Source organism: Jaculus jaculus, chromosome 2, assembly GCF_020740685.1.
Source record: "Jaculus jaculus isolate mJacJac1 chromosome 2, mJacJac1.mat.Y.cur, whole genome shotgun sequence".
Taxonomy (NCBI): Eukaryota; Metazoa; Chordata; class Mammalia; order Rodentia; family Dipodidae; genus Jaculus; species Jaculus jaculus.
Genome location: NC_059103.1, coordinates 23,396,576 through 23,684,933, shown reverse-complemented (window position 1 = coordinate 23,684,933; position 288,358 = coordinate 23,396,576). Strand labels below are relative to the sequence as shown.

General features: G+C 43.8%; 3 protein-coding genes and 1 non-coding gene across 9 annotated transcripts; 2 read left to right on the top strand and 2 right to left on the bottom strand.

Moving 5' to 3' along the window:
- Window positions 1-43,919: 43,919 nt before the first annotated feature.
- LOC101617926 (myosin regulatory light chain 12B) lies at window positions 43,920-79,835 on the bottom strand. Of its 3 annotated transcripts, none has more exons than XM_045143445.1 (5): window positions 79,730-79,828; window positions 73,168-73,327; window positions 54,574-54,772; window positions 51,149-51,310; window positions 43,920-44,412 (listed from the first exon to the last, which is right to left on the bottom strand). In XM_045143445.1, the coding sequence occupies exons 3-5, from the start codon at window positions 54,755-54,757 to the stop codon at window positions 44,240-44,242; spliced, it is 519 nt and encodes a 172-aa protein (XP_044999380.1). In that variant the 5' UTR covers window positions 54,758-54,772; window positions 73,168-73,327; window positions 79,730-79,828; the 3' UTR covers window positions 43,920-44,239. The 3 variants fall into 3 exon arrangements, with proteins under 3 accessions (XP_044999380.1, XP_044999381.1, XP_004662709.1); XM_045143446.1 differs by having other exon boundaries at window positions 73,168-73,318; window positions 79,730-79,797; XM_004662652.3 differs by lacking the exon at window positions 73,168-73,327 and having other exon boundaries at window positions 79,730-79,835.
- On the top strand, window positions 47,736-47,925 carry LOC123458879. The gene has a single exon (XR_006635830.1). It is a non-coding gene; the product is annotated as a U2 spliceosomal RNA (small nuclear RNA).
- Window positions 79,836-85,467: 5,632 nt separating the features above from the next.
- LOC101617429 (myosin regulatory light polypeptide 9) lies at window positions 85,468-97,293 on the bottom strand. 3 transcript variants are annotated; one of them, XM_045143763.1, is made up of 4 exons: window positions 97,176-97,293; window positions 91,226-91,427; window positions 90,528-90,689; window positions 85,468-85,962 (listed from the first exon to the last, which is right to left on the bottom strand). In XM_045143763.1, the coding sequence occupies exons 1-4, from the start codon at window positions 97,218-97,220 to the stop codon at window positions 85,790-85,792; spliced, it is 582 nt and encodes a 193-aa protein (XP_044999698.1). In that variant the 5' UTR covers window positions 97,221-97,293; the 3' UTR covers window positions 85,468-85,789. The 3 variants fall into 3 exon arrangements, with proteins under 3 accessions (XP_044999698.1, XP_044999700.1, XP_044999699.1); XM_045143765.1 differs by lacking the exon at window positions 97,176-97,293 and adding an exon at window positions 96,939-96,960; XM_045143764.1 differs by lacking the exon at window positions 97,176-97,293 and adding an exon at window positions 96,787-96,932.
- A 20,863-nt stretch (window positions 97,294-118,156) lies between these two features.
- Window positions 118,157-285,663, top strand: Myom1 (myomesin 1). 2 transcript variants are annotated; one of them, XM_004662648.2, is made up of 38 exons: window positions 118,157-118,288; window positions 123,755-124,095; window positions 154,959-155,102; window positions 159,887-160,136; window positions 161,197-161,354; window positions 167,230-167,322; window positions 170,476-170,564; window positions 170,678-170,740; window positions 172,963-173,127; window positions 176,772-176,933; window positions 183,169-183,310; window positions 184,610-184,809; window positions 187,746-187,802; window positions 194,881-195,005; window positions 201,890-202,073; window positions 203,997-204,171; window positions 208,151-208,272; window positions 209,675-209,983; window positions 212,759-212,955; window positions 216,500-216,626; window positions 219,492-219,676; window positions 223,529-223,643; window positions 242,437-242,593; window positions 243,927-244,033; window positions 244,148-244,192; window positions 251,650-251,786; window positions 254,677-254,821; window positions 256,599-256,658; window positions 257,340-257,407; window positions 263,230-263,343; window positions 265,048-265,135; window positions 266,294-266,332; window positions 266,435-266,540; window positions 274,714-274,877; window positions 278,257-278,293; window positions 278,537-278,559; window positions 281,322-281,377; window positions 284,962-285,663. In XM_004662648.2, the coding sequence occupies exons 2-38, from the start codon at window positions 123,785-123,787 to the stop codon at window positions 285,253-285,255; spliced, it is 5,013 nt and encodes a 1,670-aa protein (XP_004662705.2). In that variant the 5' UTR covers window positions 118,157-118,288; window positions 123,755-123,784; the 3' UTR covers window positions 285,256-285,663. The 2 variants fall into 2 exon arrangements, with proteins under 2 accessions (XP_004662705.2, XP_004662706.2); XM_004662649.2 differs by lacking the exon at window positions 209,675-209,983.
- The last annotated feature ends 2,695 nt before the right edge of the window (window positions 285,664-288,358 follow it).

Sequence of the window (288,358 nt, the reverse complement as noted above, 5' to 3'; positions counted from 1 at the left end):
GTGCTGGAGGAGGAGAAAGAAAGAGAAAAAAGGCAGGAAGGAAAGGATGGAAGAGAAGGGAACAATGAGAGCAAAGAAGGGAGGGAAGAAAGAAAGAAGGGAGGAAACTCAGAGAAGGTTCCTTATTTAGAGAGCCCTAAAGACGTATGGCATTCCAAAAGGCCATGGTTCTGTAGCAGGAACAGGCAAGAAGAAAACAAAATGAAATGTTTGCATGAAGAAAAACTGGAGGAGCTCAATATTCAATGGAATAATTTTTTTTTTTTTAAAGCATCAATGTATCACAGCTTAAAAAAAAAACAAGCCTCTGTGGTGGTTTGAATGAAATGTCCCCCACAGGCACATGTGTTTTGAATACTTGATCCTCCGCTGGTGGCAGTTTGGGAGGGTTGGGGGGCCTTTGGGAGGTGGAGCCCTGCGGAGGAGGTGTGTTGCTGGAGGGCGGGCCTTGCGGTTCATTAGTCCAGCCTACTGGGCACTCATTGCTCAGCTCACGGAGACTACTTTCTTTGTACTGCTGTGACGAGATGAGAATTTCCTTCCTGCTGGAGACATGCTTTCCCTGCCATGATGAGACTTCCCTTCAATACTGTAAGCCTGAAATAAACCCTGTTCTCCCATAAGCTGCTTTAATCAAGCTTTTTGTACCAGTAATGAGAAGGCAGCTACTATAGTCTCCAATGTGATAATTGATTTCATTCATTCCTTCAACCAACCCAGTTAGTCCTTGTTGATCACTACTGTGAACCAGACACCAGTGGCAGTGGAATGCTAATTATTATTGGCAAATAAGCCCCGGCTCCCATGGAGTCTCACCATGGTGGAGGTGGGGACAGGCAGGGTCATCAGTATTGGATCCTCCACAAGGAAGAACTTTTTTTTTCCAATTATTTATTTATTTATTTGAGAGAGAGGGAGAGAGAGGCAGATAGAGAATAGGCACTTCAGGGCCTTTAGTCACTGCAAAGGAAATCTAGATGCATGTGCCACCTTGTGTATCTGGCTTTATGTGGGTATTGGGGAATCAAACCCAGGTCCTTTGGCTTTGCAGGCAAGCCCCTTAACCACTAAGCCATCTCTCCAGCCCAAGGAAGAACTTTTTGGCCAGCAGTGGGAAGTGGTCAACAGTCACCAGTCACCCATTCCTTTTGGGTCAGCCTCAGCTCGGATGCTGCTTTATGTGAGGTCATATTCTTCCCAGGGTGCCTTTTCTTACACACTGACTGACACAGGCCAGGTATAAAGAATACAGGGAAATTCTGGTAGATGATCCTTGCTCTGGGTCAGAATGGCCAATGTTTGGTTGAGCCTGAATCACAGTTTAGCTTCTCCCTCTCTGTCTCTCCCTCTGTCTGTCCTGCTTCTCTGTTTGCTGTTCTCTCATGAACATGAACATCTTGCAGTTCAACCTCTCAGTATCTACTTCCAAACAGCCTAACCTACGGCAGCCTGCGTGTATGTGGGGCAGGGTGGGGGTAGGACCGGATGCTATTTTATATAAGGTGGTAAGTGAAGTGGTTTTTTTTGAGAGTAAGACAGACAGAGAGAAAGAGGGAGGGAGAAAGAAAGAGAGAGAGAATGGGCCACCAGGGCCTTTCAGCCCCTGTGAACAAACTCCAGACACATGCGCCCCCTTGTGCACATAGAGAAAGGAGGTAGAAAATGGAATATGAAAGGCGTGGGGAAGGGGCAGTGCTTGTCCATCGTGCAGGAATTTGTAGGCCACAAGGAGGTGGCTTTTGCCCTGAGGGGTTTGAGCCAAGATGACAAGATCTGACTTAAACTTTAAAAGTTCTATTCCGGCTAGGTATGATGGCGCTCTCCTATGATCCCAGCACTCACGTGACTGGAGCAGGTGGATCATGCATTTGAGGCCAGGTTGGGCCTGCTAGGGAGACCCTGTCTTTAAAAACAACAACAAAGCCAGGCATGGTGGTGCATGCCTTTAATCCCAGCTCTTGGGAGGCAGCGGCAATAGGATCACTGGGATTTCAAGGATAGCCTGAGACAACATAATGAATTCCAGGTCAGCCTGGGCTAGAGTGAGACCCTATTTTGAAAAACAACAACAACAAAAACAAAAACGTAGTTTCAGGGTGGATGCAGGAAGACCAGAAGGGAGGCCATTGTGACACTTCAGTATGAAGTGATAACGGCTTGGATTTGAGCGGGAACAAAGCCAGGAGCAAGGGGAAGTCAGAGGGTTGTACATGTGTCGATGATAGAACTAAGATGGATGGAAGTGAGATATTAGACACAGAGGAAGAGTAAGGGAACTTCAGAAGTTTTTGGTGTTGGCTGGGTCAGAAGTGAAATTTGGAATATTTCATAATTACAAATAAAATCTTTTAAATCCCTAATCCATGTAATTCATCAGCTGTCATAGTTACCTTCATGTTGCTAGGACAAAACACTTGACTAAAAGCAGCTGATGGAAGGAAAGGGTTTATTTCAGCACACACTCGTGAAGGGCAGCTTCGTGATGGCAGGGAAAGGATGGTGGAGCAGAGACTGGGCATCACTCTTCACCACAGCGGGTGGGAGAAAGCAGCAAGAAAGTGAGCTGAGCTCTAGCAAGGGGAGAACAGGACTACAACACTCCAAAGCTCACCCCCAGCCACACGCCTCCTCCAACAAGGCTCTACCTCCCAAGTTGCCACCAGCTAGGGACCAAGCATTCAAGACACAAGTTTATGGGAAATATCTGATTCATTTGGACCACCACATCATTCAAGGTGGAGACACTTTTGAGAATAAAAGATTAATAATTTCCATGCATAGGAGGCATACATGCTATAAAGACTTACAAAAGATGGGCTGAAGAGATGGCTTTAGCAGTTAAGGTACTTGCCTATAAAGCCTAAGGACTGAGATTCGATTCGCCAGAACCCACATAAACCAGAGGCACATGGTGGCACATACATCTGGAGTTTGTTTGCAGTGGCTAGAGGCCTTGGTATGGCCATTCACTCCCTTTTGCTCTCAAATAAATAACAATATTTATTTATTTATTTATTTGAGAGCAACAGATAGAGAGAGAAAGAGGGAGAGAGAGAGAAAGAGAGATAATGGGCGTGCCAGGGTCTCCAGCCACTGCAAATGAACTCCAGACACATGCACCCTCTTGTGCATCTGGCTAAAGTGGGTTCTGGGGAATTGAGCCTTGAACTGGGGTCCTTAGGTTTCATAGGCAAGTGCTTAGCCACTAAGCCATCTCTCCAGCCCCAATAACAACATTTAAAAAAAGAAAAAACTTGTAAAAGAGGTTTTTCCTGGAATCCTCAGGCAAACCAGAGCATTTTGAACTAGGTTAGTGGGGTGAAGAGTGAGGGGAAAGGCCTTAGACAGGGCTATAAATTCGCTTATGAAAGAAACCAATTGGCAGAGAGATAGACTGGAACTGCCACCTCCACACACACCACGCATATGGGACCAATAGAGCAGGTGAGGGGAAGAACAGGCATTGCAAATGACCCACAAAACCCTTCCCTATGTTCCAAAAAATCCTCCATCTTTTGTGACATGCTTGTCCTTGAGTTTTGTTTGTTTGTTTGTTTTTGAGGTAGGGTCTCACTGTAGCTCAGGCTGACCTGGAATTCACTCTGTAGTTTCAGGGTGGCCTCAAACTCACGGCAATCCTCCTATCTCTGCCTCCCAAGTGCTGGGATTAAAGGTATATGCCACTATACATGGCTTGTCCTTGAGTTTCTATCCTTACTCCAAACTCTGGTCCACCTCGTTTCTTGGAAGTGTATTCTTTCATATATTTATGTAAGCACAGAGATTGACAGAGAGCATGCGCCACCCACTGCAAAGGCACTCCAGATGCATGCACCACTTTGTATATCTGGCTTTATGTGGATACTGGGGAATTGAACCCAGGGCCATTAGGCCTTGTAAACAAGCACCTTAACCACTGAGAAATCCCTCCAACCCTATTGTTTCTTAATATATTGTCTTTCCTTACTATCCAATGTCTCTGTCTTAATTCCTTGTTAAAGGACATACGAACCTGGAAATCCCAGCAGGTTCTCAACAAATTCCAATTTCCACCCATATCAGCATGACTTTGGGAGATCTGAGAATTCAATAAAGGGCTTCATGACATGTGTTTGGTGAACTGGACTTCAGCCAGTGGTTTGTCATTGGCGTTAGGAATGTTGTGTCACTCACATCCACATGCTCAAGCCGAATCCTTATGCTGATGGTACTAAAAGATGAAGCCTTCAAAAGCCAGGCGTGGTGGCACATGCCTTTAATCCCAGCATTCGGGAGGCAGGAGTAGAAGGATCACTGTGAGTTCAAGGCCAGCCTGAGACTGCATATTAAATTGCAGTCCAGCTTGGCCTAGAGCATGATCTCACCTCAAAAACAAAACAAAACAAACAAACCAACCAAAGAAAGGTAGGGACTTTGGAGGGTGATTATATCATACAGATTATATCATACCTCAAAGTAGGATTAGTACCTTTGTAAAGGAAGTCAGGGTAGCGATTGCCTTCTCATTGCTGGGACAAAACACCTTACCAGAAACAGTATGGAGGAAAATGTTTAATTTCAGTTTCAAGAAGTTGTTTCATCATGGCGGGAAAGCATGGCAGGGCAGTCAACCAGCTTACATGGTCACACACCAGCAGCAGGGCAGAGGCAGCAAGAGTGACCTGAGCCTGAACACCCAGTAGGGCTGGACTAAAAAACCCCAAGGCCCACCCCTGTGACACACCTCCTCAAGCAAGGCTCCCCCTCCCAAAGGCCACACAACTTCCGCAGATTTGCACCAACTGGAGACTAAGTATTCAAAACACATGAGAATATGGCAGACACTTCATTCAAACCACCACAGCAATTCATTTTGTTTTAAATCCCAGTTTCTTTTTATTTTAATTTTTTTTGGTTTATTTATTTATTTGAGAGCAACAGAGTGAGAAAGAGACAGAGAGAGAGAGAAAGAGACAGAGAGAGAGAGAGAGAGAGAGAGAGAGAGAGAGAGAGAGAGAATGGGCACACCAGCGCCTCCAGCCACTCTGCAAACGAACTCCAGATGCATGTGCCCCCTTGTTCATCTGGCTAATGTGGGTCCTGGGGAACTGAGCCTTGAACTGGAGTCCTTAGGCTTCACAGGCAAGCGCTTAACTGCTAAGCCATCTCTCCAGCCCTAGCAATTCATTTTGTAAAAATAATTTTGATTCATTTCTTTGAGAGAGAGAGTGACAGAGAAGATAGGTGTGCCAGGGCTTCTAGCCACTGCAAATTAACTACAGACACATGTGCCATTTTGTGCATCTGGCTTACATGGGTCCTGGGGAATTAAACCCAGGTCCTGTAGCTTTATAGGCAAGCACCTTGGCCACTAAGCCATCCCTCCAGCCCCACAGAAATTCTTTAAGCAATGTAACTTCAGAAGCCACCAGGACTCTCTTGAGAAGCCCACACCCACACTTGGTCATGTATTCTCCTTTCCCTGAGCACCTTTCTCTCCCCCTTCATACTCATGCTTAAATCTATACTAAAACTAGTTCTTGGGCTGGAGAGATGGTTTAGTGATGAAGGCACTTGCCTGTGAACACTAAGAACTCATGTTCAACTCTTCAGGTCCCATGTAAGCCAGACGCACAAGGTGATGCAAGGTCCTACATGTACACAAGGTAGCACACATGTCTGGAGTTTGATTACAGTAGCTGGAGGCTCTGGCACACCAATTTTCTTTTTCTCTTTCCCCCTCTCACTCTCTCACATTAAAAAAAAAAAAAAACCCAAAAAACCTATTTCTTAATAAACTCCAACTCTGCTTCACAATGTCTAGTACTGAAATTCTTTTCTGTGATGAATCGAGAGTCCCACCTTTTCCTGAATGCAGGCCTCCAAAGAGAACTGCTAGGACTGCTACGGCTCCAGGCAGTAGAGTGGAACTGTGTCTCCAGCACCTCATCCTGCTAACAGAATAACCTTGTAAGTTCCAGGGGTGTCCAACCCAGGGTCCCCAGACCTCATGCAGCCCATGATAGATGGCTATGACTAAAGCCTAACACAAAACCATAAGCTTACCTAAAATATTGAGATTTTTGTTTGGAAAAAATTTTTGTAGTTCAATTGTGCAATTCTTTTTTTTTTTTTTAATATTTTTTGTTCATATTTTATTTATTTATTTGAGAGCGACAGACACAGGGAGAAAGACAGATAGAGGGAGAGAAAGAGAATGGGCGCGCCAGGGCTTCCAGCCACTGCAAACGAACTCCAGACGCGTGCGCCCCCTTGTGCATCTGGCTAACGTGGGACCTGGGGAACCGAGCCTTGAACCGGGGTCCTTAGGCTTCACAGGCAAGTGCTTAACCGCTAAGCCATCTCTCCAGCCCCAATTGTGCAATTCTTAAGTGTTACTTATATCACAAAACTAAAAAGGTTGGGCTGTTGGTAATAGTCAGACAAACCCAGAATTCAATTGGATATTATTGTAATACCCGTCCAGAGTTACAAGAACCTAAGAAAGAACATGAAAATGTAGAAACAACAACATAATCAAGCAAATTCACAATTATTTACTCAAGGAAAATATGTTATTTTCTTTTTTCTTTTTTCTTGTTGGGGGGTTTCTAGGTAGGGTCTCATCTAGCCCAGATTGACCTGGAATTCACTGTGTAGTATCAGGGTGGCCTGGCACTCACAGTGGTCCTCCTACCTCTGCCTCCCGAGTGCTGGGATTAAAGGCATGTACCACCATGCCTGGTTTAATGTTTACATATTTTAAAGTCCAAAGAAAGGTGAGGTTCAGTCAAGTGCTATAGAGGAAACAGACCTTTCACAGGAGAGATTCACCAGGGTCTTGGCCTAGGAGTTACTTGCCCTATCCTTCCCCTGTAATTAAGATGTAATTGACTTAGCTACCACAAACAGGATTTAGTTATTCCCCCAAGACTTCAGTTGGCATCTTGGCCAAAGTCTCTTGCAGTTATACAACCTTAAGCTGTAATTATCTCAAGCCAAATTGTAGGCTCAGTGGGAACTACAACCTGACAACCCCAAGAAGACTCGAGGGAAATAAACCAAATTGCGTTTGTGTTTTTGGATAAGGGCATTTGTAAATATTTGGCGCTTTAAATTGATCATGTGTGGTAGTTTGAATGAGAAATGTCCCCCATAGACTCATGTGTTTGTGATTAAGCCTATACCAGCTATAGTGGCAGTTGGAGAGGTGGAACCTTGTTGGAGGAGGTGTGGCATGAGGGGGGCAAACCCTGAGGTTTATCAGCCCAGCTCCAAGCTCAGTGCTTGAACTACTTCCACTCAGATAGGTGACATGTTCCTGCTCATGCCGAGTTATCCCCACCGTGATGAAGCTTGCCCTGGAATGATAAGTGTGAAATAAACCCTTTCTTCTCATCAGCTGCTTCTGGTTGGGCATTCTGTCCTAGCAATGAGAAGATAATTGCAACTTCATGTTTTAGGAAGATTGAAGTATTCAATTAAATGCTTTGTAAAAGTCAATTTAAAATATCCAACTGGATAATTGGTTCAGGTGTGTATAGTTAGTATTCAGGACAAAATGATTTAAGAGAACTTCATATCCAATATGATTTTAACATGTCAGATTTAGAAGAATCACTTAGTGCACTGGAAGATTTTATTTATGATAACTATTTAATAAGGTCAAATAAAATTTTGAGTAAGAATCCGGGCATGGTGGCACACACCTTTAAGCCCAGCACTTGAAAGGCAGAGGTAGGAAGATTGCCGTGAGTTCAATGCTGCCCTGATACTACATAATGAATTCCAAGTCAGCCTGAGCTAGAGTGAGATCCCTACCTCAGAAAACAAAACAAAACAAAACAAAATTTAAAATTGAGTAAGATATAAAAGCTCTTAAAACACTATTGTTTATAAATAGAACCAAGTTGGAATCAAAGTTCTCTTCAGGTTGGTTATGGAGTGCATGCCTAAAATCCTATCACTTGTAGGCTAAGCTAGGAAGGTTAAAAGTTCTAGGCCTGGAGCAGTCTTAATCCCGGGACTCGAGAGGCAAAAGTAGAAGGATTGCCATGAGTTCGAGGCCACCCTGAGACTGCATAGTGAATTCCAGGTCATTCTGAGCTATAGTGAGACCCTACCTTCAAAGACAAAACAAACAAACACACAAAGTTCTAGGCCATTCTAAGCTTTCTCAGAAACAAACAAACAAATGTCTCTATAAAATGGTTGCCAAGTTTGTTAGGCTTATAAAATAGGATTTGTAAATGGGATTTGAAAGCCTAAGGAAGTATTACATTGTAAGATTTGTACTTTAATATGATGGCTGTTAATAGCAAAATTTTAAAACTTTTATTGACAGTTCTAATACATGTATGTAATATATTTTGATCATAATTCACTCCCAACATTTTGTTTGGTTTTTGGTTTGTTTGTTTGTTTGTTTTGAGAGTCTCGCTCAAGCCCAGTCTGACCTGGAATTCACTATGCAGTCTCAGGCTGGTGTGGAACTCACAGTGATCCTCCCACCTCTGCCTCCTGAATACTGGGGTTAAAGGTATGTGCCACTACACCTGGCTTTAACACTTTCTTTTGTTCCCCTCCCATAAGTTAATTTTTTTTCAGGTGCATGTGTAGTAGATGTGATGTGATATGTGTGTGTGCATGCATTTGTGTATATACGTATGGTGTTGGTGTGATATATGCATTTGTCTGTGCAAATATGACACCCTGTGTTATATGTAGACATCAGAGGAGAATGTCAGGTGTCCCTCCTCCATTGTTCATCGCTTGTTTCCTTGAAACAGTCTTCACTGATTCCTGAGCTGACCATCGCCACTGCATTCATGACATTACGGCAACTGTCATTACGTGCACAAGACCTGCATAGTATTGAGTCCATCTACCTTCCAGCATGGATGGGGAAGGAGGGCAACAACAACCACAAAAGACATCAAAGTAGAAGTGGCACTAAATGGAAAGAAGAAAGGGTTCAGTGGACCCTGTTGGGGGAAGAAGGACGAGAGAAGGTAACAGGAGGGGATTATGATCAAAATACATTAAATACATGTATGAAAATTGTCAATAAAAAGGTTGAGCAAAAAGCATAAAATAACCCTGGATGAAAACACACACACACACACACACACACACACACACACACACACACACACTGATTTGGCCTTAAAGAGACTGCTCACGGAGATGGTAGGATCAGCTACATTGTTCAGCACATAATCTTTATTAAATGGATTTGTCATCCAGAAGCTGGCTTCCCTTTAGAGGATTCCTTTTGAGGAGTCTCTTTAGAATCTTCACCAGTCTCTCTGTTCTTCTAGTCATCTAGTCAAAAGGCTGGCTAACGTGGCAATGATCAAGACCACCAGACAATATTCAGATTTTTGCTTTTTCTAGAAAGACACTGTGGTAGTTTGAATGTAAAATGTTCCTCATAGCCTTAAGTGTTTGTGATTAAGCTTCCTACTTAGTCTCCTGCTGGCAGGGCATTTGGGACTTGGAGTCTCACCGGAGGACATGTATCACTGTGGGTGGACCTCGGGATTTTATAGTCCAGCCCACTCGCCAGTGCTGGCTTGCTCAGGTTTGCTGCTCCCTCTCTCATGCTCATGTGAAGATGTGATGCCCTGCTGTCTCCTCTGCCGTGCTTCCCCTGCCATGATGCAGCTTCGTTGGAAACTATAAGCTGAACTGAACCCTTTTCTCCCACAAGCTGCTTCTGATTCAGTGCTTTCTCCCAGCACTGACAAGGTAACTCTTATCTATTCCTAGCCTTAGGTATGGCTAGCTTCTCCTAATTTAATGTCAACAGTTCAGATTTCAACCAAAGTATCTCAACAACCAATATTCTCACTTCGCTAACATTCTCCACATCTTGTTTAGTGGGTAATTTGAGGAAGCAGTTGGACTCTTGACGCTCTTGGCAGACCTCTTGTCTGATAAATATTCTAGCACCTCCAATAGCCCTTCAAAACTGGCAGCTCTCCAACTAAAGAGTCATTCAAGCACGTGTCATAATTTGAAATTAAAATGCTGCCAGATTTTGTGTTTGCAAAAGTAACTTTGATAGTACAGGATCAACGAATGAATTTTGTCAGTCAGGAATGGATAAACACAGCTGTTTTCACAGGCTAGCCTGTGAGCATAGGACTTAATTTCTTATACTGACTCTTCTAAAACATAAATAAATTAATTATGTTTTATTAGATTAAATGAAATACATTGAGAGTAGGGCATAGTGGCACACATCTTTAATCTCAGCATTCTGGAGACAGAAGCAGGAGGATTGCCATGAGTTCTAGACCAGCCTAGGGCTATAAGTGAGTTCCAGATCAGCCTAAGCTAGAGTGAGACTTTACCTTGAAAAAAAAAAAAAGAAGAAAGAAAAAAGAAGTAAATAAAGCACATATAAAAAAAATCAAAGGTTTTGAAGTTGGACTGTCTTAACTTCCTACAAGAGCTAAGGAAGTGCCTAGGACTATTTAACTATTTAACTTTTACTTAAAAAGCCTTTATTTTCTCATCTGGCCTTTAAATTTTCCCATCTTTATTTTATCATCTCATCAAGGAAAATCCATAAATCTGTAAGTCAAAAATTATAAGATTCTCGTCCCCTTTCTCACCCCTCTCTCTACTTCTTTCTCTCAAATAAATAAATAACATTTTTTTAAAAAAAAAATATAAGACATTATCTGTTTTATTTATTTTTTGGTTTTATAGTGACTCAGTTCATGAAAATAGAGTATCTTAAAAGCATAATCTGTAAGCTCTTTTGACAATTTGCAAACATGAAGAGAATGTGATTTGATCATAATCCTCTCCCAATGCCTTCTTTTGTCCCCCACCTTGCCCATTCTCCTTTGCTGTACTCTTCCTCTTTTCCAACAAGATCCTCTTCTATCTTGATGACAGCATTCATATCAAATGTAGATGAAGTCATTGAAAAATATCTAGACAATCTTTCCCAATTTAACTAGCAGATACAAGATAGAATTTATCTTTCTTATATCTGGTATTTAAATAAAATTTGCCTTGGAGGACTGGGGAAATGGCTCAGTGATCAAGCTACTTGTCTGCAAAATCTAATGATCCAAGTTCAATTCACCAGTACCCACCTAAAGCCAGATGCACAAAGTGACACATGTATGTGGAGATCATTTGTAGCAGCTAGTGGCCCTGGGATTCCCATTCTCTCTTGTTGTAAATAAATAAACAAAAGTTTAAAAATAAAATAAAAGAATCCAGGTGCAGTGGTACACATCTTTAATCCCAGCACTCAAGAGACAGAGGTAAGGCAATTGTCATGAGTTTGTGGCTACCCTGAGACATAGTGAATTATAGGTCAGCCTGGGCTGGAGTAAAAGACCCTAGCTCAAAACAAGCCAAAACAAGAAAAGAAGTCTGGAAAGATGACTTAGTGTTTAAGGTACTTGCCTGCAAAGCCATAGGACCCAGGTTCAATTCCCAGGACCCCACATAAGCCAGATGGCACATGTATCTGGAATTCATTTGCAGTAGTTGGAGGCCCTGGCATGCCCATTCTCTCTATCTTCCTGTCTCTATATATAAAAATAAAGAAAAATAAATAAGCAGAAGTTAAAAAAGAAAAGAAAAAATAGTCTCTGGAAAGTAGTAAGTCTAGACAAAAGGTGAAAATATGTATTTATATACAACATTTCTTTCAGGTCTATATTTATCATGTACTGAATTATTTTCAAGTTTGGGCTTAGTAAGAGATACCGCTGATAGCTGGGAAGATGGCTCCATAGTTAAGGTGCTTTCTTATAAAGCCTGCCAGCCCAGGTTCAGTTTCCCAGGACTCACATAAAGCCAGATGCACTACATATCACATATATCTGGAGTTTGTTTGCAGTTGTAAGAGGACCTACATACTCTCTCTCTCTCTCAAGCAAATAAATAAAAATAAATACCTTTGTTTAATATTAGTAACAATTAATTAATATTAGTAATTTATAGTAATTTTACAATACTTAATAAATTTATTTTTGCCTAATATGTGATTCATTTCCATTTTCTCATTCAGTCACCTATTTTTGTGTTCACTTACTCTCAGGGTCATTTAAGACATTATTAAGTTTCAATCCTAACTTGAATTGCCTTACAATTTTCTGGGGAAGACAGACATGTGAGTAAACAACTTCCAGGCAGTGTGGAAAGACCTTTAGAAAAGCTATTTTTTTTTCCTTTCTTTTCTTTATTTACTTGCAAGCAGAGAGAAAGAGAGAATGGACAAGCATCTGGCTTTACAAGGGCACTGGGGAGTTGCATCCAGGCCATCAGGCTTTGCAAACAAGCACCTTAACTGCTGAGCCATCTTTCCATCTTTCCAGACTGAGAAAAGCTATTCCCTTTCCTTTCCCTTTCTTTCTTTCTTTCTTTCTTTCTTTTTCTTTTTCTTTTTTTTTTTTTGGTTTTTCGAGGTAGGGTCTCACTCTAGCGCAGGCTGACTGGGATTCACTATGGAGTCTCAGGGTGGCCTTGAACTCACAGCGATCCTCCTACCTCTGCTTCCCGAGTGCTGGGATTAAAGGCGTGTGCCACCACGCCCGGCTTCTTTTTCTTTTTTTTGAGGTAGGGTCTCTCTAGCCTAAGATGACCTGGAATTCAGCATGTAGTCTCAGGCTGGCCTCAAACTCATAGCCATCTTCCTAACTCTGCCTCCCAAGTGTGAGAAAAGCTATTTTCGAACAACTACAGATTTGCTGAGGAGTGGATAGCCGGTTTTGAAAACCAGTACCAATAGGGTCTTCGTGGAGGAGGTGGCATTTGGACAAGTCTTGGAAGAAGGAATAGACCCTACTTCTTGGGTAGAATTACCCATGCGTATGGCTATAAGGTGATGGTCTATTTTATTGTTGTTGTTGCTGTTTTGTTTTGTTTTGTTTTTCCAGGTAGGGTTTCACTCTAGCTCAGGCTGACCTGGAATTCACTATGTAGTCTCAGGGTGACCACGAACTCATGGCGAGCCTCCTATCTCTGCCTCCCGAGTGCTGGGATTAAAGGCGTGCGCCACCATGCCCAGCTGGTGATGGTCTATCTTTACCCTCCACTTTTTCTGGACGCTTTAGATTTGTACATACAAATGTTTCCTAGAGAGCTACGTGTAGATGTAGCTGCATCATGGGCACCTCAAAATCTGATTTTTTCCCCACCTGCCATGGTTAATTTTGATTTTCAACTTGATTGGATTGATTCATGCCTAGATTAGTAAAGCACATCTCTGGGTATTGCCTGTGATATTATTTCCAAAGAAAACTCGACAGTGAAGGCTCTGAGCTAATCAACTTGCAGCATCTCCCCCTGGTTTGTTCATTAGTTATTTCATTTTGTACTTAGTCTGTTAGATTGCGTCTTGCTGACCTTTTTGCCCCTTCAGCAAGCCCAGAGGAGCCACACATCCACCAGTCTTGGGGCAGGATCCCATCTTGGTTTCTTGGGTTGAGTCAGAAGTGAACATAGTGTTTAGGGAAACACCACCTTCAAGGAATGTCCAAGAACTAGACCTGGGAGACTCTGAGATCAGCGGAAGGCTCTCTGAGAACTGAGGATGTGCATACATTTTGTTTCAACCATCCTGTTATTTTAAAGATGCAAAAGAAAAAAGAAACTATATTGTATTTAGACATCTTTACTCTTTCTATTGCTCTTGTGTGATTTCTAGTGTTCTTTAAGTTTTCTTTCTTTCTCTATTTTCTTTTTTAAAAATATTAAAAAATTTTTTTTGTTCATTTTTCTTTATTTATTTGAGAGTGACAGAGAGAGAGAGAGAAAGAAGCAGATAGAGAGAGAAAGAGAGAGAGAGAGAGAGAGAGAGAGAATGGGTGTGCCAGGGCTTCCAGCCACTGCAAACAAACTTCAGATGCATGCGCCCCTCTGTGCATCTGTCTAAAGTGGGTCCTGGAGAATTGAGCCTCGAACCGGGGTCCTTAGGCTTCACAGGCAAGTGCTTAACCTCTAATCTCTCCAGACCATTAAAAATATTTTTATTTAGTTCTGGGAGAGAGAAAGTATAGGCATGCCAAGGCCTCTTGCCCCTACAAATGAACTCCAGACACATGTTCCACTTTGTGCATCTGGCTTTATGTGAGTACCAAGAAATCAAACCTGAACCATCAGGCTTTGCAAGTGTCTTTAATTGCTGAGTCAGCTCTCCAGTCTCAAGTATTTTTTTTCTTTCTTTTCTTTTCTTTCCTTTTTTCTTTTTCTTTCTTTCTCTATCTTTTTTCTTTTTTTTTTTTTTTTTTTTTTTTTGGTTTTTCGAGGTAGGGTCTTGCTCTAGCACAGGCTGACCTGGAATTCACTCTGCACTCTATAATCTCTGGGTGGGCCCAGCCCAAGTTTTCTTTTTTCTTTTTCTTATTTTTTGTTTTTTTAAGATAGGGTCTCACTCTAGTCCAGGCTGACCTGGAATTCATTATGGAGTCCCAGGGTGGTCTTAAACTCACAGTAATCCTCCTACCTCTGCCTCCCGAGTGCTGGGTTAAAGGTGTTCGCCACCACGCCTGGCTCCCAAGTTTTCTTTTTTAAAATATAGTTTTCTTGGGGCTGGATAGATGGCTCAGTGGTTAAGGCATTTATCTGCAAAGCCTAACAATCTGGATTTGATTCCCCAATACCCATGTAAAGTCAAATGCACAAAGTGGCCCATGTATCTGGAGTTTGTTTGCACCTGCTGGAGGCCCTGGCAGGCTCTTCTGTCTGTCTGTCTCTCTTCTCTCTATTGCTCTCTGCTTGCAAATAAATAAATAAATAAATATATTAAAATGTAATTTCTGTTTAGAGAACTTCCTTTTAGCCATCCTTCTATGGTAGGTCTGATGTTAACAAAATTACTTCTTTTTTCCTACAGTATGTAGATTTCACCTTCCTTCTTGAAGAATGTTTTCTCTGATGTCTGGGTATAGAATTCTGGGATAACAACTCTACTCTGTGTTTGGTTTGGATTTCTTTTTTAATATTATTTATTTATTTATGAAGTGGGGGAGAGAGTCAGAGAGATAGAGAGAGGCAGACAGAGAGAGTGAATGGGCATGCCAGGGCCTCCAGTGGCTGTAAACAAATACTAGATGCATGTACCACTGCATCATTTATGCATCTGGCTTACGTGGGTACTGGGGAATTGAACTTGGGTCCTTTGGCTTTGCAGGCAAATGCCTTAACCACTAAGCAATCTTTCTAGCCCTGGTTTGGATTTCACGTTTGTTTGTTGTTTTGATTTTAAATATTTTTATTTATTTGCACATGTGTATATGTGTGTGCATATGCACATCAGGACCTCTTGCCACTGAAAACAAACTCCAGATGCATGTGCCACTTTTTGTGTTCAGCTTTATGTGGGTAGCTGGGGAATCAAACCAGGCCAACAGGCTTTGCAAGCAAGTGCCTTTAACCACTGAGCCATCTCCCTAGCCTGTTTATTTTTATTTATTTATTTATTTTTTGGCTTGTCAAGGCAGGGTCTTGCTATAGCCCATGTTGACCTGGAATCCACTATGTAGTCTGAGAGTGGCCTTGAACTCCCGGCAATCCTCCTACCTCTGCCTCCCGAGTGCTGGGATTAAAGGAGTGTGCTACCATGCCCAGCCCTAGCCTGTTTTTTTAAAGCAGGGTCTCACTTTAGTACAGGCCGACTTGGAACTCATTCTATATAGCACAAGATGGCTATATAAAATTCTCCTACTTCAGCCTCCCCAGGGCTGGGATTATAGGTATGAGCTTCCATACCTGGCTTGGTTTGGTTTTTTTGAGACAGAGTCTCACCATGTCACTAGGCTGGCCTTGAACTCTGAGTCCCCTTGCTTTTGCTACCCTAAGTGCTAGTATTACAAGTACATGTCACCATGCCCAGCTGGGATGGATAATTATAAGAATGGTGTCTCTTTTTATTTTTTGGAAATACTTGATTTATTTCCTTGAGAGAGACAGAGAAAGACACACAGAGGGAGAGAATGAAATTGCCAGGGCATCTCGCCACTACAGATGACCTCCAGATACATGTGCTACTTGGCTTTATGTGGGTCCTGGGGACTCGGGCCATCAGGCTTTGCAAGCAAGTACCTTTAATTGATGAAGCGTCTCTCCAGCCCCCAAATTCTGTCTTTTTGGTGATTGTCTTTTTTCTTTTGTTGTTGTTGTTTTTATTTATTTGAGAGAAAGAGAGAATGGGTGCGCCAGGGCTTCCAGCCACTGCAAACCCCAGATGCATGCACCGCCTTGTGCATCCAGCTTACATGGGTTCTGGGGAATCAAACAGAGGTCCTTAGGCTTCACAGACAAGTGCCTTAACCGCTAAGACATCTCTCCAGCCCATGGTGATTGCCTATTTTTTTAAAATTCAAGGCTGAGATTTTTTTCTGAGTTTTATTAGATACCTTTTTTGTTTTGTTTTATTTTATTTTATTTATTTATTTTTTGACATAGTATCTCACTCCAGCCAAGGCCAACCTGGAACTCACTCTGTAGTCCCAGACTGGCCTCAAACTTCCAGCAATCCTCCTATCTCTGCTTCCCGTGTGCTGGGGTTAAAGGTGTGCACCACCATGCCTGGCCTTTATAGATCTCTTAATTGACACATATGGCCTGGTGTGGTGGTGTATACCTTTACATCATAGCACATAGACGAGGCACAAGAGTTATGAGTGTGAGGACAGCCTGGGCTCAATAGAGTGTTGCAAGGCAGCTTGGGCTATATGGTGAGATGTCTTAAAACATTCATACATACATACATACATACATACATGTGATCTTATATAATGATGAAATAAATTAGGCTGGACCATCTCCCACTATCCCCTGTCTGACTCTGTACTCTTCAATCTGACCTTATGAAACTCCTTTCTTCATTGTTGATTTTTTAAAGTATTATTTATTTATTTTAGAGAGAGAAAGAGGGAGAATGGGTGCACCAGGGCCCCCAGCCACTGCAAACAAATTCCAGATGTATGTGCCATCTTGTGCATCTGGCTTACATGGGTCCTGGGAACTGAAACCAAATCTGTGGCAAATACACCCCCAATTATTTTTAGAGGACTTAAGGAAAAAATTATATTTATAAGAAAATTGTGGATATTTGTTTCTGGCCAACAGATTCTGATTTTTGTAGCTCAGAGGAAAGTTGTAAAATCGTTTAGTGATTATTAGCATTTTCTTGTTCTGAAAGTAAGCTGAGTATGATCTTTTTTTTGTTTTGTTTTGATTTTCAAGATAGAGTCTCAGGCCAACCTAGAATTCAGTCTCCGGGTGGCCTCAAACTCACAACAATCCTCCTACGTCTGCCTCTGGAGTGCTGGGATTAAAGGCGTGTACCACCACGCCCATCTTCTGACCTTTTTTCTAAAAAAAATTTTTTTTTGAGACAGGTTTCATGTAGCCAAGGCTGATCTTGAACTCCATATGTAGCCAAGAATGACCTTGAATTCTGAGTCTCTTCTCTTCACCTCTTAAGCACTAGGGTTGCAGGCGTGTGCCGCTTTCCCTGGCTTAGCAATTCTGGGATGGACCCCAGGGCTTTGTACATGCCAGGAAAGCACTCTGCCAGCTGACCTACATTCCCAGGCACTGGTCATTTTAAAAACACCAAATGTGGGGCTGGAGAGATGGCTTAGCAGTTAAGGCACTTTCCTGCAAAGCCAAAGGACCTCGGTTTGATTCCCTAGTTCCCACATAAGCCAGATGCACGAGGTGGCATGTGTGTCTGAAGTTCGTTCACAGGGGCTAGAAGCCCTGGCATGCCCATTCTCTCTCTCTCTCTTCCTCCTTCCCTCTCTCAAATAAATAAATATAAATAAAATATTTTTTTAAAACACCAAATGCTTAAAAGTCTGACACGGTATTTTAGATGTACTCCAATGATTTTGAACTTATCACTTACTATGGCCATCACCTTCCTTTCTATAACAGATATCTTTCTACCAGACATGCTCATGGTACTCTAGTAAGCCAGAAAAAAAAGGACCCTGTTGGGGCTGGAGGGATGGCTTAGCAGTTAAGGTATTTGCCTGCAAAGCCAAAAGAACTAGGTTCAATTCCCTAGGACCCATGTTAGCCAGATGCACAAGGGGGCACACACATCTGGAGTTCGTTTGCAGTGGCTGAACGTCCTGGCATGCCCATTCTCTCTCTCTCTGTTTATCCCTCTTTCTCTGAAAAATAAATAAATAAATTTACAAAAAAGGACCTAATTGGGCTGGAGGGATGGCTTAGTGGTTAAGGCATTTGCCTGCAAAGCCAAAGGACCCAGGTTCAACTCCCCAGGACTCACGTTAGCCAGATGCATAAGGGGGCACACACATCTGGTCGATTGCAGTGGCTGGAGGCCCTGGTGCGCCCATTGTCTCTCTCTCTCTCTTTTTCTCTTTCTCTGTCAAATAAATAAATAAATAAATATTAAATTATTTTTTAAAAAAGACCTAATTGTTATTCAAATAGGATGTTTCTGCCTGAAGCAGTCAAGTTACATTTATTTTATTTTATTTTTATTTATTTGAGAAAGAGGGAGAGAGAGAGAGAGGTGCAAATGAACTCTAGATGCATGCACCACCTTCTGCATCTGGCTTATGTGGGTCCCGGGGAATCAAACCTTGGTCCTTTGGCTTTGCAGGCAAGTGCCTTAACCACTAAGCTATCTTTCCAGCCCATGAAGCAGTATCAGGAAAGGGTGTTACCCAGAAGCCTTAGACTGTTACTAGAAAAATTTCAGTGTCAGAGATGGGATATCTTCCAGTGAACTGTTGGTCAGAGAGGTCCCTGATGCCCCTAAAACATTACAGGCTATTGTCAAGGGTGGTGGTTTGATTCAGGTGTCTCCCATAAACTTAGGTGTTCTGAATGCCAGGTTCCCAGCTGATGGAAATGTGGGAATTAACGCCTCCTGGAGGCAGTGTGTTGTTGGGGGTGGACTTATGGGTGTTATAGCCAGTGTCCCCTTGCCAGTGTTTGGCACACTCTCCTGTTCCTGTTGTCCACCTGCTGTTGGCCAGGGGCTGATGTCCACCCTCTGCTCATGCCATTGTTTTCCCTGCCATCATAGAGCTTCCCCTCAAGCCTGTAAGCCAAAATAACCCCCCCCCCTTTTTTTCCCACAAGCTGCTCTTGGTCAGGTGATTTCTGTCAGCAATGTGAACCTGACTACAACAACAAAACTCTTGGTTTCCCACCAGGAATAGATGATAAGACCCTATTGCTGAAGATTCCACATGCCTGTGCTGCAAGGCCACTGAGAAATAAAACTGGAGCTGAGCTAAAAACCTCATCCATGTAGACCAGCTGACAGAAAGCTGGAAAAAGCTACACTACATGCAGCCCTATGGGAAACAGAAGCCATCAATGGTGAAAACAGTGGACCCTGCAAACCTCAAGTTTGGCCAGCCAGGTCAATTGAACCGACAGCTGTAATAGCGGCATGTCTCTTATGGGGAAACAACTCTCTCTCATTGGACTGGAAGCCTGCTGTTTGGTAGGGAATACATGCCTGGTTCTGAAAACCTAATCAAAAGCCTATGTAGGAGAGGTCATGAGCCTTAGGAGTGTAACACCTGCTCTTGTCAGGCTAAATGCATATATTATGCTCACCAAACTGCCCTGTAAGCACTTTACTTAACATTCATACCCATATGTTAATGCTAGTCTCACTTTTGGTTAGAGAAGTTTCACTTTTCAGATGGTAGTGACCACTGGATGACCCAAAAGGCACCATAGTGCTGAGAAGAAGTTACAGATAAGTGCTCAGCACTAAAATATCTCTATCATGCCATCTAAGGATCAGGGTCCATTGCAGAAGAGGTGGCAGAAAGAATGTAAAAGCTAAAGGAAGGGTAGGACTGCTTACAATGCAATCGTCCAGGCAGAAATTGACCTCAATATCCATGACCTCGAAGTGCCTAGCACTACCTTTACAAGACCCTCATAATAGGAGGAAAAGATGATGACATCAAAATAAAAGACAGACTGATGGAGAGAGGGAGGGGATATAATGGAGTGTGGATTTGTGAAGGGAAAAGTTGGGGGGGGGGAATTATCCTTGTTTATTCTCTGTAAGTATGGAAACTGTCAATAACAAAATAAAATAACATAAAATAAAAAAGAAAGGGTGTTGTACTCTACCCTTCTCCAGGTAGCTGTTAAGATGAATCCTATCAGATCAGAGAGAAAACAACCAGGAGATCGTCTGAGAAAATGGTTCAGGTTCTGTCAAGCATAGCTCAGGGACCCTCTCATGTCGCAGGACACAACACAATCAATGCAGTGGGCACTGTGTTCTCATCAGTATCGGTTAGATTACAGAAGATGTGCTCACTGGAGCATGTTTTATAAAAACGATGTGGTACTGAAGTACGAAGCAAATGTGATCTTGATTCTCTAGTTGAAGAAGCAATGCTGGCTAATCATTAAACTTCCAAGTTCTCAGGGGGAAAATGTTGAAAACCGAATCAATGCAAAACACTAAATAGTTAATGATGAAAAGAAACCCTCTGTCAGGCCAAAAATAAGAAAACATGTGAAGATGGTTAATCTTTGTGGTGGGATTGACTGTGAATTGTTCCCCATAACCTCATGTGTTTTGTGATTAAGCCTCATACTCCATCCTCAGCCCATGGAGCCCTGGGAAGAGGAGCTTTACTGGAGGAGGGGTCTCACTATTATGGCGGGGGCACTTGGGATTTTGTAATCCAGCCTCCCTTCCCAGTGCTAGCTAGTTCCTCTTAGGTGATGTGACAAGATGTGACATCAGGCTGTCTGCTCCTGCCCTGCTTTCCCAGCCATGATGAAACTTCCCCTTGAAACTATAAGCCTGAAATAAACACTCTCCTTCCACGAGCTGCTTCTGGTTGGGTGTTTTGCTCCAGCAACAAGTTTACTGCTACAATTGTATATCATTTAATTTTGATCTTAAGATCTAACCCTCACCATAGTTTTATCTGTAACTGCCAGAAAAATGTAAAAGGCTGATCAAGCCTCGCATTGCAATAGAGGAAATAAATAGGAAGAAAATACATGGTTAGCTGAGTGATAAACTGGTAAGCCTTTTGGTAGGGTAGTTAAACAAATTTCACTAAAATTAAAAATGCATGTTTTATTTGATTCAGTTCTGAGGATTTACATATGGAATATAATTGTAAAAGTATGTCTAGTTATATTCAGGGAGATGTTCGTTGCAGCATTAATTATACTAAAATTCTGAAAATAACTCCAAACATTTTACTTGGAGATCAATGAAATAAATTGTGGTGTATAATGAAATATTGCAGGCCTATTTTAAAAAGTGAGATAAATTTGTCCATTTCACATGACAGATATCTACCATATATATGTGAAAAAAAAATAGGTTTTTTTTGTTTTTTTGTTTTTTTGAGGCAGGGTCTCACTCTAGCTCAGGCTGACCTTGAATTCACTATGTAGTCTGAAGGTAGCCTTGAACTCATGGCAATCTTCCTACCTTTGCCTCCCAAGTGCTTTGATTAAAGGTGTGCGCCATCATGCCCCGCTAGCAAAATGGTTTTCATGTAATATAATTTGTGAAACCTTTTTAAGTATATGCATATATGCTATTTACATAAAAGTACCTTGGTAGATGAATGCCTATTTACATTAATTATGTTTAAGAAAAGGGACCAGAAGATAATGGAAAGGGTGACATTAGCAATTTTTATGTCAGTGACCTCAGTGCCTGACAGAAACAACTTAAGAGGGGAAAGATTTATTTTAGCTCACATGTTCAGGGTTGTATTAATCAATTTTCTCATTGCTGTGATAAAACAACGTTAAGGGAGAGAGGCTTATTTTGGCTCACACGTTTAAAGGGATATAGTGTGTAAAGGCAGGGAAGGCATGACAGCTGGGACTGCCTTGATATGGGGTCGGGAGCTGTGACATCCTCCTATCTCCAGGGATCAGGAAGCAGAGTTCAGGCTGGATGTGAGTGAGGTCAAATTGTACTCTTCAAGGGTCACCTCCACGCATCCTACTTCCTCCACCTGAAGAATCCACAATTTCCAAAATCTGGACCACCAAACCGGAGCCCACGTGTTCAAACGCTGTGAGGACATTTTCTGACCATCACGGTGGGAAGAGATGGCAGAGTGCCTTAGTTCATGGAGGAGGGAATGTGTAATCAAACCTCAGATGTCTTCAAGGCACCTTCCTATTATTGCAGGCAAAGTTCTTGTCTGGCAGAAGCAATGCAAGAGAGGAAAGATGTATTTGCTCTCATGGGTTTAGAAAGTTTCAGCACACCCAGGTGGGGAAGGCAGCTAAGCTTACGGCACTAGGAATGCATGATGGGGGCTATTCACATCATGGTGGACCAAGAACTAGAGGGCAGAGCAGGAACCAGGGTTCTCTATAACTTCCAGAGACCCACCCCTAGCGGACCACTTCTACCAGCCAAGCCCACATCTTAAAAGTCCCACCTCCTCCCCAAATAGGGCCACCAGCTGAGAAATAAGTACTCAGAACATAGGCCCATATGGGATATCTCAGATTCAAACCACTACAATGTCTTTCTACCCTACTTCAATTTATTTATTTATTTTTAGAGGTAGGGTCTTGCTCTAACCCAGGCTGACCTGGAATTCATTATGTAGTCTTAGGGCTGGCTTCGAACTCACAGTGTTCCTCCCACCTCTGGGTCTCAGTCAGCTAAAGTTGCTGGGATGAACCTCCAGACCAGACACAGTTATGGGAGGAAGGGAATTTCTTTGAAGCATACAGATCCAGAGGAAGTTCCATAATGGCAGAAGAAACTCTCCCCCTTTTGCAGGTCCATACACAGAAAGAAAAGCAACCACCACCAACACAAGCAAGCGCACTCCAGGATCCCCAGATGGAGCCCAAGCACTCTGCCTATCTTAGGCTGGAATTCCAGATCCACCCCCACGCACCTTAGGGCTTGACCTAGGATCCACCCACAGTGACACCAAGTTACAGAGTTGAACAAAACTCTTGAATCTGTTGAGGGGAGGGGGGCATCCATTCAAACTGCCACACTCTCCCTCCCAAGTGCTGGCATTAAAGATGTACACCACTATGCACTGCTTACATTTCTTATGTTTAGAAAATCATCTCACCCAATAGGTGCAGATAACTATCAGATACACTTATTCAATGAGTTCAACGTGCTTAAAATTTATAGCCTCATAATTGGGAAGCTTAGATCTTCTTATAAATAAGAAAATTGACTTCCACCACATTCATATTCTCCCCCACCCCACGCCCTCTCTCACTGGGGCTAGATCCCTGAGGCTTGCACATGCTAGAAAAGAACTCTGCCACTGATATATACCCTACCCAGGACCCCCCCCCCCTTTTTTTTTGAGACAAGGCCTACATAGCAGGCTAGTCTTGAACTCATGATTCTCCTGCTTCAACTCTCTGAGTGCTTGGAATTTATAGATATGTGCCCTCATAACTAGTATGAAGTCAGGGCCTCTTGACTCCTGGCCAAGCAACTGATTTTGATCTTACGGTATGTGGAAAATCATTTCCAAATGCTGAGAGTTCAACCAATTTAGATTTCATTTGAGCCATCAGGGTGTTGTACCAGAATAACTACAAATGCTCTTTGCACTTCTTAATAAATTAATGTCAGGAAACTCGTCACTAACTTTTAATTTCCCTTTTTTTTTGTTGGAGTACAACTTGCATTTAATAATGTGCCTGTGTCATAGCGATCAGCTCAGATTTTCACACACACAAACATCCCACACACTACCTCAATCTCCACCAGGTCAAGTACCCAAGAGATTTCCTATACCTTTCAATAAATATGCTACAAAGGTCATCTTTATTGGCTTTCTTGACTTACAAGCAGCACGCTCTCCTGTTCCTGTTCCTGAGTTTGCAGGAATGTGAAGACCCTGGGCAGAGCCGCTGACCATGCAGGGCTCTCATTATTCCACCTCTAATGTTAAAGATTAGCTTTCGAGCCTTGTATTAAATAACACGATGGAGAAACCGAGCAGTTGATGCTATGCGGAGGTGGGCTGGATAAGGAAAAGGAGCCATTGCGTTTCAAAATATTATTTTAAGAGAGCATTATCTTAGTATCTTTCAACTTGTTTTCTAGCTCACTATGTTCTTTCTAAAAGTTATTATGCAAAAGATCTTCGGTTTAATGCATCTCTTTTAAAGGAGGAATTTTCTAGGCTTCTCTTTTTATAGTTCATTCTGTGCTTGAACTTTTAGCATGCTCTAGAGATCACAGAAAACTTAAAGTAGAGGGAGGAAAAGAATTACAGGAGGACTTTGATTGCATTTTTTTTCCTGGTCTAAGTTCTCTTTCTTTTATCTGCTATCTTTCACATTGCTTTCGCTTAAAATGAATACTGAACTCTACATATTCTTAGAAATATGTATATTATGTCCCTGAAATATACATACTAAAATTGATTACTGTTTTGTATTTGATGTTTAAGAATAAAGGCAGAAGGGCTGGGCAGATGGCTCAGTCGTTAAACATTCTTGCTTGCAAAGCCTACCAACTTGGGTTTGATCCCCTTGTACCCATGTAAAGTCAGACGCACAAAGTGGCACATGTGTCTGGTGTTCCTTTGCACTGGCAAGAGGCCCTGGTACATCCTCCCCCCCATGCACATGCAAATAAGAAAATAATTTTTAAAATAAATAATAAGGAGGAGTGGCTGGGGAGATGGTTCAGTGGTTAAAGGTTCTTGCTTGTCAAGCCTGCTAGCCCAGGTTCAATTCCCAACCACCCACATAAAGCCAGACAGGCATTCTTTTACAGTGGCATGAGACCTAGTGTGGTATTTTTTTTTAATTATTTATTTATTTATTTATTTGAGAGAAACAGACACAGAGAGAAAGACAGATAGAGGGAGAGAGAGAATGGGCGCGCCAGGGCTTCCAGCCTCTGCAAACGAACTCCAGACGCGTGCACCCCCTTGTGCATCTGGCTAACATGGGACCTGGGGAACCGAGCCTCGAACCAGGGTCCTTAGGCTTCACAGCCAAGTGCTTAACCACTAAGCCATCTCTCCAGTCCAAGTGTGGTATTTTTGTTGTTGTTGTTGTTTTTTGAGGCAGGGTCTCACTCTAGCCCAGGCTGACCTGGAATTCACTATGTAGTCTCAGGGTGGCCTCAAACTCATGGTGATCCTCCTACCTCTGCCTCCCATGTGCTGGGATTAAAGGTGTGCACCACCACATCTGGATTCCCTATTTATTCTTTTTTAACTGATTCACTAAAACAGAAAATCTGTTCCTATTAAAGTGGTATCAAAGTAATGTTCAATACATGCAGACACTGGGTAATATTCAAGTGAGCAACCACCATTCTACTTGAGATAAACCTTTTCAGATTCCACATATGTTGAAGTTTGAATTCACTATGTCGTCTCAGGGTGGCCTCAAACTCACAGCGATCCTCCTACCTCTGCCTCTGGAGGGCTGGAATTAAAGGCACACCCAGCTAAATTTTTTAATACTTTTTAATTTATTTATGAGAGAAAGAGGAGAATGAGTGCATCAGGCCTCCAGCTGCTGCAAAGGAACTCTGGACATATGTGCCATTTTATGCATCTGCCTTACATGGGTACTGGGGAATCAAACCCAGGCTATTAGGCTTTGCAAGAAAGTACTTTTGTCTGCTGAATTATCTCTCTGGCCCTCACAGTAAATTTTCTATGTACTGTTGAGTAATGGACTTAGAGTCCTGTGAATGCTAGGCAACTAGGCAAGTGATCTTCGATACCCCCAGCACTGGTTAGATTAAACAGTCTTAAATTACTTATTGCTTTGCACGTGTGTGTGTGTGTGTGTGTGTGTGTGTGTGTGTGTGTGTAGATGTGCCAGGGCCTCTTGCCAGTGCAAACAACTATCAGATGTTTGTGCCACATTTTGCATCCAGTGTACATGAGTAGCTTGGGAATTGAACCCAGTCCAACAAGTTTTGTAGGTAAGCACCTTAAACCACTGAGCCATCTTTGCAGCCCAGTTTATGGTTATATTTTTTTAAAGGGGGGGTGCTGGAGAGATGGCTTAGTTGGCTTAGTGGTTAAGGTGCTTTCCTGTGAAGCCTAGGGACCCAGGTTTGATTCCCCAGTACCCACGTAAGCCAGATGCACAGGTGGTGCAAGCATCTGGAGCTTGTTTGCACTGGCTGGAGGCCCTGGGGTGTCCTTCCCCGCCCATCTCTATTTATCTGCCTCTCTCTCTCTCTCCCTCTCTCTCATCTCTCAAATAAGTAAATAGATGGAAAATATATATATATATATATATATATACAAAGCCTTGTCTTTTAGACATACCTGCTTTCATATTTATTAACAAAACAACACTATGCCAGGGCTTCAAAATAATGCAATGGTACATCTAAGAGGGAGTAAAGATGGGCGGGTAAATGATGATATGGATGAGATGAGGTGTTACGGATGAGCTTGGCTGTGAGTTGATTATTGTTGAAGCGAGGTGATGCCTACATGGGGGTCCGTCATACTATATTCTCCTTACGTTATAATCCCAATACTAACTACCCAGAGTTAGGTCAGAGTTCACAGGTTAAAGACACAGCCTCCCCAACAAAACTCCCCTGACTCCAGTTCCCAACTGTAAGCTCTGGGGAGTCCTGGGCCACTCATGTTTTCAACTGATTACAAATGCAGGGGTTCCCACAGTGACCTCAGGCTTGGTAATTCCCTAAAGTGGCACGTTAAAGAGAAAAATCTGGGCTGGAGAGATGGCTTAGTGGTTAAGCCTTTGCCTGTGAAGCCTAAGGACCCCGGTTTGAGGCTCGATTCCCCAGGACCCATGTTAGTCAGATGCACAAGGGGGTGCATGCGTCTGGAGTTCGTTTGCAGTGGCTGGAAGCCCTGGTGTGCCCATTTCTCTCTCTCTCTCTCTCTCTCTCTCTCTCTCTCTCGCTCTCTCTCTCTGGCTCTTGCTCTCTCTGTCTGTCACTCTCAAATAAATAAATAAAATAAACAACAAAAAAACTTAAAAAAAAATTAGAAAACTCTGGGGTTGCAAACATGGCTCAGTGGTTGAGTTACTTGCCTGAGAAGCCTAATGACCCGGGTTCAATTCTCCAATACCCACATAAAAGCACAAGGGGACACATGCATCTGGAGTTCATTTGCAATGGCTGGAGGCTCTGGCACACCCATTCTTTCTGTCTTTCATCTATTTCTCTGCTTGCAAACAAATAAATAAATATCTTTTTTAAAAAATGGAAAAATCTTATGCAGAGACATGCTGAGCAGGCAGGGAAGATGTGTCCCCAAACTCTGAGCCGCCATTGTTAGGAATCCACCGCCCTCCTTTCACATGGACATTCCTCCCAGCTTGCACATGCAGAGGTGATACTGAGGTTTCCCTCTGTGGATATGACTGCTTGAATCATTAGCCATTTGATGGACATCAATCTTCTTCCTCCTCTTCTCTGTGGGGGTCAGAAGTCAGGCTGTTTCCACTTGGCTGGAAGACGAGCCCTTTAATCAGCCCCCCGAACCATAACGTCAGCACAGGCTCAGGTATGGTCGGTCTAAGGAGATTGTGTGTGTGTGTGCCTGCGTGTGCGTGTAGTTCATTTGCAATTGCAAGAAGCCCTGGTGTGTTTATTTTTTTTCTCTCTCTCTTCCCCTCTCTCCATCTTTCCTCTTCAAAAAGAACTTTTTTTGTTTTGTTTTGTTTTTTTTGAGGTAGGGTCTCACTCTAGCCCAGGCTGACCTGGAGTTCACTATGTAGTCTCAGGGAGGCCTTGAACTCACAGTGATCCTCCTACCTCTGCCTCACAAGTGCTGGGGTTAAAAGTGTGTGCCACCATGCCCAGCCAAGGGGATTCTTTTTTTTTTTTTTTAAACTTATTTAACCTATTTATTTGAGAGACAGAAACAGAGAGAGAGAGAGAGAGAGAATAGGCATGCCAGTGCCTCCAGCCACTGCAAACAAGCTCCAGATGCATGTGCCACTTTGTGCATCTGGCTTTATGTGGGTCCTGGGGAATCAAACCTGGGTCCTGTGGCTTTGCAGGCAAATGCCTTAACCACTCAGCAACCCCTCCAGCACCCCAAGGGGATTCTTTTGAAGAGATTTGGCAGCACACAATTGTTGGGCTACGATAAGTGATAAGAGACTATAGTCGTCTCATCTGACACAGAGCTTGAAGTCCCAAAGGTGGTGAGACCCAGCAGCCCAAAGGTGCATAAAGTGGAACATTTAAGAACAGCTTGGAGCTGGGCGTGGTGGAGCGCACCTTTAATCCCAGCACTCAGGAGGCAGAGCTAGGAGGAGCACCATGTGTTCGAAGCTACCCTGAGACTGCATGGTGAATTCCAGGTCAGCCTGGACTGCAGCGAGACCCTACCTCAAAAAAACAAAACCAAACCAAAACAAAAAAGAACAGCCTGGAACCCACAGCCTGAGCTAGAGCGCAGGAGCAAAGGTTGACCATTGAATCGGTTCGTGAAAGCGATGGCATAGATGGTAGGAGCCCGCCCTCCTGGCTTTGTCCTCACATTTTAGGACCAGGAGCCAGAGATCCCGAGGGAGGGCCAAGGGAGGGTGCGGCAGAGGCAGCTGCTGCTGCGTGCTTATGGAAGAGAGTTGGCAGGTCAGCCATGGCTGAGCTACAACACGGTGGGTGGGGTGGCGCACACCTTTAATCCAAACACTCAGGAGGCAGAGGTAGGAGGCTCACTGTGAGTAGGACAACAGCCTGGGACTACAGAGTGAGGTCCAGGTCAGCCTGGACTAGAGTGAGACCCTACCTCCGCAACAGCAACAACAGACCAAAAAGATGGCTGCTGTGTTACCTCCACTTTCCTCATCTCACAAGACCCACTCTGGCCACGTGCCCTCTTCAGAAGTACACAAGAAGTGAGAGTGGGGCTGGAGAGATGGCTTAGCGGTTAAGCGCTTGCCTGTGAAGCCTAAGGACCCCGGTTCGAGGCTCGGTTCCCCAGGTCCCACGTTAGCCAGATGCACGAGGGGGCGCACGCGTCTGGAGTTCGTTTGCAGAGGCTGGAAGCCCTGGCGCGCCCATTCTCTCTCTCTCCCTCTCTCTGTCTTTCTCTCTGTGTCTGTCGCTCTCAAATAAATAAATAAAAATTTAAAAAAAAAAAAAAAAAGAAAGGAAGTGAGAGTGTGGGAAGCGAAGTTTGGCCTAGCCACACAGCGAACGAACAGCAGACGTCTGTCCAGGGTGGCCGTGCATCCCTGAAGCTCCAGCACTTGGAAACTGAGGCAGAAGCATCACAAGGTTCAGGCTTATGTGGCTACATAGCCAGATCCCGTCTCGTAAAGCAAACAGAACAGAGTTGAGCCTCATCGATTACTTCTCATGTCCGTGATCTCTTGCCACCCCTCTGTTAGCTAGCCCGTGGACATCACCTTATGGTGGTGCTCTCCTTTTATCCTCAGGATGCTGAGGCAGGAGGGTCGCCCTGAAATCTAGGCCAGCCGGGTCTGCAGAGTGAGTCCCAGATCAGCTTGGGCTAGAGTGAAACCCTGCCTCAAAACAACAACTAAACACTTCTCGTGATCCTATAAATCCCTATAGCAAATAAATCATTCTTTCTCATTTCTATTCCAGTGAAAATGTTTTTTATGTATATAGCTATGTATATAGTGTGTATGCAGCCATGATGGCACCATCATTAGCCTTCTCCACGTCATCCCCCTCCCGTCAATTTTTCTTTTCTTTTTTGTTGTGTCTCTTCCAGCCTGACCTGGAATTCACTATGGAGTTTCAGGGTGACCTCGAACTCTCAGTGATCCTCCTACCTCTGCCTCCCAGTGCTGGGATTAAAGGCATGCGCCACCACGCCCTGTTCCCTGCAGTCAAATTTTAAGAAGACAATATCTTCTAAATCAGGAGCGGTGGCGCATACTTATAATCCCAGCACTGGGAAGATGGCAACAGGAGGACCGTAAATTTCAAGTCAGCAGGGCCACATAGCAAGACCCTCCAAGGTTCAGGGTCCATTGTACCAGAGGTGGCAGAAAGACTGTGAGAGCCAAGGAAGGGGCGCAGTGTTGACAATACTGTCTTCCAGACACAAGGTGGTCTTGTGCGTGACCGCACAGTGGTGGATGCTACCTACACCAGACCTACACAACAGGAGGAGAGAGAAAAAATGCTATCAAGAGAAAAGAGAGACTAGTTAGAAAGAAGGGATCCAAGAAGAAGGGGTCTAGGGGGTAAAAGGAGATATTAGGAGGGGATTATGATCAGGGCATGCTGTCTATATTTGTGAAAGTTGTCAATTAAAAAAGTTTAACAAGCCGGGCGTGGTGGCGCACGCCTTTATTCCCAGCACTTGGGAGGCAGAGGTAGGAGGATCGCCATGAGTTCAAGGCCACCCTGAGATGACAGAGTTAATTCCAGGTCAGCCTGGACCAGAGTGAGACCCTACCTCGAAAAACCAAAAAAAAAAAAAAAGTTTAAGAAGCCAGGTGTGGTGGCGCACGCCTTTAATTATAGCGCATGAGAGGTCAAAGCAGGAGGATCACTGTGAGTTCGAGGCCAGCCTGAGACTGCATAGTGAATTCCAGGTCAGCCTGGGCTAGAGTGAAACCCTACCTCAAAAATGGGGGGCGGGGGGACTGGAGAGATGGCTTAGTGGTTAAGGCACTTGCTTGAGAAGCCTAAGGACCCAGGTTCTATTTCCCAGTACCCATGTAAGTCAGATGCACAAGGTGGAGCATGTATCTGGAGTTCATTTGCAGTGGCTAGAGGCCCTTGCATGCCCATTCTCTGTCTCTATCTACTTTTCTCTCAAATAAATAAATAAATGAATAAAAATTAAAAAACCAAAAATGTTAAAAAAATAAATTAAAAAGAATAAAAACTATGCTCATTTCATTGTTTCTCATATATGATTTTTCTGTAATTATTTAAAAATATTCAATTCTGCTATAAATAATGAGCCAACAATAAATAGGATACCATGTGAAACTCATAAAACGTTGTTCCCAAATGGTTGTAAATGCGTTGTGAGAAGCCTTTTATCGGAACACATTTGACAGATGTAGATGAGAAGGATGGGGGAGTGAGCGCTGCTCGGAGGCAGACAGGACACAAGTCCCAAGCACATCTGAAATACCAACCAGTAAGGCACAGATCCTCTATCTTCCAGCATGACAGCTGGGCCACCTATAAATCAGATACCAGTTGGTGACAGCTATTCTTCTCCAGTGTGACCTCAGCAGGTTATTAGTGACTTCCAGTCACATACAGGCACTTGACCTTCCTTTTCTTTGAGGGAGTAAGCGTGTCATTACTTTGAAAGAGTAAGTATGTTTCGCCCCTGGGTGTGCTCAGACTTCTGAGACCGCTTGCTCAGCCTCAGCTCTGGTCCCTGCATCAGACCACACCAGCAGGAGGGGATTCTGGTGAGAGAGAGAGAGGGAGAGAGAAAGAAAGAGAGAACATTTCACAACACAGGACCTCCCAATGACAGGGACAATGAAAGTGGCCTTTAAGCCCTAAGTCCTGACCATCTTTCCAACCTCAGTGCCACCAGGAGCTCCAGCTAACCCCATGGTTTCCAGAGCCATATGACTCATGAACATGTGGCTGTCCTTCAACACCTCTACAACAAAACTGTAATGTATAGGGCTGGAGAGATGGCTTAGCGGTTAAGCGCTTGCCTGTGAAGCCTAAGGACCCCAGTTTGAGGCTCGGTTCCCCAGGTCCCACGTTAGCCAGATGCACAAGGGGGCGCACGCGTCTGGGGTTCATTTGCAGAGGCTGGAAGCCCTGGCGCGCCCATTCTCTCTCTCTCCCTCTATCTGTCTTTCTCTCTGTGTCTGTCGCTCTCAAATAAATAAATAAATAAATAAATAAATAAATAAATAAATAAACAAACTGTAATGTATAGACATGCCGCATTTGCCAGGTGTGGTTTCACATGCCTTTAATCCCAGCACTAGGGCGTCAGAGGTAGGAGGATCCTTGTAGTCCCAGCCTGGGACTGACTACAAAGTGCCAAGTCAGCGTGGGCTGGAGTGAGACCCTACCTAGAAAAAAGAAACAAAAATGAGACATGCCACATTCATCTTCCTTCAAACTGAGGTGACAAAGGATTTTATTCCTCTTTGCAGAGGTAAATTGCTCTAGTGAATTACATTTAAATTTGCCAAGTCTTGTAAAATAATGCTGTTTTGGTAGGATAGTTATCAAATGTTTTGGTTTTAATGAGAGATGTCAGCACAATTTGAAAACCTTTTTTTTTTTTTTTTTCAAGATAGGGTCTCACTCTAGCTCAGGCTGACCTGGAATTCACTCTGTATTCTCACAGTAGCCTCGAGCTGTTGGCGATCCTCCTACCTCTGCCTCGCAAGTGCTGGAATTAAAGGGGTGCGCCACCACGCCTGGCTGAAAACTTTTTTAAATAAGTGTATTTATGAGGGCTGGAGAGACGGCTCAGCGGTTAAGCACTTGCCTGTGAAGCCTAAGGACCCTGGTTCGAGGCTCAATTCCCCAGGACCCACGTTAGCCAGATGCACATGGGGGCGTACACATCTGGAGTTCGTTTACAGAGGCTGGAAGCTCTGGCATGCCCATTCTCTCTCTCTCTCTCCCTCCTTCTCTCTGTCTCTCTCAAATAAATAAACAAAAAAATGTATTTATGAGCATCTGTCTTTATGTGGGTACTGAGGAATTGAATCTAGGCTATCAGGCTTTGCAAACAAACATCTTTAACCACTGAGCTATCTTCCCAGCCCTAAGAATTTATTTATTTATTTGCATATGTGCATGCATGTGCATGCACACACATGCACTAGGGTCTCTTGGCACTGCACATGAATGCCTAACTTCCCATGGGTGACTGGGGGAATTGAATACAGGCAACAGGCTTTGCAAGCAAAAGCTTTTGACTTCTGAGCCACCTTCCCAGCCCCAATTTGCAAAATTGAAAATCGAAGTGTTTCAAATAATTCCATTTTCCTCTTATTTACAGTCACCAAATTCCCAATTCAGCTATAACCAGCACTGGACATATCTTTCCACTTACAACTGCACGTACAAGTGCAGAGACCATACATGGTGTAGGAGTGGATTTCAAAACACAGCCAGGGCTCTAGGCAGGCTGTTTTAACATGAGTTCACCAGGTTTCCATATTCTTTTTTGTTGTTGTTGTTTGTTTGTTTTTTGAGGTAGGGTCTCACTCTGGTCCAGGCCCATATTCTTGCCATTTCTGATCGTGATGTCACAAGGAAGCACAGAGGAAGGTCCATGCCTTGGCCTGGCTAGCCCACCCAGCCATCACCCACCAGCTTACATGGCCAAGGGTCCCTACAGCCCGGGATCTGCTGAGCAGCGTCTCTCACACCAGTCAGGAAGTAACCCATTTTGCTGTCTATTTCTAATTCAGTCCAATAGCAAAGAAAGTAGGGCAATATCTTTGTATTTTCTAAATCCAAATGTATCTTTTCAAAGAAAACTGTGCCACCAGGAGTTTCAAAGGTCAGGTCTGTTCCTAGGATGTTCAAGCAAAGCAGCCAAGTGGTTGAAGGTAGCAGATATGGCACTGGAGGTGAAAAAGCGGTCACAACATAAACCGTACACACGAAGTAGGTCTGGGCTGGAGAGATGGCTGAGCAGTTAAGGTGCTTGCCTGTAAAGCCAAAGGACCCAGGTTTGATTCCCCAGGAGCCACGTAAGCCACATACTCAAGGTGGCGTGTGCATCTGGAGTTTGTTTGCACTGGCTGCAACAACAATAAAAAAACAAAAAACCCTGAAACTGGAGCTGGAGAGATGGCTCAGCTGTTAGGGCACTTCTCTGCAAAGCTTAATGACATGGGTTCAATTTCCTAGTGCCCACATAAAGCGAGATACACAAAGAGGAACATGAATTTGGAGTTTGTTTCCAGTGGCTGGAGGCCCTGGCATGCCCATTCTCTGTGTTTGTTTCTCTTCTATCACTCTCTGCTTGCAAATAAAATTAAAAAAAAAAAAACAAAAAAACCCTGCCGGGAGAGGCGGGCATGGTGGCACACGCCTTTAATCCTAGCACTTGGGAAGCAGAGGTTAGAGGATCGCAATGAGTTCGAGGCCAGCCTGAGACTACAGACACACCTTTGATCCCAGCACTTTGGATACAGAGGTAGGAGGATCGCCATGAATTCGAGGTCACCCTGAGACTACATAGTGAATTTCAGGTCAGCCTGGGCTAGAGTAAAACCCTATCTCAAAAAAACAAAACAAGGGGGCTGGAGAGATGGCTTAGCAGTTAAGCACTTGCCTGTGAAGCCTAAGAACCCCGGTTGGAAGCTTGATTCCCCAGGACCCACGTTAGCCAGATGCACAAGGGGGTGTACGTGTCTAGAGTTCATTTGCAGTGGCTGGAGGCCCTGGCGTGCCCATTCTCGCTCTCTCTCTGCCTCTTTCTCTCTCTATCTGTCGCTCTCAAATAAATAAATAAAAATACACCCCCCCCCAAAAAAAAAAACAAAGGGGGTGGAGAGATGGCTTAGCAGTTAAGGCATTTTCCTGCAAAACCAAAGGTTGATTCTCCAGGACCCACATCAGCCAGATGCACAAGGGGACACATACATCTGGAGTTTATTTGCAGTGGCTGGAAGCCCTGGTGTGCCTATTCTCTCTCTCTCTTCCTCTCTCAAATAAATAAATAAAAATAAAAATAAATTTAAAAAGCAACAACAAAAACTAACACCTGAATCTGGCTGGTCTGATAGTTTTCTAAGATTGCTCTATTTTCACAAAGGTGAAAGGTAAGCACTGTTTCCTGTATGCTTTTTACTTTTTTTTTTTTTTTTTTGTAGATTTTTGTCTGTTCACATTAACATTCAGGGTTTGAGTCTGTGTGTGTGTGTGTGTGTGTGTGTGTGTGTGTGTGTGTGTGTTTAAATATTAAATGTACTCTACAGGATCATGTGCAGAAGGCCTGGTTCCCAATTGGTGGTACTATTTTGGAAGGCTCTGGAAACTTCAGGAGGTAGTTCATGTTTGGAAAAAGTAAGTCATTGGGGACATGACTTTGAAGGTGATACTTGGTCCCCAGTCCCTTCCTGAGGCTCTCCACCATGGCGTGAATAGTCTTTTCCACTTCCATGACGCTCTGCCAAGGAGCGCAAGACCAAGCCACAATGGAGTGAATGCTCTGAAACTGAGAGCCAAAATACACCTTTCCCACTTTAGGGCTTGTCTTTCCTCCTTTCCTTCTTTCCCTTTCTTTCTTTTCTTTCTCTCTTTCTTTCTTTCTTTCTTTCTTTCTTTCTTTCTTTCTTTCTTTCTTTCTTTCTTTCTTTCTTCTTTCTTCTTCTCTCTCCCTTTCTTTCTTTCTTTCTTTTTGAATGTGAGAAACCTTATTTTTAGTTATTTATTTATTAGAGAAAGAGAGGTACAGAGAGAATTAGCATGCCAGGACCTCAGCCACTGCAATCGAACTCCAGATGCCTGCGCCACCTAGTGGGCATGGGCAACCTTGCTTTTGCCTCACCTTTGTGCATCTGGCTTACGTGGGATCTGGAGAGACGAACATGGATCCTTTGGCTTGGCAGGCAAGCGCCCTGACTGCTAAGCCACCTCTCCAGCCCCCTTTAGGTATTTTGATAGCTAACCTAGGTCCCCAAGGTGTGAAAACATTGTGCATCATGGAGCCCAAGTGCAGAACTCAACGGCAAGTTGAGAACAAATGGAAACACTCCAGGGCTGGGTGGGTCAGGCCAGTTGTGCACTGCCAGATAGGCTGTGTTAGCAAGCTCAGGGGCTCCCAGAAGCAAGCTGCCCAGCAAGGCTGGCGAACAGAGGGGCTAGAGGAGAGCTTGGTGTAGGAGCTGGCTCTGCCACCGCTGGCTGTGATGCCTCAAAGCGAGAGCCGGCAGGTACTGGGCTTTAGCTCCTAGGCTGAGAAGCAGAAGTTTAGCTTCCAAGATGCCTTTCAGAAAATGGAACCTGTTTCCAACGGTTGACAATCTGGTAGGAATATGATATAGACAGCATGCTGGATTTCTTTAACTGTGTCTACACTGGCAATCTGGTGTATTTTCAATGGAAGCCTTTCTTCCCTGTCAGGTTGAGTTCTCAGTGTTAGTGAGGAAATTTGATTGACATGAAGGCAAACAATGGAAGAGCTGAGGAAACAAATATCATTGTTAGAGCAAGTGGATTAAAAAAAAAACAAACAAACATGGGCTGGAGAGATGGCTTAGCAGTTAAGCGCTTGCCTCTCCCTGGTTCGAGGCTTGGTTCCCCAGGTCCCACGTTAGCCAGATGCACAAGGGGGCGCACGCGTCTGGAGTTCGTTTGCAGAGGCTGGAAGCCCTGGCGCGCCCATTCTCTCTCTGTCTTTCTCTGTTGCTCTCAAATAAATAAATAAAAAATTTAAAATAAAAACCAACTTTTTAGTATTGGAGAGATTGCTTAGTAGATATTTATATATTTTATATATTTATTCATTTATTTGAAAGAGAGAAACAGAGATAGTTTGGCCATGTCAAGGTCCCATCACTAAACAAACTCCAAAGTCAGACACCAGTTTGTGCATCTGGCTTTATGTGGATACTGAAGATTCAAACCAGCTTATCAGGCTTTGCAAGCAAATGCCCTTAATCTCTAAGCCATCTCTTTAGCCCTTAAATAATTTTTTAAAAAAATATTATCTTTACCACTTAGAGAAGGGAACTGACATTTAGGTTGTCTTAGGTAAAGAAGGATTATTTCTTAGTATGGTTATTTGTGAAATGGGATTACAGCCAGGGCTGAACTACCCTGCTCTATTCCAGTGCACTAAAGTGCTACATTCTGTACCACTCTTGTGGTGCTTTGATTCAGGTGTCCCCCATAAACTTAGGTGTTCTGAATGCTAGCTCCCCAGCTGATGGAGATTTGGGAATTAACGCCTCCTGGAGGGAGTGTATTGTTGGGGGCAGGCTTACGGGTGTTATAGCCAGTTTCCCCATGCCAGTGTTTGGCATATTCTCCTATTGCTATTGTCCACTTTATCTTGGCCAGGGCGTGATGTCTACCCTCTGCTCATGTCATTGTTTTCCTCGGCCATCGTGGAGCTTCCCCTCGAGCCTGTAAACCAAGATAAACCTCTTTTTCCCACAAACTGCTCTTGGTTGGGTGATTTCTATCATCAAGGCAAACCTGACTGCAACAACTCTCAAGAGAAAAGAATTAGCATTTTGTTTTCATCCTCTACTCTTGACTATACTACAGATGTTATTAGTAAGAACTCAGAGAAACGGAGTGAATGAAAAGATGACAAAAAGCCAGGTATGGTGGTGAATGCCTTTAATCCCAGCACTTGGAGAGGCAGAGGTAGGAGGATCACCATGAGTTCGAGGCCAGCCTGAGACTACATAATGAATTCCAGATCCACCTGGGCTAGAGGGAGACCCTACCTTGAAAAACAAACAAACAAACAAAAAAAGATGATAAGGGCTGGAGGGATGGATTAGTGGTCAAGGCACTTGCCTGCAAAGCCAAAGGGCCCAGGTTCGATTCTCCAGGACCCACGTTAGCCAGAGGCACAAGGGGGCGCACTCGTCTGGAGTTCGTTTGCAGTGGCTGGAGGCCCTGGAGTGCCCATTCTGTCTCTCTCTCTCTCTCTGTTTCTCTGTCAAATAAATAAATAAGATGATAAGGAACTTTGAATAATCTTCACATCTTCGGTGAGCTCAAGTCAACTTGCACTTGGGTGATTAGGAAACGTGAGTGCATGAGAGCGTCCACAGCAGGCATTTCTGCTGCTCTCATAAACCAGCGTCCACGAGGGCATAGGGCTCTTCACCACTTATTTGTTTGTTGGGGGGGGGCGGAGGTTCTGAAAGGAAGCATTGCGCCTGGTGAGACTAGCCTGACTTCCTGCAAGAGTTGTCAAAACAGCTTCTCATGTGTGAACACACCCACTCGTACACATCTGACACAGCATTTCTAGCCTCCTTTGACAAAGCACCTCAGGTCTACGTACTTTGATTTTTATTCTAATGGTATTTCCAAGAGGGAGAGGAGGGAATCTCCACAAAAGAAACTTCATTGGTGTGGAACAAGTTTAGGTTGAATGTGCCAATAAAGTACATTATATAGAGCTAATCAAGAAATAGTTCTTGAGGACTGGACAGATGGCTTGGCGGGTAAGGCATTTGCTTGCAAAGCCAAAGGACCTCTGTTCGATTCCCCAGGACCCATGTAAGCCAGATGCACAAGGGGGCACATGCGTCTGGAGTTCGTTTGCAGTGGCTGGAGGCCCTAGTGTGCCCATTCTCCCTCTCTCTGTCTTTTTCTTTTCCTCTCTCTCAAATAAATAAATAAAAATAAAGTTTAAAAAAAGAAAAATAGTTCTTGGGCTGGAGAAATGGCTCAGCACTTAAGGCGCTTGCCTGTGAAGCCTAAGGACACCTGTTTAATTCCCCAGAACCCACATTAAGCCAGATACACAAGGTGGTGCATGCGTCTGGAGTTTGCCTGTAGTGGTTAGAGGTTGAGCAACACAGAGACCCCATCTATTTAAAAGGGAGAGAGAGAGAGAGAGAGAGAGAGAGAGAGGGAGAGAGGGAGAGAGAGAGAGGGAGGGAGGGAACAAATAGTGAAGTCCGATCTGAGAAGTGTCAAGCCAATGATCTTACTTTCAACAAAAGTTACTACTTAGGTAAAAGTGATCGGTGCAGAGACTGGTACTTTTTTTTTTCCTAAGACAGAGTCTCACTCTAGCCCAGGCTGACCTGGAATTCACTATGTATTCTCAGGGTGGCCTCAAACTCTCAGCGATCCTCTTACCTCTGCCTCCTGAGTGCTGGGGATAAAGGCGTGCGCCACCCCGCCCGGTTTGAGACTGGTACTTTTTGAGCTCCACAAATACTTGTAAGTGAATGAATCCTGGAAGGAAGGGAGGGAGAGAGGAAGGAATGAAGGAAGGCATGGACTTGCCATGGGTATCTGTTTTTTAAAAAATCCTAGAGCTCGCTCTCTAAAGCTGGAATGTCTCAGTGTCCCTGCACTAGACTTTGCGGCATTCCTTTTCTTTAAGAAAACAACTTTTTTTTTTTTTTTCCAAGTCAGGGTCTCGTTCTAGCCCAGGCTGACTTGGAATTCACTGTGCAGTCTCAGGGTGGCCTCGATCTCATGCGATCCTCCTACCTCTGCCTCCCGAGTTGCTGGGGTTAAAGGTGTGCGCCACCACGCCCAGCTCTACAACTTGAACAAAGCGAAGACACTTGTTGAGACCCAGACTGTCCATGTTTATGAAGTTGCTGTCAGTCACATCCTTTTAGGGATGGCTTACCACAGTATCAAGAATAACAGTGCCACCTACTGACACTTCTCGTTATTGTGCTAACCTCTTGAGTGACAACTTCACAAAAAGATTGGCTTTCACAGCGTGCAGACTGTGCGCACTTCACCATCTTTCAATCCAAGAAACCGCTTCTCAGAATTTTAGTGTGTCATAAGCTTTCGGGTTCTCAGTCCAATATCCCAGATGATGTTGCCATAGGGTCTTTTCACAACATATTTTTCAGTAGTCTATGTCAAAAACTGTGTGTTTTGTATTTGAATATATAACATTTTGAGATGTAGGTGATGTAGTATTGCTATAATTAGTTTTAGAATAGATAGTATTGTTTCTAAAATATTTTTAGTTATTTGCATGTCTGTGTGTGTGTGTGTGTGTGTGTTCACACCACGGTCCCTTGCTGCTGCAAACATCAGATGCATGCACCGTTCTTCCATTAGGCCTTATATGGGTGCTGGGGAAATCAAACTCAGGCCAGCAGGCTCTAACCACTGGGGTATGTTCTCAGCCCCCTCACTCCCAATAGGTAGTAGTATATGATTGGCTGGATTTCAGAGGGTCACACCCCCAGGTATGGGGCTTAGAGACGCTGACCGGGAAATGGGAAGAGCAGAGGCAGGCAGCGGGTTTCCCTGAGGGCCCCTTGCCTGCCTGAAGGAGACTGTAGGAAACACCACAGCTCTGGAAAAGAGAGGAAAAGTTCACACCATGCTCTGGGGCCGGGGGGGTGGGGTGGGGTGGGGGAAAGGGGGGCTGGTTCAAGTCACCATCAATTCTTCTGAAGGCTGCTCCCTTGGGAGATTTGATTTGCAGAACAAGCTACTTTGTTGGTCCCCAAACCTGTCTCGCCAAGCCTCAGCCTCCACCCAAGTAGGGAATACATAATAAATGTGTACGATCTGGTCCTTCCTGTAAGCCACCTTCCGTAAGGATATTGTGCAAATGCTTTTTTTTTTTTTGTCAGCTTACCTCAATGACTCATGTCACATGTACAAATACACATATACACATACACACAACAAATAACTCTCACTGTGGTGGCCATAGGCTCAAAAAGGCTGTCAAAAAGAGATTAAATGGAAAATTCTCATCAATATAAGGGGAAATATTTATTGGACACTGAAGAGGACCCCAGGTGCCTCCCACGGCTGAAGCCCATCTTCTTATAGCCCATAAACGGAGGCATGAAACATACAAGACACAGCTAAGTTGTTTTGTTTTGAAAACACCTCCTGGCACCCCATCCCCAGTTTCTCCAATTTGGTTTTCAGCAGCGCAATAGAATCCAAGAACTTACAAATGTGCTCGCAATGGTGACAACAGAAGTTGAGCCGGGCAGGAGGATAGACAGGGTAAGGAGAGCTGCCACCCTGTGACCCCAGGCTAAGCTGTGACATCTCTCTAGAGGTGGGGGACGGAAGGCTCCCTAAGTGATCTTCTGGCTTCTCCGTTTACCCTTGTCTTTTCTTTCTTTCTTCTTCCCTTCTCTCTCTTCTTCTTCCTTCCTTCCTTTCTTTCTTTTCTTCTGTCTAATGAAGCCTAGTCATTTAGGCTTTTCAATAATATTTATGTGAGTCAGAGAGAGAGAGAGAGAATGGGCACGCCAGGGCCTCTAGCCACTGCAAACAAACAAATCCCAGGCGCGTGCGCCACCTTGTGCATCTGGCTTTACGTGGGTACTGGGGAATCAAACCCGGGTCCTTTGCCTTCATAGGCAAGTGCCTTAACCGCTGGGCCACCTCCCCAGCCCACCCTTTTCTTTTTAAATATTTTTTTATTTGAGATGGAGAAGAAAAAAGAATGGCACATTAGGGCCTCATCCACTGCAAATGAATTCCATCCCCACACATACATCACTTTGTGTGCCTGGCTTTGATGTAGATGCTGGGGAACCAAAGCGAGGCTGTCAGGCTTTGCAAAGCAATCACCTTTAATGACTGAACCATCTTCTTCTTCCAGTTTTTTTTTTTTTTTTTTTTTTTGAAGCAGGGTCTCACACTAGCCCAGGCTGACCTGGAACTCACTGTGTTGCCCAGGATGGCCTTGAACCAACAGGGATCCTCCTACTGCACAGCCTCCCGAAGTGCAGAGATTAAATGTGTGCACCCTCATGCCGGGCTTTTGCCCCTCTATTGTATATTCAACGCTCAATGTTGCTTTTGCATGTGTGTGTTGTTCATGTGAGGGAGTGCATGGCATGTAGTCACATGTGTGTGGAGGCCAGAGGTCAAAATCAATGTCTTCCTCAGATCTCTCCACTTTTAAAAGAATCTTTATTTGCACGTGTGGGTGTGTGTAAATGTGTATGGTTACACCACAGTCTCTTGACACTGCAAATGCTTATCAGATGCATGAGTCACTTTTTGCCTCTGGCTTTACATGGGTGCTGGGGAATCGAACGTAGGTCACCAGGCTTTGCAAGCCAAGTAAGTGCCTTTAACCCCTAAGCCATCTCCCCAGCCCACCATCTTAGTTTTTGAGACAGTCTCAGAATGAACCTAGAGCTCACCAATGGGGCAAGGCTAGTGTTATAGGTGGGGTCAGAGTCTGTGTAGCGGCTGCTCAGATTCCAGGCTGTTGTGTCCCAGGACAGACAGTTGCACTAGAGGACACATCTTAAGAAAAACACTCTTAAGCCGGGTGTGGTGGCACACGCCTCGAATCCCAGCACTTGGGAGGCAGAGGTAAGAGTATCGCTGTGAGTTCTAGGCCACCCTGAGACTAGTGAATTCCAGGTCAGCCTGAGCTAGAGTGAGACACCACCCCGTCCACCAAAAAAGAAGAAGAAAACCACTTTTGAGCACGGGAGTGGTCTCGTGCGATGGGTTATGCTCAAAAGAGCTGGGCCATGACTGTAAGTCACTTACGCCCGCCTTCTCCCAAGCTTGTATGGCACAAGCTTTTCTCTGCATGTTTGCTGCATGTAGTCCAGACGACCTCCAGGCTTTCTCTTCCCACTTGCTCCTTTCATGTTAAATGTCAGCGTCTCTCCCCTGCCACGGTAGCTAGCCAGCAAGTGCCAAGGACCCTCTTTTCTCTGCCTCCTCAGCAGTGGGATTACAGGCACACTGGCCATGCCAGGGATCTGAACTCAGGTCCTCATGCTTGTATGGCAAACACCATCTCACCAGCCCCAATACTGACTTAAAGACACAAGTCGTGTTTTGTTTCTACCTACCTGAAGCACAGTGAGTCAGTATTATATAAGCAGAGGTCTGAACTGGGGAGATGGCTCAGTGGTTAAAGGAGCTTGCCTGCAAAACCTGCTGACCTGGGTTCAATTCCCCTGCATACATAAAGTGGAGGTCAAGTGGTGCATACTGCACACATCTCCGAAGCCAGTGCCTACCACATGGCAATATGAGGCACAGCCAGAATCCAAAGCTCATGGACCAGCAAGTCTGATGCTGTTGTGGTCTGGCGGATCACTTGCACACACAAGAGACCCTGTCTCAAAGGAGCAGACAACCTTGATGCTCTGACCTCCAAGCACACACCATGACATGTATACCACCCACACAGATACATAACATTGTTTTAGGGGCTAAGGTTAAAGCCTGCTAGCTTGGGTTCAACTCCTCAGCCGCCACATAAAGCTGGATGGGCATTCATTTGCAGTGCCAAGACACCCTGGTGTACCCATATACACATGTGCAAATAAAAAAAAAATTAGGAACAAAAGCCACAGGTATAGCTGGACATAATGGCACACACCTATAATCCCAGCACTTGGGATGGAGGCTGAGGCAGAACGATTGCTGTGATTTCGAGGCCAGCCTGAGACTACAGAGTGAATTCCAAGTCAGCCTGGGTTAGAGCGAGACCCTACCTTGAAAAACTACAGATCTACCAGCAAGGTACAGCCCCAGCCTGCTTATACTTACAATCCATCTTATATTTATCTAGGATAAAACTTTTTTTTTTTTTTTTTTTTTTTTCAAGGTAGGGTCTCACTCTAGTCCAGGCTGACCTAGAATTCACTATATAGTCTCAGGCTGGCCTCAAACTCACAGCAATCATTCTACCTCTGCCTCACGAGTGCTGGAATTAAAGATGTGCGCCACCACGCCCAGCTCTTTCTGAAAACTTGTTCTAGTAATTACCCCAAGATTATGTTTGAATTTCGACAGTAACTACCTAATTACGTTACTAGGCAATGGAGATGTGTGGATACTTGGATAAAGCTGTTGGGAAGATTCAGTGAAAATCATGGATGTGCAATGGTCTACACTACATCTCCAGAACTGTATATTTTCTTATAATCTTAATTAAATGCTCGTTTTTCCAGATATACTGTATTTACCAGTGAGAAGTTTAAACATCTCACTAGAAGCATGAAAATATCAAAGACATTCTTACTAGACAAAGATGCTCTGGAGAAGCCAGGCGTGGTGGCGCACAACTTTTATCCCAGCACTCGGGAGGCAGAGGTAGGAAGATCGCCGTGAGAACGAGGCCACCCTGAGACTACATAGTGAATTCCAGGTCAGCCTGAGCCAGAGGGAGACCCTACCTCGAAAAAACAAACAAACAAACAAAACAACAACAACAACAAAAAAAACAGTTCTGGAGAACTCTGTTCCATGTACGCAAAGGGTAAATTTTCCCATCAAGTCTGCATGACATCAAGCTCAAGCATGAAAAAGGACTGCTCCCAACTTCCACTCCTTTGTTTCACACTCCATTTGAGTCAGTATCATCTTTACTTCAAAATAGCATTTTTATTATATAAAAATGTAAAAATCCAGCAAAACCAGAAATATGGATATATTTTCCTGGGCTTTCACATTTGTTGATTTTTATTCGCATCTCATTTTCAATACAATTTACAACCTCATCCCCATTTTCAGTCTGATTATACAAATGCAAAGTGGCGGAAAGGTCTGGAATAAATACATCAAGAGGAAGCAGGAGAAAGCAAAGCTGTGAGGCCAGGCTCCATGCGCAGCTTCTATGAGGGCCGAGTGGCTGAAGTAGCAGGGCAGGAGGAACGGGAACAGGGCAGCTTGCAGCTCGCGCGCTCAGTCATCCTTGTCTTTGGCTCCGTGTTTGAGGATGCGCGTGAACTCGATGTAGTTGAAATTCCCCTTTTTGTCGATGGGGGCTTCTCTGTACAGCTCATCCACCTCCTCGTCGGTAAAGCGGTCGCCCATGGTGGTCAGCAGCTCCCTCAGGTAATCCTCCTGGATGGTGCCTGCAAGGCGACAGAGAGGATGGACACGTACGGTCACGGCGCTTGAACGATTCCCTCTAAACCAAACCAAGCTCACATTTCTGAATATCCACCATCTACCACAGAGTAAAGCTGCTGGACAGGCACCTGTCACTGTTTTCCAACTGCTCTTGGAGTCCTTCAGCAATATTAGATTTAATCATAGAAAAAACTTAGAGCTAATATGTTGAGATGGCTCAGTGGGCAAAGCCTGTGCCACCCAAGCGTGAGAACATCATGGGAAGCTGAGCGCAGCTGGCACTCAGGAGGAGGCAGGAGGGTAGCCATGAATTCAAGGTCAGCCTGGGCTACAGTAAGACTCTAGCCTGAAAAACCAAAAAGAAATAAAGAATAAAACTGACTGTGGTGGGTAGCATACACCCATAACCTCTTTTATACCTACGGCGAGATGGGAGGCAGACATAGGAGAATTTCCAGAAGCTCAAGGTAAGTTTGGCAAACCAAAGAGCCTGTCTCAAACAAAGTGGCAGGTGAGAACGGGCGCCCAAGCCGTCCTGTGATAGGCACTCACACATAAACACTCACACACAAAACCAGACATGCACCTGAGGATAAGTGCCTACAAAGTTAATCCTCTTTTTTTTTTTTTTTTTTAAATGTTGGTTTTCTGATGTAGGGTCTCCCTCTAGCCCAGGCTGACCTGGAATTCACCATGTTCGCTGTGTGGTTCTCAGGGCCTCAGACTCACAGCGATCCTCCTACCTCTGTCTCCCGAGTGCTGGGACTAAAGGTGTGTGCCACCACACCCAGCTCTACAAAGTTAATCTTTGTTTTTTTTTTTAAATAATTCAGATTTATTTATTTATTTATTTGACAGAGAAAAGGGGGTGGGGAGAGAGAGAATGGGCACGCCAGGGCCTCCTGCCACTGCAAACAATTCCCAGGTGCATGTGCCTCCTTGTGCATCTGGCTAATGTGGGTCCTGGGAAATCGAACCTGGGTCCTTTGGCTTTGCAGGCAAATGCCTTAACCGCTAAATCATTCCTCCAGCCCATCTACAAAGTTAATCTTAGGTACTTTTTTAGAGGTCAAAACACCCTATTGTAGAGATAAAAAGTCAAATAAAAACAAGAAGGCAGCAGTCCAGAACGGAAGGTAGAGGTCAAGACAGTGTGCGGGAGGAACAGCACGGTGCTGGGGGGGAGGGGCAGGGAGCAGGAGAGGGTGGCACCAGGCAACGGTAAGGCTGCGTGGACTGGCGCAGGAGAAAAGAGCAAAGCAATGAATGGGAGAGGGGAAAGGTGAACAGCTAGGCTTTACACATTAAACATTTAGGGCTGGAGAGATGGTTCAGTGGTTCAGTGTGCTTCCTGAACAAGCATGAAGACAGAGGGGGTCTGGGACTGCCTAAATTCAAACCTGCAAACACCCACAAAAACAGCTGGATATGATCACACACATCTATAACTCCAGGCCTGTGGGCAGCTGGGACGCGAGAATCGCTGGGGCTTGTGAAACAAACAAAAACACACACAAAACCCCTCACAAAGACCAGCAAACTCTATAATCACTAAGTGAATCTTAAGGAAAAACAGGTCGGTGAGTGGGAAGTGGACTACACGTTCTCGTGGAGCCTGCAGGCGCACGCGCACACATCACACACTCCGCACATACTGTGTGCGTGCAAAAAGATGTTTATCCAAAGGCACGCTAAAATAAAGATAGTAATAAACAAGTCAAAGCAAAACCCGAGGAAACTCTAGAAAAGCAGAAGTAACACCAACAATAAGGCTAGACAAAAATGCTGCGTACTAATAGTTAATTGCTCATGTTAGGTAACTGAATCTTTAGAGACTGAAGGTCTCTGGAAGAGCAGTTTTTATTGTCTAAGAGACATTCAGGAGTGGATCCTAATTCTTCCGATTCTCAGGAAGCTTGGCGCCAAATTCAAAGATGAGAGATAGACAAATTTCAGTTTTATGACCTATATACTGCTGTCATGGTTATTTCTGGCTGTATTGTTCTATTCTAAGTAACAGACTATCTTGGGGCTAAGGAGGTAGACGGCTGTGCAAGCATGAAGACGTAAGTTCAGATCCTCACCATTCATGTAAAATCCGGTGGTGCACACCCACATCCCAGCTCTGGAGGGCAGAAAGGAGCACGCCCCGAGACTTGCTGAAGGGATGAGCTCTGGGTTTCGTGAGAGGCCCAGTCTCAAAAAACAAGGTGGAGAATGACTGAAGACACCCAGTGTCTGCCTTTGGTATCCACATACATGTGCATGAGCGCCTGCACACAAACACACTTGCACTCCCACCGCACACATGCACAACAACTTAAAAACAGTTGTCATAGAGCAAAAGCCTCTCCATTTTGCCTGGGCCTGCTCATAAGCTGACTCATTACTCAGAAAGCTGGTCCATCCAGCTTTCTGTTAGGTACTTCTGGAACGTCGGTCAGCAGGCTGCTTACAGAATCTTATCTTTTGCAAAAGGCCAGTTTATGGTCAGAATGTGAAGCCCAGTGCAGTCATGATGTTAAGCCATTGAGGCAAGATTAGATGAACACCTGATTACACCCCCTCTAGGTTTCCTGACAATTCCAAAGCCCCAAATCACGTCAGCCAGCTTAGTCCCCCACTTTTCTTCCTCTATATAACCACTGTGTAAAAAATAAAGACTCTGAGGCCTTGACAAACATCTAGCATGGTCTCCTTCTTGTGTCTGTTTGCCTTTTCTCATTCAGGTTAACTTCCCCACGTGTCCTTGTTCAACTCCCTGCTGGCCGGGGAGGATTTGTTCTTTTTATGTGTGTGTGTATATGTGTTTATGTGTGCTCATTGTGCTTGCTTGTTGTGTCGTATCTGTGACGGTTTGTGACTAAAGAGATGAGAGGGATGCAGGTGACACCCCTTTCTCTTCTAGAGAGCTATTTCAAGGGAATCAAAGACCTAAGCTTAGAACTTAAAAAAAAGGAAAAGTAAAATGTCTTTTTCAGGAGAGAATTTGCCAGGTATTTGTTCTAGGTCAAGTTCACCTTACATAGAGGATTATTAAAAACAACAAAACTTCCTCTAAAGAGGTAACTTATAATTTGTCAGATATTTTTTTAAAAAGATTGTAATGTCCTGTTACTTAAAAGGAGGAGGCAACTGATCTGACTTCTAAGCCAGCTTGCCTCAAGATAACAACACAATTTGCCTTAGTTACTTCTAATAAAATCATTTCCAAGTGTGTTATTGGTATTAATGACATAAAATTGTATTAAGACTACTTTCTTATTAGTAATAGGATTAATCAACTTGGTATAATTTTTTAATAGCCTTATAAGAAAGATAATTAATCGCTTCTTGGCCTTTTGGCTAAGATCAAGTGTAGTATCTGTTCTTATCAGTTAATATCTGATACGTCCTCTATCTGAGGACAATATATTACATGAATTTTTGGAGCTCAGAGTTGGAATAGGAGCTTGCTCTGTCCACACTACGCATTGACCTGGTATTGCAGTACCTCTAGGAATGGTGTACCCCCTCAGGGGAATTTTAAAAAAAAAAGGTAATTAATGATGGGGTGAGATAAATTGATTAAAGAAACTGGGAAGAAATTTTTCAATGATTACTTGTTAAAAATGCCTTCTGAATGGTACTTAGATCAGAATGTTAAAGTATATAAATAAACGTGGGTGGATGTAAAAAAAAAAAAAAATTTTTTTCAGGCTAAACCTAAATACCATGCCTAAAGTTAAAGGTTTTGAACCTGTTTACAAACTTTAAAAAACAAACAACTGCCCCCTAATTTTCAGGCTAAAATACGTGCTATAGCTTGCTTAAGCTTTATCAAATTAAGTCATGGGTAAAACATAAAATTGTTTTATGTTTATAAAAATTTCTGTGGTACATAAAAATCAATAGCTATTGAGTTTAAGCCAAAATCATTGGTTGTCAAGTAATGTTTTTTCTTTCAAAAAATTTATCAAGGGTTATATTAATATTTACCTAGCTGTTTTGGCTCAGAAAAGACCAGATTCTACTCTATTGTATGTAAAGTAACTGTCTCAATGTTGGCACCATGATAACATTTCATTAGATTTGGTTAACTTACATTAAAAAATTCTAGCTATACAGAACAGTTTTGATGCTACTAAGGCTGCTAATGATTTATTTACTACAATTAAGTCTGTGTTACCTGGTTGGGACTCTATAAGTTCCTGGGTAGGCAGCTTTACAGCTGTGGGAGTTTGCCTTCTGCTTCTGTTACACTTATTGCCTCTTTTCTTCAAGTGTTTAATAAAGTCTATTGTAAATGTTTGCACAGAGGTCCGAGCTATACACTATAGGACATGTCTTTGTCTCTCTCAGACTTTATCCTAGTTCTCCCTGAATTTTGTCCGGCTGGTGGCCAGAGACAAATAAAAAGGGAGAAGGAGAATCTAAAACGGAGAAACCTGCTGGGTCAAAAAGCACCGAGGATAAGGTAATCTCCATTTTGATGGGCTAAGCAAACAATGGTACTTTATGACTTTTTAAATGATAGGTTCATCTAAACAGATGGTCAGAGGCCAGAGGCCCCCACAATGGAGTGTTTCTGGAATGCCCTTAAAATGGAGATTGCTCCAGGACCTTAGAGAAATTAATAAGGCCATGGTACCTATGGGGGCTCTGCAACCAGGCCTCCCCACTCCAGTAACAATTCCTGCAGTATATTGTAAAATCATTATTGACCTAAAGGATTGCTTTTTTACAATTCCCTTACACCCTGAGGATCATCAGCAATTTACATTTAGTTTACCTGTGGTAAATTTTAGAGGCCCTGAAGATAGTGGAGGCTACAATTCTGAGCCAAAGGGTCACTTTTATCTCTTATAAAAAGCCTCTTCTCCTGGTCATTTGTGCCACTGACTTTACACCCACTGGGGTGTTCTGGCAGGAGGAGCCCCTCTTCTGGGTCCATTTACCCTCCAAAAGTTAAAAACGGGTGATTTATATCCCATAAAAGGCTCTCCAAGAAATATCCTTCACCATGCCTTGTTTGTCCTAAACTTTTTAACCCTTGATACTTAGGGAAATTCAGCTGCTGATTGCTTTTGGCACACAAATACAAAAAATACCTTTGCCAAAGCCATGTGGAAAGATCCTTTAGCTTTAAAATGGAATGGCCAGACTCAGTACTCATTTGGGGCCGAGAATCAGTATGCTTGTCTGACACCAAAGAAAATGCTGCAAGATGGCTACCAGAGAGACTTGTAAAACAAGCTGATGATCCTCCAGTGACATCTCACATATCCAGGGAAGAAACACTTCCCTGAGAAGATCTCCCTTTTTTCCTAACAGGACAAAGCTGGAAGGACCTCTACTTATCTTAATCCTCTTACTCACAATCGGACCTATTATTATAAATAAAATCATGTCTTTTATACGTCAACAGATTGATTTAAGGTGCAGCCTTTGCAGATTCATTATCACAGACTGGAGCTGGTGGATCAAGGCGTTGCCACTGAAGCCCTACCACCTGCAGCTGTCACTCTCCCTTGACCTTACATTCTGTACTCATTTACTATACCGCTGTCCTCTACACCTCTGCTATTGCTGTGGTCTACCTGTCATAGCCAAATAGCTACCCCTCCTACGGGAGCTGCATGAGGATCCAGACCTATGCATGTCGGCTCACAATGAAGTGAGTGCGATATTGGCACCAACATGGGTGCGAGGCAAAGCACTGCAAGGGAAGGTCCTTATCTGACCGCTTCTGGATTCCCTGAGGGGCATAACTGGCTTGCATGGAGGTTGGTACCATAACTGTTATCACTAAAGCCATGCCTTGCTCTCTGGCTACATAAGCCCTGCCTCCGCCCGCCAAAAGGTACCCAGAGCCAAAGATTGTGGGAAAACGACATCCCACGGAAGGAGTCGGGTCCCTACTCCCCCAGTTGGTTAATGCCCACTGCTGCAAAGCGGGCCTCCCCCTCTTTTTGTATAAAAGAAGGGAGGAGATGTTGGGAGCTATGAATCAAACCTCAGCCATGTTAACAGAAACCACCATATAGCAAGTTAAGTTTCTACTTCCTCACCTAATATTCAACTACCAGGGGATTGTATGCTTGGCTGAATACTCCCCCATGCTGTCAGTAGCTGATGAAGAAACAAAGGCACTGCAGCCCACCAATGAATAGCAGGCCTCCCCCTCTTTTGTATAAAAGAAGGGAGGAGATGTCAGGAGCCATAGAGCAAAAGCCTCTCCATTTTGCCTGTCCTGCTCATAAGCTGACTCATTACTCAGAAAGCTGGTCCATCCAGCTTTCTGTTAGGTACTTCTGGAATGTCGGTCAGCAGACTGCTTACAGAAGCTTATCTTTTGCAAAAGGCCAGTTTATGGTCAGGATGTGAAGCCCGGTGCAGTCATGATGTTAAGCCATTGAGGCAAGATTAGATGAACACCTCATCACATCCCCTCTAGGTTTCCTGACAATTCCAAAGCCCTAAATCACGTCAACCAGCTTATTCCCCCACTTTTCTTTCCCTATATAACCCTGGGGCCTTGACAAACATCTAGCATGGTCTCCTTCTTGTGTCTGTTTGCCTTTTCCCATTCAGGTTAACTTCCCCTCGTGTCCTTGTTCAACTCCCCGCTGGCTGGGACAAATAGTAACAGCATATCTTCATTGAAAAATTATTTTACTTTGTTTTTTTTTAATTTCCTAAAATGTGCTCCATGCCCTGTGAAATGAGACTGAGCACAAACAAACAAACAGCACTCACCAGTTGCTTCTTCATCAAAGCAGGCGAAAGCATTGCGGATGACGTCCTCAGGGTCTGTGCCATTTAACTTCTCACCAAACATGGTGAGGAACATGGTGAAGTTGATGGGCCCCGGGGCCTCGTTCATCATGGCATCCAGGTATGCATCAGTGGGATTCTTCCCTGTAAGGCCACATTTGAACACTTAGGACAAAGATTTCATGTCATGAAAGGATTATTTTGCTATTATTATGTTATGCCACTAAATATATGTATATATAAAATAAACTTTTTTGTTGTTGTTGCTTTGTTGTTTTGTTCAAGGTAGGATCTCACTCTAGCCCAGGCTGACCTGAAACTGACTGTAGCTCCAGACTCTCCTTGAACTCATGGCGATCCTCCTACCTTGCCTCCCAAGTGCTGGGATTAAAGGCTTCATTCAAAGTATTTTAAGGTGTGGGAAATACAGCCTGGGAATACAGAATGAGTGCCAGGTCAGTCTGGGCTAGAGTGAGACCCTAAGCAAACTAAGCAAAACGAAACTCTGACTATGAAGCAGGAAATGCCACACTATTGCATCTTGAACGTTGATAATATTAAATGTCCATCAGGGGAGTTACTTCAATACCACAGGTTCAAATCCCTCAAATATTTGTTTTTCTAATTATGATATAGTTGCCCATGAATTCTTTAAAATTATTTATAAGTTGGCCATTCAAGTTCATACAATTAGGTTAGTTTGGGGTTGGGGGCTTATTTCAAACCATACTAAATAAAATACTACTAGGCTGTCAAGGAGACAGAAGTGCTGTCTGCACGTGTGGCTGAATTGTAGTCTGTCTGTTTGCTGTTTGGTTTTTACTTTGAGATCATTCTCACTCTGTAGTCCAGGCTGGCCTTGTGTTCTCAGTAATCCTCCTGCCGTAGCTCCCAAGTGCTGGGATTACAGGAGAGGGCCACCATGGCTGACTTGAACTGGAGTCTTGATAGCACTGGCCAGTTAAGGTGGAGAGCCCCTGTGAGAAGGGTGGGGAGACTGAGATTCAAACCCAGCATTCCAGACCTTGCATTCGGTGTCATGCCTGTTGAGGGTCTCCTTGTCGCAATCTGTGAAAAGGACTGGCTGAAGTTAGTGTCTCAAAAGTCCCTCTCAACACGGCTTGCATACTCTAGCGAAAAGGACATATTAACTAGGTATCGTATCTTAGAAAGCACCTCAGGCCAGAAGTGGTGGTGCACGCCTTTAATCCCAGCACTTGGGAGGCAGAGGTAGGAGGATCGCTGTGAGTTTGAGGCCATGCTGGGACTACATAGTGAACTCCAGGTCAGTCTGGGGTAGAGGGGAGACCCTACCTTGAAAAACAAAATAAAACAAAAAAAGTGAAAGCACTTCAGAATTATACCTAATTACATGCTAATGACAGTCATATCTAGAATGACAGTTCACATTTTAATACCTGGATTTGGGTGAAATCTAAGTAACACACTGACATCTATTTCATTGCACTATGATTCTGCCTATTATATCTACTCAACTTATATAGAAAGATTCACTGAATAAGGGAAATAAGTACAAATCACTACTTTTCTTTCTATTTGCTGATCTAACCCAACTCTGACAGCATGGGGAATGACCGTTAACAAAGAGACATCAAGAGAGCTCTAGGGAAAAAAGGAATCTAAGGTGTGGTCTAGCCTAAGCACCTTGGGCTCATTCAAGGGCTCGAGTCACCAGCTGATTTACAGACCTCCCTCAGTTTCTCCAACAAGTGGCCTCTTACTCAAGCTACCATAAAGACCGACTGAGCATCTGCTATGAGCAGGGAATGGTCTCGAGTGCTCAACATCTGGAACAGAGGTACGTCCTGAAACTTTCCCCTGTGGCCTTTCACGGGCCAGGTGTTGAAGCAGGATCTCACTGTAGCACAGGCTTATCTGGAATTCAGACTCATTGGGATCTTCCTGCCTCAGCCTATTGAATGCTGAGGTTAGAAATGTGAGCCACCACGTCTGGCTGGTGGCCTGCTTCACTTACTATACTCAGGTTTTCTGAATGCAAAAATCTCTGGGCTATAATCTACCTGGCAAATCAACAAATAATCTTCAATTTAATCTGAATTTGGATAAAGAAAATTTCAACATTTGGTGAATGTGTTTACTAATTCTGGTTTTTGGTTTTTTTTTGAGTCAAGGTCTCATGCAGCCGACAACTCCCTATGTAGCTGATGATGACCCTGAACTCCTGATCCTTCTGTCTCTGCCTCCCAAGTGCTAGGGTTATAGGAGTGTGCCACCACGGCCAGGTTTATGTGGTGCTGGGGACCGAACTCAGTGCTTCATGCATGCGAGGCAGGCACTCTACCCACTGAATCACATACTCAGACATCAATATTGTTCTTTTAACATTTTGTAAGCTTGTAGCTTTCAAAATAATGTTAGGAAGAAAAAAAAAATCAACATTGGAGGTAGAGAAACAGAAAATAGTCATCATTTTTTGTGCACTTAAAAACAAAAAGCCCCACAATCCAATCTCTTTCAACTATAAAATCACAGCAGGGGCTGGAGAGATGGCTTAGCGATTAAGATGTTTGCCTACAAAGCCAAAGGATCCCGGTTTGACTGCAGGCCCCACATAAGCCAGATGCACAAGGGGGCACATGCATCTGGAGTTCGTTTGCAATGGCTGGAGGCGCTGATGTGCCCATTGTCATTCTCTCTCTCTTCCAAATAAATAAGATCAAAGTAAATAGCAACAAAATCATATGAGAAGCAAAAACCTGATACCCATATGCCCAAAATAACAAATGGTAGTTTGTGGTTGAAGGAAAGTTTGTTTCTTCACACTTTCTTTAATCATATAAGAGGTGTATATATTGAGAAAGACCCTTTCCCTGTGTTCCCCTTTTGGATAGCACCATCCTTCCTCCTCAAAGACACTACTCTTAGTGACCAGCACAACTCCGCTTAAAACCTGTCCTTGCTTCTATTAATTTAGACATCATAGACTTCAGCTACTTAGCTAATATGAGCACAAGCTACCTGGCCACAGCGTGCGCCAGGGCCCTACCCCTGCAGACCGGTCCCCTCATGTCTGGCCCAGTTGCAATCTATGATCTCCCATCCCCTAAATCTCTCCAGATTCCTTCTGAGACAAGGAAGATTTGTACATCACGGAGAAAGGAGTTCACAGAAATGGATTATTATTTGGGGGGGGATGCATATAAAAGTCCACCACACCCATATAAATGCCAGGCATGGTGGCACATGCCTATAATCCCAGTACTCAGGAAGCAGAGAGGTAGATCCCTGGAGCAAGCTGGGTATCCAGACCAGCTAACTAAGTGAGCTCTGGATGCAAGTGAGACTGCTGGCCTCAACATGCATACACACACACGTGACACACACACAAACACGTATATGCACAGACCAAGAAAAACAGAGTCTACCTAGTGAGGCAAGCATATCATGCAGGTCTTCCTTGTCGATGAAGCCATCTCTGTTCTGGTCGATCATGTTGAAGGCCTCTTTGAACTCCTGGATCTGGGACTGGTCGAACATGGCAAACACGTTGGACGTGGCGCGCTGCGGGCGCTTCTTGGTGGTCTTGGTCTTTGCTTTTTTGCTTGACATGGTGGCTGTTTAATTCTGGAGTTAAAAAGAATAAATAATACAACAAAAATATAACACATAAAGTAAAAAGAGCTACACATACCTCAAGTTAGTAAAAGTATCTTTTATAAAATTATCTTTTAATTTACTTGAGAGAGAGAGGGAGTGTGTGCTTCGCATGCCAGTGCATTTTGCCTCTGCAAACAAATTCCAGACACATGGGCCACTTTGTGTATCTGGCTTTATGTGGGTATATGGGCCTGCAGGCTTTGCAAGCAAGGGCTTTGACTGCTGAGCCATCTCCCCAGCCCAAAAAATATCTTTAAAATTTTTAAATTCAAAGCTGGACATGGTGGCACACATCTTCTATCCTAGCACTCGGGAGACAGAGATAGGATTGCCATGAGGTTGAGACCACCCAGAGACTACATAGTGAATTCCAGGTCAGTCTGGGCTAGAGTGAGACCCTACCTCAAAAAACCATTTTTGGTTTTTAAAAAATTTTTTTAAAAATCCATGTGTGTGTGTGCACACGCGCACATGAGCCATGGCACAATTGTGGAGGTCAGAGGAAAACTCTGGGGTGTCTGTGCTCCATCTTCTTTTAAGACAGGGTCTCTTGCCACTGCACATGAACTGCCAGACTGCACACAAAGGTCAGATCAGCTGAGCCACCAACTTGGGACTCTCAGGGCTCCACTTCCCACTGTTGGAGGAACCTTAGGATTATAGGTGCACAGGCCACTTTGCATTTGACCTTACATAGGTGCCAAAGAACTGAACCTGGACTGGCAGGCTTTGCAATCAAGTGCCCGTAACTACTGAGCTACCTCCCAGCATTCAAATACCTTAAATCACCCCAGTCAACCTTACCAACAATCACATGTGAGAAGTATTATTTTCCCATTACTACCACTATAACAAACTCTGAGCCTCAGTTTTATCAGCACAATATGATACCTACTTTGCATAGCACACAGTGAGAACTAAGCAATGCACTATATATACTGTGACTGCTGCGGTCAGCACGTGGTCCGGCTCCCAAAGGTGCTCACCTCTAACAAGCATCATCAAAAGCTGTTTTCATCTTGCAGCCTTTCTAGTCTTCCCTGCATCCCCCCTCCCTTTGACAAAAGTTATAGACCAGCAGTGTAACACCCTGTCAGCTTTCTAATCCCTCTGGGATCCTCCACAGAAGGTCTCGGCACTGACAGACATCCGTCAGTAACTTCACTGTCAAGCAGAATGACACTTTCCAATTCCTTCATTTATGTGCATTTTAAATAATGCAAGTAAACAGTCATGTATGTGCCGTGACTGCCGCAGTCTGGTTCCCCACTGACAACGGACTGTGTTCACGCTAGTCTACACCATGGGCCCTTGGTCTGTACTGAGCTACTGCATCTAGTTTTGCACAACCCAACTTTATGTGGTCTGCACAGCAATGCCACAGCCTGAGGATGCAGTGCTTATGTGCTCTTCCTGCTAGGCCAGGCACAATTTTACAGAAAACATCATTAACACTGTCAGCTTTGGGGTTAGAAGGCCAAGTTCAAATCTCAGCTCCACCATTACTGGCTGCACGTAACCACGGACACCCACAAATGCCAGAGCAACTTTCTGATCTGATGTTCATCTTCACAGCTGTCCTAGGAGAAAGGTATACTCGCAATTAAAAAAATTCTCAGTGTCCCTATGTACTGAAGAGCAGTGCCCAGAGTAAGGTCTGGCCTTTGCCCTCTTCTCCTGGGAGGTGAGCTTTAGGGTCCTGGAGTGCTCAGAGCCTTGCATCTGTTTTAGTTCTTCCAACGCCAAAACTGTTACATGAAGGTTTTTACCCCAAGCTAAAAATTCTATGACCCTATTTATTTAAGAATTTAATAGGCTTCAGTAGGCTGGAAGGGAAAAATTAATTCTATCTGTCAATCACTTTTGTAATAAACCCATTTAGAAAAGCTCCCTAGAAACTAATTTTTTATTTTAATAAAGTCAATTGCATTGTGTTAACAGTTAACTCAAAATAAACTTATTTAAACATTTTGGAAGCAGTCAATTGTGAAGCCTGGTTGAAGCTCTCCAAGAACAAAGCCAAGATAGGATTAAACACAGACTGATTTGATTACTGGAGATGCCTTGTAAGAAAGACCAGAGCAGCTGCTCCCAGAAGCCTCAGCTGGTGGGGCCAATCTGAGTGCCAAGAGAAGGAAAAGGGAATGGAAAACCAGGGGCAACTCACTAACTGGCCCTTGTCAAAACATGTTACGGGGCTAGGGAAATGGCTTAGCAGTTAAGTCCAGCAAAGCCAGAGGATCCCAGTTCGATTCTCCAGGACCCACATTAGCCAGATGCACAAGGGGGCACATGCATCTGGAGTTTCTTTGCGGTGGCTGGAGGCCCTGGAGCACCCATTCTCTCTCTCTCTCCCCTCCCTCTTTCTCTCTCTCAAATAAATAATTTTAAAAAAATGTTATAGCTGGGCATGATGGCATACGCCTTTAATCCCAGCACTTCAGAGGCAGATGTAGGGGGAATTACTGTGAGTTCAAGGTCATCCTGAGACTACATAGTGAATTCCAGGTCAAACGCCTACCTCAAAAAACCCAAATAAATAAATAAATAAATAAATATGTAAAAATGCTACTGGGCACATATCTCAATGTAACAGCACTCTGACTTATTCACATTTATTTCTTTTTGAGGCAGTCTCACTTTACCCTAGGCTGGCTTTGAACTCACAGTGATCCTCCTGCCTCAGCCTCCTCCTGAAAGCCACCACACCCAGCTTTCTAATTTCTTAAATTAATGAATGTGTATGTGGGCACATGTGCCACGGTGCACTTGTCGAGGTCAGAGGGCAACCTCAGGGCCTATGCTCCACTTCCTTTGAGACAGGGTCTCCCGGAACTGCCAGAGTGCAAGCAAACTGGGATTCTCCCAGCTCCACCTTCCACTGTCAGAGGTACACTGGGCTCACAGACAGACAGACTGCACTACTTTGTGTCAGGCTTATGTGGGTAGCTTGGGGATTGAATCCAGGCCAGCAGGTTTTGCAAGCAAGTGCCTTTAAGGCACGGGGCCATCTCCTCAGCTTTCTAAATTTCTTCTTTTTTAAATATTTTATTTATTCTTATTTTGAGAGAGAGAACAAATGAATATGGGCATGCCAGAGCCTCTACGCACTGCAAATGAACTCCAGATGCATGTCCCACCTTGTGCATCTGGCTTACGTGGGTACTCAGGAATTGAACTTGGGTCCTCAGGCTTCATGGGCAAGCACCTTAACCGCTGAGCCATCTCTCCAGCCTTCTAATTTCTTTTAATAACTTTTTTATTTTGGTACAATTCTGGAGAAATCCACACCCATGTCTTGAGTGTGTTGTCTATTTTCTAAGCACCTCTTTTCCTTAATGCACGTGCTTAATTAAATCCACACTAAGATTATTTCTTAATAAACTCCAACTTTGCTTCATAAAAAGAAAAAAATATCTTTGTTTTGAGGCAGGGTCTCATTGTTGCCCAGGCTGCCTCTGCCTCACAAATGCTGGCAGTGCTGGGATTTTTAGATATTTAGGGTTAGGGATAGAGCACAGTGGTGGGTGGCCAAAGCCCTGGGTTCAAGCCCCAGAACCACCAATACCAACCGCCCCCACCCCCGACACACCTGTAAAGAGAGGCAGAGTTATACAGAACCACTGTTAGGAAGTCTGGCTCAGGAGACACTGCTGGCCTCTTTCTGTCCTTGCTCTCAGCTAAGCACCTTGGCTTTCTCAGCTGCCTTGCTGCCCACTCCATTTCCACCCACCACATCTGGCTTTCTCTTCTCCACTGCAAATGCTTTCAAACTGCCAAATCCAGTCCAAGTCTTGTGGGACCTCACACCTGCGTTCAACACCATGGGATCCCTCTCTCTTGCCCTGCTGCTGAGTAATACTAGACATGAATGTCTCAGGCGGAGAGAGCAAAAGAGCCCAACCCCAAAGACTTTACCTTCTACTGGGGGAGGCTGGACTATGGAAGAGGCTGTACGCTCCACTCACTCAGCCCAGCTCTCCCATGTTCGAGAACTGCTCCTTCTCTATCTGCTTCTTAGACTTTGATCTCCACTTGACTAGAATCTGCTCGGGCAGTACGGTTGAAAAGTTCTCACAGCTAGGTATGCTGGCTCACACCTTTAATCCAAGCACTTGGGAGGCAGAGGTAGGAGGATCACTGTGAGTTCAAGGGCACCCTGAGACTACATAGTGAATTCCTGATCAGCCTGGGCTAGAGTGAGACCCTACCTCGAAAAACCCAAATAAAAAAAAAAGTCCCGAGACCACCAGTGTTTCCCACTTCCCAGGTCTAACTCCAGGCACACCTTCACCAGTGAGCCTCAGACTCACACATCCCACTGTCCACGAGACAGACCATTTGGAGAGCCCACAAACCCTGCGAAGCCAGCACAATGCAATCTGAATCCATTATCTCCCCTGTGCTCAACTCTCCCAGCCTTCTGCTTTCCCAGCCTGCCCACGCACTCATCCAGCCAGAATCCCAGGAGGCATCTTCCACAAATCCTCTCCTGACGAATCAAGCCCTCTCCTAAATACTTCTCACATTCGCTCATCTTCCTCCTTTCTCTGCCACCACCCTGAGCTCCACCCCCATCATTCATGTAGACTTGGTGCTTTGAAGACAGGGTTTATGTACATATCCCAGGTTGGTCTCCAAATCATGATTCTCCTGCCTGAGCTGCCCCAGTGCGGGGAACAGAGGCAAGCACCATCAAGCCTGGCTCTAGGGTAGAATATCTTACAGCCTCCAAAACAGTCTCTGGCTCCACCATGACTCCCCCTTACATTCTGGTGGGCAGTGTCTGCAACGTTCCACTTTTTAAAACCTCTGCCTCTCCTAAAGGATAAACAACAGCTTAGACCTGGCACACAGTCTCGTCACTACACTAGCCAGCATGGCCTCTCAGCTTCATCTCCAGCCATTCTCTGCTTAGAACTTTCCTCTCGGCAACATCAAGCTCATATGTCTCCAAGGTACTGTAAAGTTTTATGCCTTGCTATTTTTCCAAGTCAAAATGTCCTGGCCCCTTCCAATGCCTTAGGAGCAGAAGGAATCAAAGGTTTTCTCAACTTTTACTGTTCTTACCATTTTTTAGGAAATACTTTTATTTGCAGGTGTGTGTGTTGCAGTCAGGCTTGCATTGCTGGAAGATATCACCCAACCAAGAACAGCTTGTGGGAAAAAAGGTTTATTTTGGCTTACAGGCTCGAGGGGAAACTCCATGACGGCTGAGGAAAATGATGGTATCCTCGCCAACATCAGGTGGACAACAGCAACAGGTGAATGTGCCAAACACCGGCAAGGGGAAACTGGCTACAATACCCATAAGCCCGCTCCCAACAGTACACTGTCTCCAGGAGGCTTTAATTTCCAATTTCCATTAGCATTCAGAACACCTAGGTTTATGGGGGACGCCTGATCAAACCACCACAGTGTGGGTGCACAAGCATGGGAGAACTAGGGTCTCTGCTGCTACAAACGCGAGCCGTTGCATCACACTTTGCGTCTAGCTTCACGTGGGCACTAAAGAATGGATCCTGAGCTGGCTGCTTTGCAAGTGAGGCCACTGCCTTCAACCAACCACTCAGGCATCTCCCCAGCCCAGTTACTGCCATTTTGAGAATACTGTTACATCAATTAAATCCTAGTTTTTAACCAGTGGGTTGCAACCCTATATGGGGTTATATAACTGAATGTAGGAGTCACGACAAATTTGCGAATGGTTTCTAAATGCACAACAACCAAACAATAAAAACCAAACATGTAACGAATCTGGTTCTTTGGGCAGTTCCCACTCATGCTGTGCCACAAAGCTCTGCTATACCACTTTGGTTCTGCACGCGTGTGCACTTCACTCAGCACATGCCATCATACCACATACAACCACATGCCACCACCGCGTGCTGCCTGAACACTTGGGCTCTGATTCCAGACTCCTGTACGCAATGCACGGAAGGGTGTTTACTATATTCACAGTTGTCTTATAGAAATGTATTGGCTTAATTACAGGAACTTCTCAGCATGTAAGTACCAAATTAGTGTGTCTCTGGAGTATACTGGGTTACAATGCTTACTTTTATTTATTTATTTGTTTTGCTTATTTTTATTTATTTACTTGAGAATCACAGACAGAGAGAGAGAGAAAGAGAGAATGGGCACGCCAGGGCCTCCAGCCACTGCAAACAAACTCCAGACACATGCGACCCCTGTGCTTCTGGGTAACGTGGATCCTGGGGAACTGAGCCTCGAACAGGGGTCCTTAGGCTTCACAGGCAAGTGCTCAACTGCTAAGCCATCTCTCCAGCCCAATACTTGCTTTCAAAAATTACTGTTTGAGTTTCTGAGTTGAGTTTCATTTAAAAAAAATCAGAGCTGGACACATGGCTTAGCGGTTAAAGCACTTGCCTGCAAAGCCTAAGAACACTTGTTCAAATCTCCAGGTCCCATGTACAGCCAGACCCAAAAGTGACGCAAGCATGTAATGTCACACACGTGCACAAGGGAGCGCACGTGTCTGGAGTTGGTTCACAGTGGCTTAAAGGCCCTGGTGCACCCACTCTTATCTATCTCTGTCACTCCCCTCTCCCCTCAAAAAATAGTTTTGGCTTGAGATTAAGGCAGGATTTACAACAATTTCTGAAATGACGCTAAACATACTTTTACCACTTTGTGCTATGTATGTATGTGAATCAGTATTCTCAGCCCAGAAAAAATACTCTATATTCTGATTAATCAAATATTCAGTTAAGAAGTTTTCATGTAAAAACAAGTATCTACTAGAGTGCAGATTTGCTTTCATGACCTTTAGAAAATGGTTAAAATTAAATGCCAAAGAATTTGTTTTCAAATAAACTTCTTAGGAATTTATTACCAAAAAAAGTTTGATTTGTATATCCATTTTACATATCTATATTCTTGGGCAAAAATGGTCACAAATGAACAGAAAAAGATTAAGAAGTTCCACATTAAGCAAAACAAAACTGCCTGTTTTACAAATGAAACTCTTCAGTTCAGTGAAACTTTCACTTTGCCAATGTCATCTGTACCCAACACCATTAATTTTAGGTTACCTCCCTCCCTTTCTTTCTTTTGTATGTGTCTCGTGTGTGTGTGTGTGTGTGTGTGTGTATGCATGCATGCATGGGACGGTCAGAGGTCCTAACTCTCCACCTTATTTGTTTATTTTTTTCTAAGGCAGCGTCTCACTCTAGCCCAGGTTGATCTGGAACTCACTCGGCAGCGCTAGGCTGGCCTCGAATTCAGTGATTCTGCTCCTCTCAGCCTTTGTAAGTGCTGGGACTAGAAGCGTGCCAGGCTCCACCTTACTGCACCTGGAGCTCACTGATTGGGCTACACTAGAATCCTCACCCTGCTTTCACCTGGGTGCTGGGGATCTGAACTCGGGTCCTCATGCTCTCATGGCAAGCACTTTAAGGACTATCTCCCAGCCCCAGTTATGCTATTTCTATCTTAACTGTTTTCTACCCTTTGCTGATTGTTCTAGTTCACATTTTTTAAAATAAAACCTTTTAGTGTTACTGATACAATCTTAACATTGATTTCTGAGCAGCTACTCTTTTTTCAATTCAGTCATAGACACTTCTGAAATAAAGTCAAGACAGCAACCGAGAAGCCAGGTGGAAGATGACTGCACAGTGACTGGCTGGAACAGGCCCAGCCTGGGATTATGCAGGGCAGCAGTTCAGGATGGGCAGTATTTTCTATCAGTCATGATTTAACATCGACGGCTTTATGTACGATTGCTAAATTATCAGTGGAAGTATATTTTGAAAGCAAAAAAGCTTACATGTATAGATGAAATAATCTATAGCAGGTAAAATGTAGAGATGAAAATACCTACAATAAAACAGCGCAGAAGGTAATAAATTACCCTCAGTAACAAAATCATCCCCGGTCCTTCAAGCATTTTACTATTTCTATAAATGTCTAACACAGTGAAAAGGGACACATGTAGTGCTCAGAAACAGGTTTTACAGGTGGCTGTGGTATGCACCAACATACTTGCTTGGTGACTTAAATGTTTGCAAAATGACCTGGTGCTGACATGCAAATCAGAGCACGGGAGCCATAGTCGTGGGCAGAAGTCTGTTGACTTCATCAGCCTATCTGGCTTCCACAGGCCCCGGAAAGATGCTCACAGGGCACGAGCTGCCAATCACCTCTGACTTCCTCAGCATCCCTACAGTGTCTCCAAGCATCTCAGCAAGCTGTCATCACCATACGGCCAATCCACACGGAAACTGGCTGCACACCCAAATCACCTGGAAGTTTGTTTTGAAATCATGCCTGGTCTTAGTCTAGGGACAGAGTAAATACCAGGAGTGGGGCCCAAGAATTTAGCTTCAGAAATGCACCAGGTGATTCCAATGCACACTGAAGGGTGACAACACTTAGATCACACTGGCTGTGTATGTCCCCACTTTCCTGTGGTGGTTTGGTTGGTAGTTATGGTTAAACGGAGATAATGAAGACCAGCATTCCAATCCCAGCTCCGCAGCAGTTGTATGACCTTTGGCCATCTTTAGCAATCCCAAACTTTATTTTCCTCATCCACATAATAAGAGTAATTCACAGGCCCCAAACCAGCAGCTAGCAAGCGACAGAAGTCTGCAGGAAGCTTACTGCCCCCCAAGGATGACCTTTTAAGATGCCTCCCTTAACAGGTTTGGAGAGATTGCTCTGTGGTTAGTGCCAGCTCGGCGGAGGGGGGGGGAGAGCGGGTGTTAATTCCCAGCACCCATGTAAAGCTGGACACAAAGTGGTATATGCATCTGTGATCACAACATGCCTATAATGAGAGGCAGAGCCAAGAGACTCCAGAGCCTAAAGGCAGCTGGTCTGACCTCCCCAGCCAGGAGAGAGGAGGTGGAGCACACAAACCTCAAAGCTGTTCTCTGACTCCCAGACACGTGGCACTTACACACACACACACACACCCACCCAACAGAAATGCTGAAGAAACTGGCCATTCTCTTTTTAGGTGTTAAGTTTGGAAGCAGTTTGTTATAGATCAATGGAATGCTAACAAAGCTCGTGTTTGTTCTTTGACTTCTTTAATGTTCAAATTAAAAAATGCCCTTTGCTCAGAGTTAGAGCCACAGAATTTTAGAAAACTCCAATGGACCACAACCAAGTTTGCATTATGTAAGGAATTTTCTACTTCTGGCTAGAAAAACTTGACAGCTATTGGATTTCCACCCAGGCTCTGTAGGTTCCTCCTCTGAGCAAGTCTTTCCTCCCTCCGTACCCATCACTGCTCTCCAGATCTGGCTGATACCCAGTGCTGAGAGGCAGGTTCTGCGAGCTCCCTAATTGCAGCTTTCTTCAAAGCTCTGACTGAAAAACTGGACCATAAAGGTATCACGTAAACTGGTACAGTGGCCCAGGCCTATAATCCCAGCACTTGGGAGGCAAGAAGATCACCACAAATTCAAAGCCAAGCTAGGGTATATAGTGAATTCCAGGCCATTAGGTTCCAGATGTGAGACAGTGTCTCAAAAACTAAACCAAAACAAAAATAAAATAAAAACCTTAACAAATAAAATAGAATGAAGATACCAAAGTGAGACTCTTGGGGAGGGAAGGGATAGAGCTGATTTGGAAAACAAAGGGGTGAAAGAGTTTGGCAGGGCTGGAGAGATGGTTTAGCAGTAAAGGCACTTGCCTGCAAAGCCAAAGAACCCAGATCATTCCTCAGTACACATGTATGCCAGGTGCACAAGGTGGTGCATGCATCTGGAGTTCTTTTGCAGTGACTCAAGATCCAGGTACACTCATTCCCTCTCTCATAAATAAATAAATAAAATATGTTTAAACAAAGTATGGCAGATGGAGGGGGTGGAGCTGGAGAGATGACTCAGCAGTTAAGGCACATGCCTACACGGCCTAACGACCCGGGATTCAATTCCCCAGTGCCCACAGAAAGTCAAAGTGGCACATGCACCTGGAATTCATCTGCAGTAACTAGAGGCCCTGGGGCGCCCATTTTCTCTTTTTCTATTTGCAAATAAATAAAATATATTTAATTTTTTTTTTTTTAAGTTTGGCAGGTAAGTTGCCACAGGGGTAGGAGTCTGGTTTAGCAAGCAGTCACAGGAAGCCCTAAGAGAATGAACTCTCCCCCACACAAAAAAACCAAGTGGTTTCTGGACTTAAAACTTAAGGTCATTTACTATCCAATCTTTTCTTCACCAAGGTCTATCAGAATCTTTCAATTTTTTTTTTTTTTTTTTTTTTTTTTTTACAGATTCTCACGTTAACAATTGTGGTCAACCCTAGTTAATGTTTGTTCTAATTAGGGGGATCAAATGACTGGCTACAAACAACAGTTTGAAAACAGCAATCATAAAGAGAATTTAGTATATAATCAAATTAAAATACTTCACAGAGTCAACCTCATATATATAATAACATAATTGTTTTGATGCTGCATGCATAGGTAAAAATAGTACTCAGTTCGTAATTATAACTTTCTTTTTAGACAGCCAAATTCAACTTTTTACAGCTTTTCTTAGTATCAGGTAGACATTCCCCCAGTACCCATATTTTAACATTTACAATACTCATTATACACTGTCATTTCCTTCTCCATTATAGGTTTTACGATTGTACCACCTGGCTTTTTATCCTCTGACCTCCCATATGATTTTTATTGCAGTGAAATTTATATACAATAAAATGTACAAATCTCCATATGTGTGTGTGTGTTTGGCTATGTGTCCATCTTTTTTGTTGAGACAGGGTTTCTCACTGGCTTGGAGCTCATCAAGTAGGCTAGATTGGCTGGCTAGAGAGACCTGAGGATTGGCCTATCTCTGCCTTCTCATCACTTGAATAAGAAGTATGCAATGCCACACCAGGTGTGTCCCCCTCCCCCAACATGGGATTTAGGTCCTCATGCTTGGAAGGCAAGATTTTACTGACTGAGCTATTTTCCTAGCCTAAAATGTATAAATCCTAACATGTTTTTATACATGCACACATCCATGGAACCCAAGGAAGTTAGAAAAGTCAATATCACTCCAGAACTTCTCTGTAACAAGTCAACCCCTCTCCCACAGGCAACACTCATTTAGATTTCAAACTGGGGACCTTTTGTGTGCTAGGCAAAGTGATAACAACTGCACTACACAAACAACCCTTACATTTCTTCCTCTTCTTCCCCTCCTTCTCCCTCTCTCTTTCTTGACAAGATCTAGCTATGTATCCCAGGCTGACATCAAGATCACGGTCCTCCTGCCCCAGCAGCCCGAGCGCTGGGATTGGAGGTATGCACCACCATGCTCAGCTCCCTTGTGCAGACTTCTGCCTCCATAGCTTAGCTTTCTGTCGTTAAATTTCTTTCAAATGAAACATCCAGTATACACTTTTATATGACTGGCTTTTCACTCAATATACTGTTTTTTAAGATGGACTTATATACAGTGCTTATCGGGGGTTTGTGTGTGCAGGATTCCTTTCTCCTCCTCTTCCTCTTCCTGAGGATTGAACTGGGAGCTTCACATGCCAGGCCAAGCACTGCACCGCAGTCTTCTTCGTTCTTTCCACTGCTGAGTAGCATTACATGACCATACACTTTGCAAACACGTTTTTATGGCTTTTTGCCTTTATGCCTTGGTTATAGGGTCTAGAAGACTGTCTTGCACATGGCAGTGCCAAACAAACACTCGCTAAGCAAACACATACAGGCTCTCCTTCCTGTCATAAACACTACTACAATGGCCAATGTCCAGGACAAAGTAGGCCTTGAATTTGAATGCCAAAACAATGCTTTTTTCTATCATCTACCTATGAGCCTAGCATGCACTCTGTTCATCTCATCTTCAAGAGATCCTTAACAAAACCCACCTGCTTCATACCTGGAAGGACACGATCCAGGGACAAGCGCCCAGTGTTAAAAGGTACACCAGGCATTGTTTTAAGCACTTCATGTGCACTGATATTGTTATGCCCAGATCACAAAATTCCCAAAGACCACCAAGGAGCTGATAACATATGCAACAGCAAAGAGCGTTTATTTTTTGGGGTTTAAGCTCAGGTTCCCAGACTTTACAAGTGCAGTGGATTCGTCTGAGAGTCCTGAATGGCAGCAAGGAGAGATTTTTTTTTATTGAGGTTTGGGTGGGAAAAAGGGGATTACACGATTGGTTGGTGTGAACAGTAACTGTACTTGTATTCTTTTGATTGGTCCTAAAATGTTGGCGGAGAAAGGCTAGGGGAATTCCAGGCAGATTAGGTAACCTCCATTGTGATTGGCTAAGCAAGCAGCAACATCTGTATGCTCTTGATTGGCTGGGGCAGAAAGGCAGAAGGGACAAGTCTTGGGCAAGTCTCAGGCATGTCCTGGGCATGTCTAGGGGCTGATGTCAAGGCAGTTGCCCTGTTTAAGCAGGATCTTGAAACTTAGGCCCAGCCAGGGAGGCGTCCTACTGAAGCCTGTCATGGTGTCACTCTGGCTCCTTCATTCCCCCCTCTGCTTGTGACTAAGATGGACCCAATCATGGGTCCTTAATTTACGGAAGAGGCTCTAAGGGGCGATACTGGGACCTGCATACCATGAGTTGGACTGTGTTAATCCGTCCCTGATGAGATTAGTCTATTTACAATACAGGGCCCAAGGGTCAACAATAGTAAAATCAGAATCAGGGGTCCGGCCAGGGCTAAGAGCAGGGTAGTTAGCCAAGGGGACTAATTAAGTAAGTTTTCATACCAATTAGACGGTTCTTGGATTCTCCATTCTCTGTCCTTGATTCTTTTTTGTCAGTATGGCCATTGAGTTATGAATGACTCCTGAGTGGTTAAGATAAAAACAACATTCTACTCCGAGGGCAGCACAGAGGCCACCTTGTTGCATGAAGAGAAGATCTAGACCTTGTCTATTCTGTAGGGCTACCTCAGCCAGTGAGTCTAGGGATCTTTCTAGTTTACCAATTGAGTCTTCGACTCAAGCCAAATCTGAATTGCTTCCTGAAGGGTTTTATAATTTTTATCTGGAGAATCAGGACAACCCTATTCCTGTGGCCCTAGCCAAGCCCAGCCTGAGTAGAGGGTAGTGTCGTGGCTGCCCCTATGGCCCTTTTCCGTCTAGTTGGAGGGGATAGGGCAAATTCCATTTGAGTTTCTTACAGTATTTTATCCTGAGGAAGAGTTGTACCATAACGCAAAACCCTCCTCTTAAATTTAGAACTGTGAACGCATGGGGTCAGTCCAGTGCTGCAGGCCCACCATCCAGAAAGGGCAGCATAATGGGTATCATTCTGCACAGCGAGAGTCTGATTACATAACCCGGCAGGAGTTGGTGCCCTGGGGGCAGTCACACAGGTTCCCATCCCCGTTACTTGTTGGAGGGACAGTTTACCTAGTTGTCTCCAGGGGCAGGAGTACTGTGGGACATTGGTTGTTTCCCATAATGGCTATTCCAATATAAAAAGGGGCCTAACCAGCATTCTTTAGTCAGGTCAGGTTTAGAGGCATTGATTACTTGAAAGGTTCTGGAGACAAGGTCTCATATAAGGTGTTGAGAATATGAGAACCCTATGTCTTGGGCAGCTTGGGGGGTTTAGCTAGTGGGGTCCAGCCTGAGGCTCCAGCGTGGCAGATTGAGGTGTTTGGGGGCTGGGTACCAATACAGGATTGGGACCTATGGCTATAGGTGGGGTCCCAGGTATGGGGGTGGTCTTTTTAATTGAACTGTAAATAAGCACCCAGTTTGGTCATTGGAACCATATGACCATAGGTGCCAAGTCTTTCATACCTCCCAGGTAGAATCTTTTTTTCCTTGCTCTGTGAAGCAGATTAGGACGCAGTTGCAGCTGTTTTTAGTGTGTCCGGGACATGTGCGGACTTTTCAGCCTCGGAATTGGACATCTGGAGGATCATTGTGACTGACCTGAATAACATCTGTCTTTACAGGGGCAGTCCAATACATGTCCCCAGTACTTACACAAAACCAGGACCGGCAAAAGAACTCTTTTGCCCCCCCCCCCCCACATTGCTTCCTCCCAGCCTTATCTGTCTGTCTTACCTGGAAACACATAGAAATAGCTATGTAGAAGTCCCCAGGATCTCTGATCAGGGAGAAGGTCTAACAAATCAAATCCTAAATCAGGGGACCAAGTGTTGGTTGGTGCTATTTTGGATGTCTGAAGCAAGATGTCCCCAGTGGAGACATCTGTGACTACCCAGGTGAGATTAAATGGCTGATGAGGGTTAGGAGTACATACAGTAAGCAGGGCAGACAAGATTATGAGCGTTTGAGTTTGAGTCTTAATGGAGAACTTAATGGAGAACTCAGTTGATTTTCCATTGTGGCTTGTAGTCTTCTGGCTAAGCTGGAGGATCAGCGACCTTAACAGCCATTGGTGTAGTCAGGATCACGCCGTAGGGTCCCTTCCAGCAGGGCTCGAGGGTCTCGTGTTGGTGTTAGCGTACGAATACCCAGTCCTATGGCCAATAGCTGCGAGGTGTCGGTGGCATTGCAGTTTCATACATAGTTCTCAGACGCGGCCAGACATCCTTGTGAGCCTCGGCTAGCATTTCAAGGGAATCAAGCATTTATTATCAAATTCTGCAATTAGCTCTGCTCTTAAGTTAGGCAGTACGGGAGGAGGGAGGTCTGCCAAACATTATTTCATAGGGTATAAGCCCCATAACATAAGGTGAGTTGCACACCCTATAAAGGGTAAAGGGGAGGACACCCAGTCCCCGCCAGACTCCATGGTTAATTTAGTAAGGGTCTCTTTTAGGGCTCTATACATGCTTTCTACCTGCCCTGAACTCTGGGGTCTATAGGCACAATGTAATTTCCAATTTGCCCCCAACATCTTGACTACCTCTTGTGAAATGAAGGCTGATCCATTGTCTGAACTCAAAAGGGCTGGTGTGCCATACCTGGGAAGGATGTCTTTCAGTATCTTCTTAGTCACCACCCGTACTGTTTCATGCTTGGTCGAGAAGGCCTCAGTCCATCCTGAAAAAGTATCTTCAAAAACTAAAAGATACCTGTATCCACATTTTCCCGGTTTTACCTTGGTGAAGTCCATTTCCCAGTTTGGAGCCCCTCAGCCACGTCCTATGTTCTTTGGGTTGGTTGTCAGCATTGGTGAGCTTACAACTCAGGCATTTACTTGCAATTTCCTCAATCTGTGGTCTTAATTGAACACGTTAAGATGGGAGTGTCTGAGTAAATCTTCAGTCTTCCAGACTCCCAGATGAGTTGACCAGTGGATGTGGCCGAGGAATTCCTTAGCCAACTGTCCTGGTAAGATTAACCTACAGTCCCCAGTTTCCCAACCAGGTTCTGATCTTTTGGGTCATTGGAAGTGTATGGATTAATTGTAAATCTTCCTGCGTATAGATGGGCATTTCAGGCAGTGTTGGGGGTCCTTGGCCAGGCAGTACAGCTACCACCAGTTCAGGCTCCAGACAGCCTTTTCAGCAGACTCATCAGCCCTCTGGTTTCCTCTAGCCACTGGAGTATCTAGCTTTTGATGACTGGGACAGTGAATTACGGCCAATTTGGAGGGCAGCCAGTAGGTTCAAGATTTCTTATTTACTTTTAATAGTCTTTCCTTCAGCCGTAAGGAGGCCTCTTTCTTGGTAGATAGCCCCATGCAGGTGGGCAGTGGCAAATGCATACAGCTATCTGTATAAACATTCAGTCTTTCCCCTTGGCCCAATTTTAAGGTTGTGGTCAGAGCAATGAGTTCTGCCCTCTGGGCTGAAGTTCCCTTCGATAGGGCAGCAGCCCATATAGTAGCAGTTTCAGTCACTACTGCCGCACCCCCCGCATACTTCTGTCCGATCCTCATGAAGCAGCTGCCATCCATGTACCAGGTGGCTTCAGCATCCGGCAATGGTCAGATGCCAGGTCTTCTCTGATGCTGTGGACAGCTCAGGATCTTGGTGCAGTCATGGAGAGGCCCTTCTAGGTTCAGGTCGGGCACCAAGATGGCCATGCTGGGGAGGAATCGGACTCACAGGGAATTCAAAAGCAAACTTTGAAAATGAGGATAATGAGTTATATGGGCATTGCTCATCCATCGGGCAGGAGGCTGTTTGAGGACCCCCTCTATGGCATGCAGAGTAATGATGTGAAATCTTGCCCCAGGGTCAAGTTATTTGTATCCTTGATTAATTGGGAAGTGGCTGCCACAATCTGGAGGCATGGTGGCCAGCCAGCCATCACTAGATCTAATTTCTTGGACAGGTAGGCCATGGGTCAATTCCAAGGTCCCAAGGTCTGAGTCAGAACCCCCTTTGCAATGTCCTTTTTCTCATCCACATAAAGGCAGAAGGACTTGTTAATGTCTGGCAGCACTTAGGTGGGGGCTGTCAGGAGGGCCTGTTTAATTTTCTTGAAGGCTTGATCTTGGGCCTGGGACCACTGGAAGGGGGTCACCCTCTTTGGTTAGTTCATATAGGGACCTTGCTAGTTCAGCAAATCCTGGAATCCAGGGGTGGCAAAACACTGCCAATCCCAGAAATTCACATACTGTCCTTTGAGTGGTGGGGGTTGGTATGCGTGGCACCATTTTTTTTCCTAGCTTCTGATAACCACCTCTGTCCATCCTTAAGAATATAACCCAAGTAGGTCACCTCTTTTAGGCATATTTCAGTAGCCTAAATCTCCCAGGGTAGCCAACAGATCTTCTGTTCTGGCCTGGCAAGCCTGTGCTGTGTCTGCTGCTATTAAGATGTCATCCACATATTATAACAGAGTGAAGTGAGGATGCACTTAGTGGTACTTACCCAGGTCCTCAAGTAGGGCTTCGTCAAACAGCGTAGTGAGTTTTTGAATCCCTGGGGCAGCCTCATTCAGGTAAGTTAAGTTGTCCATTAAATCCTTTTTCTGAGTTGTGCCACTCAAAGGCAAACAATGGCTGGCTTTGGGTAGCCAATGGCAGGCTGAAGAAAGCATCTTTTAAATCTAGAACTGTATACCATGGTCAAGAGGGGTACAGAGCGCTCAAGAGAGTATAAGGGTCAGGCACAGTAGGGTGTACGTCCAAAACTCGTTCGTTGACTTCCCTTAGGTCCTAAACTGGCCTGTAGTCGCCTGTGTGAGGTTTCTTCGCTGGGAGGAAGGGTGTGTTCCAGGGTGAGTGGCAGGGGATTAGTATTCCCAGGTCTTGGAGGCACCTAATATGGGGACTGATTCCCATATAGGCTTCTTGAGACATGGGGTACTGTTTCACTCTAATGGGGGCCATTCCAGGTTTTAGTTCCACCCAGATGGGTGGATGATATGAGGCCAGTCCTATTCCTCCAGTTTCAGCCCAGGCCATGGGGAACTTTTGTAGCCAGTTGGCAATATCCACCAATGGGCCCGGTTGTTGTTGGAGCCTGTATTCATCGTCCAATTTCACAGTCAAAACCTGTATAGGTTGTCCCTGCTTGTCAGCAACATGAGGCCCATCAGAGTCAAAGAAAATTTGAGCTCCAATTTTAGTGAGCAGGTTTCTGCCTAGTAGGGGGTATGGGCATTATGGTATGACCATGAACGAGTGGGATGCCTGGCCTGAGCCAAGGTGTACTGTTCTTCAGGTAGTCCATGGATATTGGCTCATACCAGTAGCCCCTGTACCCAAGACCTTTTGCTGGACAATTTACATTGGGGTGCTGTTAGCACTTAGTGTTGTGCACCTGTGGACACTAGAAAAGTTATTGGTGTCCCCTCCACTCTTAAGGTTACCTTGGGCTCGGGGAGGGGTCTGAACCCCGTCTCCCCTAGTCATTGAGTTCCTCTAGGTCTAGGACCCAGACATGCTGTATTCCTCTCTCTCTGAGGGGGTTTTTCAGGACAGTCCTTAACCCAGTGACCCATCTTTTTGCAGTACGCACATTGATTACATTGTAGTCAGGGTGGTTCATCCTGGGGCCACTTTTTACTTTGTTCAGTTGTAAGCTTTCTGGGCTGTTGGTTTTGTTCTCCCGAGGACTTGGCTGTTGCAGTTAAAAGGATGTTGGCCAGATTACAAGTATTTTTCTCATTGGCTGAGGCTATGGTGCAAGCTTGACACTCTTCTGGGCTCTGTTATTGTAGACTTGCTTTGCAAGGGCAACCAGCTCTGGTAGACTCTTATCAGCTAACCTATCTAATTTTTGCATTTTCCATCTTATGTCTGGTGCCACCTGGTTAACAAAGCTAAATATGGCTGTAGTTTTATTTTCAGGTCTCTCTGGGTCCATGGGCGTACATGTACGACACGCTTCCATGAGCCTCTCTAAGAAGGTGGTGGGCAATTCATCTTTCCCTTGTTGAACATCACTAACTTTGGCCAGATTAGTGGGCCGCCTAGCGGCTGCTTGGAAACCTCCCATTAGAGTCTGGCGATAGACCTGGAGTCTCTCCTTACCTTCTGCTGTGTTGAAATCCCAGTCAGGTGCAGTCAACAGGAAGCTTGCATCTATTATAGCCTGGTTGCTGGTCAGGTTCTCATCTGTGCCCAGAACCAACTTTCGGACTTCTGTCTGGATTCTCTCTCTTTCCTCTGTAGTGAAGAGAATCTGCAAGAGCTGTTGACAGTCACCCCAAGTTGGCAAGTGGCTAAAAGTTATAGAGTCCAGTAAGTCTACTAGACCCCCTGACTTTTCAGACAACTTTGGGGTCTGCATTTTCCAATTATAGAGATCACTTGTGGCAAGGCCAATAGTGATGTGGCTGGTTGCCATGATCATCAGGGGGTCCTGTGACTCTCAGGGTGAGAGCCAGGGAGTCAGCCTGTTGGCTCCGCTTAGCCATTCCTCTGGTATGGGGGGGGGGTACCAAGGGGAAGTTGGCCTGCCTGATTGGGTGGTGTGGGCCATTCCCTTTGTTTGGGACTGAGGGGGGGGGGTTCAGGGCTTTGGGGTTGGTTGTAAAGAGGAGGAAAAATAAGATCTTCTCTGGAGGGTCCTTGTAAGACAGGATAAAGAGGTGTGATGGGCGTAGGGTCAGGTTTGGAGCCAGGGAGGGGGATTCCCAACAAGGTCCTGCCAAACAACAATGTAGGGCACTTGGTCTGGGTGGCTGGTCCAAGTGCGCCCTCCAGTGGACATCCTACATTGAAAGTCAGCCATTTGTTCCTGCAAGACAGATAGTTTTCCCTTCTTCTAGGCTCAACTTATGAGCACAGTCTCTGAAATCATTGAAATGGTCCTCAAGGAGAGTAAGGGGAGTCACCTGTGTCTATCCCCTTCTCTCAGTTATAGTCACAAAAATAACACAACTGGCAAACACTATGAACACACTCAAAGAAACAATATATCCTCCTGGACAATGGAGCCAAAACCGAAACTGAGATGCCGACCTCTCACCATACTGCAGGAGCAAACCGCTTTGTCTATGCAGGTCAACCAGGGAGATTAAATCCCCTACAGGTGGGCCTGGGGCACCCAGGACCCACTGCCCAGGCAGGGTGTTCACCAGTGGCATGTCTGTCACACCTCCGGGGGCAAATACAGGAGTACAGGACAGGCCCACTACCAAGTTAGACAGAAGAAAAACACCACAAAACAAAGACATTTACCAGCCAGCAGTCTGGCTCAACCTGTCAGGGGTCCTTGGGGGGGGGGATCCCGGATGAACCCCCAAATATTATGCCCAGATCACTAAATCCCCAAAGACCACCAAAAAGCCAATCACGTATGCAACAGCAAAGAGCATTTATTTTCCAGACTTAAGCTCAGGCTCCCAGATTTTACCAGCACAGTGGATTCATCTGAGAGCCCTGAATGGCGGCAAGGAGAGGCTTTTAATTGAGGTTTGGGCAGGGGGAGGGGGGGAAGATTCAAAAGCAGCAGTTACACAGTTGGTTGGTTTGAACAGTAACTGTACTTGTATTCTTTTGATTGGTCTTAAGATGTTGGCGGGCAAAGGCTAGGAGAATTCCAGGCAGATTAGGTAACCTCCATTGTGATTGGCTAAACAAGCAGCAGTAACATTTGTATGCTTTTGATTGGCTGGGGCAGAAAGGCAGAAGGGACAAATCTCAGGCATGTCCTGGGCATGTCTAGGGGCTGACTCAGGCCCTTGGGTGGATATCTTCCCTGACCATGTCAGGGTGGTTGCCCTCTACTTAAGCGGGAACTTGAAACTTAGGCCTAGCCAGAGCAGTGCCCTATTGACGCCTGTCATGGCATCACTCTGGCTCCTTCAGATACATTTAATCCTCACCATAATAACATAGGAATTGCCATTATCTTTATTTCCCAGATAAGAAAAGGGGGAAAACATGAATAGCATGCCACACACCTAGGAAATGGTAGCACTTGAAGAGCCAGGATTGGTACTCAGGAATCCAGCTCTAGAACTCACCAGCCCCTCCAGCCTTGTAATGCAGCTGCAATTCTCTACCAAGAAAATGCCACTTGAAACAGGCAATGGCAGCTCAGGTAATGTGTGTGTCAGGGCTCAGAAAAGAACTCTGAGACGCCTGGTGCTTGCCAGCTTGAGTATTTTGAACTAAAGCAGCACTGTGCAGGTCTCTCTGGCCTCCCTTGCAGACCCTTTCTGTTCCAAAGGACAAAGAGAACTTTCTCCAAGGTTCCCTCCTCTGACTATGGGAAATTCCTCCACATATGTAGTTGCTAGGGCCACCTCCCTATAATTACATTAAACGGGAAAAGTCAACTCTGTGGAAACCAGATTAGAGTTGACACTATACCCGCAGCCGGGGAGAACTTTGGCCTGGGATAGCATTTGTTTTTCAGGCCAGTTTACCTCCTGTAAAAGTCACTTATTCTTCCTCTAAAATTGCTTACATTCCTCACTACTTCCCTTCTCCTATGAAGGGAACATGCTTCTAAGCCTCATTGGTTACTGAACACCCATTTTCCTGTTCTTTCTCCCTGCCCTTTTCTCCTATTAATGCCTACTGTCCATCTGTTTCAGCAGATTCAGCAATGAAACCTTCAGAGGTTTAACCTCCACGTGGAATTATTTAGCTCCGATCAAAGATGTAGCAAGCAGGGTTAAGGAAACTCATCATTAGATATCCAGTGTCTTTCACTCTCAGGAGAATGTGGAACCTGGCCCCATTCTTGCCTTTCCTAACCCTGGCTACTCTCACCTGGGAAGCTGCAATTCATTAAGCTTAACCTCAAAAAAGCAGAAATGAATACCAGAGTAGCCATCTCATAGAATTTATTTCATTTCACTTCACAGAGCCGGAACAAACAAAACATCATACACTCGACTATGAAGAGGAGGGTCTCTCCTGGACTTACAAAGAAAAGGACTTCTTGAGTGACCCTAGGGCAAACTATTTCACCTCTCTGCTGTTTCTTCAATCACAGAATGAAAGGGTTTGAGGGGATTATCTATCAGATCCTATTGCATTCTAAAATGCTTGGGTGTCTCTTACCAATCCAGCTTTAACAAAAGCTGCCAAGGAAATTGCCCAAAACACTCCTTTTATCATGTTACTTCCATATAGAAGAGTCCAAATGACTCCTTAAGACCTCTTACATAATCGTTTAATCTGTTGTCAAATTTTCAAGACACTCATAAAAAGGGGCCTCACATGACTATAACTACCGTTGTTTTATTTTATTGTACTGGGGATACCCAGGGTCTTGCATAAAAGTGCCCTAAATAGCTTCCCTTGTTTCCAGGCATTATTCATTACAGTTGTGCTCCATTCAGCCTGGCCTCCCCATTGTCTGCTTTTTACAGACACAATTCCACCTTTGGAGTGTTTGCTTTTGTTTCCTCCTACCATAGATAAAGCCAGAAACAGTAAGTTCGCCCTCCTATGTCTGAATCCAGGGCCTTTGTAATAAAGGTCACAATTTCCTTCCAGGGAAGTCTTTCCAGATTTCTTTTATCAACAGAACATATAAAGTCTTTCAAGATACAGTAATAATGAAGAATACATCTCAGCCTCTGCAAGCAGTGCTCGTTTCCTTAGACACCTGACCTTGGGCCAGAACTTGGGCATTAAGAGGGCTCCTTCCTCTTAAGACCTTTCCTCTCCTCCCTCCCTTATAGCCTTTTTCTAGCTTATGGGCCTCTGCTACTGATTATTGGTTCTAGACCACACACAAATCTATACATTTGTAGCTAGGATCCACATATAAGAGAGAACATGCGATGTTTGGCTTTCTGGGCCTGGGTTACCTCACTTAGTATAATCCTTTCCAGATCCATCCATTTCCCTGCAAATTCATAATTTTATTTTTCTTTACTGCTGAATATAACTCCATTGTGTAGATGTACCACATCTTTATTGCCCATTCATCTGTAGATGAACATCTAGGCTGGTTCCATTTCCTAGCTATTGTGAATAGAGCAGCAATAAACATGGTTGTATAAGTATCTCTAAGGTAGTGAGAAGAGTCATTAGGATATATGTCTAGGAGTGCTATAGCTGGATCATATGGAAAATCTATCTTTAGCTGTCTCAAGAACCTCCACACTGATTTCTACAATGGCTGTACGAGATTACATTCCCACCAACAATGCAGACAGGTTCCCTTTTACCACAACCTTGCCAACATTTAATGTCATTTGTTTTCTTGATGGTAGCCATTCTGACCAGAGAGAGGTGGAATCTCAAGGTAGTTTTAATTTGCATTTTCCTGATGGCTAAGGATGTAGAACACTTTTTAGATGTTTATATGCCATCTGTATTTCTTCTGGTGAGAACTCTCTATTTAGTTCCATAGCCCATTGTTTGATTGGGTTGAGTTCTTTGTATATTCTGGGTATTAATCCTCTGTCAAATGTGTAACTGGCAAAGATTTTCTCCCATTCTGTAGGTTGTCTCTTTGCTCTATTCAGTGTCCTTTGCTGTACAAAAGCTTTGTAATTTCACAAGATCCCTGTAGTTGATTAGTGGTTTTATTTTCTGAGCAATTGGGGTAATATTCAGAAAGTCATTACCTATGCCAATATGTTGAAGGGTTTCCTCTACCTGTTCCTTTAGCAATTTCAGAGTTTCAGGTCTGATATTAAGATCTCTCATCTACTTGGATTTGATTCTTGTACATGGGGAAAGACAAGGATCTATTTTTATCTTTCTACATATAGATACCTAGTTTTCCCAGCACTACTTGTTGAAAAGGCTCTCACCTGGGTGTGGTGGCACATGCCTTTAATCCCAGCATTTGGGAGGCAGAGGTAGGAGACTGTTGTGAATTCCGGGCCAGCCTGAAACAACAGAGTGAATTCCAGGTGAGCCTGGGCTAGAGCAAGACCCTACCTCAAAGAAAAAAGAAAAAAAAAGGCTGTCTTTTCTCCAATGAATATTTTTGGCATTTTTGCCAAAAATCAGGTGGATGTAGCTGCCTGGATTAACATCTGGGTCCTCTATTCTGTTCCATTAATCTATGTGTCTGTCTTTGTGCCAATACCATGCTGTTTTTGTTTCTATGGCTTTGTAATATAGCTTAAAATCTGGTATGGTATAAGAACAGATTACAGGGGGTTGGGGGGGAAGGCCTAAGCAAGGTCAGGGGAAGAGATCGTGTAAAAAGACGGATGGGTGTGTGTGTGTGTGGGGTCAATCAAAATGCAAGATATTCTGAGTAAGACATATGAAAATCTACTTTTTAAAATAATGGCATACCCAGAAACCATAGATTGTTACTAGAAAATTTTCAGTTCCTGGGATGGGATACCTCCCAGTGAGTTGTTAGCCAGGGAGGTCTATGTTGCCTCCAAAACATTACAGACTATTACCAAGGCCCTTGGTTCCCCCATGAGAAAGAGATGGTAAGATCCTATTGCTGAAGATATCACATGCCTGAGTGGCAAAGTCACTGAGAAATCAAGGTGGTGCTGAGCAGAAAACCTTCTCCCTGTAGACCAGCCAAATGAAAGCTGGGAAAAGCTGCACTGTATGCAGCCTTATGGGAGACAGAAGTCATCAGCAGTGAAAACAGTGGACACTGGAAACCTTAAGTTTGGCCAGACAGGCCAGAATGTCTGAACGAGTGCAATAGTGGTATGTCTGCTCTGGGGGAAACCAACTGATCTCTAATTGGACTGAAGGCTCATTCTATGGGAGGGAATACTTGCCTGCTACTGAAAACCTATCAAAAGCCTATGGCAGGAGAGGTCATGAGCCTTAGGGGTATAAAGCCTGGTCTTGTCTGGATAAATGCATATATTACTCTCACCAAATTGCCCTGAAATCATTACACTTAATATTCACACTCATATATTAATGCCACTCTCACTTCTGGCTACAGAAGCTTCTCTTTTCAGATGGCGATGACCACTGGGATGACCCAAAAGGCAACATAGTGCAGAGAAGAAAGGACAAAGGATTGTCCAGCACTGAAACATCTCACAACCTCCAAGGCTCAGGGTCCACTGTGGAATAGGTGGCAGAATGTAAGAGCCAAAGGAAGGGTACCACACCCTACATACAAGTGTCCAGACAGAATTTGTCCTCGATATCCAAGACCTCACAGTGCCTAGCAATACCCACCCAAGACCCTCATAATAGGAGAAAAAGATGATGCCATCAAATTAAAAGAGACTAATGGACAAAGGGAGGGGATATGACGGAGAGCAGAGCTATGAAGGAGAAAATGGGGGAGGGACATACCATGGTTTGTTGTCTCTAAGTATAAAAGTTGTCAATAAAAATATATATAATAATAATAATAAAAGGAGGCTCTTTTCTTGCCCAAGCATCTAGCACGGAGCAAGTTCCCAGCAAGGTTGGCCCTCCTCCACTTCCTGAGCTCGCAGGTGCTTGCACCAGGTGTGTAAAGTCACGCAGGGGACGCAGGACCTGCCCATCCGCTTATGGGGGACAAGGCAACATCTTCCAGACAGGGGTGTTTCCCCCCCCAGCATCCGTCTTGGAGCGTCCACGCCCCACTTCCAGGCCCTTTCTCCCCTGCACCCCCAAGCCCGAAGCCCACTTCTCCATCCACCCGAGGGAGGCAGCCGGAGCGCATCGCGCGGGGCCGAGCGCCACTCACCCGGCTCCAGACACCCAATCCGGAGCTCGCCCTGCGCGAGACGAGCGACCAGCGACGGCCAGGAGCGCTGAGCTGCGACGGGACAGGGAGGGCGCCGGCACTTCCGGCCCCGGGAGGGCGGGGCGGAGCGCACCGGAAGTAACGCGGGCGCGTCCATCCGCGCGCGGGGGGTGGTGGGGAGAAGGATGAAGGCGAGCGAGCAATTCCACGGGGCGGCCGTGCGTGGGCGGTGAGCGGGGCGGCGCGGCGGGTCGCGCACGGCCGGGACGTGGGTCCTCCCCCCGTCGGACGGCCCGCGCGGAAGCGGTGCGCCCCCTGCGGCTGCGATGGTCGCGCCGGCTCCGCCCTCCACCCCATATTCCCACGGCCCTTCCGCATTCCTGGCTGCGGGGCGGACCCCGGGGGACAGCGCTGGAATTTGACCCCCGATCCGCCCTGGTTTAAGGGGTCCCTGGGCACTCGCCCAGAATCGCCCGATTTAGCGAAGGCCGGTTGATCTGGTTAAAACCGAACATCAGATAAACAACTTTCTGGAGTAGGAGGAATGTCACGGGGAAGCACACGCCCGCTAGCCCCAGAAACCCTTTGCAAGCTGCCCTTGAGGCACGGTCCCTAAACCCTTCTCCCTCCCCCTTTCCCACCTCCAAAAGGCCTTAGCTTAGCAGGCCAAGGCTTGCGTCAGCTTCAGTCCCCATTCAGCCACAAGAAACTTTTATTCAAATCATTTGGTTTCCTTTAGGTTACTAGAGAGATGCCAAATCACACGCGCTATTCATGCACACATGCTTTAGCGTCAAAACACAGAAATCAAGAAGCTGTAACTATTCAGGTGCTGTTTTTGGTAGTTTGTGGAGTGTTCCCCTCACCTGCGGAAGCTCTAGATGAATAATGCTGTTGCAAAATAGAGGATGGTAACCCTAATAGCAATTTTTATTTAGGATTTACAGCCTAAATATGTGCCTGATGCTGCGGAGATGAGTATTCAAACTCTCTTCTTTCAAAGAGTTTATAGCCCAGAAATCTTTGATTGGAAATTCCCAGAAGACAGGAACGGTGTGTTCGGCACTGTAGTACATTGTACCACTGCCCGGCAGTACTTAAATAGTACCATGCAACAAAACTAGGGTGGCTGTAAAACAGATTCCTGAGCCTCAAAACCCAGTGTTAGGATCCAGTAGGCCAGAGGTGGAAGGCAATTTACACATTTCTAGTTAGCACCCAGGCAATGTTTTGTTCCTAAGTATTGATTCATTTCTTTAGATGCTGTCCACCTTGATTCTTGGCTTGGATAACTGTTGCTTCCCCTCATCAGATTTTGGCTTCTTCATTTTTTGTCACAGAGCTTCTCCAGGTATAGGTATATATTACCACCACCCCATAAATTCCTACCCTAGTCCACGTAACATCACACCTAATAAGCAGAGAGAAGTGGTACATACCTGAAAGGAGCATATGGACGGCAGGGGCAGAAGGCTATTAAGTTCAAGGCTAATCTGCCCTACAAAGCTAGATTCCCATCTCCAAAACCAAAACAGCCAGGTGTGGTGGCTCAGGCCTGTAATCCCAGCACTCGGGAGGCTGAGGTAGGGGCATCTCTGAGACCAGCTGGGATGCAGAGTGAGCTCCAGGGCAGCCTAGGCTAGAGACCTGGCCTCAAAATTAAAATACTGAAACAAGTCATAGTTGCAATTGTATGGTTACTGACTGTACTTTTGTTTTTTATTTGGTGCTAGGGATGAAACCCAGGGTCTCAAACATGCCAGGAGACCATTCTGCTTTACCACTGAGCTACATCCCCTTGTACTGTGACTTTAGAACTGTGCTGTTGTCTAATACAAAAAAACTTTATTTAAAAGTAAGCTCAATTGGGCTGAAGAGATGGCTCAGCAGTTAAAGGGCACTTGCTTACACAACCTGATAGCCTGGGTTCCATTCCCCCGTACCTACGGAAAGCCAGATGCACAAAGTGTGCATGCATCTGGGGTTCGTTTGTTGTGGCTGGAGGCCCTGGTGTGGCCCTACTCTTTTTTCTGTCTGCCTTTTTCTCTGTCTCTTTCACTCAAATAAATAAAATAAATTATTTCAATTGTATTAGACACATTTTAAATTCTCAATAGTCAAATGTGGCTACTGTCTTGGCTAGCTATCAGATTCCATCAGCAGAGAACATTCTAGTGGATAGTGGTTATTAATGTTTTAAAGAACTCTAGGGGCTAAAAAGATGGCTCAGTGGTTAAAGACACTTCTGCTGGCCCAGAATCAATTCCAAAGCCACCCTCACTAGCCAGATACAAAAAGTGGTGCATCTGATGTTCATCTGCAGTGACGAGGCCCTGGCTTAACACACATGCACAAACACAAGAAGAAAAACATTATTATAAGACATATTGTTCTCTTTAGAAAAAAGAAAACATTTTTAATGAAAATGTTACTAATGGATAGCACTTGGGAAATCTATGTCAACAATCATTTCTGTTGGTTCAACATAAGGTTCCAGTCTATGTATCGAGGCTGGCCTCAAACTTGCAATCTTTCAGTCTCAGCCACTATTGGAAATGCAGGTGTGCACCAGATCTGGCTGTTGCAAAGACAATTATTTAAGTACTAAAGTTAAAAAATAATTTGGAAAGTCGGTACAATTCTAAAATTAACACTGGAGAAAAGGCATGCATCCTGCTGCTGTTTAGGCAGGCTTGGAGGTATCTAGAATAAATTAAGAGGTAGTTGGAAGAGCAAATGAAAAAAGGCCACACGGCACTGAGAAAATGAATCCAAGTAGGATTAGCTCAAGCAACCCCTCTAAGGATAGAAAACCTAAGAGCCAGGTTTCAGGGAAATCACACACACACACGGCCTGGTGAGACACACACAACTGCTGTAACAGATCTGCTCAGGAAATTCAAAGCGAACGATTCTAGCATCTCTGGCTACCAGTCAACTGATGGGCTTTTCTATGTATAATCTAATAACCCTTTAATATCATGAAATTCCCACTTACAATGATTTACCACTCACCAAGTATAGACTCCATGAAGCCTTTTCCTTCGTCTCAAACTACCATTGAACTCCCACCTTCCTGGAGAAGCACTGCTGTGTGATCGAGGTTCTAGCCCTTCCTCACCCTTGAATGTGTTTAATTTTCTTCTAGCCTGTCTTCTTCCCCTCTTTCTACAAACAGACTTCAATCTCCAAAGATATGCCTTTGACCTGCCTTCCCTCCAGGAATTCTTTCCAGAGTCTCACTGGTTAAGTAAAAAAAAAAAAAAAGAGTATTTGGAACCTACTATGTACACATCATTTACCTTTTGTGTTTCTAAGGTTTCTAACAAACTTAGAAGGAACTATCTTTATTTCACTGATGAGGGAGCTGACATGTAAGAATAGCCTGGTCTGTAGGACACAAGACTTACTGGAGACCAGTTCTAAACCCATGCTTCTTTTTTTTTAAATTTTAATTTAATTTTATTTTTTATCTTTTCACAATTCCATGCTTCTTTTAAATGTTATAGCTCCATTTATAATAAAAGGCACAAAGAGGTCAAGAATTTACATAAGTAAAGGGAACTTGAAAATACAGGTCTCCTTGACCCCTCAACTCTGCTGTAGCTCACCATGGATTCTACACTAAGGAAGGATGGCTGATGATTTGCCAATCTAGTGGCTTCATTTAGAACTTCCCCATACTTGGGATAGACAATGGCTTAGTAGTTAAGATGCTTGCCTGAGAAGCCTTAGGATCAAGGTTCAATTCTCCAGAACCTACGTAAGCCAGATGCACATAGTGATGCATCTGTCTGAAGTTCATGTGTAATGGCTAGAGGCCCTGGCAAGCACATTCTCTCTAATAAATAAGTATTTTAAAACCTTCTCACATTTGGCTTTTCTGTGACTTGACTCTGTAACCTCCTTAACTCCTGGACCTTGGTATCTAGAACTCCTGTGACCCCATTTACCTCTCCAAGACCTTTAGTCACCTTCTACGTGATCTTGAAAACGTATCCTTCCTTCCTCACACCTTCTAGAAAGTGATTCCCTTCTTACAATTTGCTTGTATTTGTCTTTTGTTCTGACCTTCCTCCTTCTTCCCCAGAACCATTCAGTTCTTGCCCTTAAGTCACAGGTTCCCTGACCAAATAAAATTCAGGCTGTGTGTGAAGCCTAAGGACCCCGGTTCGAGGCTCGGTTCCCCAGGTCCCACGTTAGATGCACAAGGGGGCGCACGTGTCTGGAGTTCATTTGCAGAGGCTGGAAGCCCTGGCGCGCCCATTCTCTCTCTCTCCCTCTATCTGTCCTTCTCTCTGTGTCTGTCACTCTCAAATAATAAATAAAAATTTAAAAAAAATTCAGGCTGTGGAGTCTAACTGGCAATATAATTAAAGCAGGTGGGTGAGGACAGTGCCCTGTTGTGTTTGCTTCACTGGAGGTTTTGAGCTGGCTTGCTTCAAGATTGACTGTCCTCGCAAAACTATTTAGAGACTGGCTCTGCATGAAGCCCACTTCTACAGGAGGGCCTTTCAGCTACTCATTGGCAGTTAAGCCCAGCTAAGCAGAGACTCCTATTATTAAATTAGGAGACATTCTGTTCTTACTGTACAGTGTTCTTAGTGTAAGGTGACTTTTTTAAGTAGTTACCCAAATGGACATTGGGAAAGTGCTAACGTTAATTAATTGGGAATGAAGGCAGTCTGTGCGACTGCAATCTTGAGAGGCCTCGGGTTCAGCCATTACCTAGTTCTCCTGCTCTGGATCAATGGCCATGCTACATTAGGGAGCTACATCCTCTCTCCTGCCTGCAAAGGCCTGCTTCCCAAAGGCACTCACTCATTGTTTATTAAACAGGGCATGGGTTTTCTCCAAGGGCAGGCTTGTTAACAGTAGCATGAAGTTTGGAAGTTATTAAAATAAATGATTGTTACTCTTCTCAACTAACTTTCCCTTTAATGTTTCAAAATGCCTTTAACTGTTTTTCAGAGTGAGACTTCTGAAGCCTAAACAGAATAACTATTCTTCGCCCCCTGATGAACTCTGTGAAAATCACTGCATTCCTGCAATCGCAGAAGTTATTTATTTTTAGGACTGAAGCAATGACCTCACTTTCCCAGGCATGTCACTGCAGCTGTTTTGATTGTGGGTTGGTCAGGAATGTCTGAAATTCATACATGGACTCATGATGAACCTCTACATAAACAAACACAGTCTTTCAATGGGGGTTGCCATAATAAAGAAAAAACGGGCGACAAAAAAAATACTGACTTGTATTTCCAACAGCTGAAGCTACAACCCAGAAACCTGTCTTTCTGGTAAGAGCATTCCACAGAACCTTTATAGCTAAAATGGTTTTTAAGTAGGACACATGAAAATTATATATAGTGGCCTAGTCTAATTTTAGTGTCCTGAAATAACTAATGTCCAATGTCCAAACATTTTAAAGTGGGAGCAGATAATCCAAGTATGTCACTTTTTAGTATTAATAGCCACAAAGATGATAAATTCTGTAGGAAACTATTTTAAAAGTTAGATGACAAAGTACAGGAAATCTGAATAGAGCAGATAAAATTGGGTTTTTCTTGGGAAGGGGGAAATAAATAGATGTAGAGGAGAGAAGATTATTTTAAAAAAAACCCAGAAGTATGTAGTAAGTCTAATAGAAATATCATTTTCTAGAACTTGCCATACTTTGAATGATGCATGTCAAACTAAAAAGCCGAATGATAAATAAGGAAATTTAAACAACTAAGTATTTTACCATGAAGTTTAATTATCATTCAGAAAAAAATTGAGCAAATAACTTTCTCTGAAAAAATATAGACTCTGTGGACTGTAGCTATTTGGAAGGAATGAGACCACTGGTAAGTTAAATTACCCTACTTTCTATTCTGAAAATGAAAGAAAGTCCCATTTCCTGTCTGATTATAAAGGTACATGTGCCCCAAATGGCTGAGAATAAATACAAAAAAAGGCAAGAAGCTGTAAAGCTAAGGGCATGCGACAGGCTCTAAGAGAAAACCTCAGAAGTACCCCACGTGGCAACAAGGAGCATGCAGATGGGATCTGACGCGCTCAGTCATCCTTGTCTTTCGCTCCGTGTTTGAGGATGCGTGTGAACTCGATGTAGTTGAAATTCCCCTTTTTGTCGATGGGGGCTTCTCTGTACAGCTCATCCACCTCCTCATCGGTAAAGCGGTCACCCATGGTGGTCAGCAGCTCCCTCAGGTAATCCTCCTGGATGGTGCCTGGAGAAGAAAGACTGGAGGATCAGAATACAGAGCACAGTGGGGATGAAATGCCACGAGCCTCACACTCAACTGTGAGCTCTGCGGCCTAGGAAACAAAGCACACAGATATGCCAACTACAGCGTTTGTCCACCTGCTCTAGGCCACCTCAGTGGACAGGAGACTGGGGAAATGCCCAGCTGCCTAACGACACTGCTGCGCTCTGCCCCCACATCCTCCTTCTGGCCACTTGATGAAAGGGAGATAGAACGAATGCTTACATAAGGTTATCACATATGGCCAAGGCATCCAAGCCCACGGCTCCTTAAAGTGACATGAATGGTAACAGCTATTGTACAAGCGGTTTACTCGCCACATTAAAATTACCACTACCTCATATATGTCAATCATGTCTGAGTGCAAAGAATCGTGTAAGGCCCAGTTTCCAAAAGCTGTTACTCCAGGCACTCTACCTCCCACTTCAATTTTCTCAGATGTAAAGTGAGTGCATTTTAATTATTATTGTTATTATTATTTTTTTGAGACAGGGTCTTCATTACGTTGCAGAGGCTGGCCTGGAACTCACAATCCTCCTGCCTCTGCTTCCTGGAGCGCTGAAGCGACAGCGGCATGTGCCACTGCACCTGGCTAAAATGACCTCTGCTTAGTTTTTGGTTTTTCAAGGTAGATCTCACTCTAGCCCAGCTGATCTGAATTCACTATGTAGTCTCAGGGTGGCCTCAAACTCAGAGATCCACCTACATCTGCAGTGCTTGGCTTAAAATGACTTTTTTTTTTTTTTTTGAGGCAAGGTCTTACTCCAGCACATGCTAATCTGGAATTCACTCTGTAGCCCAGGTGGGCCTAAAACTCATGGTGATCCTCTAGCCTCTGAAGTCCTGAGATTAAAGGTTTTGAGTCATTGTGCCCAGTTAAAATCAGACTTTTAATGTGTATAAATTTAACTCATGCAGGGTAACAAAGAAGGCCAGGTCTAAAAGCTGCTAAAGCCTGGGCTCCTTGAACCAACTATGGCAGCAACACTTGGGAAGGTGCCAAGAATGGGGAGTGATGAACCAAGAGGTGTGCTTTTTATTTTTACTTTGGGGTTTTGATACCAAGTTTTCATAAAACCCGTATGCCTAAGGCAATATAATTACTTATAAAACACAAGAACAGGCTGGAGAGAGATGGCTTAGTGGTCAAAGGTGCTTGCTTGCAAAGACTGATGGCCTACATTCTAATCCCCAGCATGTACAGAAAGCCAGACATACATAGTAGCACATGCATCTGGAGTTCATTTGCAGTGGCAAGAGGCCCTGGTATGCCCATTCATTCATATTCTCTTTCCCTCTCTCCTTGAAGATAAAATAAATAAACAGGGCTTAGAGAGATGGCTCAGCAGTTAAGGCACTTGCCTGCAAAGCTCTAGCTTGATTTCCCAGTAACCATGTAAATAAAGCCAGATGCACAAGGTGGCACATACATCTGGAGTTCGTTTGCAGTGGCTTGAGGCCCTGGTGCGTCCATTTTCTTTCTCTTTCTCCCTCTCTCAGCCTGACTCTCTCTGCTTGCAAATAAATAAATAAATATTTTTTTAAAAGAAAATAAATAAACAAAACCACCCACAGAAACAACAACGTCACTTTGGTCTTTCTTTTATTGTTTTTCGAGGTAGGGCCTCACTCTAGCTCAGGCTGACTTGGAATCACTATGTAGTTTCAGGGGGGCCTCGAACTCACAGCAGTCCTCCTACCTCTGCCTCCCGAGTGCTGGGATTAAAGGTATGCACCACCACACCTGGCTTGGTATTGATATTTCTAAAGGGTTCCCCAAGCAAACTGCACAGAACTTCTAATGGGCTGGGGAGATGGCTTGGTGGACAAGGCACTTGCTGCTGCTGAAACATGAGTACTGAAGTTCAATCCTCGGACCCCATGTGAAAATCCAGAAGCCATGATGGGCTTCTGGAACGCCAGTGCTCTGATGGCAAGATGAGACGCAGAGACAGGAGAATTTCACTGCAGTTTTGGGGTAGCACAGCAAAAAGAACAGCACAGCAAGGCAGAAAGAGAAATACTTCCTCAAGAGAGGTGCAACAGTGAGGAGGGACCCCAATGTTGTCCAATGATCTCTACACATGTGCATACCTGCATTCAAAAACATATACACACACAAATAATAAATCATTTTAAGGAACCTCCATGATAATGTGTGTGGTAAGTAGCTAAATAGACATTTATGAAATCCATAAAGTTAAGATGAGAAAACTGACAAATTCCTTTTACATAAAATGAATACACTGACAAACAGTTCTCAAATCTTAGAGTTTTAGCTTTGTACAGATAAAGCTTCAATGCCAGCCAAATCACTGGATTGTCACATTATCACTGACTATGTGCAAGGGCCAATGAGCCACTGTCCTAGGAGCAGGAAGAAACTGATGACTGGAAGTAAGTGCAGCTAAAACAAGTTTAAGATGGTGTGTGCATGTGCCAGGACAAAGACTGAGAAGCATATTTCCTAAGAGCCAGGAAAAAAGTAATGCTAAAAACATTACAGGCAAAGCTTCTTAAAGGGTAAGACCATAGGTTAACAACTTCTCACAGTAAAATAAATGAATAAGTATTTTAAAAAATAAACAACAGGGCTGGAGAGATAGCTTAGCAGTTAAGGAGCTTTCCTGCAAAGTCTAAGGACCCAGGTTTGATTCCTCAGTAACCATGTAAGCAAGGTGCACAAGTGGTGTGCGCACCAAGAGTTTGTTTGCGGTGGCTGGAGGCCCTGGCACACCCATTCTATCTGCCTCTCCTTCTCTCTCTTCCCCTTTTCCCCTTTAAATCAATAAATTTTAAAAATTAAAGCAATACAAGTGTCTTGGGATGAATGGGCTTTATGTGTTTATTCTTCCTGTACCCCATCCTTTCCAGAAATAAATCGAAGGTTCTGTGTGTATGTGTGTGTTTTCTTCAGGGCCTTGTACCTCATAGGTAAGCACTCTACCTTGAGTTACATTCCCAGTCCTTAAGTTTTAAAACACAGTATTCATAGAAAGCTTAGGCTGGCCTCAAAACTGTGAGCATAGAGTGGAAACCTCCCAAATGCTGAGAGTGTAAGTATGTGTCACCAGGCTGGAGAAACTGAAGAGCTTCAACTGTAAGAGGAGAGGGGTGGTGGTACAAGAAATCAGAGGACGGAATGGAGAAAGTCAGCACAATTCCACAGAGCAGCTGAAAGAAGTGAGGGACTGAGCAGGGCTGAGGTAGGAGGATCACTGTGAATTTGAGCCCAGCCTAGGCTATCGAGTGCACTCCAGGTCAGCCTCGGCTGAAGTGACATTCTGCCTCAAAAAGTGTTATGGACAACACACCTAAAAGGTCAGAATGGGGAGCCTTAAATAAGGAGACATCATGCTATGCTGACATCAGCAGGCCCTAACAAACCAGCATCAAACCAGCCTAGGTAATATAGTAACCAGAAGGTAGGCGTTCTTCTCTAAACACACTGGCTATGCACATGAGTTAGCAATCTTGGACGATAAACCCTTATATCTTCTCTTCTACTTCTGCCAAAAAATCAGGCATTAGTGAACACTGCTGTTGAGTCAGGTTAGCCTCAGAACTCATGATTCTCCTGCCTCAGCCTCCTGAGTGTCAGAGCTTATCTGCTACAGACAGGCAGCACCAAACCCAGCGACACTGTGTTCTTGCCAGAGTTCATTCTATACCAGGCAGCAAGCTGGGAACTAAGAATAGTATCTCATTTCCTCATTAATCTTCACAACGTCTGTATGAATAGGTAGGGCTGTTAATCTATTTCACAAAGAATAACACAGAAGCTTAGGGAAGAAACTTGCCCCAAATTACATAGCTATTACACAGCAGAAGAGAAATCCAACCCAGGTAGTCTGATTTTAGAATGCAAGCTCTGCTTGGTTTATTTTAAAGTAGAGGTCAGCTAGCAGATTAAAACAGTGTTGGAGTTGAGGGATACCTGATAAGCAAGCAGAGGGCTGTTAGTGACATATAGCAATTTAAAAAATCATTTTTGTCAAAATTATTCATTTAACACTTGATTACTGCCAGTCTAATACTTGTGGAATTAAGCCTTCTACTGATGGAATAGTTAAGTTTCCCAAAGAGGTTTCAAATACAACCTATAAGATTTTGTAAACTACTAACATTTAAGGACAGAGGTCATAAAGTGAGTAAACATAATACCAAAAGAGGGCTAGAGAGATGGCTTGGTAGTTCAGGTGCTTGCCTGCAAAGCCTAAGGACCCAAGCTCAATTCCCTAGAACCTACATAAGTCAGATGCACATGGTGGTGCGTGTGTCTACGTGTGGAGTTTGTTTGCAGTGACAGAGGCCCTGGCATGCTCAATCACCCCACCCCACCCCAGTTACAAATAGATAAAATAAAATAAAATTTAAAAAGGAAAATAACGAAAGAACACCTTATCCCGAAATATTGGGGCAGTATAAACAGAAGGGTGGTAACTTAGAACAATTTAAGCTAGTTTATGTTTTGTTACAACTAAATCTTACATCACTTTGTGTCTAAAGATCTACTACCTCTGACTCACCAGTTGCTTCTTCATCAAAGCAGGCGAAAGCATTGCGGATGACGTCCTCAGGGTCTGTGCCATTTAACTTCTCACCAAACATGGTGAGGAACATGGTGAAGTTGATGGGCCCCGGAGCCTCGTTCATCATGGCATCCAGGTATTCATCAGTTGGGTTTTTCCCTAAACAAACAAAATCACACAATTTTAACCCCATTAATAAGCAGGTAAGCTATTAATAAGAGTAAACATTTTGTCAGAAAAGGAAAACAAACATACTTATGCAGTTTTCCATTTGCATTGATGACATCAAAACTGGGCAAAGGGCTGGGGAGAAGGTTTAGCAGTTAAAGGCATTTGCGAGCAAGCCGCAGTACCCATGTGAAACCCCATGCACAAAGTGGTGCCACGTGTCTGGAGTTCATTTGCTGTGGCAAGAGGCCCTGCCATGTCCATATGTATACACACGTTCTCTCTCTAGGGAGCCAGCCTATCCAGTCAGAATGACTTTGGAGCAATATTTCCCATTGGAATCCACATCTCAGAATTAGGCTGGGGGGGGGGGAGAGACTGTGTGTGGGTGAAAGAGAGAGGACAGAGGGAGAGGTGTCCCAGTGAGAAACACTGCTTCCAAGTTAATCTGGTTCCCTAGAGCTTTAAGATTCAGGAGAGGCGTTAAGGAAATGCTACTCAATATATTCATCAAAACTGAGCATTACCTAGTGAGGCAAGCATATCATGCAGGTCTTCCTTGTCGATGAAGCCATCTCTGTTCTGGTCAATCATGTTGAAGGCCTCTTTGAACTCCTGGATCTGGGACTGGTCGAACATGGCAAACACATTGGACGTGGCGCGCTGCGGGCGCTTCTTGGTGGTCTTGGTTTTTGCCCTTTTGCTCGACATGGTGGTGGTGTTGAGGTCCTAATGGAGAGAGGGATTCCGGGAAAACAAAATCAACATCTCAATTTATCTAAGTATGAATCCAAACAATCATTAACAAAAGTAAATGGAATCATCTTCCTATGTTTGAGGCTACTTAGAAAGTCATGTGTCTTCAGCAGGGTAGTTTCTCCAGGTATATAACCTAACAAATGGTTTAATTAAAAAAAATTTTTTTTAAGGGAGAGGTGAGAGATGGCTTGGTATTTAAGGCTCTTGCCTATAAAGCCAAAGGACCCAGGTTCGATTCCCCAAGTCCCACGTAATGCTAGATACACAAGATGGCCCATGTGTCTGGAGTATGTTTGCAACAGCTAGAGACCCTGGTGCACCCATTCTCTCCCTCTCCCTCCCTCCGTCTCTTTCCTTCTCTCTCTAAAATGAAAAAAAAAAAAAGAAAAAACAAAAGAAAAAGCAATACAACTTAGGCACTTGGGAAACAGTACCCAGTTCTATCCATCAAAGTGACGAGGACAATGAGAAATACTAACTAGTCTTCAGAACACCCACCCTTCTGTAGCCCTTATCCAAATAAGCAGGCTCATTCCGGGGGACTTCTACGCAAGTAAGTAGAAAGACTGACTGTCTTCGCTCTTTCAACACTCAGTGAACATTTCAAATTATAACCGAACTTCTGGGTTCACAGTAGCTCAAAGAAACACCTGACTGAAAGAAAGGCTGACAGAAAGAGTAGAGCAAACTGAAGTTCATTCAAAGAACTTTTAGACATTACACTCTATCCAGACCAGTTCCCTGCACTGAGCCACACTCGATCGCTTGACAGAACTAAGACTTCTCAGCAGAAGCCAGAGCTCGAGTTGTAAAGTCTCATTAGGTTATAGAAACTACCTTTGCTCTAATAAGCTAAATTTATCCCTATAATCAGGTTAAGTTTTTTTTTTTTTAAGTCTGATACTACATAAAAGAACAATTTTTCTTTCAACACTCAAGTTTTACAACACTATAAAAAATGTGTTTGAAGTTGCAAATCCCATAGTAATCAGGTAACAAAATTCTACCATACCATCCTTTCAGAGCTGACTGGAGATGGTAGTCTGCAACTCCTGACCGGCAAGACTAAGTAAGACACTCCATTGAGTTATATTCTTCCACACAGATCTAAAATAGGCACCACTGACTCCAGTCTCTGACCAGGATAACAATTTTTAAAGCTTACGTTCTGAAGACAACACATCTATGATGTGGCAAAACACTATGCCCTTGCTCTAAAAATACATCTGTGGACTGCAAAGAATGAACTACTACCTAGATCTCAGCACCCAAAGTGACCCTTAGAATGTGTCCTAGGAGATTAAAAAAAAGGTTATTTTTTAGTCTTTCTTTGATTGTAATACAACACCCAGTTTAAATTCAATTATGACAATAATTCTAAACCTCTTCAGAATTTAGTAGGACATTCCGCAAAGGGTAGTCGGATTCCAGTCCATTCAATAAAGCACTCTGATGATACGGTGTCACATACACTGCAGAGATTTTATGTCTTCCTCCTGAATTTTCTACTTTCTTTTAATCATGCTTCGAGGCTGCTTTTTTAAACCTAAGCCAACCAACCCAAGCATTTATGAGCTCATATCATCACTATGTAATACATTTTGGGAGCTGTACATGTCATTCACTACATAAAGCTTTGTTTTCTCCTTCTAATCTAAAAACAAGAGCTTATGGAGTGTATCATTCTTGTCTGTTAAATGTACTCAGGGCTTGGGGTGAGCGGTTAAGATCCAGTGAATGACGCATACTTACCAGTCTATATCTCATATTTTAGGCATGACATAATTTTACAAGCCAAAGACCATCTTTAAAAATAGCCTGACAACACTGATACAGAAATGCCAGTTATTTTAGGACCCAATAAACAGATGAGAACAACAGGTCAAATGGCTGGCAAAGTTGACTTCTTCATCTACAAAATCTCATGTAACTAAATTTGGTGGGAAGCCTTCTACATGCAGCCTCACACAGAATGTCAACCCACTCAATGTTTAATTCTACCAACTTTATTAAGATCAACTGGTCAAACGAGTGTGCACATAATGCTTTAGCACTGCACATTAGTTAAAAGTTAAGAGATGAGATGGGCGTGGTGGCTCACGCCTTTAATCCCACACTTGGAAGGCAGAGGTAGAATGATCGCCAAGAGTTCAAGGCCACCCTGAGGAATTCCAGGTCAGCCTGGGCTAGAGTGAAACCCTATCTCAAAAACAAAAAAAAAGTTAAGAATTTTGGAAAAGCATGTATGTGCTCTCCAAGGAGTTTACATAGTTGAGAGGCAACTATAAAGAAATATTGTGAGACTGGTTCGACCTAAGTCAGTCACATAGTTTCCACTCCAGAGGTATGACTCTCAAGTTAAAATAATGTGATAATATTGACAAGTAACTCATCAGGTGGCACGTACTTATCAAACACTGTAAATTTAGGAGTTTGTGTATTTCTAAAAAAAACTGTTGGGAGACTTTGAAACACCACGCATTACCATTTGGAAGTCGCAAAGTATCATTTAAAAAATTTTTTTTGTTTATTTATTTATTTGACAGTGACACAGAGAGAACGAGGCAGAGAGAGAGAGAGAGAGAGAGAGAGAGAGAGAGGGAGGGAGGGAGGGAGGGAGGGAGGGAGGGAGGGTGGGTGGGTGGGAGAGAGAGAATGGGTGCGCCAGGGCCTCCAGCCACTGCAAACGAAGTCCAGACGTGTGCGGGGGGGGGGGGGGGGGGGGGGGGGCTTGTGCATCTGGGTAACGTGGGTCCTGGGGAATCGAGCCTCAAACTGGGGTCCTTAGGCATCACAGGCAAGCGCTTAACCGCTAAGCCATCTCTCCAGTCCCAAAGAATCTTTATAATTAAAAGATTGGGATGGCAGTCTTGTTCCTAACAATTAAGGTGGTCAACTCCATCCAAAATTGGTTATGAAGAGTTGAGCGAGTTACTCCCGAAGCCTCAGCTTTTTCTAGGGAGACTGCACTCTGATCCAGAAGTGCATCTCTCACCACAGAAACCTGGTGTCCTACAGTCACTAGAAGTTCAACTTCACAACCTGTTATTACAAAATAGCAGGCAGTTGTGGGTTTGTTTTGCTTGTTTTCCCCCTACCAAATTAAAAGCATGGAGGAATAAACAAAGGTGAAGGACACAAATGTAGAACAGTGCTATGACTTCAAGGAGATCCTCTTTGAGACTGGTAGAGTTCACTGACCATCTTACTCCCCAACAACTGAGGGAGGCTGTATAACAAGCCTATGTAGCCAATCACTGAATGTCTTCATAGTTGTTGCCCCAACTGTTTTAAGGCCCTTAAAGTCAGGTACACACATGACTTACATCTCCTAATGTGTGTGTATGTATGTATGTATGTATGTATGTATGTATGTATGTATGTGTGTGTGTATATATATATGACAAAGTTAAGTATGACAAGCCTCTTGCCACAAACTCCAAATGTAAAAGCCACTATTTCGTGCATTGGGCTTTATGTGGGTACTGGGGAATCAAATGTAGGCCAACAGACTTTGCAAGGAAGTGCCTCTAACAGCTGAGCCATCTTCTCAGCCCATTTCTCATGCTTTAACTAGTACTTAATGCTGACATTTAATACACCCCAGTTTAATTAATTGATCTTAATAAAGCTGATAGGATTGAATACTGAACAGACTCAAGTTCTGCATGCATAATTCTTGTATCAGTTTAAAAAGTTATGGCAGAGCTGGAGAGATGGCTTAGTGGTTAATGTGCTTGCTGGCAAAGCCAAAGGACCCAGGTTGGATTCCCTAGTACTCACATAAAGCCAGATGCACAAGGTGGCTCATGTGTCTGGACTTCATTTGCAGTGGCTAGAGGCCCTGGTGCACCCATATTCTTTCTCTCAAATAAATAAATAACAATCTTTTTTTTTTAAAGGACAAAATAAACTGCAGATGTTTCATAATCAGCACAAGTATTCTTTATTTAGGATAGACTGGTTGATCCCCAGCCTCTGGTTCAAGGCCAGCCTGAGAAGCAAAGTGTGCTCCTGGGCTACAGTATTAAGACTGTCTAAAAGCCAAGTCTATAAAATCTCTCAAGTTGGACTAATCCATACTAATATATACATTAGATTGTTTTAGCTTAAATAACAGGATCCATAATTTTTAAATTGGTAATAAATATAAAATGTAGAAACTTTTTTTAAACAGAACATTTGAGAATGTTCAGGAAATATGATATATCCTTTCATGAAAAAAGCACTCCTTACTCCATCGGGTGTCGTGTGAAAACCCCCATCTCAGAAATACACAGTGTGATGCACCTAGATACTTGCTCGGCTTTATAAATCCTTGTCTCATTTAATCAATGCATTTTCCCCTCCAAGCTGGGATTTGGGTGAGAGTGCTAACTCAGTTTCTGAAAATATATTTTTCAAGTTGGTATTTCCGTTCCAACAACAGACCAAGTTTTCATTTCTTAAGCAAACTTCCGGCTGAAAGTCAGATGAGATCACTTTAAAGACTGCCACACCCAAAAGCTTTTAAGCACTGTCGAAAGACCATTCCGGGTGGGTTGTCTGGCCAGGTTTAGCCTAGGTTTAGGAAAGTAAAACGCTTTTCTGGTTAACATCATCCAGGGGTTTCCATAAAACCCAGCAAATACCAACAACTTAAAATTTTCTTTTCACTCTTTTTATACGCAGTTTTGGGTTTATGAAATTAAGAACTTAACAGACCCCACACTTCTGTTCCAAGAACGTGTAAGACTTGATCATAAAGCTGTAGATTCATTTTTCAATTATTTTAGAAAGAAACGCTCCAGGGGGAGTCGGTTTAGCTGAAGGCTCCACGAAAAGGGATATGTTACTCTATTCTGGAGTTGACAAACTAAACCCCAACCTCCTTTGTCCACTTGGAGCAAAAAGCTCTAGCGGAGCAGACTGATCCCCAATCAGATTCGGGTTCTCTCTTCCCCCTGCACAACCGAGCGACGGCTGCAGCGGGTGTCCCGGACACGGTTTTGGCGCAAACTCCCCGCAATCGGGCAAGTTTACGTTAGAAACTAAACATAGTCCGGCAGTCAGCTCGGTGGGGCTCGGGTTTCACCGGCCCGCCAGTCGCCCAAGCGCCTGCGAAGGGAAAGCCACAGTAGTCCGGGCGGGGCGCCGCTTTCCAAAGGCATCCCGCCGCGCAAGTCCCCGGATCCCGCCGGAGCTCCTGCCTGGGTGCGCCCCGAGCCGGGGTCCGGGCGGAACGTCGCTGCCCCGAGGGGATGGGTTCCCTCTTCTCACCTCACCGCTCCCCCCCGACCCCCACTCCGGGACGAGCCGGCCGCACGCCCCGACCGCGAGCATCACTCACCCTGCACAGCCTGGAGAAGCAACGCGCCTCGGCCAAACCCTAGCTGCCCTAGCACTACTACCTTTCCCGCCCGAGAGCCGCTAAACCATCAACGCTTCCGGCCCCCCCCCTCACCCTCCTCCGCTTAGCAAACCGGAAGGAAGCCTCGTCACCGTTCTCCGCCGACAGAATAGGCCGGACTCCACGGGCCGGGAACGGGAAGGGACGGTACCACGTAATGACCGGGCGCAATCCTGACCGAGTGGGAAGGATAAAGCGGGACTTCGAACATCACGGGATATTTAAAAGCTCCCATGCTCTGGTGAATGAATTGTCTTTTTTTTTTTTTTTTTAAGTTTGTGCCCCCTCTGACACTGTAATTCTCTCACGCCCCACCTCCCCCGTTCTACCGCCATATGGTCGCGTCTGTCCGGAGGCTTTTCCTCTCCGCACATTCCTGGGCACGGCGGGGGGCGGGGCCTCCGAGCACAAGGCCTTGTAGGGAGATCGTGGAGAAGGCCGCGGGGTCACGTGACCGGCCATTGCCCCGCCCCCTAGCGCTAGCCGGGGCGGGGGCGGGGGCGGCGTGGCGGGGGCGGCGGCGCAGTGCGCCTGCGCCGGGGACTAGTGCCTGCTTGTCTGGCGGCTCACTGGCTCAAAAGTCCTGGAGGGAAATTGCGAGCGACTTGAACTGGATATGGTTCTTTTCTGTTGAAGAATCCCGGCGTTTCCACGCAGGAGGAAACACTGAAGTTTCAGAAGCCTACTATCTTTCTGTGGCAGACTTTAAAAATTTTTTTTTTCTTTTTTTGAGCGGGGCGTGATAGCCCACGCCTTTAATCCCAGCACTTGGGAAGCCGAGGTAGGAGGATCGCCGTGGGTTCGAAGCCACCCTGAGACTACATAGTGAATTCCAGGTCAGCCTGGGCCAGAGTGAGACCCTACCTCGAAAAACCAAAATAATAGTTTTTTTCTTCTCAGAGCCCCTGTGATCCTGAGTGACAAGGCGAGCGCAAAAAAGGAAGGCAGGCGACTCCTGCCCCACCTGTCCCTTTGAGGACTTTAAGCTTAAAAATAGTTGGTTTCTTTTAGCCCTGGATAGGTGCTAAGAAAGCTTCTGCTTAAAAGAATGAGACATCAAAAACAGAGGAAGAGGCTGGAGGGATGGCTTAGTGGTTAAGGCACTTGCCTGGGAAGCCTAAGGACTCAGTTCGATTCCCCAGTATCCCTGTAAGCCAGCTGCACAAGGTGGCACATGTGTCTGGAGTTCATTTGCAGTGGCTGAAGGTCCTGGCATGCACAATGGCTGTGTCTTTCTCTCAAATAAGTAAATAAGTAATATATTTTAGGAAAACAGAGGGGTCCTGGAGTGATGTCTTACCCATTAAGGCACTTGCCTGCTAAGCCTGAGGATGCAGGTTTGATTCTCCAACACCCACATAAGCCAGATGCCCAAGGTGGCACATGAGTCTGGAGTTTGCTTGCAGTGGCTTGAGGCCCTGGCATGTCCATACTCCTTGTCTCTCTCTCTCTCTCTCTCTCTCTCTCTCTCTCTCTCTCTCTCTCTCTCTCTCTCTTTCTCTTTCAAATAAGTAAAATTAAAAAAAAAAAAAAACCAGAAAGGAACGACTTGGAAAAAGGAGAGTGCAAAGTGTGGTAGGGAAGGGAGGACAAAAGAGGATAATGCGGGAACACGGCCAAATTACAGTATGTTCGTGTATTACAGTCCTCAATTTTTTTTTAAAGATCTGAATCTTCAAGAAAGAGTCCAGGAGAGTCACGAAAACAGTGGTGCAAAGTGACTCTTATCAGCTAAGGTTGGGAACATGGCCAGAAGCCAGGCAGTGACAGGACAAATTCAGAGAGCTGAGTAGTCAAGGGCTTTGAAGTTTGGTTTGGGAGGCTGTGGGAGTCCCCTGCATTGCTTTGCACCGCCTCAGGGTGGTGGCCTACCACCATGGAAAGCCCTTGCTTTCTGCGGCCTCCTGTCCTGCAACCTGTTAAGAGTGTTAGTTTGGTTTTCCTTTTTTCCTTTAGTCCTTGGCAGGTCTTCACGTGGAATTTCATCTGTATTACATATTGGTTGCTTCTCTTTACCCCTCATCCTCCCTTTACCACTCTGCCTCCACTTTGCCCCCAGCGTTCCCCTTCCACTTTGTTTTATCAAAACCCCTTTAGAGTATAATGAGCAAATGGGCAATTCAATTTTCCCCTCAGCTGGAGAGCAAAAATAGTGTCAGATAATTGCATAGTTTGTCCCCCATTAGTCAGCAGCTATTAAACGGCAACTGTACTGGCAAGCAAGGAGGCAGGGACCATGCTTTGCCACTTTTAAAGATAAATGGTCACAGGCTGGAGAGATGGCTTAGCAGTTAAGACACTTTCCTGAGAAGCCTAAGGACCCATGTACTACTCTCCAGGTCCCATGTAAGCCAGACACAAGGTAATGCAAGTGCACAAGGTCATACATGCACAGTAGGTGTCACACGCATCTTGAATTTGATTTCAGTGGCTAGAGTCCCTAGTTCACTAATTCTCTCTCTTTCTCACTCTCACTCTTGCTCTCTTGTGTTAAAAAAAAAAAGGCCAGTCTGTTGGGCTTGTGTCAAAATAATAATAATAAATGGTTGCTACCTGTGGGATGGGGTTGTGGGGTGGAGTTACAAGGATTGTCCAATAAATGTGGAACAGTTAGCAGAGGAGGAAATAAACCCACCTGGGGATGGATGAAACATGTCCCTAGAGGACAATTGAGCTGATTCTAGAAGTTAATGGAGGCCAGAGGCAATTCAGGCAAACATGTCTTACTGTCTGGAGGTGATCAGAGAACCTGGAAAACTGAATGTTGATAACATGGTGCTCTGTGTTCATGTCATTCATTCATGCCCTCCACTGATAGCTATGGATATATCAAAAGCAGCAGATCAGGGCTGGAGAGATGGCTTAGTGGTTAAGCGCTTGCCTGTGAAGCCTAAGGACCCCAGTTCGAGGCTCGATTTCCCAGGACCCATGTTAGCCAGATGCACAAGGGGGCGCACATGTCTGGAGTTTGTTTGCGCATTCTCTCTATCTGCCTCTTTGTCTGTCACTCTCAAATAAATAAATAAAAAATAAAAAATTTAAGACTAGCAGATCAATATGAAAGCAAGTGCCTTTAACTTCTGAGCCATCTCCCCAGCCTGGAAAATATTAAATCTTAATATTTCGTCTAGTGTTTTTATTTTTTGTTGCATATGTATGTGTACGGGTGGGTGGGTGGTATGCGTGTGCATGTGTGTATGTGTGAGCACGCATAGTGTGGGTGCACATGCATGTGTGTGCATGTGGAGGGCTGTTAAGACAGCTTCACGTTGCTGGGGTGAGCGTCCAAACCAAGCACAGTTTATGGGAGGAAGGGATTTAATTTCGGCTTACAGATCCAGGAGGGAAGTTCTGTCAGTGATGCAAGAAGCTGCTTTCATACGTCAAACAGAGAGAAACCCTCACCACCTAGCAAACAGTAACAGCAGGAGCGCAAAACTGGCAGCAGAGAGAAGGAACCCAGGCAGAGCTCAGACCTTTCTGGGCTGGAAATCAGATCTGCCCCTGAATACACCTCAGCGCCAGACCCCAAGATCCTCCCCCAGTGACACGTCCTCCAGCTAGAAAGCTGGAGACAAGCTTTAATAAGACACCTGGGTGTATGGGGGGGGGGGCTACATTCAAACTACCACAAGGGTAGAGGACAACCTCAGGTATTATCCACAGGTATACTGGTCCCATCCTTTGAGATAGGGTGTCATGTTAACCTGGAGCTCCCTGGTTAGGCTAGATTAGCTTGCCAGAGAGCCCAGGGATCTTCCTATCTCCACCTCCCCAGCATTTGGATAATAACTGCATGCCACCACACCTGGCTTTGATCTTCAAGTCTAAGTCTGTGTGTGTGTGTGTGTGTGTGTGTGTGTGTGTGTGTTATATGTACATGTGTGTGCAGATATGTGTTCCCTTTGTGTAGCATGTGGAGGCTAGAGGAGGATGTCCTTTATCATCTTCTTTCTTTGAGACAGGGTCTCTCAATAAGCCAGGAGCTCACACAGTTTTTTGGCGAGACTAGCTGACCCGTGAGCCGCAGTGATCTCGTCTCTGCCTAGCTCAATGCTGGGGTTACACGCATGCGCAGTCAGGCCCAGCTTTTTACCTGGGTGCTGTAGATCCATCTCAGGTCTTCAAGCATGCACAGCAAGCACTTTTACTTGATGAAGCCATCAGCTCTTGACATTAAATTCTGATTATTGGACCCACCACCACAAGCCTCTGGACGTTCCTGATGTCCCTGTAGGCGACGTTTGTCTGCAGGAGAGCTTTACAAAACTTAAGGTGAAATTCTTATTTAGGATTTGCTCCAAATCTTTCTCTCAGGCAGCTGGGATATTCGTGAAGTAAAAATCATTCAGTTGGATTATGCCTTTAATCTCAGCACTTGGGAGGCAGAGGTAAGAGGATCTCTGTGATTTTGAGTCCAGCCTGGAACTACAAAGTGAGTCCCAGGTCATCCTGGGCTACAGTAAGACCCTACCTCGAAAAAAAAAAATCACTCAGTTGACTTAAGGCTCAGTTTTTAAATTTGGACAATGAGAATAATGTGTGTCTAGTCTATTCTATCAAATAGGCTTTTCTGATTAAGATAATTTATATGGTGGGGTTTTTTTTGTTTGTTTTTATTCATTTATTAGAGAGAGAGAGAGAGAGAGAGAATGGACACACCAGGGCCTCCAGCCACTACAAACAAGTCCAGTCACATGCACCACCTTGTGCATCTGGTTTATGTGGGTCCTAGGGAGTCAAACCTGGGTCCTTAGGCTTTGCAGGCAAGTGCCTTATGCACTAAAGCCATCTCTCCAGCCCATGTGGTGGTTTTTGTAAATGTATATTGTGTGACTTTTCCTGGGGAGACATGAATTAATGTCAGTACACCCCAGACAGGACACCAATGATGGACTAAAGAAACTGTTGCAGTCCGGTTCGCATTGCTGGTAGAAATCACCCAACCAAGAGTAGCTTCTGGGAAAAAGAGGTTTATTTTGGTTCATAGGCTTGAGGGGAAGCTTCACGATGGCAGGAGAAAACGATGGCATGAGCAGAGGGTGGACATCACCCCCTGGCAAACATAAGATAGACCACAGCAACAGAAGGGTGCGCCAAACACTGGCATGGGGAAATTGGCTTTAATACCCATAAGCCCACCCCCCAACAATACACTCCCTCCAGGAGGCATTAATTCCCAAATATCCATCAGCTGGGGAGCTAGCATTCACAACACCTAAGTTTATGGGGGACACCTGAATCAAACCACCACAGAAACATTTCCTTCCAGGTCTATCATGGTGAGCCAGTGGGTTTGTTAGTGCTACTTACAGATGCATGGGTGAGACGTCAGAAGAATGGGTGACTCAAAGGCAGCTGCAACACCAAAAGGCCCACTCCAGTGAACCTAATCAAGATGATCCCTCCAAGGTGACTCTAAGACCTGTCAAATTGACAATATAAACCATCACAGGTTATAAAATACAACACTTGGGTTCCCAAATGACAATAGGAGAACTAAGATGATAACATATGCCTCTGATTGTCTACAGGTAGGAAAGAAGGGAGCATGGGACACATCCATCCTGCACTCCTCGTATAATGTCTAATAATCCAGGGATGCCAGCAAATATTTGTAACTAGCTACTTATTCAAGTGTACATAGTAAGTAGCTTGACTGGAACTCTATATTTTTCTTTTTTTGTTTTTATTAAAAAATATTTTACTTATTTGCTTATTTGAGAGAGAGAGAATATGGGCACACCAGGGTCTCCAGCCACTCACTCCAAACGAACTCCAGACACATGTAACACCTTGTGAATTGGTTTATGTGGGTACTAGGGAATTGAAACTGGGTCCTTAGGCTTTGCAGGCAAGTGCCTTAACCTTGGGGCCGTCTCTCCAGCCCTATTTTTCTTTTTCTATTTTTAGGGCTGGGGAGATGGTTCAAAGGTTAAAGGTAGTTGTTTGCAAAGCCTGCCTGCCAGGATTCCATTCCGTAGTACCTATATAAAGCCAGATGCACAAAGTGACGCATATGTGTGGAATGCATTTGCAGCTGCAAGAAACCTTGGTGTACTCATTCTCTTTCTCTTGTACTCACTCCATCTCTCTCCCATCCTCCCTCCCTATTTCCCTTCCAAAATAAACATTTTAACGAGAATTTCAATACATGAACATGCATGTAATTTGATCCTATGGCCTTCTTTTGTTCCTCCTTCCCACACCCCTATTTTGTTTTTCTATACTGTCCTATTTAGTCTAAGAGAAAGAAATTCAGAAATAATAAATAAAAGAAATACGGAGTTAAAACAAGGATTTTTGAGTAAAGTTATTCTGTGCTAGTATTTTTTTTTCAGTGCCGGGAACAAACTTAGAGCCCTGTACATGCTCAACAAATAACTCACCACCGAGCTAGACCCTCAGCCCTATAATAGTAAACCTGAAAAACAAGTTAAATAGCTAAATCCTTAGCAAAACGAAAATACTAAATAAGATGTAAGATAGAATATAAATAAAGCATGTCAAAACAATAAGTTTCTAGATATGTTACCGAGCCTTGATATTAACTAAGGAAATGCTATACCAATTGTTAAAAGATTTCTATCATAAGCTGTTCTGAAATATCACCTTCATATAGTTGATTCTTTTTTTTTTAACCTTTGACAAGGGAAAGAGAGAGTGAGAGAGGGAGAGAGAGAAAGAGAGAGAAAAAATGGGCACATCAGCGCATCCAGCCACTGCAAACAAACTCCAGATGCACGCACCACCTTGTGCTTTATGTGGGTCCTGCAGAATTAAACCTGGATCCTTTGGCTTTGTAGGCAAGTGCCTTTACAGCCAAGCCATCTCTCCAGCCCTGGCTCCTACATTTTTTTTTTTTTTCTGCCACGTCTTATACAACAGTCCCTGAGCCTTGGAGAATGTAATAGAGATATCTCACTTAGAGCAGAACACTCCACTGCCACTTCTTGGTACTTCACATGTTGAGTCTCTCCCTAGTGGTCATTGTCATCTGAAAAGAGAAGGTTCTCTAACTAAAAGGAGAGCAGCGTTAATCTATGGGCATAAACATAAATATTTAGAAGGCAATTTGGTTGGCATAATATATCCATTTAGCCAAACAATAGTAGTAGTTTCCCTCGCTATGGTTTATGACCTCACCAGTTACAGGCTTTTTTTTTTTTCCATTTTATTTTCAATATTTTCTTTATCAACAGCTCCCATGATTACAAAAAATATCCCATGGTAATGCCTTCCCTCTCCCACCCCCCAGTCATAGGCTTTTGACTAGGTTTTCTGTATCTGGCATGAATTCCCTCCCATGGAGTTACACTCAAATCCAATCAGAGAGCAGTTGGTTTGCCCCATAACAGACATGTCACCATTGCTCCAGTGGATATTTCTTGCCTGGCTGGACCGTCGTATAGCGTACAGGGTCCATTGCTAGTTAAGGCTGTTGATGACTTTTCTGCCCCAGTAGGCTGCATAGCATCTTGCAGCACTATGATAGCTAGTCATCTGGGGAGGAGACTTCCAGCTCAGCTCCAGCTTGATTTCTCAGTGTCCTGAAGCACCTAATATAGTCATAGTTGATTTGAATACTTTGTTAACGAAGAAGTGTTCACTTGTTTATTTATTTATTTTGTTTTCTCAAGGTAGGATCTTGCTTTACCCAGTCTGACCTGGAATTCACTATGTAGTCTCAGCGTGGCCTCAAACTCATGGAGAGCCTCCTACCTCTGCCTCCCAAGTGCTGGGGTTAAAGGTGTGAGGCACCACATCCAGCTATAGATAAGTGTTTTGATCAAATTATATTTACTGAATTAATTTTATGATACACATATTATTTTAATTCCCAAGTAAAACTACTATCTAAAACAAGATTTGTAGTATAATTTTACTTTAGCCAACCCTCTGGTTGAAAAAATGGTAACATAGTAATATAACCTACTTTTGTCAATGGTTGTGAGGATTAAGGGAGATAATTCATGCAAATTTTTCAGCACACAAAATTGCTTATATTGAGCCCTGAAGTGAAAGGGTTTTTTTGTTTGTTTGTTTATTTTGAGGTAGGGTCTCACTGTAGCTCAGGCTGACCTGAAATTCACTATGTAGTCTCCAGGTGACCTCAAACTCGTGGTAATCCTACCTCTGCCTCCTGAGTGCTGGGATTAAAGGCATGTGCAACCATGCCTGGCTTGAAGTTTATATAATAGTTATTTATTTTACCCTGACTAATTAATATACCAATTCTTTGTCTAGAGGAAACAGTGTTTACACTTGAAATCCATGATCACAAGACTTCAAGTGCACCCTTGATATACATAGTATTTCTCCAGTTCTATCGTGTTCCTTTTCTGTAGATACCAGTTTTATAGCTTGAATCTCCTCACACTTCTATTACTTTGACTCCATCATTGCTCTTAGTTGATCTTGCTTGGACCAAGTGACATTACATGGTGTCTTCGGAGTAGAAAAGGGAGGCAGAAGAAGTCAGAAGGAAGCGTGACTTGTGGAGGGAAGGTCAGAGACACACAGTGTTCCTGTCTTTGAACAAGAGGAAAGAGGCCAGGAGCCAAGAAATGCCGGTGTCCTGTAGGAGCTGGAAAGTCATGGGAACCGATTCTCCCTTTGAGTATAGGAAAGAACACAGTCTTCTTGAGTCCATTTTAGTCCAGTGAGACCCATGTTGGATTCTGACCTACATAGTTATATAAGATAATTAACTTGTGCTGTGTTAAGGTACTACGTTTGTGTGTAGTTTGTGACAATAGCTATAGAAAACTAATATGCCATATTACAAACAACAACAAAGATCATCTTTCTGAACGCACTTTCCTTCTGTAGCTATTGGGTTATTTCTTTGATTCCTTTTAGAGAACTCTTAAAAGGAGTCAGCTCTTCTCAGTATCTCCAGTTCTCCCTCTTCTGGTGTTTTTATTGTGGTAATATATATGAAACCTAAAACGTTCCATCTTGCCCATTCTTTTTTTTAACTTAGAAAATTTTTATTTATTTATTTGCACTTATGTGTGTATATGGGAGGGGTGCCAGGGTCTCTTTTTAATAATAACTCTGAACATTCATGGTCTCACAATCAAAAGACATAGGCTGGATCAAACAGGATCTGTCCTTTTGCTATTTTCAAGAAACTCACCTTGCCAATCAAAGAAAGATATCTACTGGTGAATGAATGGAAAAACAAAATCAAATCAAATGGAGCCAGACACAAGAAGATATAGCTATTCTAATATCTGACAAAACAGATTTCAAAGTAAAATTAATGAGGAGAGATAAAGGTTACTTCCTACTGATTAAGGGAACGATCCACCAAGAAAACACAATTCTAAACACATATGCACCAAACACAGACACACCTGATGTTTTTTGTAATGAATTTAATTAATTAATTTATTTGAGACAGAAGGAGAGAGACAGAGAGAGAGAATGGGCATCCCAGGGCTCCAGCTGCTGCAAATAAACTCCAGACGTATGAGCCACCTTGGGCATCTGGCTTACATGAGTCCTGGGGGATCAAACCTCAGTCCTATGGCTTTGCAGACAAGCGCCTTAACCACTAAACCATCTTTCCAGTCCTGGCACAACTAATTTTATAAAAACAAAGTCTGCTACATACAGAGTAAGAAATAAATCTCACCACAATAATAGTGGCAACTTCATTACTCCACTATCACCAACAGACAGGTCATCCAGACAGAAATTATGCACAGAAACAATGAAGCTAAATGATACCAGAGATCAAATGGCTCTAGTAGACGTTTGCAGAACGTTTCATCCAAACACGACAGAATACAGATTCATCTCAGCAGCCTATGGAAGTTTCTCTAAAATAGGTCACATATTAGAACACAAAGCAGGATTCAACAAATTTAGGAAAATTGTTAAAAACTCCTTGTATTTTATTTGACTACCAAGCAATAAAGCTGGAATTAACTAGAAAAATAAAATCAATATACATGCTCTTGGAGATTAAACAACACCTTGAATAATGGATTGGTTATTGAAGAAGGTAATGGGGGGTGATTTGACCAAATTATCACATTAATTCTTTCTATTTTATGCTCTTTTCATATAAAATGCCTTATTAAGGTTCTTGCTTTGCCATTACAAAGGAACACAATTTCTTTAAACCAGATGATACTGAATTTAACAGGAGGAAAAACTGGCCAAAGGATGAAAAGTAGTAATGGAAATAAATTTAAAATCACAGAGCTCAACACACGATTTTCCACGTGTAATAAACAGTGGTGAAGGACACTTTTTGGTGTGTGAAACTCCCTTAGGAATAAACTATGATGACTGGTCTGAGGCTGGGGGATGGCTCAGTTGGTAAAGCACTTGCCACACAAGCATGAGTAACCAAGTCCAGATCCCAGAACCCACATCAGTGCCAGGTGGCGGTGGGTGTGCCTAGTATCCCAGCACTCGGGAAGTGGAGGCAAGTTGCTTCCCAGGGCAAACGGCCTAGTTATTCTAGCTGAATCAAAGACCTCTAGGTTCAGGGAGGGGGCCCGTCTCAAAACTAAAGTTGAGAATGATTGAGAAAGACACCTGCCGTTAACTTCTGGTCTACACACACACACACACACACACACACACACACACACACACAAACATCTACATGTTTTTAAAACCTGTCTGAACTTGTACGTCCACGTACATACGAACATGCATACACACACATGCCCAACCCGACAGAAGTAAACAGGCCTGGTCATGCTGTGTACCTCAGGCTGCTCCCTCCGTGACTGCTGGCATGATGGGCATGTGCTACCGCAGCTGGCAAGCCCTGTTCTGTTGATGGGTGATGAATGAGACTACGGTCACATTTGGCTACTAATGTTATAAGTTAGCCTAATTATTCCAAAATGCCAAGCTCATAAAACATAACCTTGAATTCATAGGACCTTTGGGGAAAAATATTTCTTGAGGAAAACATCCATCTGCACAAGTATTTAGAGCTTTCTTTTGAACTCAGAGGCTTTCATGACTTTAGGACTAAAAGAGACCTCAGGGATTATCTTTCCTCTTGACTATATGTTAGAATCATTTTGGAGTTTTCCCAAAACACACATGTCCTGCGCTACTGATGCTGAGTCAGTCGTTCTGGAATGTGGCCTGGTGCTGAACGTTGTTCCCGAGTGCTTCAGGTTAAAGAGTTGGGCTAAAAGTGAAGGTGCTCTTGCCTGCCTTGTTCTGACTGCTAATCCTGGAAGAATCAACACAGTCACTGTTTAGAGCATTCAGAGACAAGTACTAGAAGTTCAGTGCACTCACTAATTTAAAAAAATTTTTGGGGGGTGCTGGAGAGATGGCTTAGTGGTTAAGGTGTTTGCCTACAAAGCCAAAGGACCCAGGTTCAATTCCCCAGGACTCATGTTATCCAGATACACAAGGGGCACACGTGTCTGGAGTTTGTCTGTAGTGGCTGGAGGCCCTGGCATGCCCATTCTCTCTCCCTCTTTCTCTGTCAAATAAATAAGTAAATGTAAATAAATACACACACACACACACACACACACACACACACACACACGTCTGGAGAGTTGGCTTAGCAGGTAAGGCCCTTGCCTGCAAAGCGTAATGACCATGTTCAACTCTCCAGGTCCCATGTAAGCCATATGCACAGTGAGACAATAGTGCAATGTTGCAAATGCACACAAGGCGGCTCACGCATCTGGAGTTCGATTGCAGTGGTTGGAGGCCCTGGCGAGCCAATTCTCTCTCTCTTGCATTTTTTAAATTTTTAAAACTTTTTTCTTGTTTGGTTTTCCATGATAGAGTCTCGCCATAGCTCATGCTGACCTGGAATTCACTATGTTTTCTCAGAGTGGCTTCGGACTCATGGCAATCCTCCTACCTCTGCCTCCCAAGTGCTGGGATTAAAGGCATGCCCCACCACGCCCAGCTTCTCTTGCATTTTTATTTATTTATTTGACGGAGAAAGAGGGAGAAAGAGAGGGGGGCGGAGAGCGGGGGGGTAGACAGAGAGCGAATGGGCATGCCAGGACTCCAGCCACTGCAAATGAACTCCAGACGCATGTGCCCCCTTGTGCATCGGACTTATGTGGGTTCTGGGGAATCGAACCTAGGTCCTTTGGCTTTGCAGACAAATGCCATAACTGCTAAGCCGTCCCTCCAGCCCTCTCGCATTTTTTTAAAAGGCAGTCTGTTGGGCTTGCCTCCGAAAAAAGATAATATTTTTTAATTTTTATTATTTACTTATACGAGAGAGAGAAAGACACAGGGAGAGAGAGAGAAGGAGAAAGAGAGAGAGAAAGACAGAGAGAGAATGGGCACACCAGGGCCTTCAGCCACTGCAAATGAACTCCAGACACATGCACTACCTTGTACATCTGGCTTATGTGGATCCTCAGGAATTGAACCGAGGTCCTTTGGCTTTGTAGGCAAACACCTTAACTGCTAAGCCATTTCTCTAGCCCCCTCCCCAAGTTTTTAAAAATATATTTGTGAGCACACACGGGGAGAGAGAGAGCTCGTATGGGTGCTCCAGGGCCTTGTGCATCTGCAAATTAACTCCAGATGTGCACCATTTTGTGCATCTGGCTTCACATGGGTACTGGGGAATCGAACTCCACGCTAGCAGGCTTTGAAAGCAAGCGCCTTTAACTGCTGAGCCACATCCACGTTCCAACACTCACTAATCATTGCTGAAAGGACATCTACGGACAGTGTAGGAGAAAAGAAAGTGGTGCTTGCAGGTGGATGAGGAGCCCCATGATGGCGCCTGTCGCTGCCCCTCGTGCACAGAGGGCGGCTGTTCCTGATGGCACTGCTAATTCCTCGGGGGAGAAGCACAGCTCTCCTTCCTTGCGTTTTGTTCTGGTCCATGCGAGGCATGTCTCTCATCTGCGCTGTAAGAAGGGTGAGGCTGTCAGCATCCAGGGCAGCTGCACAGTGAGCTGGTCATGCAGAATGGCTGGGAATCAGCAAGACCTTGCTCCCTTATTGTGGTGAAACATATACACAACAAAGCTTACCACTGCAACCATCTTGTACTGTCCAGTTCTGGGTGCAGCCGTCGCTCCTCTTCACGACTACTTCATCATCTGCGACTGAAATGTCATTCCCTTTAAACGCTTGCCATTCGCCACTCCTCCATCCCAGCACCGGGCACGTGTTGTTCTTTGTGTCTCTGTGAATTGAACTCTCTTAGGTACCTCATGTAAGTCAAGTTGTGCATTCATCCTTTGAGACTGACTGATTTCATTTTATACAGTCTCTTCAAGATGAAGAGCCCCTTTAAAAATTTTTTATTTGTATGTGTGTGCAAACAAATGCCTGTCCAGTTTTATGTGAATAGCTGGGGAATTAAGCCCAGGCCATTAGTCTTTGCAACAAGCACTTTTAACTACTGAGCCAGCTCCTCAGCCCCAAGGGTCCCTTTTTGAAGATGAACCTTACCCCCACCCCCACACACACAACTCTCCTTCTCACCACCAACAGTTCTTTTCCCTCCAAGGATTCCCCCAACCTCCCAGCTATGATCACTCTCCTGACTTACTGGATCTCTACTTTTCCATGCACATCTGGGTCCAGCCTTTTTCCGCGAGCAGGATTGGAAACACTTGCGTCTGCAAGTCTGAAGTCTGGATGTTGCTTTGAGTTTGCTTGCCTCTTTCATCTTTGTTCCATCTTTAGTGTGGATGAGGGAAAGAAAGGAGATCCCTGGGGTATGAAATAAAGACAAGGAGGGAGCAAAGAATGTAATTTAATATGTGGAGAAGGACTGGAGAGATGGTTTAGTGGTTAAGGCACTTGCCTGCAAAGCCTAAGGACTAATGTTCCACTGTCCAGATTCCACCTAAGCCAGACACACAAAGGTGAGGCAAGCACAAGGTCGCACATGCCCACTAGGTGGCGCAAGCATCTGGAATTTGCAGTGGCTGAGGAACTGGCACTCCAATTCTCTGTCTCCCTTTGTCCCTCTTTCTCTGTCTGTCTCTCTTTGCTTGCTCTCTCTAAAAAATAAAATAAAATAATATAATTAGTATGTGGAGAAAAATACCTGCTTCAAACATAAAAACTAGTATCTCTATTATAAAAGAATTTTATAAGTATTTTAATAGACAAAGCAGAATAGTATATTGGTTAAGCATATTGATTCTAGATATATATCTGAATTTGTATCCTAACTCTAACACTTTTAGCTATGTATCTTACAGCAAGGCACTGAACTCTGTACCTCACTGCCCATCAGTGAAACAAGCACAATCATAACAGCACACACCTTATATGTGATGCTGAAATAAAGTTAATATATGTGAGTATCACACTGTCTGGAAAATGGTAACTTACTATGTAAGTGGTTAGCAGTAATTTTTGGTCAGCACTTTTTAAAAAAGAATTTATTGGCCATTGTATTTCTTTGTTTAATGTTTTATTTATTTGCAAGCAGCAAGGGAGGAGAGAGAGAGAGAGAGATTGAGAATGGGCATGCCACTGTCTCTACCATTACAAACAAACTCCAAACGCATGTACCACTTTGCACATTTGGCTTTATGTGGGTACTGGGGAATCGAACCAAGGTCGTTAGGCTTTAGAGGCAAGCACCTTAACTACTCAGCCATCGCTCCAGCCCCTTGGTCAGCATTTTTAATGCTTCATTTGGTTAGTTACCTAAAGAAGAATAGACTTAAAATTTTATGACAGTTTTGTTCATAGTAGCCCAAATCAATAGCACACCATGCCAATGGTCCGTCAATCAGATGAACAGAATGTAGTATGTCTTTCAATGACGTACTTCTCAGAATGAAAAAAGACAAGGTGCTGAATCATGACAGATGGGTGAAATCAAAGCCACCTTGCTAAGTGAAAGACTCCACACACAACAAGAGATCGCATATTTTGTTGTTTTTAAAGAAGATTGTGAAATTTCTAGAAAACTAGAAATGTTAACTTTTCTCGGAAAGGGTATACAATAGAGACAGGAAGCATACCACTAGTTATCTAGGCCATGAGTCAAACCAGGAATAACTGCAAATAAGCACAAGGGAAACTTTTGGCATTGGTTGCATAAGTATGTAAGTTTACTAAGATTCATTGGACTTTACTCTTAAAATGAATAAATTTGGTGGTGTATTAACTATACTTCTATAAAACTGCTAAGGAAAGAATTGAGGGCTGGGGAGATAGCTCAGCAGTTAAAAGTACTTGCTTGCAAAGTCTGTCTGCCCAGGTTCAATTCCCTGGCACCCACATAAAGCTTGATGTACAAAGTGGTGCATGCATCTGGGATTTCTGTGCAGAGGCAAGAGGCCCTGGAAGTCCATTCTCTCTCTCTTTCTCCTCACAAATAAATAAAGCAATATTTTAAAAAATTACAAACTGTGGCTGGAGAGATGGCTTAGCAGTTAAGGCACTTGCCTACAAAGCTTAATAACCCAGGTTTGATTTCCTAGCTCCCATGTAAAGCCAGATGCACAAAGTCACACACACATCTGGAGTTCATTTTCAGTGGCTGAAGGCCCGGTGTGCCCGTTTTCATTCTCCCTCTCCCTCTCCTTACAAATAAATGAATATTTTTAAAATAAATAAAATAAATTGAAGGGTTCTGGGATGTAGCTCAGAAGTAGAGTTCTTGTCTCCCATTCAAGGTCCTGGGTTCTGCCTCTTTCTGTCTGTCTGTCGCTCTCAAAGAAATAAATTTAAAAAATGAACAAAAATATTTATTATTTATTTGCAAGCAGAGAGAGGGAAGGAGGGAGAGAGAGGAGAGAGAGAATGGGCACATCAGGGCCTCCAGCCACTTTTGTGCATCTGGCTTTACATGGGTGCTGGGGAACATAATCTGGGTCATTAGGCTTTGCAGGCAAGCACCTCAACTGCTGAGCAGTCTCTCTAGTCCTGAATGTCATTAATGTCATTATTCTTAAGGAATTTTTGTCTGTGCAACTGCGTATCAGCTGTACTTCTGTGCCACAGGGTGTAACACAATAATCCATTGGTAGGTTAATAAATCTTTCATGAACAGAACTGAGTAAAGGCGAGCCTTTTAAATTTTATTTATTTATTTGCAAGGAGAGAGAGAGAGAGAGAGAGAGAGAGAGAGAGAGAGAATGGGTGCACCAGGGTTTCTAACCACTGCTAGAGAACTCCAGATGCGTGTGCCATCTTCTTTTATGTTGCTACTGGGGAATTAACCTTGGTTGTTAGGATTTGCAGGCAAGCTTCTTAACTGCTGAGCCATCTCTACATTCTAAAGCAGGCTTTTTATTCATATTATTCATTTATGGGTTTTACTTTTTAATTATAAGCAACACTTAGGGAAAAAAATTTCTTTTCTTTTTGTTTTTTTGAGGTAGGGTCTCACTCTAGCCCAGACTGACCTTAAATTCACTATCTAGTCTCAGGGTGGCCTCGAACTCATGGCGATCCTCCTACCTCTGCCTTCTGAGTGCTGGGACTAAAGGTGTGCACCACCACGCTCGGCTCCTTTCTTAACTTCTTAACATAGTTGTAATTTAGTTTTTGTTTTCTTTACATTTCACTTCTTATGGATTTTTAAAAAATTCTCCTGCATAGAGTAATGATTTATTACTAATTACTACTTTGTGTACTACTATAAATTGAAAGTGAGCTGGCAAATAATAGGTGTCTGAAGACAATTAATGCATTTATTTTGTCTTTTATTGACTTGTTTTCACGCTCATACAATGTTAATATTCTCAGTTAATTTGAAAAGAGAATGTGCATTATATTTACTTTAAATCAATTTTTAAATTATTTTATTTTTAATATATTTTATTTATTTGAGAAAGAGAGAAAAAAAAGGAGCAGATATATAGAAGAATGGGTGTGTCAGGGCTTCCAGCCACTGCAAACAAACTCCAGATACTTGTGCCCCTGTGTGCATCTGGTTTATGTGGGTCCTGGAGAATTGAACCAAGATCCTTTGGCTTTGCAGGCAAATGCCTTAACCACTTAGCCATCTCTGCAGCCCCTAAAATCATTTAAAAAAAACTACCTAGAGAGTTTGAGAGATAAGCTTAGTGGTGAAAGTGCTTGCCTGCAAAGCCTAAGGACCCATGTTCAACTCTCCAGGTCCCACAAAAGCCAGACGCACAAAGGTGAGGCAAGCACAAGGTTGCACATGTCCATTAGGTGGCACAAGTGTCTGGAGTTCTATTGTAGTGGCTGAGGCCCTGGCATGCCAATTCTCTTCCTCTCTCTTTCTAAAAAAAATAGAATAAAAATATAAAAATAAATTAAAAAAAATAAAAACATTTTCAGAATAAGCCAGGCATGGTAGCACATGCCTTTAATCCCAGCACTTGGGAGGCAAATGTTTGAAGGCACCCAGAAACTATGTAGTGAATTTCAGGTCAGCGTGGACTAGAACAAAACACTACCTTGATAAACCAAACAAAAATTTTTTAGAATAATTATACCCTCGCTCACACATGTGGACCTACACATACACAAACATGCATGGACTCATGCATGCATACACATGCACAAAAAAGTGTTGGCAAAAATATAGCAAAAAGGGAACATTTACTCAATGTGGGTGGGAATAAAAACTAATATAGCCATTATGGAAAACAGTACGGATGTCCTCCAAACATGAAAAACCACTACAAGGCATATAGCTAAAGGAAATGAAATCTGTGTGTCCCAGGTGCATCTTGTTGCCATGTTTATTGCAGGACCATTTACAATAGCCACAAAATGAAAACAACTGAAGGGTCCATTAACTGTTGAATGAGTAAGGAGAATGTTCTGCCTAGACATAGCAGGATACTATGCATCCATTTAAAAAAAAAAAATCATTCCTGGGGCCTGGAGAGATGGCTTAGTGGCTAAGGTGCTTGCCTGTGAAGCCTAAGAAACCATATTCAAATCTCCAGGTCCTACGTATGCAATGTTGCACATGCACCACAAGGGGGCGCACACATCTAGAGTTCATTCACAGTGGCTGAAAGGTCCTGGCGCACCCATTGTCTTTCTCTCTCTCTGCCTCTTTCTCTCTCTCTCTCAAAAATAAAATAATAAAAATAAGTTTTTTTAAAAAATGAACTCCTGGCCTGGAGAGATTGCCTAGTGATTAAGGCACTTGCCTGGGAAGCCTAAGAACACAGGTTTTATTCCCCAGTACTCATGTAAGCCAGATGTACAAGGTGGCTTATGCATCTGGAGTTTGTCTCCAGTTACTAGAGGCCCTGGTGTACCATTCTCTCTCTTCTTCTCTCTCTCTCTCTCTAGTAAGTAAATAACTAAAATAGCTTTAAAAAAACAACTCCTGTTATAATTTACAACAACATGGATGGACCTGGAGTTCATTACATTAAATAAAACAAGCTAGGCACAGAAACTTAAGTACCACATGATCTCTTTCCTATGAGGAACCTAAAGTGTTGGTTTTGCAAAAGTAGAGAGCATAATATTTCTTACCAGAAGCCAGGGAGAGGAAACAGTGGAGGAAGTTACAGTGACTCTGACCTAATGCATAGTAGGATGAACGTAGATAATGATGATGTATAGTGCATTTTAGAAAGCTAGAAGAAAGGGCTATGATTTCTTTATTATAAGAAAATACGTGTTTGAAAGATAGATTTAACCTGATTTAAGCACTACTTGGAGCTGGAGAGATGGCTCAGTGGTCAAAGTTGCATATTTGCAAAGCTTAACTATCTGGGTTTGATTCCCAGTACCCACATAAAGCCAAGGGGTGCATGTGTCTGGAGTTTGTTTGCAGTGGCAGGAGGCCCTGGCACACCCATTTTATCTACCTTTTTCTCTCTGTCACTGTCTCTTTCTCAAACCAATAAATTAAATATTTTAACATATTATTTAATTTCATATTTATGCATCTTATGGTACCCAGTTAGTATGTGTAATTTTTATGTTTTATGCATAAAATTATACTTAAATTAAAAATAATTGTTTGAACAATTTCACAATCAATGTAAGTGAAATAGAAATTCACCCAAAAGGCTCAGGGACCATTGAAGAAGAGGTGGTGGAAAGGATGTTAAGAGCCAAAGGGAGAGGAGAAATGCTTTGTCATACTGTCATCCAGACACAAGTGACCTTAATATTCATAACCTCACAGTGGCCAACGCTACCTACACAAGACCTGCATAATAGGAGGGGGAAAATGATGACATCAAAATACAAGAGACGGGCTGGGGAGATGGCTCAGCAGATAAAAGCACTTGCTCGCAAAGTCAGCTAACCTGGGTTTGATTACCCAGTACCCATGTAAAGCCAGATGTACCAAGTAACACATCCATGTGGAATTTGTTTGCAGTGGCAAGAAGCCCTGGTGTGCCCACACCTTCTCTTTTTTTCTCTCTCTCCTTGCAAATAAATAAAAATATTTTAAGTAATAGAAGAAAGACTACTTTGAAAGAAGAAGGCACTCAGTGTATGGGGACATTTGAGAAGGGGGAAAATGGATGGTGGTGGGAGGGGCTTATCGTCATGATATATTGTCTATTTGTATGGATATTGTCAATAAAAAGCTAAAAATAATTTTTAGAAACAAAGATAATTATAAAGTGTGTTAAATTTGTGTGTCTTCACCATTTTGCTATATATAGGTAATTTTACTTATATCTAGATATGAATAAATTTACAGTTTGCATAATTGCTTTTCAGAACATAGGTCAATATATAAAAATCTCAACTTAGCCAATACATAACATCTGAACCTAAAAAAAACATACTAATTTACTTGTGTGCATGTGTGTGTGTACTTGTATGCATGCGCATGTGCACCAGGGGCTCTCTGTCCACTTACATGATATTTGTGCCACTTTTTTTTTTTTTTTTTTTTTTTTTTGAGGTAGGGTCTTGCTCTAGCTCAGGCTGACCTGGAATTCTATGTAGTCTCAGGGTGGCCTCGAATTCACAGCGATCCTCCTACCTCTGCCTCCCGAGTGCTGGGATTAAAAACATGTGCCACCTCTCCCAGTTTTGTGCCACATTTTGCATCTGGCTTAAATGGGTGGCTTGGAGTTGAACCCAGGCTGGCAGGCTTTGGGAGCAATCCACTTTAATCATTGAGCCATCTTCCTAGCCCCTGAACAATGAACTTTCATGTTGGTCACGGAGATTTTATTATGCGGCAGTGTTTAATCTCCACAGAAATCCTCTCATTTGGATATTGTGGCGGTTGGAATCTGCAATGCTCTCCACAGACTTATGTTTGAATAGTTGGTCCCCAGTTGGTGGTGCTGTTTGGGAAGTTTGTGGAGCCTTGCTGGTGGAGGTCTACCACTGGTGAGGGAGGGGCTAGCCTTGAGTTGTTACTGTCCAGCCCTGCTTGATGCCCTTTAACGCTTGCTGTTTCCTCCCTGCTGATGTGAAGCTGTGATGCCCAGCTGTCTGCTCCTGCCATGCTTTCCCTGCCACTTGTCCTTGAAGCTGTCAGCTGAAACACACCCTTTCCTTCCACAAGCTGCTTCTGTTCGAGTGTTTTCTCCTGGTAATGAGAAAGTGACTGATATAGACGCTATTATTCCATTTTACAGAGAAAGAAACTGAAGCTGAGGGAGGAGAATAGGATTGCTTGAGAGTATATGGCCATGAAGCGTTATGCATGGATTGGAATTGACCTGGTTTGACTCCTCAGAGCAGGCTCTAACCACCAGATTGTAATCACCTTCTTAGTCACACCATCCAGAAAAACAAACAAACAAAAAAATTAGTTGATTAAATCGACTCTGATGAGTTTAGTAAGGATAAAATATTGAGTTCCCTCGCTTGAGGCGCTCATGAACAAACATGGAGTCAAATATTCAGACCTGAAGTTGTGACTCACATTGTAAATTTTTCTGAAATAAAACAGCAAGTGTTCATTATGTGACCCAAAGCCACCACCCACACATAGCATCTTATCTTGCTTCTAGTTAGACTCAAGCTCTTTCTTTCTCTTAGCTTCCTTTAAACGTACTGAACATGTGTTCCAACAGCACACCCAGAACCGTATCTTGCCATTAAAATTCCATGAAGTCCATTTTGAGAATCAGATTACTACCCCTATTTTTAGCTCTCAACACAAACCACTGTTTCCATTACAACTTTCAAATATAAAATGATGTTTAACATAGCCCGTAGAACTCAATCAAAACTCCTCCGTTGGTTTAGTGGGGCCAGACTCCTTGAGTGACACCCATGTAATCACACAGCTGAGCAGCTACCTGCCTGAGCTCTCTTCCCTGGGCTTTGGGACTACCCTCGCCATGGGCTGCTATATTTATCCACCTCCTTGGCCATAAAAGGCTGGCTGTGGAGCCCTGACATTCTGCTGCCTGACCACATGCATTATTTTTGAGCTGGCCCTCACAGCCCTGCCTTTAGCTCTGCCTCTTCACTTTTGCTTGCATTCACCCTCGGTGGGGTTCACTCTCTCTTCCCACTCCTCTGGTGCTTTGGAACATTGCCCCAGCCACCCCTTTCTTGAAAGCTGGTAAGTGTGACATTGAGGGAGAAAAGGCACTTGATCGTTTATGGGCCTTGCAGCCCTGGAGAGAGGTGGGGGGGGGAGGCTTTCTCAGAGGTGTCTGAACAGCAGGGCAATTGCAAAGGTTCTGGAAAGGAGAGCCGAGCAGCAGGGTGCCTGTTGGGCTGGCAAGGCTGTTTTTGCCAGCTCACTGTTTTAAGTTAATCTGCTATTTCTGGAACTAAACGATCATACTTGCCTCAGATTCGACTGCAAGCAGCCTTTCCAAGTTAGAGTTCAGTAGTTTGGATGAAATCTGGAACTATGAGAGACAGGAAGCCCTGTGTTTTCTCTCCCTCTGGGTGCCTGCCTGCAATTCTCCCTGAGTACAAATTAAGCTAAAAGGATGCAAACTCGCTCTGAGGTCAGGCTTGGGATTCAGTGACTTTGTGCTGACTGCGCAGCATGGATGCGTGCAGGAGGGCACCACGGTCTTCCCGACTTGAAACCGGCGCAGCCATATCTCAGCGGCAGCAGAGATCCCCGCAGCCCAGTCTTGAAGTCAGCACCTCCATAAACTTTTGGCCTCTGCTGCCATTGTAAAAGGGTCACATCAAGATTACAGCTGTGGAGTCTGTGTTTCTCCCTAAATTCACAAATTATTTTCAGAAGGAGAATGTGAGGTCTGAAGGGAACAGAAGACAACAAAACTGTATTTCCTTGCAACAAATGCTAGCTGTTGTGAGCTGGAGAAGCCTCCACTTGTGCAGAGAAGGTAGTCTCTACCTTTGTTCCAGAGGTCAGCCAACTCCGGTGACTGAAAGTCAACCTTCGTTGACTGCCAGTGCACAAACTCCGAGTATTAAATATTATGGGGGAAAGGAATGAAGAGTATGAAATAGAATTGGGGCAAGATACTTAAAAGATTTGTTTCCTTTGTGAAACTTGTCACATGTCGAGTCTGGTGGGCGATGATTTTAATTGGTAATATAATACAGGGAAAGGTCTTTTATTATTGATTTGAAATTCATTCAGATGCCGTTTGCCATGTGACAGTGTGGCATATGCATCATTATAGAGATTTAGCTAATATTTTGCAATGGCCTAGTGCAATCTTACGTTCTTGTGTTCTAACCCCTTTGTATTATATAAAGATCATCTAAACATAAGCATGATTATTCTGTGTATTTCATAACAGAAAATAGCCATCTATTTAAGGGTTGAAGCAGAGTCACTCCCTGGGGCCTATTTTTTTTTCCCCTAGGAAATGCCATGTAGACTGATATCTTTTCAGGGGACCTAAGATAAATATTTCTGGAGTGAAGTTTGCTGGATTTTCTTCTTTAGGACAGAATACACACTGACATATTAAAATAGTTTAAATAAAAATTACTTTAAATTTTGACAAAAGTGGCAATTTTAGAAGGATTCACTCTTCCCTTATGATTTTTAAGAAGAACAAAGCTTGAAAAAGCTTTACCTGAAAACTAATTTTTCTTATAGGTATTTTAATTTTTTATTTTATTTATTTATTTGCAAGGAGAGAGGGGTGGGGAGAGAGATAAAGAGAGAATGGGAGGAGGGGCTAGAGAAATGCCTTAGGTGGTTAAGGCATTTGCCTGAGAAGCCAAAGCATGTAAGCCAGATGCACAAGGGACATATACATCTGGAGTTGGTTTGCAGTGGCTAGAGGCCCTGGCATGCCCATTCTCTTTCTCTCTCTCTTTCTCTCTCTCTCTGCTTGCAAATAAATAAATTAAATTAAAAATAAAAAGAGAGAGCGAGCGAATGGGTGTGTCAGGGCCTCTAGCCACTGCAAATGAACTCCTGACGTATGTACCACTTTGTGCATCTGGCTTTATGTAGGTACTGGGGAACTGAACCCAGGTTATTAGGCATTGCAGGCAAGCACCCTAACCATTGAGCAGTCATTCAGTCCCGCATACAGGGAGTTGGAGAGATGGCTTAGCAGACAAGGCACTTGCCTTCAAAGCCTAAGGGCCCAGGTTTGATTCCCCAGAATCCACGTAAGGCAGATGTACATGGTGGCTCATGCATCTGGAGTTCATTTGCAGTGGCTGGTGGCCCTGGTGTACCCATTCCCTCTCTCTTTCTTTTTCTCTCTCATAAATAAATAAAATTAAATTAAAAAAGAGAAATTTTCAATCATGGTATATTGTATATATGTATGGAGGTTGTCAATGAAAAGTTAAAAAATAACATTTCGGAATATGCAAAAAAGCCTTTTTTTTTTTTTTTTTTTGGTGCTGAGGACTGAACCCCAGGCCTTATGATTACTAAGCCACAAAAGCAGTTTTTTAAAACCCCATGTTGTCTCATGTGGCTGATGGGCCCAAGTCAGTGAACAGATTATTCATGAAAGGAAATGCACCGTGAAGTCCTTCATGCCAGGCAACCTTACCTCCATCAGTAGAACTGTTCCCTCCAGTTCCCACTGCCCACTGCTGCACGGAGGATGGATTTCTTCTCCTTTATGTAGGAAGACAAAAAACTCCTATATTCTTCACAGCGCCAATGCTCTTTTGTCTGGCTTGAAACTATCTACCCTTTCAAAGTGTTTATGATGTGAGAGAGCTTGTATATAAAAGTATCAGATTCCAAGGCTCAGTTCTAGGACGTTTCCTTTAACAAGCCTCCTCATCTGTTTTCCTGGTTTTCAATATCTACTGTATGCTACTGACTCCAAAGAATAGATCCAGCCTACATCACGCGCATCCAGCTTCTCCACTTAACACCTCAGCTTGGGTGGGCTGGGGGACATTACCTTAAATGAAGAACATCTCAGACAAATTGCCTTTGTTTCCACCCCAGGCTGGTGGTTTTTAAAAATATTTTTATTTATTTGCAAGCACAGAAAGAGAAAGAGAGAGAGAGAGTGAGAGAGAGAGAATGAGTGTACCAGGGCCTCCAGCAAAATTCCAGATGCATGTGCCACCTTGTGCATTTGGCTTTATGTGGGTACTGGGGAATCAAACCCGGGTTGTCAGGCTTTGCAAGCAAGCACCTTAATCACCGAGCCATCTCTCCAGCACCAGTCTGCTGTTTTCTTATCCTCTGTATCTCAGATAATAACAACTTGAGTCACCCAGTTGCCAGGCAAAACCCTTGGCATCTTTTCTCTTTCCTTCACACCTTAACTCAGAACTGTCACTGAATGCTGTTGGTCTCTCTTTCTCTGGAGAGTCGCCTCTGGCTCACATGTTCCCTGCTGCCGCCTCATTGTTAGCTTGGACTTGGGACGTGGCCATTATCTTTGGGTGCTAGGGCCATGATAATGGCCTGTCATGGACTGGGTGACTTACCCAACAGAAACTTCCTTACCATTCTGGGGGCCTGAAACTCAAGATTAAGGTATTATCAGAGCTCACCCCTCCATCCCCTGCCTGAGCTTTCTTCTTGGTTTGTAGACACACTTCTTCTGGGGTCCCTACATGCGCTTCCCTCTGTCATATGTATGTACAGATAATGTCCTAATTTCCTTCTCTTCTAGGACACCACTCCTGTTGGGTTAGGGTCTACCCTAATGAACTCATTTTAGCTAAAATTTACTCCCTAACAATCACATCTCCAAATACAGTCTCAGGCTGGAGAGATGGCTCAGTGGTTAAGGCACTTGACTGCTAAACCTAATGACTCAGGTTCGATTCCCCAGAACCCATGCAAAAGCCAGATGCATAAAGTGGTGCATGTATTGGAGCTCGTTTGCAGTGGCTAGTGGCCCTGGCATGCCCATTCATTCTCTCTCTCTCTCTCTCTCCTTGCAAATAAATAAAAAATATTAAAAAAAAAAAAACAAATACAGTCCCATTCTGAGATATTGAAGGTAGTTTGCCTTGTGAATCTGGGTAAAGGGGCATATTTCAGCCCATTTAAGCCTTTTAATTTTTCTTCTGGTTCTCCTTCAATTATCTATTCTTCAGACATGAACAAGGAATGCTTAGCACAGAGCTTTCTAGAATAAGACTCAAATACTTAGTGTCTCCTATAGGACCCTGCCCAGTCTGCCCTCTCTCTCTTACATGCCCCTCACCATTCTGACTTCATCCTTACTCCCCCAACACCCGCACCCCTTCCGGCCTGTTGGTTCTGCCTGAAGCACAACAGGTGGGCCTCTTCTCAGTGCTTTTGCACTGGTATTCCACTTGAGCACACTTCTCCCAGACCGTCAAATGCTCACATGTCCTTTTGCAGGTGATGCCCTGATAAGGCTGTTCAAAATTATACCTGTCTTCCCTATTTTATTTTTCATCGTGGGCACTTAGCCATGTTCTAATATATTATTCCTAACTATTAATTTTCACCATTGTCTATCTCCTACAGAAGATATGGTTCTAAATTAGGTAACTAGAGCAAGATTTTGTACATTTTTTTGTTCACTTCTGTATTTCTTTGTTTTTAACTTTTTATTGACAACCTCCATAATACACCTGAGGGACCATGGTCACAATCCCCTCCTATCGCCCCCTTTTGTCTCCCCTCTCCTAGCCCCCCCACTGGGTCCCTTCCTCTTTCCAACTGGCCTCTCTTCTATTATTATGTCATCACTGCCCCTCTGACTATGCAGGTTTTGTGTGAGGACATGAATAGCAAGGCCACTTTGTGTCGGGAAGACAGGATTGTAAAGCCCGCCTCCCCATTCTTTGACTCTGCCACCTCTTCCCCAGTGCTTCCTGAGCCTTGGAGGGTTCGGTAGAGATGTTCCAGTGCTTAAACACTCTACTGTCACATCTTCCCAGCACTTTGATGAGTTTGCCACCTCCGTATTTCTTGTGCTGGAATAGTTCCAGGCTCAGAGTAGGCGTTCACTAATTATTTTATTTTCCCTTTGCATACAGGTTGTGTATACGGGTATGCATACATGCGCCTCTGCACGTGGAGGCCAGAGGTTGATGTTGGGGTGTCTTCCCCAGTGACTCTTTTTATACCCTGGCCGGGTTTCTCACTGAGCCTGGAGCTCACAGACTGGGCTAGGCCAGCTAGACGACTTGCCCCAGATATTCCCAGTCTGTGCCTCCTAAGCACTGGTTTTGCAGGGAACCCCTACACCCTCCTGGCATTAATGTAGATGCCGGGGGTTCAAACTCTGGTCCTCATGCTTGTGTGGCGAGCACTTTAGCCACTAAGCCATCTCCCCAGCGTCTCATTCATTACTTCCTAGACTTTCCTTCATTGCCTATCCTCCCAAAGAAGCCTGCATCCGAAGGAAATGTCAGAAAACTAGAAATAGACACCGTAGAGGGCTTGAGGGAAAAGCACAGGAAACTGTCTCACCCGCTTACAGAAAAAGAGAAAACAGGACAGGAGGGTGACTCATGTGGGCTACCAACAAGGGAGCTTAGTGACCAGTTGAGCAGAACCTCACATCCTTTCCCGGCGGCACTTTGGGAAAACAGCAGCAGGAACCTTTTCACGTGGGCTGGGAGGAGTTCTTTTGTGGAGTTTACTCACCCAAGGATTGCTTTCTTCTCGCAGATTGCCGCCACCTTCCCTCCAGGGCACACCATGTCTCTGCCATTTTATCAGAAGCCCCTCCAGCACTATGACCTCAGCTACCGCAACAGGGACCTGCGCTCCACCATGAGCCAGTACCAGCAGGAGAAGAAGCGCTCAGCCATCTACACGCACGGCTCCGCGGCCTACAGCAGCCGCTCGTCGGCAGCGCACCGCCAGGAGTCGGAGGCCCTCAGCCAGGCGGCCCTCTCCTCTTTTCAGCAGCAGCAGCAGGCCTACAGTCTCGGAATGTCACAGTACTCCCTCGGGTCTGAAGTCACCCGCAAGGCAGCCTCGGCCTACGATTATGGCTTCTCCCATGGGTATGTCAGGAGCTGCCTTCCAACCTCGGCCAGAGGCTCTGAATAATTCTCCCCAGTCACGTTTTCTCTCTTAAATCTTTGTTTTAAAATATTTTATTTTTATTTATTTATTTGAGAGAGGGAAAGAAGGAGAGAGAGAATGAGCACACCAGGACTTCCAGCCACTGCAAACGAGCTCCAGATGCATGCGCCCCCTTGTGCATCTGGCAGACTGGGTCCTGGGGAACTGAACAAGAGGTCCTTTGACTTTGCAGGCAAGCGCCTTAACAGCTAAGCCATCTCTCCAGCCCTCCTCTCTTAAATCTTTAAACCAGGTGTGGAGAGAGGCTATGTTTTAGGAGGCCTTGAGTGTTGGGTCTAGTCCTTATGGCCCCTGGCAAGTCTTGCTCTAAGTCATTAGCTCTAGTGATATTTCTAGAAGCAGGGAGGGTTTTGCCACACAGTTACTTTAGCAGCCACAGAGCCAGAAAAGATTTCAACACTCACAGCAGGTTTCCTGGCGCTCATAGTGTTTCTTCTTGGACGAAAAGCCAACGGAGAATTTAAAATTCACAGGTCACAGGAAACGTAACTACTGCAGAGATGCACCTGGTTTTGCTATATCTGGAAGCCAATGCTCAAACTCCTCGGCTAGTATTTAAGCAGCAAACATTTTCTTAGGTTGGGACATTTTATTAAGAAACATGGCCGGCTCTCATTTAGCCTAAGGATAATAGGAGCAAACCTGCTGTGGCAATTATGTTCCTGTTGCTGAGACAAAACACCAGACCCAAAACAGTGTATAGGAGAGAACAAGGTTGTTGTTGCTGTTTCTGGCTTACAGTCGTGAGGGCAAGTTTCATCATGGAAGGAAAAGCGTAGCAGAGCAGAGGTTTGGCATCACATCTTGTCACGTCAGCTGGGAGGTAGCGCCAAGAGTGAGTGCTGAATCCCCAGTACGGCTAGATTTATACCCCTCGAGGTCCACCCACAGTGACACACCTCCTCCAGCAAGGCTCCACCTCCCAAAGGCTCCATCCGCTGGGGAGTGAGTGTGAGTCTTCATTACTGACACACATGCAGCTATGGGGGACACTTTACCCCCAAAGCCTCAGACCCACATGGCAACAAAATTAAGAGTCATTGACCCAATGCAATGACAGGATCTACATTCCAAACAAGAAGGAATTATTTTAGGATTCTAGGAAGAGGCAATCTGCCAAGCAAACACGGGAGCTCATTTCTTGGAAATCGCGAAGTTAAGGTAAATGTAGAGTACTGTATCCAGAAACCCTTTACTGTCTGGGGTGGGAGTTGAGGCTGTTTTTCTGGCTCAGCAAATGATTGAACTTCGCCAGGCAAGAATGAGATGTCATGTTCCTACTGTTGTAGTTTGAAGCAGCAAACTCACTGATTAATCTTGATAGCGCTGAAGGGGTTCAGAGTGGCAACTGCCCAGTAGCAGCCTCCTTGGGAGAAGTGTTGGATTCCTGTTGATTCTGCAAGCAGCTTACCTGTGTCTGCTGGACCAGCCTGCTGAGTGTTGGGCACATGTGTGCTTTCTCAGTCCAAGGCAATTTTTATTGATTGATTGGTTGATTGAGAGAGGCAGAGAGAGAGAGAAAATATTGATAAAGTGAATAAAGTGTTTCAGGGAACTATAAAACACATGTAAGAAATGAAAATTTTAAATTAACGGTCTATTTATAAGATCTTCAAAATACATATAATTCTGGGCTGTGTGGCCCCTGGGCCACCTGATGCTTCTAATCACCACAAAGCATTTGGCATGAGTGGCTTTTTTTTTTTCGAGGTAGGGTCTCACTCTAGCCCAGGCTGACCTGGAATTCACTCTGTCATCTCAGGGTGGCCTTGAACTCACAGCGACCCTCTTACCTCTGCCTCCTGAGTGCTGGGATTAAAGGCGTGCACCACCATGCCCGGCGTTTTTTCTTTTCTTTCTTTTTTTTTTCTTTTTTTTTCAAGGTAGGGTCTTGTTGTACCCCAGGCTGACCTGGAATTCACTATGTAGTCTTAGGGTGGCCTTGAACTCATGGCAATCATCCTACCTCTGTTTCCCAAGTGCTGGAATTAAAGATGTGCACCACCATGCCCAGCTTTTCTTTTCTTTTTATGAGAGAGTGTGAGAGAGAGAGAATTGGCACGCCAGGGCCTTAGCCACTGCAGTCAGACTCCGGATGCCTGCGCCCTCTTGGGCACATGTGCAGCCTTGTGCTGTGCCACCTCGTATGTCTGGCTTCTGTGGGAGCTGGACTATCAAACATGGGTCCTTAGCTTCTCAGGCAAGTGCCTTAACTGCTAAGCCATCTCTCCAGCCCAGCACTTTTTGTTGTTATAAACACAGTCTAAATTTTGATCTTCCAAAATTGAAGTCCACAAAATATATGGTAAGACAAGTGGAACATGTTTCTCTCTGGGCACACAAAAAGTTACTGAGGAAGAGTGATTTGTATGACCAGAAATGGAGAAGCAGAAGTCCTGGTTGGGTTTGAACAGCATCTGATCTCCAGCTCTCATTTTGCCAGTGACAATGACCTCTTGGGAGCCTCTGCTAGGTTCAGTAGCAGAGCCAGAGATGGCAGGGGTTACCTGGAATGTAACATGGCAACGCTCTGAAATTCCATTTGAAGTGGAACAGGATCGTCATGCAATCTTACTTTCCCAGGTCATTTTATCAGGAGCTCATGTTGGCTGCAAGTATGGAAATGTTGCTGAGGTGAATTCATTTCTTTTAGCACTTGCTTCAAATGAATTGGAAAGTTGGGAGGAATTAACACCATGTGTGTATGATAGCATCATTTTGTTGTTCTGAGAAATGTTCCATAGACATATTCAAAAACCTCATTTAGGAAAGCAGCTGTCTGTAGTAAGGAAGATTATATTTTAATTTTCTAAATTTGTGTGTGTGTGTGCATGCACACACCAGGGTCTCTTGCCATTGCAAACAAACACCAGTTGCTTGAACCACGTTTTTGATTACATGGATGGCTTAGGAACTGAACCCTGCCTGGCAGATGTTGCAAGCAAGTATCTTTAATAGCTGAGCCATCTCCCCAGCCCAGAACTTTTTCTTTTTATGAGTTGCTCTGTCTCATGCATTTGTTACAGCAGCAGGAAGTTAACACAGTGTGGCTGGCAGCCAAGATAAGAACAATTATCAATCTCAAGGAGACGTTGAAGTGTTTCCTCGGGTAGTTTATAATAATAAAGCTGGTGAGTAAAAATAGTAAATATTATGGTGATGCATTTTAAACACCTTTTGTTTTTTAAAAATATTTATTGGCAAAGGAAGAGAGAGGGAGAGAGAGGATGAATGGGCACAATAAGGGCCTCCTGCCACTGCAAACAAACTCCAGGCACATGCAAACTCACTTTGTGTATCTAGCTTTACATGAACACTAGCGAACTGAACCTAGGCTATCAGGCTTTGCAAACAAGTGCCTTTGATGCTGAGCCATCTCCCCAGCCTCAGGACTCTATTTTAAAGGTCCATTTCCCTGGACCGTCAGTGCTGGTTCTACAGAAGATGGTATTTTCTTTGTCATGCAGTTGCTAGCATAACTTCCTGGGTTACTTACTTATTTCATTTCCCTAACATTGAAGAACTGGTATGATTTTATGAATTCACATTTTTATTTTCTATAGGCTCATTGCTTTTATATTAACATTTTTAAACTTGTTTATTTATTTGCAAGGAGAGAGAGAGAGAGAATGAGAGAATGGGCATGGCAGGGCCTCAAGCCACTGCAAGCAAACCCCAGATGCATATGCCCCTTTGTGCATCTGGGTTTATATGGGTACTGGGGAATAGAGCCCAGGTAATTAGGCTTTGTAGGCAAATGTCTTAACCACTGAACCATCTCTCCAGCCCAACCATTTTAATTTTTAAATGTGTCATTCAACCATATATGCAGCATTCATGTTTATTCATAACCTGGTATATTACCTTAAACGGTAATTGAACTGGCTTTGGTGGAGGGACTGCCTGAGATAGGGCCTTGCCCTGTAGTCTAGGTTGGCCAAAGTTGTGGTCCTATTTCACTCCCCAAGCACTGGGACTATAGGCACATACTACAAAAATCACCTGCCTCTTGAGGATATTGTATTCCCAAAACACTTGAGGGATTTCCTGGTTTTCCCTTCTTGGGACCTCTCCCAGCTGGGAATGGAAATTCCTCTTAGCGGGGGAGATTTTCTGCTTTTCCTTTGTCTTATTTTTACTCCCTCTTAAAATAAATATTTCATAATAAGAAATAAGTGATCTGTATAGTTTTTGGAAGACTTAGTCATATCAGCTACAAAGAGTGTTAGATAATACAATTTGTATAGAAAGTAGAAGTTGTTAGCAGTGAGGGAACAGAGACACAGATTTATGTTTTCACCTTTCCAGCCTGAGGAGTTCCCATAGACTTTTAGGGACCTAAACCCAGAGAAACCCAAGATTCATGGCTTTGACACTGAAAAGAATTTTGGGACTAGCTGCTATGAAGCAGAGTTTAAGATTTTTTTTTTTTTGCTTAAATTTTATTTATTTTTTTGAGAGCGACAGACACAGAGAGAAAGACAGATAGAGGGAGAGAGAGAGAATGGGCACGCCAGGGCTTACAGCCTCTGCAAACGAACTCCAGACGCGTGCGCCCCCTTGTGCATCTGGCTAACGTGGGACCTGGGGAACTGAGCCTCGAACCAGGGTCCTTAGGCTTCACAGGCAAGCGCTTAACCGCTAAGCCATCTCTCCAGCCCAGTTGAAGATTGTATTAAAGATTTTAAGAAAGATGGGGCTGGAGGATGGCTTAGCAGTTAATGTGCTTGCCTGCAAAGCCAAAGGATGAAGGTTCAATTCCCCAGGACCCACGTAAGCCACAAAGTGGTGCACACATCTGGAGTTCGGTTGCAGTGCTGAAGGTCCTGGCACATCCATTCTCTCTCTCTCTTTCCCTCCCCTCCTCTCTCTTTTATTTCTTTTTCTGTTCCTTTCTCTCTGTCTCTCAAATAAATAAAATAAAATATTTTTTGTTAAAAAAGAAAGGCATTTAAGAAGACTGTGAAAGCACACCCCAGAGCACGGATTCAGGCTTACCTTCCAAGATCAGGTTGTGCACGTTCAGGGTGGTGTGGCCTTAGATGGAGTTGGGCTTTTCTAAGAGAGAGTCACACATATCTAAGTGGGGTACAGGTATCTCAAGGGAGAGTCATAGTTAAGTGTCTTAGCATTAGCCACAGATGCCATGATAGTGACTCTCAAGTTACATTTCGAAAGTTGCTAAGGAAACTTTTTTCCTCTGTGGTGAGATTAGGAGGCTCTAGAGATGCTGTGGATGCACAATCTGATAAGGAGCCCAGTGTTGCACAAGGGATCTAGGGTATGTCCTTTCATTGCAGATGGGGTTGCTGGCAAGAGTCTTAGAAAACTGTAGGTTTACAGCTCAGAAGGGAAGAAGGCCTTAAACAGTTGTTAACTGTGCTGGATTCCACCCCCGCCCCACCTTTGGTTTTTCGAAGAAGGGTCTCACACTAACCCAGGCTGACCTAGAACTCACTCTATAGTCCCAGGCTGGCCTCAAACTCATGGAAATCCTTCTACCTCTGCATCCCAAGTGCTGGGATTAAAGGCATGCACCACCATGCCTGGGTATGCTGGATTCTTTTCTTTTTATATTTTCTTTTTATTTATTTATCTGAGAGAGAGAGAAAGAAAATGGGCACACCAGGGCCTCTAGCCACTGCAAACGAACTCCAGACGCATCACCAAGTTGTGCATCTGGCTTACATGGGTACTGGAGGGTCAAGCCTGAGTCCTTAGGCTTCATAGGCAAGTGCCTTAACAACTAAGCCATCTCTCCAGCCCTGGAATTTTTTTAAAAAAATATTTTATTTATCCAAGAGAGAAGGAGGAAAAGAGAGTAAGTGTAGACAAACCAGGTCCTTCCCACTGCAATGCTGTGTTACTTTGTCCATCTGGCTTTACATGGATACTAGGGAATTGAACCCTGATGGTTAGGCCTTGCAATTAAGTGCCTTTGACAACTGAGCCATTTTCCAGGCTCCTGGATCTTTTTAAATTTTAATTTTTAGTTAGTATACACAGATTTAGTTATCATTCACTCTAGAATAGTCAAATACCATTTGTTTTAGTTGATTCTCATCCCCTCTCTCCTCCCCAAATTCCCTCTCCTCACACATTTCTCCTCCCTTCAGATATTCTCTTTCCTTCTGTTTATATGTCACACACTTTTTTTTTTTTTTTTTTTGATGTCAGGTCTCTGTCTAGCCCAGGCTGATCTGGAATTCACTCTGTATTCTCAGGCTGGCTTTGAACTCACAGCAATCCTCCTACCTCTTGCCTCCCAATGTTGTGTCTAAAGGCGTGTGCCATCATACGCAGCCATATGTGGTTTTTCACTCATGCTAGAATTCTTGCTTCATTGCTGTCAAGAGGCTTCAACTAGACTCTGGGGCAAGGGGCTCCTCAAACTTCTCATGTCCCCATAATTTTCCCTTTCTGTCTTTACTCAGAACTGTAATTATTTCTCACCTTGTTCCTATACTGTATGGAGGGCAAGCATGTCATGGCTTGCTAATGTTTGAACAACTCAAGCTTCTTGGTAGAAACCCGTTGAGCTAGAAAACAGCAGGTGTGGGGAGAGAAAAGGCCAGGGCCCTCTTTTTTCCCTTCATACCATGTAATGTAAACAACAAAGAAGGCTACCCTAATCCTGGAGGCATTTTAGTATTTCTTTTTTTAGACCTAGGACCAACAGGTGCAGATGACATTCCTGGAGCACTGGCGGCTCTTCATAACTCCTTTAGGTTGTATCTAAGCTTATTCAAATGGAAAACAATTTTCTTTCCTTGATAAATGGACATCTCTTTGGATTATGAACGGTGTGGTTGGGAAAGGCCCCTTGGGCTGGAAATGTAGCTCTGTGGAGTGTGTGTAGGTGCCCGGCTTGGTCTATTTTTAATTTTCTGGTTTGTAGTTCAGTAGCCAGTGTTAAAGTGAAAAGTCTGGAGATTTATATGTGTTCAAGGCTTGGCTGACCTTGGTGAGTCTTAGAGACAAAGGCTTGTTTGGAATCTGTGGCTGTAGTACAGACTGGTTACTAGATGTGTTATAAAAAAAATTGAGGGCTGGAGAGATGGCTTAGCGGTTAAGCGCTTGCCTGTGAAGCCTAAGGACCCAGGTTCGAGGCTCGGTTCCCCAGGTCCCACGTTAGCCAGATGCACAAGGGGGCGCACGCGTCTGGAGTTCGTTTGCAGAGGCTGGAAGCCCTGGCGCGCCCATTCTCTCTCTCCCTCTATCTGTCTTTCTCTCTGTGTCTGTCGCTCTCAAATAAATAAATAAATAAAATTATTAAAAAAAAAAAATTGAGGGGCTCTCTCTAGATGTCCTGTGTAAAGCAATGCCCTAGAATAAAGTACAAAACATCTCAGATGATATGATTATTCTTTTATAAACCAGTATTAGCCCCAACATGAGTGTATGGCACTAAATGAGACGTTTCAATCACACCCTTTAAGGTTCAGAGACCATTACGGGAGAGGCGGAAATATATGAGGAGGAGTGCTTTAAATTCTCACTCTGGCCCAGGCTGACCTGGAATTCACTCTGTAGTCTCAGGGTGGCCTCGAACTCACAGCGATCCACCTGTCTCTGCCTCCCGAGTGCTGGGATTAAAGGTGTGCGCCACCGCGCCTGGCCTCAAATTCTTTTTAAAAATATTTTTCATTTGTTTGCAAGGAGAAAGAGAGAGAGAATGAAAGGGAATGGATGGGCAAGGGCCTCTTGCTATTGCAAACGAACTTCAGATGCATGCACCACTTTGTGCATCTGGCTTTAGGGACTTCAATTTGGGCTATCAGGCTTTTCTAGCAAGCACCTCTAACTGCTGAGCCATCTCTCCAGCCCTTAAAAATGTTTTTATTTAATTTAATTTGTTTATTTCTGGGGGAGCAAGGAGAAAAACAAACACAGAGAGACTGTGGGCATGCTAGGGCCTCTTGCATGCTTCACTTTGTGCATCTGGCTTTATGTGGGGCTGGGAAATTGAGCCTAGGCCAGCAGGCTTTGCAAGCAAGCACCTTTACCTGCTGAGCCATCTCCTCATGAGTAACTCCTTTAAGCATTATTTTATCTATTTGTGTGTATGTATGTGTGTGTGTGTGTGTGTGTGTGTGTGAGTGAGTGTGGGCATATGTGAGCCATGACACACACATGGAGGTAAGAGGAAAACTTTCAAGTGGGTCATTACCTGGCCGCCTCATGTAAGGCCGGGTTCCTGGCTCAGGATGCTCTCTCATTCTGCTGTTCTTTGCTGTACTTTCCACATGGCTCTGGGATGTTCTCCTGTTTCCACCTCCCATCTCACCATGAGCGTCAGCGGGCCTACCATGGCTCCGGCCTGTCTAGGGGGCTCTTGGAGTTGAACTTAAGTACTCTAGCTTGGGAGGTGAGTACATTAACCATTGAGCCATCATTAAAACTAGAGAACAGGGCTGGAGAGATGGCTTAGCAGTTAAAGCACTTGCCTGCAAAGCCTAAGGACCCACATTTGACTCCCCGGATCCCACATATGCCAGACATACAAGGTGACACATGCACAAGGTCACATATGCGCAAAAGGTGGCACGCACATCCGGAGCTCAATCACAGTGACTAGAGGCCCTGGAGCATCAATTCTCTCTCTCTTTCTCTCTCTCTCTCTCTCTTTCATAAAAGAAAAAAAATAAAGGCCAGACTTTTGGGCTTGTCTCAAAAAATTAAAAAAAAAATAGCTAGACAATAACACAGCAGAGTCTTTGGAGGCTGGAAGGATTTACCCTCTATGGTAGACATTTGATTCTCTTATTCTTAATAGGTTAAAATTCAGACCAGGACTGGAAAGATGGCTCAGCTTTTAAGACCCTTGTCTGAAAAGCCTAATGACCTGGGTTCAATTCCCCAGTACTCACATAAAGCCATATGCACAGAGTGGCACATGTGTCTGGAGTTCATTTGCAGTGGTTGGAGACCCTGGTGTACCCATTCTCTCTCTTTCTCTGCTTAAAAATAAAAATATTTTTTAAAAAAAATTCAGCCCAGGAGAGATGGCTTAGCAGTTAAATGCTTGCCTGTGAAGTCTAAGGATCCCAGTTCAAGGCTCCATTCCCCAGGACCCACATAAGCCAGATGCACAAGGTGGCACATGCATCTGGAGTTAATTTGCAGTGGCTGGAAGCCATGGTGCTTCCATTCTCTCTTTCTCTCTGCCTCTCTCTCTTTCTCTCCCTACCTCTCTCTCCGTTGCTCTCAAGTAAATAAATAAAAATAAACAAAAATTAAAAAAATTCAGCACAGATAATGCACCTTTCTATACCACTGATTTCTTACTGGGAAATTATCATCCTCATTTAATAAATTAAAAAAAATAGGAGGCCCAAGAGCTGACTTTTGTCCATTACCTTAAGAATTGACAGAGGAACCTCCATCCTACCTAAGTCCCCATCTGGCCACAGGTTCCTAAAGCCAGTTATAGTCAGCAACTCTCTTAATCACATTGCCACCACTTTTTTGTTTTGTTTTGTTTTTTTTGAGGTAGGATCTCACTCTAGCTCAGGCTGACCTGGAATTCACGATGTAGTCTCAGGGTGGCCTTGAACTCATGGAAATCCTCCTACCTCTGCCTCCCAAGTGCTGGGATTAAAGGTGTGTGCCACCACGCCTGGCTTACCACCACTTTTTTTTCTTGACTCAACATAATAGTTTTGCATCACACTTTATTTACTAAGTTAACGTAGAATGATATCAGAGGAGAGGGATGAGTACAACTTCCAAGGAAAAAAATGAAAGGGGTATTCACGAATGCCAAGCCTGGGCCCTTATAGACTCTGTCCTACCATTGGGAATCAGTCATTGAGATTGATAAGGGACTCCAAACAGCACCTGCTCAAGGATGAGAAAGCCGAGGCTTGAGTGACTGTCCCAGGTCATCCTGCTTTAAAAATGTGCATTCCCCCAATAGTAATGCCACAGTGCCCAGTGCCCATTAATGTTGCCCAAATAATAACCTCTTTTAAGAAATATTTTATTTATTTATTAGAGAGAGAGAGAGAGAGAGAGAGAGAAAGAGCAGAAAGAATGGGCACTCCAGGGCCTCTCACCACTGCAAACGAACTCCAGACACAGGTGCCACCTTGTGTGTCTGGCTTTATGTGGGTACTGAGGAATTGAACCTGGGTCTTTTGGCTTTGCTGGCAAGCGCCTTAACTGCTGAGCCATCTGTCCAGCCCAACAATAACCTCTTTTGAAATCACTAGAGTGTGTCAAGGAGACACGTGGTTATTGTTTTCTATGTGGGGGCTCATCATGCTTGTACTGAGAGCGCTCTTCTCCACGGAGCCGCCCCTCAGCCTCCCAGAACATACTCACTTTGAAGCCAGTTCTAATTCAGCCAGGTGACACCAATGCTAAAACTAGAGATGTTCTAAAGACCACAGGGACGGAAAGGGGCCTAAAAGTATGTTTCATCTCCCACCCGAATCAGTTACCAAAGCAACCCGCTGCCTTGTGCACATTTGTTGCCAGAGCGCAGCTGTTGTCACCAGTTCGCAGTGACTTTCCGCGTATCCGTTTCTAGGTGTTGTAATGGCTGTGGATGGTCTTCGGGGTCGAATAGGTCAACGCTTATGTGCAATTAGACCTCTGAGTTAGACAAGTTAATTAACCTCTCAGCTTCTTCATCTGTAAAAATTGAGGAAGGTGTCCCTTGTGAGATCTGAAGGAGGTCATGATACAAGATGTTTAGGGCAGTAGCTAGCTTCTGGTGAGCACACAGTCTGGTTAAAGTATTATTATTCATTCATTCAGTTAATGTTTACTGAGTGCCTCTCAGGTGCTAACCTCTGCTGTAGGTGCTGGAGATGATTGACTAAACATGCATCATGTTATACTGAATTGAATTATATATCATACTAAAGGCAATACATGTTTATGAAAGCTATAGAAATAGAGTAAGGTAAGAGACTTGAAGTATGTGAGGTGGGCTGCTTAAAGTTTTAAATTGGATAATCCATTGAGAAGCTGATCTAAGCAAAGAAAGAAGTGGCCAAGGAGGCTAAAGAGATGGCCTTCCAGTTAAAGGCACTTGCTTGCAAAGCCTGCCAGACCATGTTCGATTCTCCAGTACCCATGTAAAGCCAGATGCACAAAGTGGCACATGTGTCTGAAGTTTGTTTGCAGCAGCAAGAGACCACGATGAGCCCATGTTCTCTTGGTCTGATTGCCTCTAAGAAAGAGAGGGAGAGAGAGAGAGAGAGAGAGAGAGAGAGGGAGAGAAGGGGGAGGGAGGGAGGGAGAGAAGGAAGGAAAGAGGGAAGGAAGAAAGAAAGAAGTGGCAGAGGGAGTTGGCCATGAAGTTATCTAGGGGAAAGCATTCCTGGTGACAGGAACAAGCCTTATAGTGAAGAATAGCTTTGAAGCCATTGTGGGGGGATGGAGGAGTGATAGAAAGAATAGGTGGAAGCCTAATTAATTAATCCCAGCACTCGGGAGGCAGAGGCAGGAGGATCACCGTGAGTTCGAGGCCACCCTGAGATTACATAGTGAATTCCAGGACAGGCTGGGCTGGAGTGAGACCCTACCTCGAAAAACCAAAAATAAAAATAAAATAAAGAAAGAATAGGTGGAGATGTACAGCAGGAAGATAATGCCTGAGCTGGGCCCGTCATGGAAGACTTTGCGGGCCCTTGTGGGGAATGTTTCTTCTGCCAAAGGGAGGAGACTCATGATAGAGCTTTGAATAGGAGGGTGTCTTGAATTCAGCTGCTAAATTGTAACACTGAATAGACAGACAGTCAAGGCAAAAGCAGAAATAAGTCAACAAGTTAGAAGGCCAATGTTGTGGCCCAGCCAAGAACCTCAGTAAGAGAGTGGATATGGGGAATAGTAGTCAAATTTGTAGATCTATTGATCAATGTTGAATTCTCTTTAAAAATATTTATTTATTTATTTGAGAGAGAGGTCAACCCTTAATCCAAGAGAGAAGCCTTCACATTATATCAAATATGTTCTTACTGCTATAAACACATGACTTGTCTGTGGAAAGGAAATAGGGGTTTTACTCCTGGTGATACCAATTACATATAACTGGCAGTTTTTAAGTCTATAGCACTATGGAATGTTGAATTCGGCACCAAAAGTTAATCTAACCCAAGTGTCCCTCCTCCCCAAAATACGGAACCTGAGATCCAGCAAGAGGCGGTTCATTTTATGTTTCCTGTGTTTTATTATACATTGAAAACATGTGTCAAATTCTTCTGCAAGTTAACAGAAGATTAATTCATACAAAATACCTCCAGAATGCCACTCATCTCCTCCGGGCAGGCAAATCATGCTAGGGGAAGGAAGCCATGTCTTTTCACAGAAAGGGTTAGAATGAGCCAGCCAAAGGTAGGGAAAGGGCACAATGATTAACTTGCTGTAGCCAGGGGTGGAATGTCAGCTCTGTTCATCAGACTACAGGGTGTAACTGAACTTCCCCATAGAGATTTCTGAACTCTGGAAGCCCAAGGGAAGTATTGCAACAAGCTTAACCTTTTCCTCAGCAGTCTGTCTTCATGAAATGAGAAAGCAGAAATACCTCAAATAAGGAAGGTAATTTTCATGCCTCATCTAGTCAATTATGGTACCCACCTACAAAATGGCTTAATGTGTGTCTGGGGTGCAGACAGATTAAATAAGTTATCACGTACATTAATAAGGCTAACTTTTATAAAGCCAGGAGAATTCAACCCACAGAGAGAAAGGACTCCATTAGGCATCTTCTGATACTATTATTCAGAGTCTTATATAACCTAATGTCTGAGAAATATGGAATAAATCCTTCAATTTCTCTTTTAAAGTGGGCCAAAATAAAGTCTGCTTAATTTAAGTGTCATAATAGTCATAACAGATAAAAACCAAATAGTGTGTGGGCTGGAGAGATATGGCTTAGCGGTTAAGCGCTTGCCTGTGAAGCCTAAGGACCCCGGTTCGAGGCTTGGTTCCCCAGGTCCCACGTTAGCCAGATGCACAAGGGGGCACACATGTCTGGAGTTCGTTTGCAGAGGCTGGAAACCCTGGTGCGCCCATTCTCTCTCTCTCCCTCTATCTGTCTTTCTCTCTGTGTCTGTCGCTCTCAAATAAATAAATAAAAAATAAAAAAAAATAGTGTGTATGGACAAGACTTCTAAGAGATTAACACTCCCAGTGCTTTATCCATCTGCTTTTTCTTTCTTTCTTTTTTGTTTTTGTTTCTTCAAGGTAGGGTCTCACTCTAGCCCAGACTGACCTGGAATTCACTGTGTAGTCTCAGGGTGGCCTCGAGCTCATGGCAATCCTCCTACCTCTGCCTCCCGAGCGCTGGGATTAAAGGCGTGCGCCACCATGCCTGGCTCTATTTCTTATATCATCCTCTGGCTTTATTTGGATTTTGCCAGCATCTGCGTGCTCATCGCTGGAACGTGATGACCTACGTAGGTAGCTGACCACCACCCACAAGGTCAGCATAGCGAGCTACATCAGAAAGAGCCCTGCTTTTATGCACGTTTATACCCACAATTCCTCTGCCCCTCTCTCCCTCCCCGCTGGCAACTACTAGTTTGTTGGTCATTACTAGAACTTTCTCACCTTCAGAAGCCATGTAGCTGAGAATGTAGCTCAGTGGTAGAGCCTTGCCTAGCAGATGCGAAATCTCAGGCTCAGTTCCCAGTCCCAGCAGGGGGCTGGGGAATGGGGTGGGATGTCTACCAAAAAAGGGGGCATCTATAAATGAACACCATACAGAATCTAATACCTAGAATTTCTTTCTTTTCCATTTGGCAATCATCTTTTGAGGTCTATTCATCAAAGGTGCTTTAATTAGTCTGGACTTCTTCTTATGGGCATTTCTATTGTTTTATATGTTACGTATCCACAGTCTATTCTCTCTCTTTTCTTATTTTATTTTTGGCAACTTCATGCATGTATATATTGCATTTTAATCACATTCAGTCCCCATTAGTACCCTCTCATCTCTCTTCCACTCCTTCTAAACCCCTTCTTCTTCCCCACCAATCCCCTTCCTATTTTCATGTCTTTTTTTTTCTTCAGTTTTTAAGATAAGGTCTTGTTCTAACCCAGGCTGACCTGGAATTCACTATGTACTCTCAGGGTAGCCTCGAACTCATAGCAGTCCTCCTACCTCTGCCTCCCAGGTGCTGGGTTAAAGATGTGCACCACCATGCCCTGCTTATTTTTATATCTTTTATTATGTGTGTGTGTGTGTGTGTGTGTGTGTGTGTGTGAGAGAGAGAGAGAGAGAGAGAGAGAGAGAGAGAGAGAGAGAGAGACTCAGCAAGTTAAATTAAGGCTGTTTCCATGAGCATAGGTGTGTGGGGGGAGGTATTCACTGACTATAAGCAGCTTATCTTCGGTTATACTACTAAAGGACATGATTTCTGCTCCCCCAAGCAGCCTTTACAGCCAACTGCTGCTCTGGAAGGAGTGGGGTATGAGCCCCTCCTCTGTTCATGATAGGATGTTAGGCTTAGTTTTGTGCAGGAAACTACAGTTGCTGAGAGGTCAGGGGTGAAATGGCTGCCTTGTGTCAGGGAGGAGTCATCAAGAAGGGCACCCGAGGGCTGGGGAGTTGGCTTAGCGGTTAAGTGCTTGCCTGTGAAGCCTAAGGACCCTGGTTCGAGGCTCGATTCCCCAGGACCCACATTAGCCAGATGCACAAGGGGCGCACGCGTCTGGAGTTCGTTTGCAGAGGCTGGAAGCCCTGGCGTGCCCATTCTCTCTCTTTCTCTCTGCTTCTTTCTCTCTCTCTGTCGCTCTCAAATAAATAAAAATAATAATAAAGGCATGTGCCACCAGGCCTGGCCAAATTTATTAAAAAAAAAAAAAGAAGGGCACCCGAAGTTCTTGGCTTTGCACGCACACACACAGTGCGTTCATCTAAACATGTGCATATACCACCCAGGATACACCATACCCCTCACAACACACACATAGTCAAAAACAAATTTTCTAGGAATGAGCTGGGCATGGTGGCCCACGCCTTTAATCCCAGCACTCGGGAGGCAGAGGTAGGAGGATCGCCGTGAGTTCGAGGCCACCCTGAGACTACATAGTGAATTCCAGGTCAGCCTGGGTTACAGTGAGACTCTACCTCAAAAAGCAAAAAAAAAAAAAAAAAAAAAATCTAGGAACAGAGAGATGGCTGAGCAGTTAAAAGCACTTTCCATGGAGCTATGAAGGCCTGAATGGGCCTGAGTTTGGTTCCCTGGCACCCACATAAAGAGCTGGGCATGGCCGTTCACTTCTGTCACCCTAGTCATGTGAGGAGCAGAGACTTCAGAATCACTGGGGCTCATGAAAACAGCAGCTCTGGGTTCAGAGAGAGAGAGAGACCCTGTCTCAAGGAGACACAGATGAGTGATGGCGGGGAACACTTGGCATTCTCCGGCCTCCACACAGACATGCTCATCTACACACATGTGCATACACCCCCCAACACACCACACGCAACACATGCGCAAAAGGTTCTTATTGACCAACATGCTATTTGAAATATGTTGTTAATTTCTTGATATTTGAAATTTTTCTAACCATTTTTCCATGGTAGATTCTCATTTCATTCTTTCCTTTTTTGTTTTGAGGCAAGCCCAACAGACTAGCCTTTTATTTATTTATTTATTTATTTATTTATTTATTTATTTATTTTAAATGTGAGAGAGCAAGAGTGAGAGGGAGAGTGACAGAGGGGAGAGAGAGAGAAGATTGGTATGTCAAGGCCTCCAGCCATTGTAATCGCACTCCAGACATGTGTGTCACCTAGTGAGCATGGGTGACATTGCACTTGGGTCACTTTGTGCATACTGCTGATGGGGGACCTGGAGAGTTGAACCCAAGTCCTTAGGCTTCACAGGCAAGCGCCTTAACTGCTAAGCCATCTCTCCAGCCCTCATTCTTCCCTTTTTAGGGAAACATACATCCATGGCTTCAATCCTTTTAAATTGATGACTTCCTGTTCCTTGGATTTTGATTTAATGAAAGTAGTAATTTGATTAAATTGTATTTACTACTTTTGTTATTTTTCCAGTATTTCTCAAATCTTTTATTTCATTCATTTTATTTTATTTTATTTTTACTTGCAAGCAGAGACAGAGAGAGAAAGAGAGGAGACAGACATAGAGAGAATGGGTGCACCAGGGCCTCTAGCCACTGCAGACAAGCTCCAGATGCATGTGCCCCCTTGTGCATCTGGCTTACATGGGTCGTGGGGAATCGAGCTTGGGTCCTTTGGCTTTGCAGGCAAACACCTTAACTGTTAAGCCATCTCTCCCGCCCTTTTGCCTTATTCTTTTTCCTTCATTGCCTTGTTTTGGGGAAATACTTTAGTGTACCATTTTAATTCCTTCATTGACATATTCTTTATTTTCTTACTGAATGCCTTAAAATAATATAAATAATAATGTTAACTCTAACTATCTACTCTAAATTCATGCTAACAATACCAATAAGATAAAGAAATTCTGCTCTAAAGTTGTTCCACTTCCTCCCCCTTCTTTCCCTGTTATCACACATTATAAGCGTGTTTGTTATAACCCAACCATGCAGTAATGTGGTATATTATGCAGTTTAAATCTTTAATTTATTTTTACTTACTTATTTATTTATTTTTGAGAGCAGGACAGAGGGAAACAGATAGTCAGATAGATAGATAGATAGATAGATAGATAGATAGATAGATAGATAGATAGAGAGAGAGAGAATGGGCACGCCAGAGCCTTCAGCCACTGCAAACAAACTCCAGATGCATGCACCACCTTGTGCATCTGGCTTATGTGGGTCCTGGGGAACTGAACCTATGACCTTTGGCTTTTCAGCCAAGTGCCTTAACCCTCTTATAACAACTATGTCTTATAACAGTCTATGTCTTATGACAACTTCAGAATAAGAGAAACACATATGGTCATCCAATTGTTTTCTTTCAGACTTTCAGTTTTTAACTATTTATTTATTTATTTAAGATGAGAGAGAGAGAGAGAGAGAGAGAGAGAGAGAGAGAGAGAGAAGCAGATAAATAGAGAGAATGGGTGTGCCAGGGCCTTCAGCCACTGCAAGCAAACACCAGATGCATGCACTTCCTTGTGCAACAGGCTTACATGGGTCCTGGGGAATCGAACCTGAGTCCTTTGACTTTGCAGGCAAACACCTTAGCCACTAAGCCATCTCTCTGGCCCAAGAGAGACTTTCATTTTTTGGTGTGGATTCAAATTACTGTTTGATATCTTTTCTCCTCAGATAAAGGATTTTCTTTAGCACTGCTTGTTTGCAGCCTGGTCTCAAATAGCCCAGGATGGCTTCAAAGTTGCCATGTAGCCAAGGTTGTCCTATTCTTTTATGTCCACCTCTCAAGTACCGTAATGACAGACACGTACGGCCAAGCCAGGCTTCCTTTAACAGTTCTTGTAAGGAAGTCTGTGTCTGGGCTTATCTTTATGTTACCTTCAGTTTGGGAGGGTAGTTTTGTTGGGTATAGAATTCTTTTCTTTAAAATAAATTAATTATTGGACAGAAGAGAGAGAGAGAAAGAGCCAGACAGAGAGAGAGAGAGAGAGGGAGGGAGGGAGGGAGAGAGGGAAGAAGGGAGAAAGGGAAGGAGAGAGAGAGAGAAAGGGAGGAAGGGAGGGAGGGAGGGAGAGAGAGAGAGAGAGAGAGAGAGAGAGAGAGAGAGAGAGAGAGAGGGAGAGAGGGAGAGAGGGAGAGAGGGAGAGGGAGAGAATGAGTGAGCCAGGACCTCTAGCCATTGCAAACAAACTCCAGATGCACATGACACCTTATACATCTGGTTTTATGTGGGTACTGGGGAATCAAACCCGAGTCCTTAGGCTTTGTAGGCAAGCACCTTAACCACTGAGAAATCTCTGCAGCCCTGATATAGAATTCTTAACTGACATTTTCTTTAGCACCAAAATACAGAATGTCAGTGGTGTCTTTTAAGATGCACTTTTTCTGATGGTAACTTAGCCATTTGTGGTATTGTGATTCCCCTGTATGATAAATCATGTTCTCTTACCACCCTCAAGGTTCTCTCTGGCTTTGGTTTTCCACAGTTTCACTATGATATATCTGAGGGTGTGTCTTCCTTTGTGTGTGACTGACTTGGGTTTGTTGAGGATCTGGGAATCACACGGTAATATTTTTTTTTCATCACATTTGGAAAGTTTTAGGCTATTGTCTCCTTGACTCTAGTTCCCTCCCTTTTTTCTTTTCTCTTCAAGGACTGCTAGGGTCCATGTAGTTGGCATGTGCCACAGGACACTAAAGTTCTTTTAATCTTTCTTTCATCTGCATTGGGTGATTTTTGTGTTTAAGTTCACTAATTCCCTGTTGGTGTGGGTCACAGGTTCCTATTTCCTTATATGTTTCATAATTTTTTTTTAAATTTTTTTTTTATTTGAGAGCGACAGACACAGAGAGAAAGACAGAGGGAGAGAGAGAGAATGGGCACGCCAGGGCTTCCAGCCTCTGCAAACGAACTCCAGATGCGTGCGCTCCCTTGTGCATCTGGCTAACATGGGACCTGGGGAACCGAGCCTCGAACCGGGGTCCTTAGGCTTCACAGGCAAGCGCTTAACCACTAAGCCATCTCTCCAGCCCATGTTTCATAATTTTTAAAAATTTTTTGAGAGTGACAGACAGAGAGAGAAAGAGGCAGATAAAGAATGGGAGCACCAAGGCCTCCAAGAACTGCAAACCAACTCCAGATGCATGCACCACCTTGTGCATCTGGCTTACGTGGATCCTAGGAAATACGAGCCTTGAACCAGTGTCCTTAGGCTTCATAGGCAAGCGCTTAACCACTAAGCCATCTCTCCAGCCCCTGCTTCATAATTTTTTTTGTGGTAGGGTATTGCTTTAGTGCAGGCTAGCCTGGAATTCGCTATGTAGTCTCAGGGTGACCTTGAACTCATGGTGATCCACCTAGCTCTACCTCCCAAGTGCTGGGATTAAAGGCATGCACCACCATGCCTGGTTTATGTTTGATCATTTTTTGTTGCTGGAAATGGAACATGTTGTATGATAGCATATCACAATTCTGAATTTCCCCCAAGTACATTGTTAGTGCATTTGCTTTAAGAACCTCTGTATATCTGTGTGTGACTAATGGCATCTCTGCTCAGTTTTGTTTCGTTTTCACGGTTCTTTTTCTCAATTAATTAATTTTCACGAGTATGGAGGTGGTGCACCAGAGTCTCTTGCCACTGCAAACAAATACCCATCCAGCTTTTCATGGGTGGCTGAGGAATTGAAATGGGGTCCTTTAGCTTTGCAATCAAGTGCCTTTGACCTCTGAATCATCTCCTCAGGCCTTGCTTTCAGAATTCTTTTTAAATAGTTTAAGAAATTTATTTTTATTTGTTTATTATTTTGATAGAAAAAGAAGGGGAGAGAGAGAATGCAAATGAACTCCAGATGCGTGCACCCCCCTGTGCATCTGGCTAATGTGATCCTGGGGAATCAAACCTGGGTCATCTCTTCTTGTATTATAATAGCTTTTAAAAATTATTTTTATTTATTTAGTTAGTTAGTTAGAGAAAGGGGTGGGGGAAGAGAAAGAGAGAATGGGCATTCTGGGGCCTTTAGACACTGCAAACAAACTCCAGATGCATGTGCCACCTTGTGCATCTGGCTTATGTGAGTCCTGGGGAATCGAACCTGAGTCCTTTGGCTTTGCAGGCAAATGCTTTAACTGCTAAGCCATCTCTCCAGCCCATTATAATAGTTTTTTGATGAGAGATGTGAATGGACTAGTTAGCTCATAGTGCTGAAATCCTGCCTCTGCATTAGTCATTAAAAAATTATTTTTGTTTGTTTTTTGGGTTTTTCTAGGTAGGATCTCACTCTAGCCCAGGATGACCTGGAATTAGTCTCAGGCTGGCCTCAGACTCAATCCTTCTACCTCAGCCTCCCAAGTGCTAGGACTAAAGGCATGTGCCACCATGCCCAGCTGCATTAGTCAATTTTTTTTTCAAAGTAGGGTTTCGCTATAGCCCAGGCTGACCTGGAATTCACTATGCAGTCTCAGGGTGCCCTTCAATTCACATGATCCTCCTACCTTTGCCTCCCAAGTGCTGGGATTAAAGGCATGAGCCACCATGCCTGGCTTTTAGTCAATTTTTAAAATTAAAATTAAATAATTAATGTGTGTGTGTGTATGTGTACCAGGACCTCTTTTAACTCCAAGTGAATACCAGATGCTTGAGACACTTTTTGTGTGTAGTTTATATAGGTGCCTTGGGAATTGAACCTCAGGCCAGCAGTCTTTGTAAGCAAGTGCCTTTTATGGCTGAGCCATCTTCCCATCCTCATACACTGGCCATTTTTAATGCTCTTCAGCTGATTCTGATATGAAAGCAAGGTTAAGAGTCACTGAGGGACTGGAGAGATAATTTAGCGGTTAAGGCGCTTGCCTGCAGAGCCAAAGGACCCAGGTTTGATTCCCCAGTACCCATGTAAGCCAGATGCACAAGATGGAACATGCATCTAGAGTTCATTTGCATTGGCTATAAGCCCTGGTGTCCCCATTTTTTAATCTCTCTCTCAAATAAATAAATAAAAATAAAATATTAAAAGAAAGAATCAGACTGGAGAGATGGCTTAGCAGTTAAGGTGCTTGCTAGAAAGCCCAAGGACCCATGTTCATTCTCTCTCCAGGTCCCACATAAGCCAGATGCACAAAGGTGAGGCAAGTGCAAGGTCACACATGCCCACTAGGTAGTGCAAGTGTCTGGAGTTGGATTGCAGTGGCTGAGACCCTGGCATGCCAATTCTCTCTGTCTCCCTGTGTCTGTCTCTCTTTCTCTCTCTCACTCATTCTAAAATAAAAATAAAAATAAAAAACGAATCACTGAGGAATGATATGATTGCAAGAGGAGGAATCTTTATTTCATTTCATTTTATTTACTCAAGAAAGAGAGAGAGAAAGAGAGAGGGAGAGAATGGGCGCACCAGGGCCTTAAGTAATTGTAAACAAAATCCATGCATCTGGTTTAAGTGGGTCCTGGGGAATCACACCTGGGTCCTTTGGCTTTGCAGGCAAATGCCTTAGTCACTAAGCCATCTCTCCAGTCCAAGAGGAGGAGTCCTGATTCCACCTCATTCATTCAGTGTCTGTTGGACAATGTTAAGCACGGATACAGCGTGGAGGCTCCACAAGTAACCGGGGTCCTCCTGCGTTAGTAGGCACAGGCAGTAGGAAGGACACGAGCCCGGATGGTGGGTGACACTGAGCTGGGGGGCAAAGGCAGCAGGGATGACGACCATGCTGCATCATTTTTCTAAGATGTGTGGATAGGATGTCGGAGTATTTTCAGAAACAAGCACAGCCACCAAGCAGACCCACACGTTTTCCACTGGGGAAACTTAAAACAACTTCTCAAAGTCTTGTGATGATTATAAACATGGTTTCAAGTGACTACATTTTAATATCTGTTGCTTAACGAATTTTTAGGCGTTATTTTGATCCTGACTGTAATGATTTCATAATCTCAATTCATGATTTAGGAAGAAAAAAAAATGAACATCAGAGTAATTATGGGCAATATGATATAGTGTTCTAATCTCCAAAGTGGGCAGTCCTCAAAGGCAAGTTGGAAAGATACAGGGAGAAATAATTGCATTTCTTTTTCTTTTTTTTAGTTGATTTTTTTCCCAGTGTTTCATTAAACTAGAGAAATGTATACACAGAACTTATTATACATACATAACTTAATAGTTGTGGATGAAGAGTATCAGTTATGAAAGTTGGAGACCACTGATGTAGTAGAGAAAGAACTAATCTGAGAATCAAGAAGACTTGAGTGCTAATCCTGAGTCAGCTATGAGCTTGATGTGTGAACATGAATGAGCCACTTACATTGACTTGCCAGGCTTTGCTTTCTACATCTGGAAAATGAGTCTGTTGTAATAAGTATCCTTGAGATCTTTTAAACTCTTGGATTCTCTTGCTTTCCTTTGCTATGAAGTTGTATGTGCAAGAAGGCTATGTGGTTTTGGTTTGCTATTTTCTTTTATTTGATTTGAGACAGTCTTACTATGTGACCCTATCTGGGCTGGAACTTAATACATAGATAAGGTTGGCCTTGAATTTGTGGTGATTCTCCTGCCTTTTCCTCCACAGTGCTGGGATTATGGTCACATGCCAGCCACCATGCCCAATTTGAAAGGCGATACTTTTATTCCTTTTTTTGTTTATTTTTATTTATTTATTTGAAAGTGATGGACAGAGAAAGAGGCAGAGAGAGAGAGAGAGAGAGAGAGGGAGAGAATGGGCGCTCCAGGGCCTCTGGCCACTGCAAACAAACTCCAGATGTGTGTGAACCCTTGCGCATCTGGCTAACGTGGGTCCTGGGGAATCGAGCCTTGAACTGGGGTCCTTAGGCTTCACAGGCAAGTGCTTAATCACTAAGCAATCTCTCCAGCCCCAATACTTTTATTCTTTTGCATTTGAAGTAGATGCAGGTGTCAGCCCACTCATGAGTTCCTAGAATATTCCCAGAAAGTACATTCTGGCCTTTGAGTCCATACCTTCTCCATGGTTCTGCTGGCCTTTGATGTGATAATGTCTTACACACTGCGATATTTACTTAAAATCTGAAAAGGGAATAGGGCATGGTGGTACACACCTTTAATCCCAGCATTCAGGAGACAGAAGTAGGAGGATTGCTGTGAGTTCGAGGCCACCCTGATGCTACATAGAAAATTCCAGGTCAGCCTGGGCTAGAGTGAGACCCTACTTTGAAAAAAAAAATCTGGAAATGGTAGATATATTAACAGAAGATATGACATAATCAGTCACAGAGTACAAAAAGATGACCCTAGGCATAGTTACAGTGTGTTGGTTTGAATGAGAGATCTCCCATAGCCTTGTGTGTTTTGAATACTTGGTCCCCAGCTGGTGGCAATTTGGAAGGTGGTACCTTGCTAGAGAAGGTATTGCTGGGAGCAGGTTTTAGGGAATCCCAGCTCCCCCTTGCCAGAGATTAGCTCACTTTTGCTGCTTCCTAGCTGATGTGACAAGATGTGATGCCCAGCCTCAGCTCTACCCTACGACCTCCACCACGACGAAACTTCCCCTGAAGACTGTAAGCCACCGTGAACCCTTTCTCCCGTCAGCTCCTTTTGGTGTTTTGTCCCGAAACAAGAGGAAACTGCAACAGACAGACAGATACAAGGGTGTGAAGATTTGATTTGTCTTGATCAACTGAAATTCAGAAAGTTTCCAGATCTAAGCTGAGTACACAAAGAATAGTCAACACAGTTTTAATAGGCAAAATACCTATACACAGCTCTATAAATGTTAGGGTTAGTAAAAACTGATTTCTTAGAGAGAATTATTTCCAAAATTTAGGTACAACTAAAATCCCAAGAGGTTAATAAGCCCTTATTTAGCTTTTGGGGTTAAAGAAATTTAAAATCTTCACATTTTATTGAACTCCTCTAAAACATTATTCAACTTTAAAATTTGATAATATAAGGTATTAGTGTGAATGGATCATAACAACATTGACTCCTGGTAGTTTCTTTTCAAGCAGTTACACTTGTGGTTTCGTAGTTTGTTAAAACTTCATGTTCCTGGTCCAATTTTGTTCTCTAGCTTCAATAAACAACTGGAAGCTCGGCATGGTGGTACATGCCATTAAGCCTAACACATGGGAGAGGGAGGTAAGAGGATCACCATGAGTTTAAGTCTAGCCTAGGCGACATAGAAAGACCCTATCTCAGCCAGGGGTGGTGGCACAAGCCTTTACTCCCAGCATTCAGGAATGGGGGAGAGGTGGTAGGAAGGAGGATCGCAGTGAGTTCAAGGCCACCCTGAGACTACATTGTGAATCCCAGGTCAACCGGGACTAAAGTGAAACCCTACCTAAAAAAAAAAGACCTTATCACAATAAATAGATAAATAAATAAATAAATAGGGCTTAGAGTTATCTCAGTGGATTAAACACTCACCACTCATGCCTGAATGCCTGAGTTCAGTTCCTAGACCCCATGTGAAAAGTCATGGCAGGCTTCTGTAATCCCCTCACACTGATTATGAGATGGGAGGCAGAGACAGGAGAATTTTCCAGAAGCTCCCAGCAAGTGCAGCAAAGAACAAGGGAGATGAATCTCAAATGAGGTGGAAGGGTGAGGTCCAACCCCCCAAACTGTCCTCTGACTTCCACATGTGCACTGGGGCACATATGCACCACACGCACACACACTCCATATACATACAAAAATAATTTTTAATTTGTTTTGAGGTAGGGTCTTGTTCTAGCCCAGGCTGATCTGGAATTCGCTCTGTAGTCTCAGGCTAGCCTTGAACTCACAGTGATCCTCCTACCTCTGCCTCCCAAGTGTTGGGATGATTAAAGGTGTGAGTTACCACGTCCGACATTTTTAATTCTTTGAATGGTAAATAGTTTGGCATTACTAAATCATCTATTCATATAGTATTTGACTACTTTAGGGGGCTAGGAGCTGGCTTAGTGGATAAAGCTCTTGCTGCTCCAGCCTGAGTGCCTGAGTTCAGTCCCCAGACCTCACGTTAAACACAAAAATGCTGGAAGCCATAGTAGGCTTCTGTCATCCCAGCACACTGACGAGACATGGGAGGTGGAGATGGGAGAATTTCCCAGAAGCTTGAAGTCCTCTGTGAGCTCAATGAAGAACAGCTTAAACCAGAGATAGAGATAGACAGATGACAGATGATAGATAGATAGATAGATAGATAGACAGACAGATAGATAGATAGAGAAAGAAAGAAGCTCTGCCTCAGAGAAGGTGAAAGGCAAGGACTGACACCCCAAAATTGTCCTCTGGCCTCCACATGCATGCTGTGGCATGTGCATGCCCACACTCACACATGAACACACACACACACAAACACGTGCACACACATGTACATAAAAATGTGCTACCTCATACACACTCTATAAGGCATCAGTAACTCAAACTTCAGAAAGCATAACAAAGGTAGAGATATTGTGTTTCCTAAATAATATTATATAGCGACATAATACTTAAAAAACTGTATTTTGCACATGCGTGTGCACCCACCAGGATCTCCTGCCGCTGCAAATGAACTCCAGATGCATGTGCCACTCTTTGCATACAGCTGTACATGGGGGCTGGAGAATCGAAACTGGGCCGGCAGGCTTTGTAAACAAGTGCCTTTAACCACTGGGCCATCTCCCCAGCTCTAGCATAATACTTCTGATGACTCTTGTTCAGAATAAAATATGAAATGGAAGTTAACAATGGCCCCATGCATCTTTAGCACTAAATTCAACCATTAAAACTCAGATGCTGGGATAGACAGATGGATCAGTGGGTAAAGTACTTGCTATGCAGGCACAAGGACCTGAGTTCAGATCCCCTGGACCAAAATACAATATCCAGCATAGTGACCGCTCCTATAATCCATGGGGAAGAGGAGACAGAAGATCCCAGGTTCAGTGAGAGGCCACGCTACAAAATAACAACAACAGAAAAAAAAATTGGGCTGTAGAGATGTTTAGCGGTTAAGGCACTTGCCTGCAAAGCCAAAGGACCCAGGTTCAATTTCCCAGGACTAAGCCAGATGCACAAGGTGGCACATGCATCTGGAGTTTGTTTCTAGTGGCTGGAGGCCTTGAAATGCCCATTCTCCCCCCGCCCCCACCTCTTTCAAATAAATAAATAAAAATAAAAATTTTTAAAAGAAGTTCAGAGAGTGAGTGAGGAAGACATCCAGTATTTATCTCTGGTTGCCACATGTACACACAGGTCTGCTCAAGCACATATAAACATACCCACACACCACACACAAGCACACATTTTTTTTTTTTTAAAACAACCTCTCAGCTATAATTCACCTGTGAGAATGGAATAAATTATTTTGGGGGACATGTTCTGTGTAATAACTTACATCCTTTTAAATATCTGTCTTACAGAAAAAGTGACAGATGAGAGCTGGGTGTGGTGGTGCACGCCTTTAATCCCATTACTCGGGAGGCAGAAGTAGGAGGATCGCTGTGAGTGAGTTCAAGGCCAGCCTGAGATTACATAGTGAATTCCAGGTCAGCCTGGGCCAGAGCAAGACCCTACCTCAAAACAAACAGAAAAAAAAAAAAAGTAACAGGGAAGAGCAACATAATAAAAGGATGACATGTCATAACTATTTGGGTGTCAACACACATTGAAAAAATGGACTTATATGTATAAGACTGTAGATACAAGAATGAAAGAAAATAATGTAAAAACAGAAAAGTAGAAAATGTGAAAGTTCAGTTGCTCTCCCAATAAGGAAAGCAATGAAACTTGCGATCCCATAGTTTCTGGTACAGTGACGGCATAAAGGGGGTGTTGGGGGGGGGAATGCCATTTTAAACCCAGATTACAAAAGCACTGACTGTACTTTGTGACCTGGCGGGAGCGCAGCATCCCGTCTGCTACAGCCTGGGACAGCCACCCGGGGACAAACTGAACTCTGGCTTCCCACTGGAAACCAACCCGCCAGCCTGACAAGGTTCTAACCTTTAGATTTGATGCTGGCTAGAGAAACTCCTCCCCCTGGAGTGGCATATGCCGAGGAAGCTTGCCACTTCCGTGTGCCCACTCTGGAGGCTCCAAAGAAAGAGCCCACCCTGCACCCCCAGACCCAGAGCCCTAGGCCCATTGGGAGTCCTTGAGACTCTTACCGTTCAGCACAGCACACTTTTCTTGCATTACCCCTCATTCATTTAGTATTGTGCGTATTTGTGGCCTGTGTTCAGCTTTTACTGTTGGTGTGTATTTGTTCACGTGTGTGTGAGTGATGGTGGGCTCATGTGTGCCACAGTGCACATGTGGAGGTCAAAAGACAACTGTATCTTCCACTTATCTTCCACTTTGTTTGAAGGGGTGAATTGTTCACTGCGACCCCCACCCTCCACCTCCCCCACCCCTCCTCCCACCCCAACCAGGTTAGCTAGCCCACAAGCTTCCAGAAAATTCTTTTGTCATAGCCTCCCTTCTCAGATGCCCTCCGCAGCACCCAGCTTTTTTGTTATTGTTGTTTTGTTTTGTTATTTTGGGTTTTGTTTTTTGAGGTAGGGTCTCACTCTAGCCCAGGCTGACCTGGAATTCCCTCTGTATTCTCAGGGTGGCCTCAAACTCACAGCAATCCTCCTACCTCTGTCTCCCGAGTGCTGGGACTAAAGGCATGCAGTACCATACCTGGTTTGTTTGGTTTTTTTTTGTTTGGTTTGTATTGTAGATAGGGTCTCACTCTAGTTTAGGCTGACCTGGAATTCACTATGTAGTCTCAGGCTGGCCCTGAACTCATGGCGATCCTCCTACCTCAGCCTCCCCAGTGCTGGGATTAAAGGCGTGCGGCATCCAGCTTTTACAGGGCTCTGAGGATCTGAACTCAAGTACTCAATACTTGTTTTATCCACTGAGCCATCTCCCCAGTCCACGTTCTGCTTTCTTAAAAATAATTTTATTTGGGCTGGAGAGATGGCTTAGCAGTTAAGGCACTTGCCTGCAAAGCCAAAGCCTCCAGGTTCAAATCCCCAGGACCCACATTAAGCCAGGTACACAAGGAGGCGCATGTGTCGGGAGGCGCATGTGCCGCTGGAATCCCTGGTGCACCCATTCTCTCTCTACCTGCCCCCTTTCTTTATCTCCCTCTCTAATAAATTAAAAAATAAAAAATCTTTAAAAAATTTAAAAAATAATTTTATTTATTTGAGAGCGAGAGAGAGAGAGACAGAGAGAGAACGGGCGCACCAGGACCTTCAGTGGTGAACTCCAGTCACATGTGCGGCCTTGAGCATCTGGTTTACATGGGTTCTGAGGAATGGAACCTGGGTCCTTTGGCTTTGTAGACAAATGTCTTAACTGGTAAGCCATCCCTCCAGCCCAACATTCTGTATGTGATGTAGGAAATCCCCTGTGTTCTTCCAAATGGTTTTCAAGGACTGGGTGATGATAATCACCGTTGGATTTCACCTGGACAGCCTGGCGTTTCCCATGGCCTGTCGCTTTACATGCTTTGCTTTCTTTTTAAGAACAGGGCAGGGCTGGAGGGATGCCTTAATGGTTAAGGCATTTACCTGCAAAGCCAAAGGACCCAGGTTCGATTTACCAGGACCTACGTAAGCCAGATGGGGGTGCACACATCTGGAGTTCATTTGCAGTGGCTGGAGGTCCTGGCATGCCCACTCTCTCTCTTAATAAATAAATAAAATATATTTTAAAAATATTTTGTAAAAAAGGACAGGAGCTTTAAAAATATTGTTTTCTTGGGGGCTTGGAATATGACTCAGCAGTTGAACACTCTTGCTTGCAAAGTCTGCCAGTCAAGGGTCTATTCCCAAGCCACCCATGTAAGCCAGACACAAAAAGTGGTGCAAGCCACTGGTGTTTATTTGCAGCAGCAAGAGGCCCTGGTGCTCCCACACACATGAGCATTTAAATAAATAAATAATTTAAAAAACAGGTTTCCTTTAGAGTAGTTTCCACTTTATATTGTCCCCATCTAGCCTTCTGTTGTTAACATCTTCCATCACCACGGGCACCAGGGGCTTTTCATCCTGCACACACACACTCAACCCGGGACGTCCATGAACTCAAGTTTAGGCCACTTTCTCGTTTGCATAAAAATGTATTTTTAAGGAATTATTTTAATTTTTTTTATTGATGAGAGAGAAAGAGAGGCAGACAGAGAGAGAATGAGCACTCCAGGGCCTCCAGTCGCTACATGAACTCCAGATGCATGCCCCACCTTGTGCATCTAGCTTACATGGACCCCGGGGAATTGAACCTGGGTCCTTTGGCTTTGCAGGCAAATGCCTTAACTACTAAGCCATCCCTCCAGCCCTGTTCTGTTTTATTTAACAACTGCATAGTTTGAGACTATATTTCCATTTTGTCAGTGACCTTCTCCACAGTCTCTGCCCTCATACTGATGCCCTCCTCTGTACACATTTGCCCAGTGGGCATGGGCAGACAGGACTGACCCACAAATCTTTATCACAATGTGTCACTTGACACCACATGTCACATACTATTTTAATACCATGTTTTTTAAATTTTTTAAAAAATATTTTATTTTTATTTATTTATTTGAGAGAGAGATACAGAAATAGGCAGCTAGAGAGAAAGAATGGGCTGTCCAGGGCCTCCAGCCACCCCAAACAAACTCCAGATGCATGCACCCCCTTGTGCATCTGGCTTATATGGGTCCTGGGGAGTCAAACCTGAGTCCTTTGGCTTTGCAGGTAAGTGCCTTAACCTCTAAGCCCCAATGCCATGTTTTGATGAGCCCTTCAAATGCAGAAATCTGTGAACAGGAAGCACAAGAAGGTCACACACATGCACACCTCACATATACATGCAAAACAACAACAAACAACTATATGCTTGCTCAAGGCCCTGGGTTCTATCCCCAACACTTCAAAAACAAACAAACATATATTGATGTAGACTGCCTAACTTTTAAACACCAACAACCATCAAGGATATTTGGAAAGTCAAAGCAATGACATTACTAGTACCATCTATATAGAGTGCATTTATGTACTTGAGACCTTTCTAACTCCACTTTAATCCTAAAGACAAAAGATAATAATGTTTGAAATCCAAGGTTCTGGAAAAATTCCCCTAAGTTATATCTTCCTTTTATGAGCATTTTGGGTATCTTTTTTTTTTTTTAAATATTTTTATATTTATTTCAGAGAGAAGGAGGAGGGGGGGAGAGAGAGGCAGATAGAGAATGGGCACGCCAGGGCCTCCAGCCACTGCAAACAAACTCTAGACATATGTACCATCTTGTGCATCTGGCTTACATGGGTCCTGGGGAATCAAACCTAGGTCCTTTGGCTTTGTAGGCAAATGCCTTAACCACTGAGCCATTTCTCCAGCCCCATTTTGGGTATCTTAAATGCACTTTCTTATTTCTTTTTAAAATTTTATTTGCTTTTTCCATTTTTTAAAATACCTAAGTGATTTTGTTACTTTTTCCATTTTTGACATTTTCACACATGTATATAATGTATTTTGATCTTATTCCCCCCAATTGCCCTTTCTTATCCTCCTCCCCTTTCCACTAACACCCTTTTTCCTTGGTTGTTTTTTTTTTTTTTTTAACCCATTTAGTTAAGTTAGAATTGTTTGTATGTGTGGGAGGTTATTTACTATGGAACAGGTAACAACACTGGCTACACCATTGATGAACCTGATTCCCCTTCTCCCAGCAACCCTTAACTGCCATTAGCTACTGTGGGAGGTCTGGAGTCTCACGTACCCTTTCCTTATATCAATAATGAAGTATTGACAGATGCTGTCCTGTGCTGGAAACCACAGCTGCTATGAGTTCATGAGTGTAATGGCCATACTGTATCCAGAAGAATGTTTGTCTGGCTTTAAAAAAATTTATTTATTTATTTATTTATTTATTTATTTATTTATTTATTTGTCAGAGAAAGAGGGAGAGAGAGAATGGGCACACCAAGGCCTCCAGCCACTGCAAATGAACTCCAGACGTGTGTGCCCCCTGGTCATCTGGTTTATGAGGGTCCTGGGGAATTGAACCCGGGTCCTTTGACTTTGCAGGCAAACACTTTAACCACTAGACAGGCAATCCCTCCAGCTCTTATCTGGCTTTTATTGAGGCAGGGTTTCACTCTCCTCCAGGATAACATGGAGTACATTCTGTAGCCCAGACTAGCCTCAAACTCATAGTGATCCTCCTACCCCAGCCTCCCGACTGCTGGGATTAAAAATGTGAACCACACAGTTTACAGGCACTTTCTGTGACCGTCTAACATTACGGTTCTTATTCCAGACTCACCAATTCCAGTTTGCTGCTGTCAGAAGATTATTCGTCCACATTGAGCCCCAAGACAAAGAGAGCCAAGCAGAGTCTTCTGTCTAGAGAGGAGAAGGAAAACATGCCTGGAGACTACATGGTGCCCATCTTCTCTGGACGGTGGGTGTCCTCTCTTCCTATCCTTCATCATTGCAAGTGGGAAGTCAAAAATGATATTAAGGCCAGGTATAGTGGCTCACACCTTTAATCCAAGCACTCAGGAGGCAGAGGTAGGAGGATTGCCATGAGTTTGAGGCCACCCTGAGACTACATAGTGAATTCCAGGTCACCTGAGCTATACAGTGAGACCCTACCTTGAAAAACCAAATAATAATAATAACATTAACTGAGCACTCATCACATGCAGGTTGAGAAAAGTTGTGGAAGGCTTTGAACCGTCCACTGAGAAAGATGCATTCAGTGAAATGAAGGGATTTTTTTCAGACAGTTCAGTCGTCACGTAGGATACATGATAAAAGAAAGCGAGCTCCTTGTGTGACTAGTCAACCTGAGAAGGAGAGCTTTGGGTGGAGTGACTGGATACTACGCATACTCAGAAGAGAGAGAGCAAAACGAATGGCTCAAAACTATAATTAGGGGCTGGAGAGATGGCTTAGCGGTTAAGGCACTTGCCTGCAAAGCTTAAGGATCCAGGTTTGATTCCCCAGCTCCCACGAAAGCCACATGCACAAGGTGGCACATGCATCTGGAATCCATTTGCAGTGGCTGGAGGCCCTGGCATGACCATTCTCTCTATCTGCCTCGTTCTCTCTCCTTTCTCTCTCTCTCTCTCAAATAAATAAATAAAATATTTTTAAAAATTATAGTATGAAAGTCAGGTATGGTGGCGCTTGCATTTAATTCCAGGACTCAGGAGGCAGAGGTAGGAGGATCATTGTGAGTTTGAGGCCACCCTGAGACTACATAGTGAATTCTAGGTCAGACTGGGCTAAAGTGAGACCCTACCTCAAAAAAAATTATAATATGAAAAGTAAAAGGGACTAGGGATATGGAAGAGGAAAGGAGGAAGAGTGTTAGACTGTCAAAGAGGGATGGATATGACCAAAGTATAATATATGCGTGCATGAAATGTTAAAATGAAGTCCATTACTTTGTATAATTAATGTGTGCTAATAAATTAAAAATTATGTTAAAAAATCTCAAATTTATAAAATGTTGAATGAAACCCAGATGGCACATTTAGGTAGATTAAAAGCATATCAATTGGTAGTGTGGTTTTCATCATTAAGGAAAAAATTAAATCTTAATTTGATTGCCTATTATGTTTGTACAGTGGAAAATAGACTACTGTCTATTTTTAGTTTAACTTCAGACAAAATAATTACCAATTTACGGGTCTATGCAATGCTAATTTTCTTTTTCTTATAAGATTAAAAATATTTTTGCTTATTTCCAAACAAAGAGAAACAAAGAGAGAAAATGGGCACACCAGGGACTCCTGTCACTGCAAATGAACTCCAGATTTATGTGCCACAATGTGCATCTGATTTTATGTGGGTACTGGGAAATCGAACCTGGGCTTTGCAAGCAGTGCCTTTAACTGCTGAGCCATCTCCCCAGCCCTGAAATGCTAATTTTCTATCTTGATGATATGAAGTTTTCTTGGAATGATGATAGTATTCTAGAGTTCTAAAAGGCAACTTGTGTAAGAATCCAAAACAAGGATGGAAGTGGTAGTGTACACCTTTAATTCCAGCACTGGGAAAGTAGAGGTAGGAAAAACACCTACCTCTGTGAGTTCAAGGCCAGCTTGAGACTACAGAGTAAGTTCCAGAACAGCTGGGCTACAATGAGACCCTACCTCAAAAAAAAAAAAAAAAAAAAAAAAAAATCCAAACTAAAGCTCAACAAGAACTTTCTGGCGCTTCTCTTGTTTGTTTCCCTTTGAATGGAAAGGTATTCCCATAGCAAACGAACCTAAATGTACATCCTCATTGAAAGTCAGGGAAGCAATTGGTTACGATGTTTGGTGACCTCTTTCTCTTGCCCTGTGGGTTTCTTTCCACCGCTAACAGTTCCTTTATGAATTGTTTTAAAGACTGGTATATTTTCTCTGAACTCTATTAGAAAGGTAAGGAGGATCAATAACATTTAATTTTTAGCTTGACTGCACTTAGCCCCTTCAGAGCAGATCAATATACAACCGCTATGCATTACAGGCCACAGCAAGGCTGGCGAGGAGAATATTTTGGCTTTTGGGGGTGCACTCAATGGTGGAATGCATGCCTAGAATGTTCAAGGTCCCAGATTTCATCCCCAGCACTGTGTCCCCCAAGGTTATTTAAAAATGACTTCAACTTAGCATTAGCCTAGATGGCATGCCTTGTCGCCTGTGCAGACACGAAATGAAACTTGTCACTCCTAATGTCTTCTTGCACTTTCCCTCCCAGATCATCTTGGGTCTCCAGGCCAGTCTCAATCAAGGATAGTTTATGAAATTAACGGTGTTCAAAGAAAATACAAATCAAAATTGACTTTCAAAGTTTGTTTCCAGTTCTCGATTTCTATATGCATCCTCCTGCTATAATCTATTCCCCCTTCACAATGGTGGAGACACTATTAACAATACCGAGAATAGAAAGAAACGAACATTTGTTGAATGCTAGTCACTAAATCCTTCCTGGGAACATGTGAGCGTAACAACTGTGGGTGCAACAAAATGCACACTAGGTGATTTGCTGGGAGCAGTTTGACCGGTTAGCGGGAGAGTGGAGGTCTGTGCCCATCCATGCCCGCGCGCTTACAGGACTTTGGAAAACGCCCCCGAAAGCGCCTCTTCCTGGAGCGTGTTGTGTTCATTTGTTAATGCGTTACTTCCTATCTCGTTGAAGAGAAAAACAAATACAGGTAGTTATCTCAATAATAGTTTATTTTTAGTTTTTTAAATGTTATAAGCTTTAGTATTTTTTTTTTTTTAAATTTTATGAGAGAGAACAAGAAAGGGAGAGAGAGAGAGAGGACTGGTGCATCAGGGCCCCAGCCACTGTAATCAAACTCCAGACACATGCTCTACCACGTGTGTGTGTGTACGTCACCTTGTGCATCTGGCTTATGTGGGTCCTGGGGAGTCAAACCTGGGTCCTTAGGCTTCTCAGGCAAGCACTTTAACCGTTAAGCCCTCTCTCCAGTCTCAGTAGTAGTTTTGGTTTTTTGGTTTCTTTTTTGGAGGTAAGGTTTCACTCTAGCCCAAGCTGACCTGGAATTCACTATGTAGTCTCAGGGTGGCCTTGAACTCACAGGGATCCTCTTACCTCTACCTCCCGAGTGCTGGGATTAAAGGCATGCGCCACCACACCCTGCTTAGTAATAGGGTTTCAAATGGCAACTTTCAGAGCATTGGGAAGCTTTGAATTTATTTTTACCTTATAGCAATGTCTTGCATAAACATGTGAACACCATATTCTTACTCTTGTGGTTACGTTATCGAAGGATTGTCACCAGCAATCCCTACATTTACTCAAATGAGAGTGCTGTAATCAGCTTCATGTTGATGGGATAAACTTCCAAACCAGACTGTTTACAGAAGGAAGGGGTTATTTGAAGCTTACCATATTTGAAGCCCTGTAATGGTGGAAGAACCTGGCTCCCTTTCACAGGTCCACGCACAGAGAAATACCACCAGCATCACCATAAGCAAGCACACTCCAGGAACCCCAGGCAGGGCTCCAGCCCTCTGCTTACCTTAGGCTGGAAATCCAGGTCGGCCCTGCCCCCAGTTCACCTTAGGGCTGGGACCCAGGATCCACCCATATGGACACCTCCTCCAGCCAGGGAGCTGGAAATCCAAGAAACTTTAATAATAAAACTGAATCTACTGGGGGACATCCATTCAAACTAACACAGAGAGTATTCCTGCTATTAGGATCCAACAACAGTATATTGAGTTCTCACGTGAAATAATTACAGGATTTCTGGGTGATATTGAGTTATTTATAACAGGAGAAATGCAAATGGGCTGGGTATCCTTCTCTCCTCTGAGCTGTGTCACATGTTCACTATGCAAGGGGGTAAGCACTTCTGCCGGGCGTGGTGGCACACGCCTTTAATTCCAGCATTTAGGAGGCAGAGATAGGAGGATAGGCCGTGAGTTCGAGGCCAATCTGAGACTACATAGTGAATTCCAGGTCAGCCTGGGCTAGAGTGAGAACCTGCCTCAAAAAAACAACAAAAAAAATATTCCAAATTCTCACTTAGAGTTAACTTAGCTTGGAGCAAGACTAGCACTGACTAGAACCCATCACTACTTATCGAATCACATCACAAAGTTCATGTCACATCTTTCTGTTGTATATTGACATCTATAAGAATCCCAAGCATATCCTTTTGATGCTTTGTGTTGTTTTCATTAATTAATTAACTATTTCCTATCTCATTCAAAAGAAAATATTACAGGCAATTGTTTCAGAACACTAAGCTAAAAATCTTCCATCTTCCTTTCCCCCCTTCTAAATTATGCTATATATAATATATAAATTATATGAGGTATATATAATATTTGCATAAATATATTATATATTATATATGCTACTCAAGTCACTACTCTGTACTATCATATGAATATCTAGAAAACTAGAGAAAATTTTATTCATTAAGTTTAGACAGAAGAAAAGTTACTAACCTATTAGCTATTTTAGTTGTATTGCAAACATAGAGAAATGTTGAGTTCTATTTCTTAGTAAACGGTGTAAATTCAGGAACTAGCACCTTATAAACCCAGTGGCAATGTTCTGGAGAATCAAACCTGGGTCCTTAAGCTTCACAGGCAAGCACCTTAACCATTAAGTCATCTTTCCAGCCCTGATGTCTGGTATCTTACACTTAGTAAAGCTAGACAGTAGTGTCATTGCCTTCCACCATATCCACGTTTCACTGTTGTGTTTCAGTCAAATGCATGTCAGTGGAATCACAGACACAGAAGAGGAAAGAATTAAAGAGGCCGCTGCTTACATAGCCCAGAGGAACCTGCTTGCTAGTGAGGAAGGAATCACGGCCTCCAAACAGTCTGCAGCCTCCAGGCACTCCACAGTCTCCAAACAGGCCACAGCCACCCTTCATCAGGAGGAAACTTTGGAAAAGAAGTCAAGGAAAGTTGCAATTCGAGAAAAAGCAGAACAGCTGTCATTGAGGAAAACAGTAAGTAAAGATAATTAAATGTTACTAAAAGTGCTAATATATGTAATCAGTTGTCGTGTGTGTTGACATGTGAGTATAGATATAGAATGATTTTTTCCCAGTGGAGAAATCTTTTGTAAATTAATAAATGAATTTATTTATTAAAGAGAAAGAATAGGCATACTAGGGCCTCTTGCTATTGCAGATGAATTTCATGCATCACTTTGTGTGAATGACTTTATGTGGGTACCGGGAAATCAAATCTGGGCCATCATGCTTTGCAAACAATCACCTTTAACCACTGAGCGATCTCTCCAGCTCCAGTGAAATTGTAAAGGGAACAAAGCCAAAGAAAGGAAAGGATAAAAGATGTCAAAATATGTAAGCCGAAAAGGGCAAATGGTAATTTTAAGCTTCAGAAAACTTCATATTTTAAAGAATTTCAGTTTCTAAAGTCACTTAAGAAAGCCACTGTAGGAATGTTGCTCAAGCTTAGAATGTTCAATGTTGAATAACTAAAATGTGTTTTTAAGAACATGGATGGAAGTACATTTTATCTAAGTGCAGATATAAGATTCACAAGTTAAAAATTAACACTTTGTCTTTTACTTGACTGCAAACAAACTCCAGACGCGTGCACCCCCTTGTGCATCTGGCTAACGTGGGTCCTGGAGAATCAAGCCTCAAACTGGGGTCCTTAGGCTTCAAAGGCAAGCGCTTAACCGCTAAGCCATCTCTCCAGCCCAATTTTTAAAATATCTTTATTTACAAACAGAGAAAGACAGAAAGGAGAGAGAGAGAGAGAGAAAGAGAGGGGGGGGGGAGGGAGAGAGAGGGAGAGAGGGAGAGAGAAAGGAATTAAGGAAGGGAGGAAGGCAGAAAGCAGGAAAGAATTGGTGTGCTGTGGCCTCTAGCCTCTGCAAATGAACTCCAGATATGCCATGTTGTACAACTGGCTTTATGTAGCTGTTGGGGAATTTAACCCAGGTTATGCGGCTTTGCAGGCATGCACCTTCACTGCTGAGCCACCTCTCCAGCCTTCAGCAATATTTTGATAATGTTTGCTTGCATGCTTTTTTAGCTGGAAGAAACCCAAGCATATCATGGCAAGCTGAATGAAGACCATCTTCTTCATGCTCCAGAGTTCATCATTAAACCTCGTTCACACACAGTTTGGGAGAAGGAGAACGTAATTCTGCACTGCTCTGTCGCAGGCTGGCCAGAGCCTCGCCTCACGTGGTAGGTTCTCACTGTGACAACTAACAGAATCCATCACACAACATTAAGTTGACCTCCAGTGAAAACATAGTGAACTGTCACTACTCAAGAAGTCAGGGGGTGGAGAGATGGCTTAGTGGTTAAAATGCCTGCCTGCAAAGCCAAAGGACCCAGGTTCAGTTCCCCAGTGCCACATAAAGCCTGGTGCACAAGGTGGTGCATGTGTCTGGAGTTTGTTTGCAGTGGCAAGAGACCTTGCCCTATCCATGCTTTCTCTCTATTTATCTGCCTCTCTTTCTCTCTCTCTATTAAAGATAAATTTAAAAAAAATTAAAACAAGAAGTCAGTAAAAGTATCTACTAATTGGTATATACTTTCAAAAGTTCAAAGGATATTGAGAGAATCTTATCTATTATTTATTTATTTGCATAAGCGCATGCATATACATGCATGTTGATATACCAGGGTCTCTGCTACAAATGAATGCCCACCCAGTTTTACATGAGTGGCTAGGGAATTGAACCTGGGCTGCTGGCAAGCTTTGCAAGCAAGTGCTTTTAACTGCTGAGCTATCTCTATAGCTTCTGGGATACAATATTAAGTTAGGAAGATGAAATGGTATTGAATACCAATGATATATATTATAGAGAGTAGAGAAATGACAATGCTTGAGTCAATTTAAAAGGACACTTCATTATTTCTTGACATAGAATTTCTTCCTCCTCTTCTTCCTCTGCCTCCTCCTCCTCCTCTTCTTCTTCTTTTTGCTTGTTTTGAGGCAGGATCTCACTCTAGCCCAGGCTGACCTGGAACTCACTCTGTACTCCAGGCTGGCCTCTAATTCATGATGATCCTCCTATCCCTTCTCTCTGCTTTCAAACAAATAAAAATATTTAAAAAAAAATAGAGATATTTTTCTAAAAGACACAAAGTAATCTCTGGGAGACAAACATCAATTTCTTAAGCATTTATTTATCCTGTTAAATATTCAGTTACTAGAACAAAAGCCCAATCATAGCAAGGATGGTGCTGTGAATCAGAGTGATGCAATTTCACAGAGGTGGAACTCAGCCTTGGAAATTAAATTCCTTACCCTGTGCTTTGTACGATTAGAAAAGGAATAATATAAAAGCAAACAAAAAAATTAAAACTCCCCCATAAAAACATGAGACAGCCAAACTGATGGCTCTTGGCGTTCTAGTTGAATTCAAAATTAGAATACTATTTTCGCATTATCCTCACTAACAGAACTGACAAATAACACAGCTAGCCCCATAAATAGTTCACTGTGGCCTTGAGATATTGATTTCACTTTGTCTCAGGATAGGCTTGGAGGCTGTTCACTTCCTGGCAGAGCCTCCAGTGCTAGGAGGCGTGACTCCTTCTCACCCAATACAAGGTACTGGGGAACCCACTTTCTCCTGAAGTTCTCCCGGGAAGGGCAGGCCAGAACATTCCACAGAGAGTGTCCCCTTGGGAGCTGGGTGAAAAGTAAACACCAAAACTAAAGAACTGCTGGGCGTGGTGGCATATACCTTTAATCCCAGCGCTCAGGAGGCAGAGGTAGGAGGATCGCCATGAGTTCGAGGCCACCCTGAGACTACATAGTGAATTCCAGGTCAGCCTGGGCTAAAGTGAGACCCTACCTCAAAAAAAAAAAAAGGTTCGACTACTTCTGAGATGAACACTGGTTGAATTAAAATTCGGATAATCAGTTCTACATAACTAACAATTGGCTATGGCAACAATCAGGGTCAGATTCAGCTTTGTGGGCAAGAAGCTTCCACTCTTTTAGGGCACTCTATAAAAAAAATATGAGGCTAGTGGTGCAAAGGAAGCCCCAGGCCTTTTAGAGGCCCATCCTGGAGGAGGATCCTGAAACCCAAGCCCTGTTTGCTTCCAGATAAATCCATCTCTGGAAACAATTTTCTGTGAGGGGTGAGTGTCCCTGTTTTAGTTTTTCATAAATAGCATTACCTGGAGTTCTAACATACTTTGCAACACAGGTACAATGCATGCACTTTTCAATAAGTATCTTTCCCTTCAGAGAACAGAGACCCCAACACCAGCCCAAGAATCAGGCTGTTGATCATGACTTTACTGGCATGTATATCTTTTGGGTCCCCAACTCGAGCTTCCCAGCCCTGACGTTGAGCACAAACATGAGAGAAATGTGGAATCCCGAATGGACAGTGAAGTCAAGGAGTAACACCGTGATGGTCGTTTCATGCAACCATGTTTACTCCACCAACAGCAGCTCAGTCCTAAGCTTGTCCTTCCTAGGCGTGTGGGCCCTGGGTCTGGTTCCCTGGAGTTCTTTCCGCAGAGATTTGGCTCCAAGTTTCCACTGGGCGGTATTAGGTCATGGGAGTTCCTGAGATTCTAACAAATAATACGAACAGGCAGCAGCTGCTCTCTGGCCAATCCCACGTTACTGACCAAAATCTATGTAAGTGGCAACTAGAGGTTACCCAGACCGCTCTGGACGACAGAAACACATCACTCACCAAGGCCTGGGACAGAGCTGGCATGGAGGAACCTGCCTACTCCCAGCTCGCTCTGAAAGCACAAGGAGCCTATATATGTGTTTATTGGGTTCAGTAGAAAAAAACAACAATGAATGTCTTCATTTTGGCCCAAAAGTCATTGTAAAATAAACATTCGAAGAAATTTGCCATTAAGTATTATAAGCATTTCCAAAACGTGGGATAAAATATACCTTAAGAAGAGTTTGGAGATCTATAAAATTTTCATTTTTTTCAAATTATGAATATTTGTAAATTGTGTCATAGGATCATATGTATTGAGTTAATTACAGCATTATTTATTTACCCATATATATACACACAAATACACACACACACATATATGTATATATACATATATATATATATATATGTATGTATGTATATATATATATATGTATATATACATATATATATATATGTATGTATGTATATATATATATATATATATATATATATATATATTTGTTTTGTTTTGTTTTTCTTGGTAGGGTCTCAGGTCTCACTCTACTTAGGCTGACATGGAATTCACTATGTAGTCTCAGGCTGGCCTCGGATTCATAATGATTCTCGTACCTCAGCTTTCTGAGTGCCACCACACCTGACTTATTGGTTTTCTTTAATTGGTAATAGCTATTTAATTTAAGATTTAAAGTTGGATCCTAATCAACTATCCTACTTGTGGCAAGATTCAACATGTCAAAGGTCATCTCAACATGAGTTACATGATGATAGAAGAAAGATCCCACAACTTTTTTGTTTCACTGTATTTTACAGCACCAAAAAGTTTTCTCTATAACCTGTTATTGTCAAAGTCAGCCAACCTACCTCAAAAGTGAAATTTGCATGTGAGGATTAAGTGTTTTACACACATAAATGAAAAGAAAAGTCACAGAGTGGTAGCATGTTATTCAAAAGATACTTATATACCCAAAGTTTATTAATTAATAATTCATGGGCAGGGGAGATGGCTTATTGGTTAAAGGAACTTGCTTACAAAGCCTAATGGTCCAGGTTCAATGCCCCAGTACCCATGTAAACCCAGATACACAAAGTGGCACATGTGTCTGGAGTTTGTTTGCAGCTGCAAGGGGTCCTGGTGTGCCCATACTCTTTCTCTCACTCTCTACTCACAAACGAATACACAAAAATCTTTTTTAAAAATTTATAAACCATGCAAACGTCATAGTAAGTCCAATGGTGTCCATCCGAATATTCACACAGACTCAAGAAAGCTTTGAGAATAGTCACAGGGTATAGATTACTCTCCAAAACTAGTAGGTGAGTAGCCAGTTGGGAATTTCACTTTCCAGAAACAACAAGCTCTGAAGTGCATAGAGGGAAGGAAAAAAAGATCCTCTTTTCTCCTCTGACTTAATACTGAAGGCAGCGAGTTTCCAGTGACCCAAAGCCTGAGCACAGTGCAGGGAGATTCCTTGCAGGAGAAAATGAAGTCGCTTTCTGACTTAATCCCTTTCCAATGCTTTAAACAGGAGTTCTTTCACAAGCATCTAGAGTTGCCACAGGAAAGAAAGGTCAAGTGTTGTGTATTTTAAACCAGTTTCTTTTGCCAGGTAGTCACATAAGAAGAGTCGAGTCTTTAGCTGGGCAAAGGCATAAGGGTGCTAAGCTGAGCAGGGCTGGAAGGCGGGGAGGGTGAGGCAACCGGGGGAGCTGCGCAATACCATTTTAACTCAAACTTTATAGAGATATGAACAGCATCGTTGACTAGAAACCAACTTGAGTGTCACTCATTCATTTGGTCAGTGTCCTGTTGGCTCCTTGTGCGCTAGGGAGAACTACCAAAGTTGATGTCTCCCGGAGAGAGCAGCCCCTCTGTGTGGCCTGCCTTCCGGGAGCTGAGAGGTAGAAACAAATGGAGCTTTCAGAAGTCTCTTTCACGCTTTATATGGTCCTCCAGGACCAGAGCCATGTTTATTTATAACATACAATAAATCCCTTGACTATCATGACCTTTCAATATAATGACCTCGTTCTTGAAAATAACACACGAGACTATTAGCAGAAGGAATATTTTTTTTCTCTCATCCCACACAGATAGACAACAAAGCCCCTGACACACAGTCTTATACTCTACAATGCCAAAGTCTACATTTTTTAATTGCAGTATACTGTCTGTAAAAACAAATGATATATTTGATATAAATGCTGAGTTTGGGTGAGTTTTGTCAGGCCGTGTGTGCCCATGTGACCAGTACCCAAATCAGTGAACCTAGCATTGGCACCTAAACACCTCTTCATGTCCCTCATTCCACTTAGAAAGAAATCACTATTCGACTTTCAGCAGTATTATGGACACCTTCATGTTGCTGGGAGGAATTTCCAAATCAAGCAAGGTTTAGAGGAAGAAAGGATTTCTTTCAGGCTTACAGATAGACCCAGGGGAAGTTCCATAATGGCCAAAAAAGCTGGCTTTTTCTCTCTCACAGATCCAAGGAGAGAGAGAAAGAGGGAGAGAGAGAGAGAGAGCCACCAAACAGCCAGCACCACAAACAAGGACCCAGGCAGAGCCTAGGCCTCTCTGTATACCTTTCACTTGGAAATTTGATCTGCTGCCAGTGACATCTCTTCCCGTGGAAATCCAAGTTTTAATGAAACACCTGAGTCTATTGGGGGGCATCCATTCAAACTGCCACAAGCAGTATTAATTAGTGTTTCTGGTTTTGTACTTTATATAAATCAGTCAATATACTATGTAAATTTCTTTAAAAAATTTTCAAAGTATTTATTTGCGTGCGTGTATGTGTATGTGTGTGTGTGAGAGAGAGAGAGAGAGTGTGTATGTGTGTATGTCAGGGTCTCTTGCCACTGCAAATGAATGCCAAATATTTGCACCACTTTTGAATTTAAAAAATTATTTATTTATTTGTGAGGAGAGAGAGAGTGAGAATGCACCAGGATCTCTTGCCACTACAAACTCACTCCAGATGCATGTGCCACTCTGTGCATCTGGCTTTATGAGAATCCTGGGGAAGTGAACTCCTTGGCTGATGGGCTTTGCAAGCAAGCACCTTTAAACACTAAGCCACCTCCAAGTCCATACACTATGTAATATCTCCTAACTGCATTTTTCATTAACACTCTGTACATGTGTCCATATTGTGCATGGCCCATAATTTTCATGTACACTTTGTGGAAGAGGAGAAAGTGCTTCAGAAAGACGGTTTATTTCAGTGATTGTGAATGTTATTTAAGCTCATCTAATTTTCGCTTATTGGATAAGATGAACCTGAGGAGTTTCATTTATAGAAGGTATGCCTATAGTAACCAAACTTGTGAATGTGTGTGAGTGTGTGTTCATGAAGTTAGTTATACCCCAGTCTATTCATTTTGTTTCTATTATCTTACAGGTATAAAAACCAGGTACCAATAAATATCCATGAAAACTCTGGAAAGTACATAATTGGAAGTAGATATGGAATGCACACGCTGGAGATTACCACGTAAGAGAACATTACTGTCTGTGTTTGAGACCCAACAATCCCTCACAGAAGCTCCTCACCACTCTTTTCCTAAGCATAGTGGGACATCCAAGTACACTTCTTCTTTGGATGCAAACCTATAAGATAATAGACCCAACTATAATCTTTACCACATCCACACAACCTACAGACAATGATCTAATATTTGAAGTTAGTCAAAGATGATGAGAAAAAAATGGACATGTCTAACCAAACAAAGAAAAAAAATGGGCATGACCTTTTAATTTATCCTTCAGTGTACATGAGTATTTTCTTAGAATTTAGTAAGAAAACAAGTTGCATAGATAGGCATTGCTACTCAGGCACTGTTATAGCATCCCAAGTCAGCATCATCATCACATTCATTTGCTTTCAACCAGCAGAGGCCATGGAGCCTGCATGGAGGTCATTGAATGTAGGCTAGACTTGGACATAATGTTCTTTCTTCCAGCTCATCAAGAGTTATCAGAGCCTCACCTTGTGTGCTGGAAAGATGACTTAGCAGCTAAGGCACTTGCCTGCAAAGCCTAAGGATCCAGGTTCAATTCTCCAGAACCCATATAAGCCAGATGCACATGGTGGCATATGCATCCAGAGTTTGTTGCAATTACTAGAGGCCCAGGCATGCCCAATCTCTCTCTCTATCTCTCTCTCTCATAAATAAAACTGCACCTAGTTGACCAGAGTACCTGAGACAGGGACAGATTTGGGGATGTTTAAGGGTAAAAGCAAAATCCCCAAAGCAAAATTTGAAACTGGAACTCCCCAAAATGGATCATGTCTCTCATGTCTCAAGCTGGTTTTAAAATTCAAACCTAGCATGTAGGTGAAACACTGAACCAGTTTTGGTTCAGATAAAACCCTAGTGTGCTAAAATGTAAAAGGGAAATTGATATCATTCTATCCTCAAGAGATTTACAGCCTTCTCCACAGATCAAAAAATTTGCCCAAGTGATACCAGGCTCCCAACAGAACCCTGGAGCCCTGAGATATTCCCCAAGTTCTACCCTGATTTGAAGTCACATTACTGTGACCGTCAAAGTTAAATAGCTCTGAGAAATCAATTATGGTTCTAATGTTTATAAAATTTCAGTAAGAAGTAAGTTTATAACAAGGCTGGAGATGCATGTTAATTGGTATAATATGTGCCTAGCCTGCAGGAAGCCCTGATATGTACCTGTGACCCCAGCACCTGAGCGGTAGAGGCAGAAGGATTAGAAGTTCAAGGTCATCCTTGGCTACATACAGAGTTCAATGTCAGTCTACAGCCATACCACCCTGAACGTGCCCAATCTCATCTCAGTTCGGAAGCTAAGCAGAGTTGGGCCTGGTTAACATCTGGAAGGGCCTTTAATGCCAGCCTGGGATACTAAAGATCCCATCTCAAAAAAAAAAAAAAAAAAAGGAAGAAGGAGGAGGAAGAAGAGGAAAGTTGATAATGAATGAAACTAAACCCTAAGAAACAAACATATGGGAACTGTGATGTGAGTGGACACAATACACTCCTTTTTTGTATGTGTCTTTCAAAATCCTCAGTCTTTTCCTCTCTCCATGACTTCATTTTCTCCTAGCTCCATTTTCAAAAAGCTTTTGGTTATTATTTATTTGTTTGAGAGTGACAGATAAACAGAGAGGGAAAGAGGCAGATAGAGAGAGAATGGGAGCACCAGGGCCTCTAGCCACAGCAAACGAACTCCAGATGCGTGCACCACCTTGTGCATCTGGCTTACATGGGTCCTGGGGAATCGAGCCTTGAACCAGGGTCCTTGGGTTTCACAGGCAAGCACTTAACCACTAAGCCATCTCTCCAGCCCTCCTAGTTCCATTTTTAAGACATTAATAGTCTGCACCATAATCTAGAGGAACACACAAATAACGTTTCTCATGTTAGACTGTAGGCTGAAACTTCATGTGAAGCCCGAGCATCAGTAGAATTTAGAGTAAGTCAATTTTGTTTTGACACTGGGACACAGAACAACAATAATGGTATAGAAGACCAGCCTGGCTGCTGGTGGCTCAGGGAGGCTGTGGGATAATATAATATAATATAATATAATATAATATAATATAATATAATATAAATAATGAGGTTCCTCTTCCCTTCTTCCTCTTCCTTGTCATCCTGATGCCCCCAGCCTGAAAGCCACCACCAAGGGTAGGACAGCAAGGAAGCCACTCTCAGGTTCATTACCTGCTTCAAAACTACATGCGTGGGGCTGAAGAGATGGCTTGGCAGTTAAGCGCTTGCCTGTGAAGCCTAAGGACCCCGGTTCGAGGCTCGGTTCCCCAGGTCCCACGTTAGCCAGATGCACAAGGGGGTGCATGCGTCTGGAGTTCGTTTGCAGAGGCTGGAAGCCCTGGCACGCCCATTCTCTCTCTCTCCCTCTATCTGTCTTTCTCTCTGTGTCTGTTGTTCTCAAATAAATAAATAAATAAATAAAAATTAAAAAAAAACTACATGCATGACTTCAATACCACTTCAGTCAAATTTATCATTAGCTCATTCACCATGTAATTTATACATGTAGCACTTTGTTAACTCTGTTTTTTTTAATATACTGTAAATGAACCAAGGCTAAGGTCACAGTGGATAATCGGTATTCCCTTCCCATTTATTGCTTCATCAAACTTAGTAGGTCTCTTGGACCATATAACATCCCACCAGTACTAGCTCAGAAGTAGTCCCTTCATTGAAAGTCCCAAGAGCCACATTTGTCAGCCACCAGCTGATATCTTAGCAAAGAATTCTCTGGTAAAACAGACGCTAATTATAAGGACTATGTAGCACTTACATTCTGGTTGTTGGCACAAAACACCCAACCAAAAGTGGCACATGGAAGGAGAGGGTTGATTTCAGGCTGACAATTTTGAGGGGACGTTTCATCGTGGTGGAGGAAGCAGAGCAGAGCAGGCAGCCAGCTCACATCTTCACACCTCAGCAGCAGGGAAGGAGCAACAAGAGTGAGCTCGCTTGTGAGCACACAGTAGGACTGGACTAAACAACCTTAAGGTGGCACACCTCCTCCCCAAGGCCCTGCCTCCCAAAGGCTTAATCACAGATGCATGAGGCACTTCACATTCAAACTATCACAGACCGTCACCCGGATGGCCACTCACTCCCATTTATTCTTGCAGATGTGACTTTGAAGACACAGCTCAGTACCGGGCCTCGGCCATGAACGTTAAAGGAGAGGTCTCAGCATATGCGTCAGTTGTGGTAAAGAGTAGGTTTGCCACATTTGTGTTATGCTAAGTGTATTTTTTAAAAGTTCCATGCATGCTAAAAGCAAATGCCCATCATAAAGCAGTTAACATGCGTTTCTCTTCTCTTCTCCAGGATATAAGGGAGAATTTGATGACGTTCACTTCCATGCAAGGGCTTCCACCATGCCCCTCAGCTGTAAGTTCAGCAGCACATTTTCTAAGTGTCATCTTTATGTGACATGCAGACTAATAATGTGGAACTTCCAAAGGATGTTCTGAGTACTTGAATTTAGCGAAGCAACATGCTAAAATATCATACTTAAAAATACATGCATAAGGGGACTTGGGAAATGGCTTAGCAGCTAAGGCATTTGCCTGCAAAGCCTAAGGACCCTGGTTTGATTCCCCAGGACCCACCTAAGCCAGATGCACAAGGGGGCACATGTGTCTAGAGTTTGTATGCAGTGGCTGGAGGCCCTGGTGTACCCATTCTTTCTTTCTCTCTATCTGTCTCTCTCTCATAAGTAAATAAAATATTTTAATAAAGTACATGCATAATATATAAGATATAGCATATTCCAGGATGGACATACCACCTACTGCATATCCACACTTAGCTTATTGCCATTGCTTTTCTATTTATTGGCTACTCTTCTCTTTCTGGGTCTAATCGCTTTGCTCTGGTGTTATGAAAGCCCAGGTGTTATAGATTAAAATAGCAAATGTTTTCAAGTCTTCCTGTGTGAAACGGAGAAAGACAGTTGCATACTTTCTGCAGTCACCGTCTCAGTGTTGGGACAAAACACCCAACCAGAAGCAGCTGATGAGAGGAGAGGGTGTGTTTTAGGCCTGTGGTTTTGAGGGATGTTTTCATCATGGTGGAGAAAGCCTGGCATGAGCAGGAAGCCGGCTCACATTTTGTCACATCTCTGCGTGGAAGGAGTCTAAGTCCTGGGCTTGCAGCTGGGCTGATAACCCTCAAAGGCCTCTTGCCACTGCAAACAAACATCAGATGCTTGTGCCACTTTTTGCACCTGATTTTATGTGGGTGGCTGGGGAATTGAACCCTGGCCAGCAAGCAGGCTTTGCAAGCAAGTACCTTTAGCAGCTGAGCCATCTCCCTAGTGGAAAACATTTTTTGTTTTGTTTTATTTTTCAAGGTAGGGTCTTGATTGAGCCCAGGATGACCTGGAATTCACTATGTAGTCTCAAACTCACAGAAATCCTACCACCACCTCCCAAGTGCTGGGATTAAAGACATGCACCACCATGCCCAGCAGTTGGAAAACACATTCTACATAGTACTGAATAGGAAGTAGACTGGATTTGGCCTGCAGATTTTCCAAATGCTGCCTAAACCCTTTTTGCCCCACATAGAAAGTAGCTATGATAAAGGGTAGAGGCAGTGACAGAGGGACATTGCATCTTCTGGTTATGAAAACCTACTTCCTACTGAACCTGCAAACTACCTCTGATGGCCAAACCCAATCCCAGATGTGCAGAGAACCCAGTAGTGAGAGTCTGCAGGCATCTCCAGTTGGCTCTGGCTGCTTTACTCTACTTCCTAAAGCAGCTGTGGAACCAGCCCAGGGTCTGATCAAGTTGACTCGCTCAAGTCTCAGGGGACATCATCACTGTAGCAGTTACCTTCTCGTTGCTGGAACAAAACACCAAGCCAGAAAGCTTATGGGAGGGAAAGGTTTCAATCTAGAAGTTTCTGAGAATAATCTTTTCAGGGCTATTTTAAACCTTTCCATTTTCTCCCACCAATGTTTCTTACTACATTTTAACTCAAATCATAAGAGAAATTGAAGCAACTTATTAAAAAACTCTTTTCCTGAGTAATTGGCATGGCTATTTTGCCCCAAAATATAAGCAACAATGTTTAAATTAATTCAAAATCTAAAACTAAAAAGCTTATATATTTTCGAGCTGGGCATGGTGGTGCATGCCTTTAATCTCAGCACTCGGGAGGCAGAGGTAGGAGGATTGCCCACTGAGAGTTCGAGGCTACCCTGAGACTACAGAGTGACTTCCAGGTCAGCCTGAGCTAGCGTGAGACCCTACCTCCTAAAACAAAACAAACAAACAAACAAAAAAGCTTATATATTTCAGCTAATTAAGTATAGGCTAAATGTGACATTAATATGCATTTAAGACATTAAACCTAACCTTTTAGATTCTATTTCTTATGATAATAAATAAAATAATTTAGCTTATACAATCAATGAAGCAATGATTTCTCTACCAATGGTATGCATGTGTCCTATATACTTTTGATATGGAGTTTAACTTTTGTCCAGATAAATTGTTTGGTTAATTTTGTCATAACGCCATTCTTCCTATGCTTATTAAAATGCTGTGTTTCTTTGATGAGAACAAGCATAAATTCCTGGTATTAATTTTTGTTGTGCCCAGTTGCTGTGACCCCTTATGGTTATGCATCCAAGTTTGAGATCCACTTTGATGACAAGTTTGATGTGTCCTTTGGGAGAGAAGGAGAGACAATGAGCCTGGGCTGTCGTGTGGTGGTCACTCCTGAGATTAAACATTTCCAGCCTGAGGTGCAGTGGTACAGAAATGGTGAGTCTCTAGCATTGTGGGTTCCTGTATCCTCTGGGACTGGCCATGTTCCCTCCCCCCACCCACCTCAAGGCGCCCAGGGTGGGTGAGCACACGAAAGTAAAAGACTTTCGGGAGGAGTCTTGGTGAACAGCTCTCTGTTTATTGTCAGTGAAATGGGTTTATAAGCAAGGGATTGGATGTACCAAGTTCATTTCTGATGCCTAATTAGCATATGGGGCATTCATTCTAGCACACAGGCAATGGGGGGGGGCGGTCAAGTGATCTAGGGTCTCAGGAGGATGGGCTGTGTGAAGGCTGATAAGGAGTTTCCTAGACAACTGGCCAAAGGTTCCAGGGCTATGGGCAGAGCCTAAGTTCAGGGGTGCTGGGCTTGAAGAGGGAGTGGCCTGGGGGTCCTTAGCCATGTCTGGAAGCTCAGGCCCCTCTCCTGAAGGCTTCAGCCTGTGACTGGCAGTGCCCATAGCAGGAAGTCTCATTTGGTTCCTTACCCATGGGTGCCTGGGGGTGGGTTCCACAACCTATAAAATCAGAGCTTGACTTGCTATGGCAGTTGTCTACAGATGTATCAAAGTCGCAACACCTTCAACTATGTGCAATAAATTATAAAAAGCAAATGTAGTTACTTTGTAAGATAAATTTATTTGGTAAAGGCCTTATCCTCCATAGACATCATGACTCTGATTGGGGAATTTGAATTGAGGTTGAGAGGCTCAGCTCTTGGTTGGGCTATAACTCGGGACTTACAATGCTGGAGGCTCACAGACACACAAGACGTCCACTGCTCAGTGGCCACCAGGTTCTTTTTTTTTTGTCAAGGGAGGATCTCCATCTTGCCCAGGCTGACCTAGAATTCACTATGTAGTCCCAGGGTGGCCTCAAACTCACAGCCATCCTCCTACCTCTACCTCCTGAGTGCTGGGATTAAAGGCCTGTGCCACCACGCCCACCTCACTGGGTTCTTGTCTTATGAACTTTGTTGAACCAAATTCATAGACCATACAGGGTTAAGTTTAGAAAGATTTTATGATAGAACTTAGAGAGGTAGAGCTTAGGAGACGGCAGCACTCCTGCCCAAGAGGGGGTTCCAGGAAATAGGAAAGTCCACCTAGAGATCCAGACTTGAGTCTTTCAGGGGTGTTTACAGGATCGGGACTGAGTGGTAAGTCCAGCCCCATCTCAGGTGCCCAGGCACCACCAGGTTTCCAGCAAAGAGAGTGATCTCATCTCTTAATTTTCTCCTCTAGGAAAGAAAGAGATGAGAGAAAAACAGATTCTCCCTTTGTGTTCCTGGCCTCTAGCAAAGTGGAGGCTTCAAGGACTCCTTTAGGGGAAAGGAGCTAAGGGAAAACCAGGTTCTCCCCCTACAGACTTTGATTTTTGGGGGACCCTGCCCCCACAAACTGTCTCGAGACCATAGAAGTTGTACAAAACTTTTAAAACATTTATAGCCCATGAAACAATAGAATCCTGACATTTATTAACTAGCAGAGGAAATTCAGACCTCAGATTTCTTGCTTTAATGTGATAAAGGATATGTAATTTCAAATTTTATAGTAAATATATCCTTCATGTAAAATATGTAAGCCACATGATACTCATATGGACATCAAGAGCTAAAAGTTATCTTTGTGGAACATCAATCCTTGAGGTCCTATGTTTCTTGCCCTGCTTGCTTTGGCCAAGAACAGTAGCTCACGGTGTGAAAAAGAAACAAGGGTTGGTCCTAGTTGCGCACACCATTAACCCTAGCCATGTGACACACGAACATGTGCCTGTCCTTCAGCATCTTGATAATAAACCATAGTGCATAAACATGCCACATGCAGGCATGGTGGCTTACACCTTTAATCCCAGCACTCAGGAGGCAGAGGTAGGAGGATGGCTGTGAGTTTGAGGCCACCCTGAAACTACATAGTGAATTCCAGGTCAGTCTAGGCTAGAGTGTGACCCCACCTCCAAACAAACCAATAAACCAACCAAAAAAAAAAAAAAATCAAGCCAGGCGTGGTGGTGCACACCTTTAATTCCAGCACTTGGGAGGCAGAGGTAGGAGGATCGCTGTGAATTTGAGACCAGCCTGAGACTCCATAGTAGATTCCAGGAGAGCCTGAGCTAGAGTGAAACCCTTGAAAAACCAAAAAGCAGAAACAAAAAAAAACCCCAAAACAAAAAAACCTCAAAAAAGAAAAAGAAATAAAGATTTATTTCTTTTTTAAAGACCTGCTTGGTTTGAAGTCTAGTTGAAGTCTAAGCAATGCTCTAGACCAAATGATGGAAAAGGAAATAAAAAAGGCTTGTAAAAACAAGTTGAGGGCTAGAGAGGTGGCTTAGCGGTTAAGTGCTTGCCTGTGAAGCCTAAGGACCCCGGTTCCAGGCTCAACTCCCTAGGACCCACGTTAGCCAGATGCACAAGGGGGCGCACGCGTCTGGAGTTCGTTTGCAGTGGCTGGAGGCCCTGGTGCGCCCATTCTCTCTCTCTGCCACTTTCTCTCTGTATCACTCTCAACTAAATAAATAAAAATGAACAAAAAACAAGTTGACTAGTTGATGCACTAGATTTACAAAGAACATAAATCGCCCATCCAGACATGTGCAGTTTCTGCCCCTTCCACCAGGTGAACCCATCAAACCTGTCAGGAGAGAAGGAGGGTCTTTCCCCATCACACTGCTAACTCTGGCCTTGGGAGGTCTCCAGACCTGTAATTTTAATTCTAAAGCTTGAGCTTTATCATTGCTAAAATGAGACAAATGAGAAGCAAGCAGAAATAGTGTCTTCTCTATCCTACCAGTGCCCTTTTATCCTATGTAACATAAAAATTTCATTGAGCCAGGAGTGGCGACGCATGCCTTTAATCCCAGCACTTGGGAGACAGAGGTAGGAGGATCGCTGTGAGTTCGAGGCCACCCTGAGAATACGGAGTGAATTCCAGGTCAGCATGGACTAGAGTAAAACCCTTCCTCGGGGAAAAAAAAATTCATTGAAACTTAAGGGCTCCATTTTCCTGCTAGATCCTTTTTAACCTGAAAGTCCCGACACAAACCTCACTGACAGGATGTGCATCATGGACAGAGCAATTCCTATTATTTTGTTTGTTTTAAAGTCGTCCTGGGCTTATTTGTAGAGAGGATTAAATTCTAAAAAATTAAAATTAAAAATTTGCAGGCACGTTAGTGAAGTTACCATGTTGTTTTCATATTCAGTTTTTCTTTTTCTTCAAGGTAGGGTCTTGCTCTACTCCAGGCTGACCTGGAATTCACTGTGTAGTCTCAAGGTGGCCTCAAACTCACAGTGATCCTCCTACCTCTGCCTCCCCAGTGCTGGGATTAAAGGTGTGTGCTATCATGCCTGCCCATGTTGAATTTTAAATCAACAAAGACTTATAACCCAAGTTTTCTGCTTCTGAAGAGTTTTGCGATTTGATTTTGTACCGGACCCTACAAGTTATATCTGCCCTGGAGCCTGTCACTTTGTCTAGTATTTAACTAACATAAGCATGATAGAATGGCTTAATGATATGGAGGCTCTCAAACAACTTTCAGTGCAGAAAAGGAGAAACTGAGAGTGGGTGGGGTGTGTGTGGAAGAAAAGGGGAATTACAGAGGAAACATCAATTAAATATCCTTGCTTTTTTAAAACCTAGGAGCTCCCATTTCTCCATCAAAATGGGTGCAAGCTCTGTGGAGTGGAGATCGAGCAACACTGACGTTTTCCCATCTCAACAAAGAAGACGAAGGCCTCTACACAATCCGTGTACGAATGGGAGAATACTACGAACAATACAGTGCTTATGTCTTTGTGCGAGGTAAGACCTAGCAAAAACAGCAGACTGCCCAACCACACTTAAAGCACAGAGGCCAAATCAGATGTCTTTGTAATGATAAAAGAGCCTTTAAAAAAATCTTCCTGACCGGGCGTGGTAGCACACGCCTTTAATGCCAGCACTCAGGAGGCAGAGATAGGAGGATCACCATGAGTTCAAGGCTACCCTGAGACTACATAGTGAATTCCCGGTCAGCCTGGACTAGAGTGAGACTCTACCTTGAAAACAAACAAACAAACAAACAAAATCCTCCTGGGCTGGAGAGATGGCTTAGCAGTGAAGGTGCTTGCCTGCAAAACCAAAAGACCCAGGTTCAATGCCCCAGTACCCACATAAAGCCAGATGCACAAAGTGGCAAATGCATCTAGAGTTTGTTTACAGTAGCTAGAGGCCCTAGCATTATTATCTCAAATAATAAATAAAGCTAAAAAATTTTTTAAAAAATCTTCCTGAGCTGGAGAGTCTTTCTGTGCACAAAAGGCCCAAAAGGCACAAAAGACTGCTCGAGTTTGATTCCCAGGTCCCACACAAACATTTTTCACTATTTGTGGCCTTTTGTATCTTCCTCCTTTTACTTTACACATTTTGGGGTTCACTTATGTTGTAACATGTATTGACAATTATTCCTTTGTTTGTTTGTTTGTTTTTCAAGGTAAAGTCTCTCTTTAGCCCAGGCTGACCTGGAATTCACTATGTAGTCTCAGGGTGGCCTTGAACTCACAATGATCCTCCTACTTCTGCCCCCTACTGCTGGGATGAAAGGTGTGTGCCCAGTGACAATTATTCCTTTTTGTGCCACTGTAAGATGCACCTCACATTGTCTAGACAGTCACCAGTTGATAGATGGATTGTTTTCACTTTTCAGCTTTCAAGCATAATTCTGCCATGAATATTTATGTTCATATGTATGGGATGGCTTTTCATTTTTATATATAGAATTGCTGGATCATAGGATAAATTTATACTTAACTTTTTCGGAAAGTGCCAAAGTGTTTCAACTCATATCTTGTGTGTCTTCAAACTTGCTGTCTGCAGCGTTAGATGAAGCCTTTCAATGCATTTCAGTGCATGCTTTTTGGCACTCTGGGATGTGTGGCTTAGAAAATAGCTTGCACACCAGCATGATCTGATCTGTGTATAATGCACCATGGGACTGCAGAGCTGTGTACATATGGCCAGGTCTTTATTACATAGTATAGCAGTTACCTTTTCACTACTGGAAGAAAAAAAAAAAAGCACCCAACCAAAAGCAGCTTATGGAAGAGAAGGGGGTTCTTTGGGCTTACAGTTTTGAGTGGAGGTTTCATCATAGCAGGAAAAACATGGCACAGTCCACAAGTGAGCATCACATCTCGTCACGTCAACTCAAGGAAGACCGAGCTCTGAACATCTAGTGTCTGGACTAATAAGCCTCACGTTCTGCCCCCAGTGACCTCAGCAAGACTCCACCTTCCAAAAGCCCAACAACTGTCCCAAATTGTCCCTAGCTGAGAAACAAGTATTCAGAATACATGAGGCTATGGGTGCCTTTCATGTTCAAATCACCACATAGCTAATATGTGTTCATCACCATTATGGAAATATAGAGGATACAAATGAAAAAGAAAATCTAGGGCTGAAGACATAACTTAATGGTTAAGGCACTTGCCTGCAAAACCTAAGGACTCAGGTTCAATTCCCCAGTACACACGTAAACCAGATGCACATGGTGGTGCGTGTGTCTGGAGTTCATTTGCAGTTGTTAGAGGCCCTGCTTAGTATACCCATTCTCTCTCTCTCTCTCTCTCTCTAATAAATAACAAAAATAAAATATTTTTAAAAAATCTACCAATAAGCTTACCATCAGAGATGTTCAATGCTATCATTTTGTTGCACACTGATCCTTTTCATCTCTCCTTTGCTCTCACACATACATTCACACACACATGCAGAAAGAGAGAAGTCATAAGGTGACAGAGGATAGAAATGTCATTGAGGCACAGCTGGGTGTGGTGGCACATGCCTTTAATCCCAGCACTTGGGAGGCAGAGGTAGGAGGGTTGCCGTGAGTTCGAGGCCACCCTGAGACTCCATAGTGAATTCCAGGTCAGCCTGGGCTAGAGTGAGACCCTACCTTGAAAAACCAAAAAAAAAAAAAGCAGTTTTCATGGAGGTTATATGGTATGACTCCATATTATTTAAAAGACAGTAATTTTTGTTTTGTTTGTATATTTATTTATTTATTTGAGAGCAACAGACAGAGAGAAAGAAGCAGATAGAGAGAGACAGAGAATGGGTGCATCAGGGCCTCCAGCTACTGTAAAGGAACTCCAGACGCGTGTGCCCCCTTGTGTATCTGGCCAACGTTGGTCCTGGGGAATCGAGCCTTGAATGGGGGTCCTTAGGCTTCACAGGCAAGTACTTAACCGCTAAGCCATCTCTCCAGCCCAAGACAGTCATGTTTAACTAGGCATGGTGACATATGCCTTTAATCCAAGCACATAGGAGCTGAAGCAAGAGGATTGCCACAAATTCCAAGCTGGGGATAGAATAAAGCCCTGTCTTAGAAACCAGATATTAACCATCATCTTCATCATTATCATTTTCGTCAGGTGTGGAGGCACATACATATAATCCCACCACTCGGGAAACTGAGGCAGGAAGATTTTGAGTTCGAGACCAGCCTGGGCTACATAGCAAAACCCTGTCTCAGAAAAAGAAACCATTGTTTTGTTTATCAATATAGAGGGGGAAAAATCCAGAAAGATTAGGCCAGTATATTAGTAACAGTTACTGCTAAGCTACAGAGTTAAAAGTGTTAAGTTTTAGGGTCGGGATACAGACATCAAGATAAGCCATTTCTTGAGTTCCTGACTTGATTATAACCGGTGTGAAAGAGGCGGGAAGGGAGAGAATAAAAAGAAGGAAAGACAGGGCCTAAGAGAGCAAGAGAGGGGCCACAGAGAAGGTTTTATAGGAAGAGGAAAGAAATTCACCTCTGACGGAGGAGCGTTGCATGATGTGCCGAGGTGGCGTTGGGTGACATTCCCTCTTCCCAAACCAGAGGTCTGCTCAATTACCTTAACAGGAAGTGGCTCCAGAATCCCAAGTCCAGTCTAGGAAAGGTCAGGTGGGACAGAGGAAGGAGCTCTGGGACGCTTACAAAAAGATTTTAATTTTTTTCATTATCATCTATTTTCTAATCATGCACTGCTTTTATAATAAATAATAGAAGTACATGTTGAAAACAGGTTATTAATATCGTGTCTCCGAGGTCGAAATCTTTGATCTAGTGAATCAGCTTACAGATGTTTGGCTGCTTGGAGTCTGGGAGAGAGGACGGACGTGCAGAAGAGAGTTAATGCTGGGGTCAAGGCTGGGTGGGCGCCGTGGGCCGGAGCGGCACAACCGCTGCTGCGCGTCAAGAGCTATGGCAGCTCTTCCCAGGTGTGCTGGCCCATTCCAGGCAGATTTCCCTGTTATGTTGTGCCTTCTTGAGAGAAAGAATAATCCTTGATATTTAACTTTTGTGTTTAGCATCTAGAGGAGTACTGGATGAGTGAATGTGTGAGTGAATGAATGCCCAAGAGACCTGAAAGAGTGCCATGAATGGTATCTTGCAACGATGTTATTAAAATTACTGGGAGGCTTGGAGAGATGGCACTTACCTGCAAAACCGAAGGACCCAGGTTCGATTCCCCAGTACCCACATAAAGCCAGATGCTCAAGGTGGCACCTGCATCTGGAGTCTGTTTGCAATGGCTGGAGGCCCTGGTGCACCCATACTTCTCTCTCTCTCTCTCTGGCCATATCTCTCTGCTTGCAAATAACTAAATTAAATTAACTTTAAAAATAATGCTGGGAGTTGGGCATGGTGGCACACGCCTTTAATTCCAACACTTGGGAGATAGAGGTAGGAAGATCACTATGAGTTCAAGGCCAACCTGAGACTTCATAGTGAATTCCAGGTCAGCCTGGGTTAGAGTGAGACCCTGCCTCAAAAAGAAAAAAAATCCTGGTATCTGGAGAGATGGCCCATCATTAAAAGTGCTTGCTGTTAACACAGGTTAAAGTCTGCTGGCCAGGGCATCAGTTTCCCAGCATCCACATAAAGCCATTGTAAATCTGTAGGGAGCTATCGAACAAGTGACTTGTGCCAGAAAGTCCCGTAACACATTGGTTGGGCAACGTTACTAAGACTCTGAAAGAGGCTCCCAAAGGGTCACACAGTCTCTTCTGCCACCTGGATGTGTTCACAAGAAAAAGAACCATGGGCTGTGCCCAATCTTACACTAGGCAAATACAAAAAGTGACACATGTGTCTGGTATGAGTTTGCAATGGGAAGAGACTCTAATGCACCTATGCACTCACATGCATGTGCAAATAAAGCCAAATATTTTAAAAATTAAAATGCTAGCACATGGCTTCCTGGATGCTCCCGTTATTCCAGGCCCTGTCACAGCAAGTTCCTGCTATCGTACAGGGATTCTGCATTTGACTTTAGGCTTTACGCTTTAGTGTATCTGCAGGAGACATTTTCCCTGTAGAGACACTTCCGTGCTGGTTGATGGGCCATGAAACAGAATGTTCAAATTCCAAAGTAATCTGAGCTCTTCTCAGGTAATGCAAACCTTGTAAATTCAGAAGTCGGCAAATACTTCTGCAGTCGCATCTACCATATGCCTTAGTAACTCAAGAGTTATAGATGTATAGGTCACAGGCAAAGATTGCTCAGCCAGCAAGAGGGTTTATTATTTTTTTTTCTTGCCTAAGCGGCTCCCACATATCCCAACCCCTCCTACCAATTGCATTTATAATGGTTTGGCTAAATTCCAGGAAGAACTGGCAAATGAGGACCCTTCTACCAGCGACTTGTGTCCATCATTCTCACAGGGTTACCAACGGAAAGATTTCATTTCCCGTCTTCTCTGACTCACAAATTTAGCTGTGCCTGAGGGGACCCGGCTGTCAGGGGATTCTCACTTCCTACACACACTCTGTTCTGTTTCCTGTATTAGTCTTGATTTTTCTCAGATAAACTCACCTCAGATATGAGAATCGTGTCTGTTATTTTCCCAAGTTTCTTCAGTTTGAGAACAATCCACTTGGCGTGTTAGGGTTTTGTTGTTGTTAATAAAAAACAGCTTAAAAGAGGAAAGATTTATTTTCGTTTGTGGTTTCAGGTATCTCAGCCTATGGTAGACTGGTTTCCTGTTTTGGGGCCTGTGGTAAGGCTTTGCATGTGGCAGAAGGTTTGGGGGACCAGAGCTCTTCAACTCCTGGCCACCGGGAAGCAGGAGGCACAGTATCCCAGTGAGCTGCTTCCTCCAGCCAGACCCCGCCTCCCGCAGTTCCACCTGCCAATAGGCGATTCCATTGTTAACCCAGGGCTGAAGAGATAGCTCAGTGGTCAAAGGTGCTTGTGTGCAAAGCCTGATGGCCTGGGTTGGATTCCCCAGTATCCACGTAGAATAGAACCAGATGCACAAAGTGGCACGTTTGTCTCGAGTTCACCTACAGCGGTAGGAGAGGGACCCTGCCTCCCCAAACAAAACAAAACGAGACAAACAAACTAAAAAAAAAAGTGTTTCAATCCATCATGGGGTTAAACTATTGACTAGGTCAAAACCTTTGTGATCTAATGGTGTCGGAAAATGTCCTTCCAGTCACACCCAGAAGTGTGCTCTACTAATCTACTTGTCTTTCAATTCCATCAAATAGACCATCAAGATTAACCATTATATTTGGTTTAAACCAGTGTTTTCCCTTTCCCCTTCAAAATGGTAATGCCTAGTGTAAGATTGGGCACAGCCCATGGTTCTTTTTCTTGTGAACACATCCAGGTGGCAGAAGAGACTGTGTGACCCTTGGGAGCCTTTCAGAGTCTTAGTAACGTTGCCCAACCAATGTGTTACGGGACTTTCTGGCACAAGTCACTTGTTCGATAGCTCCCTACAGATTTCCCTGTGGCACATTTTTTGGAAAACAAGGGTCATGATCTAAGGTCATTGGTTTATTTCAGAGTCCTTTCTAGCGTCTGGTCTAACACAACATTCATCCCCCCACCCCGACTGTGAAAAGCACAGCTTGTTCCGTTGCTGAGCAAATTTCAAGAGCTGAAGCTTGCTCCACTGGAGCCAAGATGTAGCTGCTGAGGTGACGTGGTAGAAAATGCGAGCGCCAAGGCGTCAGTCTGCCAGACTAGGAAGGGCTGATGGGACCCCTCTGTCTCCACAGATGCTGACGCTGAGATTGAAGGAGCCCCCGCCGCCCCCTTGGATGTGGCGGCGCTGGATGCCAACAAGGATTACATCATCATCTCCTGGAAGCAGCCAGCAGTGGACGGAGGGAGCCCAATCCTGGGCTATTTTATCGATAAGTTAGTGCCCGCCCCAATGCAGTGAGAGTTCCTTGGCCGTAGAGATGTATGCTTGATTTTTCCTGTTGTTTCTAGTGAAACACTTGCTGGTCTGCTTTTCTCCCCCTTCCTCTCTCCTAGCCTTCATGCATGTGTCGAAGAGTAAAACACATGTCCCAGTGCACACACATATGGATGCACCACACACACACACACACACACACACCTGCACACATACCATCCCACACACATGCAAAGAAGAGGGAGTTACTTTATCCTAAATCTGCACCATTCCACCACTCACTGGGTCTCTACAGTTCTATTGATTGGGCCATCAGCCTCACACCAGCCACCATAAGTCTCTTGAGGAGTGCCTTCCCCACCCTTGGGTACCAGCTGTTGTATGAGCAGGCAACTAGACATCAGTTTCCAAGTGCTTCATTTTTCTCCTGAGAATCTTTTTGCCTCTCATCAGTCTCCTGTGTTAAAGAAAGAACCATAGCCGGACATGATGACATACACTTATAATCCCAGCACTTGGGAAGAGCCAGGAAGGTTGCAAGTTCAAGGCCAGCCTGGGCTACGTAGCAAGACCCTGTCCCAAGCAAGTAAACATATTATAACCTCTTCACCCTTCCTCTGCATAGGACATAGTGATCATGTCGTAAGAACACGTGATGAGCTGTTTTCCAAACGGCTGTTCGAATAATTTGCATCTTGCATTTGTGTGTGTGTGTGTGTGTGTGTGTGTGTGTGTGTGTGTGTGTGTATTTGGTTTTTGGAAACAGGGTCTTATCATGTACTTCCAGCTGACCTCAAGCTCTTGGTTGTTATTTTCCCAAATGCTAGGAGTACAGGTATGCACTCACTACCATGCCCAGCTGCAAACAGCTGTCTTTGTAGGCGCCAACAGTTCAATAATAATTCTACTTTTAAAAGAAAATTCCTGACTAAGACACAGAAAGAAATGACTAACAATGGAGTGATGGCCTCTGCCAGCACAATGGGTGGGCGCACTCTTCCCCTTAACCTCTCCTGTGTAAACACTGTGGCCACTGCCTGCTTGTCTGGCCCCCAACTCCAGCTCTTCCGCTTTGCACACAACACCCCCATGCCTCAGCTGCCTGCTTTGGCGTTAAGGAAAGATCCAAGGCTTCTTTCTTCTAGTTACACAAGACACACCGTGTCTGAGTGGAAATGAAGTGCCTGCAGTTCAAGTGTGAGCTGCGTGTCCAACCGCAGAGGAACACCTGGCCACATCTGTGCCTGGGAGCTGTGACTCCAGCCACACCTCTTGTCATACCTCTGTCCATCACTCAGGTGTGAAGTGGGCACAGACAGCTGGTCTCAATGCAATGACACGCCTGTGAAGTTCGCTCGGTTTCCAGTCACCGGCCTGATAGAAGGTCGTTCCTACATCTTCCGGGTTAGAGCGGTGAATAATACTGGAGTAAGCTTGCCATCTCGAGTTTCTGAGCCCGTGGCTGCCCTGGATCCTGCTGAGAAAGCAAGACTTAAAGGTAAGCCCTATTCATCTCTCCAGGTCTTCTCTGTGCCATATATGTATATATATTTATATATGCATATAAAATGTATAATCTGTACTAGGCTTCACTGCAAGGTTATCCCTTTCTCATCCACTAGAGGGAGACAAGAATAAGAAACTTTTTTTTTTTAAATCAGAAATCTTGGTGGTGGTGGTGGTGGGGTGTGTGTGTGTGTGTGTGTGTAAAGTATTTGTTGCCTCACCCATTTTCTTAAAATTTTTCTTTATTTTAGAAAAGCTTGCCTTGTTAATATGTACTCTAAGAATTTTTTGTGGAATGTAATGAAATATGAAAACAAAAAGCTTGGAGAACATTTTCATTTGTATTATTCGTGTACCCAAAATATATATATATATATATTCATGGCTCAAGGTGAATTTATTTTTTAAAATTTTTTGTTTATTTTTATTTATTTATTTGAGAGCGACAGACAGAGAGAGGAAGAGGCAGAAAGAAAGAGAGAGAGAATGGGCGTACCAGGGCCTCCAGCCACTGCAAATTCGAATTCCAGATGCGTGCACCCCTTGTGCATCTGGCTAACGTGGGTCCTGGGGAATTGAGCCTCGAACCGGGGTCCTTAGGCTCGGCAGACAAACGCTTAACCGCTAAGCCATCTCTCCAGCCCTCAAGGTGAATTTCTTAACCTTGAAATTCTCTCCTTAAAAGTTAATATCTTGGGCTGGAGAGATGGCTTAGCAGTTAAGCGCTTGCCTGTGAAGCCTAAGGACCCCGGTTCGAGGCTCGGTTCTCCAGGTCCCACGTTAGCCAGATGCACAAGGGGGCGCACGCGTCTGGAGTTCGTTTGCAGAGGCTGGAAGCCCTGGCGCGCCCATTCTCTCTCTCTCTCTCCCTCTCTCTCTCTCTCTCTCTCTCTCTCTCTCTCTCTCTCTCTCTCCCTCTATCTGTCTTTCTCTCTGTGTCTGTCACTCTCAAATAAATAAATAAAAAATTTAAAAAAAAGTTAATATCTTAACCTGGATAGAATTTTGAGTCACCATTTAGACAGTCTAATCTTTTTGTTGCTGTCTGTTGATTTTTGAGGTAGGGTCTCACTCTAGTTCAGGCTGACCTGCAACTCACTCTGTAGTCTCAGGGTGGCCTTGAACTCTCAGTGATCCTCCTACCTCTGCCTCCCGAGTGCTGGAATTAAAGGAGTGTGCCAGTCTAATCTTTTTTAAAAAATATTTTATTTCAGTTATTTATTCAAAAGAGAGAGAGAAAGAGTCAGATAGAGGAAGAATGGGCACACCAAGGCCTCTAGCCACTGCAAACACACTCCAGATGCATGCACCACCATTTGCAGCTGGCTTATATAGGTTCTGTGGACTCGAGCCTGGGTTCTTAGGCTTCGCAGGCAAGTGCCTTAACCACTAAGCAATCTCTCCAGCCCCAGGACAGTGTAATCTTTTCATCTACTTTTCCTTCGAGTGTGCACAGTACTGAAATGCCTGCCATTTCTTCCAGGGGTATCTACGTGCCATCCTCAGGAACAGGGACCATAAAATGACATTGTTGGAAAAGTTGGATATAACATCTTAGTCTGTCCCACTGTAAACTCAGGATGGCCTTGAACTCCTGGCAATCTTCCTACGTCTGCCTCCCGAGTGCTGGGATTAAAGGCGTGCACCACCACACCCTTGTGACATTTGAGATCAGTGGTTCCTACCGGGGGTGTGCATTGCACACATGTGTAAGATGCACCTCCTGCAGGCACACTTACTATTTACGGCAATCGCAAACACCCCCAGGTACCACTCAGTACCCTTGGGAGGGGAGGGGTAACCAGTGCAGGTCTGTGCCATGTGCCCACTCGTATTCTTCACCTCAGGTACTCGCGTTGGCATCAAGGTTCCAAAGGAAATCCCATCAACTTTGCCCTGTGCTTGTGTCTGTCTGCTCAGGCTCCCCAGGGGTCCTCCAGCCTAGCTTTCTCAGACCATCGACTTCCTGCCCTCTTTCCTACCTTTGCAAATCCCATCTCCGACTTTCCTCCCCTCTCTTTTTTTTTTTTTTTTTAAATTTTTATTTATTATTTATTTGAGAGCGACAGACACAGAGAGAAAGACAGAGGGAGAGAGAGAGAATGGGTGTGCCAGGGCTTCCAGCCTCTGCAAACGAACTCCAGACGCGTGCGCCCCCTTGTGCATCTGGCTAACGTGGGACCTGGGGAACCGAGCCTCGAACCGGGGTCCTTAGGCTTCACAGGCAAGCGCTTAACCGCTAAGCCATCTCTCCAGCCCCTCCTCCCCTCTCTTTGTATTAGAAACACAGTCTTATTTTCTCTCTTTCGGTTTTTGTAGACTCCACTGCAAAGCCCCTGGGTTGAAGCAGGACTGGACCATTCTCTTTTTGATGCTTTCAGACTTACAGAATGAATCTCTTCTTTAACTTTGTGCCTGCCTCTTCCATTTCCCTTACTCAGGATGTAAGCTGACATTTTTGCTGTTGTTTGTAGATAGCGTTCTTTAAAATGGATGGTAAAATGTTTTCACTGAGCTTCCCTACTGATCAGCATTCCTGTCCTTTTCTGTATTTGTGGTACCACATCAAGAATTGCCAGGCTTACAACTGTTCTAGAAATATTTCTTCCAAACACAGGCTATCCCTCAAGAAGGCATGGAAAGGTATTCGTGTTTCCAGAGATGTGTGTTGAACAGTTATATGAACACAGGTTTACTTACCTAACTTATCTAGGTAGAATTCCAGAAAATCCATCTCAGTCAGTGCAGGGAGACTCTAGGCTGAGGCAGGCTGTGAGCTCCTGGAAGACAGGAGTGTGTCCTCCACAACACTTGATCAAGATGTATTAGGAAAATAGATGAGTGAACCAGGGACAGTCCCATCTGTGTTCATCAGAACTGTTGACTCATTTGCTCGTGTTTGTGATTTTCACATTTGTCTTGGTTCAGCTCGCCCTTCAGCACCCTGGACTGGACAGATCATCGTCACTGAAGAGGAACCAACAGGTAAAGACTCCGCTTTCCTCACTTGATGCTCATGGCTTGCTGTGCAGCTCAGCACTTTTGTTTGTTTGTTTGTTTGTTTGTTTGTTTGAGGAAGGGTCTGGATCTAGCTCAAGATGACCTGGAATTCACTATGTATTCTCAGGTTGGCCTCAGACTCACAAGAGATCTTCCTACCTCAGCCTCCCGAGTGCTGGGATTAAAGGTGCATGCCACCACACCCAGCCAGTTTAGTTTTTTAATTTTTGATTTTGTGTGTGCATGTGTAGAGTGTTGTAGTATGGCATGTGATGTGCATGTGCAGATGTGTGAGGGGCACAGAGGAGAATATTGGGTATCTCTTACTGCTTATCTGTTTACTCCCTTGTGACAGTCTCTCATTCAACCCAGAGCTTCTCTTTCTTTGGTCAGAAAGCCCCAGGGATTCTCCAGTGTCTTCCACACATGGACTGAGATTACAGACATGTGTGGTCATGCCCAGCTTTTCATGTGAGTGCCGGGGAATTAAACTTGGGCAATCTCAGTCACTGCTTGTGCAGCAAGTGCTCTTACCCACTGAGCCATCTCCCCTGCCTCCTGTAGCTTTTGCTGAAAAGGGTTCAGTATGTATTGTTTATGATGCTAGGGGAAGAACATGTGAAGAAAGAATGGGATGTGAAATAACGTCAAAAATTACATATGTGGAGGGGTGTCTGGAGAGATGGCTTAGTGGTTAAGGTGCATGCCTGCAAAGGCTAACGACCCGAGTTCAACTCCCCAGTACCCACATAAAGTCATAGGCACAAAGTGGCACATGCATTTGGAATCCATTTGCAGTGGCTGGAGGCCCTGGTGCACCCATTCTGTCTGTCTCTCTCCTCTCCTCTCCTCTCCTCTCCTCTCTCTCTCAGCTTGCAAATAAATAAATAAATGATTTTTTAAAAAAATCACATATGTAGGGAGGGATGTGCCAAGGTCCTGAAGATTGAATCTAGGACCTTATGCAAAACATGAACATACATTATCATTGAGTATACCCCCAACATCAAAGCACCATAACTTTTTAAAATATTTTATCTATTTTATTTTATTTGCAAGCAGAGAGAGAGAGACAGAGACTGAGAAATGAGACAGAGAGAGAGAGAGAAAAAGCACATGCACCAGGGCCTCTAGCCACTGCAAACAAACTCAGGCACATGTGCCACTTTGTGCGGGTACTAGGGAATCAAACTCAGGTCATTAGGGTTTGCAGACAAGTGCTTTAACCACTGAGCCATCTCTCCAGCCCCCATCATACTGGCATGGCACGTGTGTGGAGGCCAGGGGGTCGCCTCTGTGTCGGTGCTTGCCATCCACCTTTAGAGCAAGGTCTCTCTTGGTATGAGCTGCTGCAATCTCCAGATGAGTTGGCCCACAAGCTTCAGGATTCTCCTGTCTCTGCCTCCCTTCTCAGGGTGGGCTTGCTGGGATGCAGACACATTCAGCTTTATGTGTGTTCTGGGGACCCCAGGTCAGGTCCCCATGCTCACACAGCTGGTCCTTTACCCATAGGGCCATCTCCCCAGCCTCACATTTCCTGTATTTTTAAGTTTTATTATGGTGCAATTGTCAGAAGATGAACTGAACACATATAAGACTTATGATCTGACACGTTTCATATTGTATATACCCATGAAGGCGTTGCTGGGATTAAAAAGAAAACCGGGCTGCAGAGATGCCTTAGCAGTTAAGGATCTTGCCTGTGAAGCCTAAGGACCCATGTTCAGCTCTCCAGATCCCATCTAAGCCAGATGCCCAAGGTGGTGCATGCACCTAGAGTTCAATTACAACAGCTGGAGGCCCTGGAATGCCTATTCTCTGTGTCTCATAAAAAATTTAAAATATATATTAAAAAATCACCTCTGAAATTTTTTTCTCATGTCCTTTGTAATTCCTTCGTTCTGTCACACGTAGTTTTCATTGTCCACACTTCTAAATACAATCAATCACACTCATTGATTTTTTTTTAATCTGGTTTCCTTTGCTCAGCCTAATTATTATTTAAAAAATATTTTATTGGGCTGTAGAAATTTCTTAGTGGTTAAGACACTTGTCCATGAATCCTAAGGACCCATGTTCCATCTCTTTCCAGATCCCATGTAAGCCAGACACACAAAGCTGACAAAAGTGCAAGGTCACACATGCACACAAGGTGGCACAAGCATCTGGAGTTCGATTGCAGTGACTGAGGCCCTGGCGCACCAATTTTCTCTAACTTTCCTCTAAAAGAATATTTTATTTATTTATTAGAGAGAGAGAGTGATAGAGAGAGGGAGAGGGGTTGAGAGAGAATGGGCATACCAGAGCAAATGAACTTGATGCATGTGTCACCTTGTGCATCTGGCTTTATGTGGGTTGTGGGGAATAGAATTTGGGTCCTTAGGCTTTGCAGTCAAGTGCCTTAGCCACTGAGCCATCTCCCCAGTGCCCCCCAGCATAACTATTTTGAGATTTATCCATGTTGTTGCATCTATCAGTTCATTGTCATTATGCATTCACAGTTAAGTTTCGGTAGGTATTGTAGATACTCTTTCGTTTCTCTGGGATAAACACTTAGGAGCCCAATGGGTGGGTTTCATTTTCATTGTTTTCACCACTTAACACATCCACCAGCACTATGAGAATTCCCACTTCTCTACATTGTCACCAGTACTTGGTCTGAGCAGTCTTTTTCGGTGAGCTATCCTAGTGAGTTCACAGTGGTATTTCTTGGTTGTTTTACTTTGTATTTCCCTGATACTGAGCACTGTTGCAGTTACCATCTTGTTGCTGGGACAACACACTCAACCAGAAGCAGCTTATAGGAGGAAAGGGTTGATTTCAACTTAAAGTTTCAAGGGGAAGCTTCATCATGGCAGAGGACACACAGCAGAGCAGACAGCAGGTTCGCATTGTCACATATCAGCAGTGGGAAGGAGGAAGTCTGAGTGAACTATTCCTACACACACAGTGGGCTGGACAAATAAACCTCAATGTGCACCCCCAGTGACACACCTCCTCCAGCAAGGCTTTACCTCCCAAAGGCCCCACAATTTGCTGCCCCCAGAAGGGGATCAAGTATTAAAAAACACATGGACATTTTATATTCCCACCAACACAAGCACCTTTTCAAGCACTATTTCTGTGTTGTTGACATCTGCTTATTTTTTTTTTTTCTGGAAATGTTATATAGTGTTAGCTCTTACACTTTAGACACACCAATGACCTACTACAGATCAGTTTTTTCCTAGATTATATAAAGTAAAGATCCCTGTTTTTATTATTACTTGCAAACATCTGTGCAATTATTTTGGTACTAGCTACTGAAAACAATATCCTTTAACCATCGCGTTTACTTTGACACTATTGTCAAAATCAATTGACTATATATACCTGGGGATCTATTGCTGGAATTGTTCTTGGTCAATTTTGGTTTCTCTACATCAATACCATACTATACTGGCTATTTTTACTTTTATGATTGTCATTTTTTTACATATATCATTTATAGTATTTTTAAAATATTTTATTTATTTGAGGGGGGGGGCAGATAGAGAGAATGGACACACCAGGACCTCCAGACCCTGCAAATGAATGCCAGACACATGTACCACCTTGTGCATCTGGCTTTGTATGGGTATTCGAACCCAGGTCCTTAGGCTTTGCAGGCAAGTGCCTAAACCACTGAGCCATCTCTCCAGCCCCTGATTTCTAGTCTTAGAGACAGAAAGCCTGTGTTTTATAAAACTAGTTAACTTGCACAGTGCTCTTTACATATCATGTGTTTATAGCTTCCATTAGATCTAGAAAAAAAAAATGTTATGTCTGAGCCCGTCTCTCTTCCCCACTTCAGGGACTTTGATTATTTGCCTCTTGAAACCACTTGAAATCATGCCATAATTCATTGGTTCACTCGCTCTTAATCCCCCTCTTGAACATTCTGTGTCCTTGTCTACTAATTCTTGTTTTACAAAGTCACAGATGCTGCAAATTCCATCACCTGAGTCATTCTGAGCTTGTTTCTAATAACCATTTGTCTCCTCATTATATGTTGTGTTTTCTTGCTTCTTTACATAGTTGGTAATTTTTTATTAGACACCAGACACTTGGCATCTGCATTTTGTAACAGTGATGTTTTTATTGTTCTACAAATGCCCTTGAGCTCTGTTCTGAGAAAACAGCTAAATCTTTTCAACTTTTGCTTTTGCTTGATGGCTGGGAACTCAACCAGTGGAGAGGAGGGAGGGAGAGAAAAAGAGAATGATTCATGGAACTGAGCCTTCATTAAGGGCCATGGGCATTATCCCCTAGGCATTCCCACAGGGCTTGTCGATTAATGTGGTAGTTTAAATGTGATAGTTTGAATCATGGCCCCATAGACTCAGGTGTTTTATTAAAATGGGGCTTTCAACTTGCACCCTTAGCAGGCAGATCCCTGCTACAGGGGGTGTGTTCCTGGGGGGCAGATCCTGGAATCCAGCCCTGAGCAAGGTATGTTTGGGGGTGGATCTGAGTCCAGCCCTACTAGGTATGTTCAGAGCCTTAGGAGCGCCTGTGTGTCTTGCTTGCTGCTGTTGGTGTTTTGCTGGCTGTGATGTTTGTCCCAACAACAAGGAACTAACTACAACAAGTGGTCTGCTTAAAAAAAAGGGGGGGGGTGGTACCGGAGAGATAGTTCAGCAGTTAAAGAGCTTGTCTGCTAAGCCAAAGGACCAGAGCTGGATTCCCTAGTACTAATATAACACCAGATGTACAAGGTTATCTGGAGTTCATTTGCAGTGGCTGGAAGGGCCCTGGTATGCCCATTTTCTCTTTCTCTCTCTCTGATAAAAATAAATAAAATGTTTTTTAAAAATATAGGAAGGGGTAATTTATTTACATGTGTATGGTGTGGAACATCAGGTTTTATCATGGTTAGGAATTCAGAGCTGAGTTGGATTTTGGGTCAGTGGGATGAGGAACAAGTGGATTCTATTACAGTCACATGACAAGTTTCAAACAGCTTGTATTTGTTGGAGTGCCAAACAGCAGCTGTATTAAGCAATTCATTACACTGAGGCCATCCGGAACTCTGTAGTGCTAACCTGGAAACCCTCTGGCCACGAGGGCTTTATGTACTTTTGGAAAAGGTAAGACTTCAAAATCAACAGTACCTCATGCCACTTCCCAAAGATCTCATATATATATGTGTGTGTGTGTGTATGTATTTATTTATTTGAGAGAGAGAGAGAGAGAATCAGAGAAAGAAAGAGAGAGAAAGAGAGAGAATGGGTGCACCAGGGCCTCCAGCCACTACAAACGAACTCCAGATGCATGCATCACCTTATGCATCTGCCTTACATAGGTCCTAGGGAATCAAACTGAGGTCCTTTGGCTTTATAGGCAAGGGCCTTAACCACTAAGCCATCTCCCCAACCCCCAAAGATCTCATCTTAAATAAAAATTACAGCAAATAGGGCTGGAGAGATGGCTTGGCAGCTAAGGTGTTTGCCTGCAAAGCCAAAGGACCTAGGTTTGATTCCCCAGGACCCACATCAGCCAGATACACATGGTGATCCATGCATCTGGAGTTCGTTTGCAGTGGCTGGAGGTCCTGACATGCCCTTTCTCTCTCTCTTTTTCTCTGTCTCTCTCTATCTATCTCAACTTCTTTCCCGCTCATGAATAAATAAATAAAATAAAATAAAAATTTAAAAACTACAGCAAATAAAAACATAAAACACCTTCTATTTTACTTGACAACCATAACTGGGTATAAAAATAAACGTTTTAGGAGCTGAATAAGGATTAAGCTGAAACAAGGACAGACTCCAGAAGCAGTCAGAGTCTGGCAGACCAAAGGTGGCTAACATTTAAAGCAAATGAACCCTCCACAAGTAGAGTTTCTATTGGTTCAGAGATAAGGACAACATGGAACACAAAAATTCTATGGGCTGATTGATCCCCATGGAGTTGAGTTTGCAGTTGAAGTTATGGTAAAGCTGGTCTTTTCAGACAGGGAGTGGAGGGATGGAAAAACATAGATGCTCAAATTCAAGGTAAAGTAAATGGTTCAAATCTGGAAGATAGAAGAGAAACATCACTGGAAAGAAAGCCATCAGAGTCAGGGGACTGCACTGGAAAAGTGGCGACACAGAGGGGAATCACAGATATTAGCTTCATCTTGGAAGATTTGCATGTTTTCCTACCAAGATAACCCTAATGATAAAGAAATAGAAATAAAAGGCAATACTAGGGGCTGGAGAGATGGCTTAGTGGTCCAGACACTTGCCTCTAAAGCCAAAGGACCCAGGTTAGATTCCCTAATACCCACGTAAGCCAGATGCACAAGGTGATGCATGCATCTGGAGGTCGTTTGTAGTGGCTGGAGGCCCAGGCATGCCCATTCTCTCTCTCTCTCTGTCTGCCTCTCTCTCTTTCAAATAAATACATAAATATTTTTGAAAAGCTAATACTAATTAGGAACTAGGTTCAGAGAGTACCACGTGCTTCCCCTACATCTGATAGACCCTGACAAAGAAACTAACCCAAGCAGCTCATGACATATTCTGATAGACCCTGACAAAGAAACTAACCCAAGCAACTCATGACATATTCTGGACTTCACTCCTTTAGCACATGGGCACACACTGCCCTGTACTGTTCAACTTTTCATCAACTCAACAGTAAACCATTCAAAGACAGCAAAAGCCCCAGGTTCCTTAGGTCCATGTGCTAAATGCACAATGGCATTTGAATAATTGTTGTAAAATTGTGTGTGTGGTGGGGGGGGGATTTGGTCTTGCCATTGCAAATGAATGCCAGATGCATGGGCCACTTTTTGTGTTTGGCTTTACATGGGTCCTGGAGAATCAAACTGGGACCAAAAGGCTTTTCAAGCAAGCGCCTTTAGCCACTGAGCTATCTCTTCAGCCTGACAGTTCAATAACTGAATGGAAGGTGTCTTAAGGAGAAGTTTAGAGACAAGGGTACTTATATATACCACAGAGCCATGATTAACTTTTACTCTAAGAGGAGAGAAGTACTTGTACCCAGAGTGTTCTGAACTGCCCTGAATATGTGCACATTTCCCCTTGTTTTTCAGAGGGCATTGTTCCTGGTCCACCCACAGACCTCTCTGTCACTGAAGCCACCCGTAGCTATGTGGTGCTAAGCTGGAAACCCCCTGGCCAGCGAGGCCACGAGGGCATTATGTACTTTGTGGAAAAGGTAAGACCCCAGAATCAACAGTACCTCATGCCACTTCCTAAAGAACTCTTGTAAAAGTAGAGGTTAAATTTATGACCACAGTGGAATAAGAGCGGAGGGAAGCAGGGATATTCTAAACTGTCTAAATCCTTACAAGTGATGAACTGTCTGTAGAAAAATGTGCATCAGCTAGAACTTTGCCTGAAAGTTCAGGGACTTGTGAATCATTCAGGGATTCCTAAGAGGTTCACAGACCTCAACCCCTAACCCTTGTGAAGAAAGGACTATTTCTGAAACTACAGGTTGCTTATATAACAATATATATAACTACGTACATATATATATATTTGTATATAATTTGGGCTGTGGGGAGGTGTATGGAATTTGCACATTGTATCTACCCTTGTAGCAATCCAGGTACTCACAGGTGGCAAGGGGCATGGGCCTGCAGTGGCCAGAGTAGAATATTAGGTGGCCTGCTCCGTCACTCTTCTGCCCATTCTCTTTGAGCCAGAGTCTCTTACAGATACTGGAGCTTGCTGCTTACTTCACGAGCCTGGGCAATCCCTTGGTCTCTGTTCCTCACCCCCTCCTTTTATTTGTTTTTTGTTGTTTTGTTGTTTTGTTTGTTTTGTTTTTCAAGGTAAGGTCTCACTCTAGCCCCGGCTGACCTGGAACTCACTATGTAGTCTCAGGGTGGCCTTGAACTCACAGTGATCCTCCTACCTCTGCCTCCCCAGTGCTGGGATTAAAGGTGTGAGCCACTGCGCCCCTCTTTCTTCCCCAATGAAGGACTGGGGTTACAGGCATTCGTGGCCATGCCCAGCTGCTTACAAAGGATTCTGAAGACTTGAACTCGGGTTAGCTCAGCTCCTCTCAGGCTCTTGTGCATGCACAAGAAGCACACAGAGCCCCTGGGCTGTCTTCCCAGACCCTGATAGTGTTTTCTCGAGCAGTCGCCCATCTTTCTTGCTCTGACCATGGCTTTTCATCTCTGTTCTACTTCTCCTCCTGTAGGGGGATGAGCATTGATGAGGGCAGACAGCAAGTGCAATACAGGAATTGTGTCACTCCTGGACAAACCATGGGGACAGTTAAAGGCAGCAAGCCCTCACACACCACTAATTGAGCCCTTTTTAATTTTTTTTTATTTTAGAGAGAGAGACAGACAGACAAACAGAAATAGAGACACACACACACAGAGAATTGGCTCAGCATTGGCCTTAGCCACTGCAATCCAACTCCAGACGTTTGTATCACCCAGTTGGTGTGTGTGGCCTTGAACTTGCCTCACCTTTGTATGACTGGCTTACGTGGGATTTGGAGAGTGGAACGTGGATCCTTAGTCTTTCCAGGCAAGAGCCTTAACCGCTAAGTCATCTCTCCAGCCCCAGATGAGCTCTTTTATTTTTTTAAATATTTTTATTGATGGGAGTGGTGGCACACACCTTTAATCCCAGCACTCATTCCAGTACCCACTTAAACTCAGTATCTAAATAAAGCCACTGTGCAGTACCCTGGTAAAGCCAGATGCACAAAGTAGCACCTATACCTGGAATTCATTTGCAGTGACTGGAGACCCTGACACACTCATTCTATGTCGGTCTCTCTTCTCTCTCTCTCTCTCTCTGCTTCCAAATAAATAAGACTTAAAACGTTTTGAAAATTGCTAACAACAAATGCATCATCCCTTCTCCATGCAACATGGCCATGTGGTTTTATGAAATTAATAATCAAATTAGGTATTTATATTTTCTAGATCTTAGCATCAAATAAAATGTAACTTAGCCCTTAAGCTTTTTTTTTTTTTTTTAAACAAAAGACAAAAGCAAATTCTTACTTCCTGGTATATTTACCAGGCATCCATCCCCTTTGCGTCTCAGACACGATCCACGCGAAGAGACTCGAGTTCCTTCCGTGACGGTAATTACAATCTCCCCTAGAATAATGACATGGAACGACTCTGTCCTGAGGCGTTGTCCCCAGATGAGTCAACACTGACTTCACTGAATGTTTCCTCTTCTCACAGCAACTCTTTTTTTTTTTCCATGAAAGTCTGTAACTCCTCTGGGTCAAAATACAAATAATCTGATTAAAAATTTAAATCTACAGCCACTAGCCCTCTCATTTATAAGGAAGAGAAGAGGGTATTTATGAGAACAGCATTGCATGGAGAGAGAGCACAGGATGTGGTCCACCCCTACAGAGCACCCTGGATACTGGGGCACTGGGGTTACGGGTCATGTCCACAACCCTAGGGGTGCATTTTCAGAACGGCCCACGTATCAAACCATTCTGATCTAGGTCTAAAATTACTTTTGTTAACTTTTAAGTTTTGAAAATTAGTGTGTGTGTGTGTGTGTGTGTGTAGACTTTACATGGGTGGCTGGGGAATTGAACCCAGGCTGGCAGGCTTTGCAAACAAGTGCCTTTTAACCACTGAGCCATTTTGACAGTCTCTGTATTTTGCATGTGTGTGTGTACCCATGCACACCAGGGTCTCTTGCTGTTGCAAACAAATGCCCACCTTGCTTTATGTGGGTGGCTGGAGGAATGAACCCGGCTGGCAGGCTTTGCAAGTAAGCGCCTTTAACCACTGAGCCATCTCCCCTTTCCCTGCATTTATTCCCGGTGAGTCACTTCTGACGTGTTGGCCTTTCTCGGGGGGCAGAGTTCACTTGCCCCGGCTCTATGGCCTGCTTGGTCAGCTCAGCATGCTCACGTAGCCATAGTATACTTCTGCAGTACCTCGTGCCTGCCCTTCGCGCGACCTTTCCCCCGGGCTTTGCGTGCACGTGAGGTGTGAGCCGCCCTGTCATATCTCCACGCTTACAGTAAACAGCTGAGTCATGTTTATGATCCCTACCATGGTTGAAATTGAGGGACTTGTGAAGGAGAGAACCAGGTGAACCAATGTGCCCTCTAAGCCGCTCTATCCTGTTGTGTTCTTCCAACTTCCTCCTCGGGTGTCTTCCGTCCTGGGCACTTTTTCTCATTCCCGTATCAAAACTCCAATCGTGTCAGAGGCAAGAAGACGCCACTTGCTGCTCGGTCTCTATTGGCAGAAATGTGAATCACTGGTGCTCAAAGAGGCCAGTCAGTATTCTACATGTCAACCGACTCAATTCTAATTAGGAGTACGTGTGTGTGAGTGTGTGTGTGTGTGTGTGTGTGTGTGTGTGTGTGTGCGTGTCAGGGTCTCTTGCCACTGCGAATCAATGCCCATCTGGCTTTGCATGGGTGGCTGGGGAATTGAACCCAAGCTTGCAAGCCATCTTCCCAGTCCCTCCCTCCCACATAATCTTTTAAAAAACATTTTTATTTTGCCAGTGTGATGGCACACACCTTTAGTCTTAGCACTTGGGAGGCAGAGCTAGGAGGATCACTGTGAGTTTGAGGCCAGCTTGGGTCTACAGAGTGAATGCCAGGTCAGCCTGGGCTATAGTGAGATCCTATCTCAAAAAATTTTTTAAATTATTTATTTTATTTATGTACTTATTTGAAAGGAGAGAAAGAAATAGAGAGAGAGAGAGAGAGAGAATAGGTGCACAAGGACCTCCTGCCACTATAAACTCCAGATATATGTGCTACTTTGTACAGCTGGCTTTATGTGGGTACTGGGGAATCGAACCTGGACTGTTAGGTTTTCGAAGTAAGTAGTTCAACTGCTGAGCCATCTCTCCAGCCCCCCTCCCACTTAATTCTTAAAGTAACCCTTTGAGGTTCATACTTTTATTTTCACCATGCTTATTTTATAGATGAGGAAATTGAGTATTGATGGGTTAGATAATTTGCCTTGGGAGGGCGGTCACACAGTGGGTACCAGGCAGAGGTAGGATTTGAACCTGAGCTCTGTGGCTCCAACCTATAAACTCAACTGTAGGTTGAGCCCCTCTAATAAAAAAAAATCCAAGCTCATGAGCCAAGGAAATACTCAAACTGTTTTGGATTTTGGATTTTTTTTTTTTTTTTTTTTAGACTAAGAATGCTTAATTGGTAAAGTCCACATAATTTCCCAAAGTCTAAAACCACATCTAGTCCCAAGCATTTCAAATATGGGATACTTCACTTACATTAAACTGGAACATGTTTCCAGTTTCCCAAGCCTAAAAAGCTGCTCCTCTGCGGAATTTTGATAGCATAGTTGAGAGGATTAAAGTTAAAATAACTGATAAAGTTCTCAGCATGGCAGACGGCAGCTACTCCTTTTATTGTGAAGGCATAAACGACTGGTGATGGCTGATGGGCTCCCCTGGGAGGAGGGATGTGTGAAAACTATAAGCTGAGAGATTAAAGATCTAGGAGAATTTTATCCCCCAGCAGGAAGCAGTTCACACACACAAGTGACACATTATCATAAAAAGACATTACAGAAAACACTGGAGGTTACCGTGTTCACTTTGCTCATTTTGTAGCATTCTTGTGAATTTCCAAGGTCAGGAAGCGCATGACTAACACAGCTGAGAGCAGACACTGTGCATTTGGGTCCTTTCTGCCACACCATGCTTACCACAGCCCATCCAAACAACATGATGTCAAGTGACGTACCACACGCTTACACCTCCCGTGTATGTCATCTCAGACAGCTGGGCAGTCTGTCACAAAAATTGGATCTCTGGAAAAGCTCTGGAGATGTTCAAAAAAATTCTCAAGCAAAAGTATCAAATTTGAGGGCTGGAGAGATGGCTTAGCAGTTTTTAAGGTGTTTGCCTGCAAAGCCAAAGGTCCCCAATTTGATTCTCCAAGATCCACATAAGCCAGATGCACAAGGTGGCACACACATCTTTAGTTCGCTTGCAGTGGCTGGAGGCCCTGGCACGCCACTTCTCTCTCTCTCCCTCTCTCTCTGTCTCTCAAAAAATAAAAAAAGTGAAACAATCATTTTAAAAAAAAAGTATCAAGCTTGGGCTGAAGGGAGGGCTTAGCGGCTGAGACATTCTCATGCAAAGACTAGATTTCAGTTCCCTAGGACCCACGTAAAGCCAGATGCACAGTGGCGCGTGTGTCTGGGGTTTGTTTGCAGCAGCTAGAGGCCCTGGCATGCCCTTTCTCTCCATCGTCTGTCTTCTCTCCTTTGCTCTCTGCTTGCAAATAAATAAAGAAAAGAAAAAAAAAAGTATCAAATTTTTGCTGACCTTAAGCAGAGTTGGACATTAGAATAAGAGAAGGTCTAGAGAATGGTTTAGCAGTTAAGGCACTTGCCCGCAAAGCCAGAGGACCCAGGTCAATTCCTCAGGACCCAAATAAACCAGATACACAAGGTGGCGCATGTGTCTGGAGTTCATTCACAGTGGCTGAAGTCCCTGGTGCACCCATTCTCTCTATCTTTCTCCCTCCCTCTCTCTCTCTCAAAAGAAGGGGGGCTAGAGAGATGGCTTAACAGTCAGGGCACTTGCCTGTGAAGCCTAAGAACCCAGATTTCATTCCCCAGTACCCACATAAACCAGATACATAAGGTGGCACATGCATCTGGAGTTTGCAGTGGCTAGAGGCCCTGGCACACCTATTTTCCTATTCTTTCTTTCTCTCTCTCTCTCCCTCCCTCCTTCTCTCTTTCATAAATAAATATATATTAGGAAAGAAGGAGGACCACCCACCATTTCTTTCAATGATCTTATGGCTGACTGAAGTTTTTATCACATTTGCATTCAAAGATTTCCAAGTCACCACGGATCATTTTAATTTTAAGACTAGAACATCTCTGTTGTTTGTCTGTTGGCTTGTATGTGACAGGGTCTAACTCTGTAGCCCAGGCAGGGTTCAAACTGGTAGATTTCTTACCGCTTCAGCCTCCTGCTGGCTGGGATCCTAGGCACACGCCCCGTGTCCAGCTCAGGATCTCTCTAAGTTAGCTTAAAAGATTTATTATTTATTCTGTTTCAGACAAGAATAAAGAACATTCATTCCGTATCTCAGCATAGACCTGAATAATTCTGAGTCATAAGTAACAAAATAACACATTTGGGGACCGGGGATGTGGCTCAATAGGTGGAGTGTCTGCCTAGCATATACAGAGCTCTGAGTTGGACCCTCAACACTACATAAACCAGGTATAGTGGTACATGCCAGCACTCAGGAGGTGGAGGTGTAAAGATCAGAAGTTCAAGGTCACCCTTGGCTATATAGTAAGTTCGAGGCCAGCCTGAGCTACACAAGACCCTGTCTCAAAAGTAAAATAAGGGGCTAGAGAGATGGCTTAGAGGTTAAGGAGCTTGTTTGCAAAGTCTGACAAGCCTGGGTTCAATTCCCCACTACACAATACATAAAGCCAAATGCACAAATGTGGTACATGCCTCTGGAGTTCATTTGCAGTAACAGCAGACTCTGGCATGCCTGTAGTCTCTCTTTCTCTCGTTTTCTCCATGAAAATAAATAAATGAAAATATTTTTAAGTAAAATGATATAACACAGTTTAGAGCAATGTTATGGAAATTTAAATGTTGAACACATCTTATTAAATCTAATTATCTAGCCTAAGTAGTGACAAAATATTCCAAACTGTGTTTGAAATAAAGACTTTATAAGTAATTGGACATAGCGGTACACACCTTAAATCCCAGCATTCAGGAGGCTAAGGTGGGAGGGTCAGTAAGAGTTCAAAGCCAGCCTGGGAGACAGTGAGACTCTTGTCTCAAGAAAACAAAACGACATTTATAAGTAGGTTGATGATCATATTCATTTACAAACGGGGTCAAAATAGAATTGTATCAAACTATGCCAAGACACATTTGATAGAAAATCCCATGGCCAGCAGATGTCTCCAGCACTTCCTCCACATCTCCCCTCCAGTCCAGCCCACAAAGCTGGCGATAGTTTGTTGGCAAGTAATATAACATGGGCATGCTGGCCTTGAGTCCCCCTTATGCTTTCGGGACTTTGAGTGGATGTCACTGTTCTTGCTGCAGTGTGACGCGGGAACAGAAAACTGGCAGCGCGTGAACACGGAGCTCCCCGTGAAGTCTCCACGCTTTGCCCTGTTTGACTTGGCAGAGGGGAAATCCTACCGCTTCCGGGTCCGTTGTTCAAATTCAGCAGGAGTCGGTGAGCCCTCGGAGGCAACGGAAGTGACCGTGGTTGGGGACAAACTTGGTAAGTGTAAGGTCAGGTTGACCATCTAAAAACTTACATTGTCAGAAGAAAAATCCAAAACCAAGAATCAAATTAGTGTACACACACACACACACACACACACACACACACACACACTCAGAAGTGAAAATGGTGATGACCTTCTCGCATAGATGGCATTGAAGTTGGTCTAGATATTGAACAAAGATTCATTGTTTTGCTTATAAAAAGAAATGTCTCCAGGAGTTTCAACAGCTAATGTGTTTTTTCAGTGTTCCTAGGTATTTAGTTTATTATCATCCTCCCCAAATAGCATTATTTAAAAAAATATTTTAGTAAGTCTTCATACATGCCTGTGTGTGTATAATGTATTTTGATCATAATCCCGTCCCATCACTCTCTTGTCCTTCCTCCCTCCCACATCAACCTTCAACCATGAACCTCCTCTAACAAGTCTCTCTACCATTTGGATGTCTTTTTTGATTTCTTTTTGCTCTCCATCACCATCTATATTGACATGTCAATGTAGCCAATATAGTGCAGGGAAGGACAGCTGCCGTGAGGTTACGGATGCAGCCACAGCCGCCCCAGTCTGGAATACAGCGTTCCACAGCACTTCTCCCCAACCTCTGGCTCTCACCCTCTTTCTGCCCCGCACCTTGCACAACAGTCCCTCAGCCTTGGTGGGTGTGGAAGAGATGTGTCATTTAATGCTGAACATTTGGCTGTCTCTCCTTCTCATCCCTTTAATGAATTTTCTTTGTTTGTTTGTTTTGAGGTAGGGTCTCACTCTAGACCAGGTTGATCTGGAATTCACTATGTAGTCTCACGGTGGCCTTGAACTCACAACAGTCCTCCTACCGCTGCCTCCTGGGTGCTGAGATTAAAGGCATGCACCACCATGCCAGGCTACAGTCTATTTATTTATTTATTTATTTATTTATTTATTTATTTAAGAGAGAGAGAGAGAGAATGGGCATGCCAGGGTCTCTAGCCACTGCAAACAAATGTGCCACCTTGTGCATCTGGCTTACGTGAGTCCTGGGGAATCAAACCTGGGTTCTTTGGCTTTGCAGGCAAGTGCCTTGCCCACTAAGCCATCTCTTCAGCCCCCTTTGATGAGTTTTGTGTCTCCCAGGTAGTCACTGAAAAGAAGCTTCCATAACCAAAAGTGAAAACAGCACTAATATAGGAGCATAAACTTAAGTATCTAGAGGGCAATTCAATGAGCAGAACATATCCACTTAGCCGAACAACAGCTGTAGCTCCCTCCTAGGGCTTATGAGTTTCTAAGCCATAGGTTTCAGATGAGGGATTCAGTACCAGGCATAAAGTCCCTCCCCGTGGGGCCAGCCTCAAATCCAGTCAGAGAGCAGTTGGTTACCCGTATAACACTCATGCCACTATTGCTGCAGTGGGCACATCTGGCCTGGGTGGCTGGTTGCATAGCTTGCAGCGTCCACTGCTGGTTAAGACGGTTGAAGACTTCTCTCCTCCCGCATCCTCCATTGCGTTTTCCTGCACTACGGCAGCTAGCAAGCCGGGAGGAGGCATCCAGCTCAGTTCCTGCTTGATTTCTCAGTGTCCTGCAACTGAGGCATGCAAGTGTCGTCTGCACTAATCAGGTCTTACCATCTAGTGCCACTGGGCAACTAAGAGCGCCAGCAATGGCCTGTATGGTTTAGGGTGCCTCAGGGGACCCCCCCCCCCCGACCAACAACTCACTAGGAAGCATCCCACCTCTGCCCCTGGGATCCATATACTATCCTTAAAGTTTCCTGCTTTAACAAACTCATTTTTAACTAAAGCAACCACATTTTTACATGCTTGTATAAGCCTTCTGCGCATGTATACTTCAGCATATGTGATGATAATAAGGGCTTTTGTTATTGTTGTTGTTGAAGCATCCTGAGTTTGATCACCATTTTTTTTTTTCTTGTTCAGATATCCCCAAGGCTCCTGGCAAAATCATCCCAAGTAGAAACACAGATACCTCAGTGGTGGTTTCCTGGGAGGAGTCCAAAGATGCCAAAGAGCTGGTCGGGTACTACATCGAGGCAAGCGTTGTTGGCTCTGGCAAGTGGGAGCCATGCAACAACAACCCCGTGAAGGGCTCACGGTAACTGAGTGGGGAGCAGCTCTTTAAAGCCATGGTGGTTCACATGCAGCACTTATATCTGATGGCGGGATATTAATACACACACACATACCAACAAACGAATTTAAAGCTGAACATGTCTAATATAATATATTTACAAGAAACTTACTTCTGATGTCAAACATTTAGAAGCATATAATTCCACCTATTCTAAGAGTTAATTTTATAGCTGTTTTCTGATTCTGTCTCTATTTACTGTTATTTCTGTTTCCCCCTGGGCTTTAATATGTAAAGTGACACTAGATTCTAAGACTCCAAGGACCTAACAGGTTCTAGCAAATATAAACACCCTGCATTTTATTTATTTTAAATTATGGATTTATTTATTTACAAGCAAAGAGAGAATGGGCACACCAGGGCTTCTAGCCACTGTAAATAAACTCCAGATGCCTGTGCCCCTTTGTGCATCTGACTGTACATGGGTACTGGAGAATTGGACCTGGGTTATTAGGCTTTGTAGGCAAGCACCTTAACTGCTGAGTCATCTCTCCAGCCCAACACCCTGCATTTTAAATGAACAGAGAACAAAGTATTAATCCTTGATGAATTCTGACCATCAGTGTGGTCAAATAGGGCTAAGCAGATATGAACAACACCGGACCAAGGACATGCCCAATACTTTGCCATCTCTTTGTATCTTCCATGTGGGAGGTTAATAATTTTCTTTCCTTTCTTTCTTTTCTTTTCTTTTTATTTTCCTTTTTTTGAGGCAAGCCCAACAGACTGGCATTTTTTTAAATGAGAGAGAATAAAAGAAAGAGAGAGAGAGAATTGGTGTACCAGGGCCTCTAGCCAGTATAAGTGAACTCCAGAGGCATGAACCACCTTGTGCGCATGTGTGATCTTATACATGCATCTCCTTGTGTGTCTGGCTTGCATCATGGGATCTGGGGAGTCAAAGATGGATACTTAGTGTTCGCAGGCAAGCACTTTAACTGCTAAGCCATCTCTCCAGCTCAGTAATTTTCTTTCTTTCTTTTTATTTTTTAATTTATCTTATTTATTTGCTTGAGAGAAAGAGAGAGAGAGAGAATGGGCATGCCAGAGCCCTTAGTCCTGCAAACGAACTCCAGGTACGTATGCCACCTGTACATCTGGCTTAAGTGAGTCCTGGGGAATTGAACCTGGGACCTTTGGATTTGCAGGCAGGTGCTTAACGGCTAAGCCATCTCTTCAGCCTAGTTTTCTTTTTTAATTGTTTCTGGTTATTTGCACATGTGTGGTCAGGGTGCCAGGGTTTTTTGCTGTTGAAGGCAAACAAATGCCAGACTCTTGGAGTTCTGTTTGCATCTGGCATTACATGGGCAACTGGGCCAACAGGCTTTGCAAGCAAGTACTTTTAGCTGTGCACCATCTCCCTAGCCTCCAGCTATTCTCTCAAGCAGATTTGCAAGCTGAAGCTGAGTTATGTACCCTTATTCTGAGTTTCCTGTAACTTAGGAGCAATCCAAGAGGAGACACCCCCAGAAATTGTCAGGCAGGCTTGTTGGGCAGCTTCTGACCTGGGCGAAGGAACAGGGCTCCACAAAACAAGCTGGCTCTTTGCAGAACATTAGAGCCTGCCTATGGCCATACAACGCTGAATGTGCCTATCTCAGAAGCTAGGCAGGGACAGGCCTGGTTAGTTGGCTGGGAGAACATTAGCGGCTGGGGGCCAGCAGATTAAAGGAAAAAGGCAATGTGTAAGAGTCATTTCCTACATTAAATACTACGCTTTTTTTTTTAAAGCTCTGTGTGCTCCAGCATCTCCTGGAAGTGTTTAGAAGCACACATGAGCTCAAAGTGTTCCTCTCCCCAGCCAGGCAGGGGCTGGTGAAGGGCAGACATCATTGTCAGTGCGCTTTCAGATCCACAGTATTATATATATATATATATATATTCTCCATGTCTTGCACACTAAAGTTGTTCAATAAATATTTGCTGAGCCGAGCTGACCCAAAGGACTGAGAGATGCAGCTTCCTTATTAAATATTTGAAGAAGCAAGTAGTAAAAGTGTCATCAGCAGCCCTGTGATTTCCTTGGGTTACAGCCTTAAATGTCATAATGACCCATGAAGTAGGTATTTATAGCTATCTTAGTTAAATGTGGAGAGGGGCTGCTTTATATGTTAAACTACCCATGGGTGCACATTCTTGGGACTCACATCTAAACAATAATTGTGGAAACCATTTTTAACTTTATTTTCAGATTCCTGTATAATTTCTCAGTTGTACCTTCCCTGGCTTCCAAGGAGACAGTGATTAGGTGTCTGTGACAAGGAGCACTCAGTGCCCTACAGTTATAAGCATATACCGGAAAGAGCCACTTGTTTGATTTGTACATATATATATATATATATATGTATGTATGTATGTATGTATGTATATATATATGTATATGTGTATATATATATTTATATATATATATATATAAAAGTAATATATATATTACTTTAGAGACAGAGAATTGCCACGTCAGGGCCTCAGCCACTGCAATCGAACTCCAGACACTTGCACCACCTAGTGGACACGTGCGACCTTACGCTTGCCTCATCTTTTGTACGTCTGGCCCACGTGGGATCTGGAGAGTTGAACATGGGTCCTTAGGCTTTGCAGGCAAGTGCCTTAACTACTGAGCCATCTCTCCAGCCCTTGTTCTATTTTTTCTATTAAAATTTTTTTTTATTAACAACTTCCATGAGCCTTGTTCTATTTTTAATGTCACCTATCAATTGTTAGTGCCTTGTATAGGCCATACCTTGAGACAGTCTCATTGCTGGGACAAAATACCCAAATGGAAGAAGCTTATGGAGGACAAAGGGTTGCATTTGGCTTTCAGTTTCAATGGGACATTTCGTCATGGTGGATGTTGCAGTCTGCTCCACATTGCTGTCAGAAAACACTTGACCAAGAGCAGCTTGTGGGAGGACAGGGTGTATTTTAGCTTACAGACTTGAAGGGAAGCTCCATGATGGTAGGGGAAAACAATGGTATTAGCAGAGAGTACACATGATGACCTCCTGGCCAACATCAGGTGGACAACAGCAATAGGAGATTGTGCCAAACACTGGCAAGGGGAAGCTGGCTATAACACCCATAAGTCTGCTCTCAACAATATCCTGCCTCCAGGAGGCTCCAATTCCCAATTGCCACCAGCTAGGGACCTAGTATTCAGAGCACATAAGTTTATAGTGGACACCTGAATCAAACCACTATAGTGGAGAAGCCCATGTCAAATCTCATCGAAGTCAGGAAGCAGAGAGAAAACAGGGCTATAACACCTCAAGGTCCTCCCTCAGTGACCCACTTCCTCCAGTGAGGCTCTTTCTCCTAAAGGTTTTATAACATTCCCAAATAGCTCCATTTTATAAGGACCAAATATTCAAACACATGAGCTTATGAAAGGTATTTTACATTCAAACCACCCGAGATGGTATTTTGTATATGCTATGGCTAATCTTTACATGAAAATTAATACATGGACATTATCCCCATTATGCTGAAAAGCAGGGGAAAATAGAATTCCTCACCTTTTTCATGGCTTTAAATTGCCTTCTTGGGGCTGGAGAGATTGCTTAGAGGTTAAAGCATTTGCCTGTGAAACCAAAGGACCCAGGTTCAATTCCCCAGGACCCACATAAGTCAGATGCACAAGGTGGTGCATGCGTCTGGCATTCTCTCTCTCTCTCTCTCTCTCTCTCTCTCTCTTTCTCTCTCTCTCTCACACACACACACTCTCTCTCTCTCCATCTCAAATAAATAAAAATAAGTTGCCTCCGTGCCTAAAGTGCGTGTGTGTGTGTGTATGTGTGTGTGTGTGCACGTGTATGGCTGTCTAGGCCTTTTCCTTATTTTTGAAGAATGAATCCTTTTCATAAAATCAAATCATTCAATTAAACTACAAACCATCTTCTAAATTTTCCTCCTAGGGAAGACTTTTGAAACTCTCCTTCCTTTGTAGGTTTACTTGTCACGGATTAGTAACTGGCCAGAGTTACATTTTCCGGGTCCGAGCAGTGAACGCGGCCGGCCTTAGTGACTATTCCCAGGACTCAGAAGCTATTGAAGTCAAAGCTGCCATTGGTAAGCTCCTGAGAAGGAACTGGTGGGGGGCGGGGGGCATTCTTCTAAGGTTTCATCATCTCCGGAAATAGTTTAAAACTTCTAACATGGCTCCACAATTCATTCCATCCCTAGACGGTCATTTTCTCTGACTTTAGGTGACATCTAACCTTCTGTAGCTGTCATTTTCCAGAACTTCATCACTTATCCAGATAGCACCTCTTTAGCATTTTCATCTCCACAATTCCGGTTTCCTCCAGCATTCCCCATCGTATGAAACTCCATGCTAACTTCATGCTCATCCTGGGACTGTGGAGGGCCATCTCGATTCCATGAAGTGGTATTTCACCCATAACTCAAGACAGCTTGTACCTAAAGCTATTCATCTACATCATAGCTTGGCGTCTTTTCACTAATGACACAATTAACATGCTTCTTATAAATGCCTCTCAGGTTCATGGAAGGCGCTTAATCACATGTTTCATCTCTGCTTGCAAACTAACCAACAGAATAAGAGCCATAACAATGTAATTATATTTATGTTTGTATTGTACCTCCCAATCTTTGATAAGATAGGTAAAGGACCCAGGTAGTACAAGGCAGCAAAAGAAAAAAAAATCCTATGGTAGGCTGGCATACTAAAGAAGGACTGAGCAGAGAGCATAACCCATTGCTAAGACAATCTATGTAGGAAGCTGGGCATGGTGGCATATGCCTTTAGTCCCAGCACTTGGGAGGCAGAGGTAGTAGGATCGCTATGAGTTCGAGGACACCTTGAGACAACATTGAGACTACATAGCATATTCCAGGTCAGCCTGAGCTGGAGCAAGACCCTTACCTAGGAAAAAAAACAAACAAACATGCAAAAAAAGATTACTTAATATCAGTTTTCTTCAGTTAGCCTTCTACATTTTTTTTTAATAATTCTGACAATATGGAAAATAGTGAACATGTTTCTTTGAGATTCGGAGGTACAAAATTATTACTGTTGTACTAATGGACATAATTATGTTATAAAATTAAGATCTTTAATATTATGTTTTATGTACTTCATGGCACTTTTTTCTACTGTGTTCAATAACAGAGCATAGATGGCTTGAGAATTATCCGTGATTTACCTTTTCTTGTATAAACTAAAAACCACTGGGTTATGTAAATAGAAACAGTTTCTGCTCTATGTGTTTCTTTTGTTGTTGTTGTTCTAATTTCTTCTCTTTCCAATGTATGGGAAAGCCCACACGTTCTCTGCTGTAAATTATGTGAAGCGTATGCTTTCCTCACTCTTGTACATGATGCGATTTCTGTTAAGCCTAGAATCACTTCGGTTCTGCTCCAAGTCCTAATGTATGTTTGTCATGTCACCTCTGAGTGGCTCGTTCAGGGTCCGGCTCACGGTGTTTCTGTTGTTGTCTGGCGATTGTAGGGGGTGCAGTGTCTCCAGACGTGTGGCCTCAACTGAGTGATGCTCCTGGTGGACTAACAGACTCCAGGGGGGGCGTGCATGGAGCCTCCCCGCCAACCTTTCAGAATGCTGCTTTGCTCAGTAGCAAACCTAACAACCTTTCACCACCCAGTAGCCCTCCCAGCGGGGGCCAAACAGAAGTGAGTACAGTAACAGAAGTGAGTGCAGTAAGCCAGTCAGTTCAGGAAGAGCCCTCCCCGCCATCCCAGAAGGCTGCTCCCAAAGAGCAAAGCAAACCCGACCCCCCGAGAAAGAAGAACGAGCCAGTAGGTGAGAACTGAACGGTCCAGAGTTCACCTGTCTCCATCCATGTCCTCACCCTCATTGTCCGGATCGCCATCTCCATCTGTGTTTGGGTCCATCGCTGTCCATTCTGAATTTTATGTCTCCAACTAGCTCTTCAGAATGCTTCCACCCAGGGGACTGTATAAGTCATCATGTGTGGGTTTGGCTTGTGCGCTTTAATTCTTGGACTTAGCAATGATAAAATGTTTAGAGGAGCTTTATATATATATATATATTTGATCGTTTGTTGGGAAGACACACCCATGTCCTTGCTTTGAAAAAGACTTAGACGTGACGGCAGGAAGGATTTGATTGCCAGCTTGTGCAAGGTCTTTCAAAATGCTTCTACCCATACATGGAGAGAAAAAGTATTTCTCCGTGAAGTGAGATGACACGGTACCAGTGTCACTGTTATTCATTTCCTCTGATCGTCTTCAGGCTTTCAAGTATCATTCAAATCACTATCTTTCAGTCACTTTCCAAAGTCCAGCATGGCATTATAGTCACAGAGAGCTCTAGTCCCTGACACAGAATTCACCCTCCCTGAGGTGATGCATGTCAGTTTATCAGACCGCTAAGTGAGTAGATTAAGACTTTCCATGCTATGGCTTATGTAGGTATTGTAGAAAACAGTGTTTTTCTTATCAAATAAAGGTGCTACTAAATTTTAAGTCCCTCAGGGGCTGGAGAGATGGCTTAGCCGTTAAGCGCTTGCCTGTGAAGCCTAAGGACCTTGGTTCGAGGCTTGATTCCCCAGGACCCACATAAGCCAGATGCGCAAGGTGACGCATGAATCTGGAGTTGGTTTTCAGTGGCTGGAGGCCCTGGCATGCCCATTTTCTCTGTCTCTCTCTCTCTCTGCCTCTTTGTCTGTCGCTCTCAAATAAGTAAATAAAAATAAACAAATTTTAAATCCCCCTTGTCCATCCCCTATACTCTACTTTTTTCTTTGTTTTGAATTTTTATATGGTCCTTTAACTCCAGATGAAACAAGACAGTTACTTGAGAATTCATATTCACAAATTCTCAAGGAGAGAGAAAAATAAAAAAACCTTTTTTCATATAAAAAGTAAAGGAGGTTGGTGATTGAACAAGGAAAAACAAATGTTTTATTTCTTAAAGTCTTCATTGTTCTTGGGGTATTTTTGAGTAAGAATGCAATAATTTCAGTAACTTCCTACAACCTGATCAAAAATTTAGGAAATTTTTTTTTCTGATGTATTGCACATCTAGATGGATTTCTTTCCATCATCTCATTCTTTCTTTCTTCATTTAAAAACTACCATTTCAGTAGTTAAGTAAAAATGTGACTATCAAAGCCACATAAATGTAGGAAAACTTTGTGGAATATCCTCCAATCATTTTTCTAGCTAGGCATTAACAAGGCGTGACCAGTGGCTGGTATTTTGTGCTACACAAATAGCATTCCAATATCAGGTTAAAAATAACGTGGTCAGGGCTGGAGAGATGGCTTAGTGGTTAAGCGCTTGCCTGTGAAGCCTAAGGACCCCGGTTCAAGGCTCGATTCCCCAGGACCCACGTGAGCCAGATGCACAAGGGGGCACAGGCGTCTGGAGTTCGTTTGCAGTGGCTGGAGGCCCTGGCGCGCCCATTCTCTCTCTCTCTCTCTCTCTCTCTCTCTCTCTCTCTCTCTCTCTGCCTCTTTCTCTGTCTGTTGCTCTCAAATAAATAAAAATAATAACAATTTTTTTTAAATAACGTGGTCAAAAGCATTATATACCAACAGAAAGTCATAAGGCAGGTTGAGCCCTGTGTGGCGGAAACATGTTTCTTAAGGTGGTATTTAGCTAAGCTCCAAGACAGTGTTTTTTCTGAGTGAAGACAGAAGCTGGGTAATTATAGTTTCATAAAGTATGTGAACAGTGCCATGGTAACCATTTGGAACTCTATGGAAATTCTAAATAAGCAAATTAAGGTAGAAACTGGGATCTATACACACATTCCATTGTCCTCAGAGAACAAATATAAACAAAGCTACACAAAAATAAAAATACATACCTTAAGGAAAATATTTCTTCTTATGAGGAAAAAACCATTTTCTTCAATTTGCTAGGACAGGTTTGGTTAGTCTTTAGAATTTATTTATTTATCTAGTTAAGAGTGAGAAACAGAAAGAGGCAGAGGGTGGAAGAGATGAAGAGAGGAAGTGGGCACATTAGGGCCTCTAACCACCGAAAACGAACTCCAGATTCATGTGCCACCTGGTGCATCTGGCTTACGTGTGGGTCCCGGGAAACTGAACCTGGTTCCTTAAGTGCTAAGCCATCTATCTCTCCAGGCCTAGAAACTTTAAAAAAAAATTTTTCTTTGTTCATTTTTATTTATTTATTTGAGAGTGACAGAGAGAGAGAAAGAGAGAGTAAGAGGCAGAGAAAGAGAGAGAAAGGCACGCCAGGGCCTCCAGCCACTGCAAACGAACTCCAGACGCGTGCGCCTCCTTGTGCATCTGGCTAACGTGGGTCCTGGGGAATCCAGCCTCGAACTGGGGTCCTTAGACTTCACAGGCAAGCGCTTAACCGCTAAGCCAACTCCCCAGCCCTCGGGTGCTAAGCCACCTCTCCATCCCTAGAAACTTTTTTTTTTTTGTCAGATGCCAACTTTCTGATCAATCTCATGTTCTTATTGCATACCACCACATCTGGTACCCTCCTCACACGTGGCATCCGTTGGCCAAGGTTAATGTACACAGTAATTGTAAATGCCTTCTCTCTTACTCACAAACTACTCCTATTGCAACAGCGGCACCATCTCCACCCCATGACATCACTTGTATTGAAAGTTTTCGTGACTCAATGGTTCTTGGATGGCAGCAACCGGATAAGACGGGAGGGGCTGAGATTACTGGCTATTACGTGAACTATCGTGAGGTCATTGGTGGGGTGCCAGGAAAATGGAGAGAAGCCAACGTCAAGGCTGTCAGCGAAGCAGCGTACAAGGTGAGCAGGTGACTTTCTGGTGTAGCTCGTCCTGTGAATGTGAAAATACCTGGACGCACTCAGCACCCTGCCATGAGCTGGTATCATTTTGCCAGTCTGTTGTGTGCATTGGCATGACTTTGTGGCAAACATGCCTGTGTAAATGAAAGGCTCGTTTGGCTAACCAGACAGGATTTGTATTTTCTGATTCCCTTGCAGGGTATATATCTGTTTTAGAATATTTACCACAAAATACATAGTAACATGCTCGTTCAGACACTCACAGAATATCCGTAACCAGCATGTCACTAGCTTCAAGAGTCTCAGGGTTCAATGGCTCAGGATTTTTGACTATTAGTGTTGAAGTCACATAGATCAAGAGACATGGGCTTCATGGCTTGGCTTGGTTCTCCACCTCTGGCTTTGTCCCCAGTAGGAGTGGCCACTGTTGACATTACCTTCACGTTGCTGGGACCAAACACCCATCCAAAAGAAGATGACGGGAGGAAAGGATTTATTTTGGCTTACAGTCTTGAGGGAATGCTTCATGATGGCAGGGAAAAGCATGACATGAGCAGAGGCTGGACATCACTCCTTGCCACAGCAGGCGGAATATGGCCACAAGCGACCAGGCTGATCAGCATTGGCAAGCCGAAGGTTAATAGACCTCAAGGTCCACCCCTAGTGACACCACCCCCAGCAAGGCGCCACCTCCCAAACGGTCACCAGCTGGGAGCCAAGCATTGAAAACACACGAGTTTATGGGGTCCTCTGATTCAAAGCACCACAGCCATGAAAGGGGTGCATCCCATGTGTTCCACTCAGGAGCCTGCATGGCTTGGCCCATCTCAGGCTCCCGAGGAAGTCTCAGTGTTGGAATAGCTGCTGATCTTCTCTCCAGAAACATTTACTAGACACAATTTAGTATTTCCTCAGGCTCGCAGGACCCCACACGGTGAGAGGGAAAGCAAGGCAAGGACAGGTCAGGGAACAGTGTTTTCCTCCATCCACCAAGTCAATCCCATGCTCTCTCAATCTAAGATTTGAAATGCATGAACTACCACACACAGACCAGTAGAGCATAACACAAAATTGTATCATTGTTAATTTTTTTTTTTACTTAATTTTTTTGTTTTGTTTTGTTTGGTTTTGTTTTTGTTTTTGAGGTAGGGTCTCACTCTGGTCCAGGCTGACCTGGAATTAACTCTGTCATCTCAGGGTGGCCTTGAACTCATGGCGATCCTCCTACCTCTGCCTCCCGAGTGCTGGGATTAAAGGCGTGCGCCACCACGCCCCGCTACTTAATTTTTATTTATTTATTTGAGAGAGAGAAAAAAGCCAAGAGAGGGAGATAGAGAATGGGCACACCAGGGCCTCCAGCCACTGCAAAACTCCAGACACGTGCACCCTCTTGTGCATCTGGCTAACGTGGGTCCTGGAGAATCGAACCAACATCCTTTGGCTTTGCAGGCAAATGCCTTAACCACTAAGCCATCTCTCCAGCCCAAAATCACATCATTTTGTTTGTTTATTTGACATAGGTTTTCTCTGTGTTGCACAGGTTGGCTTCAAACTCATGACCTTCCTATCTCAGCCTCTGAAGTGCTAGGGTTACCGGTATGCACCACCATGCTTACCTGCAACATTGTATAGCTAAGAGTCTTCCACATGGTGCTCTGTGTAACTCATTTTTTCATTATGTATGGTATTCTACCATATGACTATATAATAATAATAATATCCTCTCCATGCTATTACGGATGGCCATATGGGCATTTTAAGCAACATCAAACATTAGCTATGAACACTTTTGTACATGTCTACTGGTCTGCGCTATTTTCTCTAGGTGATTGCCAAAGTAAAATTGTTGAGTCAGAGCGGAAGCATATCATCCACTTTTCTAGAAAGTTCTATACTCTTTCCTGAAGTGTGTATAATCTCATTCCTTGTCAACATTTGGCTATGCACACATTCTCAGTTTTTATCATCTGGGTATTTTTTTCTTGTGTATATGATCCATTTTATAACAGAATCCTGTGTATAGCATTGTGACTCCAATTCCTTTGTAGCTCTGTAACTTGCACACATCTCCTTTCCCTAGGCTAGTCTGGGCTATAGGATCAAGGGGCTTATTCTTCTCTTTAATGTAACCACATTAATTTTTAAATATATTATTTATTTACTTATTTGAGAGAGGCAGAGAGAGAGAGAATGAATGCACCAGGGCTTCTAGCCACTGCAAACGAACTCCAGACCCATGGCCTAGCTGAGAGCCCACAAGGCTGCCTTGGGGGAAGGCTAGGCTGCATTCTCATCTGGATCTCCAGGTCCTTCTCCATACTCCTGTCGGGTATTGGCAACATTTAGTTTCAAGCAGGCAAAGGGCTCAGATCCTTTTCCAAACACAAGTGGCTATGCCATTCCCATATACCTCACTCATGGACACTGTGGCTAACCACAGTGGGTCATTTTTTTTTCTTTCAATAAATTTATGTTTAAACCAATTACAGCCGCAGAAACAATAGCTGTCCCTCTGTTACATCAGCTTCAGGCTGTCCATGCATCTGCTCAGGAAGTGGCCCAGAGTACATGTCAGCAATAGACCAAGAAGGGTTCACAAGACACTTGTGAGGAGAGATCTCACCTCCCCTTATTTGCTCTAAATGCTCATCTTTCCAGATACTTATCTTGGAGAAGAGTCACGGGCAGCTTGGTTCCCAAACATTCCCACATTGATGAGCAAAAGCCATTAAAAAAAAAAAATACATCTAATTCTGTCACATCCTCACAGCCAGCTCACGTCCAGTCTTCTCAAACATTTTTAGACAGCCCCACCCAGGACTAGCCTCTCCATAAGTTCTCAAGTATTACAGTGGGAACCTCAAAACTAAACACGAAACCACATATACATGGCATTAGGCCTTCCATCCAAATTAAAAAATCACCATTCATCACATAACTTCATGAGGCAAAAGCAGGCCAGGAACCGTGGGGGCTCAGAGTTCAGAGTTCAAAATGTCAGTCCCCTGTTTTGCTGTTTTCTATTTCAGATAAGTCTTTGGCTATGTCCTACACACACTGTAGTGGTTTGAATGGGGTGTTGCCCATAAACTCTTGTGTTTGATTGCTTTGTTCTCAGATGATGGCAATTTGGGAGGTGGTGCCTTGCTGAAGGAGTTTTGTGGTTTGAGGGTGGTCTTGCTAGAGTTGGGCTCACTCTCCTGATGTTGTCCTCCTGATGTTGGCAATGAGGTGATGTCCAGCCTCTGTTCACAACATTTATTCCCTTCAAAATGTGTCATTTTTAAGCCACAAAGTTTGTAGCAATTTACCGTGTATTGATGCAAAACTAATGAATATACAAATGAGTCCCAAGGTAGGGCACACATCTTTAATCCCAGCACTCGGGAAGCAGAGGTAGGAGGATTGACATGAGTCTGAGGCCAGCCTGGAGCTACAAAATGAGTTCTAGGTCAGTCTGGGCTAGAGTAAGACCCTGCTTTGAAAAGAAGGAGATGAAAAGACAATCCTGAAACACTCACTACCTGTGATGTCATCATTGCAGATCAGCAACTTGAAGGAGAACATGGTATACCAGTTCCAAGTGGCAGCCATGAACATCGCAGGGTTGGGAGCGCCCTCCGCAGTAAGCGAATGCTTCAAGTGCGAGGAGTGGACCATTGCCATCCCAGGTAAACTGAGGAAACCACGTCTCAGTGTCAGGGTTGGAGTTTCTTCCAACCTAATCCACAACTTAGAGTGAATTGAAGCCTTACATAGACAGCATTTCAGACAAAGGAATCATCTAGTTATTCTTACCTAATTCTCTCTCTCTCTCTGTGTGGTGTGTTGTGTGTGTGTTGTGTGTGTGTGTTGTGTGTGTGTTGTGTGTGTGTGTGTGTGTGTGTGTGTGTGCGCCCTTGCAGTGCCTCGTGTGCTCACCTGTGGCAGGGAGCTCTCACCTGTAGTGGTCAGAGCAGAACATCGGGTGTCTGACTCTTGCTGTCTGGTCCATTCTCATTTTAAGCTGGAGTCTGTTGCTGGTAACAGAGCTTGTCGTTTTTCACAAGGCTGGGGAATATACCCTGGTCTCTGCTCCCCTTTACAGGACGGGGTTATAGGGGCATGTGACCACACCCAGATGTTTATGTGGGACACTTCATTTCAAGCCTCCTCAGGCCCTCGTGCTTGCATAGGAAGCGCAATCTGCCACTGTGCCATGCTCCAGCCCCCAAAATACTTTTTAATATTTTTATTTTTATTTATTTATTTGAGAGAGGGAACCAGACTGAGAGAAAGAGAGAGAGAATGGCTGTGCCAGGGCCTCTAGTTGCTGCAAATGAACTCCAGATGCATGTGCCACCTTGTGCGTCTGGCTTACATGGGTCCTGGGGAATCAAACTGAGGTCCTTTGGCTTTGCAGGCAAATGCCTTAACCACTAAGCCATCTCTCCAGTCCCCAAAATGTTTTTGATAGTATTAAATGATAACAATATAAAATTGAGAACAAATTCCTTATGCTTGTGTTCCAAATAAAACCCCAGAGCCCTAATTGCTCAGACTCAGCTTGTAGAATTGATAAATATACACAATTTAAGTGCCAAGTGAGCATTATTTATAGGACTTATAGTCTGCCTTGGCTTCCTAAAGGCCAGAAAAGCTATCCAGTTCACATGCCACGGCAAAACTTTCTCAAAAACTGGGGCTGGGAAGGTGACTCAGCAGTTAAAGGCACTTGCTTGCAAAGCCTGTTGTCCTGGGCTCAATTCCCCAATTCCCATGTAAAGCTGGATGTGATGCGGTGCACGTGTCTGGCCTTCATTCACAGCTGCCAGAGACACTTTATGCCCCTGACACACACATGCAAGTATTTACACTCCCACCCTATGCTTCGCTCTGAAGCCCTCCGTTCACAATTCCCAAGTTTCTCTCTTGAGACCCAACCCCTGTGGCTTCTCCTTGCTATCTGTTCCCAGCTCGTCATTATGTTAGGCAGGTGGATGTCACATGACTGCCTGGGATGTCAGTTGGGCTTCTCCTGTCTCTCTCCCTCTCTCTGCTGACTTTCTCTGTCAGGTCTCTCCCTCTCTCTGTCTGTCTGTCTCTCTGTCTCTCTCTCTCAACATTTTGTGATTGCACCACAAGACAAATCCTGGAACACGGCTAGCAAGTTGTCTGCTTTGGAGGTTGGTGTGTGGGGTGGTCGGGTATACGTGGAAGGAAAGAGGAGGTAGGCAGAAAAACTTACCTATGCTTATATCTCATTCCTATGGAGCAGTAAAACCCAACAATGTACAAATTGAATATAAACACATTTACTGTATGATCCCAACTAGTGATATCAATGTGCTGAGTAGATGATCTAATTTTCCTTTTTAAAAATTAATTTATAGCCAGTCATGGTGATGCACGCCTTTAATCCCAACACTTGGGAGGCAGAGGTAGGAGAATTGCCATGAGTTCAAGGCCACCCTGAGGCTACATAGTGAATTCTAGGTCTGCCTGGACTGGAGTGAAACCCTATTTTGAAAAACTAAAAAATAATAAATAAATAAATAATAAAACTAATTTATTTGCTTGTGTGTGTTGCGGGGAAGGGGCACTCCAGGTTTTTTAGCTGCTGCCAATACCAGAAGAATGGGTCACTTTTTGAATCTGGCTTATGTGGGTGGCTGGGGAATTAAGCCTGAACCGAAAGGCTTTGCAAGCAAGCACCTTTAGCCGTTGAGCCATCTTCCTAGCTCCTAGCTCCAGGATTGTATTTTTTCAATACCCATTTTCCTGAACCATCTGTGCTGGGATGTATGCATGCTTTAAAGGAGAGATTTCCCTTCAACTGGAGGCCACTCCTTTTGCTCTGAATGAACTTTTTATATTCATATGCCCGCAAATAGAGTTGTCCTCTTCAAAGTGCTGGAGACTGAGGGGAATCCTCAGACACTTGCTCAAAAATAACTGGAACAGGGCTGGAGAGATGGCTTAGCGGTTAAGGCACTTGTCTGGGAAGGCTAAGGACCCATGTTCCACTCCAGAATCCACATAAACCAGCTGCACAAAGGTGAGGCAAGCGCAAGGTCACATATGCCCACTAGGTAGCTGAAGTGTTTGGAGTTCGAATTCAGTGGCTGAGGCCCTGGCGTGCCAATTCTCTGTGTGTGTGTCTCTCTCTCTGTAAAATAAAATTTAAAAAATAACTGGAACCCAGACCTTCATCTTCACTAACCTGTGCTGATGAAAGGCCCGAGGACAGCCTGAAGGAAGTGGTAATTGAGCTCTGAGAGGCCCTTGGAGCCTCTTTGGCCACCTGCACTTAGCAAGATGAGGCAGAGCCACATACCTGTTTTTGTTTTTGTTTCTCACATACCTGTTTTGAAGGGAGAACTAGATTTCAGAAAACAACACCAGCATCAGTCAGCTGTAAGACCTTTGGTACGGTAGTAAAAGTAATCAGACTTGAGTTTTCTTTTATCCACATCGAAATTTCTACCCACTGCCCTCTCTCTCTCTCTCTCTCTCTCTCTCTCTCTCTCTCTTTCTCTCTTCACCTGCCCTCTCAGGACCACCACATAGTCTGAAGTACAGTGAAGTCCGGAAGAATTCCCTGGTTCTCCAGTGGAAACCCCCACTCCACTCAGGCCGGACTCCGGTCACCGGTTACTTTGTGGACATGAAGGAGGCCAGTGCCAAAGATGACCAATGGCGAGGACTCAACAAGGCGGCCATCACAAACACGTACCTGAAGGTGGGGGCGGAGGCTGGGTGACGCAGAGCTTGCCTCCAAAAAGGAAAATTAATATTAACTTTCAGGTCGGCGTGATCAAGGATGGTCTGCTTCATAAATTTGGTTCCTGGTAATATTCCATTTCATAATGGTTAAGGCTGGGTGAATTTTTGTAATGCTTAAAACTGGTGACATTTCACCTGAATTCCTTAGCCTCCCTTGGGAAACATCCACCAGTTCCTTCTTCCCGCCCTCTCCTTTCCTCTTTCCTTTACCTTAACCACCAAACCCCCCCCCCCACACACACATGCTTCTGTTGCTCACCCTTAGAACATTACTGCTTATTCACCTCCTCCAAAGATGACCTTCTCATTCCCACTCTAATTGTTTTTGAGGGTGGCTCCTTACTGGAGGATGCTATGTTTAGAGGTCAAGCCAGTACACCAGTAACCACGGGTTCTGAGTCACACCCCATATTGCCTCACTTGCTCCCCGCTGCCCGCGCTCCAGAGCACAGTGGAATGGGTTCACCCAGCTCTCGGCACGAGCCTCGCCCTTAACCACACCACCGCCCTCTAAATTCCACCAGAGCATGCTAACTGCAGCCGATCCTAACTGGCACTGGGCTGAGCCACGTTATCTCTCACTCGGGCCCAATGGGAATCATCATAGAATGTTCCCTTGTTGGGGGCAGAACACCCAAAGACACCGAACTTTGCGGAGAAATGTGATTTCCCCATGGCCGCGGAGGAAGTTGCACACGGCGTTCACGCTAAGAGATTTTGACCCGAGCGCACGCTTGTACTCTACTTACAACTTGCAAGACAACGTTGGGAGTAGGGTGCTGGGAAGGGGATGTGAACAGGGATGGAGGTGGAATACAGTTCCTACCAATACTATAGAAAATCATACAAGAAGATGCGAGAAGGCAATGTGGTCCCTCTGGGGTCTGTGGTCCTTGTCTCTGGGGTGCTGGATGGGTGGAGGCGTGTTCCTGTCATACTAGAATGGGCTCTCCTTCCTGTGGGGAACCCGACTCCCAGCTCACATCACCTGCTCTGCAGGTGCAAATGTGTCAGGCACCCAATGGCCAGTCTGTTTCTATCACAACAATGAAATGTTTCTGTGCCTTTGTGGGTATTATTTCTAAACATAGAATTGAAAATATATCCAATTCTATGCATTTACCCTCTGCTAAGTTCAAGTTCATTTATATATTGAAATTCATTTCGGTAATACGTTAACTCAGGCAGGCATGGTGACACATGCCGGTAATTCCAGAGCCTTGAAGGTGGAGCAGGAGAATCAGGAGTTCAAGGTCAGATTCAGTACAGAGCAAGCCTTTTAGGCCAGCCTGGTTTACAACAGACTCTATTTCATGAAACAGAAACAAAAATAAATCTATTAAGCCCCAGTGAACACAGTCACTATGGAAATAATGACATTCTGTTGCTGTCAGAATACAATCAGACAGATTAAAAACCTAACAATGCGGGCTGGAGAGATGCCTCAGCAGTTAAGGCATTTCCCTGCAAAGCCCAGCGACCTGGATTCCATTCCCCAGTACCTATGTAAAGACAGATGCTCAAGGTGGCACATGCATCTGGAGTTTGTTTGCAGCGTTGCTGTGGCTGGAGGCCCTGGTGCACCCATTCTCTCTTTCTCTCTCTGTATCTCTCTGCTTACAAATAAATACAATTAAAAAAAAAAAAAACCCTTAACAATCTACTGCCTAGCTAGTTTAAATTCATAACCACAAAGGCTTCATCTAATAAGATAAACTTATCCCAAAACTATTTGACATAAATCACATGTTGAATATTGATCTCCATCACATTGAAGAAAAATAACACCTCCTGTATATTATAAATTTCTTCTTAAAATGTGATTTTTATTTATTTACTTTTAAATTTTATTTATTTATTTGCATGTGTGTATATCTGGGCATGTCAGGGTACCATGATGCTGCACACAAGCACCAGACACCACTTTTTTCTTTTGGCTTTATGTGGGTGCAGGGGAGTTGAACCTAGGTGAACAGGCTTTACAAACAAGCACCAACTGAGTGGCAGAGAAAGAGAAAGAGAGAGAATGGCACACCAAGGCCTCTAGCCACTGTAAATGAACTTCAGACGCATGTGCCACCTTGTACATCTGGGTTTTTGTGGGTAGTGAGGAGTCAAACCCAGGTTGTTAGGCTTCATAGGTAAGCACCTTAACTGCTAAGCCATCTCTCCAGCCCTGGTGTAGAGTTGTTTTTTTTTTTTTAATAATTTTATTTATTTATTTATTTATTTATTTGAGAGCGACAGACACAGAGAGAAAGACAGATGGAGGGAGAGAGAGCGAATGGGCACGCCAGGGCTTCCAGCCTCTGCAAATGAACTCCAGACGCGTGCGCCCCCTTGTGCATCTGGCTAACGTGGGACCCGGGGAACCGAGCCTTGAACCGGGGTCCTTCAGCTTCACAGGCAAGCGCTTAACTGCTAAGCCATCTCTCCAGCCCTAGTGTTTTTTTAATTAATGTTTTTGTTAGGATGGAGAGAGAGTAACAGGTTTTACTGTGGCATTTTCATACAATATATTCATACTTTGTCCTCATTTCTCTCTCATCTCACCTTCTTGCTAATCTATTTTCTCCTCTTTTTAATTTTTATTTATTTACTTGAGAGAGAGAGAGAAAGAGAGAATTGGTGGGCCAGCTCCTCCAGCTGCTGCTAATGAATGAAGATGCATGTGCCACCTTGTGCATTCACATGAGACCTGGGGAATTGAAACTGGGTCCATTGGCTTTGCAGGCAAGCATCTTAACCACTAATCCATCTCTCCAGCCATTGTTATGTCACATACGTTCCATTACGCTCTCTCTTTGCACTTTCCTTGTTCCTTTAAGCCTCTTCCTTCCTTCTCTCTCATAGTGCCCTTTTTACACATACACGCACACACACACACACACATAATTTTAAATCCTGACTCTTGATATTTCTCTGCGTCTTGTTTGTTTCCTTTAACATAATGATCTCCAGTCCCATTCATTTTCCTGCAAATGTTATCATTTTCTTCTTCTTTGCAGCTGAATTAAATTCTATTGTGCATATTTATCACATTTTCTTCATCCATTCATCTATTGGTGGACATTCTAGGCTTGTTCTATGTGAGGATATAAAAATTTAATATACTTTGTTTATTCACAAATTACTTAAATCCACAATTATGATAATATGATAATAATAGTAAGAAATAACCATATCAAATATACAGGGACAATGCTTATGTCCTAGTGGTTTGACGTACCTTTAAAAAAACATAAAATAGGTCAAGCATGCTGGCTCACACCTTTAATCCCAGAACTCAGGAGGCAGAGGTAGGAGCATCACTGTGAGTCTGAGGCCAGCCTGAGATTAGATAGTAAAGTCCAGGTCAGCCAGGGCTAGAGCAAGACCATACCTCACAAAACAAAAAAACAGAGCTGGAGAGATGGCTTAGCAGTCAAGGCACTTGGCTGCAAAGCCCAAGGACCCATGTTCAATTCTCCAGACCCCACAAAGCCAGCTGCACAAAGTTGAGGCAAGCACAAGGTCGTACATGCCTACTAGGTGGTGCAAGCATCAAGTTTGATTGTAGTATTTTAAAATGTGCATTTAGTAAACTGTTCCTGGTGTTGGAATCATGTTAAATGATCTAAGAAAGGTAGAATATCAGGGTTGGGGGGATCTCAGCGACTTGTCATCTAAAGAGAAGATAGTATGAAGTCAGAACCACCTGAGTGGCCGAGGTCCAGCTCTAGAGCACAGGCCTAGTCCCTGGGTGCCATGTGAGCACGTCCACCTAGGTGACATCAATCACCCGTTGCTTCCATTCTTGCTTCATCAGGTGCGAGGCCTCCAAGAGGGTGACAGCTACGTGTTCCGTGTCCGCGCCATCAACCAGGTGGGTGTTGGCAAGCCCTCTGAGCTCGCCGGCCCTGTCGTGGCAGAAACTCGCCCAGGTATGTGCTTACTTTCTCTTTTCTTTTTTTTTAAAGTATTTTTTTTTTAAAGGGGAAAGTGTCAGGGGGGAGGGAGGGAATTACCATGGGATTTATTTATTTATTTATTTATTTTTTTAATTTTTATTTATTTGAGAGCTACAGACACAGAGAGAAAGACAGAGGGAGAGACAGAGAATGGGAGCGCCAGGGCTTCCAGCCACTGCAAATGAACTCCAGATGCATGTGCCCCCTTGTGCATCTGGCTAACGTGGGACCTGGGGAACCGAGCCTCGAACCAGGGTCCTTAGGCTTCACAGGCAAGCGCTTAACCGCTAAGCCATCTCTCCAGCCCTAAAGTATTTTTTAAAATTTACTATTATTTATTTATTTGAGAACAAGAAAGAGGCAGAGAGAGAGAATGGGTGCACCAGGGCCTTCAGCCATTGCACACAAACTCTAGATGTGTGTGCCACCTTGTGCATCTGGCTTATGTGGGTCCTAGGGAATCGAACCAGGATCCTTTGGCTTTGCAGGTAAACGCCTTAACCGCTAAGCCATCTCTCCAGCCCTCTCTTTTCTTTTCTATTTTTTTTTGTGTGTGTGTGGTGTATGCAAATGCGCGTGCGCGCGCGCGCACACACACACACACACACACACACACACACACACACACACACACCCCTGTGTGCACACATATGAGGACCAGAAGAGCAGGCCAGAAGTCCTCTTCTGCAGTTTGCCCATCTCCTTTCTCTGGGATAGTCTCTCACTGAACCTGGAGTTTTCCCTTTTGTTGGTTAGACTGGATGACCAGCAAGCACCAGCAATCCTCCAGTCTCCACCCCCCCACAAGCACTATGGTTACAGACATGCACAGTCATGCCTGGCTTTAAAATTTGTCTTTATGAACCAGGCGTGATGGCACACACCTCTAATCCCAGCACTCGGGAGGCAGAGGTAGGAGGATCGCTGTGAGTTCGAGGCCACCCTGAGACTCCATAGTGAACCACAGGTCAGCCTGGACTAGCATGAGACCCTACCTCGAAAAGCCAAAAAAAAAATTGCTTTTTATTGACAACTTCCATAAATATGCACAATATATCATGACAATAATCCCCTCTTACCACCGCTCTCTTTTTCCCCTCTCAAATCTCCTCTCCATGGGATCCCTTCTTTCCAACTAATCTGTCTTCGATTTTGTTCTGGTTGGTAGTGGTAGTACCTTTTTGCAGTAGGGTTTTGCTCTAGTCCAGGCTGACCTAGAATTCACTCTGTAGTTTCAGGCAGGCCTCGAACTCACAGTGATTCTCCTACCTCTGCCTTCCGAGTCCTGGGATTAAAGGCGTGCACCACCACTCCTGACCTGTCTTCTGTTTTAATGTCATCATTTTTTTCTCTCCTATTTTGCATGTCTTGTGTAGGTAGTGTTAGCTACTGTGAGGCCATGAATACCATGGCCACTTTGTGTCTGGAAGGCAGTACTGTAAGCACTACCCCCCTTCCTTTGGCTCTTCCATCCTTTCTTCAATGGTCCCTGCGCCTTGGAGGGTGTGATAGAGTTGTCTCACTTAAAGCTGACTCCTCCACTGTCACTTCTTCTCTCTATTATGATGAATTTTACGTCTCCCAGTAGTCATTGCCACCTGAAAAGAGAAGCTTTTCTAACAGAAAGTGAGAGTAGCATTAATATATGGACATAAATATAAGTATTTAGAGGGCAGTCATTTAGCCAGACAAAAGCAGTAGTTCCCCCTTAGGGCTTATGAGCTCCCAAACCATTAGCTTGTCGTGAGGCTTTCGGTACCACTAAGGAATTCTCTCCCATGGAGCGGGCCTCCAGCCCAATCTGAGAGCAGTTGGTTTCCCCCATAACAGACACGCCACCATTGCACCCTGGCTGGCGAGCCATTAAACTTTCAGGGTCCACTATTGGTTCACACTGTTGGTAACTTTTCTCCCCTAGCAGCACACCTGGATTTTTACATGGGTGTTGGGGATCAAACTCAGGCCCTCATGCTTGCACAGGAAGAGCTTTTATCTACTGACCCATATCCCCAGCCCAACTTTTTCATTAAGATTACTGCAGCTGGGGATTTAACTCAGTGGTAGAGTACTTGCCTAGCATGCACAAGAGCCAGGGTTGAACCCAACCCTAAAAAAAAAAAAATTATTCATGTAAGATTTTGAAGTAACATTTGATCTACTTCTCCTGGGTCTCAAACTCATCAGTGCACAGTAACTAATAAATATAACCTTAGCCAGTCACATTGGTACACATCTTTAATCCCAGCACTCAGGAGGCAGAGGTAGAAGGATCACTGGGAGTTCAAGGCCAGTCTGGGACTACAGAATTCTAGGTCACCCTAGGCTACAGCAAGATCCTGCCTCAAAACAAAATAAAACAAAAAAATATTATTTCAGCATGCAGTGATTTGCAGGCACCTCATAACAGGATGAGAAAGATTTTAAGTAGATTGGGGCTACTTGGTTTTGTATCTAAAAATAGACATTTCTGAGCCAAATTATACTTCCTGGCCCTACTCTTCCAAGCATGAATCCATGGGAGGCTAACCCTGTTATGTCCTGGCCTTTACCTCCCACAGAGTCTTTTCAATGACAGGACAAGCTAGAATAGCCCAGTGAGTGGACACCATCCTTAAACAGATGTAGGATGTATGTAATTGCAGTTCTGAACGTAAACCGGGGGCCAGCAAGCTCTCTGTGGAGTGCCATACGGCAAACATTTTCAACTTCATAGCCATATGGTCCCTGTCACAACTCCTCAGCTCTGCCAGGACATGAAAGCAACCAGAGACAAATACATTAACAAGCATGGCCTTGGTCCAAGAAAACCTTTTCTATATATGCATTATATACATGTATTACATAGTATCATGCATTATGCACATTATTTTCCCAAGACATGAAATATAAATTGTCTTTGGATTTTTTTTTTCAACTGCTTAAAAAGCATTCTTGGGCCATACACAAAAGAGCGACAGACAAGATTTAGACTCCACATCATGCGTTAAACTAACAGTGGTCCTGTATGAATGTTTTATAGAGTGGAGGCAGCTTTTGGCAGTTCCAAGAGATGCAGTGATTACAGCAAAGACAGGCTTTCCTCTATTAGGAAAAAAGGGGATTACTTTTATTTTTATTTTATTTGAGAGGGCAGGCAGAGGTAGAGAATGGGTGCATCAGGGCCCCTAGCCACTGCAAATGAACTCCAGATGCATGCACCACCTTGTGCATCTGGTTACTTGGGTCCTAGAGAATCAAACCTGGATCCTTAAGCTTTGCAGGCAAGCAATTTAATATTAAGCCATCTCCCCAGGCCAAGAGAAAAAAAAAGTTTCAGTGTCCATTACCCACTTTGTCAGGACATCGCAATAACTATTTCTTTTGTCATGCAACCTATATCATTTTTAAAGTGCAAGTTGCCATTCCCGAGAGTTACATACATGAAAGCATGGTGTCAGCAAAGGGTAAAACATCCTCACTGGCTATTTGTAATTTTCTGTTCCCTCCTCTCTGAGGGCTTTCATTTTAACCTGGCCAGATGTTTAGAACTAAAATGAACAAAGAACATAATGTTCTATTTACTTTCCTGATCAGGAAAAAAAAAAAACAAAAACTGTAAACATGAGAAACTGTGCTCTTACTATGTTACTGAAAAGTGCAAACAGGGCACCCATTTAAGAATAGTCTGAACGCTCCATCCGTTCTCTTCATAATTGTTTCTCTTTAAGTTATTTGTGTGTGCGCACATGTGCCAGCAAGCGCCTTTAAACTGCTGAACCATCTCCTCAGTCTTCTTCATAATGGTTTCTAACTTCTTTTCTTTTTCTTTCTTTCTTTTTTTTTCTGAGGTAGGGTCTGGCTCTAGCCCAGGCTGACCTGGAATTCACTATATAGCCTCAGGGTGGCCTTGAACTCACAGCGACCCACCTACCTCTGCCTCCCAAGAGCTGGGATTAAAGTTGTGCGCCTCCGTGTCCAGCTTTCTAACTACTCCTATGACTAGTCTGTAGACATGGGTCTCCTTTACAGAGCATGGCAGGTATCTAAAGAGAATACCACACTTCATAGCAGCCTTGGCAAAATTCCGTGCTCAAGCAGAAACAGCTAAGAACAGATAGCCCCAGGTAAAGGTAAGAAAGACCAGGGCATCTGCTCCTGTAGGAACTGGACCCTTCAGTTGCCAATTGTGAATTAAAGGTGCCCAGTGGACATGTGTGAGGGGCCACGTGTAATACCTACCCTCAGGAGAACATTTAGATTGCCTGGTGAGTACATGCCCATCTAGTCAGGGGCAAATCCAAAGTGCCCTTTAAGCTACAGGTTCCCATCTTGATTGAACAAAGCTCGACTTCTTCTTATTATCTTTATTATTATTATTTTTCCTGAGGCAAAGATAGAAGCTTTTATTATGGAAAAACTTGAGCTTCCAGGACTGACTCTCAGGAGCAGAGCAGTCAATTTGGGATTACAGTTAGTGGGCTATATGGAGCTTCTTCAGCTGGGGGACAGTGGGGAAGGGGAAAGTAAAAGAAAGGTTTCTTGCCGGGCGTGGTGGTGCACGCCTTTAATCCCAGCACTCGGGAGGCAGAGGTAGGAGGATCACTGTGAGTTCGAGGCCACCCTGAGACTACATAGTGAATTTCAAGTCAGCCTGGGCTAGAGTGAGACCCTACCTTGAAAGAAAAAAATGTGGAAAAAAAGAGAGAAAGGTTTCTTTATGGGAGACCTAAGATAGCCAGGGTTTTCTTTTAAAAAATATTTTATTTTTATTTATTTATTTGACAGAGAAAGAGGGAGAGAGGAGAGAATAGGTGCACCAGGGCCTCCAGCCACTGCAAATGAACTCCTGACACGTGTTGCCCCCTTGTGCATCTGGCTGACATGGGTCCTGGGGAATCGAGCCTGGGTCCTTTGGCCTTTCAGGCAAATACCCTAACTGCTAGGCCATCCTTCCAGCCCGTTTTCTTATTGATAGCCTCAGAATGGCAGGTTGCCAGGCATGGCATTAGCAGGGCCCTTGTTAGGGGGACTGATGATAGCCTCCTAGGTGACAGCGATACTTCACTGATCTGGAGAAAGGCCCCAAAAGTTGTTTCCATGGCCATTCCATTCCCAGAGTACAGCTCATCCCCAGCAGTGGCTGCCAGCCCGGGTGCACTTAGAGCTCCATGTTCCCAGCCAGGAACCACTGGCTCACAGCCTGGCAAAGAATCCTACGGCACAGAATCAAACAAAACCCCTTCCTCTGCAGGAGCCCCAGAACTCAGTGACATTTTGGGTTTGTTTCAGAGGCAACAGTCGCATTTGCTCTTAGACCATGGATTTCTTAAGGAGCTCTTAGTGCGTGGCTGTGGCAGCGGGCACTGAGTGTGGTATTCTGTGATGGTGCGGGCACGGGCAGTCACGTGCTGTGACATCAGCATAGCTTATGGGTCTCCACTCAGGTGGAGATAAGAATTACAGTGAGGTTTGACGAGAGCTAGGATTTGTAAAACTCATAAAATAATGTTCATGGCCAAATGGGCTATTAACCAGGTTATCAAGGTTTTCTCAGTCCATAAAACAAAATACATATGTAGCCTCTATTGATTAATTTTACTAGGAATCAGTATGTTACTTTTACCCAGTTTTGTTAAGCTAGAATGGATGGAGTGGAGGCGTGGAAGGCATGTTATTAATTTCAAACTTTGGAATGTAAAACTTGCATCATTATTTCAGATAAACACCTTCACTTTGGGTACAGTGTTAAATTTTCCACTTGAAAAGAAAGCTTATCACGTAACAGCAAACCCTAAATACATCTAACAAGACACCTCTAGTGTAACTGAATTCCGGTTAAAAGTTAACTTAATCCACTGGGGTCAGTAGGATCACTGAGTCTCCCCTTGAAGTCTATGACTATGCAAACAGATGTCATCTAGCCACTGCTCCAAAATGTAACTGAGTTGGGAATGAGGAGCCAGATGAGGGACTAAGCGTGCCTGTCCAGCTTTCCCGAGAAATCCTTCAGCCAAAAAAGCATGCCGATAGGACAGGCTAAAACTACTAAGTGTTGATTTGCTGGTACTTCAAAGGACATTCTCGGCATTTGATATGTTTAGAACAGTATCTGTGTTGATCACATCACGCCAGGGCTGGAGGTGGAGAAGGCCAGGTGAGCCAGCTCAGATGGGAGACAAGGGAGAGCTGCCAAGGTATGGCGGGTGATCTGGAGGTCAACAGGTTGGCAGTACAGCCTGCAGGTGTTCTTACCAGGGAGGAGGAGAATCGGGTGATGGGCAGGAGAACCCAGACACTGGGCAGAGCCCCTGGCAGCAGCTGGGTCACAGAGGGCTGGGTTTCGGTCACAAGCAGAGGCGCAGGTTAGGAGAATGTACTTCCAAAAGAATAATGAGTTGGGATTCTGTTGGCAATTTAGTAGCCAAAGATGCATCACATTCCCAGTGTCTGAAATTGGTTGACCCAGAACCTGGTATGGCTGAGAAGTCAAATGTGGGCCCACAGGCCTCATGGTAGTGTCTTGAAGGACTTTGAGACAGGAAGCCAGGCTGACTCTTTTTCTTTTAAATTTAATTTTATTGATTTATTTATTTGAGAGGGACAGACAGAGAGAGAAAGAGGCAGAGAGAGAGAGAGAATGGGCGTGCCAGGGCCTCCAGCCTCTGCAAATGAACTCCAGACTCGTGTGCTACCCTTGTGCATGTGGCTAATGTGGGTCCTGGGGAATCAAGCCTTGAACCAGGGTCCTTAGGCTTCACAGGCAAGTGCTTAACCACTAAGCCATCTCTCCAGTCCTAGGCTGACTCTTAAAAATGAGCTCTGCGGGTTAATTTAGAAAACCTTACTTCTCTCTGCTTTCTATCTCTTTCACCCACAAGGACAGTAGCTCTCAGCCTTGACCATGAATTAGAATCATGCTAGGAACTTTGAAAATACTGACACCCACCCAACTCCAGAGCAATTCACTCAGCATTAAATGAAATAGTTCTCTTGTTGTTAGCCTTAGCCCAACTCCTTGGGTGATTCCAGTCTGAAATGGAGCTTGTAAAGCATGCATTAAATTCTGGCTCCTTCAAATGGGGATCTGGGGTCAGAGAGATGGCTCAGCAGTTAAAGGCACTTGCTTGGAAAGCCTGCCGGCCCAGGTTTGATTCCCTAGAGTCTATGTGAAGCCGGACACACAAAGTGGCCCATGAGTTTGGAGTTCATTTGCAGTGACAAGAGACCCTGGAGTGCTTGTGCTCTTCTCTCTTTCTCTCTCTCCGACCCCCCCATCTCATAAATATAAAAATACAGAAGATTTATATTTTTTAAGTGGCACAAGCATCTGGAGTTCCTTTGCGATGGCAAGAGACCCTGGAGCACCCATTCTCTCAGTCTCTCTCTCCTTCTCTTTCTATTCTTGCTTTCTCCTCTCTCTTTTTCGATCTCATAAATATATACAAATATGAAATATTTCTTTTTTTTTTAAAAAAAAAGTGGCACTAGCCAGTCATGGTGGTGCACACTTTTAATGCCAGTACTTCAGAGTACTTAGGAGGATCGCTGTGAGTTCGAGGCCACCCTGAAACTACATAGTGAATTCCAGGTCAGCCTGGGCTAGAGTGAGATCCTAACCTTGAAAAACCAAAACTTAAAAAAAGTGGTACAACTATCCAGTGTTCCATTTACAGAGGCAAGAGAGCCCAGGGTGCCCACACACACACCCCCATGCCCCCACACACACCCATGCCCACACACACCCTATGCCCATACACACACCCCATGCCCATACACACCCCATGCCCATACACACACCCCATGCCCACACACGCACCCATGCCCACACACACCCCATGCCCATACACACCCCTCCCCCCACAGATAAACATGTTTTCCTTTATATGTAAATGCTGAGAACTTAGCATAGCAGCTGGAATAGTAAATGAAACTATTAACTGAAAAATAATAACTGAAAATATGGCATGCGATAACTGTCTAATCGCTGTGGCAGCATGGCATGAACAACTTAAAAGAAGTGAAGGGGCTTGAAGGCGGCTAAAAGTGGTTAAAAGGCCAGGTTCACTTCCCAAGCCACCCCTGTAAGCCAGAGACAGAAAGGGGCTTAAGTATCTGGCATTGATTTGCAGTGGCTGGAAAGAGGCCCTGGAAACACCCCTTCACACACGCATGCACACACACGCATGCACACACACACACACACACACACGCAATGCACACACAAATATAAATAAGTAAAGGAGTCAAGATTATTTAGCTCACAGGTTCAGATGTTTTAGTCTACCATGGCAGGAGCTGCTCACTTCGTGACAGACAGGAAGCAGATAGTAAGTAAGGAAAGGACTTGGGACCAAGTCTAACCTTCCATGGTAGACCTCCAGTGACCTACTTCCTCCACCAGGCTCTAGACCTCTTAGGCTTTCCAGAGTCTCCCAAAACAGCAACGCCAGCCAGGAACCATGCATTCAACACATGCCCCTATGGGAGACATTTCATGTTTAGACACCACAGCTGCCAGGCTTTGTGATGGCTCCTGGATGTGGCTCTGTTTTGCAGCATGGGCATGGGCATGTCCCTAGGCATCCTGTAATACGTACCCTGGTTAAGAAGGATTAACTAGGAAAGACGCATGGCTAGAGGCAATGCTGAGGGCACCAGGGTGACAGGTCAGCCAACAGTCATCAAGCTAAGCACAGAGCAGCTCAGTGTGACATGTGACCAATCATAGTAATTCCCTGCTGTCTGGTTTATCTAAGACCTTCCTCAGGTTTTTCCATGACACCTCACACGGGTGGACATAAACGCATAACATGGAGAACAAATAACTAAAACTTAGAAAAAGCGATGTGTGAATGCTGATGTAAATGACTAAGTCGTCTGAGAAAGAATCGTCATACCAGGGCTGGAGAGATGGCCCAGCGGTTATAGGCACTTGCTTGCAAAACCTGACAGCTTGGGTTCAGTTACCCAGTACCCACATACAGCCAGATGCACAAAGTGCCACATGCATCTGGAGGTTCTGGTGGGTCCCCACTCACTCTCTGTGTGGCCCTTGCTCTCTCAAATAAATAAATAATTTTTTAAAAATTATTATACAAGAGTTTCAAATGTATAGGAAGAAAAGCAGTTACCTGAGATTTCAACTTTTAAATTCTTTTAATTTTTTGAGGAAAAAAAGAGGATAGAATTCGCTAGTTTTCAAGTCATTCCTGACAGCCATCACAATGCCATCTGAGCAAAAAATACTTCTGTGTATCCACATTAAGATACCCCTGTGTGTCTGCATTAAGGATTTTTTAAGGTTGAGGAGCCGACTATAGAAAATCTTCTTAAATCCTTGTCAGGCCCCAATAATCTCTCCTTCATTTTCTCTATCCAAATCTCCTGAGATATCAACTGAATTCTTCACGTTCTTGGACAGATTAAAAAAATGCTTTTGAAAAATTCTAAGTCATGCTAAACATGACTTTTCCATCCATGGAAACTTTTCCAGCCCAATTTGTTGGGAAAGTGGGACTGGCCTTTGACCTGCATGAAACTATCCACAGGATAGCTTTCCTTTCATAGCAAAACATCAAACTGGCTTCCTGCCCAGTCAGTATCGGACCATTTTTATCCTACATTAATCAACTTTAGAGATTGCCTTTCTTGAAGCATTTATCAGAGTTCAACTTTGAATTAACTAACAGAAGCTCAGCTCTCAGCCAAAGCTCAGTTAAACCCTCAGATGTGGGGCTGGGGAGATTGCTCAGTGGTTAAAGGCACTTGCTTGCAAAGCTTGTTGGTCTGGGATTAATTCCCCCCCAGGCACTCACAGAAAGCAATATAAAAAAAGTGGTCCAAGTTTCTGGTGTTCTGTTTGTAGTAGGAAGAGACCCTGACATGCATACACACACACACACACACACACACACACACACACACACACACACAATTTATACGCTGAGATGTTCTAAAAAGAAAATTTGAAAATGTTGTGGCTGTCTCAGCCTGTATGACGCTGTACAAATTAATCTCCCCAGGGCACTGACTAGTGGTTATCATAAGTATGACAGAAAGGCTACCATTACTTTATAGGTTAATGCAGTGGTCTTGTTTTCTCTGGGGTATTATGTAAAGAATTATTCTATGTTGATGTCATATGCCCTTGTAAAATTATCATGGAGGGTTTTTTTTGGGGGGGCCAGTATATATATCCAGAGTTCCCTGGTTAATTCCTCCTAGATTTTTATCATGTGAAAAAATTGGGTCTTACAGATAGAGGAGTGTATTCCCTCTTTTTTTTTTTTTTAAATTTTTATTTATTTATTTGAGAGCGACAGACATAGAGAGAAAGACAGATAGAGGAAGAGAGAGAATGGGCGCGCCAGGGCTTCCAGCCTCTGCAAACGAACTCCAGACGTGTGCGCCCCCTTGTGCATCTGGCTAACGTGGGACCTGGGGAACCGAGCCTCGAACCGGGGTCCTTAGGCTTCACAGGCAAGTGCTTAACCACTAAGCCATCTCTCCAGCCCTACTCCCTCTTTTTTAATGAGAGAAATCAATCATCCACCATCTCCTCTTGGAAGGAAACTCCGAGCTCATTTTAAAATTGTCTCACTTACTTTAAATTTTCCAAACAATACTTTTTTATGTTAAACTCTTGCTTCTTCATGTTTATTTCTTTGTGGCGATGTGGCTCAGTGGTAGAATTCTTGCCTAACACACATGGGCATGGTGTTCCATTCCCAACCACAATAAACAAGTAATCTCAAACACCTAGGACAGTTACCTGGGACAAAATACCCAGAAGAAGCTGATGGAAGAAAAGGGCTCATTTCCGTTTTCAGTGGTAAGGGGAAGCTTCATCAGGGCGGAGGAAGCTGGCGTGAGCGGGAAGCTGGCTCCCATTGTCACGAATCATGAGCAGGGAGGGAGCAGCAAGAGTGAACTGGCAATGCCCGGTGGGCTACAGAAATGGGAAGCATCAAGGCTCACCCTCAGTGACATTCCTCCTCCAGCAAAGTCCTACTCCCAAAGGCCCCACAACTTTCACAAATTGCCACCAGCTGGGTTCTAAGTATGCAAAACACATGAGCCTATGGGGTCATCTCATTCAAACCACATTAGGTTTTTTTTTTTTGTTTTGTTTTGTTTTTTTGTTTTTTTTCTATAAACCCAGAATGAAGGAGGAGTCCACCTTTCATTCCACCAAAGGGAAAGTGAATGTGATTTCCCATTTGTAAAATACTTGAGAGCATCAGCATTGTAAGTTACTAACAGATAGGAAAGAGGTTGTCTTAAATGAAGACAGTAACTGGGTCGTACTTCTCAACCATACTTTTTAGAACGCATTTCTTTTGGAGCAGCAGTAAGTTTCTTTTGACCAAACATTATTTCCCAGTGCGAACTGTAGAACTCAATAGACATGCTTAAGCAACTAGTGTTTGAAATATTTCCAGTGAATTTGGTGTTTCAAAAGTTTGAGAAGGAAGCTGGGCGTGGTGGCGCACGCCTTTAATCCCAGCACTCGGGAGGCAGAGGTAGGAGGATTGCCGTGAGTTCTAGGCCGCTCTAAGACTCCATAGTGAATTCCAGGTCAGCCTGGGCTAGAGTGAGACTCTACCTCGAAAAATAAAAAAAAATTAAAAAATAAAAAGTTTGAGAAGGCTGGAGAGATGGCCCAGTGGTTAAGGCACTGCCTGAAAGCCAAAGGACCCAGGTTCAGTTCCCCAGAACCCATGTAAGCCAGATGCACAAGGTGGAACATGAGTCTGGAGTTTGCAATGGCGAGAGGCCCTGGCGCACCAATTCTCTCTCTCTCTGTCTCTCTCAAATTAATATTTTTTTTTTAAGTTTGAAAAGAAAGCCGGGTGTGGTGATATATGCCTTTAATCCCAGCAGAGGATTGGGAGGCAGAGATAGGAGGATCGCCATGAGTTCAAGGCCACCCTGAAACTACATAGTGAATTCCAGGTCAGCCTGGGCTAGATTGAGACTCTACCTCGAAAAAAAATAAATAAGTTTGAGAAGATGGACTGGAGAGATGGCTTAGCAGTTAAGGTGCTTTCCTGCCAAGCCTAAGGACCCATGTTCAACTCTCCAGATCCCACATAAGCTAGACACACAAAGGTGAGGCAAGCACAAAGTCCCACATGCCCACTATGTAGTACGAATGTCTGGAATTTAATTGCAGTGGCTGAGGCCCTGTCACACCAGTTCTCTGTGTGTGTGGGTGGGTGTGTCTCTCTCTCTTGCTCACTCGTTCTCTCTAAAATTAAAAATTAAAAAGTTTGAGAAGATTGTTACTTTTTTTGTTTTGTTTTTAAATTTTATTTATTTATTTGCAAGCAGAGAGATAGAGAGGAGACCAAGAGAGGCTGGGCATGCCAGGGCCTCTAGCCACTGCAAACAAACTCCAGACGCATGCACTCCTTCTGCAATCTGGCTTACGTGGGTCCTGGGGAATCGAATCTGGGCCTTAACCACTAATTCATCTCTCCAGCCCTAATACATATAATTTACTTATTTTCAAGCAGAGAGAGACAGAAAAACAGACAAAGAGAATGGGTGCACCAGGGCCTCTTTCCACTGCAAATGAACTCCAGGTGAATTGCCACTTTGTGCATCTGGCTTTACATGGATACTGGGGAACTGACCTGGGACTATTAGGCTTTGCAAGCAAGCACCTTAACCACTAAGCAGTCTCTGCAGCCCATTACTTTTTGATTGATGCTTCAGCCAGTTGACATTTGCATTGCTTGTCGAGGGAGCATCAAACTTAAACTCTGAGTGTTGATGAGCCAGAAAGAAGATCTGACATAGTTTCTTCAGCAGCACCCTTAGTTCACTGTGCCTTTTACCAAAATACTGCTGTCATGAGCCAGCTTTAAAAAGACCTGTTCCAGCCATGCATGGTGGCAAATGCCTTTCATCCCAGCACTTGGGAGACAGAGGTAGGAGGATCGCTGTGAGAGCCAGGCTACCCTGAGACTCCATGGTGAACTCCAGGTCAGCCTGGGCCAGAACCCTACCTCAAAAAAAGAAAGAAAAGAAAAAAAGCACCAGTTCCAATAAAATGCCCACTGAAACTTTTAGCTGATGTGACTCTTTTAAGTTGTCTTTTATTTTCAACCCAGTCCCTGCAGATGGAAGTACATATGTAAAATATGAAAGATAAAGTCCCCGCCTTTATAGAATTTGATCCTATTCTCAATTAAACAATTTGTGCAACCTTTTGGAAAACAAAATTTCAGTTAGGTTGGCACCATGGGGGCTGGGGAGATGGCTCAGTGGGTAAAGCGTCTGTTACACAATATGAGGACCCAAGTTCAGATCCCCAATCACCCACGTAAAAACTGGGTGTGGTTGGTGTATGTCTGCAGTCCTGGCGTTCCAATGCAGAGACAGAGAGAAGGTGACCACAGGGTTTATTCTTGTCTAGTCAAACGGGTGAGCTGTGGGTTCAGTAAGAGACCTTGTCTCAAGAAATAAGTAGAGAGTCCTTGAAGAAGATACCTGATGCCAACCTTTAGTCTACACACACAATACACACCACACACACACACCACACACACATCACACACACACAAACTTTTAAAAATATCTTTGATTAAAAGGAAAGCATCTTTTGTGCTACTTCATATTTTCACAAAAGATCACTTAAAAAAAAAAACCTAATTTTCCATGATACCTCATTGGTTCACTCTGCATTTTTCACTTAGTATCTCTGAGGCTATGGAAAGGGGGGCTCATGTAGGGCTGTGTCTTATCCTGTGGCCTACATGTGTTTGGGACCAAATTTGTCCATTTAGAAACACGCCCTGGGTTTGATCCTCAGCATCACAGGAATAATAAATAAGTGAATAAAATCTGATTAAACTACTGTTTTAAACAGCCAGTTGTGCTATTTACCTGAGAAAATGCTGCCACAGCCTCAATACCTTAATTTTATTTTAAGACCTTTAATAGCCCAGGCTGGTCTGGAATTTCCTATGTAGTGTCAGGGTGGCCTCGAACTCATAGCAACCATCCTTCCTCTGCCTCCCGAGTGCTGGGATTAGAGGCGTGCACTACCATGCCTAGCAGCTAAAGCCTTTCTTTTTCTTTCTTTCTTTTTTGTTTTTTTGTTTTTCGAGGTAGAGTCTCTAGCTCAGGCTGACCTGGAATTCACTATGGAGTCTCAGGGTGGCCTCGAACTCACAGTGATCCTCCCACCTCTGCCCGAGTGCTGGGATTAAAGGCATGTGCCACCACACCCCGCCAGTTAAAGACTTTTTGATGAAGTTCTTTGTGAAAAGATGTATCTCAGTATGCACTTTTCAGCCAGCATACTGGGTCTTATTTTCTTCTTTCCATGTGGCTCACCTACTTACCTGTGGCCCAGGGTTACAATATGGTTTTGTCACAGTGTGGGTGAGCAGCTGTTTGTCCCTAGATGAGTCTCGCCTTCACACCTGCTCCTTAGTCTTCTGTCATCTCTTGGGCCCGATTTCCTCATTCTCAGCGTGCCTGCCGAGAGCGGCCTCTCTTTTTATCCAGTTTACTCAACTAAGGAAACTGACTAGCAAGACTTATTAGATCACCTGGGACGTGTAGATTCCATGTCTGTGGAAATCCCCTGTGTGTGCAAAACTGTAGTAAGTGGACTTTGGCACATCAACGCTGGCTCATTGAGAGGTTAATTATTGTTGTTTTTCAGTTTGGGGAAAAGTTCCAAATGGGTGAGGTGTCACGGTACACTTGTCACCTATGGTGAAGTTAGTGGAGTTGTTCATGTTCTTTCAGTTTGTGACTCTTCTGTTCAAAAGACCAATCTTCAGCTATAGGAGAAAAAAACCCAAGAGTCTTAACTTAAGCCATACTTTTCTTTTGTAAACCTAAGTCATACCTTTAACATAATAAGCAGGGGGCTGAAGATATGGCTCAGAGGGTCAAGGTGCTTGCTGATGGCCTGGGTTCAAGTCCCTACCCAATTAACATAAAGCCAGATGCAAAAGGTCATGCAAGGGTCTGGTGTTTGTTTGCTGTGGTTAAAAACCTTGGAGCGTGCCCCCCCCCCCCACACACATTAATTAAAAATAAGGATATATATGGGCTGGAGAGATGGCTTAGCGGTTAAGCACTTGCCTGTGAAGCCTAAGGACCCCGGTTCAAGGCTCGGTTCCCCAGGTCCCACGTTAGCCGGATGCACAAGGGGGCGCACGCGTCTGGAGTTCGTTTGCAGAGGCTGGAAGCCCTGGTGCGCCCATTCTCTCTCTCTCTCTCCCTCTATCTGTCTTTCTCTCTGTGTCTGTTGCTGTTAAATAAATAAATAAATAAATAAAAATAAGAATATATGGCCAGGCATGGTGGCACACACCTTTAATTCTAGGAGGATCGCTGTGAGTTCATAGTGAATTCCAGGTCAATCTGGGCTAGAGAGAGATGATATCTCAAAAATACAAAAAAAAAAAAAAAAAGGATGTATGCATATAGCAAGCATACGACTGATTCATTTCCTTCTAAAAAGGATTATAGGTAAGACAATGACTGATTCATATGATATGAGCAATCGGTCATGCTTCCAAAATAGATATGATGTAAAAAGCCAGAAAGATTTAGTCAGCACCCACTACTTCTCCCTTCCTCTTCATAGAAGCACAAACATGCAAACAATTTTCACTTTATATTCTCACAGTGACTCAAACTGTGAGGCTGTAATACCGCCTAAACCTGAACATTCTTCAGGGTCAGTTTTTATCCTTAAGGTTTAATAAGCGCATTTGTTCTCTATTTACTTTACAACTGTGGAGTCAAGGATGAGTCATGTGTCACCAGGTGCACATATAAGTAAGATCTGGTCTGCAACCTCCAGGGCTCTAGATACAGCCATATACAAGGATCCTGAGCCAGATACTTCACTGGAGGGGAAAATAGGTCTTTAGTGGATAATTCTGATTATTTATTTCATTATTGATTTAATTATTCATTGATAATCATGTCGGATTGTCTGTGTCACTAAATAGGAAGAGAAAGCTGGGCATCGTGGCACATGCCTTTAGTCCCAGAACTTGGGGACATGAGGTAGGAGGATCGCAGTGAATTCAAAGCCAGCCTAGCCTACACAGTGAGTTTCAGATCGGCTTTGTCTAGAGGCCTCACCTTGCAAAATAAAGAAATAATTAGGAAGATAACCTTTTGTGTTTTTTTAATTTTTTTTAAAGAGGTCTGGAAAGATGGCTTTGCAGTTAAGGCACTTGCCTGCAAAGCCTAAGAACTCATGTTTGAATCTCCAGGTCCCAACATAGCCAGACGCACAGTGACACAAGCATGCAATTTTGCACACGTGCCACAAGGGGGCACACACGTCTAGATTTTGTTCACAGCTGCTGAAGGCCCTAGTGCACCCATTCTCTCTCCCTCTCTCTATCTTTCAAAAATAAACTTAAAGAGAGAAATTGGGAATGGGGAGATGGCTCCCTGGTCAAGGCACTTGCCTGCAAAGCCTAACAACCTGGGTTTGATTCCCCAGTACCCATGTAATGCCAGATGCACAAGGGGGCCCATGTGTCTGGAGTTCACGTGCAGTGGCTGGGAGCCTTGCACTTCCATTCTCTGTCTTCTCTCTCTCTCTCTCTGTCTCTCTTTCTCTCTCTCTCTCTCTGCTTGCAAATAAAAAAAATATTTTTCAAAGAGGATTTTACGGGGCTGGAGAGATTGCTCAGCAGTTAAGGCACTTGCCTGCAAAGCCAAAGGACCCAGGTTCAATTCCCCTGAATGCATGTAAGCCACATGCACATGGTGGCACATGCACCTGGAGTTCGATTGCAGGGGTTAGGGGCCTTGATGTGCCCATCGTCTCTGTTTGTCTCTCTCTCTCTGTCTAGTAAATAAATAAAAATATTTTTTTAAAAAAAAGTTTTAAGATCTCCTAGCACTAGTATTCTGTAAGCTTTACATGCGTTCATACTCCCTTTTGGGGGTGTACGTAGATACACAGGTTGAAGCACACATTGCCATCAGTAAGAACAGATTAACTGCTAGGCTCAAAATCTAAGATTTTCACATCACTCATTGTCTGAGCTAGGCTTTCTTCTTGAACTTCCACTAGGATGACTTAAAAACATTATTTATTTATTTATTTATTTATTTATTTGCATGTTTGTGTGTGTGTGCATGGTAGGGGGCATGCCAGGGTCTCTGCTGCTGCGAACCCGTGTGTATCCAGCCTTACATGGGTTGCTGAGGAATTGAGCCCCTGCTGGCAGGCTTTGCAAGCAGGTACCTTTAACCACTGAGCCATCTCCATTCCCATGAGGTGACTTTTGACATTTTTTTTTTCTGCATTGATGGGTCTTTTTGGACAATTCCCTGGGATGTTACTTTTATGATACATGCAAAAGTGAAAGCATCACCTCTTTGGGAAACAGTTATAGGAAGCTTTCTTAGTACTTTTTAAAAAATAAAGCTGGGCCTGGAGAGATGGCTCAGTGGTTAAGGTGCTTGCCTGCAAAGCCTAAGGACCCAGGCTCTATTCCCCAGTACCCACATAAGCCAGATGCACAAGGTGTTACATGTGTCTGGAGTTCATTTGCAGTGGCTGGAGGCCCTGGTACACCCACTCTCTCTGTCTGCCTCTCTCTCTCTCTCTCTCTCTCTCTCTCTCTCTCTCTTTCTCTCTCTCTCTCTGTCTTGCTCTCTCAAATAATAAAATAAAAACAAAGCTATAGGGGCTGGGGAGCTAGCTCAGTGGGTCAAGTGATTGCTGTACAAACATGAGGACCTAAGTGCAGATCCTCAGCACTTAAATTTAGGCAAATTTAGGCATAGATCTGAATGTTTCAAATGCATTACAAACTCTTTAGCTTGCTGTATTAGATACAAGTAAAATTTATTATAAATCTCAAATATAAAACAACTCAAAACTGTTTTCATTTCAAATCCAAAAACCAGTCTTCCTGAAACATACAGAATCTCTTGAAATTCACCTCTATGTAAATGTTCACACAGTTTGATAATAATCTTTTTATAGGTTGCTATCATTCTAACCTAGAAGGATGTCTTGAAATTGATATAGTTATAAAATCAGTAAAGTTTCCACACCTTTTTTTCTTTTAAAATGATATATAGGGGGATGTAGAGATGCTTAGTGGTTAAGGTGCTTACCTGTAAAACTTAAGGACCCAGGTTTAATTCCCCAGAACCCATGTAAGGCAGATGCACATGCATCTGGAGTTTGTTTGCAATGACTGACTAGAGGCCCTGGCACAACCATTTTCTCTCCTGTCTCTCTCTATCTCTTCAATAAATAAATAAATAAAAATGATATACAGAGCTGGAGAGATTGTTAAGTGTTTAAGGAACTTGCCTACAAAGTCTAAGAACCGTGGTTTGATTCCCCAGTACCCGTGTAAGCCAGATACACAAGGTGGCTCATGCATCTGGAGTTCATTTGCAGTGGCTAAAGGTCCTGACATGCTTTCTTTCTTTCTCTCTCTCTCTCTCTCTCTCTCTGTGTGTGTGTGTGTGTTCCTTTCTCTCTCACACAAATAAATAAATAAATAATGTTTTAGAATTGCACTACCAGACATCTTAACCAATTTTTCTTCAGTCCCGGGAAGAAACGCTGTCCATGGTGTTGACTCTACATAGGAAACCTGGTAGATTCATTTAATTCTGTGCTACGGTTGGACGCTGGCTTGCAGAGCAGGGTGCTCCATGCAGACAAAGCACTGTGGGAACAGGGCCTTGCTCTAACACCAAAGGAAAACACCCAGCATAAGAACTCCTACCACAAAGCCCCAGTGCCTTCTTCTTGATCTTCCAGGAACCAAAGAGGTTGTTGTCAACGTGGATGATGATGGAGTCATTTCATTGAACTTTGAATGTGATCAAATGACCCCAAAGTCAGAATTCATCTGGTCCAAAGATTACGTGCCTACCGAGGACTCTGCGCGAGTAGAAGTCGAAAGCAAAGGCAATAAGTAAGTATTGTCTTCCATCCTGAAAATGGGTTTTCTCTTTACTGTAGGCTCCCGAAGTTAGTCTTCTACTCAAATGACTTAGAAAAAGAGGATAAAGCCACAAGTATTTTATATCTGCTGTTGTAAGATGGCATGACCAATTATCAAATAACAATTGTTAATTATAACATATAATTTTATTATTTAATTGTTATACAAGCATATATTAAGTATTCTAATAAATTAATAATTCTTTTAATGTACCTTCCAACATTCTTGAGCAAAACACCATTGGTTCAAAGTAAAGGTAATCAAACTATAAACATTTCTTCCATTTTGTGCATTTAACATGTAAACATTTGGTTGATCTTATCATGACAAGTAATAAAACTTGCCAAAATTAGTCAGGCACGACAGCGCATGCCTTTAATCCCAGCATTTGGGAGGCAGGAGAATTGCCATGAGTTAGAGGCCACCCTGAGACTATGTAGTGAATTCCAGGTCAGCCTGGGCTAGGGTGAGACCCTGCCTTGGAAAAAAAAAAAACTTGCCCAAATTAGAGAATACATTTAATCCAAAGAAGAGAAAAACAAGCACACCCTGTCTGTGACACAGAGGGGGAAATCATCTCAGTGCAGTATAAATTCTGAAGAGGGCCATGTTGGGGTGACATGGAAATATCACAGTTGGGAATGGAGAGATGGCTTAGCGGTTAAGGTGCTTGCCTGCAAAGCCTAAGGACCTAGGTTCAATTCTCCAGGTCCCACATAAGCCAGATACACAAGGGAGCTCATGAGTCTGGAGTTTGTTTGCAGTGGCTAGAGGCCCTGGTGCACCCATTCTCTCTCTCTCCCTTTCTCTCTCTCATAAACAAATAAAAAATATTAAAAATAAAAGAAATATGGGGGTGGGGAGGGAGGGAATTACCATGGGATATATTTTATAATCATGGAAAATGTTAATAAAAATTTAAAAAATCAAAATAAAAATAAATAAATAAAAGAAATATACAGTTACCCACAGCATGCTCTCTATGGGAGAAAAAGAATGTAGGCTTCCAGCAAGGGCTATTCACCGGAGTCTTGATGTGGGACGTGTGTTAATATCTAGTGTAATGCGGGGACAGGGAAATTTGTACTTGGCCCCCATCATTCTGTGGGAGGTCTGGAACAACTTCCTGGTAGAGTGACATTTAACCTGAGCCACCAAGAGCAAGTTAAGCTTTAGCTCAGCACAGAGAGAGGACGGTGCTCCCCAAAACTGGAGTGCTACATGCAGAGGCTCAAAGAGAGAGTGTCACAGGCCTACAGACACAGCTCAACCTCAATCCTAAGAAAACTGTTTTGTTCTCAAGGACAAAAATGACCTTCAAAGACCTCGGGACGGAGGACTTGGGCATTTACTCTTGTGACGTAACAGATACTGACGGAATAGCATCAAGCTACGTGATAGATGCAGAAGGTGAGTTTAGGATGAGCTCACTCTCCTGCCTAATGCTGCCTAATGTTTCAGCTAATCTAAGTGACGTTTGTCTTACTAGGTTAAGGTCCCATTGTCTTCTGTTTCTCCCTACAGAAATGAAACGTTTACTCGCACTCAGCCAGGAGCACAAGTTCCCAAGTAAGTGCCTTTCAGTACAGTCACAGATTTTTTTATCAGCTTTATTAGGGAACAGTTTCTTGAATACATGAGAGGCAGCTCTGGTAGGATTTAAGAAAAGAGGTTTGAGCCGGGCATGGTGGCGCACACCTTTAATCCCAGCACTTGGGAGGCTGAGGTAGGAGGATCTCTGTGAGTTCAAGGCCACCCTGAAACTACATAGTGAATTCCAGCTGGGAGCAAGTCCCTACCTCAATAAACCAATGAAACATGAATAAAAGAAAAAAGAGAAGAAGAGAGGTTGAATGAAGCCTGGCCTGGGTGCCACGGGCCTGTAATCCCAGCAACTAGGGAGACAGGCAGGATAGCAAGTTCAAGGCCTACCTAGGCTATGGAGCAACTTCAAGGCCAGCCTAAGCTTGAAGTTAGCCAGACTCGCAAACTAAAGGCTGGGAATCTAGCTCAATAGTAGAGTACTTATCTAGCATGTACAAAGCCCTGGGGAGGACAGGCTAGGGGGACGATCACGGATTCATAGATCAGTCTGTCAGAGAGAAGGAGAGAGGGAAGGAAAGAGAAAGTGGGCTCTTTGCTTTCAAGAACATGCAACGACTAAGGCCCTATCACCCTGAATGTGCCTGATCTTAGTCGCTAAGCAGGGTCAGGCCTGGCTGGCACTTGGGTGGAAGGACATGTAATGTGTCATAATCCAGTAGCTACAGAGGCACTTTTTCTGTGTTGTTGTTCTCTACAGACACTAAGATATTAACACGGAAAACGTACCCCATGCTTCATTCTTCAGGGCAGTGTCAGGGCACAAAGGTGTCATAGCTCAGTGTGTAGTCCCTTCCCTTGTCACCCACATGTTCTGGGTTCACATATATGTCTTCCAGATATATTCATTTGCATGCTGGTAGGCAAACTGATCCATGATGTTGGCATGTAATAAAAGACTCAGACCTCCACGTAAAAACAGCCTAAAAATAGTGGCTAACACTTTAAACCCTTGGAAAATAGGGTAAAGAGGTCTGGTTCAGCAAAAGAATCCTTCTGAGCTATCTTCAAGCCCTGAAATAAAGCCCCGACCATATAAAAGATTAAATTCTACAGGTGACACCAAAGAGAAACAGACCTGAAATGACACTCAAAAGGTTCCACTGGTCTAATAGTATCTCTTACCCATCTCTTACCCACTGGCCAAAGTAGGCACGCATCCAGAAAGGCACACCTAGAGTCTAAGAAAACAGACTTTTTAAAAAAGTGGTAACATACTCTTTTAAAGTAAGAATTTGACCCTCTCTATAAAAGATTCCTTAGTATTTAAATATATTTTTTCCTTCATGAATACAGGAGTTCCAGGCATCTAAAAGTCTATAGGTCCCTATCCCTGACTGTAAGCCAAACTGTGTATATTTACTTTTCTCTAAGGAGGTCTAGAACTTTCCCTAAGCTTTTTTTGGGGGGGGGGTGTCATTTAAAAAAAATTGCCCTAGAACCAACCTCCTCTTGCAGTCCCCAGGAATGGCTTGTCAGATGTTAAGGGAGCATTGGTACCTATGGCCTATTAAATGAGGGGACAGAAATGGAGTTTCTGCATGAGTGTAGGGCATAGACTATGAGACCCCCTCCCCAAGGCATCTACAAGTTATTTTTATCTGTATGCTTACTCATCGTAACAGTGGAAAACCGGGCTGGAGAGATGGCTTAGTAGTGAAGGCACTTGCCTAAAATAAGTCTAACGACCCGGATTCAATTCCCCAGTAGCCACATAAACCAGATGCACAAAGTGGTGCATGCATCTGGGGTTCGTTTGCAGTGGCTAGAGGCCCTGGTGTGCCCATTCTCTCCCCCCACCCTTTACAAATAAATAAAGTAAAATAAAAACGTTTTTTAAAACCTGGAGAATAATGTTCTAGGTGATGTTTTCAAAGTTAGGTTTGAAAACCTAGATGGAAAGTAGAGTCTCCCTGGTCACCATTGTATTAGTTTCGGTTCAGTCTCTGAACCTGGGCAGCTCACCTCCATATTCCCGGGCCCTGGCTCTTCTTCCCAGGCATGGTTACTGTAACTGTTCCTAGCACCTAACACAGAGCTGTCTTTAAGCCACCCGGGGTGTTTGCCCCATCTGCTCTCCAGCATTGGTAGAAATGAGAGAAGCAACCCATCTACTAATTTAGTCAGTCAGTAAACATTGGTTATGCATCTTAGCAAAGGTGTTCCCAACAACATTTACACCCCGCTTGAAGGATAGAGATGAATGACATTGAGACAGGCTGTCAGCAGTGAGTTCTAATTGTTCAGGGCAACTAGAGTTTGATGATCATTTGGAGTTGGAGATAGAATGAATTAAGGCAGTCATAACTGCCCGATGCTGGTGTCATTTACACTGAGATATTTTATCTTGTATAAGCCCATGGACTCAAATTGTGTATAAGAGAGACGGATTCCTCCTTAGAGACCAGCTATAATAGTTTGGTTGGCACAAAAAGAGAACTCAACAATAGGTTTAAAACTCTGAATGCAGATACTGAATTCCCAACCCAAATGGAGGTGTTTGTTAGCCCATTGAGCAACATTTTGAATATGGCACTTGCCATACTTTTTTCTCCCCAATGACTGTCAAATGGATGAGTTAACCTTCTCATCGCCGGGACAAAACATCTGACCGGAAGCTACTTATAGGAGGAAAGGGGTTATTTCAGGCTAACGGTTTTGAGGGGAAGTTCCATCATGGCTGGGAAAGCACGGTAGAGCAGGCAGCCGGCTCACATCTTCATACATCAGCTCACTCTGAATATCAGCAGGTCTGGACTAATAAGCCTCAAGGTTCATCCCCAGTGACACACCTCCTCCAGCAAGACTGCCTTTCAAAGGCTCCACTGGCTGGGGCTTGAGCATGAGGCTTCATCATAGACACACAAGGCTGTGGGGGACACTTTACATTCAAACCACCACAAGGTGACTACATGAATATTCTCAGAGATTTGCCAGTGGAGAAGGTCAAAGAACACATCTAATTTCTCAATTTATCCATACTTCCTTTGGGTCAAAGTGGACAGTTTAAGTCATCTTCTTGTGATTTATAAGGTTTTACATGTCTAATTTCTTATAGAATGTAATTAGAAAAAAAGCTTTATTCCTCAGTGCAGGAAATTCTCCCCTGGTTAGCTGTTTTCAAAAATATTTTGTAGGCCATTAAGCACATGCTTTCAACCTATAAATAACAAATTTTGCTAGATGCAAATGAACCAGAAGAGCTGAGAAAAAGAAAAGTTAAATATATATATGTAAAAAATAGAAAACAATGTGGTCTGCCTTGCCAGTATTAATGTTAAATTAACAGTGTAGCAGGGCATCTCATCCAAGTGTGGCAGGATTGTAACACCCTGCACAATCTCCCTTCACTTGCAGACGTTCAATGTTATCCCCCCACACAAATAACATAGGTGCACAGATATATACAGCACATAGACATAAATATGTTGTCATGTGTTCCTAGATGTCAACACATTGTATTGTAAAATTGGAAGTTTGTGGGATATTGTTGGAGCAACTAGAGGAAGAAGCCATTATCAAAATATTGATAGTCAACATTTACAGAGCTAGGATCTTTCTAGGGTATTCATTCATCCATTAATTTATTTTGTTGTTTATTTATTTATTTATTTATTTTTGAAGAGATGGTCTCACTCTAGCCAAGGCTGACCTGGAATTTACTATGTAGTTTCAGGATGGACTTGAACAATCCTCTTACCTCTGCCTCCCAAGTGCTGGGATTAAAGGTGTATGCCACCATGCCTAGCTTCTAGGGTATTTAAGTGAATGCATCATATGGACTTCACTGTAACATTAAAAGGGTGGCTACTGTGTGATTTGGTTTTAGAAGTGAAGAATGGGAGAGCCTGAGAAGTTGAACCTCACCAGTGGCATATAGCCCCGAGGTCCTGAGGCTAGAGTCTGCTCCCCTCACCATGCCATGGTCTGTTGCCACGCATACATGGGTCATGTTTTCTCTCTGCCCACTGTGGTGACTCATGGTGGCCTTTGTCCACCCCCCCCATGATGTTCTTATGACTTAAGGAGGTCAGTGAACATCAAGGAAGCAGGAGACTTCCAAAAAAAGGCGATCACGTCCTTGGCCACTTCAGGGCATATAACTCAAATATTAGGACCTCCAGAATGAGGTCTCCAGGCTCTTGCTCTCCCTCTCTCTCTTTCTCTCTCTCAATTTTCTGAGATAGGGTTTAGCTTTAGCCCAGGATGACCTGAAATTCACTATGTAGTTTCAGGCCAGCCTTGAACTCATGTCAATCCTCCTATCTCTGCATCCCAAGTGGTGGGATTAAAGGCATGCTTTGACATGCCTGGCCTCTTTTTAATTTTAATAAACAATTCTTGAGCTTGACATATGGCTTAGCAGTTAAGGCACTTGCCTGAGACACCTAAGGATCCATGTTCAACTCTCCAGATCCCACGTAAACCAGACGCACAGAGGTGAGGCAAGTGCAAGGTCGCACATGCCCACTGGGTGGTGCAAGTATCTAAGTTCAGTTGCAGTGATTGAGGCCCTGGCATGCCAATTCTCTCTCTCCTTATGTCTCTCTCTCTCTCTCTCAAATAAAAAATAAAAATAAACTCCTTATTAAATATATATACATCCATCCATCCCATCCATATGTGTGTGTGTGTGTGTGTATATATATATATATATATATATACCCATCCATCCCTGTTTAATCATAGTCTCCTCCTACCACCTTCCTGTGTCTCCCCTCTCAGATACCCCCTCCACTGAGGAGGATGAAGCTGAAGGAGTAGGGCAACTATCCAAGACCATTTCAACTTCAGAGTCCAGCTTCCCTCCTCCACAGTCCATCCCCTCAGTGCAGGATGCCTGGGTGTCCCTTCACGTCTGAACCAGAGCAGATCTGCAAATGATTTTTAGAGTGGATAGAGAAGCATGCAAAGAGAATCATCCCTGGAGGCTTGAAAAGGACAGACTTAGGATAAATGGAGAAATATTCATGCATATTGACCTATAACCCATTTGAGAAGCTTATAATTTAAAATATAGCAATGCTATGTATTGAGATAAGTTTAAGATAAGTTTAGAGAAACTAAAAGGTGAGGGCTAACCCCAAAGGAGGAAGGACTACTAACTATGAGAAGCAGCCCTGCCTGTTCAGGAAGGATGCCCTGGGGCCACGTCTGTTACAAAACCATGGGGGAAGGCGTCTTTCTAGAGAAATTTAGAAGCCAGGCATGGCAGCACACGCCTTTAATCCCAGTGCTTGGCAGGCAGTGGTAGGAGGATGGTGGGCCAGCCTGGAACTACAGAGTAAATTCCAGGTCACCCTGGGCTGGAGTGAGACCCTACCTCAAGAAGAAAGAAAGAAAGAAAGAAAGAAAGAAAGAAAGAAAGAAAGAAAGGAGGGAGGGAGGGAGGGAGGGATGGAGGGAGGGAGGGAGGGAGGGAGGGAGGGAGGGAGGGAGGGAAAGAATGACATTTAAAACCAAGGGTTGAGAGATGGCAGCCAGCTTTTTAAATTTCACTGAGACTCAATGGCTTAAGTCATGACGGTATAAACCAGACGTATCATATGTCTCCACTTTCTACTGAGGAAAGCCTCACTGTTTTATTATAACCTCTTCACAGTGACTCAAGAATTCCCCAGCCAGGGCTGGAGAGATGGCTTAGCGGTTAAGCGCTTGCCTGTGAAGCCTAAGGACCCCAGTTCGAGGCTCTGTTCCCCAGGTCCCACGTTAGCCAGATGCACAAGGGGGCGCATGTGTCTGGAGTTTGTTTGCAGAGGCTGGAAGCCCTGGCGCACCCATTCTCTCTCTCTCCCTCTATCTGTCTTTCTCTCTGTGTCTGTCGCTCTCAAATAAATAAATAAATAAATAAAAATTTTAAAAAAAAAAGAATTCCCCAGCCAGGGCTGGAGAGATAGATGGCTTAGAGGTTAAAGGCGCTTGCCTGAGAAGCCTAGGGACCCATGTTCAATCTCTCTCCGGCTCCCACATAAGCCAGATGCACAAAGGTGATGCACACACAAGGTGGCACATGTGCACTAGGCGTCACAAGCATCTGGAGTTTGAATGCAGTGGCTGAGGCCCTAGCACACCAATTCTCTCTCTCTCAAAAAATCAACTTCTGAAGAATTTTGCTTGGTCTTGGAATCAAAGTTAGCTGGTATATATTGGGATGGATTTGGGTATAGTTGTCCCTTAGTATCCATGGGAGACTAGTTCTAGGATCTTGTGGATATTAAAACCCACAGTTGGACAAGGCCCTTAAATAAAACGGTATAATATTTTCTTGTAACGTACCTCATCCTTCCTTTATGTACATCACACGTTGCTTACAGTGCCTACTACAATGTCAATGCTGTATAAATAGTGAATCATCTATGTTGTTTAGGGGAAAATGACCAAAAACATCTGAACATGTTCACTACAGATACAATTTAGTATACCTTTTTGAGCTGTGGTTAGCTGGATCCATGGATGTGGAATGTTCCGATACGGAAGCGAGGCCAGCGGGATGGCAATGATGCAGTTGGTCAAGACATGGTGGTTGATACAGTTAGGGAAAGCCAACTGTGCAGTCAAAATTAATTCTTTTTTTTCTCAATTTTTATTAACATTTTCCATGATTATAAAAAATATCCTATGGTAATACCCTCCCACCCACTCACCCCCCCTGCTTTCCCCTTTGAAATTCCATTCTCCGTCATATCCCCCCCCCCCCGTCTCAATCATTCTACTTCCATATGCACAATACCAACCTATTAAGTACCCCCCTCCCTTCCTTTCTCTTCCCTTTATATCTCCTTATTAACTTACTGGCCTCTGCTACTGAGTTTTTCCCTTCTCATGCAGAAGCCCAATCATCTGTAGCTAGGATCCACATATGAGGGAGAACATGTGGCGCTTAAAAACATTTTTACAAAACATCTGGAAAACACAGAGTGAGTTAAATTATTATATTATATTAATTTGTTTATTTAATAGAGAGAGAAAGGGCCTCCCAGAGCCTCTAGCCACTGCAAACCAACTCCAAGTGCATGCACCACCATGTGCATCTGGCTTACGTGCATTCTGGGCATTGAACCTAGGCCCTTAGGCTTCGCAGGCAAGTGCCTTAGCTGCTAAGCTATCTCTCCAGCCCTTAAATTTTTTTTTTTAAGAAATCAAATGTAACTTCTTTCTAAGTATTTTGAAGTAATTAAGGTACTAAACTTTAGAATCTTAGAGCTGCAGACTGTCTTGACTAAGTATAGCATTTAGTTTAGCCCTGTTCATGTACAAACAAGTGAGGCCCAGTGAAAGTCACCCGCCTCATGCCACCCAGCTTATTAGTAGCAGAACCTGGCATACACCAGCATTTTCATTTGCTAATCTTTCACTCTTTAGAATATCTATATCGAATATTTGGTTGCCAGTATGGTGATTCTGTTTATTTCTATTCTTCTTAGCTGTCCCAATTAAATCAGAGTTGGCTGTTGAAATTTTGGAGAAAGGCCAGGTCCGGTTTTGGATGCAGGTGGAGAAGCTGTCTGGAAATGCCAAAGTCAACTACATATTTAATGAAAAGGAAATTTTTGAAGGCCCAGTAGGTTTTATACTTTTTCAATTTTATTTTAATTTTAAATTACTTCATTATTTGTGTGTGTGTGTGTGTGTGTGTGTGTGTGCGCGCGCGCGCTCACGCACCAGGACTTCTTGTTATTGCAAACAAGCACCAGGTGCATGTGCCATTTTGTGAGTGTGGCTTATGTGGGTGGCTTGGGAGTTGAACCCATGTCAGCAGGTTTTGCAAGCAAGCACCTTTAATGGCTGAGCATCTTCCCAGCCCCTGAGTTTTTAAAAACAGTTAAATGTACCATTATAGAATACATTGAGAATACTTCAGTAGTGTGTAGATAAATTGTTATGAAAACTACTGGGCAGTAGGAGGTGATGGAGTTTTAATCATTTGCACATGTAAAAACACTGAGGGAACATGTAGACTGACTATATTGTATTATTTAAAAAATGGACACTTTGAGGGCTGGAGAGATGGTTTAGTGATTAAGGTATTTGCCTGCAAAGCCATAGGACCTTGGTTCAATTCTCCATACCCACGTAAGCCAGATGCACAGGTGGCACATGCATCTGGAGTTTGCTTGCAGCAGTTGGAGACCCTGGTGTGCCCATTCTCTCTCTATCTGCCTCTTTCTCTCTCTCTCTCTAATAAATAAATAAAATATTTTTAAATGGACATTTTGAAGGTAAAAACAATGCTTTTAGCCATTTTGCCAAGACCACAATTATAAACTCAGTGGCTAAGTGCACTTCTGGCTTAAGTATGAGGACCTGACAGGGACTACGACTGCCTGGGTTTGAATCTCCAGAACCCACATAAACAGCTGGGTGTGGCCACACATGCATGGTTTGGGCAAGCCAAGAAGTATTCCTGCCCTTCCCCACCCCCCAAACACACACACACTGCTTTCCTGGGAAGACAGAGGGGCCAGTGCCCTTACCTGACTCCCTGCCGGCACCCATGGCTTCATTAATAGTAGAAATACCAGAGTTTTGTTTTGTTGTTTTTCTTAATGAGTTAATTAAAAACCTGCAGGCTATTCACATCAGAAACCATAGCTGACTAGACTCTAGGGAAAAAAATGGTCTATTGTTATAGCGGCTCAGAAAAGAATTACTAAGAGAGACTAGCAGCCATTACTTTCGGTTAAAAAATGCTGGAGGAAACCGGGCGTGGTGGCGCACACCTTTAATCCCAGCACTCAGGAGGCAGAGGTAGGAGGATCAAACTGTGAGTTCGAGACCACCCTGAGACTCCATAGTGAATTCCAGGTCCACCTGGGCTACAGTGAGACCCTACCTCAAAAAACCAAAAAGAAAATGCTGGAGGTGACAGCTCAGTGGTTTAAGTTCCTTCTTATGGATGAGGACCTGACAGGGTCTAAGACTGCCTGGGTTTGAATCTCCAGAACCACATAAACAGCTGGGTGTGGCCACATATTCTTGGAACCCCAGCCCTGTGGAGAGTGCAACATCTGCACATGCAGGTGCATACAGCACATGCACCCCACATGCATACTAGGTGTGTGCAAAGAAAAACTGCAGTGTTCCCCTAATGTAAAAAGCCCTAAAGACAAAACACAGATTCATACAACTTGCTTCAGGTAGAGGACGTCTTGGAGTGGGAACTGCACCAGAAATGATCTCAGATCTGAGCCTTCATTCTGTAATAGATCCTGCAACAAAATATTACCAATTCAGATATACTATGGAATTTGTAACTGTATCTTTACAGTCTAAAAAAATGGCCAAAAATGTGCTAAGAAGCTGGGAAGATGGTTCAGTAGTTAAAGGTGCCTGCTTGCAAAGCCTGCTGGTCTAGGTTCAATTCCCAAGCCACCCCACATAAACTGGACACACAAAGTGCCACAAAAGTTGGGGTTCATTTGCAGAGGCAAGAGGTCCTGGTACACTCATAAACACACACACACACACACACACACACACACACACACACACTCAGATAATTACATAGGACTGGATAGATGAGATGGCTCAGTGATTAAGGTGCTTGACTGCAGGGCCAATGACCCAGGTTCAATGCCCAAGTACCCATGTAAAGCCAGATACACAAAGGAGCACATGCATCTGGAGTTCGTTGGTGGCCCTTGTGAACCCATTCTGTCTGTCTGTCTCTCTTCTATCTCTCTCTGCTTGCCAAAAAAATAAGTAAATATATAAAATTAAAAATAATTAGATAGGCATGGTCTAATGGGATTACTTCAGATAGTTAAGATCAAATGAATGTCACATTTTTATCTGCATGTTAACGTAGCAGACATTTAATGATCACCTACTATGTGCCGTCAGTGCTTTATGCTGAGGATATAACATTACAATATTTTCCTCATACAGCCTATCATATTATGTTACTCTCTAATTAGAAATAAGGTCATCTTGATGGTAAAGTAAGAATCAAAACCAATATTTTAAAATTATTTTTATTTATTTATTTGCAAGCAGAGAGATAGAGGCAGCAGGGGAGAGGGAGAGATGAAGAGAATATGGGCATACCAGGGCCTATAACCACTGCAAACAAAATCCAGATGTATGCACCAGTTCGTACAGCTGGCTTTATGTGGGTACTAGGGAACTGAACTCAGGTAATTAGGCTTTGAAGGAAGTACCTTGGCCATTAAGCCATCTCTCCAGCCCCTAAAACAACTTTTTTGATAACAGAACTATACAGAGATTTAAGAAAGTCAATTTCAAATTATTCAGTAATCAATTCCAATCTAGGTCATACATCCACATAATATATTCCTTGCCCCAGCAACAAGATTTTTAAACATTTGCTTAGTTGTCAAATAGTAAAATTATGATTCGTTGGGGTTGGTTTTTATTTTATCTGGCCTATTGTCTTCAAAGTAAAGTGTCTGTCTCACCAATTTCTCTGTCTTTATCTTTTCACATTGAAGAAATACAAGATGCATCTTGACCGAAACACAGGCATAATTGAGATGTTCATGGAGAAGTTACAGGACGAGGATGAGGGAACGTACACTTTCCAGATTCAGGATGGAAAAGCGAACGGCCATTCTACGCTTGTGCTCATCGGAGATGGTAAGAGTGCCGAGGGACAGCAAGTGTAACACTTGGCCACTCTGTCCAGGACAATCCCCCCACGGCAGAAGAGAGACCCTGAGAAGGGTAGCAAGAGCTGTTTGAGGTCTTGTGATCAAACTACAGTTTTTTCGCATGTGTACATGTGAGTGTGCATCGGTGCACATGTGTGTGTGGACAGGCCAGAGTTTCACGTCAAGTGGCTTCGTCAATGTCTCTCAACTTTTACGGAGGCAAAGTCTTTGACTTGAACTCACCAATTTGGCTGGTCTAGCTAGCCAACCCATGGCCAGTATTCCCTTTTCTTCACCATCAAGACACTGGGGTTACAGGCAGGCCACCACACCACTTGGCATTTACACAGGGGTTGGGAGACCCATGCTCAGATCCTCACAACTGCACAAGTAGTTATCCACCGAGCCACCTTCCCGACCCCCAAACTGCCATTTTCAGTTAATACTTCCCACAGTATCTCTCTGCCTAGAAAAGAAAATTGCTTTAAAGGGGAATTGGGTCCTGTCCCTCAGGCAAGGGTGCACTTAAATAATCTCATATGTAAACAGGTACTTATTACTAAAATTCTCCAACGAAGGAGGCTACAATACAACCAAGGCTGTATACACATCTCAGAAACGACCCATGACACCATCTTACAGCATACTTACTCTAAGTAACTTAACTTGAAAGGAAAAATGTGCAAAAAGTACTACATGCCTAATCTGCCCATCATATATTATAACTAGATTGTAGGGTCAGCTACCAGAATCCTCTGTGAAAATCATTATGATTATATGTGACCCTTCCAAAGTGGCAGAAAGACCACGAGAACTCTAAATATGCAACTTCCACTATGGTTTCACCACTTTCCAGCTTTATGGCCTTGGAAGAATTACTTAACCTGCTAAGCCTATTTCCTTTTTTTTTTTTTTTTTCTTTTTCTCAAGGTAGGGTCTCACTCTAGCCCAGGCAGACCTGGAATTTACTATGTAGTCTCAGGCTGGCCTCAAACTCACAACGATCCTTCTACCTCTGCTTCCTAAGTGTTGGAATTAAAGGCATGTGCCACCAAGCCTAGTTTATTTCCTTTAAAAATATTTTTATTTATTTATTTGCATGTGTATGTATGCATATACAAAAGTGCCAGAGCTTCTTGCCACTGCAAACAAATGCCGGATGCATGCGCCACTTCATGCATCTGGCTTTTGCATGGGCGCTGAGGAATGAATCAAACCCAAGCTGTCAGGTTTTTTTTTTTTTTTTTTTTTTTTGGTTTTTCGAGGTAAGGTCTCTCTCTAGCCCAGGCTGACCTGGAATTCACTATGGAGTCTCAGGGTGGCCTCAAACTCACTGTGATCCTCCTACCTCTGCCTCCCGAGTGCTGGGATTAAAGATGTGTGCCACCACACCCGGCCCAAGCTGTCAGGTTTTGCAAGCAAGTGCCTTTAATCACCATACCATCTACCCAGTCCAGTAGATTTCTTCACCTATAAAAATGAAACTAAGTCCAGGCATGGGGATGCACATCTTTAATCTCAGCACTTGGAAGACAGAGGTAGGAGGATCGCCGTGAGTTCAAGGACAGCCTGGCGCTACAGAATGAGAGCCAGGTCAGCCTGAGATAGGGTGAGAACCTACCTCGAAAAAAAAATAGAACAAATAAGGTCATCGCAGTGTCGCAACATATGAGTGCTGTGGTCATGAATAGTTCATTTCACACAGTGGCCAGCATGTGCATTTATGCTGCCCATCCCAACATTGTTCTTCCTTATTTTCCTAGTTTATAAGAAACTCCAGAAAGAAGCTGAATTCCAGAGGCAAGAATGGATCAGGAAACAAGGTAAAAATAAGCAATGGGTAAAGAAAAACCTTCAATTTTTTATTTAAAATGTTAGATTATAGCAAGATTATATCAAATTACAATGAATAGCATTGGTTATGGTAATGCCTCGTAACTAAATATAATTGAAAATATTGGTTATCAGATATGTAAATGTTAAAAATATTTAAAAAGAGGGCTGGGGAGATAGCTCAGTGGTTAAGGCGCTTGCCTGCAAAGCCTTACAACATGGGTTTAATTCCCCAGTACCCATATAAAGCCAGATACACAAAGAGGCACACGCATCTGGAGTTTGTTTGCAGCCACTGGAGGCCCTGGTGTGCCCATTTTCTCTGTCTCTCTTCTATCTCTCTCTGTTTGCAAATAAATAAATAAAAATAGTTTTTAAAATGCCAGGCGTGGTTGTGCATGCCTTTAATCCCAGTATTCGGGAGGCAGAAGTAGGAGGATCACCAAGAGTTCGAGGCTACTTTGAGATTACATGGTGAATTCCAGGCCAGCCTGGGCTAGAGTGAGACCCTACCTCAAAAAACCAAAACAAATAAATAAATAAATAAAATTTAAAGCCAAATGTAACTTTTAAAATTTGACTTCAAACACAAATCACCTTAGAATCTTAAGGGCTTTGATCTTGTATTTGTGAGTGATACAATGCCTGCTTATGTCATTAAAACGTTACAGGCCCACATTTTGCTGAATATTTGAGCTGGGAAGTGACTGGTGAATGTAATGTGCTGCTGAAATGCAAGGTAAGATGAGAATGCAATTTTAATATGTAATTCAAGAGAAATAAAGATAAAAACACGTGTGGAGAAGAGGAAAAGCAAGTCTTCGTCTTCCTCTCTTTGAACCAAAATGATAGACAGCCGATACATCCTTAGTGAAACACTTAAGATAAAACAATGCAAAACTATGGGAAGGCGTTCGTTACCCATGAGCTACTGAATGAAGACATGAGCCCTTCCAGTTACAGGTTAAGTAGCCCTTATCCAAAATGGTCTATATCAGAAGTGTTATTTGGGGTGTTTTTTGTGGGTTTGTTTGTTGTTTTTGGAATGTTTATGTATATATAATGAGATATCTCAGGGTGGGACCAACATGTTTGTGTGTGTGTGTGTATATATATGTGCATATATATATATATATATATATATGTGTGCATATATGTATGTATATATATACATACATATATACATATATATGTATGTGTGTGTGTATGTATGTATGTGTGTGTGTGTGTATATATATATATATATATATATATATCTTATATACATAGGCTAAGGGTAATTTTATACAATGTTTTTAAATCATCTTGCACATGAAACAAGGCTTCCTGGCATGGAAAGTTCCATCCTTGTGTCATGCTGACACTTAGAAAGTTATGATTATTTTGGATTTTTAGACTAGGGATTCTCAACTTCTGTTCACCTCAGAAGACTTTCACATTGTTGAGGCCAAATCTGCATTCTAAGTGGTAGATCTATGGCTGGCTCCTCCCAGTTCCAGTGTTTGGAGAACTTCTCGATGCCCCTCAGTTCTGATGTACTTCTGAATCTTACCTTGAGAGTGGAGGTTTGGATGGGGCTTGTAGTTCATTACTGATGGTCTTATTAGATCTTTGGGAAGTTTAAAATAATAATTCTATGTAGTATTCCAAACTATTTTTTTAAATATTTTTAAATTTATTTTTATTTATTTATTTGAGAGTGACAGACAGAGAAAGAGGCAGAGAGAGAAAGAGAGAGAGAGACAGAGAGAAAGAGAATGGGCACGCCAGGGCCTCCAGCCACTGTGAACGAACTCCAGATGCATGTGCCCCCTTGTACATCTGGCTAACATGGGTCCTGGGGAATCAAGCCTTGAACAGGGGTCTTTAGGCTTCACAGGCAAGCGCTTAACCACTAAGCCATTTCTCCAGCCCTCCAAACTATTTTTTATCTCAGCTCATCAGGCTAAGTGAGCCATAAACAGGTTTAGAGGGACCTGGGATATGTTCGCTCGGTGATACAGCACTTGCCTAGCATGGGCAAGGGCCTAGGTTCCAATCCCAAGCACTTCGAACAGAAAGTTGTGTGTGTGCGGGATGGGGAGGGGGAGCTGAGCATGGTGGCATGTGCCTGTGATCCTAGCTTGTCAGAAGGATCTTTTAAGCCCAGAAATTAGAGGACAGCCTGGGTAATAGAGCAAGACCCTCCAGCTAAATCAAATAACTTTTTTCTTAAGTAGGGGCCGGGCATGGTGGTGCATGGCTTTAGTCCCAGCACTTGGAGGCAGAGGAGGATCACCATGAGTTCAAGGACAGCCTGAGACTACATAGTGAATTCCAGGTCAGCCAGAGGTAGAGTGAGACCCTATCTTGAAAAAAAAAAAAAAAGAAAAGAAAAGAAAAAAGAAACCTTTGGGGGCTACAGAAGTGACCCAGCAATTAAGGCACTTGCTGCAAAGCCTAAGGACCTAGGTTCAGTTTCACAGAACCCATGTAAAGCTGGATGTACAAAGTGTTATATGCATCTGGAGTTTGTTTGTTGCAATAGCTGGAGGCCCTGTTGCACCCATTCTCTCTCCCTCTCTATCTGCCTCTCTCAATTTTTTTTTTAAACGCAGGGCTAGAAAGATGGTCCAGCTGTTAAGAACACTTCCTGTGCAAACATGAGGGTCTGAGGGGACCTGACACTGCCAGAGTTCAAATCTCCGGTTCCCACATAAATAGCTGGTATGACCACACACACCTATAACCCCAGCCCCACAGTGGAGCAGACCCCAAAATCACTGGAGCCCTGCAAACTCTGTCTCACTAAAGAGACACACCAGCTTGAGATGGCTTAGCAGTTAAGGTGCATGCCTGTGAAGCCTAAGGACCCGGGTTTGATTCTCCAGGTCCCACATAAGCCAGATGCACATGTTGGCACATGCATCTGGAGTTCATTTGCAGTGGCTAGAGGCCCTGGTGTGCCCATTCTCTCTCCCTCTCTCTCTCTCTCTCTGTCTCAAATAAATAAATAAATAAATAATAAAATCTTTTAAAGGTCTTTAATAAATAAAGAGAGAGAGAGAGACTCCGGCTCAAAATATGACCCAGTGGAAGAGCAATGGAGCGGAACACCTAACTTCACACTCCAGTCACTATAAGCAAGCACCCCCTGCCACAGGCTATCATATGGGGTGCTGTACCACATCACACCACACTCCAACACACACACTGTGGAGAAGGAACTACTGGATGAGATTGGCGTGTGAAGTCATGATGGTCAACCGTGACTCAAAAACAGAATCATGGATTTGACATTTGGCATATAATTGTCACGACAGCCAGAACCCAAGTGGTCCAGGAGTAATAAAGTCAAAGAAACAACAATCTCTCAGAACTATGTTAAGAAAAAATTACCCGTAGACTTCAGCCTCTTGGGAAATCACAAAGATTTGGGGTGAACTGAGGCAGCAGCTACAGACCTCACATTCTCTGTCACTCTGGCTGTCCCCAGCCTGGTTGTTCCTGCTCATTTTCTCACCCACTCAGTGCCCTCCCTTAAACCATCTCTTCCCTGAAAGCATGCAGACCTGGTCCCTTTCCTTCTGTGTTCCCTGTTGCCCTTGGTGGGGTGAGCATTGGCATCGCATTGCAATGATTTCCCTCAGGTGGACCAGCCTTCCCCAGGTTCTGAACAACCAAGGGGAACCGAGAAGTAAGTTTTACTTCTCGCCACATCCATCTGTGCTCCTGTCCCAAGGCCCACAGTGGCTGTCTGCCAGCCTCTCTGGCAAAATCATCTCTTCAGTCACCTCTGTATGGCCTCCCTCTCCTCAGCCCAGGTAGAATGGACCTGCCTCTACCCTCTACCAAGGGTCTTCATTACGTCATTGGAGCAAATTATGTCAATTTAGCAAGTTACTATTGCACTGTGGCCTTGGGTTATGCACAGCTAAACAGCCTCATGAGCTTCGTGGTTGGGAAAGAGCCAAGCTTGCCTACAAGGCAGCGTTGGGTGCTCCTCCCACGTGAATAGGAGCGCCTGCGCTGCCCCCAGATGACACCAAGGTGCTGGAAGATGAGGTCCTCCTGAGGCAGGCACGGGAGGCATGGTGGCTCATGTAGTCTCAGGGTGGCCTCGAACTCATGGCGATCCTCCTACTTCTGCCTCCTGAGTGCTGGGATTAAGACAGGCAGCAGTGACACTTTTTAACAGTGGCTTTCTAGAATTCAAGAAACAGTCTTTTCTTGGCTGGTTCTTACATTCATGTGTGTGTGTGTGTGTGTGTGTGTGTGTGTGTGTGTGTGTGTGTGTTACCAGCTATTTAATGGGCTAGTTAGAATTGTTTTCTTAAGAAGTCTTTTTCTTTCATACAATTCTAATTATACAAGAAATACTTAAATAAAGTCTCCTCTATAAAAAGAATTCAGGCCGGGCATGGTGGCGCACACCTTAATCCCAGCACTCAGGGAGGATCACTGAGAGTTGGAGGCCACCCTGAGACTACATAGTGAATTCCAGGTCAGCCTGGGCTATAGTGAGACCTTACCTCAAAGAAACAAAACAAAACAAAATAAAACAAAACAAAACAAAACAAAACAAAACAAAACAAAACAAAAAAACTCGCAAAGAATCCAAAAGTTGGATTCTATCTGGGTGTGATGGCTCATGCTTATAATCCCAGACTAAGTAGGAGAATTGCTGTGAATTTGGGGATAGCCAGGGCTACAGAGTGAATTACAGCTCAGTCTGGGATAGAGTGAGACACTGGCTCAAAAAAAAAAAAAATAGGGCTGGAAAGATGGCTTAGTGATTAAGGCACTTGCCTGCAAAGACAAAGGACCCAGGTTCAGTTCCCCAAGATCCACAAAAGCCTGATGCACAAGGTGGCACATGCATCTGGAGTTTGTTTGTAGTGGCTGGATGCTCTGGCATGCTCTCTCTCTCTCTCTCTCTCTCTCTCTCTCTCTCTCTCTGTCTCTCTCTGTCTCTCTCTCTTTCCCTCTTTCTCTCTCAAATAAATAAATAAAAATACAATATTTAAAAAATTAAAAGCTCAGGATCCCATTGACTGTGTGAAATTGTATAGTCTATCTGAATTTATAATATATGATATATGGATTAGGATCTAAATGAATCTCCTCCAAACTACTAAGCAGTTAATTTCTTAATCCTTACTTCCTAAATGCATATATCTGTAATACTTCACTTACCTCTTGGATTGAATATGTAAATTTAGATTGGGGCTTACTCATCCTATTCATTCAGTAACATTATAAAGACTTTGTTTGTTTTTGTTTTTCAAGGTAAGATCTCACTCTAGCCCAGGCTGACCTAGAATTCGCTATGTAGTCTCAGGGTGGCCTCGAACTCACAGCCTCCTACCTCTGCCTCCAAGTGCTGGAATCAAAGGTGTGTGCCACCACGCCCTGCCATTAAGATTATTTTTAGACTATATTAATGCAATGGGATTTGTCCTGTGGTTTTGAGATTTATTTTTAATTTTTTTAATTTGAGAGTGACAGACAGAGGGAGAAAGAGGCAGAGAGAGAGAGACAGAGGGAGAATGGGCGTGCCAGGGCCTCCAGCCACTGCAAATGAACCCCAGACACGTGCGCCCCCTTGTGCATCTGGCTAACGTGGGTCCCTGGGGAATCACGCCTTGAACCGGGGTCCTTAGGCCTTACAGGCAAGCGCTTAACCGCTAAGCCATCTCTCCAGCCTGGTTTTGAGATTTTTTAAATTGGAACTTCATTATATGATTATCTTACATATTGGTCATATTCCTACCTGCACCCTGCTTATCACAGGAAATCAAGCTGGGCATGGTGGCGCACAACTTTAATCCCAGCACTCAGGAGGCAGAGATAGGAGGATCACTGTGAGTTTGAGGCCACCCTGAGACTATATAGTGAATTCTAGGTCAGCCTGGGCTACAGTGAAACCCTACCTTGGAAAAAGAAAAGAAAAGAAAAAAACAGTAAACCAGCTGGCTTTATGCTACACTCTCCTCAGACAGTGAGTAGATCTGGCAAGCTACGAAATCAGCCAGCCAAGCAAGATGTACACACTGGTGTATTAGTGGCACACAGGCCATGGGGGTAGTCAACTGCTCTCTGATTGGACACGAGGCCTGCTCAATGGGAGGGAATCCATATCTGGCTTTTAAATTTTTATTTACATTTAAGTGTGCAAGGATTTGGAGGGAGGGAATGGAGGTAGGGTCTCCTATGTTGAGCAGGTTCCATTCTTCCCCCTTTATCCAGTGTTTACCTATAGCAAGCAGTACAGAACATGGCTCTACTAGCTAATACAGTATTTCCATATTTGTCATGAAAATCCATGGTTAAGATGATCTTTGCCAAGGACATGAGATGCTATTGATTTAGGTTTGTTTATTGGTGTCCATTTATGGTAATCCTCTTCTCAACTGAAATAGTTTTCGACCAGTCCTTAGAAAAAATTCTGTCTTCCTACTCCAAGTTCAGTGCTTTTTTTTTTTTCCTTCAGTATCTTAGCTGTGTTGAGAGCTGCTTACTGTAACAGAAACAGCTTTTATTTCTTTATTTGAAAGAAGGTAATGATGGTCTTTCTTCCAGGTGGCCAACATTAAGAAGGAGACTCATATCGTGTGGTACAAAGACGAAAGGGAGATCTCAGTAGACGAGAAACATGACTTTAAGGATGGCATCTGCACCCTGCTCATCACAGAAGTAGGTGACTAAAAATAGGAAACCTGGCAGATCTCTGCTGCCTTCTCCCCAGCCAGAAACTACCTCCCTGCCCAGGGCATTTGCAGTGGAGTTCATCTAATAATTTCTGTAGCAGGACAAAGGCTTTTTTCTCCTTGTGACTTGTGCACACTTGTCAAAGTAACCACCCCATGCCAGCTGGAGGCCACAGCGCTTGCTTCTTAAGCTATATTGTTTATCTGTTGGGCTAACTGGGTTCCTCTTTGGACTTAAACCTCATGATAGTTCATTCCCTTAAAGTACAGAGGTAAACATAACCCCTTTAAGGGTAGAATTTTTGAAATCTTTTTGTCAAAAAAAAGTAGAGCCTCCAATTATATGTGATTATTATTTGTTGTTGTTTGGGCTTTTTGTTTTTCTTTTGTTTGTTTTGTTTTGTGTCTCGTGTAGCCCAGGCTAACAAACTTACTATAGAGCTGAGGCTGACCTCGAACTTCTGATTCTCCTGCCTCTGTCTCCAAAGTGCTGATATGACAAGTATGTATAACACACCCGGCATAAGTATGACTTTTTTTCATAAATGAAAGTAACGTAAAAAGCTTAAGGACTTTAAGACCTAACTGTTATGCCCAGTTCTCGGCGCCCCCAGTGACCACCAAGGAGAACCAAACACATACGCAAAGGCAAGGAGCTTTATTTTGGGCTTAAGCTCCAACTCTTCCCCAACGCAGTGGATCTGTACAAGCCCTGAGCAGCAAGGAAGCAGGTTTTGGGTTTTTTTTTTTTTTTTTGGTTTTTTGAGGTAGGGTGTCACTCTAGCCCAGGCTGACCTGGAATTCACTATGGGGTCTCAGGGTGGCCTCGAACTCACAGTGATCCTCCTACTTCTGCCTCCCGAGTGCTGGGATTAAAGGCGTGCGCCACCACGCCTGGCAGGTTTTGTTTTTGTTTGTTTGTTTTTTTATAGGGATTTGAATGAAGAAGTAGAGGGATGTTACATGATTGGTAGATCTAAGTAGTAACTGCACTTGTATTTTTCTGATAGGCTTAGGATGCTGGGGGCCAGAGCTGGTGGGCAGGGGGCTAGGGGAATTTCAAGCAGATTAGGTAACCTTTATTGTAATTGGTATGTGTGTTTGAAGAACTTAAGCAACTTATCTTATGACTATAGAAATGTATGGCATAAGCAGTTTGTGATATCTTCGTCAGTAACTGTTAAATTCTTATTTAAACCTTGCTGAGAAATAGAAACCTTGCTGGGAAACATAAACTTAGGCCTATTGGTGACTCTGAAGCCTGTCATGGCATCCATCTGGTTCCTGAGTCCTTCACTAACCGGAGGATAGTCGTAAAGGTCAAAGAGTCAGGATTGCTACCTGGGAAAAGTGCTGCGCAGAGCTGCCTCTGTGAACTGTGGGCCGCTGAGATGGCTGGCTGCTTTCTCGTTGTGGATTTCCATGGCCCTTCCCTCCCCGAAGGCCTTAAGCAATGCAGCAGAAAGCTGGGCATGGTGGCGCAGTCTTTAATCCCAGCACTGCGGAGGCAGATGTAGGAAGATATTCATGAATTCTAGGCTGGCCTGAGACTACAGAGTTCCAGGTCAGCCTGGGCTAGAGAAAGACCCTACCTCGAAAAAAAAATTAATAAATAAAAAAGAAAGAAAAGAAAAGAAAAAAAAATCTACTGCAGCTATGCCCTGTGCTACAATATCTCTTGTTTCCTCAGTTTTCCAAGAAAGATGCTGGATTCTATGAGGTGATCCTGAAAGATGACCGAGGAAAAGATAAGAGCCGGCTGAAGCTCGTGGATGAAGGTCAGTCCGTCAACCACGGCGGTCCATTTTGGGGGCTCTAGTCATGCTTTCTTTATGTCCACAGACTTGGGGTTAATTGAAATTCCAGCAGAGTGAACTACTGCTTGGTTTTGTTTCCTTTCCAAAAGCCCATTTTACCTTTGGTCTTCCTAGAAATCAAAAATGAACTTTTGAGTCTCAAAGGATTTATAGTCCACAGGCCACTAGAGTCTGCTTTCAATTGAAATCATTATTTTTGTTTCAGCTCTATAAAAATGTCCTAAGATCAAAACCTTCTGTGAGGAGTATGTTGAGAAATAGCCCAGTGAGGGAGGCAAGAAAAGAGTTAGATATGGACGTGAAGCCTCACAGTTATGAGCAGGATTGTTTTTTTTAAAGCAGCGATTTCAACATTTAGAGACTATTCACAAAAAAATGCATCATGACAAGGAAAACCTGCTTGTGACCCTCAAATGTCCAGTTTTATTTCTGAACATGATCGTACATGGAATTGCAGTCATTCAACAGAAGTCTAACTATGATTTTCTTTCCACCTCTCCATAGAAGCAGGGCCAGATATGTTTATTGGCAAAACCTTCTTAGGCAGAGGAAGACCAGGCCATCCAAATGGTTAATGAATTGTGCACTGATGACACAGATAAGAAATTTTCCTGTAATGTGAACTGGGACTTCCTAGGACTTAAACAAGAGTGTCCCCAAGTCAATAACTCCTGGAAATCTCATTGTGGCCTTTTTTAGAATGTACATATGCTGTTGGTGACAAAATATTTGATGAAAAAAGTACATATGAAAATAAGCAGAAATCTTTTATTTTATTTTATTTTTTTGAGGTAGGGTCTCTCTCCAGCTCAGACTGACCTAGAATTCACTATCAAGTCTCAGGTTGGCCTTGAACTTATGGTGATCCTCCTACCTCTGCCTCTCGAGTGCTGGGGTTTAAATGTGCGCCACCATGCCCGACCAGAAAGCTTTTTTTAACACTTGATTACATTTAAGTTATTCCCTCAAAAAGCACTGATTATCAATTGGTCAACAACTTTCCCTTGAATCCTATGCCCTTCACCAGACAGGGACTTCTTGAGAGCTAACCATTTGAGATTTGATCCTACATCGAATATGTTTATTCTGACGTTTTTGGCTATGACCTTCTATCCACAGCCTTCAAAGAACTCATGACTGAAGTATGCAGGAAAATCGGTAAGTTATAGTTTTGCTACCATAATAATGCTTCCCTGTGGTCCTGCCAGGATGAACTTACAGGTACCTGACATACGATGCTGTTTCCTTTTCTCCATGCAGCCTTGTCTGCCACAGATCTGAAAATCCAGAGCACAGCTGAGGGCATCCGGCTGTATTCTTTTGTGACTTACTACCTAGATGATCTGAAAGTTAACTGGTCCCACAAGTAAGTAAATACAAACTTACTATATAGACTTTTTTTTTTCTCCATTGGTGAGTGGGAAGAATGGGGGCAAAGTCTGTACCTTTCAGATCAATGGGCTTCTTCATTCTCGGGTTTAACATTAGGAAGCACAGGACAGAGACCTAGGCTGCCCCTCTTCCTGTGAGGTTAGCTCTTTCCCTCGACATGGGTACGGGTGAGGCCAGGAATGGCGGCAGCATATCTTCCCATGTGATCCAGGAGGCATCGTCATTCACAAACATTGCTATAACGTGCCCTCCTCCCCAAGACAGCCCTGCGTGGGCCATCTCTGCTTGCCAGGCCTCCAGAGGCACACGCACAGCCCTCTCTCCGCATCCACGCTTTACACACGCTGTGGTCGGAAGCAGACTTCAGGAAGCACCATATTCCCCATTATGCAATAATGCCCATCCATCCTGAGGCGTGCCCAGGCTGATCATTATTTCTTATGGCCCCTAGTAGAGCTGTATACTTGTATAGCTCCTGCCCACCCTCAAAAAGCTTTGGAAATGTCATGAAAACTGTGGAGACATGTATTTGGACTGAGTTAAGCTTGAAGATCTGTCCTAATCCTAGGCTACCTTTGTGGAGTTATAAAGGGATTGCCTTCAATTTCACCTCTGGGATTCCAAGATCAAAATAGGTTTCTTTTTTTTTTTTTTTAATTTTAAAGAGAGAGAATTGGCACACCAGGGCCTCAGCCACTGAAATCAAACTACAGGTGGTTGTGCCACCTAGTGGGCGTGTGAGGTCTTGCACTTGCCTCATCTCTTGTGTGTCTGGCTTATGTGGGATCTGGAGAGTCTAACATGGGTCCTTAGGCTCTGCAGGCAAGCACGTTAACTGCTAAGCCATCTCTCCAGCCCAAAATACATTTGTAAGTTGAACCAGACCTCACATCCCAATACCAACAATGTACTTAACCTCTGGGCTTCCTTGAGACATCTTGGGTGGAAACAAAACAGAGGCCTGATGTAATTGATATATATTTTTAAAATTTATCTCATTTCATTTATTTGCAAACAGAGATAGATAGGGAGAAGAAAGACATACAGAGAGAAATGGCCATGCCAGGGCCCTCAGATGCTGCAAACAAACTCCAGATGCATGTGCCATTTGGTGCATCTGGCTTTATGTGGATGCTGGGGAATCAAACTCGGGTCATTAGCCTTTGCAGGCAAGCTCCTTAACTTCTAAGCCATCTCGCCAGAAGTGATGCCACCTTCAATACAATTTTATCATGTTATAGACATTCATTTCACACTAGCAAGTGAGCAGTAGGTCCTGCGTATGCCTCAGGAAGCTGCAAGTAGCAATATTGATATTGTACCCTCAACAGCCACTTACAATGTCTTGGGTACTGCTACAAGCCTAGATATGTATACACACATACACACATGTACAAACACATATGTGTGTATTCATATTTACACCTCTATGCAGTGTGTGTGTATTCATGTTTATACCTCTAAGCAGTGTGTGTGTGTGTGTTTGTACTTACACCTCTATGTAGTATGTGTGTTCATACTTATACCTCTATGCAGTGTGTGTGTATTCATGTTTACATCTCTATGCAGTATTTGTGTATTCATACTTACACCCCTATGTAGTGTGTGTGTGTGTGTGTGTGTGTGTGTATTCACATTTATACCTCTATGCGGTAGTTATCCTCAGTTTTTAGCTGAGGAAGCTTGAGGTCCTGGAGGTAGCTTAACAAAGATCATATGGCCAAAAGGTGGGCTGAGGATTGTTCCCAGGCAGACTTGCACCAGAGCCAGTTCATTGTAGCACACACACTTTCAAATTGCATGAAAAGTCTAAAATGAGGAGAAAGAGAGAGAGAGAGAGAGAGAGGTTGGTCAGTGGGTTTTAAGTTATCGATTATAGCAAGAAGTAGTTGCAGGCTAACCGTACAGTAGGGTTACTGTAGATAACAATAATATAGTCTATATTTCGGAAGGCTGGAGAGATGGCTTAACAGTAAAGGCACTTGCCTGCAAAGCCAAAGAACCCAGGTTCAATTCCCTAGGACTAGTGTAAGCCAGATGCACAAGGTAACACATGCATCTAGAGTTCATTTGCACTGGGCAGAGGCCCTGATACACCCATTCTCTCTCTCTTTCTCTCTCTCTCTCTCTCAAATAAATAAATAAAAATAAAAAATTTTAAAAGCTACAGGAGAGGATTTTTAAATGTACCAGGAATCTTGGGGTTCCTTGCCAATACACCAATTTATACCAATGAGCCAATAAGTTTGGGGTATCCTGGATCCTTGTCTTAGGAATTTTAAGAATTAAAATCCACAGATCAGATGGTAAGGTTTAGAGAGACTTGATTGCATTGAAGAGAAGGAAATAGAAGAAAGGTGTGAGAGCTCCTGCCATGTGGAACGTAGGAGGGGTACAGAACACCGGTGGAAGCAGGCCCTCCCCTCCCCCCATCACCCAAGCCCAGCAGGGCTGGGAGAAAGGGGGCTCACCAGAGCAGAGACCTGGCCGTTCAGGCCTCAGGAAAGATGAACAGCCAGGTGGTGCCCACGTGGCAAGCATCTGTTCTGTTTATAACCTTACTGTGATGGGCTTTATTCTCAGGCTCCGATGAGTCTGAGGAGAGCTGATCGGCCTGGCCTGAGGGGGGCTGGCTCAGAAAGAAGTCAGCACGTGTGAGGGCTCAGGGGTGAGAGAGAGCTGACCGGTCTGAGAGGAGAGAGCTGACTGGATGGCTGGATCTGGATGCTGAGCTCTGGTTATGCTGAAGCAGGCAGGTGGTGTGACATCTCCTGACTAGCTGCTTGAAAATAAAATTACCTAATTCCCCCTCATAAAGAAATATATGACTGGAGCCAGGCGTGGTGGCGCACGCCTTTAATCCTAGCACTCAGGAGGCAGAGGTAGGTGGATTGCTGTGAGTTCAAGGCCACCCTGAGACTCCATAGTGAATTCCAGGTCAGCTTTGACTAGAGCGAGACCCTACCTCAAAAAAAAAAAAAAAAAAAATCCCAAAGAAATATATGACTGGAGATTGCCCCGTGGTTAAAGGCAGCTTACCATCAGATTTGATTCCCCAGTACCCACATAAAGCCAGATGCACAAAGTGGTGCGTGACTATAGAATTCATTTGCAGGGACAAGAGGCCTTTGCATGCCCATTCATTCTCTCTCTCTCTTTCCCTCTCTTGCTCTCAAATAAATAAATAAATATGCAAAAAAAACATAAATGTTTGAGAAGATAAATGTTTAATATTATTTAAATATTATATTTACATATAGTCCAAGTGAACTAATTTTGGGGGCCAAGGTGGTACATTACTGTAATCTTAGCACTCAGGAGGCTGAGGCAGGGGGATTGAAAGTTTGAGGCCAACTTGGGCTATATAGTGAGATCTTGTTTCAAAGTAAAACAAAAAAAAAAAAAAAGATGCTCATATTATCTTAGTAACATGTTAAATTTTTTTTGTTTGTTTTTTGTTTTTCGAAGTAGGGTCTCACTCTAGCTCAGGCTGACCTGGAATTCACTATATAGTCTCAGGGTGGCCTTGAACATCATGGCGATCCTCCTACCTCTGCCTCCTGAGTGCTGGGATAACATGTTAAATTTTGATGTATTGCTTCAAATTAATTTCAAAAACAGTCTAGGGCTAGGGGTATAACAGTGGAAGATCACTTGCCCGGCAAACACAAGGCTGTGAGTTCAAAGCCTAGCACCACTTTAGAAAAGAAGGAGAAAGAAAGAAACAAGGAGCCCCACAAAGCGGTCACTTAGGCTTTCTTTCAAATGGCTGAACGCTTGTGTAGAATAGGGTTTTATTATCAAGACTAAGCCTGAGTTCTAAAAAATGAAAAGTGGTAAAATTCCAGCATGGAATGCTTGGGGTTTCATTCCTTTGTTCTGTTTCTTTCAGAACACATTTCAGGGAAAGAATTATAAGTTAAAATAGATCAAATTCTAGGAAATTCCTCTGAGACATCTAGGACATTGTAATATATCAGTCTGAACAATGGAGGAAGTTAAAATAGTTGAACCATCAATCAAAAAGTTACATCTGGGCTGGAGAGATGGCTTAGCAGTTAAGCGCTTACCTGTGAAGCCTAAGGACCCCAGTTTAAGGTTCAATTCCCCAGGACCCACGTTAGCCAGATGCACAAGGGGGCGCACGCGTCTGGAGCTCCTTTGTGGTGGCTGGAGGCCCTGGCGCACTCATTCTCTCTCTCTTTCTCTCTATCTACCTCTTTCTCTCTATGTCACTCTCAAATAAATAAAATAAACAAAAAAAAAAAGTTACAACTTAGATGGGTGTGGTGGTACATGCCTTGAATCTCAGCACTTGAGAGGCAGAGATAGGAGGATTGCCATGAGTTTGGGTCCACCTAGGCAAGAATGAGACCCTGCCTCAAAAAAAGTCAACAACAACAACAAAAATGTTACATCTTGGGGCGGGAAGGATGCCTTAGTGGTTAATGAAGCCTAAGGGCCTAGGTTCGATTCCCCAGTACCCACATAAACCAGATGCATAAAGTGGTGCATGCCTTTGAAGTTTGTTTGCAGTGGCTGGAGGTCCTGGTATGTCCATTCTCTTTATCTGCCTCTTCCTCCCTCTCTGTTTTGCTCTCCCCAAATAAATAAACAAAATATTTTAAAAAAAATTTAAAAAAAAAAACATGTCTCTTCTAGCCGGGAGTGGTAGTGCATGCCTTTAATCCCAGCACTTGGGAGACAGAGGTAGGAGAATTGCCATGAGTTCAAGGCCACACTGAGACTATATAGACAATTCCAAGTCAGCCTGGACTAAAGCAAAACATTACCTCAAAAAAAAAAAAAAATAGTGAGCCACATGTGTGGCTCACACCTTTAATCCCAGCACTTGGGAGGCACAGGTAGGAGAATTGCCATGAGTTCAAGGTCACCCTGAGACTACATAGTTCCAGGTCACCTGGGCTAGAGTGAGACCCTACCTTGAAAATAAAATAAAATAAAAGTGGGCTGGAGGGAGGGCTTAGCAGTTAAGGCATTTGCCTGCAAAGCCAAAGGACCCAGGTTCAATTCCTCAAGACCCACATTAGCCAGATACACAAGGGGGCACATGCGTCTGGAGTATGTTTGCAGTGGCTGAAGGCCTTGGTATGCCCATTCTCTCTCTCTTCCTTTCTCTCTCCCTCTTTCTCTGTCAGATAAATAAATAAAAATAATAAATAAAGTTACATCTTTTCTAAAAGAACTATTTGTTCAAAAATGAGAATATTAAAAATATGGCTTTTTGTTTGTTTGGTTTGAGGCAAGCCTAACAGACTGGCCTTTTTTTTTTTTTTTTTTTAAGGTGAGAGAGAGAAAGAGAATTGGTGTGCCATGGCCTCTAGCCACTGCATTCGAACTCCAGACATGTGTGCTGCCTTGTGCGCATGTGTGACCATGCACACTTACCTCACTTGGTGCATCTGGTTTTCATGGGTCCTGGAGAGTTGAACATGGGTCCTTGGGCTTCACAGGCATGTGCCTTAACCACTAAGCCATCTCTCCAGTCTTGAAAATATGTTTTAAGGAAGTTACTGTTAAGACTAGCGAGGCATAAACATCCTACGTGATTTGGTCTTGTCAGGTTTATGTTTCTTACATATGTATGTTCCTGTGAACACTCAGGGACTTGAGAGCTGTCTTAGCTTTCTTTTGAAGATATTTGCCTCTTATCTTCCTTGACTGTGATCTTAGGCAAGTCATCCAATTCTATGAATTTCATTTTTTTTCTCCCATATAAAATAAACAGGGCTGGAGAAATGGCTCAGCAGTTAAAGGTACTTGCTTGCAAAGCCTGATGGCTTAGGTTCAATTCCCAAGTAACTCACATAAAGCCAGATGCACAAAGTGGTATATGTGTCTGGCATTCATTTGCAGTTGCAGGAGGCCCTGACATGCCCATTCTCCCTCTCTCTCCTTCTCTTTCTCAAATAAACAAATATGAAACTCAAAAGCAATAATGCTCATTCTATCTGAAGTCTTTAATATTCCATAAGGTACCGTTCTGCATGTAACTACAGATTAGCGACCTCAAAGTTCATCATTGCAAAGCAGAGAATGGTCTTCCCATTTGATTTGCTGAGAAATATCCATGCCTCAGGTCAAAACCTATGAGATACAGATGGAGTATTTACCTCATATTATATGACATTTAAATTTAATATCTTTTAAAATATATGAATAAATAGTCTTCAAAATGTAGTGTTATAGCCAGGCGCCATGGCACATGCCTTTAATCCCAGTACTTGGGAGGTGGAGGTAGGAGGATTGCCATGAGTTCGAGGCCAGCCTGAGACTACATAGTGAATTCCAGGTCAGCCTGGACCAGGAACCTACCTCACAAAAAAAAAAAAAAAAAAAGAAGAAGCATTATAAGAAAATAATAATATTTATTTGAACGCTGAAGCAAAAATTTGTTTTGTGTATTTGTCTATCATTAAAAGTTTATTTCAAGATGGGTATGGAGGGCATGCCTTTAGTCCCAGCACTTGGGATGATGAGGTAAAAGGATCACTGTGAGTTCAAGGTCAGCCTTGGGTTACAGAGTGAGTTCCAAGTCAGTCTGGGCTAGAATGAGACCCTGCCTCAAAAAAAAAAAAAAAAAAGCAAGCAACAAAAAAGTCTATTCCAGCCATAAACATTGTACAATACATGCATGTTTTTAGAAAATATATTTGTGATATCTTATTAAACAGTAGTAAGAATTCATACATATTACCCATAATTTTATTAGCCATGATATGAATATTTGAAATACTTTCTTTGAGTCTTTTCTCTATATATCATTGTAAGTATATATAATAAAGTGTTTCTGCACACTGATTTTTTTTCTTATTTCCTTCTACATTTTTTAAAAATATTTTTTGTTTGTTTATTTTTATTTATTTGAGAGTTACAGACAGGAGAGAAGGCAGGAGAAAAAGAGAGAGAGAGAATGGGCACGCCAGGGTTTCCAGCCATTGTAAAAGAACTCCAAACACACGCACCCCCTTGTGCATCTGGCTAACATGGGTCCTGGGGAATCGAGCCTTGAACCAGGGTCCTTAGGCTTCACAGGCAAGCACTTAACTGCTGAGCCATCTCTCCAGCCCTGATTTTTGTTTTTTGAGGTATGGTCTCACTCTAGCCCAGGCTGACCTATAATTCACTATGTCATCTCAGGGTGGCCTTGAACTCATGGCGATCCTCTTACCTCTACCTCCTGAGTGCTGAGTCTCCTGCTCTTAAACTCCATGAAGACTTTGTAAAAATGGAAGGAATGCTGGGTGTGGTGGCGCACACCTTTAATCCCAACACTTGGGAGGCAGAGGTAGGAGGATCACCCTGAGTCCGAGGCCACCCTGAGATGACATAGTTAATTCCAGGTCAGTCTGGGCTAGAATGAGACCCTACTTCGAAAAAACAAAACAAACAAAAAGAGCAGGAGACCAACTGCTCCTCCCTTATTTTACCACCCCAGCAGCGTCTCCAGGCAGTCAGATCATCACAACTTCAAGGACTCTGCTTCCTTCTACTCCGTCATGGGGAATACAATGTGCGGGTCTGTTTGCAACCTACTATGGAATACTGAGAAACTCAGAGCCAGGGTCAGAACACGTGCTCCATTCATCTTGGCAGCCAGTCTGCTGTTTATTCACTCTTGGCTCGACTTCCAAGCTCATATTTACATATGTTTTAAGTAGCTTCGTAGCAACATATGTCAGTAGATGTCAGGCACAGATAGTTTCCATGTGCGTTCTTGACAAGCTTATACAATCCAGTTAAACTATGGATCACATGCATTAAGTGTGCAGCAGGAATGGTATGCAGTCTGGCCTTTGACCTGTAGGGATTTCCTTGGGACTATAAATAAACTCATGCAAAACCAAAGATAATTAATACCATCCATACGTATTGGCCTTAAAATCTGCCGTGGGCCCCAGACCACAGTAGAGAATTAAGTAAATGTTCAGGCTGTCACTCCCAGGCCTTGGAATCCAAGCACCCTGCTTCAGGGCACATATTTCTCTAAAGCAGAATAACATATCCAGGTCCCATGTGTTTTGAAAGCCTATAAAAGTTTATGGCAAGACCTTTAATAAGAGGCAGAGGACCGAGTAGCTCTGCATGAAAGCAAAGAGTGACAATGGCTTCTTTGATTTTAACAGTGGGACTGGTATTAAGTACACAGACAGAGTTAAGAGCGGGGTCACCGGGGAGCAGATCTGGCTACAAATCAACGAACCCACTCCGAATGACAAAGGGAAATACGTCATGGAGCTGTTTGACGGCCAGACTGGACACCAAAAGACAGTGGATCTTTCTGGACAAGGTAAACCGTACCCTGTAGGTTCAAACTTACTGTAGAATGGAGGCGTGAGTGTGGTTATTAGACTGGTGATGTTAAAAGAGTTTGATGTTAGCGATCTCAATGAACATTTCTCAGTTTTACTTTCAGGATCTCATTGGCTTGTATGAGCAACTCAGACAGTGTAGCGCTTACCTTCTCATTGCTGGGACAAACACCCGACCAAAAACAGTATATGGAAGGAAAGGGTTTATTTCAGCTTAAGGTCTCAGGAGGGAAGTTTCATCGTGGTGGGGAAAGCATGGCACGAGTTCTCACGGGGGTGTCACGTCTTGTCACAGCACCAGGAAGGAAGTAGTCTGAGTGAACTAGTTATACCCAGGGGGACGGGACTAACAAGCCTCAAGGTTCCACCCAGCTGACATTTCCTCCAGCAAGGCCCTACCTCCCAAAGGCTCCACACCTTTCCCAAATTGCCGCCAGCTGGAGACCAAGTATTCAAAACACATGACGCTATGGAGGACATTTCATTCAAAACCCCCTAAGCAGCATCCCACTTCCTAAACACAAAGGTGCTCCATGGTGTGACACAATGGGGTTTCTTAAGGTAGTGAACAGGAACAAGGAAACAGCATAAGACAAAAGGTAAATTGGGGGCCTGTAGAGATGGCGCAGTGGCTAAGGCACTTGCCTGCAGAGCCTAATGACCCAAGTTCGATTCCCCAGCACCCATGTAATGTCAGATGCACAAAATGGCGCATGCATCTGGAGTCCATTTGCAGCAGCTGGAGGCCCTGGCATGCCCCTTCTCTCTGTCTCTTTCTCTCTGCTTGCAAATAATTTTTTAAAAATTCAAAAAGAAAAAGCAAATTGGTTCAAATCAGATTTCTTCTGATTGCTCCATGTGAATCCCATGGTTTGAAAACTGGCCTTTTTTGTTGTTGTTAGAGGCAGATAGAGAGAGAGAATGGGCACTCCAGGGTCTCCAGTCACTGCAAACAAACTCCAGATGCATGCGCCACCTTGCGCATGCAGCTTACATGGGTCCTGGGGAATCGAGCCTCAAACCAGGGTCCTTAGGCTTCACAGGCAAGCGCTTAATCGCTAAGCCATCCCTCCAGCCCTTGAAAACTGACCTGTTTCTAAGTTCAGTTTGATACTATGACACCTAACATGAGTGGCCCCATTCTGGATAGGTCTAGCTTGTTGGGGCCTGGTGCAGGAGCCAGTCTAAGCCACTGGCCTCCCACGTGTTTTATTAACAGTGACTTTGGCAAGGTAGTCTTAATCCGTGCTGGTGACAGAAGCAAGAATGTAGTGCGTAGACCACCAGTGAAAGATCAACAGGAGACAGGAACATGGGGGGCTCTTGCAAGAAGACGGTTACACAGAGATCAGCTTGAGTCTTATTGCTGCTTTTAGAACAGTGCCAAGTGTTCACATATGGTGATGAAATAGGAACAAAGTCATTTGAGTCCAAGAAGCCAGCTGCCTTGGTTGGAAAGTCTGAAGATGAAATGTGACTGAAAGGGACTCATTGGCCTATCAAGTCTACACAGAGCGCAGGGTGTAGGGCAGAGGGGAAGAATCCTATACTCTAAGGCTGGTTCAACCTGAATCCAAGTTAAAAAGGAAAAATAAGGCCTGACAACTTGAAGCATGGATTTGCACTTATTATCCCCATATATAAAAGAGGGGTGGAATTAGAGTTATCTAAGTATTTTCTAGACTTAAAATGTGACTCTCAAGTCACAGAGGATCTGAAAGATGAAGTGAGAAGGATTGGGAGAGAAGGATGATTTTTGTGTGATGGTCAGTCAGAGTGGCTTGCTCTATAGGCCAGGAGGAAAAATTATATTTGGACACTAGAGTTCTTATCTTCTCATCTCATTTGCCTTTTGTCTCAGCTCCATCATGACGTAAGAAATGTTGATTCACCAGGTGTGGTGGCACACATCTAAAATTCTGACACTTAGGAGTCGGGCGTGGTGGCGCACGCCTTTAATCCCAGTACTTGGGAGGCAGAGGTGGGAAAATCACGAGTTCGAGGCCACCCTGACACTCCATAGTGAGTTCCAGGTCAGCCTGGGCTAGAGTGAGACCCTTCCTTGAAAAAGGAAAAGAAAAAATTCTGACACTTGAGAGGTAGAGGCGGGAGGATCACAAGTTCAGGGCCAGCCTCAGCAACACAGCAAGCCTAAGGCCAACCTGGGATACATGAGACTGTCTCAAGGAAAAAAGAAGAGGAAGGAGGAAGGGAAAGGAGAGGGAGAGAGAAGGATTAAATTGAGAGACGAAAAGAAAAAGAAAAGAGGGCTGGAGAGATGGCTTAGCGGTTAAGCGCTTGCCTGTGAAGCCTAAGGACCCCGGTTCGAGGCTCGGTTCCCCAGGTCCTACGTTAGCCAGATGCACAAAGGGGCGCACGCGTCTGGAGTTCGTTTGCAGAGGCTGGAAGCCCTGGCGCGCCCATTCTCTCTCTCTCCCTCTGTCTGTCTTTCTCTCTGTGTCTGTCGTTCTCAAATAAATAAACAAAAAAAAAAATTAAAAAAAAAAAAAAAAGAAAAAGAAAAGAAAAGAGCAGGGCATGGGGCACATGCCTTTCATCCCAGCACTTGGGAGACTGAGGTAGGAGAAATGCTATGAGTTTGAGGCCACCTTGGGCTACAGAGTAAGTTCCTGGTGAGCCTAAGTTAGAGTGAGACCCTGTGTCAAACAGAACCAAAAAGAAAGAGAGGAGGGAGGGAGGGAGGGAGGGAGGGAGGGAGGGAGGGAGGGAGGGAGGGAAGAAATAATTGTTTCAGCAAGAGGGAGGAGGGCAGTCGAGGGGGGGCAAATATGACAAGTGCAATGATAACTACACATGAAAATGTCATAATGGAACCCATTATTTTGTATGCTAACAAAAAGAATCAAAAGAGAAAAGACATACTGCTTTAGGCCGATCTTGGCACTCACTCTGAGAGCCATAACTCACTGTTCTGTTTTGCTTAAATAGATCAGAAAACCTGAGATAAAGACATTTGGACTGTTTAACTAGGAACCCTTCAAGGATAATTTAATAAAAAGAAGCTTTTTTGATGTTCTGGATGTTTAGTACGCAACCAGCTTTTCTTTGAAACAGACTTTTAGCCCCATTTTTTTTTTCCCTTGGGTGGACCTGATCGCTGGCTTTTGGCTAAAAGGGTTGAAGGTCTCTTCTGGTTGAAACAAAAGCTTCTAAAATCTACAACTTTTATTTTTTCTGCTTGTCTTACTGAGTGCATTAAGCTGTAGTGTGAACACACGGGCAGTTTTATTCCAAGTGGGTTTTCTTGGGTCTGGAGAGAACACAGTGGGCTGCCTTGTCAGAGTGAATCGGTCCCCAGGAGCTGGCATTGCTGAATTTTTCTTCTTTCTCTTAAAGCATACGATGAGGCCTTTGCGGAATTCCAGAGATTAAAGTAAGTTCCCTTTCCCGGCAAATGCCACTTCTGTGCAGTCACGTGCTGGGACCTTGTTTCCACTTGCCTATCTGAGTATCAGAAGGGGTGTTTGTTGTAGCAAGGGCAAGAAAAGCCGCATCTGGCACTGTTAGCTGGGCCCCCAACCTGTCTCAGGAGAAGTAAAATGCAGCCAAGGTTAGCCACATCAATGCCTCGCTAATGTACAACTTTTCTCTGTGTCTTTGTTTGCCTCCACCACAGACAAGCTGCCATTGCGGAGAAAAGTAAGTAACCCTCTTCCTGCTTCCCCAGGGGCAGATCCAAAGTCCAGTTCCGGTTTCCCATAAACCTACAGATGAAAGAGAGTGAACGTGCACTTCTTTTCTTTTCCATCTTTCTTTCCGAAACTGTGGTTGTTCCGCGTGCTTTCACTGAGTATCGTAAGAATGTCTGTAGAAAAGAAGGATGCAGGTTATGACATTATAGCATAGTGTCACACAGCTATTAAATGAGCTTACCGCGCAGACATCCTGAGACATCTCTTAGGTGGATATCACACAATCATCGTTAGTCACTTGCAAGTACAATGTGACAGGAGAAAAAAAAAATAGATAGATGGATGGATGAAAAGAAATGTTAAGAAATTGTCACTTTGACATCAGTAAATCATTGTAACTTGTCCCCCAACAAAGATTGATCTCTCCCGAGACCCCCCCCCCATAAATTAAAAGTGGCCCAGTGAGACCTTTGTTACCGTCACTGAACTTGACATGAAGCAGCCAAGTGTGTGTACTCAGAAATAGAAACCGGCCTCCCTGCAACCTTCCTGTTAGAACCTTGTTTCAAAACAGAGGCTTTTAGAAGAACTGCAGCAGTCCTGCAGAATCCCAGACTCTTGAATCCATGCGATTAATTCCGTTTCATTCTCAGCGTGGGAGGTGGGATTATAAATCTGTGACGGGCTGACACTGTAGCAGCCATCCTGAGCTGACACGAGAGGAGACCAGGAGGAGCGGGAAGAGAAGTCGCCCCTCGCTTCCGTAGCTCGAGGCCCTCCTGCACGGAAGGTTTCACTTCTCTCTCAGCCTCTCTCCCCTTCCCATGAGTTCCCGGCTCCGGCCCTGTACTTGTGAGGCTGTGAAGAGCCAGGGATGCGGATGTTTGATGGTATCAAGGCAGTGCTAAGGAGCATATCTTCTCTGATACAGAGAATGCCCGCCCTCCATGATGCAAAAACACACCCCTGAGCAGTTTCCTCCCTCTCCCAGGCCTTAACCTCCCCTGTGGACAAGAAAAGTGAACTCCAGGTCACATACTTACTAAAGATGAGAGGCATCTTAGGGTTGGCTGGCCCTGAGGTTTGACTCTGCTGTAAGCCATGGAATTTATTTCAAACCAAGTGTGCCGCATAGAGCAAAGCCCACAAAGCAGCAAAGTTGAACTGTTCTTTGCTTCTAATTGTTTTTATTTCTCTATGAGAGAAAGAGACCGAGTGAGAGAGAGAGAGAATTGACATGCCAGGGCCTCCAGGCACTGCAGTCGAACTCCAGATGCATGTGCTACCCTGTGTGCATGTGCAACCTTGCATGCTTGCATCACGTTGTATGTCTGGCTTATGTGGGATCTGGAGAGTCAAACATGGGTCCTTAGGCTTCACAGGCAGGCGCCTTAACCACTGAGCCATCTCTCCAGCCCCTGAACTATTATTCTTAATGGATGTTGAGACAGGGCTTGACTCCCCAGCCCACATCCCCTTCCCACCTCTTTTCAGGCCCCCAAGGTAACCCCACCCATGCTGTGGAGCAAGTTTGAAAATTTAATGTCCACAGATGTTATGCAAACTCACCTCTCTCCCATCCATTCTACAACCAGAAACTGAGGCCCACCCAGAAAGGTGATTGGTGGGTGACACAGTAAGTCACATAGGGAACCAGATGTGGGGACAGGCTTACACGAGTAGTGTAATGGAATCTACATAGAAATTACAAACCCAAGGATCAAGAGTCACAAGTTAGGGCTTGGGAGGTGGTTCAGTGGTTAAAGGCAGTTACATACAAAGCCTGACAGCCTGGGTTCACAAAAAGCCAGGACCCATGTAAAGTCAGTTGTACAAGGTTGTGCCTGCGTCTGAGTTTGTCTGTAGTAGCAAGAGGCCCTGGTGTATTCATTCTCCCTCCCTCCCTCCCTCTCTCTCTCTCTCTCTCTATTATATATACATATATGTGTATGTATATGTAATCTTTCTCCTCTGACAAATAAATTTAAATATATATTGAAAGAGTCACAACGTAACTTAAGGGGGCTAGGATAGCTTGAAGTCGGCCTTAAAATGCAACACTGATAGCCACTGTGTTACTGCCTAAGAAGATGCCTTACAGAAGAGCTCCTACCCCAGGGGCTCCAGTACTTGCACCCACAACATTGACAAGGGCACCAGCCCTAATTTCAGCACCTTTCCCATACCTTGTCCTCTCACCTTTATACTTAGCCATAAACAGAGGCCTGCACAGTCCTGTCAAAAACCCACTAGGAGATTTAAAAAAAAAAAAAAAAAAAAGGGAACTTTCTAGGGAAGGCCTCAGAGAAAACCTACATCTGTAAGAGCCTCCAGAGCTCCCCACACATGGCCCTCCCATTGGGCAACCACTGTGCATAGGGAAACACACGAAGGGGCCGTGCTGGGCTTGGAGCCTGTCCATTAAGATTTGTTCTGCCTCCTTGGGCTTCAACCTGCTAAACTGCACACGATCCAGGGCTGAAAATAGCCGTGCAAATTACAGTGTGTCTCTCTGTGACAAAGTAATCCCGAGCTGGTATGTTAGTTACAGCTACAGGCACCTGCCTGCATACAACAAGTGAGTCTAGAAGGATTAAAGTTCAAATTCACAGGGCCATTTCCTTATCTTACACAATGAGAACAGCGAGAAATAGCTGTCGAGAGAGTGAAAACTAAAAACCCGGGAGGTTTGTGCCGTAGGGTGGGGTTCAAACACAGTCGCGGGCCCTCATCCGTGCAGTCATTAACCAGAAATGCCCTTGCTTGCAGATCGTGCCCGGGTGGTGGGCGGTCTCCCAGATGTTGTCACCATCCAGGAGGGCAAGGTGAGTATGGAGTGCTTCTGCCCCGGTTACCTCACTAAGAACAGGTTCCAGTACCCCAGAAGGTGGCCCTTCTTTTAAGATGCACGTATCCCAGCATCTCTGTCTTATTTCACGGCTGCTCTGTTTGACCAGAATAGCTGAATACTGTTTAAAATGCAGCATTCCTAGGGCGGGGGGAGGTGGTTCAATGGATGAAGCACTTGTCCGCTATTCTGGGCGCCTGGGTTCAGATCCTCAGTAGAAGCTGGAAGCTGTGGCAGGCTTCTGTAATTCCACTGAGCCTATAGTTAGAAAGGAGGTGATTTCAGGAGAACTTCCCCAAAGCTCACTGAGTAAGAAACCACTAGAGACCCTGCCTCAAGCAGGGTAGATGAGGACTCACCTGAAATCTGTCCTCTGACCTCCACGCATACATGCACATACCCACACAGCAAATGGACATAAATAAAATATTCTTTTGGGGGGGGCCTCGTTGAGGTAGGGTCTCACTCTAGTCCAGGCTGACCTGGAATTCACTATGTAGTCTCAGGGTGGCCTCGAACTCATGGCGATCCTCCTACCTCTGCCTCCCGAGTGCTGGGATTGAAGGCATGCATCACCACGCCTGACTAATAAAATATTCTTAGGAATGCAGCATAAGGGACTGTAGCTAAGGACCTGGGTTTGATTCTCTAGGACCCATATAACGCCAGATGCACAAGGCAGCGCATGCATCTGGAGTTCATTTGCCATGGCTGGAGGCCCTGGTGCACCCATTTTCTCTCTACCTGTCGCTTTCTCTCTCTCAAATAAATAAAATAAATATTTTTTAAAAAGAATGCAGCACTGCCTGGCGTGGTGGCGCACGGCTTTAATCCCAGCACTTGGGAGGCAGAGGTAGGAGGATCACTGTGAGTACAAGGCCACCCTGAGACTACAGAGTTAATTCCAGGTCAGCCTGGACCAGAGTGAGACCCTACCTGGAAAAACCAAAAAAAAAAAAAAAAGAATGCAGCATAATTATTGATGTTTTGCCAGACGAGATCAGGATACAAGTTTGTCTGATGAGTAGATATATACTTTCTCTGTAGTTACTGTGTAAAAGCACAGGAAACCATTTAGTTATTTGAAAGTGGATATGAACCATTCCCTCACAGTCTAACAAATGGAAGAAAGCAATGACCTCCAGCACGCACTGGGGAGGGGACTAGATATTAAGTGCCTCACATTTACAGCTCTGTGGGTTTCTATTGGTTCTCTTTCTGTTGAAAACTGACATTTCTATGTTTGATTTTGTTTTATTATTTATTTATTTATTTTTTGAGGTAGGGTCTTGCTCTAGCCCAGACTGACCTGGAATTCACTCTGTAGTCTCAGGGTGGCCTCGAACTCATGGTGATCTTCCTGCCTCTGCCTGTGCCACCATATCCCGGCTCCATAATAATCTCCCTGACAGGCACTGAGCCTAATTTCTGACCTGTATTCATTTTCTTCATTCTTGTCATTAAAAAAAAAAAAAAAATGTTGTACTGAAGAGCCGGCCTCACAGTTAAGGTACTTGCTTGCAAAGCCAAAGGACCCTGGTTCAATTCCTCAGGACCCATGCCAGCCAGATGCACAAGGTGACCCATGTCTGGAGATCATTTGCAGTGGCTGGAGGCCCTGGTGTGCCCGTATTCTCTCTCTCTCTCTCTGTCCCTGTCTCTTTCTCTGTCCCTCTCAAATAAATAAATAAAATTTTGTAGCAGGGCATGATGGTGCACACCTTTAATCCTAGCACTTAGGAGGGAGAGGTAGGAGGGTCACCATGAGTTCGAGGCCACCCTGAGATTACATAGTGAATTCCAGGTCAGCCTGGGCTAGAGTAAGACCCTACCTAAATAAAACAAAAGTAAATAAATAAAATTAAAATTAAAAAGGAACTTTATGGGTCTGGGGAGATAGCATAGCATATAAAGATGCTTGCTTGTAAACCCTGCTGGCCTGGGTTCAGATCCTCAGCCACTCATACAAAGCCCAACAGGTTATTTGTTTCCAGAGGCAAGAGACTATGGTGTGCCCATATACACATATGTGTGCCAATTAAAAAAAAAGTTTATTGCACCACTCAGCAGGAGGCTCTCGAGAGTTCAAGGTCAACCTGGGCTACATAACGAGACCGTGTTTCGAATAATGTAATGAAATGTTTAACATGCTGTTCACAAGCATAGAGATGTGTAGTGGAACATAGCCTTTTTGCACCTCAGAGAGCAGTGAAGGCTATGATGGCGGAGGGTAGAATTCTGGGGGAAAAGCAAGGCATATCACAGTACTTTAGTGACATGTAGAGTCTCTGACTGCATTTCTTTAATGGCAGGAAATACGATCACAGTTGACTTTTAAGTTCCATCGTGGTAGGGCTATTTTTATTCCTAAGTTCTCTTTTCTCCTTTCCTAACTTCATATATCAGTGTTGATGTGCCAGCTTTGGTACTATATAGTTGTTTTATAAAATACTACCCTGGGGAAAACTGGCGAAAGGATATAGAAGATCTCTCTAGCACTTTTTACAGCCTCATGTCAAGCTATAGTTTTCTAAGTTTTTTTCAACAAAAGAATCAGGTAAAGTAAATTGTAAGTCTACATATCAACCCCTTAGAAAGGAGAGGGTTTGGAGTGTTTTATTCAGGGTGCATTTCAGCAGAGTGTGCTTCTGCAGCAGCAGATTGAATGGGGCCTAGGGAACACAAGACCTGAAGAAGGCCGAGAATGTGAAAATGAGTTACATTATCTGGAGCAGCTGTTCCCATGCACTGCTGGGCTCCGTGACACGAATGAGAAGCAGAAGTGGGCAGGTGGTGGTTGTGACAGTGAGCAGATTTCTCTACCAGTCAGCCCAAAGCGCCACATTAGAGCAAAAGGCATCTGAGTGATTATAAAGGAGAAAGTGGAGAAGGGTGGGGGTGTGGAATAAAACCTCAAGTATTTTGACAGTCAGGCATCCCAGAAACTCCATAGCCCTGGCCCTAATGAGATGAACTCATTAGGGCTGGAGCAATTGCTTAGTGGTTAAGGTGCTTGTCTGCAAAGCCGAAGGACACCAATTTGGTTCCCCAGGACCCATGCAAGCCAGATGCACAAGGTGGCGGGCCCATTCTCTCTCTTTTATTTATTTATTTATTTAACAGAGAAAGAAGGAGAGACAGAGAGAGAGAGAATGGGTGCTCCAGGGCCTCCAGCCACTGCAGATGCACTCCAGATGCGTGCGCCCCCTTGTGCATCTGGCTAATGTGGGTCCTGGGGAATCGAACCTGGGTCCCCATGGCTTTGGAGGCAAACGCCTTAGCGGCTAAGCCATCCCTCCAGCCCTCTCTTTCTCCCTTTCACTCTCTGTCAAATAAATAAACAATTTAAAAAAAAACAACAGATGTACTCATGTGCTATTTCAGATTGTAACTCACACAGGGGCAGACATACACAGGAAGACTTTAACCTCCAGCCTGGCAGGTTGATGCTAATCTTTTCACATAATCAGGTTAAACCATCATCAGGCAGCCATCAAGTCTCATGAAGATGGATCATGCTAACTGACTCACCACTTTTGTTCCTATACTCACCTTTTGCAGGCGCTTAACCTCACGTGCAACGTGTGGGGTGACCCGACCCCGGAGGTGTCCTGGCTAAAGAACGAGAAGGCCCTGGACTCCGACGACCACTGCAGCCTCAAGTTCGAGGCCGGGAAGATTGCGTACTTCACCATCATGGGCGTGAGCGCTGCAGATTCGGGCAAGTACGGGCTGGTGGTGAAGAACAAATACGGCTCCGAGACCAGCGACTTCACCGTCAGCGTGTTCATCCCCGAGGAGGAGGCCCGGAAGGGCGCAGCGGAGCCCCAGAAGGGCAACCACAAGTCCAAGTGAGCCGAGAGCGCCCCGAGCTGCGGGGAGACCCCAAGAGCAGCTGAACCGAAGCCTGTCTATCTATATATATATGCAGCACGAACCAGGGACACTTTGTTTTTCTTTATCTACAGTTCATAGACTACAAATGTTAGGAAATGGTTTCAAGGAAAGGGCCAGAAAAGTGTTGGTGGGATGTTGGATGATGGTCAGAGAGCAGAAGAACGTGTTGTGGGACAAGAGTCTGGAGTGGGTGAGGTCTTACCAGGAAAGCCTCCTGTACCGTGTCTGCATTTGGCCTCCTATCTAAATGGAGACGAGCTGTGAAGGCCACCTGCGTGGTGACCATAGTGACGTGCGTTTCTGGTGGCAGTCTGGCGATGTGGCACCTCTCTTGTGTGAATAAACAGTCTCCCATGCTTCCTCTTCCTCCTCGAGTCTCTCTTGTCCAAACTGTGTCGCTGCTCAGTCGGGGCCTCTGGACGGCTTCCTGGCCGCTGCTGTAGGAAATCTTATGCAGAAAACACTGCCTCCAGAACAGGGTCCTGTAAGTGATCTGCACCTCAAGTCACATTGATATTTCTGTTTAAAAATGACCAATTTATTTTTTATTTATTTAATTTTTATTTCAGACACACACACACACAGAGTAAGAGAGAGAGAGAGAGAGAGAGAGAGAGAGAGAGAGAGAGAGAGAGGGAGAGAGAAAATGGGCATGCCAGGGCCACTGCAAACGAACTCCAGACACATTGACCACCTTGCGCATCTGGCTTATGTGGGAGCTGGAGAATCGAACCTAGGTCCTTTGGCTTCGTAGGCAAGTGCCTTAACTGCTAAGCCATCCCTGCAGCCCTCTTTTTTTTAAATTTTTAAAAAATGTTTTATTTGGGCTGGACCAAAGCCAAAGGACCCAGGTTCAATTCCTCAGTACCCACAGCCAGATGCATAAAGTGGTGCATGCATCTGGAGTTTGTTTGCAATGGATAGAGGCCTTGGCATGCCCATTCTCTCTCCCGATCTATCTACCTCTTTATCTCTAATTTATTTATTTGAAATATTTATCTAATTAACTTATTTGAAAGAAAGGGAAAAACGGGCAGACATAGAGAGTGAGTATTGGCACGTCAGGATCTACAACCACTGCAAACAAACTCAAGACATATGTGCCACTTTGTGCATCTGATTTTTCATGAGTACTGGGGAATTGAACCCACACAATCAGACTTTGCAAATAAGCACCTTTAACCATTGTGCCATCTCCCCAGTCCCTCTTTAAAAAAATTATTTAGTTACTTATTTAGTTATTTATTTATTTGCAGGCAGAGAGAGAGAATGGGCATACCAGGGCCTCTTGCAGCTGCAAATGAACTCCAGATACATGCACCTGCACCACTTTGTACATCTGGCTAAATTTATGTGGTTACCGGGGAGCCACAGGCTGTCAGGTTTCGCAACCAAGTACCTTTATCCACTGAGCCATCTCTCCAGAACCCCCACATTGATCCTAGAGTCCGTCATCAAGATAGCCATGGTCCTGAACTAGACTGTGCCAGTGAAGTGTGATAAGACAGTGACAGAATTGGCAACCAAGGTCCCACAGTTACGAACAAAAGGTTTCTCTATATAGACATATCTCTCTCTTAAATAAATAAATAGCTGGAGAGATGCCTTAGTGGTTAAGGTGCTTGCCTGCAGGGCCAAAGGACCCAGGTTCAATTCCCCAGGACCCACGTAAGCCAGATGAACAAGGTGGCGCAGGCGTCTGGAGTTTGTTTGCAGTGGCTGAAGGCCCTGGTGTACCCATACCTGCCCCCCGCTTTCTGTCTCTCTCTCTTAAGTAAATAAATAGGAATAAAAGGAATAAAGCACCCTTCCTCTAAGTTCAGAAAGCCAACTGGCAGACTTGGAGCAGTGCTCCGTGCCAGGCTTGCTGAGGGACAGTTGGCAGCAACAGCTGCTGGGGAAGTCTGGTGGCCTCACCCAACACCCCATGCCTGCGCACACAGAGCTGCCCACCAGATGAGGGTGATAACAATGGAGAAGAGTTTGTCCCTTTTTTTTTTCTCCTTGCCAAGGATAGGTGCCTCAATCCATTGGGGGCTGCTAGAACAGAATACCTGCGAGAAGTCATTTATAATGAAACGAGGTGAATTGCCTACAGGCCTCACAAGTGCATCCAACCTTTTGTCATTGCAACAGATGTTTCTGTTTACAAAAAAAAAAAAAAAGCTTGAGAACTTCACAATTGAGTTACAAGAGAAAATAATAATGTTTTAAGATACACATTCATAGTTATCCTGACGTACATGTGGCCCGTGGCTTAGACATGCCGGTTAGTGACCGAGAAATCCAATCTCCAGGGATGGATTAAGGGGCCAGGATGCTTTAAGGGCCTTCCTGCTGCTTTGTCCAATGGCAGTAGCAGGAGGGGAAAGAGTGAAAGCTTAGAGGGGAGGAGGTTGGGGCTGACCTCAGTCTACCCGACTCCCAGATAACTAAACTATCCCACTCTGCACCTTAATTGTATTAATATCTGTCTTCATGACCCAATTGCTTCCTAAAGGTTCCAGTTCTCAGCACTGTCGCTTTGGGGATTAACTTGTCCATGAACTTTGGGGGACACATTCAAACCACAGAAGTAAGGGAAGGATCAAGATGCTCCCTTATACAGTAGAAATGGGTTTTAAACATCTCGGCCTTTAAAAAGTTCAAGGCTGGGGCTGGGGCTGGAGAGATGGCTCAGTGGCTGAAGGTACTCACTTACAAAGTCTGACAGCCTAGGTTCAAGTCCCAAGTATTCCCATAAAGCTAGATGCACAGTGTCACACGCATCTGGAGTTTATTTGCAGTGTCAGGAGGCCCTAGTGAGCTTTCTCTCTCTCTCGTTCAAATAAATAAATGTTAAGAGATATTAAGAGCTGAGGGGCTGCTGAGAGATGGCTTACCAATAAAGGTGCTCGCTGCTAATCCTGTAGGCCTGGGTTTGATTCCCCAGGCTACATAAAGCCTGAAGCACAAAGAGGTGCAGCATGTGGAGTTCGTCTACAGCAGCAAGAGGCCCTGGCATGCACATTCTCTCTGTGCGTCTCTCTTTCTCATATATACATATACATATACATACATA

Coding starts and splice junctions, on each gene's coding strand:
- LOC101617926 (XM_004662652.3), bottom strand. CDS start 54,757: ATGTCAAGCAAAAAAGCAAAGACCAAGACCACCAAGAAGCGCCCGCAG. Junction 51,311..54,573: donor TGATATGCTTGCCTCACTAG/GTAGACTCTGTT, acceptor GTGGCCTTACAG/GGAAGAATCCCACTGATGCA. Junction 44,413..51,148: donor CTTTGATGAAGAAGCAACTG/GTGAGTGCTGTT, acceptor GTCGCCTTGCAG/GCACCATCCAGGAGGATTAC.
- LOC101617429 (XM_045143763.1), bottom strand. CDS start 97,220: ATGTGCGGAGAGGAAAAGCCTCCGGACAGACGCGACCATATGGCG. Junction 90,690..91,225: donor TGATATGCTTGCCTCACTAG/GTAATGCTCAGT, acceptor TTGTTTGTTTAG/GGAAAAACCCAACTGATGAA. Junction 85,963..90,527: donor CTTTGATGAAGAAGCAACTG/GTGAGTCAGAGG, acceptor TTTCTTCTCCAG/GCACCATCCAGGAGGATTAC.
- Myom1 (XM_004662648.2), top strand. CDS start 123,785: ATGTCTCTGCCATTTTATCAGAAGCCCCTCCAGCACTATGACCTCAGC. Junction 251,787..254,676: donor AGGAAATTTTTGAAGGCCCA/GTAGGTTTTATA, acceptor TTCACATTGAAG/AAATACAAGATGCATCTTGA. Junction 266,541..274,713: donor AAAGTTAACTGGTCCCACAA/GTAAGTAAATAC, acceptor TGATTTTAACAG/TGGGACTGGTATTAAGTACA.